This window comes from Carassius carassius, chromosome 12, assembly GCF_963082965.1.
Source record: "Carassius carassius chromosome 12, fCarCar2.1, whole genome shotgun sequence".
Lineage (NCBI taxonomy): Eukaryota > Metazoa > Chordata > Actinopteri > Cypriniformes > Cyprinidae > Carassius > Carassius carassius.
The window spans coordinates 13,277,539-13,482,957 of NC_081766.1; the positions used below are offsets into that span (position 1 = coordinate 13,277,539).

The 205,419-nt window shown below is 36.7% G+C and overlaps 11 protein-coding genes and 1 long non-coding RNA gene across 29 annotated transcripts; 5 read left to right on the plus strand and 7 right to left on the minus strand.

The window, feature by feature from the left end:
- Positions 1-8,425: 8,425 nt before the first annotated feature.
- Positions 8,426-10,689, minus strand: mycb (MYC proto-oncogene, bHLH transcription factor b). Its single transcript, XM_059563540.1, has 3 exons — positions 10,504-10,689; positions 9,569-10,232; positions 8,426-9,285 (listed from the first exon to the last, which is right to left on the minus strand). The coding sequence occupies exons 2-3, from the start codon at positions 10,221-10,223 to the stop codon at positions 8,759-8,761; spliced, it is 1,182 nt and encodes a 393-aa protein (XP_059419523.1). The 5' UTR covers positions 10,224-10,232; positions 10,504-10,689; the 3' UTR covers positions 8,426-8,758.
- A 4,887-nt stretch (positions 10,690-15,576) lies between these two features.
- Positions 15,577-35,540, minus strand: LOC132154842 (progressive ankylosis protein homolog B-like). The gene is made up of 12 exons (XM_059563541.1): positions 34,940-35,540; positions 30,438-30,654; positions 28,624-28,742; positions 27,588-27,671; positions 27,113-27,283; positions 26,811-26,945; positions 25,494-25,586; positions 19,533-19,628; positions 18,067-18,196; positions 17,526-17,649; positions 17,291-17,390; positions 15,577-16,071 (listed from the first exon to the last, which is right to left on the minus strand). The coding sequence occupies exons 1-12, from the start codon at positions 35,033-35,035 to the stop codon at positions 15,931-15,933; spliced, it is 1,506 nt and encodes a 501-aa protein (XP_059419524.1). The 5' UTR covers positions 35,036-35,540; the 3' UTR covers positions 15,577-15,930.
- Positions 35,541-40,314: 4,774 nt separating this feature from the next.
- LOC132155406 (ubiquitin thioesterase otulin-like) lies at positions 40,315-44,218 on the minus strand. Its single transcript, XM_059564261.1, has 5 exons — positions 44,126-44,218; positions 41,769-41,835; positions 41,483-41,529; positions 40,892-41,161; positions 40,315-40,714 (listed from the first exon to the last, which is right to left on the minus strand). Exons 1-5 carry the CDS (start codon positions 44,216-44,218, stop codon positions 40,460-40,462), a joined length of 732 nt encoding a protein of 243 aa, XP_059420244.1. The 3' UTR covers positions 40,315-40,459.
- Positions 44,219-50,236: 6,018 nt separating this feature from the next.
- Positions 50,237-74,554, plus strand: amph (amphiphysin). Of its 12 annotated transcripts, none has more exons than XM_059563542.1 (26): positions 50,311-50,464; positions 54,516-54,596; positions 57,178-57,232; positions 57,570-57,664; positions 58,777-58,872; positions 59,046-59,153; positions 59,288-59,373; positions 62,156-62,231; positions 63,481-63,563; positions 64,348-64,486; positions 64,667-64,789; positions 64,912-65,013; positions 65,168-65,191; positions 65,453-65,479; positions 65,835-67,538; positions 67,832-67,864; positions 68,402-68,443; positions 68,800-68,958; positions 69,346-69,399; positions 69,973-70,020; positions 70,275-70,328; positions 70,589-70,630; positions 72,156-72,386; positions 72,767-72,940; positions 73,148-73,249; positions 73,328-74,554. In XM_059563542.1, exons 1-26 carry the CDS (start codon positions 50,396-50,398, stop codon positions 73,430-73,432), a joined length of 3,912 nt encoding a protein of 1,303 aa, XP_059419525.1. In that variant the 5' UTR covers positions 50,311-50,395; the 3' UTR covers positions 73,433-74,554. The 12 variants fall into 12 exon arrangements, with proteins under 12 accessions (XP_059419527.1, XP_059419525.1, XP_059419526.1 ...); XM_059563551.1 differs by having other exon boundaries at positions 50,313-50,464; positions 65,835-66,011; XM_059563545.1 differs by lacking the exon at positions 50,311-50,464 and adding an exon at positions 50,477-50,603.
- A 1,532-nt stretch (positions 74,555-76,086) lies between these two features.
- Positions 76,087-118,867, plus strand: LOC132154845 (immunoglobulin lambda-1 light chain-like). 5 transcript variants are annotated; one of them, XM_059563556.1, is made up of 6 exons: positions 76,087-76,149; positions 78,422-78,733; positions 117,077-117,127; positions 117,264-117,599; positions 117,882-117,959; positions 118,496-118,862. In XM_059563556.1, exons 1-6 carry the CDS (start codon positions 76,104-76,106, stop codon positions 118,636-118,638), a joined length of 966 nt encoding a protein of 321 aa, XP_059419539.1. In that variant the 5' UTR covers positions 76,087-76,103; the 3' UTR covers positions 118,639-118,862. The 5 variants fall into 5 exon arrangements, with proteins under 5 accessions (XP_059419539.1, XP_059419538.1, XP_059419540.1 ...); XM_059563555.1 differs by lacking the exon at positions 76,087-76,149 and adding an exon at positions 77,972-78,337 and having other exon boundaries at positions 118,496-118,865; XM_059563557.1 differs by lacking the exon at positions 76,087-76,149 and adding an exon at positions 77,972-78,337 and having other exon boundaries at positions 78,425-78,733; positions 118,496-118,865.
- A 1,661-nt stretch (positions 118,868-120,528) lies between these two features.
- Positions 120,529-129,003, minus strand: LOC132154192 (STARD3 N-terminal-like protein). 3 transcript variants are annotated; one of them, XM_059562785.1, is made up of 9 exons: positions 128,865-129,003; positions 126,035-126,274; positions 125,820-125,897; positions 124,247-124,324; positions 124,002-124,055; positions 123,781-123,898; positions 123,511-123,609; positions 120,915-120,970; positions 120,529-120,825 (listed from the first exon to the last, which is right to left on the minus strand). In XM_059562785.1, exons 2-8 carry the CDS (start codon positions 126,206-126,208, stop codon positions 120,918-120,920), a joined length of 654 nt encoding a protein of 217 aa, XP_059418768.1. In that variant the 5' UTR covers positions 126,209-126,274; positions 128,865-129,003; the 3' UTR covers positions 120,529-120,825; positions 120,915-120,917. The 3 variants fall into 3 exon arrangements, with proteins under 3 accessions (XP_059418768.1, XP_059418766.1, XP_059418767.1); XM_059562783.1 differs by having other exon boundaries at positions 123,727-123,898; XM_059562784.1 differs by having other exon boundaries at positions 120,529-120,851; positions 123,727-123,898.
- A 9,261-nt stretch (positions 129,004-138,264) lies between these two features.
- nol7 (nucleolar protein 7) lies at positions 138,265-140,067 on the plus strand. The gene is given in 8 exon segments (XM_059564262.1): positions 138,265-138,336; positions 138,338-138,534; positions 138,621-138,681; positions 138,833-138,914; positions 139,150-139,195; positions 139,277-139,398; positions 139,484-139,561; positions 139,655-140,067. Coding segments are annotated over 8 exon segments (732 nt in total). The 3' UTR covers positions 139,729-140,067.
- A 1,784-nt stretch (positions 140,068-141,851) lies between these two features.
- LOC132154847 (ran-binding protein 9) lies at positions 141,852-160,827 on the minus strand. Its single transcript, XM_059563559.1, has 14 exons — positions 160,179-160,827; positions 156,801-156,912; positions 156,150-156,202; positions 155,672-155,839; positions 155,382-155,404; positions 153,838-154,022; positions 153,584-153,696; positions 153,259-153,367; positions 153,014-153,168; positions 152,039-152,180; positions 151,466-151,587; positions 151,154-151,305; positions 150,839-150,950; positions 141,852-143,084 (listed from the first exon to the last, which is right to left on the minus strand). Exons 1-14 carry the CDS (start codon positions 160,393-160,395, stop codon positions 142,954-142,956), a joined length of 1,794 nt encoding a protein of 597 aa, XP_059419542.1. The 5' UTR covers positions 160,396-160,827; the 3' UTR covers positions 141,852-142,953.
- A 911-nt stretch (positions 160,828-161,738) lies between these two features.
- On the minus strand, positions 161,739-163,343 carry LOC132154848 (E3 ubiquitin-protein ligase RNF182-like). Its single transcript, XM_059563560.1, has one exon. It carries the CDS (start codon positions 162,990-162,992, stop codon positions 162,246-162,248), a length of 747 nt encoding a protein of 248 aa, XP_059419543.1. The 5' UTR covers positions 162,993-163,343; the 3' UTR covers positions 161,739-162,245.
- A 3,470-nt stretch (positions 163,344-166,813) lies between these two features.
- On the plus strand, positions 166,814-187,378 carry LOC132154849 (reticulophagy regulator 1-like). Its single transcript, XM_059563561.1, has 9 exons — positions 166,814-167,144; positions 167,883-167,989; positions 168,121-168,151; positions 180,634-180,760; positions 181,306-181,390; positions 181,704-181,826; positions 185,440-185,510; positions 185,677-185,800; positions 186,405-187,378. Exons 1-9 carry the CDS (start codon positions 166,894-166,896, stop codon positions 186,860-186,862), a joined length of 1,377 nt encoding a protein of 458 aa, XP_059419544.1. The 5' UTR covers positions 166,814-166,893; the 3' UTR covers positions 186,863-187,378.
- Positions 171,225-171,770, minus strand: LOC132154194 (uncharacterized). Its single transcript, XR_009437103.1, has 2 exons — positions 171,723-171,770; positions 171,225-171,634 (listed from the first exon to the last, which is right to left on the minus strand). It is a non-coding gene; the product is annotated as an uncharacterized LOC132154194 (long non-coding RNA).
- A 4,834-nt stretch (positions 187,379-192,212) lies between the features above and the next one.
- On the plus strand, positions 192,213-196,075 carry LOC132154850 (uncharacterized). Its single transcript, XM_059563562.1, has 5 exons — positions 192,213-192,348; positions 192,635-192,712; positions 193,413-193,457; positions 194,020-194,168; positions 194,333-196,075. Exons 2-5 carry the CDS (start codon positions 192,655-192,657, stop codon positions 195,647-195,649), a joined length of 1,569 nt encoding a protein of 522 aa, XP_059419545.1. The 5' UTR covers positions 192,213-192,348; positions 192,635-192,654; the 3' UTR covers positions 195,650-196,075.
- Positions 196,076-205,419: the final 9,344 nt, after the last annotated feature.

Consider the following 205,419-nt stretch of genomic DNA (forward strand, 5'->3'; position numbering starts at 1 on the left):
TCACTACTTCAGAGCAAACGGCGCAGAATCGAACCTGAAGCTCCGGAGCGATGTTTGGATGATAATGTAAAAATATGCTGTTATAAGCATTGTGGCGCTAGCTAATGATAGAAAAAAAATATATTAGTAGGGAAAAAATATTAAAGTGATTGTTTGGTTTGCAGAGATCAATACTTGAACTAACAAAGGACTTAATTATCATAACCCTATAAGGTATTTTTAGAGAGATTATGTTTTGAATAAAAGTTTATACAAAAATAAAACTTGTATTACTTACCTTTATTTAGTTTCTCATCCATATGACTAACAAAAGGAAGTGTCAGGCAGAATGATGTCATTTAGTGACTTTTGTGAAAGTCCATGTGGAACACAGATTGTCACTTTAAGAAGTTACTCCTAATGTCAGCTCGTTAGGTGTATAAGACACCTGTCCACACAATCTGAAAAAAAACAACCCTCAATCGACCTCGATCTGGAGCACCGTGCAAGATCTTGCCTCATGAGTTAAGGATGATCATGCGAAAGGTGAGGGATCAGCCCCGAACTATGCTGGAGGAGCTTGTTAATAATGACCTTATGGCAGTTGGGACCACAGTCACCAAGCAAACCATTGGTAACACACTACGCCACAATGGACTGAAATCCTGCAGCGCCAGAGAGGTCCCCCTGCTCAAGAAGGCACATGTACAGGCCCATTTAAAGTTTGCCAATGAACATCTAAATGATTCAGAGAAGGCTTGGGAGAAAGTGCTGAGATCAGATTCATCTTTCAAAATAAATGTAAAGACTGTTAATAATGTTAACAGTTAATAATGTCCTTAGTTTCACCATCAGTTCAAGCCCTGAAAGGGAACACACAAAACTCACATTTAAACATTCAATAGCAAATACTTAAACTAATAAAAAAACAAACTTACAGTAGCTGATTAAGAAGTGCCAGACTGTCGTAGCAAAGTCAGAATTACCTCCTCTCCTAAGTTCACGAAATGGTCGTCCATAAAATGCGTTGCTGTTCTGTTGTAAGAAATCTTAAAGATGCTTTTGCCTAGAAACACATAGCATCTCCCTGAAGTGCCTGCTTCAATACCAACTGCGGTTACTGAAACCATGCCTTCTTTCTTTGCGTGAACATTTGGGCAGCATTACGCCAATATTCCCACACTGTGACGTAGACATCTGGTGGCGTGTTAGAACGAGCCATTTTAGGAGGGCGTGGCAGAGTCTTAACTTTTATAAAGAATATCTCTTTGGTTTTGAGACTATAGTTTTTGCAACTTCAGGGACCTTATCAATGCACAATCAGCTTGTAACACTCCAAAGAGAAAGAAAATCTTGAAATCGCATCATATGACCCCTTTAAGGATTTAGAGGAGATCTATAAAGAGGAGTGGATCAAAATCCTTCCTGAGATGTGTCCAAACCTGGCGACCAACTACACAAAACGTCTTACCTCTGTGCTGGCCATGTTTTGCTTGGGGATTGAGTTCAGGGAAGCTTCAAAGGTTTCTACTTACACATTTTTTTGCAGTTTTAAGTATTGTATGGTATTACAGACATATATTGATTCCTCGTTAATCAGAATCCACTCCCCTTTCAAAATACAGGAGTTTTGTTCAGTGCCGAGCAGTGTTGGGTGTAACGCATTACTAAGTAATTAAATTACTTATCCACTAAAAAAGTAAAGTAAGGGATTACTGCTCATTTTTATGTAATTGAATTAGTTACTTATACAGTAAAGTACTTGCGTTATATACAGTAATCAATCTGCAACAAATATCCCTATACTGTACATTATAATGTTGTGGTGACTGACAACCTGGCTCACTTGTAGCATTTAAAATTATTGATTTTAGTTTTTAGTATTTAAAGTTTTACATTTATTTAAACAAAATATTTTTTATATTGGACATTAATCTGAAAATATTTCAAGACAATCTCAAGTGCTGCCCGCAATTAAAAAAAGCTTTATTTCCTCTGTATCATTTACTGGTTCCTCTTATTCCTCCAGATGTTATATGAGAACAAAGAATGAGTTTATATTATATATAGAAATATATTTTTTTAAATATATTTTTTTAAATATGAAGTTTCACATTTGTTGTGTGGATTCTGTGTGCATTGTCCAACCAGCAAACAGTATGAGCCCGGTTGAAAAATGTATTGTGTTTGGCTGCAATATGTCTATACATCCTTGTGTTGTGTGCAGGAGAACACGATACTCCTCTAACAATTACAAAAACACACAGGCACACCACAACACTCGAACATACACACAACCCACAAAGAACATGTTACTGAGCTCTCTTGTTCCACATTCGAGTGTGGTTTATAATAGGCAGGTATGAATGAACAAAAGAAAATAAGATAAAATATATGACAGCTGATGACTAACATGGCACTAAACATGTGTCAAGGCCAAGGGAGATGTGCAAGCGGGGGGGGGGGGGGGGGGGGGGGATGGGGGGGGTTGATGGGGCACTTTAAACGGCAGAAACCAGTTGTGATCGTATCGCATTCTCCAGATGGCCTGCTATCTCCTCTCGTTTACATGGGCTGGCCAGAGCAATTCAAGCCTCCCTGGGGACACAAAGAGCTTGTGCGGAAGAGCCCAAGACATTGAGTCCTTAACTACTCATCCCCATAACATGAAAGGGAAGGCCGCTCACTTTGCCACAGCTATTGCTTCAATCAGCCATGACGAGTGAACATGGACTCTAGGAACTGCCATCTAATCCATAAAAAGCTTGTAAAAGGCTTAGGGATAAAACATGTGACATCTGATCACTTCCTGACTTCAAGGAATGTATCAGCATTAACATCAAGAACTAGTTTGATCACCGATGACTGGTTACATCTAGCTCAAATGCAATGCAGCAATCACATTTATGGCAGGGCAATTAATTGATGTTGAGTGCAAGACATTTACAATAATAACTGAAGGTCAGATTTGTAATACTTCCTACTAACTTGGTTTACTGTGCAAAGACATATAAGCCAGTCATAGGTCATGAGTTCCAGCAAAAATGTTGATATGGGTGAGGCAGTAAAGGCCATGAGAGTTTTTGGGAAACCTGTATGGAAACAATTATTTTATTAGCAAACATCACCTTTTAGGCTTTAAATAACTATGTCAGTGACTATCCTTTTATAAGCTGATAAGCCTATTTACTTTTATATGTTTAGCTGCATTTTATTTCTCAATTAATACTCAATTAATAATTAATACTCAATTAAGATTTTCCTCTGCCGTCCACGACCCTATCAGAACAGATCTGTGACCCATTTTTGGGTCATGACAAACCATTTGAGATCCACTAGGTGATGGGTGAGTGAGAGCAATAGGATAGAACTACTTCGGTCTTGGACATCTTTTACAAACCACGTAACATAACACATAACAGCTGAGCATGTGGCTAAATATCGCAGCCTCTTATGGAAAATGCTACTGAAGATCAAGTTTCATATCAATCCCTAAGAAGCCACTGCATGCTGCAGTATCACAGAGAGAGAGAGTGAGCAGAACTGCTTCTCTCAGTATTTGGGGGGCTTCCAGTGCCCCTGATGACCCCCAGTGCGAGAAGGACAGGATGAGACTCACTGACATTAGCACCATATCGGCCTCACATTCACTGTTTAAACGCTTGGTACCAAAAACTGGACAGACCGCAACAGGCAATTACAACTCAGTCACCCCACAGGGGCAAAAAGAGTTACAATAAAGATTTCTCTGGGCTTTGTTATTGAGAAAAACACACTGTGTCTGGTTACGTAAATGAAAGAGAACATGAGTTCAGGTTGTGGTTGAGTGACCAACCTAACTGCAGCCTGACTTTCACTACATATGAAAATAATATTTCCATTATGATGTCACAATAGATGTCTGCTGTTAGGGTGAACCATTTTTTAAATGAATAACTTTGAGTTTGTAATTTATGGAAAAGAAAAAATGTATTAATCTTTAATATTTAATGAAAAACATTCTTTGCATACACCATCTATGAGTCATAGCAAAGCATTGTACAACCGCGCCTGCAAGAATCACAATGTTTCTGGTTTTCATCACCAAGGGCGGGATTAAAAAAAGCGAGGCTGCATCTAGAAATGCAGACTCTCTGAGTGGATATCAGAGTTCTTCAACCCTGTTCCTGAGGACCCAAAGTCCTGGAGTCCAGCTGCAACCCTAATCAAACACACCTAACGCAACCAATCAAGCTCCTCAAGATTTCTTGAAATTACACAGACAGGAGTGCTAAAGCAAGTTGGAAATAAACTTTGCAGGACAGCGGGTACCTAAGAGCAGGGTTGAAGACCTCCGTTCTGTATAGTATTAATTGTGTGTTGGGGATTCAATACACTTCTGTGTATTGTGAATGTAATCCAGATGTACTACATCCGTCATGCTGTCATTGTCATGTGACCTACTGTCGTCAGTTGTGTTGTCACTCCACTGCCATCTCCCGTAGCCTCGTTGGATAGTAAAGTGTCCATCAGATGCCACTTCAAAATCTTGCTGGACATAGTAGGTCATCTGGTGACTTTCTGCCTTCTGTTTAATAAAAACTGTGAATTTGGACAAACTACTCTGTTCACTGTTTTTCACCTACTATGTAATAGGGAAGTATGCTATATTTGGATGCAGATGTGATTTCGTGTTTGGTATTAATATTGGACCATACAGGCTTGAAATTGTCATGCATGATTCTAAATGAACCAGGAACAGTTACTTGTAATTAAAGATATATATTCAAAACTATTCTGCTGTAACAAATGGCATTCTAAATACAATTTTACCAGTACAAAACAGTAATGACGGAAATACTATTAGGATTGTCACTAGAGTTAAAGTATGAAAAGAGAACTAAATCACTTCTGAGCAACTATCTATACTTAACAACTCTGTATTTTGTCATCTAATAAAAGTAATTTCGCTCCTAAGTATTAAAATGCCATTTTACTTAATGGCTTCCTAGTCATTTTAGTCTGTAAACCTCAATATTGATAATTTTCAGCTGATTTTACCCATAAATGAGGCTATATAATGGGATTGCATAGAATTGTGATGCCCAGTCTTAACCAAACAGTGAGCACTAACTTGTGTTCCCATATGGGAGAACAACCAACCAGCCAGCTCGGTTTCTGGATCATTAACTTCAACAAAGTGCCATCCAGCGCATTCAGTTCAACATTCACGCTCATCTAATCAAAGCTAATTCAACCATGTTGCTGCAGCAATCATTTCTGTATGCTCCACCAGCTGCTACATCTCCCCAGGTGCATATGGATCAATGCTTCATGACCAATGAATAATGAAGTCAGCAGTATATAGGTAATATGAGACACAATGATACATCAACTATCTTGAGGGTGATGTTTCTTTTAGACCTTCCCTGTAAATAAGGTCATCTACCAGACCTCAGGTCAACGCAGATGGTCCTAAACTGAAAATTTCAGTTGCACTGAAAAGGGGGCCCATGCATGGATCACTCAATCATAGTGATCAACAGACTGAAATCTAAGCTAGCTGATTTAGTCAGGTCTGCTCTCGAGGGACATGTTAAAGCTATGGAACAGTTGTGCACAGGCAAGTACGCTCCTTTTAATTTACAGATCCATACAATGTTCCTGCACACTGAATTGAGGATATGCACATTTGGAAGTGTCAGCAGTCTGACAGTTTGAAACTGTCTTTCCTATAGTCAATGTATTATTTGCATATGTAGGATTTTACTTTCTCCTGTTCAGTCTGATAGTACCATGAAGACAGTACACTGTAACTTATTTTGACATTACATAACTGTAGAGGAAACCTCCTTATGACAATCCACCACCGTCTTCTATATCATAAATCTCTTACAGGGTAGTCCTAATGTCAATGATAGGCCGAGTGCCTTAGAAAATAATTTATGAACTCCGTCAACACCAAGGGAAGACGGGCACTGCTTACACAGTGACAATGACAAGACCTTCAAATTAGGACAGAATAAATCTGCAAACCTGTAAAAAACTTTTCCGGTAAAGTCATTTAATGATAGATGTAATGCATTATATCAAAAATCATAGCAATGGACCTGCTTGCTGACTTGCAAAAAAAAACATTGTAATTTATAAAATATGCACATGAAAGAAAAAGTCTAACCTGTTTCTTTTATCAAAAACGTAGACAGTACACTGTAATAGCTTTTATAACCATTTCTAGAGGACAGACACACCTAGACATAAACTCTATATATAAAGTCTATAAAGTTGTCATCAGCTGAATGTTTTCTATAAGTAACATACAAACTATCAATAACAGCCACATTAATGTCATGCCAAAATTGTTTTTGAAAAACTACTAAGTGTCGATATTATGTGGCATTAAGTCAAGAGAAAAAGCTTTGACAAATCAGAATAAATCAGTAGTTTATAATCGTGCAAAGTTCATTGGCCAAAATAATGTATAATTAAACAAATGTTAATAATTAAAAATAATAATGATGCTTTAAAAACAAATAGTTTCGGCTTTCCCATTCAAATCGATATTGATTAATGCTTATAAAACGGAATTAATTTAATGCACCTGTGGCACAAAACAACATGAGGACACTGTTTTGCTAAAGCTAAGATTTGGTTTAAAAACACTACTGGATGCACCTTAAACGCAACAATGGATAATAATCTTACCACGTTGGACGCCTTTGGCAACCCACTCCGCTTTCCATATCTGAATTGTTGATCATTTCCAAATATTTTGCGACCCACAGGCTAATTTAGCCAGTCTGCTAAGTGTACGTCCTCTCTCCTCCATGTGCTCACAGCAGCACGCGCATCGCGGTGCGCTGTGCATAGTCTGATCAGGGCTTGACGTCACAGCACGACAACTTAATCTATTACTCCACAAAACAATTATAATTTAACTTGTGGCTCATCATTTTACCCTACATAGACTATTTAGCTTCATTACCATCCTAACAGTGATTGTAAATACCACAGTGCTTGACACTAACCCCGAGTTTCACAAACGATGCTTAAACCTAGTCCCAGACTAAAATGTAAATCTGAGCTATGTCAACTGAACGAAACTTGCCCTGACTGATCTTAAAATATATCAGTGCCTTTGTTTTGGTTCAAGATGCACAACAGTAACGTGTTTTCTGAGACATGTTTATGAAAAATTACTTAAATGTCCTAATTGAACTATGGCCTAATCCTGGTTTAGTCTAAACCCTGTTTTTGAAACCAGGCCTAAAACTTTTATCCTAAATGACAAACTGTCAAGAAGAGAAGACAACAAGAAGAGGCTGTCTGTGGTAGATTTAACTTATTCAGGACTCCTGAACTTACTTCTTTGGAAGTTTACCTATATGGATCCAAGTTTGGTCATAAAAACACTACCTGCCATAAAGAATGTAATATTCATACCCCTGGTTTCACAGACAAGGCTTAAGCCTGGTCCCAGACTAAAATGCATGTCCGTTCTCTTTTATCTGTAATATCTTAAAATATGTTAGTACTATTGATTCGTCTCAAAATGCAAACCAGTAAAAAAAAAAATTTCCTAAGGAAAATTTTATAAAAGATACTTAAATGTCCTAATTGAACTATGGCCTAATCCTGGCTTAAATTAAACCTGTCTGTGAAACCAAGCCAAGACAAATTTGGACCCAAATTGGCACACAGCAAATGTTTAGTCTGGGAATTTGTCCTCATCCATCCAGTACGGTTTCCATAATCTTAGCAAAACAAGAAGACTAAATTAAACCCGAGAAAAAATTAAAATGGGGTATGAAAAGGAGCACGCACTGTATGTCATCTACCAAGCCCTTCACAAATTTTTTTTAAGAAAACATGGCACTTTTGAGTTGAAGGAAAGAATAAGATGCACTCCTTATGAGACCCCTAATACCAGCATAGCCTTAATTTAAAACATTTAAAACTGCTCTACTGAAGGAAAGGGGACATCTTTTTGTACAACAGGTGCATCAGAGCTCTTACAAAAGTTAAATGCCAATGATATTGCATTCCATAACATTAAGCCAGCAGTTTTATAGTAAAATATATAGAGAAATTACTCTCATTATGTACTCAAAATCAGACTCCCATCTTTATATTCTTGTAGAATAAAATGCAGTTATCTGTAACAAAAATCAATGGGATGTGTGATTCAGTCTAAGTGGCTTTACATAAGGCACTGGCTTTGATGCTTGTAAATAGAGAATGTAAATCTGACACAAGCATTAGTCATCCTAAAAAGCTACAAACAGATGATGGCATTGCCAAGGTAAATTATATGTAAAACAGTCTTACATACACTGAACGTCAAATCAATTACACAAATGAGTGCATGACTGTATCTTAATGTATTGCCTAATTGAAGGCTTTGAAGTGGGTCATCAGGAGACTGAAAGATGCAGCAAAAAGTAATGAGTCCACATTGAAGACAAGATTAACCCAAGAAAACAGTTTTATAGAGAAACGCATTTTATGATCCAGAAATCAACAGTATCTTGAATACATATGTGCAGTATGTACAAAACTTACAAAAACAAAACATTAAGTTAAGGCCAACAGTAAACAGAACTGCAGACCATTTCATTAATAAAAAATTAAATACAAATAAATCTAACCTCCATTATGTTCAAACTGAGGCAGTGCTATTGTATAAATCGACGTCAGATTGCTCACTACGTCACTTGCCACGCCCTCTAGACCTTGTATTGACGTGACCATACAAGGATGCTTAAAACAGGTTCAAGTCCATAAATTAAGTCCAAGCAACTTAAGAACTGCTTAACTGCTCAAGTCTCAGTTTCAAATGTTCACATTTTCTCTTTAAATGCTCCTTAAGTGAAATAAGTCTTTGTTCATCTTCTTGCATGCTCGCTATACACTCCGTCGCCTTCTTAAGTATCACTACTTTGGCAGCTTTCTCGTTGTTGGCCACGTCAGGAATCACGTCTCTCAGCGCGAAGAAACTGAGTTTGAGCTCGTTCCGCCGTTGCCGCTCGAGCACGTTATGAGTCCTGCGTTTGTCGTTATCCTCAGAGTCCGACGTCCTGGGACTCGAGCATTTTCTGTTGTGGTTAATTTGTTTAAACACTCGGATGGGACTCTCGAATTTAATCCGCTTGACCGCAGGCTGCTCACTCCGCGTGGATGGATGCGCAGCGTAATTGTGTTGGTGAATATTAACGTGACACCGCTTGAGGACAACGGGGCTTTGATGCGTTGCGTTTGCGTCAGGCTTTCTCACAGACTTTCTCTTTTCCACCGTGACAACGTCGATTTCCTCCTCCTCTTCGTCATCTAGATGGATTAAAAAGCAAAAAATAGACGTCAATTTTCAGCTCTGCTTATTCGTAGTAGACAGTTTAGCGTAGACTGGCGTGCAGTGGGCGTGCGAGTCCCTTTACGCAATTGACGCTACAATCTAGGATTAACGCTTTAACCACCAGATTCTTTTGTTAAAAAAAAAAAATACGCAGCAATAATTACAGTTTATAAATCGTAACTTATGTAAAAGTGTAAGCCGACCAGTCAAACGAGTACATTTCATCAGCATTAAAAAGAAAAGCAGTCTATAACTCACCGGAATCACTGTCACTGCTGCTGCAGCTGCTCCCACTATTAGGTGGAGTATCCAGTGGCACGGTTGTGGAAGTCGGTGTGGATGACGGTTTACACGACTTTGAGCTGTCAGTCAACGAAAAAGGAAACACTACTGATGGGTCAATGCACTGTGAGGCAGGGGTGCTCATGTCCTGAAGGTAGCTGACGTTAGAGCTGGACCGAAAGCAGTCCACAGAGTCGCTCCTGGAGGACTCTCTCCTCGCCGCCTGCAGCGACGCTAATCTCTCCGACACCGCCTTCTCCAGTTTGGCCGCGGCGGAGAAACCACTCCACATACAGTCCTGAATGATAATCGACTTCAGAAAAGACTGGGAGTAATCCGCGTCGCAAATAAAACTGTGGTTTACCACGTCGTCCCCGAGAAACTCCGAGACCATTTCCAGCTGGTCGGCCGTGGAGGGGAAGGGGTCTGACAGCGAGGGACACCGGCTCGGGGACAGCGGCGGAGTGGGCAGCAGTTCAAACTTCTTCCATATATCTTCACTGGGCGCCGGTGGCTGTCCGTGCTGGTGGTTATAGAAATCCTCATCCTCGTTGTCGAAATAGAAATAGGGCTGGTAGGAGTCGTATTCGTAATCATAATTTTTACTCGCCATACTTGAATTCAGAGGCATGGTGAATGCCTGTGAAGAATACATTATGGTTAAATTCATCTAAAGCCTAAACTTCAGTTAAGTACAGTTGTCCTACAAACGCATCAACTTACTGAATGTGGTACGTATTAAGTAATACAGAACGCAAGTCATGTAAACCTAAAATATCTAAATTCCAAGAATATGGTTTTTATATTTGGTACAAATGGTTTAATGACCAATAGCTCGCCAAATATATATGCACAAATAAATGGATAAAAAAGTAAAGAATGAGAATAAATCATAATTCAGACAGACTTACCGTAGCTGCGGCGAAACTGAATGAAAACTGACAATATGGTCAGATGTCAGTGTATGTGAACTATCAGGTGAATGTAAGTCCAAAGTGTGAGTGAGTGGGTCGCGCCGCTCAACCTGCGGCTGCTTGTCATCTGCAAGATTCCGAACAGCTGCTCCCGCGGGTTTTAATACTACGGATTGTTTTCCTCCTCTTGATATTCATGCGCCGTTCCCGCCAAATGTGAAAGATGAACGGAACATAAACGTTTCTTTTTAGTTATTCTAGTAACACGTCAATGATACACTGGCAATTGTATGCAAGCATGAAAAAAGATATTTAAGACATGGCATTAATTAATGAAAACGATTGATGGGACTACTTGCAGCCGCGGACTTATTCCGGGCGGAGCTTTGTTGCACATTGAGTTTAGCAGGAGGATGATTCAGAGAATCTATGCTCTGTAGTAGCCTACACCTGAACCCAAAATCACGTCTTATTGACACCGTTTACAAGCTCCCCTCACAGTTGTTTGTGTTGGGTGTCAGAAGGGGCGATTTTATTTACAACCACAAATAGGCCTATGTAACTGTTGATTAAAATAAATACGCAGACGGCCCAATTATCCAAATGAATAGTTTCTGATAATTACATTAAACCTATCCGACTGTTATTTTCGAGAATGAGAATTATTTCTTTTATTGTAGTGTTTATTGTTAATTAATGCAGTTACTGTCTTATTTGCGTTAAAGTAGGCGAATGCTGTAAGCTATTTGTTTTAGCCTAATCATCATAAGCATTAAGATTATAGTCAGTTTTATGACTGATTATCGAAATAAGTCTGATATAGTGTTTGATCTTGACCTGATAGATAAAGGAGCAAATGTTCTTGATTTATTCAGAAGTGGTTAGTACTTCCCTCTGGTGGCCATCTGTAATATATATATATAATGTATTTTCAAAAATATAGTAAAACAGTAATATTGTGAAGTATTACTACAGTAAGGAAAACGTTCTATTTTATTTATTTGACTTTATTAAAATGTAATTTATTTACATTTTATTTATTTTTCAGCATCATTACTCCAGTCTTCAGCGTGGTCTTGCACAAATAATTCCAATATGCTCAGTTTGATGCTTAAGATTGATTTCTTATCAAACAGTTGAACTGCTCTTTTTTAAAAAGTTGGAGAATACTTCAATGGCCGACAAGCTCAAAATTGATGGAAAAAAAAGAGAAGAAATACACCACATTACATTTCAAGTCCTCTAAAGCAATATTGAAAGGTTTATGTGATAACCTAAACTTTGTTTTTCATAGAAAACATTTGTGGTTACATTCACTTTTTTTCACTTGGGCATTCTATTATAAATAAATATTTTTATGTTCCACAGAAGAATAAAAACCTTAAAGCTTAAAAAAAAGAATGGTGAGTAGGGAGTGTGGACTTAATACTTTTCAAGATATGCTCAACATGACAGTGTTTGATGTGTGATATATGGCTGAGCACAGATTCATCAGGCATGCACTCCTCTCACACAGGGGTCTTTCTGGGAACCAACAGGTCCATTTACTACCAGACATTCAACTCAACTCATCCTCCCTTAATTTGCATAATGCCAAAGGCCCATGTTTAGCCATGAGAGAGGATCCTGGTTGTGAGAGAGTGCTGAGAGAAGCGGGGAGGTCTGGGCTTTCACATTGGGGTTACTATTAAAGGTTTTTTCTTTTCACACTTGTGCCAAGTGTGCACAACGGAAAGGCTGACCCCATGGGAATGCACTGTACCGTACATACACTATAAAAAAGAATTTGTTGAGTCAACTAAAAATACTTTGTTACCTTGCTGCCTAAATAATTTTTTTTTATCTTGACAATATATTTTTTGTTGAAACAACTTCCCATTAGAGTGGAATTAGTCCAGTTAATAAATTAGTTTAACTTGAATTGACTATTATTTCCCAGTCCAGTCAACCTAATTCATGTTGTGTCAAATGGGACTCTTTTTTTTCTTGGATCAATAAACATAAGCAAATGTAACCCCACTACCTTAAATTTTTAAATAAAGATGACAAGACACTTAAAAAATATCAAAAACTATTAAATGATAGAGACAACAATTTCATTCACATTTAAATTGAACAAGCAATTTGCTGTCAACACATCAACTCACAACTGAAAAAAATTGAAAACAAACACACACACACACACACACACATACACGTCTAAAGATCTGAACCGACAATTGAAAGTGTGCTATATAATAACCTTGGCATGGGATTGTGAAACATAATTAGTTGCATTTCAATTCGTGACATCAAAACCGCAGGGATTATTTAAAATTTCATACCTTAGTATTAAGTTTACCTTAGTACCTGCATATTAACCCTGCACAAGTTTACATGCACTCCCCAAACATAGTGCAAGTTATTGGTCAAAATGAGAAGCCAAGATATTATATAATATATGTATAGGCAAAAGCAATCACAGTTAGAGAAAGTTTCCAAACTCTCCCCATCATAATGCAATTAAGTGGTCATAATACAAGAAACAGAGAGAAAAAGGACTGCAAAAGCTCTTGTCAATTTGAAGAATTTATTTTGTATATGTATGTCTTTCATATTTTTATGAAAGAGCTTGCTGTGAAGCCCATGAACACATCCTGAACATTGGTGGGAGCAGCTGTTCTTCGCAAGGTTTTGCAGAGCCTCAATGATAAATTTAATGCGCTTGAGGTAGTGAATGCTCACTGCATACAGGCCCATTACGAGTCCAAATGCCTTGGGGACATGGGAGATGTCAGTGATGACAGGATGTCCAAATGAGGGCAATCTTGGTTATTCCTTGGGAAGCACATCACATTGCTGCTCATCAGTTGCAATCAGAATTCCCTCGTCAATTTCTTTCACAATATCTTCAATTTCACTGGATGGTTGGGAAAACACAAAATATTGCATTACTTAATAACATTATAACAACTGAACACAGATATGTACATACACTATTAAAGTTGTGTGTTTTGTTAAAAGGAAAGCTCAAGTGGAAGATATTTAGAAAAATGTTTGTAACCAAACATGAAAGTTAAAAGTAAATGGTGCTCCTCAACTGTTTTGGTTACAAACATTCAAAATAACTTCCTGTATTAAACTGTTAAAAGTCTGTGCAAATGTATTTGTTTTGCTGAACACGAAGACTTTAAAATCCCAATGGGAAAATAAGTGGAAAATACACCTCCGGAACCAACTAGGCTTAAAAAGGGGAAAAATTTTGCATGTTATTTTCTTTACCGGTATTCTACATGATTTCTGAATGTCATAAAATGTGGCCAACCAGTACAACGTATGAGCTTTTTTCCTTAATCCAGTTTTGTCTGCTTGCAATTCAGTCTAATCTGTCCCACCATTTTAATAATGATCTGAAAATATCTTGGTGTAAAGAGATATTCCTTTTAAATAATAATATGTTGCACTGCATGTTCCAGAGTAAAGCATGACTCAGTTAACCCAAAAATGCACGTTTTATTCACTCTCATGGCATTGTAGGTGTGTATGAATTTCTTCTTTCAGAGGAATCCAATCAGATTATTTCACAAATTATCCTTGCTCTTTCAAATGTTATAATGGCAGCAGGCAGTTGTTTTTTTCAACAATCCAAAAGTAGTCAAACAGAGCGCATCCATCCATTATAAAAAGTGCCTCACATGGCTCCGTGGGGTAAAAGACCTCAAGATTCAAGATTTTATTTGTCACATACAAGTTATATGACATACAACAAGCAGTGAAATGCAGGTCTGGCATGCTCTTAAAAAAATAAATAAATAGAAAATTAAATACAAATAATGAAATATACGAAAAAATAAGAAAATAAAAGAAAATTCAATTCCTGCAGTGAATGTGTTTTGATTTGAGGAAATGTACTAAAATGCTCATAAAAATGTTCCTATTATGTTTAATAATGTTATTATTATTATCTTTGAGCTCACTGATCATACGCACAGAGCATGTGTGCCTCAATCCTGCTCTGACCCTCAGCTGTTCGTGTACTAGGTCAGTGTTCAGAAGTCACGGCAATGTCAAAATTGCACGGTAGGGGGCATCGTGAAATCATTTTCACTTATTTTTACATCAATCACATTGCAAATACTGTAAATTCCAGAGTGCTAGATATATAATTTTGTTTTCTGTGCAGCAGACTTCTCATCAATTGCAGTAAAAGTGACAAACACACTCTTTTCTCCATTTTAATAGAAGACAGAACATAAGAACCTCACCATAGACCACTTTAAACCACATTTTCACATTTAATGAGAGGACTGAAGACTTTCCTTTTGAAACTATAATTAACGTTTCTATCACGACTTTGCATTGTCCATGAAATCTCAAATACAGAAAAAGCTCAGCCAGACTTCATTATCATCTAAATGAAACAAACACTACATCCTTAGTAGCTGTGTATCATTGTCTCATGTAGAAACTTGAAAACAGTTAATTTGGGAGGGATCGTAAATCAGACTTTATAGTACTTTAATATTTTCTATCCCGAACATCCTGAGATACAAAATAAATGCCCCCCCCCCCAAAAAAATACTTCAATAGACGTAATTATGAAAACACACAGTCCAATTCTTTCTTTTCCTACAATATACAGAGTTCACAACATCACCCATACAAAATGTATATTTTATACACCTACAACATATGATATGTATATTTAAAAAAAATTTAGGTCCTCTAGATGACCCATAAACTTCAACCATTTGTCACTCTGAAAAGTGCTGTTTTCTAAGATGTCCATCAAATTCATTCTCAATTCCAATAAAAATGTGTAATATATATTTATATCCTTTGTTGACATTTCCTGTATAATAATAGCCACAAAAAAAAACATATTGAAAACTGTGCAGTAATACAGGTCACCGCCTCTGGACCTCTTATCAAGTCTGTCCTTTCTGTTAAATATTAGAAGTAAAGAAGAAGAAGAAGATGAAACAGAAAATACATTCCAAGTGGATGATGTAACTGTATTTAGTATAATCTTTCCTTTGAAGAATCATGAAGTGTAGGACGGCAGCACAATAAAGATCAGTATACAGAAAAAAAAAATATATACTGTATAGCAGTTAATCCACAACATTGCTTTGGTACAAATCGATATCTTCACTGTCCTGCATCAGAAAATAAAATCTCCCGACGGCAGCTGGAAGACGCATGTATGCATTTGTATACCTGCGTGTGTACTGTAACATAGATATGCTGCAGCAGACGACTGATATCTAAATCTCCCTCTGTGGTTATTTGAACTGTGTGCACACTGAAAAGGTGAGCTGGGCTCTCGCTTCGGCAGAAGGGGAAGGGCGACAGCGGGGGACAGTAAGCAATAAGAACACCGCCCGAGAAAGCAAGAAGGCCCTGTTTCACACAACACATCCTGCTCAGCCTAGAATCCACTGCTCAGTCTTCCTCCAGCTCTTCCTCATCCTCTTCTCTAAACTCCACAATGTCGTCCACACGGCCCCTGCCCCTGTACTCGTTCATGGGGGCAGAGTCCTCCCCGTCGATGGTCATGTCTTCATCGGAGTCTTTCTTTTTCTTCTGTGTGAGCAGAAAGAATAATGCTAATTATCTTTCCCCAAAGCATTGCATTTCATTTATGAAATACAGACCAAACTAAATTATGTTTAAATCATTCCTAAAAGCATGGTAAGAATTAAAAATTATTAAGAAGAATTATTTACAAAGGTTTTTTGTAGAAGGAAATTTAATTTACAAATCAAAAGTGGAGTTGTGAAATCATATGATTTAATGGGATTTCAGTTAAACTTAATAAAATAACTAATAAATGTATAATGTAACGTACACTGTATTTTTTTTTACGTTTTTAAAAATAATTTCATATGCTCACCAGGGTTGCATTTATTTGATAAAAAATACAAAAACTGTTATTTAAATTTAGAGTAACTGGTTTCTATTTTAATACAATGTATTCATGTGATGGCAAATTAATAAGTGTCCACATGCTGATTTGGTGCTCAAGAAACATTTATCATCAGTCTTAAAAACAGTTGTGCTGCTTAATCCTTTTGTGAAAAACATGAAACATTTTTTTAGGATTCTTTGACGAATAGAATCTTCAAAAGAACAGCATTTTATGAAATAGAAACGTTTTGTAACATCATCAATGTTGTGACAGTTGTGTATGATTAAATGAATCAATCTTTTACTGAATAAAAGTCATACTAACCCCCAACTTTGAACAGTAGTGTATACACATGAAACCATTGATTTAAAAGGCAGCTATTATTTTTAATTTATTAAAAATAGGGGATCTTCCTCCATAAAAATAAGGCAAATCTCAAACTGACATATATGAAAACAAATCCTTTTTCTGAGACACAGTTCAGCATTTTCTCAAATTGACCCTTGCCTTATATGTCAGTGTGCTTTATTGTGATAAATAATAAAGTTCACTCAACAGCTGTAGGAAAAATGTTAGGTTGGAAGACTAAATTATTGAACGTTGAAGCCAGCATACAAACCATTGCTACAGAAAACACATTTATGTAACTGGACTTTTGATTCAAGACTTTATGTTTATTGAAATAACTACCCTCAGTCTCCCGTATGTGTGTGTGCTTAAAATATACTATACACTATTGAAATGAACGTTGAAATGTTTGTAGATTCATGTCTGTGGAGTTGCCACAGCAGTGCACTGATGCATTGTTAAAAGGTACACTTTAACTGCATTTACTAATCAAATAAAGGCAGGTGTATCATTAGAAAAATCCTACAGGCTTCTGTGTTATTGTACCTGCTTTCGGTAGACATAGCATGCTGCGATTGCAACCATAGTAGACTCCCCAACGAAACCAGCCAGCAGGGATCCAACACCAAGTGTGGCTCCGTGTACTCTGCACAAATTGAAGCGCAGAAAGCTTTCAAATACAATCTAACAGATTGTATTCTACAATTTGATGCACTGAAGTAAAACGACAAGTGACCAATATGCTTCAACATTTGAGTACAGTCAAAAACAACAAACTTACCCCATGTAAGGCAGCACTATGAGACTGGTAATGAGGACAATGATGCGGAGGACAGAGCTGGGCGCCAGGACGAAGGTCTTCTTCAGGGTCATGAGCCAACCAGTCAGGTGAGCACGAATCGTCACTAATGATAAAAAAAAAAGTTTATGCAAAAATTGTCTCAAGCAATCATGTGAAAACATATTTTACATGCCAGTTGTTGCTATCAGTACATCTAAATGCGATGATACTTTGAGCTATCATAGTGGTTCTTTCTCTCTCAGTTTCCGTAGTTTTGTTTCCATAAAAACATTAAAACATCACAACTTATAATATAAGAAATGAATGGTAAGAAATTAATAATAATTAATAATAAGAAGAAATGACTCTTGAGCAGCAAATCATCATATTATAATGATTTCTGAAAGATCACGTGACAGTGAAGATTAAGAGTGTTGTAGTCTTACTGGTTAAAACTGTACTTTCTACGTACTTTCTACAGGTTGTTAAAAGAATAATGTAGAATGCTTGTTTTTATGGAAATTGACTTAAAGTGCAATACCTGGAATGGGAAAGAAGGAGAAAATTCGTAAAGGGGTGACACACAGCTCAGCAAAGGCATGATCTACTCCAATGATGTCCACCAGGATCCTCTCGGAAATGTGTGGTGCCCAGAACACCACAAAACAGAGCTGCACAGAGAAAAACACACTAACCTGAATGGAGCTATCCAGACATGACATAAGGAAGTAAATGAGATCTCAAATTAGGAAAATGTAAAAAAAAAAAAAAAAAAGATAAAGGTTATTCTGCTTATTTCTGTGAAATGGCACTGGTTTTTCTGGTTATCAAGGGGGAATGTAATATAGTATGTATGTTGATTTTAGATCCAGCACACATAAGCAAGTATATTATACTTACCCTCTTTACACAGCTATCATTTACACTCATAACTGTTTATATCTACAGTGTCTGGCTGGAGAAAAGCCTTTGAAATGTGGCTAAGAGTCCTGGAATTGGAAGTGTGTGCACAGACAGAAATGACCAGACAAGTTGGCACAAGGAAAACTCAATCAATCAATAACACAGACCAACCATCAATGACACTTTATTTACAATAAAGTCCTAAGGGGACATGCAACTTTAAAAAAAATTAATAAATAAAAAATCACGCCTTGATGCCTTTGAGTGATTAATTTAAAAAACGACGAAACCACAGTATTTATCCATAGCAATGCATTCATGAAACATTTCACTTAAGAGGAGAACATCTGGGCACAACTATATAGTGATTAGATACGAGATTAAACAGAAGCCTTGCTGTATGAGGGACACTCACTCTTACAATCATGATTCTCCCTCCATATAACTGACAGAGAGGTGAAATTATGGTATAAAAATGATAGCTGCAGTTTAATACTATGAAGGCTTTAATCTAGGTCAGGAAGGGAAGATCTGACCCTGTTACAGAGGCAGAGAGCATCAATTAATCATTTAGACTGACTCTAAAAGCACTCACAATATCAAGTCACTCTGTCCTAATGCACTCCTTATGACTTTACAACTACGTGTTTAGTAGCTGAATAAGAGCATATGGATTTTTGTTAAATGCATTTTTTATATTCAGGGGACTATACAATTGAATTATAAGGAAACGTGTACTGATTAGTGTGATGTATACAGATTAGGATAGTGTGGTAGAGAAGTTGTAAATGGCAATGAAGCAACAGAACTCATACTACCCATATTCATACTGTATAGAACATAGTTTGTTAATGGTCACAAATTAAGTTTCAAATCAAATGTAGTACAGCAAGCTCTATCTACCACACTTTCATTTTCCTGCTTTCTATGTATGGGCTGCTATGACTGACAGTTAGAAATATCTTCTTTGTGATTAGCTAAACAAAGAATATGACTCCTACAGCACCTTTAAACTTGCTAAACTTCAGTAACCGCTGTTACTAAAATATGAAACAAGTGTTATTACAGCCAGACGGAGAGAGAAGAGAATGTGGATGAACTTACTGTTATGGAAAGAGCCAAACAAACAAAAGTGAAGCGCTTGATGTGGGACTTTGTCACCACTGTCCCACTGCTGGCTAGCTTGTTGCTTGGGTTATTCTGGAAAATAAGAACAAAGACAAACCGCAGATGTCAAGAAAGCCGTTCATTTCTTTGTCAGAAAAATGTACAAATGTAAGATGGGTGTTTTGAGCATTCAGAAAGATTTAAAGAAATATATATTTTTATTAAACCAGGGGGCATTAAATTGATCAAAAGTGACAGTAAAGACATTTATATTATGTTACAAACATTTTCATTTGTAATCAACGCTGTTCATCAAAGAAATCTAAAAAAGGATTCAGTTTCCAAAAAAATATTAAGCAGCCGAACGGTTTCTAATGATAATAAGAATTTCTTGATGAGCAAATCAGCATATTAGAATGATTTCTGAAGGATCATGTGACACTGGAGTAATGACTGCAAATGAATAAAAATTCAGCTTTGCCATCACAGCAATAAATTACATTTTTTAAATATATAGTAAAATAGAAAACAGTATATTTTAATGGAGTGTTTATTTACATTAAGTGCCAGTAGCCTGCCTAGTTGGCAGAGGCTATTTAGACTAACTCAGCCCACCAACATGTGATTGTGACAGTCAACACTGAAAAAAAAACACTTATTAAACATCAGTTTCAGTGGCGTACATGGTAAGGTGCGTACTTTTTGATGCGATTGACCCAAGTTCAAACCCACCTTTTGTCAAATTTTTTTTCTCCCTTTCAAATCTCATATCACATCGTAAAGGAGTTTATCTTCAATAAAAATTAAGGAAATAATCAAAAAGTTTAAAATAAAGTATCGGGTAGGGTCAGGGTAGGTGTAGGGAGGGCTTTATTGTCCCAATAAGGTGGCATCCATTAAATAATTTGAATTACAATTACAATTTACACCTGATACGTTCTTATTGTGTACTGTTTTATAATGTACCGCAATACTGAGGTGTAGATAATTGCCACTATTTGCAATAAGTAGCATAAATAGCAGAGAATCTTGCTATTTTAACAGTGTAAATAGAATCTATAGCTATTTGCACTTAGTGTAAATAGCATATAAAAAAAAAATACTGATATTTTCACTTAGTGTAACATCTAGGATCGATTAACTAGTGGAAAATCTCCCCCACCCTACACGTTTTCATCTGCTCATTCTGTGTCCATTCCCACGTGGATGGATATTTCACAGACAAAGACAGGACATGACAGTGCGGGTTCTTCAGTCGTATTTGCAACTAAAAAATAGATGTGCGCAAAATGTATTTAGGAGCATGTGTGCGAATAAAGCAAAATCCCTCCGGGTGAGTTTTCTTAAACTTAAATGTCATAAAAAGTCTTTAAATGCATAAAATCGTAAAACAAACCCCTTAATGATCATTTTAAGACATCATATTTTGGGGGTGGAAAAACATAAATTGCAAAACAGCCTATTGATTATAAAACTTCCAAAGGCTATGTTTTCATTAAAAATAATAATACTAATAAATAAATAAAAGAATGTGCAACAGCGCTTCAGACTGCTTCAATGTGATTGTCATTCAATGAATGGCGCACATGTGGCCTGTGCCATCGGACTGCTTTTGAACTCGAGTTCATGAATTATGACAATAATATATGACCTTTATATAATATGTTTTAGACGGTTATAAGAATGCATGTTTTATTTCTCATCTCAAGGATCAGACTGCAATAGTATAGATGTTTCAAAATGAGAGTCCCAGTGTATTTTAGGCTTGTTTATAATTTAAAAAAATATTTTTTATTTTTTTTTGTCTGGGCATTATAGATTTTTTGGTTACACAATAAATTATACTTAATTTAATTTCCATTTAATTTATAGAGTCATAAACTATTGTTTCTGATAGTATTCAATATATAGATTTAGTATTAGAAAAATGTGTCCCATTCACTGAGACACTATTTGACAAAGCAAGGAGAACTCTATAATTTAAATGCTGTAATTTTGCATCATTTACAATGCACAATAATGCATAATATGAGTATGTCATTCAATGGAATAGTAGCCTATGTACCGGTAATTAAAATAATTTTCAATAAATAAATGAAAATCACACTGTCACGTACAGTGTTACAGGAAACACAGGAGAGGGAACCAATTGCAGGTAAGTCCTTTATTTAAAGGGGTAATCCAAAGGGGTAAACAGTCCAGGCAGGGTCATAACCAGAATATCCAAACAGAACATAAACAAGACACGAAGACAAGGTAAGGCAAGGCAAGGCAAGGCAAGGCAAGAAGCGACGGACGTGAATAACTATAAACATTAAACAAGGACTCCGTAACACAGACTCAGACAGACCGGGTATAAATACACAGAAGGATAATGAGGGAACAGGAGACAGGTGGGGAACAATCAATTACTAAACAGGAGGAAGGTGACCAAATAAGGGAACAGGAAGTGATAAGGAGACAGACACCGTGAGAAAGGAGGACACCTAGTGGAAACCCAGGGAACACAACCCAGACACTGTGACAGGACCCCCCCTCTACGGAGCGGCTCCCAGACGCTCCACGACAAGACACGACACAGACCAGGAGGGAGGCGGACAGGTGGAGGCTCAGGGGGAGGGATGGAGGGCCAGACTCACTGAGGGGAACAGACAGAAACATAACAGAAACCAAGAAATACAAAACAGAAATCCATAAGGACATCATGTGGCGCCCCCCAGGGCGGAGCAGAAGACCACCACAGCCATGTGGTCAAGGCGGAAGCCCCCCAGGGCGGAGCAGAAGACCACCACAACCGTTTGGTCAGGACGGAAGCCCCCCAGGGCGGAGCAGAAGACCACCACAACCGTGTGGTCTGGATGGAAGCCCCCCAGGGCGGAGCAGAAGACCACCACGTCCTTGTGGACGAAGCCAGAGTCCTCCAGGGCGGAGCGGAAGACCCCCACAGCCGTGTGGTCAGGGCGGAAGGCCCCCAGGGCGGAGCAGAAGACCACCACAGCCATGTGGTCAGGACCAGAGCCCCCCAAGGCGGAGCAGACCTCCGTGCGGCTGGACCAACGGGACGACGAAACTCTGGTAATTCCCTGGTGTCCTTACTGGACTCCAGAAGATTGGTGCTGGCCTGACACTGCTCATGAAGATCATTGGTGACTTGCATTTGTTCATGAAGGTCACCGGTGACTTGACTTTGTTCATGAAGGTCACCGGTGACTTGACTTTGTTCATGAAGGTCACCGGTGACTTGACTCTGTTCATGAAGGTCACCGGTGACTTGACTCTGTTCATGAAGGTCACCGGTGACTTGACTCAGTCCTTGAAGGTCACCGGTGACTAGCCCTGACTCAGTCCTTGAAGGTCACCGGTGACTAGCCCTGACTCAGTCCTTGAAGGTCACCGGTGACTAGCCCTGACTCAGTCCTTGAAGGTCACCGGTGACTAGCCCTGACTCAGTCCTTGAAGGTCACCGGTGACTAGCCCTGACTCAGTCCTTGAAGGTCACCGGTGACTAGCCCTGACTCAGTCCTTGAAGGTCACCGGTGACTAGCCCTGACTCTGGAGGATCAGCGGTGACTAGCCCTGACTCTGGAGGATCAGCGGTGACTAGCCCTGACTCTGGAGGATCAGCGGTGACTAGCCCTGACTCTGGAGGATCAGCGGTGACTAGCCCTGACTCTGGAGGATCAGCGGTGACTAGCCCTGACTCTGGAGGATCAGCGGTGACTAGCCCTGACTCTGGAGGATCAGCGGTGACTAGCCCTGACTCCGGAGAGTTCACTGGCACCTGACTCGACTCCGGAGAGTTCACTGGCACCTGACTCGACTCCGGAGAGTTCACTGGCACCTGACTCGACTCTGGAGGGTCAGCTGAGACTCTCATCCTGTGCAGTGGCGCTGGGCAAGCAGCCATCTTGGGCCATGACTCTGGACAGGCGGCCATCTTGTACTGTGGTGCTGGGCTGGCGGCCATCTGGGGTTGTGGCGCTGGACTGGCGGCCATCTTGTACTGTGGTGGTGGACCGGTGGCCAATTTGGGCATTGGCGCTGGGTTAGCGGCCATCTTGTGCTGTGGCGCTGGACTGACGGCCATCTTGTGCTGTGGCGCTGGACTGACGGCCATCTGGTGCTGTGGAGCTGAACCGGTGGCCAATCTGGGCATTGGCGCTGGGCTGGCGGCCATCTTGGGCTGTGGCACTGGAACGGTGGCCAATTTGGGCATTGGAGCTGGGTTAGTGGCCATCTTGTGCTGTGGCGCTTGGCTGGTAGCCATCCTGGGCAGTGGTGCTGGACTGGCGGCCATCTTGGGTTGTGGCGCTTGGCTGGTTGCCATCCTGGGCAGTGGTGCTGGGCTGACAACCACCCCGCCGGAAGAGACAGAGGTGGCTGGGGCATCCCACCGAAGCCGATGCTGCAGGTAGCGCACGAATTCCCAGAATTCCAGTGTCTCTAACTGCGCCATCTCCTCCTGAGACACTGGATCATCCAGCCCGCCATTAAAATAGTCTTTAAGGGCTGCGTCATTGTATCCCATGCCCTCGGCCAGGGACCAGAACACCTGTGCCAGGGCACCCACCTCATTGCCCTCTTGGCGGAGGGCGATCAACTTCAGATACTTCGCCCTCCGCTCCACCATCCTGGCTGGGGAGCGGGAAAAAGACATACCGCTGGTTCCTTGCATGACGGAGTCCTTCTGTCACGTACAGTGTTACAGGAAACACAGTAGAGGGAACCAATTGCAGGTAAGTCCTTTATTTAAGGGGTAATCCAAAGGGGTAAACAGTCCAGGCAGGGTCAAAACCAGAATATCCAAACAGAACATAAACAAGACACGAAGACAAGGTAAGGCAAGGCAAGGCAAGAAGCGACGGACGTGAATAACTATAAACATTAAACAAGGACTCCGTAACACAGACTCAGACAGACCGGGTATAAATACACAGAAGGATAATGAGGGAACAGGAGACAGGTAGGGAACAATCAATTACTAAACAGGAGGAAGGTGACCAAATAAGGGAACAGGAAGTGATAAGGAGACAGACACCGTGAGAAAGGAGGACACCTAGTGGAAACCCAGGGAACACAACCCAGACACTGTGACACACACATTATTTGTTATTTGTCACATGCAAAAGACAATTTTTGTGCCGTGGGTAATAGGAGGATTTTCCACCTGCGGGAACCACCGCAAGTATATTTAAAACCTGTGGTAACCAATGGATATGCTATTTGCACTTAGCGTAAACAGAATCTAATTACTATTTACACTTAGGGTAAATATCATTTATCGCTAAGAAAATACATAAGTTATTTGCACTTAGTGTAAATAAAATATAATTGCTATTTATACTTAGTGCAAATAGCCACTGCCTAATTTTAAATTGCAATAATATTTCACAATCTTACAGTTTGATTAAATAAATGCAGCCTTGGTGAGCATAAGAAACTTCATTCAAAAAATATTACAGACCCCAAACATTTGAACGGCAGTGTAGATCATTTTTATTCATAATAGTATTAGCTCCAGTTAGCCAGACACCTGTGGCCAGAGAATGTTCCCTCACTTTCCGAGGACTTCCTAATCGTGGATCCTTCTGATCCTTTTTCTCAGGGCAAACATCCATAAATAACACCACAATACTGTTCGTCTTTTTTAATTACAGTCTCTGGGACTCCAGCTGCAGCTCTGTCTCCATGAACCCGCTCTGTTTATCCCAAAAATAATTGCTTTGTCATGAAGTAAAACAAGATAATAGACATGCTGCAGCATTAGTACACAAAACAAGGCAGAAGACATAAACTAATTTTGTCATTCCTTAGGGGTATGAGACAAAGTTAGAAGAAGAAGATGCTGTCATTTTAACTCAAGTAAATACGTGGAGGATGATTAGTATTAAACATTCAGAGAACTGTATGATTAAGGATTAAAAACGTGTTAGTTAAAGGTAAAACAACAACATTTACCTTGTCAAAAGCAGGGTAAACAGCTCTGAGTTCAGTGAGCCATCCATATGGCATATGACCCACTGGATATGTTGCTGTGAGAACTGCGACAGCCTGGAAAACAATGAGAGATGAAGAGTGAGATGATGGTAACATTAAACACCCACAATTTCATCTGTTTATAATGAATGCTTCTATTGTAGAGGAGCTGAGTGACGTAACATATGTGACCCTGGACCACAAAACCAGTCTTAAGTCGCTGGGGTATATTAAAAAAATTGTATCGGTCAAAATTATCCATTTTTCTTTTATGACAAAAATCATTAGGATAATATGTAAAGATCATGTTCAATGAAGATATTTTGTAAATTTCCTGCCATAAATACTGTATATCAAAATGTAATTTTTGATTAGAAATATGTATTGCTAAGAATTTTTGAACACAACTTCAAAGGTGATTTTCTCAATATTTTTTTTTTCTTTTTTTTTTTCGAAATTGAATTGACACTTAAGACTGGTTTTGCGGTCCAGGGTCACATATTTCTGACATCTAGGCACCAGGCAACTAATCTGAAAATAAAGCTTGTTTTGTCATTATAGATATTGTTTAAACCTAGTTTAAAGAATATATTACAGTAGGTATGAGGTGAAAAACAATTGTCCTTCGGTGGTAAAGTTATATAAAGCCTATAAAGCACTGCATGCAGATGAGATGCAGTTATGCCACATTAACAACTATGCTAAAATTAGTTTTATTCAGTGTTATTTTAGAATTAATTATATACTATTATAGTATTTATCAATACTTTGAATTAGCTTTTATTTTGTTTTCGTTTATATCTATTTAAACATTTCTAATTAGCTTCAATTATTTTACTTCAGTGTTATTTTTGAGTAATTTTAGTACTTTATCTTAAATTAATTTTATTTCAGATAGTTGCCAAGGCAACATTTCAACATTTTAAGTTTAAGGCTAATATCATCCTTCATCTAATATTTATAATTCACTTTATTTCAGGATTATTGAAATTACTGAAGACTATTTTTAATAGTTTTAGTTTACAATATTTATTTTATTCACTGGATGCATAATTAAATATTGAGACAATATATACATTTTCCATTTCCATAGTCCCAACTAAAATAATAAATGTCACAATTCTTATTAAAGTTCTCTGTTTTCATCTGATTGCACTTCAAATAAAATAAAAACTGTTTTCCCCAACCATCTCAGTATATTTTCATAGCAAAATAAGCTGAATTTCACTGTGAATGAATTGCTAAATTTAATCTAAATACTGTAAAGACATGCGTGTTCTTGCCATGGGACACACTAACCTCTGTGGCAGCTATGCTTCCTTTCAGATCCCGAGACACAAACAGGTTGACGATGGGTCTGCTAATCCTCTGTGTAGCCAGGATGAGAGCCAACGGCCACCAAAAGCTTAGCATCTTTTTAATAGTGGCATCACCCTATTACACAGAATGAGGCTCAGTATATAGCACAGTTTTAGGATTCTCACAGGTTTGATGGGGCAGAGCAAGAAATAATTGGTATAGAATCTGACCAAGGTAGCTGTGATACTGAACTGAGATGGTCACATAGGTTGAATTGGTGTAAAGAGAGTCACTGGACATACCCCAACCTCAGGTCCACTGGAGACTGGGATGTTATCATGAACTTTTCTGTAGTAACCTAAACCAACAACAGTGAAGCGTACCAAGGCACCCATATACAGAGAAAGGATTGGGATCAACAAGGGCTCCACGCACTCCATGTGACTGTGAAGCAAAATAGCAACAAACACGATCTAGAGAGAGAGAGAGAGAGAGAGAGAGAAGCACAACTGTGTAACCTGATTACAATGACAGTGATAAATATAGCCGTTCTCGTGGCACATACAGACTCTACTATTAATTCAGACCCAAATACATCATTAATAAAAACAAAATACACCATGACTATGACATGCACAGAAACATAACCCATTACGTTCACTTCAATTATCCTTCATACACTATATTCACATTTTCATAAACATACCAATACTGAAATGATTTTAAGAAGACATAAATCAAGCAATGAAATGCTGATTTGATGAATTTGACACATACCTGTGCAACGACATCAGAAATAGACGCACATCCCACCAGGAAACTGTGCTTGTGCTTCAGAAGGATTCCAGCATGAGTCCAGGCCTGAAACCACAGACATGAGCTAACTGTCACTTGCACAATACAATATGCTAATCCAGGCCAAGCACTCCTTAATGGATAGAAAGAAAGAGATTGAGCAGGGACCCCAGTTACATATTATATTAAATTGTGGTCCTAAAGTACCATTTTTGTTATTATATACTACACTGACTGTAACCTTGCAAAGCCATTAAAGCATTATTCATGATTTTTATATTACAGTATACATTATTGTTCAAAAGTCTTGGTTTAGATTTTAAATAATATAAACCTAAGAAAATAACACAGCAATATTGTGAATTATTATTATTATTTTTTTTTATTAAATGTATTCCTGTGACTGAAAAGCTGAATCTTCAGCATCTCCTGTCTTCAAGACTCCAGTCTTCAGTTTCACATGATCCTTCAGAAATCATTCTAATACGTTGCACCTAATGATGCTAGTTCTAAACAAGCTGCTTAATCTTTTTTACATTTATATGAAAAAGAAATCAATGACTTTTGAATTGACTATGAAAAAAGTTGTAGAATTTTAGCTTCTTATGTTCTTCTTAGTTTTGTTAAAATTAATATTAATAAAAAAAAAAAAAAAAAATTCGAGTTTAAGCAATAATTGGCAACCCCCCTGCAATACCACATTTCATCCCCTAGGGGTCATGGACCCCCGTTAACTAGGTACATTCTCTTGAGACTTAACACTTTAAACAAAACACTGCTGCAGCTTAACCTCCGTTGAGAGGCACAGGATGTTCGCGTGAGCTGTTATTCATCCAAAGGAGCTTGATGATTTCTAGATCTGAATAGGCTCTGATGCATGGCCTTATCACGCTGGCTTATACACACATACTCTATGCCATCTGTGCCGGGCAGACGAGCCAGATCTGACGGTCAGAGCAAGAACACATTATGATACTACAGCTAAATATCCCTGGTTGAGACGTCACGATACACTCACCACGGCGTCAAGTAAAGGAAAAGCAGCCAGATAGAGAAACGCCTTCCGGGTCTTACTCCCCACAGACTCATCCACGTGATGCAGTTTGTTAATGATGTAATAGCCCAGATTTGTGTAGGCTAAACAAAGAAAAATGAGAACAAGATGAATATGTATTATAATAAATAATTATATAACATGATATTCAACATTATGGCTTTGCAATATAATACAATACAATACAATACAATACAATACAATACAATACAATACAATACAATATAATATAATATAATATAATATAATATAATATAATATAATATAATGTTGGACTAGGCTTCAGCATTCCCACAACATAACATAGAATAACCTGTTTGGAGAATGGATAGATAGTAATGTAATGTAATATAACAGAACAAAATTATGTTCTAATATAATATAACTAAATATATAATATTATATAATATAACATTCTTGACTCTTTTGCTGCTAAACTTGGTACAAATAACATGCAAGGAACTAGAAGTTCTCGTGTTTCTCATTTCTCCTGTGTCTTTTCACTTTTCCCAGGAATGTGTGCAGTGACGTGATCCACAGATGGATGACAGCACTCTACCAAACTCTCTGACTGCACAGACAGCCATAATATGTCTGAGACCACACTCAAGATGATGGAGAGTGTCCATGTTATGCTAACAGAACATAAGTCCTTCATTTAAAAGCACATCATTACATGTGGCAGACAGGAGGTGGTTAGTGATTAAAAATTCCTGCCTTCTTCCAAGAAGGTGGTGATTTCTATTCTATATCCCTCAGGGTTACCGTGGTTACATTCCTTCTCCATGCACTCATAGCAGTAACCATATGGGCACTGCTGAGCAGCTGAAAATGGCTCCGATTTCTTGGTTTGTATGTAAATAGCTATTTGACTAAATGCAAATGTATCTGATATATTCAGGGTAAATATGCTTTAATGTTCATATTAATTTTTGGATTATATTGTATAAATAGACTGTTTCAAGATTTAACCATTTTCAACCACATCCCACAAACTTTTTGTAATTTGGTAAATATGGGTGGCAGAACGTATTTCCTGCCGAGTAGGAGTGCAGTATTTTGCACAATTTGTTTAATGACAATAGAATCATAGAGGGTGAATGAAAACCTGAAAAAAATGGTGATCTACCTCTGTGAGCTTAAATAGAGTTTGTTTGAGAGACGCCTCTCCATTCACAGAGAACACAGAACAGGCAAGTAGTTACCTGGCAAAAAAGCCCTTCCATCAACACAGTGAATGGGAATGTGCTTGGAATATAATGTAAAGTTTTTTTCCAGAGAACAGTTACATCTGCAGTGATGAGTGGGGTCTGAGTGATTCAGTCCACTTGAGCTAAAAGGAGGTCCTTCTCCAGTCAAAACATTGCTCACTAAGCCTACCATCGTGATACGTTTGTTTAGAAAAGTGCAAAGCAATGGGGTATCCCCTATACATTTAATACAAACTAGACATGCAAGACCAGATGTGAAATGATGTGACATTCAGCCAAGTATGGTGGCCCATACTCAGAATTCGTGCTCTGCATTTAACCCATCTAAAGTGCACACACACAGGAGTGAACACACACACACACACTGTGAACACACACAGAGCAGTGGGCAGCCATTTATGCTGCGGCGCCCGGGGAGCAGTTGGGGGTTCGGTGCCTTGTTTAAGTCGTGGTATTGCCGGACTGAGACTCAAACCCACAACCCTAGGCTTAGGAGTCAAACTCTCTAACCACTAGGCCACGACTTCCCAGAAGTGGAATGAGGAAATGATACATTGATATACTGACCAATAAGAGTGTGGAAAATGATAGCCACGGTTCCTGCGGCGACCATACAGAGGACTGCCTTGGCTCTGTCCCGTTTGCTGTTGACAAACACAAGCCCTACGTTCTTGAAATCGCTCATAGGGCCTGTGAAGAACTTCATGAGGGAATAGGCCAGACCATAACTGGCCAGCATTTCCACGGCATCCTCTTTGACTGCCGCAATACCCCTGTTCAAAGCCTATAGAGAATGACAGAAATTAAATAAATTTATCAGAAACTCAATTTTTTCAGCATCACAGAAGACAGATTAGTAGAGTGAGTGATTACAAAAAAAAACAAAAAACAAACAATAATCTAATAATCTAGATTTACATTTATTTTAAAAAATCTATTTTCTGATGTTGAGGGATGAAATGAAACTCCTCATGGGATTCCTCTTTTCAAAGAAGGTTTTACACCCAAGATATACAACAGAACCTCTGTATCAGTTGACTAAATGCCTTTCATGGCTTGTCGAGAACTCAGGACCAGTTTGCTTTACTGGATAAGTTCATGTTTCATAGGACCACTGACCCAGAATTGACTCTTTACAGAGTTTCTGTCTTTTAAAGCCACATATGTGTGAAAATACAAACTTCACAGTGTCACAATGCACAGTGTGTGAGATGTCTAAATGATATTAAGCAAGAGTGTAATGCAGAAAGAGGAAGACTTGTTATAAAATTACATTCATTCATGGACCTTTCTCGAGAGAAACACAATAAACAATAGACCTTTTAATCTTGAATAATCTCAATGATGACCAACTGTATTATGAACAATTTTACAGATTTATTGTCACATGCCAGAATATATCCCCATCAACACATGATAAAATGATATGGAACTGTGTCAGATGTCAAACCTGTTGGAAAATGGTGAGATGCCCGTTAATAACCTTTTCTGACCTGACCTAGACTGACCTACTCTAACCTGGTGGCACCATTCTGTAATATTTGCCGTTTCAAGAGAACTCTGCTTATGTTTAAATCTTAAGATTTCATTTGGATGATACAACAGTAGATAGTCAGTCACAGAATTAGGAAGCAGCAAGACCTGTACAATAACAGATAAAGTCAAAAGGATGCGTGAATGTACAGTTCTTCTCCTTATCTTCTGCAACCGTCTTACTCTGACTTTTGTCTGTCACTTCATCTCCAACGCCTAAGAACAATGTGCAGAGAGATAATGATATTCCGTTACTGTGGGCAGATGGGCTCTTAGGGTACCTACTCACATTATTTTCCCTCCCATTAGTGATTCTGAAAAACTAATTTGTATTTATCAAAAATTGAATGGTAATATTTTATTCCAGTTTTCCAAAAATCAAACAGTCTTCAGTGTAGTGGCTTGAGGCCATCAAATCCAATCAAATTTTTTAATATTCTTATATTCTACTCTATATTTACCAAAAAAAAAAAAAAAAGAACACACAATTGTGCGTTTACATGCATGTTCTCAATCCGATTATGCTTAATAAGCCGAAAACGAACTTGGTCATGTAAACCTGGTAACCCATTTTCTTAAGGTCATAAACAGCGTAAGCATAGACCGGTCACAACAGGTAGTTTTTTGCCTCTTTCTCTGATTTCGCATGGCATGTATAGCTACACAATAACCCGCTTTCTGACGGCTTAAAAAAGTGCGCATGAGTGATACGTGACAGGAACGCATAGTTATTGCAGATTTAAGCACATCTAGACTGAGCAAATGTCTTGGCTTTTCATGACTCTGAAAATTATTAAAATGTGTTCTCATCTTGTGCAGCAGAAGCAGAAGTGGTTCAGTCACAATGCATTTATTTATAACTGCATGAGAGGGGTAATATACGAGCTGTAAATTTCCCGACATGTTGCAAGTTGACATGTTGCAAGCTTAATTTAACATCACAACTGACAAATGTATTAAATACTCCGAGTCCGATACGCAAATGCTTATATTTTGACGTCACTACAGGGAAATAACCTGATTTATTAATGAAGTCATGTGAACGCAGCTTACTTGTGTTGTCAGGTTACTGATGTGCATGTAAACGGGGAAAACTGGTTATTTTAATAAGCTGATATTTGTGAGTTATCAGCTTACTGGTGTGCATGTAAACGTGCTCTTGTGAAAACTGAGGGATTGCATCAGCACACTACATTTCCTCCACAGCAGTCAATTGCAACAGTTGAATCTAATATTTTTAGATTTAAGATCAACTGATAATGCATTATACAACCCAACCCTCTACATTGCGAAAAAATTTTACTCTGGGCAAATAAATGATGTATATGGTTAGCCATTGGCTAGTAAATTCTTAGATTTTAATTGCCAGTGTGTGAGTTAGAGGCTATTATAAGTTTCGTACATATATATTTCACTCGCCGAACACTGACTGAACGCTTCAGAGTTTCGCTCTCTATCAAGCGATCTGTATTTTTTCAGTTCATCTCAATGGATGTGCAGCGCACCTGTATTTGATGCACCGTAAACTCTAGAGTGAAGGCGCACAGCTTTTTGCTGAGAGCACTGTTTTCACCGAGCAGCAACCTCCCGCTCTCTCTCATGAAGCCAACAAGGAAGTGACAAAAACTGCAATTCATCGACTGGCCGCTTGAGGCTGGCTGCAAAAGAGAGTCAATCCTATAGACAGCCCATGTTAAAATGCCCAACTTTACTGCAGAAAAAACATGTTTACAGCCTGGCGCAAAAAATTTGTTTGGTCTATATAGCTAATTTTGCTCTTCATGACAACTGTGAGGGGGGTGAATTTTTCAAACTCATCCGTTTGAATTATATTAAGCCTTAAAGTTCTGCATAATTAAGGGCGTGGTCACTTAAGTGACAGGTGGATTGCCACTGTTGTCACCGCTGTCACGCTAGGTGGGCGTGGCTTCAGCAACCAGCTCCCGCCTTTTTGCCCATTTTCGATTGTCGGGAGAGTCACGCGGTGACGCGCTGCCAAATGGCGACAGCCTGCTCTGCACACTTTGAGCTTCAAAAACGCTCTTCAGCAGTCTACGGTTGACGTCACGGACACTACGTCCATGTTTTTATGCAGTCTATGTTTTCACACATACAAAGAGAAAGAGCCTTTCATACAATGCTGAATCGACGCGTTTCATGTAATCCATTCTTTGTTAAAATTTTTCCTATCAAAATAACGGAGTTCATTTGGAATTATTCAGCTTTAAAAACAAGCAGAAGATTTCTCAATTTCTCTAGTAGTGGGTGGGGTTAATGCGCAAACGGCAATCCCATGGTCTGGTGCTCATGTATTACCAACCCTGTTTTGATTTCAGCAAATCAGTTCAAGGGAAAGCTGACAACGTGATTAATATTCATGAAACCAGCAGCACATCAATCCTAGTGTGGTGTATATTGTTAGTACCGTAGAAGAACTAGTAGTAGGCTTAGTTTTATCTTATAATAATAATTACTATTATCTATTTCTATTATTATTTTTTTTTTTTAAGAAACCCTGAATGGCCAACAATATCACCACCAGTCCTATGTTCAGTTAAAATGACGAATAAGCATTCATACATGGTTTCCAAGTTTCTATATATATAAATGTGTGTTTGTGAGTGTGTGTAAAATATTATCAGTATGGCGACTAAACAAAAAAAAATTACTAGCCAATGGTGATTATATTGCCAAGGTTTGTGTAAAGGGTTGCAATCATTACTTTTCATTATACTGACAATATTTGCATTACAATTATGCAATTAAGCTACACATTTCTTGATGGAGAATAAATTACTTCATTGTAAAAGTTCAATAAATATCCAAATATATTATTAAAATGGTATTAATTTATTTATAAACATAATATTGAGGAACCAACAACCAATTAGGCTGAAAAGGGTGAATATCTGAAAAACACTGTCTTTCTCGATCTATTAATTGTTTCAATAAAAAATGACAGGCACACTAATTAGAGACACTAATCTCATAATATTAAGAAAGGCTTTTCAATATGGACAATGAAGAAACATAAGAGCATCAAAATGAGATTTGAATTACATGAATTAAACATTTAATCAGCCAAGGGTTTAAGATTTTTGTAGGCATCCCACTTTAGACATGTAAATACTGTTAGAAAAACTACACATTCCTCAATGGTTGACAAAAACAAGTTAGTTCACGCTGAGGTGACAACAAAATCAGCCCATCCAAAAGTGCATTGTTCAGTGGGACACACGTTATTGGATGCGCTGTATGGCCAGCTGTTGACGAACACAGCTGACCGGCTCCTGTTGTTTGTGATGATGCTTGTTTACGAAGGGCCACCGTTTCAAAGTTTCCTTAGGGAATAAAACCACAGGGTCGACCTAACCTATAAATTACGTTCACAACATATTACATATTCCGAAGCGACTGATAAACAGAGCTTTCATAATCTGATGGATGCCATTGCTGCAGAGTCTAGCTCCAAGGATACACAACCAATCTTACGTCATGCAGCCTTGTATTTTGATGCACTATTCATTCACACTTGCCTGTTCGCCGAGGTCGATGGCTATGTTGGTTATGGCCAGCGGCACCAGGAATCGGATAAGAGTCCAGTAATGCGTGAGCACTGGGAATTCCACCATGTTCGCCGGGAGGAGAGAAGCAGCACTGCCAACAACAGCGGCTCGGATCTGGAAGGATGCGAGGCCGGTCACAGCCCGTCGAGCTCTGAGTGTTTTCTAGCAGAAATCCGACGAGATCAGGTCCGTCCCTGCCCTCCTACACAACAACAGCATCATAAACAATGATCTGGTGCATGGGAAAATAGGAGGGTCACCAGAAATTTCTGCTGACGGCTTCTCCATTGTTCATCCGTCAGTGGAGAGGAAAAATAAATGCATATAATCGGCCGCGGAGATTAAGTGCGACACGAGTATGAAGCCGTATGCATGGAGTCGATTGGCCAGCCGCAATTCTGCTGTAGATGGCCACTCGGTTAACTGTACTTAAATCATCATCCTCCCCTTAACAACACGTGGGGGACGGTCGGCGCATAAAAGCCACTCCTCTTCTGAACGTCACCTGGTGCGTGCAGAAAAACACAGGAACGCACGGCTGAACAACACAGAGATGCCTAAAATAGAGTTCAGGCTCAGAGAAGAGTTTGCCAGGTAGGTCAGAGCACGGGACAGGGCGATCAAATGGCGTCTTTGTCCTTATATCTTACCTGCATGTAGACCTATAAGTTCATCTGGCATGAAATGTTAAATAAATAATATATAAATATCAGAATGAGACTTAAACGGCAAGACAAAATTTAAATGACTCCCAGGAATCTCAGTGAAGATCGAACGTCTTATTTTGTTTCGGCCAGCAGGTGGGGCTGCAGAGCGGGCCAGTCTCGTGAGACGCGCTGCTGTCTGACAGACTGTCAATTAAAGGGTCCGTTTACCCAAAAATGACAATCATACAAGTTTGTGCAAACTGTATGACTTCCTTTTTTTTTGACACAGGATCTCACTTTGACTAACTTCTCTTTTTTATGCGCCATGTGTATCGAATAGACACATGAATGGCTTTTAACCAGGGGGCCGTGGTCCATTAGGGGTCTCTAAAAACTTCCTAAGGGACCACATGGCTTTAAATTAAATAATTAGGTCAGTTCATTTAGGTTAATTTAAATTGCCTATGAAATAAAAGTCAATTTGAATCATTTATTCATGTTGCCTTTGAAATGACTGCAAACTTGTACCAATTCACATTAGTTCACTATTTAAAAATAATAATCTAACTGTAATTTAACCCTAACAGGGACGGCACATCCTGGGGAATACAAACATTTGAGAAGCTGTGGGGAGAAGCGGTGAAAATGTAGGCTTTATATTTCTAGGTTTTCTTTTTTTTTTTTTTACATTCTTTGTTTAGCTTGTAAGAAGCATTTAACGCCTGTAGTGGGAAATCTACTCACCCTCTGTTAAAAGTTGATATAGTTCCAGGGCCACTGCTGACCAAATGGCTAATCTAATCAGATTTGTATTGTTGTGCCTTCTCCCCCAAATATTATGAAAAAAATAAAAAAATACTACTCTAGGGGTCAAAATAGAACTTTAATAAAACATAAAAGTAGGTAAATAAATAAATTGGAATTAAATTGTATAATTTACAATTGTAGCTCTACAAGCAAAAAAAAAAAGAAAAAAAAGAAAAAAAGCACAGAAAAACTAAACTATAATTACACACATTAAGTAAAACATTTTAAAAGATTAAATATTATCAAAATAAACAATAATAAACTCAATCAAAAATCAATAGCAATGGCTATTTGCACTAAGGGTTAAATATCAGTATTTTCTTAGCGATATGCTTTACACCAAGAGCAAATAACCTTACTATAGATTCCATTTACACTAAAATAGCAATATTTTCTGCTATTTATACTACTGTATTTATACAAATATCGGAAATTGTCTGAACCTCAATATTGTAGTAAATTATAAAACACTATGCAATAATAACATATTGAGTGTAAAATATAATTTTATTTCAAATTTTAAAAAATGGATGCCACCTTATTGGGACAATAAAGCCCTCTAAACCTACCCTAACCCTACCAGATACATTATTTTCAACTTTTCAGTTATTTCCTTAACTTATATTGACAATAAATGCCTTTCCAGTGCAATAGGAGATTTAAAAAGAGAGACAAAAAAAAAAGCACAACAAAAGATGGATTCAAACTCAGGTCAATCGCATCAAAGCTGCAACATTACTCACTGTGCCTTCTACACCACTGAAGCAAATGTCAGTCAACAGTCTTTTGTAGTGTTGACTATCCTAATTAAACGTAGATGGGCAAAATTAGTCTAAGTAGCTTCTGCCAACAAGGCAAGGTATTTGCACTTAGTGTAAATAGACACTCCGAAAATCAACACTGCTATTCATCTGCTGGAGCATTCCAAATTTCAACATTTACAAAGGCACACTCCTGCTTTTTCTGGAGGTGAAGCCATCAATGAATCGTCATCATATTATAATTAAAACATTAATTAACGTTAATGAATGTTATTAATGCCAACAGACAAAAAAAAGTTTCACCAGAACGGGAATGGCACATCACGTGTGCTTAGCCTACTGCATTCACCATAAAATGTATATTTTATAATTATATATAAGCTCATGTTATAATCATATGCTCTGCGTATAGGGAGTGGCAGTACACATATTTACACATGCAGGAGGGGAGTTAGGCTATCTGTTTAAAAAGCCGTTGTTCAGCATTAGCTTATTAGGTTTACCCAGGGGCGATTCTAGATTTTCAATTTAGGGGGGCTCAGCCAGTGAGGCTATAATAATAATAAAAAATAAATAATCACTATATAAATATAATAAAAAATGCTTGACTAATAGGGGTGGTATACTAAACTTATTGCAGTATTCCACAGTATTGAATAGATAGGTATAACATTTGACTAGCGAATAAGCCAAAGTCTTGCTGATCTCTCTCTCTGACACACCTGTTTACTTTACAAACACAAAATTTTACTGTTTGCATATCTAGTAGGCCCCCTTCTTTCCTTAGCTCAATATGCAAACCTCTTTGCCACATGCACTATTGTTTTAAGTTGTAATATGTAAAGGTCTGTCAGCCAAGGTTCCATATTTGTTAACTGCTTTGTAATAGAAGTGATATTGTGACAGAATTTGTTTTATTTGTGACAGAAAACTGCATCAAAATCTTTCTATATAGTTTGGGTGTCACCCAGTGGTAATTTTCTGGTATAATGCCCAAACAAAATCTCAAAGGAACCACAATTTCTGTGATATTGGCTTCAAATTTGGAACATAACTTTGTTATACATACAGGTATGGCTTTGATTTTATATGCATGCTTTTTTAGAGTGCAACATATTTGAGAAAATAATTATTTTATATTCAATAAAAAAGTATACTACATTATACTTTACTGTAAACAACAATTTCTAAATAACTTTTATACTTTTTTTAATGCTTTGACTTTGAAATTCTGGTATGTGTTTTCTTTAAAAAGAGACCAACCTTAGATCTGTATTCTAAAGCGTTCAGGAATTACAACCATTTTGTAACAAGCATTGATAAACAAGTGTTCTGTTTTCAGTGAACTCATACCCCCAAAGGGACGATGTATCCTGGGGAATACAAACATTAAAATAAAAAATAAGAGTCTTTTGTTTTTAAAAAAATAAATAAAAATAAAATAAAAAATAAAACAAAATTATATATATATATACTACAGTACAGACCAAAAGTTTGGACACACCTTCTCATTCAAAGAGTTTTCTTTATTTTCATGACTATTAAAATTGTAGAGTCACACTGAAGGCATCAAGGGCTATTTCTCCAAGAAGGAGTGTGATGGGGTGCTGCGCCAGATGACCTGGCCTCCACAGTCACCGGACCTGAACCCAATCGAGATGGTTTAGGGGTGAGCTGGACCGCAGACAGAAGGCAAAAGGGCCAACAAGTGCTAAGCATCTCTCGGGGAACTCCTTCAAGACTGTTGGAAGACCATTTCAGGTGACTACCTCTAGAAGCTCATCAAGAGAATGGCAAGAGTGTGCAAAGCGGTAATCAAAGCAAAAGGTGGCTACTTTGCAGAACCTACAATATGACATATTTTCAGTTGTTTCACACTTTTTTGTTATGTATATAATTCCACGTGTTAATTCATAGTTTTGATGCCTTCAGTGTGAATCTACAACTGCAGAGACCACATTACATTTGCATTGTAATGTAATGTAAACCATACAAGATCAGCTGAAGCTGGTTTTAACCATTACACCCCCAAAATCTGTCAATTGAAAGGTTCATGCATTCATAAACTTCTGAAACATCTGCCATTTCTTTACTCCATCATCAGAACATTTTATAAAGTTTCAGTGAACAATTAATCTGCCCACGCTGTGTAAATTGCTCTGCAAAGTAATAAATTGTCAGACTATTAAGATGATGAGAACCGAAGACAGTACAAGAAGAAACTGAAACCAGCAGAAACTCCTGAACTGAATGGCACACTAAATTAGCTAAATGTAACACCTAAAATTACAGTTTAATTTTATTGTAATATACAAAGTTAATTATTGCTTTGCAAATTATCAACTAAATAAAAAAACATTACAAACCTCCCATTCTATGTCTCAGAATTTATTAATAAATGTATAGTTTTTTCCTTATTTAAAATGACATACCGGTAGGCAGAAAAGTAAAGATAAAGTGAAGTGACATTCAGCCAAGTATGGTGACCCATACTCAGAATTTGTGCTCTGCGTTTAACCCATCCGAAATGCACACACACAGAGCAGTGAACACACACACACACACACACTGTGAGCACACACCCGGAGCAGTGGGCAGCCATTTATGCTGCGGCGCCCGGGGAGCAGTTGGGGGTTCAATGCCTTGCTCAAGGGCACCTAAGTCGTGGTATTGATGGTGGAGAGAGAACTGTACATGCACTTCCCCCACCCACAATTCCTGCCGGCCCGAGACTCGAACTCACAACCTTTCGATTGGGAGTCCGACTCTCTAACCAGTAGGCCACGACTTCCCTAAAAAGTTTGCGGTAAATACGATTTTTTTAATTATTATTATTAATACCTTTATTCATCGAGGATGCATTAAATTGTTAAAAAGTGACAGTAAAGACATTTATACTGTTAGAAAAGATTTCTATTTCAAATAAATGATTTTTTGAACTTTTTATTCATCAAAGAATTTTGAAACAATGTAGCACAGTATCCACAAATATATTAAGTAGAACAACGCTGATTGTTTAAAAAAAATAAAGTAATTGATTAATTATTTTTTCCTGATCACCAAATCAGCATAATGACTGATTTCTGAAGGATCATTTGACACTGAAGATTGGAATAATTTTGCTAAATTTCAGATAAGCAAATATTTAAGTTTATAAGAATTAAAACATGATAGAAAAAATATCCCAAAACTTAAACTCAAGAACAGCCATGTGGAAAACATGAAGGATTGTATCTCCTGAGTTCAGCAGATTGTGTGTGATTGCCATTTACGCTTTAAAGACAGGTCGTTATGCTTGGTTGTCCATCTGAAGATGGATTCCACTTTGGTCTACCATATGCATCAAATTTGGAGGACTTTTTGGGGACGAGTACATTATAGTGTCCGACATCTTCTGTAAGCAAGCATAGAGGACTGGCATTCTTGTGGTCGTTTGGGTAGTATGTAATAAACTCTTCAGTGTCACACTTGTACAGCCGAACAACCCGGATCGTCTCTTGAAGGGAATTACTCAGGAGGCACATCTCCACCTAAACAACATTACATCAGTAGAGGTTCCTTTATGAAATACGATCACTTCAACCACTGAAACAATGCAATTAACAAATTAACAGTAGATATAATAATCTGGTAGTTATTAGTTATACATGACTGGTCCATAATAAGGCTAAAGATTTTTTGTAATCATTCATATAAACCGCACTAACCTGTTCCAGCCCACCACTAAAGCCTACATGTCTGAGGTGGTTGGTGAAGAATGTCTTGGGGCATTTAGACAAGTCACGAGCAAAGAGGAGCCAGCAGAACTGTGGTACATCAGAGCCCTTCTCCATATCTGAGTGCAACTGAATGGCAGTCCTCAGCATCAAGAACTTCAGCACTTCAAGAAGCTCATACTCTTCATCATGACCTCTGAACACATGCTGGCACATGTGCTCCCTCTCATCAAGACTTTTACACTGGACAGCCTCTTGCCACTGAAGATAAAACAATAAAATATTTCCAAGTGGGTACAGTTAAGTTTGCGGTAAATACGATTTTTTTTATTATTATTATTAATACCTTTATTCATCGAGGATGCATTAAATTGTTAAAAAGTGACAGTAAAGACATTTATACTGTTAGAAAAGATTTCTATTTCAAATAAATGATTTTTTGAACTTTTTATTCATCAAAGAATTTTGAAACAATGTAGCACAGTATCCACAAATATATTAAGTAGAACAACGCTGATTGTTTAAAAAAAATAAAGTAATTGATTAATTATTTTTTCCTGATCACCAAATCAGCATAATGACTGATTTCTGAAGGATCATTTGACACTGAAGATTGGAATAATTTTGCTAAATTTCAGCTTTGCCATCACAGGAATAAATTCTATTTTTCAATATATTTTAAATTGTAATAAAAATTCACAATATTACTCTTTTTACTGTATATTTGATCAAAATATGCAGTATTGGTGAGCAATAGAGACAGCTTTCAATAACATTTAAAAAATCTTCCCCCTAAACATTTGAACGGTAGTGTATATAAATATGCATAAGCAATTAAAAAAAAAAAAGTTACCGTATTCTTTGCTCATGTTAGTTTCAAATGGAAACTGCCACTCCGTAATGAAATCATGATCTGAGTGCATTTCTTTTGCCCACTACAATGGGAAACCTATAATGCATCAAAATCGACTTAACACATAATAACATTCTTTATTAATATGCAAAAATAATGACAGGGCTCGACAATAAGAACTGCCTGATTTCAGTAAATTATGATAATTAAAAAGCATGTCTAAATAACTGAATTCATAAAACCTACAGTCATGGCCAAAAGTTTTGAGAATTACATAAATATTAGTTTTCAAAAAGTTTGCTGCTAAACTGCTTTTAGATCTTTGTTTCAGTTGTTTCTGTGATGTACTGAAATATAATTACAAGCACTTCATACGTTTCAAAGGCTTTTATCGACAATTACATGACATTTATGCAAAGAGTCAATATTTGCAGTGTTGGCCCTTCTTTTTCAGGACCTCTGCAATTCGACTGGGCATGCTCTCAATCAACTTCTGGGCCAAATCCTGACTGATAGCAACCCATTCTTTCATAATCACTTCTTGGAGTTTGTCAGAATTAGTGGGTTTTTGTTTGTCCACCCGCCTCTTGAGGATTGACCACAAGTTCTCAATGGGATTAAAATCTGGGGAGTTTCCAGGCCATGGACCCAAAATTTCAACATTCTGGTCCCCGAGCCACTTAGTTATCACTTTTGCTCCATCGTGCTGGAAAATGCATTGTTCTTCACCAAACTGTTGTTGGATTGTTGGAAGAAGTTGCTGTTGGAGGGTGTTTTGGTACCATTCTTTATTCATGGCTGTGTTTTTGGGCAGAATTGTGAGTGAGCCCACTCCCTTGGATGAGAAGCAACCCCACACACACATGAATGGTGTCAGGATGCTTTACTGTTGGCAAGACACAGGACTGATGGTAGCGCTCACCTTTTCTTCTCTGGACAAGCCTTTTTCCAGATGCCCCAAACAATCGGAAAGGGGCTTCATCGGAGAATATGTCTTTGCCCCAGTCCTCAGCAGTCCATTCACTATACTTTCTGTAGAAGATCAATCTGTCCCTGATGTTTTTTTGGAGAGAAGTTGCTTCTTTGCTGCCCTTCTTGACACCAGGCCATCTTCCAAAAGTCTTGTCCTCACTGTGCGTGCAGATGCGCTCACACCTGCCTGCTGCCATTCCTGAGCAAGCTCTGCACTGGTGGCACTCCGATCCCGCAGCTGAATACTCTTTAGGAGACGATCCTGGCGCTTGCTGGACTTTCTTGGACGCCCTGAAGCCTTCTTTACAAGAATTGAACCTCTTTCCTTGAAGTTCTTGATGATCCTATGAATTGTTGATTTAGGTGCAATCTTAGTAGCCACAATATCCTTGCCTGTGAAGCTATTTTTATGCAACGCAATGATGGCTGCACGCGTTTCTTTGCAGGTCACCATGGTTAACAATGGAAGAACAATGATTTCAAGCATCACCCTCCTTTTAACATGTCAAGTCTGCCATTCTAACCCAATCAGCCTGACATAATGATCTCCAGCCTTGTGCTCGTCAACATTCTCACCCGAGTTAACAAGACGACTACTGAAATGATCTCAGCAGGTCCTTTAATGACAGCAATGAAATGCAGTGGAAAGGTTTTTTTGGGATTCAGTTAATTTTCATGGCAAAGAAGGACTATGCAATTCATCTGATCACTCTTCATAACATTCTGAAGTATATGCAAATTGCTATTATAAAAACTTAAGCAGCAACTTTTCCAATTTCCAATATTTATGTAGTTCTCAAAACTTTTGGCCACGACTGTATATATATATATAGGTTTTATGAATTCAGTAATTAAGACATGCTTTTTAATTATTATAATTTACTAAAAATATTAAAATGGTGTCCAGTAATTTTAAAACAGAAATCAAATAATTTTATTTAGTCTATAAATGAATAGACTAAACATACGCAATTAATTATTCATATAAGCAATTGCTCAAAATGGTTGGTGTGGAGTAAAGCGTGTCACTAAAAGTGAAAGTGAGCTCTATCTTGTAATCCATAAGGAAAATGTGAAATGTAAATGAAATGTAAATGTATTCCAAAATCACTTGTATTAACCCTTGATATGACGAACCGAGTTTGATCTCAATTACACATAATAGCAGATACCTAGAATTATAATTAGAAGTATTAAGTTTATCTACTGTTATTTCTCTTTGCATCGAATAACACTTAAGTAAAAAGTGGCATAATCTACACTATGCTCTTCATAAGCACCTATTGTATGGTAAGCTTCAGCCATACTGCATGCACTGAAAGAGCTGAATTGACAGGCAGAATACCTCTTTTCATCTTCAGCAGACAACATCTTCATCAGATTCTGCGGGAATGATTGACTGTCACTAGAAGTAGATCTAGCCTCCTTCTGAGCACGTTTTTGCATAGTGTGGGAAGACTCAGAGCTTCTCTCAGGTCCAGGAGAACAAGCATCTTTTTCATCTGCCTGGCCCTTCACATCTGCTTTCTGACCTTGAGGGCCCTGTGTCGATCTAAAGAGGAGGATCAGTTATGTTCAACATGAAATAACAAATGCTTAGACATAAGCTTTTAAAATTGACTAAATGTATAATAACTTATCGGCTTATAATTGCATTAAGGAAATCAGTGCTATGGCATACCCATTACTCGTTTTGACTTTTTTTGTCTTACTCTTTCGGTCAGAATCACAAGTAGATTTTGCGGTTTTATTCATGGACTTGGTGATCTACAGAGACGTCCAACTTGGATCTCTGCATAGGGGGCTATAACAAATACAAATTAAATAAGTTATGCGCCTAGCAAACACACACTCTAAAAAAAAAACCCTTCCGCGTTCTGACAACTCCACAATCTCACATCAGGAACGAAAAGAATAGTAAAAAAATAAATGATTTTTCTTAACTTATCAGTTTATAATTGCATTAAAGAAATCAGTGCTATGGCATTCCCATGACTCGTTTTGACCGTTTTTTTTTCTTACTCGGTCAGAATCACAATCACACTTTGCGGTTTTATTCATGGTTATTCATGGACTTGGTGACTTTGGAGATTTTGCACATCTTTCGTACCTACACCATAACGACAAATCCACAGAGACATCCAACTTGGATCTCTGCATGGGGGGCTAATACAAATACAAATAAAAGAAGTTATGCGACTAGCACGCGCGCACACACACACACACACACACTAAAAAATAAATAAAAAATAAAAAAATAAACAAAATCACTTCCGTATTCTGACAAACTCCACAATCTCACATCAGTAACGAAACGAATAGTAACAAAGTAATGATTTACTAACCATTTTCAGACAAGACAGAAAAAACAGCCGACGATTATATATAACATCTCGGTTACGTATGTAACCTTTGTTCCCTTTCATAGGTCACTTCGATGCTGCGGTGACGTCACCACGTATGGGAACGCTATACCATAACGCCTGACGTACCTGATAGCTTGGATCCAAGGAAGCATCTGCTCAAGCGGAGAGAACCCGGGAGCCAGGAGCCATCCTCACATCCAGACTGTAAGTCTTGATAAAAGTGCTCGGTGAGGACCAGCCTGCCGCAGCACAGATATCATCCATAGAAGATCCACTGAGAAAGGCTTGAGAAGAAGCCACTGCTCTCGTGGAATGACCTTTTACTCCTAAGGGCGAAGCGAGCCCGCGCACCTCATAGGCCAAGGAAATAGCCTCCACCAGCCAATGGAACATGCGCTGTTTCGTAACTGCATGGCCTTATTCTTATGTCCAAAACAGACAAACAGCTGGTCAGACTCACGCCATGGGGCAGTACGATCCACATAAGTCTTTAACGCTCTCACAGGGCAGAGACTTAGATCCCCAGACTCCGTCGCAGCAGGAGAAAAAGCCTCCAGGACCACCTGCTGAAAGCGAAAGGGATAGATGCGACCTAGGGACATAATTAGGCCTTGGTCGCAACAACACTTCCACAGAGTCTGTGCTATAAAAGTCAGGATTTATCCGGAACAAATTCCAAGGGCTCAAACAGATGCCCTGATAAACCATTCGGTTGACATACATAGTTTTAGCGACATCACACATCGCCGTGTCACCGGAATCGTCCGAAGCGGAGACAACGGGGTGAAACATTCCATGCGTAAGCCCATGCTGTTAAATGATTCAGCACAAGATCCCCATGAGATTGTGCTTGAGTCTGCGATTGCGCTAAACACCAGCCAATCGCCTAAAATAGTTCAAACACGAACGCCCTGGGGCCGCAACGGGGCCAGAGATCCATCCATGCACTTTGAGAAGTACTGATATGCTTTGCTCTCTAAAGCGAATCTGAGGAACTTCCTGAGTCTCCTGATGATCATTAAAATCTTGAATTTCCTCAGCCTGAGTGCAAGATTCAGATGGTGTAAATCCAGAATGGGTCGTAATCCGCCGTGTTTTTTTTTGTTTTTTTTACCACAAAATGACGGCTTTAAAAAACCCCGCCTCCATCTGAGAGGGGTGTACTTCCTCTATAGCCCCTTTGCTCAGCAGAGTTGACATCTCCTGTCGCAGCACCGCTATTTCCATCGGCTTCGCCACCGTGGAAAGAATTCTGCGGAAAGGAGGCGGGCCTTATTGAAACTGAATGGTGTATCCGTGACAAATCGTGCGTAACACCCATAGAGAAATGTCGGGCAAGCGTTCACACACGGCCCGAGACCATACTAGCGGTCTCAAAATTTCCGCTTCCTGCAACGCTGTCATACATGTAAAAATGTCCAGGCACGAAAAGCTCGTGGCGTTCGTGCACAGGGGAAGTGTATGTATAAGAGCCGTTGCGTCTCGTTGTGTATAATCCTGAAACGTGTCCACGGCAGGAGTTAGGTCAACAGATTGAACATCGGGCTTTGCTGCTAGCTAAAAAAGGCGGCTGTGCGAGCCGTCATAAATGGGTCGTCTGTGCAGGACCGTTGAATCGCCCCTCGAATTCTGAAAGCTGGATTGCGCAGAGTGTCTGAGGGAACGTTTGGCATTACAGCTCAATCCAATGCTGCTCGAAGCACTGTTTGCTGCGAGGCAGACAATGTAGAGTGTGGGGACTGCAGTGAGACGGTTAGATGTGCATAGCAATCCAACAGCACTCTCTGGTGGAGGGCACAGTCCCTGGCAAACATTAAGGAAAACGCATGCGTCAAACTCACTGCGTTTCGTTGTGTATAATCCTGAAGAGTATCCACGGCAGGATTTAATCCAACAAGATAAACATCGGGCCACGCTGCTAGCGAGAACGCGGCAGCTGTGTGAGCCGTCATACACTGGCCATCTTTGCCAGCCTCCGTGCCGTCCCTCAAACTCTGAAGGCTGAATTGTGCAGAGTGTCTGAGGGGGCGCGCGAATGAGAGCTCAGTTCAATGACGCTCGAGGTGCCTTTGCTGCGAGACCGTCAATGTTAGAGAACATGAAGGAAAACGCATGCATCAAACTCGCTGTGTTTCGTTGTGTATAATCCTGAAGCGTATCCACGGCAGGATTTAATCCAACAAGATAAACATCGGGCCACGCCGCTAGCGAGAACGCAGCAGCTGTGTGAGCCGTCATACACTGGCCATCTTTGCCAGCCTCCGCGCCGTCCCTCAAACTCTGAAGGCTGGATTATGCAGAGTGTCTGAGGGGGCGCGCGAATGAGAGCTTAGTTCAATGACGCTCGAGGTGCCTTTGCTGCGAGACAGTCAATGTTAGAGAACATGAAGGAAACGCATGCATCAAACTTGCTGCGTTTCGATGTGTATAATCCTGAAGCGTATCCACGGCAGGATTTAATCCAACAAGATAAACATCGGGCCACGCCGTTAGCGAGAACGCGGCGGCCGTGTGAACCGTCATACGCTGGCCATCTTTGCCAGCCTCCGCGCCGTCCCTCAAACTCTGAAGGCTGGATTGTGCAGAGTGTCTGAGGGGGCGCTCAAATGATAGCTCAGTTAAATGACGCTCGAGGTGCCCTTGCTGCGAGACAGTCAAATGTTAGAGTGTTGAAACTGCAGTGAGAGGCTTAGATGTGCATTAGCAGTCCAACAGCGCTCTCTGGAGGCGGGCACAGTCCTTGGCAAACATGAAGGAAAAACGCATGCGTCACATTCGTTGCATTTCATTGTGTATAATCCTGAAGCGTATCCACGGCAGGATTTAATCCAACAAGATAAACATCGGGCCACGCCGCTAGCGAGAACGCGGCGTCTGTGTGAACCGTCATACGCTGGCCATATTTGCCAGCCTCCGCGCCGTCCCTCAAACTCTGAAGGCTGGATTGTGCAGAGTGTCTGAGGGGGCGCGCGAATGATAGCTCCGTTCAATGACGCTCGAGGTGCCTTTGCTGCGAGACAGTCAAAGTTAGAGTATGGGGACTGCAGTGAGAGGGTAGATGTGCATTAGCAGTCTAACAGCACTCTCAGTGAAGGGCATAGTCCCTGGCATATTAACATGAAGAAAAGCGTGTGCGTCAAACTCGCTGCGTTTCGTTGTATATAATCCTGAAGCGTATCCACGGCAGGATTTAATCCAACAAGATAACATCGGGCCAAGCCGCTAGCGAAAACGCGGCGGCTGTGTGAGCCGTAATCCACCATTTGAAGAGCAAAACTGTTGATTAACGTGCTCAAGTGGGGGAGAGCGAGCACATGGAACTCCAGTGCATCACTGTATTCATAGTCAAGCCGCACATATCGCCCCTAACCAACACCTCGTGCGGGGCCTCGGCGACCGCAGAAGCGAATGGTGGGGGTTAGACGCGAGGCGACTTAAGAAATACACTCCAGAGCGCAGATACTTCCTATTGGCGTTAGTGCACAGGGGAAGTGTATGCATATTTTACTGTAGCCATAGGCTATCAAGGAGAGAACCTGTAGAGAGGCTGCAACGAACCTCTCATAAGTGCCTCCTCGTGATAACCCATCATACGGCTCCTACCTTTCGTTGACTCATCACGTCCGTGGAGAGGAGTATACTGCTCGTAGATGATCGCTGAGAACGCGAGATAATAGGGCACAGAAGATTCGCTTAGTACTGAAGGAATGAAATCTGAGGTAAATGGCGCGCGGCACCAGGTATATATATGCTTACGCATGCTGGGCGGTGCCACGCGCTATTTGGCCAATAAGATTGGCGGGATGGTATAGGGCTTCAGACATTCGTCACACCGAAGGTGTTCCCATACGTGGTGACGTCACCGCAGCATCGAAGTGACCTATGAAAGGGAACTCACCTGCTTTTACTGTCCTGCCGAACAGGGACTACAAAAGATGATAATTACAATGCGAAAAGCCTACGTCTATTTCCTGTGAATAAGGGGATTGTGGGATTTGTAGTTTCCCGGCGCGCTGCTGCTTGCTGTTGGCAGGTCCTCTTATTTTAATCGACGATAAACTTATTTGTTCAAGCAAACGTTTCTAAGATTTAACAGTTTTTGTGCCTTTCTGTGCTACAATGTCACCTGTTTGGGCTTGTTTGCATAATAATAGAGTAACCATTTTATCTGCATTAGTGGCAAATAACTCAGGATAGCGTTTCTCTTGTGGTGAATGATTTTTGATCTAGTTGTCATGCACAAACCATTTTGCTTTTCAGGATTTCTGCTGGAAAATAGTTCCTATGTCACACAACTATTTGCGAATACATTTATTTTCTTCACTTGAAAGCTCATGATTTTTGATAAGTTTTCATGATGATTGGTAAATATTTATATTTACTTAGGCTATTATAGGACTACTTATTAATCATATAAATTTGTATATAAATAAATAATAATAATAATAATAATAATAATAATAATAATAATAATAATAAACATTTGTGGCTTCGGCCTAGCCATCTGCCATATTTCTGTATTGTCTGCCTTCAGGATATGACTTTATATGATTTTAAACTTAAAACAGTCCGACCCTAGTAATCTACTACTGCCCAGGCCAAGGCTGTGTAGGATATTTTTTCATCCACTAGATGACAGCACTAGTTTGTTTCAGAATTGTTGAGACTTTTATCTTTGATAGGCCAGTAATAATAGGAGATCATTTTGAAAGTGAAATTGTTAATAAATTAATAAATGAATGAATAAATAAAAGTTTGCATGTACACATTTCGAAGTATGTAGGCTGTTGGTATAATATTAAACTAAAAATGAAATAAAAAGGTGGGAAACTTTTATATTTAATATTTATTAATAATTGCTTAATTTAAAAAAGAGGATGACCAGGGCTAGGGGCAGTATGGGTGACCGTGACCACACAGCGCCTGCTTTGCCTTTGCCAATGAGGGGGCATCAAAAGTGGGCAAAAGGGAGGGATTGGAGCGTAAAACGTGAGAGTGTAAGAATACATGCAACCACAAGAGATGCAGTAGTAGAGCATATTCACTTGCGAAGCTCTACCAGTCTCTCTAGGTATTCACATAGCCTTGCACATGCTTATACGTATTAAAATGTTGTCCGACAAATTGTCGATTATTTTTTCAAAAGTATTTGATGTCATGTGTTTTAGATATTGATGAATAGCGCTTTGGTGAGGGCTCTCTGAGGCGCGTACTGTGTCTTTAAATGCCGCTCCTCCCCCTCCGCTCTCCTCTGCTCTGGAGGTGCTGAAACGTCGCCTTTCTCGTTTCAGAGCACTAGCAGCCATGGCTGAAATAAAGACGGGCATTTTTGCCAAAAACGTCCAAAAGAGGCTCAGTCGGGCGCAGGAAAAGGTATGAATTTAATGAGTTCCTTATTTGTGATAGATCAACAGCGACTTGATTGTTAGAGGACGTTTGACAAAGCCAAAGGCAGCATTTTGTGTTCGTGGAGCTGTCCAGCAGATGCTCCAGGCAGGGGAAGGAGTTTCAGGTGTGCGATTTAACCAGCAATATCTTCTTCTTTTCTGCTTTCTCACATGCTTAGTTTACATTTTCACTGCATCAGAACTTAAACATCATTCCCGGCGTCAAAAATGCGCAGACTGCAATCTTAGCCAGCTCTGCCATTTAAAAGCGACTAAGGAGCTGACAGAAATCCCACTTAAACACACGACGAATTATGATACTTTGTGTTCTAAATTTATTGTATACAACTTCTTGGAGGAGAAATGATTCATCTCAGTTTGAAAGCAATGGATGACTAGTAGCCTAGATTAATGTGTCACGGATACAGTGCCACGTATTAGACTTTTTGTTTCACCATTCATCTCTCTTATTTTGACTGATTGTTTTTCCCTATATCAGTTTTCCTTGCATTTCCGACGATGTAATCCATAATTACTCAAGATATTGGTTGAAGCTGTCATGTTCCTGCAAGGTCAGGAGAAGGGGAGGCGGGGATGCCCTCGTCTATGCGGTATGAATACTAGCGGGAGGAGGTTTCCGAGCGGCCACGAGATCGTGAAGGCCGCTTTTAATGTGGTTGTAGAGAGACACGCAACAGTCTTTCTCTGTTCAGAACGAGATATGAATAGACTGTCAAGTGTGTGTCGCTTTCGCTTGATGTTTTTGACAATAAATTGGTATTTAACTGTAGAATGGGATTTGGTTTTCGTGGTTTTGCTTTGACAGCCTGCGCAATATTTTGCAGTTGGTTTCGAGCTGAATAGGAAACGTCTGTCAGCTAGTAAACTGAAGGCGTCTGGTAAACAGAGCAGTAGTGGTTTTTCCGAGCCCGAGCCGAGCTGCAGTAAGAGGATTGTTTTTCTTTTAATCCCCATGGTTCACTCACAGACTGAAGGCCACCTGTAATGAGACATGGAAAGTGAAGATTCCCTAGAGATCCGTGTTTCATCTTATCATGTGTATGAACTGTGCGTGTCACACTGTGGTGATGTTTTTCAGAGTGAATTGTGCGAAAGTGGGACAGGTTTTGGTAGATTCCTGGTGGAGGCTTGATGAAAGCTTCATATTGTTTCATAAGTCTTTTGGGATTTTGTGATGCCAAAATCCTCTGTAAATAGGCTAGATCAAAATAATAGACTGGTTATCACATTTATCTCATGTGTGTTTGCTGCAATTACAGAATTTCACTGCAACCTTCACTGCAACCTTGTATGTCATGTTATCTCTTAATAATATAATTATGAGTGGCCATTATCTATCAGATCAGTTTTAATAATGTGCCATTATAAATAAAAGATACTGCCAAAAATATTATTATTGCTCCGATCATTTAGACATCAAAACCATAACCACCACAATGACATCCGGCAAATGAAAACATTTTCATAATGACAAGACCTTTGTGGCATTTATTAATGACTGTTTCATTTGATTGCCTCATGATATTTAAAAAGCAATCAATCATGAATATTATTTTTCTTACCTTGATGACTCATGCTTAATGGTAATAATTAAAATCATAGCTTTGGTCTGTTGCCAACATCTATTTATATTTCCCTAATTTGTATTATATTAAATGTTTGTCATATTTTGGTATAATTTCTAGTTTGTCTAGTTCCTATTATTTATGATTTCACAATTTTGATGATGCAGTTTTGAAGCCACGCAGCAAAATATCTAATCAGATTTCAAATATCTCTCTGATTTCATAAGAGCATCATGAAGCCACACAGTTCAAGAATGTTCAGTCTGGCTGCTCACAATGTCTATCAGTGTAACATGATTCCATTAAGGGTTAAGACCAGCACATTTAGGAACAGGTATACAATTTACTGCCTCTGGAACAGAAGGTCCTGAGCAGGGCAGATAACATGATAAGGGGTGTAAGGGATCCTTTAATCTGAATCCCAGTGGGGACAAAATACCTCACAGTCAACTGAAATGACTCATAATCCTGTTGCTTACTGACACAGAAAGATTGAAGCATCATGACAATGTAATTGTGAACTGAATGAAACATTGTGCTAAGCGCTGTGACTTGTTTTACAAATAATTTAATACCTTTATTAAGCAGCATCAAATAAATAAAAAATAAATAAATAATGCATGTAAATTATTTTGTCTTATGCTCTTGTGTATTGCATGATAAATGTTAGAATCATTATTAAACTATCATTGTTGAAGTGGCACTGTACAGTTTGCTATAAAACATTTGCTTTTCCAAAATATTTTGCAAAGATATGAGATCATTTGAAGGATAACCTATTTGTCGACATAAACTAGGACATCACTGCCCTGTGTGGATGAGGTAGGGTGGAGTGTGTTTTAAAGGCCTAAGTTGGGTTAATATTTCATTGGCAGGTTGCTACTGTTGTATAGTGTTTCCAGTTTGGGCTTTGTGTCTCAGACTAGAGTTCAGTGTTGATTCTCTGGCTCTAGATGTGAGGTTTACGACATTTGTTAAGAAATAAAACATACAGATTAGCACACACTTTGTCTTTTATAGTGTGATACAGTGCTGTTTAAAACTTTGCACTTTTAAATAATTACATATTTAGGCAATATATCTAAAAACAAAGGGAGGTATCCGGTTCTATTATTAATGTTCCCAGCAGAAAGAAACATTCTGAACCCTTTCCATTTGCCAGTTTTATTCATATTTTTGTGCCTTATAAGTATTGTTCCTGAATCCTGATTATAGAGCACTGCATTAATATTAATATACTGTATCTTTGTGATGTAGATAATTTGATGATGATTATAATGATGTCATTATATATGTATGATGGGATGTTATCTATTGATCCATATCAAAGCCTTTTCCAATATGTATCAGTGTCTTACAAAGAAAACGTCCAGATGGCACGTTCTTACCACCAGGAGTAATGAGGTGCTTTGACATTATTCATGTTCCCAGGGGGCTGTCCCTGTGGTTTACTGAAGGAGACTCGTACCATAAACTTTCACATGTGGTGGGAGGTAACAGTATACTGAACTGAACTGTACATACAGTTTACTGTACTAACACATCAAACATGTTAGTGTAATTGTAATCATACTTATAACATTTAAGTTTTTTTTTTGTCCTTCTTAGGTTGCATGACAAACTATTTGTACTGGATAGCTGGTTTATAGAAGAACATACTGACATCTGGTTTAGCTGTACTGGGTGAAAAAAACTGAAGGTTGTTGGTGAAGCACTATGTGTCCATTATGTCCATTGACTTCATGTTGTCATTGTATGTATGTTGTGTATTATTCATGTCGTTTGGCGTACTGAATCAAAGAGTCAAACTGTGTAAATATTTAGCTATTCAAACATAACATAAAAAGGGTATAGTGAAAACTGAGAAGCTTTTGTATACTTCTAGCCGAGATAAAATCGAAACGGGCACTCCTCTTGTTCTTAGCAAATTCAATCTTTGAGTAACAGTCGAGACGTGTTTGTTTCTATGGGTAGGCAGCAAGGTGGTCATGTGACAGAAGTCCTCTTTTTGGCAGTGAGACCTGACAGACTAGGAAGTGTAATTTATGCCCATTCTTCCTCCCCCACTCCTGCTCAGCCCTTTCTTTGTGTGTGTGTCATACTGTCCACAGGGTTTTCAGATACTCTTAGAGGATTCCCTCATGGGAATTCAGCCATGGCTTGGTTGAATCAATGAGAATGCTGTGGGAACGGGTTCATGCTGGCCTTTATCAATAAATTAACAATAATTAGACATGCAAGCATTTATATAGACTACAAAAAAGTTTGGGAGTTATGTGTGATGTTTGGTATTTTACTTGGTCTAGGCATTAACACTAAAGTATTTTATCAGGAAAAATGTGCTTGGATACACCGTCAAAAATATTTATTTTTAAATTTTTATATATATATATATATATATATAATTATTATTCAAATTCTCTGACTCCTTGTGTTTCTGACTGTTTTCAGGTTCTGCAGAAGTTGGGAAAGGCAGATGAGACAAAAGATGAACAGTTTGAGCAGTGTGTGCAGAATTTCAAAAGACAGGAGGTAAGATGAGTCTGGTCTATAGGGCTATGATGTGTGAAGGGTCAGTATAAGTGGAAAAATATCCAATGACATTTTTTATCTTGTAAGAGTTCTGAACGATATCTGCATACACCACACAGGCTTGACTTGAACAAATTTTAACATGGCTCATTGCATTAGACAGTAATATTAAAAGACCAAACTCGGCACACACTTTATTAATAAAGCATACTATGAATAGAGAAGCAGATAAATCCTGATTATGATTGTAATGAGTTAAACTTATTGACAGAATTCATATTAACATTTTTAATGTGATAGTTTAATCCTTTCATCAAAATCATTAATTAGTACCGATTCTTCATGAGAGTGATTATAAACACAGATCCGCTGTAAACATCCAGGGGTCTAGCGGTTGAACTTGTGCTAAGCGTGTTAACGGTTTTGGGTTCTAATCTGCCCTCATATAGTTTTTTTCCTCATTAAGACCAAATGTGCTCATCTGTGCACAAGTCGCTGTCACTGATATCAGCAGCAACGTGCACTCAGCATGATTTCAAAAGCAACACGTTTCAGCTTCAAATCTCCTCTTATTTAACACAAACGATTGAAATGAATACTCTGCTAGTCAACAGGAAATGTTTCATTTGTAATAGATATATCTGTACCGCGTGCTGTTTCAAAAACATCTGACATGCAGCTTGCATTAACAGGGGAATATCCGATCTATCTGCTAACAGAGCATTCACAAATGCACCTATCTGATTCATATCAGATTTATTTATATGAATGAGGCCTGAAACCGGTCTGAGAATATCGGTATCCATGTGCTTTTTTCCTGCTTACATGTTCGTAGGCCTTATTACAACAGTACTGATTCTCATTCCTGCTGTCACTACAACACTTCAATGCCACAGAACCAAATAGACATTGTAGCCAATTAGATTTTGAATACAAGTGAAAACAATAATAATAAAAAAAATCTTAGTAATTCTTTTCCCCAGTATATTCATACTAAAACATTTTTATATGGAAATCTTAAAAAACATTTCATGTTTGAGTGATGCAAAATGAATCTAGATAGTTAATTGATTCATTGAAATTAACAATTTGAACTGATTTACAGCAATGAATCAGACTTTTGCTATTAAAGTTTAAAACAATGACCCTGCCTTAATGTTTTTTTTTGTGTGACAAAACATCTCAAAACAAACCTTTATGAAATGTAATGGGTAAATGAAAAGTGTTTTAAATTCATCAAATGATGTTAAATTAAAGTTGTAGTGAAGTGTCTGTGAGGGAAGATAGGGAGGGAAAGTGTTCCAGAAGAAGTGTGTGTTTGCTGAAGAAATAGCAGCAGTCTAATCCCACCCTCTTCACCTGTCCTCACTAATCCTGATTAGACTGCTTTATGCTCCATTGTGCCAGTGCTTCCAGAAACACTCTCCTCTCCTCTGCTCACCTCCTCTCTCACCTCCAGACATCTCTTCTCATTTAACCCCTCTATCTCAAGGACTGTTTGCTCTGTACTTTCTGTAGTCATGTGATAAATTGGTTTGTGGAAAGTGAAGTACATGCAAAATAAATAGGTGCAATATTAATTTGCTGAGTCAGAGTCAATCACTACAGCTGGATGATACCAGTCACAGCCAAAACTGAACCCACACAGCATATGCTAAAAGTCTGTTTCATAAAACGCTTGTTAGAGCAGATACATGGAGCCATTAACTGCATTGAGATATTGTACACATCAATTCTCTGCATCAGGGCCTGTAAAATACTGTCAGTTTGATACTGGTCAATTGTAATGGCCACCCTAGACTGTAAAAGACACCAGACTCAGTAAATGTTAAACAACCACATCCCATTCCTTTAGTCAAGCTAAAATAACCATTATAATATTTCACACAAAATGACATACTGACATATTCTAGTGGCCACAAGATATCACTAATGAAGTTGTCTGTTAAAACAACATGAGCACCTTTGCTGAAATGTTTGTGTGTGTTTTAATCAAAGTGATGAGTAATCGAAGTAATACTTACATCTTTCAGACTTACGCTTCTAAAGGTTCACTATTTAACCATATTGTGTAGATAAAGATCATCAGAGCTGGGCTTTTCATTTAAATTCTCCTTGTAGCAACCTTAGAGTGCAGAAACTGAAATGACTTCCATCTGCTGCATTAACTGGAAAGCTAATTGTGAACGCATCTTTTGTTAGTCTGCTTGTGATTTTCAGTGTGACGCTTTGATTTCAGCACCATGGACAGCAATTATTCTCCGCTGCTTGAAATGCTAGTTATTATGTTGTCTGCAGTATGAAGAGCTTTTTACTGTGATTCGATTCGCTTCAGCTATGAATTTAAGAATGAATGCTCAGAATGAATGTTTATATATATACCATCCACAAACTTTTAAACTGCAGAGTATGTCTAAAACTACTGCCATTTTCTTTCATTGACAGATCTGAAAAAATCTGAAAAGAAAACCTCAATAGTATAGCAAGGCAATTTAATGTTGACATTATCAGCCTGTGTGGTTTAATGCCTGATGTGATGGACGTTAAAAATAAATCAACTTTTTTGTGTTCTGATCCATAGTTTGAGGGCTCTAGGCTTCAGAGGGAGATGAAAGCCTACATAGCAGCTGTCAAAGGTGAACCATTGCAAAATACACTCATACAAGTACATACGCATATGTGACTCTGGACCACAGTGTCTTAAGTGTCAATTTTTCAAAATTGAGATTTATACACAATCAAGCTGAATAAATAAGCTTTCAGTTGATGTATGATTTATTAGGATCGGACAATATTTGTTTGAGATACAACTATTTGAAAATCTGGAATCTGAGTGAGCAAAAAAACCCCGAAATAAAATAATATTTAAAAATACTATAAAAATATACCCCAGTGACTTAAAACTAGTTTTGTGGTCCAGGGTCACATATCTGCTTAATACTGAATTGGATTCTCTTTTTGTTATGATTGCAGGGATGCAGCAAGCGTCTAGGAACCTGACAGAGTCATTACATGAAGTATATGAGTCTGACTGGCACGGCAAAGATGATGTCATGGTTATTGGAAAGGTAACCAGAAATATAGTTGGGATTGTCCATGTGTTAGTAATAGTATTTAAAATACTGACATTATAATGATGTTGAAACAACATTGCCAAATTTCTAGAAAAAGACGTACACTACTGTTGTTAAAGTCCTGAGGATTGTGTTCAATTCAAAATTCAAAGTGGATCATTTGTAGATAAAAACAAAAAAATTCTCACCAACTCTGGAACATTCTCATCTTTTCTTGTCAGATATGAAGTTAAAGAACAGGCAAGAGGTTTTGGCAGTCTCTGACACGACTCCGCTGAGGGATTTGTACTCAGTACCTGTGCCAAAGATAAAATGCTGTGGCTTTTAGGAAAAATGGGGTCAAGTCACTGAGCCATTTAGGTCTATTATGCAGCCCATGCACATGCATTTCACAGATAATTTCTAAGATATATTCAGAAGGGGTCATGTCAACTGGCCATCTTAATTAATCCTCAGGCTGTTAAAATTCCCATACAGCAAATGTAATAGCTGGAATTATAGCATATAGGTATGTATAATGTATAATTATTATTTAGAGGAAATAAATGCTTTAATCATTTTATTTTTTTTTGATTATCACACATGCAATAGTGCTATTTATCAGGTGGCATATTGTTTATATTAGCGCTTTTTACACTAGCAGCAGCAGAGAAAGTTTATGTGTCAAACTAAAGAAAAAACCAAACCATTCCATCTGTCCTTCTGCCACAGACACACAGATGATGCGGTTTGAGGGAGGGAGGTATTAATAGTGAATAATGACATATGTCATTTTTAGTATGGAAGTGGGGCTGTCCTCAGAGAATTTCAATTTCATTTACTCAAGGACACTCATTTTTGTTTACTCGCACCTCACCGAATTCAGCTTCCTGGATCTGATTTGCATCCTCTGAGAATGAGTAAGAGCCTAATTAGATTTTAATTTCTCTGCTGCTGAATCGTAAATCCAACACCCATACTCATTTATGTTGCAGAAGGTGCAGAATAACATTCAGAAGAGGTTATACAGTAAATTCTCTCTTCCGTTGCTCTGTGTTAAATCTCTCATGCTTGTCAAATGCTCTCAGTTAATCTGACTGATGATGACTGTCTTGTCTCCTCTGCAGAACTGTGATGCTTTGTGGGAGGACTTCCATCAGAAGCTGGTAGACTCTACCATCAACACACTGGAAACATATTTGACTCAGTTCCCAGATCTCAAGGTGCCAATGTCATTTTACTCATGCTGAATTGGTTTTAAGGGAAGGGTCATTCATATCCCTTTCATCCATATTATTTAAGAGGATGCATGTGCCAGCTCAGTGCTGAGAATAAATGCAAAACATATTCAGCAGAAGGGTAACCATAGTAACCCCAAGTGTTTCCCTCCCTCCAGATACGTGTTGCAAAGAGAAGCAGGAAGTTAATTGACTATGACAGTGCAAGGCACCATCTTGAGACCCTGCAGGCTTCAACCATGAGGAATGAGAAAAAGATAGCAAAAGTATACAAGTCTTTTCTGTTTGTGCATCACAACTTGATCTTTAAAATGTTATGAAAACAGTGATTGAAACCATAAAATTGCTGCCCCAGTGATCTGAGCTGTTGCTTGAACATATGTACCATATCTGTGTGTAGGCAGAGGAAGACTTGAAAAAGGCCCAAAGGGTTTTTGATGATCTCAACGTTGGCCTGCAGGACGAACTGCCCACACTCTGGGATAGGTGAGACATTTTAAGACTGACTGCTACTAAAATCTGAGTTTAATACTAGGCTACATGAAAAGCATTTAAAGAATTGTTTTGGTTATCCTGACGGCTTTCTATAGTAGCTGCTTTATTATTTTAATTCTGGTAAGAAACATATGATATGATGAGACCTCCAGATTACACATGGTATGGATTCATTACAGATGCCTATATGGTTTGAAAAGGTCTAAAAGAGTTAAAATTGCTTTGTTGTTCTCATTGTTGTAGTTGGACATTTTGTTGGGTTATGTTTTGACCCTTTGTTCGTATTCAGCACTAACTGGAGAACAACATTATGTGGAAGAATAGCTCAATAAATAGCCACCAGTCTCTTATATAACTAAAGCCTTGCTGTGCCCAGTATAATTACTGTATTCTCAGTGGGGTGGCAGTAATAGGTACAGCCTGGTGCCCTGACAATACAAGGCTCTGGCCAATAATATTGATTTCATTTGACCAAAGGCCTTCATGGAATTTACATTTACATCCCAACATTCTACATTTATCCATTAGTTGCACAGCATGCTAGCTGTGAACACTCATGTCACTGCTGCGGTTACACAGAGTAGAGGAGGTAAGATGTTTTCTCAACACTTTTAAAGGGAAAGGAATATGCTGCACTGATCCAAGAAGAAATTGGGGCAAATTTGTAAAATATAATTCATGTAGATTGAATACTGTTGGTCTTGTTGGGGGAAAAAAATCCTTGCTTTTTATGTTTGTGTGGCAGGAGTTAATCTGGATATTTAAAGCAACTCCATGGCATATAAGATAAAAATGTGTGCTCTGACGTGTGGGTTGAAGGGTAGTGTATGTTTTGCATTGTTGATTGAATGAGTCAGATATTAACAAAATTCATATAGATGAAAATAGCATGATTGATATGGTAGATATGGTAACATGCTATGAATAGCTGTTTTACACAACAGGAGTCATTTGCTTTGACACAAGGATCAGAGTGTAAGTGTCTAGATTAGTCATCAGTTTATTTACAGTACTTATTTATGATGCTTTTTTTATATAACGATATGCTCTGATTTACTCCGCATATTTGTAGCTATGATGCGCAATAACCTGTATATTCCTGCAAATTTGTGTTTTTAAAGGAACAGTTCAACATAAAATGAAAATTCTGTCATTGTTTACTAATCTTCATGTCATTCTTTAGTTCTTGTTTCCCATATAATAAAATCATTTCCTCCTACCATGGATCACTTTTCTTTTTTCTTTTTTTTTTTCGCGTACATTGAAAGTCAGTTGGGTCTAATGTTGTTTTGGGCTCCTTTGACTTTCTGTTAATTGGACAAAAAGAGTCGCATTTTGGAACAGAACAGAGAGTAAATGATGTGTAAACTATGCCATTAACCATTTTAAGTATTACTGTAGATTATAGTGTTTTGATAGTAATACAATATGTGCTGTATCTTGTAGTCAGCTGTATGTTGTGGTGAATATGCTCCGGTAAGCATTATGCTGTTTTGAGCTGAAAGGGTCTGTCTGCTCACTGGAGCAACATCCTGGTTACATAATCTATCCAATCGGCAGCTTCCTCTCTGCACCAGACCCTGCAGCCATGCTCATTTCAGCTCAAACCAGAAAGCATAAATGATTGAGATACATAACTGTTGCAGACATCAAAAATGGCTGTATCACTTTATATTTGTATTATTTAGGATTTTAGGGTTTTAACTGACATGCAGGCGTGAACTGAGGCATTAAAGCTTATATTAGCAACTTGCAGATATGATTCTGCATTCTTTGTTTCAAAAGGATAACTAAGTTTTACTATCTTGATGTATTAATGTTTGAGATGCAGAGGTTTGTGTTAGTGTATCACATTTGCTTTTGGATCTCTTTTCACTCGTGACCCTGGACCACAAAACCAGTCATAAAGGTACATTTTATGAAATTGAGATTTACACATCATCTGAAAGCTGAATAAATAAGCTTTGTTAGTCAAGTCAAGTCAAGTCACCTTTATTTATATAGCGCTTTAAACAAAATACATTGCGTCAAAGCAACTGAACAACATTCATTAGAAAAACAGTCAATATGCAAAATGACAGTTAAAGGCAGTTCATCATTGAATTCAGTGATGTCATCTCTGTTCAGTTTAAATAGTGTCTGTGCATTTATTTGCAATCAAGTCAACGATATCGCTGTAGATGAAGAGAGAAAAAAAACCTTGGGAGAAGCCAGGCTCAGTTGGGGGGCCAGTTCTCCTCTGACCAGACGAAACCAGTAGTTCAATTCCAGGCTGCAGCAAAGTCAGATTGTGCAGAAGAATCATCTGTTAGGATAGGACAATATTTGGCCGAGATACAGCTATTTGAAAATCTGGAATCTGAGGGTGCAAAAAAATCTAAATACTGAGAAAATTGTCTTTAAAGAGTTCCAAATGAAAAAGTTGTTATCAATGCATATTACTAATCAAAAAATTAAGTTTTGATATATTAATGGTAGGAAATTTACAAAATATCTTCATGGAACATGATTTTTACTTAATATCCTAATGATTTTTGGCTATAAATATACCCCAGCGAATTACAGTAAGGATGGTTTTGTGGTCCAGGGTCACATATGTGGAAAAAAGTTGTTGATATTTTAAACCAGAAACAAGGAATTCTTAAAGTCTAAATGACATCATCAGTGTCCATCTGTTTTTCCTTTTGTACACCATCCAGATGCTTCTTCAACATATTGCACACTTGTTGGAGGCCGGAGCCTAATCATTATTCTTCTCCTTTCCTCTTTGCAGTCGGGTGGGGTTCTATGTAAGCACCTTCAAAAACGTCTCCAGCCTGGAAGCCCGATTCCATAGGGAGATCTCTTTTGTGAGTTAGATTAATTTCTAAAGCTCTTGAAACTGTTAAACATGATGTTCCTCCTAAATGTCACAAACAAAAACACAAAGCACATGTTCCTCCTTGTGAATCATTCTTGTTTCTAGACACTTGTGATTGACATCCGAGGAACAGTTCCTGCTACATGAGGGTTTATAGAGTAGTCACAGGCTACTGTGTTATCAAGAGTGGTTTATGACAAAATTCACGGCTTTACATAGTAAGATTAGGAGCTTTGTTTCTGATCCATGCAGTCAGTTAAAGAAAAGCTCTAATGCTTCGCATGAAATCTCATTTTCGATTCAAGCTGCTAGTTGTGCAGCAATTCCTCATGAAAGACAGATAATGTGTGTGTGTGTGTGTGTGTTAGTTTTCTAAATTACAGAAGAGACACTGATGAACGATTGAGCGATATTTCTAGGGCTGTTTAACTCTTAACAGTGTGGGAGAGCAATCTTTTTTAAATGCACTGCCTGCTCTACATTCATCCAGTAGAGAACTCTTTAAATACTCTTTGAATATTGCTCCAAATACTATTTTCTAGTTTTATATTTATTATATTTATTTTATATTTAATTATTATAATATTTTTCTAGTGTTAGAGACATTAAACAGTGCTAATTGTGCCTCTTTAGATCCACATCTGTCATTTTGGGTCCACACTGAAGGTTATAATGTTTTAGCTGCGCACTCTGCATTGGTAGATTATGTTTATTATTAGACACAGCATGTTGCTGTCAGTGGGCATCTATGCATTGTTAAAGACGTTTTTTTGCCAGAAGGGGTAAATAGCGCTGCTCTGCAGAGGAGCTACTGCAAAGTTCTGCTCTATTTGTGTCAGTGTGATCAGTATAGAGGTCAATGCATCACTCTATTGACGCATGCATTATTTTTACTTTTATTGAAGGAATGAAAACCATTTGTATTGCTTTATTTCACATTAAGAAAAACCTTAGCCATTTGAGCATTTGGTGTTCATGAAGGTGATGATGAATTATTATGAACGTATTATGATTTGCATAATTTGTTTTTATTAATGACTGTGAGACCATGTACAAGTTTATGCCAACAAAAAGGAATGAAAATAATACAAATCTTAGCAGGCGCAATATCATATTCAGTAGTACCACAGTACCTGAAATTTATTTCACTAAGGTTGCCTAAGGCAAGTAATTTTGCTTTAGTTCTTTTCAGAATTATTTTTTTTCCAATGATTTCTTTCTCTATGTTTTGGATCCAGCTCTGTCATAAGCTGTATGAAGTGATGAATAAGCTTGCTGAGCAGCACTCGGACAAAATGTTCACGATCCAGGGAGCACCGAGGTAAGGAACAGTCTTTAACCTGCATTAACCTCCCTGCACAGAATGTACTTATTCACTGATGGCACTAATGGTATATTTTTTTACCACTTTCAAAGATGATAAGAAAACAAGATTATCGCCATAATTCTTGCTTTTAATCAAATATTTATATGGTTTGGCTCTGTTCGTGTTCTTTCCTGTTACAGAGTGAAACGGTAAGTGGAATCACATGGACTGTTAGTGTATGTAAAGACATGGGAGGTTTACTTCCTCTAAAGTGTTCTAAGTTTAGAAAGGAAATTTGAAGAACACCTTTGTTCTTTCTGAAAGAACACCTTTGAGTAAGTAAATGTCCTGTGCACATAATTGGTTTATAGTGCAGTGCAGCACAGCACTGTGCTTGACGCAGATGATGATAGTGTTTAGTTTTGTAGATCTGGTAGGTGATGGGTAATTATGCTGTAGATGTTTCTCCTTTGCTTGTTTTAGTGAAATCTCAAACTTGCCCTGCACTGTAGGTGCATCATTACGTCGAAATATAGCTTCAAAGTGAAAAGCGGGTGATAAGCAGAGCACATTGTGAAAGAAATTATAAATTTTATGGTACTTGGACACAATGGAAAACTTTGAACTGAGACCATCTCTTAAATAGTTCACATAGCATAGCATGGACATGTTGGTTGCAAGCTGCCCTTCTTAGAAATCTCCACTAAGAGCTCTGATATAGTGAAAATAATATATTCGGAACAAAAGAAGCCATGATGAGTTGGCAAGATGTTATTTGTGTGTCATTTTTGATTGACAGCGACTCAGGGCCACTGCGATTAGCAAGAACTCCCACCCCACCTGATGATGAGAGCCCTGACAGCAGCCCAGCTGCCAGCCCCAACCACACACTAAGGCCCACATCCCCTGGCCCACCACGACCCAAATCACCTTCACAGGTAGGTCTGAAACCCCTCCAAGTCCTGCAGCATTGAGAATGATTATTCAAGTAGTTAGGAAGTTTGTAGTATATTCATAATGTGTAGCACTAAAATGAGTACAAATGATCTCCTTGACCAGTATTTGTGAGGTTTTGATTTGTGAGGTTCAAAAGCACACATGATATCTCTTCATATCAGCTCAAAATGGGACCTCCAAAACCACCTCCTCCAAAAGTTACTCCAACTAAGGAGCTCCAACAAGAGCAGATAATTGACCTGTTCGATGGAGGATTTCCAGAGATCAGTGTTACGTCACCACAGGTGAGTGAGCATTCACTTATTTTCCTGGTAATGTGGAATAAGAAAAATATCTGCTAGTAGTTAAATCTGCAGCAGCATTTGACCTTATTTAATAGTCAGTTCATTTTATTTTCTTACTTTAGCCAAACGAGAAACCTGGAGAATCTCTCCTGGACTTGGATTTTGATCCATTCAAGCCGGATGCCAGTACACCTATCGGGCAGACCCAATCACCCATATCTCAGGTCCTTCTTCACACTTTGCTTATTTTATTAAAAAAAATTAGAGAGTGACAGGTCAAATGAAAACTTTTATGTCTTAGCAATCATTTTTATTTATATAACATTAATCAATCAGTAAGGAAATAGAGCCTAACTCATTGATTTGTTTGTCTTACAGACACTTCCTTGGGATCTTTGGGCGGTAAGTCTGCTTTCTTTGCCTGTACTCCCTGATCTATGTGAGCTGATGCAAAGGAGAGAAATCTTGGTGCTAATAGTAACTTGGTGACAGAATCCTGTCTCCTGTCCTGATGTCAAAAGTCTAGATTTGTAGTCTCTTAAAAAATACATTTGCACTGACATAAAAATGTAAATTCACTGTTATTTCATGACAAGATCAAAGATGTTCCTGTCGAGCATTAATTTGACAGCAAATACCTTTGATATCTCTGTTCATTTCTAGGGAAATGCTGCAGAGCCTGCACAGCCCGTAAGTAATGAATGACGAGAGTGTCTTTGTAAAAAGCAATTGCAAATGTAATTAAAGTTCACTGGCAGATTTAACCTCCAGCTTTCAAGACTTTGGAAAATTGGCTGATAACTTCTTAAATGTTCATTTATTCATTAACTTTATAAATTAGAAATCTGTCCTCCATTTCTACAGTGTGACATTGGATTGTGGTTTACACATTTTCATATACCATGGTTTTCATTAAAGCTGTTCCTACTTAGTTTCTTTAATCTGTGTCTGTCTGTGACAAATCTGTCTCCATCTTTGGTGGCCCCCATCATAGGGGAAACTTATTTGCATAGTAACCACTTGTTACCTTTCTTTTCTTGACCAGGCTGCAGATGCTGGCTTCACTGCCAACTGGGCAGCTGACTTTGGCTCTTCAGCCACTACAGGTACAGAGGAATCTGGAAATGGTCAACCTGCAGTGGATGAGCAGGGATGGCCACCTGCCGAAGGTTGGCCGACAGAGGCAGCATCAAAGCCTCTAGAAGAGGCAGCCACAGATGAGGTTAGAGCCTGGAATCCAGAAAACTATCTTGAGCCAGACCCAGACTGTGATCCCTGTGCTGTGGGGGGTGACGAGGCCAAGCAACAACATCCAGAACAGGGGAAAGAGAGTATAGAGGAAGGTCAGACAGACTGGGCTAAAAATCAGGTGGAATGGGCAGAAGAAAAGGCAGGTTGCAGGTCAGAGGAGAGAGATGCAGAGGAGACAGTGGGCTTGCAACCAATGCCTGGAATCATATTCACTGATGAGTTTGGTCAGGAGATTCAGGATACCACGGAGGGCATAGGGGGGGATAGTTCCAGATGGGGTCTGTCTAGCCAGGTTGATCTAGATGGATCCGGCTCAGAGTACGAGACTGCTGAAGAATGGGGTGATGTCCCAGGACAAAATGGTGGGTGGGACAGTGCAGATGATGAGCTTGAATGTGCTGAGAATGAGAATCCCATTGTGGCTCCAGAACAAGGCACTGTGGCCCAAGAGTGCTTTGCAGACTGTGGCACAGGTGATGGTGTCCTCCAGCAGATTACCCCTGCTGACTCTGGATTCGGTGGTGATGCATTTGCAGCCAACTGCGATCAGCCTGAAGCAACACCATCTGTCTCAGAGCTTGAAAATGAAAGCTTGGATGAGCCACTTTCAGACCCAACCAAAGCAGGAGCAAATATGCCTCAAGATTTTCTTGAATCTAATCTGAGTTCAGACCCATTTGACACTGAAGGTAAAGATCCATTTGGTACAGGGGATGATCCCTTTGCAGCATCAGGGGATGACCCATTTGGGAATGTAAATGATCCATTTGCGACCTCGGACAAAGATCCCAGTGGATTTTCTGGGAGTGAACCCTTTGTTACTACAGACAGTGATCTTTTTTATACCGAAGGGTTATCAACAAAGAGTCCAAAAAGTGGGTTTCATTCTGATCCGTTTGCAGAGACCCAGCAAGGAGACAAAGGACAGTGGGCAGCGGACCACTTTGCCACTGAATTTACATCAGACCCTTTTGCTACTGGGGGTGATCAGGACCCATTTGCTAATGAGATCACATCTGATCCTTTTGCCAGTGAAAGTGGTGGGGACCCATTTATCAGTGAGAACAACCAGGGGTGGGCAGGGGGTTGGGAATCCACCGGGACAAAGGAGATTATTGGACAAGGAAAAGACTCTGATGTCTTTGAGGACAAAACTGGATATGCCAATGGATTTGCCCAGTGGGCAGCTTTTCCTGCACCAGCTGCAGACTCTGAGAACTCCAGTAAGGGCTCCTGGCAGGAGGTGAGTGATAGCAGTGGCTTCTTCTCTTCTGATGGCCAAGGAAACTTTACCGCAGACTGGCCAGGTGAGGCTGTTCCATCTCAAGACCCCTTTACCTCCTTCCCTGGGCAACAAGACACCTATAATCTTAAAAGTACCATTGCAGAGGAGAAGGTCTATCATAAAGAGCCAGAGAACTCAGACCTGTCAGAAGACGAAGTTGCAAACCGGAGATACGGAAAGTTATACCAAGAAATAGATACAGAGCTGGAAGAGGTACCTGACTTCCTGCAACTCTGCTTAGCTTAGTGTAGATTAGACTACAGCAAGATACTCCCCTCTTTTCCTGCAGATGAAGTACTATTTTCCTGTTACAAAACCCTTCTGACCCTGGAACCCCTCTCACGGCCCACAGTCCCAAGACCTGTTCTCCTCTCTCTCCTTTGCTTGCTTTCGTTGTTTGTTGTTTTTGCTAAATTCAAGTAGAATTTACAGTCCTCCGAGTGTGTGCAATTACAATACATGTCTTTGAGGGTTTACATGCTAATTACTTATTTAATTTGGTTTAGGTGTCCAACAAGGCTTTTAACGGATTTTCTAAGGTAAATAGGATCTTAGAAAGATTAATCTAACTTTTTAATAGATTAAAAGAGAATTCATAATGACATTATGAATAACTGACAATGTGGCCAAACACAACATCCACATTGTCCCAATTGATTGTGCTTTCATAATGGCATTGTAGCAATGCTTAGAATTGGTTGTTTTGAAAAAAAAAAAAAGATAAAGAATTTAAACTAATTTAAGACTATCTTTAAAAAAAGATAAGAAATGATGGATCTCATCATTTTCAACAAAATTCAACCCACAGGAAGTTTCAAAAATATTCCTGACATGTATTTTACAAGTAACAAATACAACTGTATAACTGTGGCCCTGCTTTAATACACCAAAAGTTTTATATCTAATTATGATCCCTACTAATTCCTCTTCCCTGAATGATCCATTAAACCATTTCTCACAGGAATTATAAAAACAAACAAACAAACAACAAAAAAAGCTGGTTATATTTTTCAGATTTTATACAAGTAAATTTGATTTGCTTAACTCTATCTTTTTAATTCTCTGTTATTTTTTAGGATGCAACAGTCCCAACATTTGTGGCCGACTTTGATAAGATGGTGAGTAGACTGAAGTAACTGTAATGGTCTGTACTTCTTACTTAATGGGTGTCAATTGGCATTTTTATTTATTTCCATGAATATTTCCATGAATATGTCTTTATTTATTTTTTTGTGTTCGGTTTTCCTCTTTTTATTTTTTCCCCTTTTGTAGAAAACTGTTTTCATATGCATTTTTATCAAGACAATTTTGTCTAAAATTCTGACTGTACTACGTACATAAAAACATCTGTCATTGCTTGTTGCAAACTATATCTTTGAAAGTGTTTTTAAACCTATGGGTTTTAATTCTAGTCCAGTAGTGAAGGTGTCATTGGACAGTCTTTCTTTTTGTTCTCTTATAAATGTATATAAAGTCTGAGGTTGAGGCCCCAGAGGGTGATGTAGCTGAAGGAGAAGGTGAAGCAGCCCCAGCCTCAGTACCTGAGGGTGGGGAGGGTCCTGTCACCACTCCCCCTACAGACACACAACCGGCAGAGATCACTGCTTCAAGCCCCCCTGCAGAGACTGCTACAGTGAGTGACAAAGAGTTCAATTATAAACGTCATCAGAAAAACTGTCATCACCATCGTCATCAACGCCATTGTCAACGTTTCTCCATCAGTGTTTTCCATCATTACTGGTATCACTTTCATCACTAAATCATCATCCTCATTATAGGTGTCGTGATCATCTTAATTTACATCAATCTGTCAATACTGTTTTTATCATTTTTAATAACCGTGTTGTTAGAATTCATCATCATCATCAGTGCATAAAACATGATTATTGCCCTTGCTGTCATGATATGATCATCATGTTATATTTTTGGCTACATACATATGTATTCCCTCACATCAAATTGATCAGAGATGAGCTGTAGCGTAGCCATTGATCATATCTGTGTACTGTTGTTTATAAAGAGCACTGTGGAGTCTCCAGTGTCTCCGGAGACTGAGGCAGCTGAGCAGGCTGAGGTATGTACCTCTGAATAATAATTCTAAACAGTGCCTGCATGTTGGCCATATTACCTTTTGTATTTTCAAAACTAAAATGTTTTGGAAAAGAAACTCTCTTGAGTTCTGTTATTTTAAACATATTTGATTTGTTTTAACACTGATTTAACAAATGTTTATTTTACATTGAGATAATTGTACATACATATAGTTGTTTTATTATTTTGTTGACATGTAGATTTTTTCCATAACACAAAATTGCATGCACTACCAGTGCGAGCTCTGACTTTTCTTTTTTTATTATGTATTAGCCAGTTACATAAGTTTCTTTTTATGAGTTATTTTTATGGAGGTGAATTTTGAATGTGTTCATTTGTGTAAAATGGCATACCAATTATTATCATTTTTATTACTTTCTTTTTTTCATTTACACATACTTTGGGGTCAATTTTAACTATTGGTTTTATTTTTCATGAGCAACAGTAGGAGTCAGAAGCACAGTTATGTTGTAGATCTTAAAATAACAGTTTTCACAAATACTTTGGTTGACCCTTAGATTTAATTGTTGATGAAAAAGTCTCAAACATTCTTTAGCTTCCAGTTGAGGACATAGAAAAGGAGCAACTCAGTGAAGAAGCCCCGGTAACTATAACTTATGTCTATTGAATTACATAAGAGAAACTCAAGTTATATGCAGCACCGTTGCATATGTGCTTGGTTACTGTATCTATCAAATCCTTGTTCTCAGTAGAAATGCCTTTTGGCATTTGCAATGTCTCCAAATGAATATTAATGTATGAGATGTAAGATATGACAAGAAAACAGGTGGTGTTATTTGGAAATATAACATAAATTGGAGATAGCATGGATGTTTTTTTTATTTGCATGTACTGTAGGATTCTGCTTCCATCCAAGAAACACAGAAGGAGTCACCTACAGAGGCGGCTCTGGTAATTGCATCCCTTTATTTTTTAAATGTTACTGCAGTACTGCTTTTTATTAGTAGTAAAGGCCTTCCAGCATCACATTCACTGAGATGTTCATTAGCATCCAGGCTCTGATACAGATGGGTAGTAACGGTTACGAAGACAAGCCAGACACTGACATGACCAGAGACAGATTTATTGACTAATCACTACAGTATGTGTCATTATTAATTTGAATAAATTAATGTGTAATGATGCTGACAACCACATTTCTTTGTGTGTAGGCTACTTTTGAGGATAAAGAGTCTCCCATTGAAGAGACTCCGGTAACTATTCAAGTCTTAATAAATAAACTAACTTTTATAATACTGATATTATATTTTTATTTCATGTTATTATTCCAACATTGCTATTTAAATATTTACTGTATTTTTATTTATTTATTTATGTATTTATTTATTTTTGCAAATTGTTTTGTATCATCATGAAGCCATATGAAAATACATTATTTAAAAAAAATATATATTATTCAAACACTGATATTGTCAGATATTTCTTGACTATCTAGTTGGGTTTCCTTAAAATTTTCATCTTAATATTTTTAGTGAGTTCTGCAGAATACCTTGTAGCATATAATTATTTAGATATTATATAGAGTCACAGATTGATATTAAATCATCATCTGGCTTCACATGAAACTTGGTGTGGTTACCAAACTGATGCACTGGGACAGGATGGTAGCCACATATGTCATTATGCAGAATGCTTTTTAACAGTGTGTGTTGATGGATGGAGACTTCTAACATGTGCTTTGGCATTAACCAGAACCTATAACCCATCTTTTTGTATGTGTATCTTTTATTTGAAGTTTTTGAGGGTATAATGAGCAGTTGCAACACCTGGCAGCACAACAACAAACACTGGCCAGCTCTGACATAATATATTCTAATCGTTCCAAATGCAAAACTTTTGTTTTTAGATCCAGAGCTGATTAGAAGGCTAACGCTGCCACTGTTTCTGCCATTTCTGATTGTACCTTTAATTAATTTTTATTTCATTTTTTCTTCCCTGGTCTTTTAGTTTTGATCCATAAGGTTGCACACACTGAATCCAGTTAAACAGAGATGACGTTATAACCTGATCATTCCCTTGTTTACTGAACCTTTAAATAGTGTCTTCACTGATGACTATTATTACCCCTCCAATCACCATGTTCGGTTTCCATGGTGACTGCATTCTTACATCACCATAACGGGCAGTAATTTTACATTCTCTCTTTCTAAGCACATTAAGTGACTAAGCAAGTGGAGCAAAAATGTTCGGGTATAAATATAATCTATGCATCTATGTTTAGTTGAATCTAAATTAAATGTATGGGCATTTGGAATTTATTTATGTACTTGCTGAAAGATCAAAAATTGATTCCATTTTACAGTTATCGTTGGCTCGTTGTTGAATGAGTTAGGTTGAGTTATTTGATGAATTCTTCACATGTATATTGAGATCATATAGTCAGTATGATCTGAGGAATGTTCACCCACACTACTTCATCCAGTAGGCAGTGGTCATCCACTATGAATCATGATCCCTGTTCCTTCATGCCGTCTGCTGAACATTTCCCCTAACCAAAGTACTTGACTTTTGGTGAAACTCAAGTCTGTTTTTTCTGAGAACTGACTTGCCATTCCTCATCAGGGACAGTTTTAACCTCAGAAGTTAAACTGGTCTCTGCATCCTTCATTGTGACACTCTGAGTGCTCCCCTCTGTGGTTCTGTAAACCGATCCATCCACATGAGTGGCTTGTGTTGAGTGTTCAAACTCTGGCTCTCACTCCTGAGCACCTCTTCCAGACTATAGATGCCAAACCAGAGGAAGAGGCCAGTTCACTTGAAGCCAAACCAGGAGATGAACCAAATAATGTTGAGCCCAAACCAACAGATGAACCAGATATGGTTGACACCCAACCAGGAGAAGTTCCTGATAATATTGAGCCCAAACCAGGAGATGCTCTTGATAATGTTGAGCCCCAACCAGGGGATGAAACCAGTAAGGAGGGTGCTGCAAACAATGGGAATGAGGAGGTAGATATTCACCTGTGATTCTGCACTTTGGTATGCAGGCCATTGACAAGACCCTGGTTTCTTTCTAACCATTCTGGACTGTACTTTAAAACTCACTGATACTTAGAACTGAATCAAAATGTCACAGTTTCAGTAATGTTTTACAACTAAGCCTCATTGTGCAAGAAAAGGGGTTATTTAATGTAGTAGAAATTACGATTCTTGTAAAGTGTTACTCATTTTTCTTTTATTCAGTTGTTTTTATTTATTACATTTCTTAAGTATGTATTACATGTATGTGTATTATGTATCAAGCTGCTTGTCAAAAATGTACTTGCATATCTTCAGGTTTATTACTTGAGTTGCATGTTGAGTGATGCTGCTTCTTTGCCCCACCTCAGGAAAAGATGCCTATCCCTTCTGTTGTTATTGAGCCTGCCTCTAGTAACGAGGGAGATGATGACCGTGATGGTGATATCATATCTCCTGTAGCAACCAGTGGCAATGGGATGATCACAGAATGCCAGACAACCAAAGACATCTCCTCTGGAATGCCTCCTGGTTACCTTTTCAAGGTGAATATAAAGCAAACACAATTTAAGGCAGAATCCGGACGCCTTGCACATTGAACTTAAAAATTACCATGCCTGTAAATATCTTAAATATAATGTGGATATACAGTAAAGTAACCTTAAAGCTTTCTCTGAGAAAAATAGCCCATTACAGTGTACAGAATATTCAGCTTAGCAACAAGATGAACAAATTCCTATGCTGTCCTGCAGGCTGAAACGATGCATGATTTTGAAGCAGCAAACCCAGATGAACTGGAGCTGAAAAAAGGAGACATTGTTTTGGTAGTTCCCACAGAGCTAGCTGAAGATCAGGTAGGATTTGTCTTGACTTTTAACTTTTCTTATGATAAACATAATGTGATTTTGTTGCTCATTTTGTTGTCTCTTCAGGATGCTGGTTGGCTCACTGGCATCAGAGAGAGCGACTGGCTACAGCATGGCACTTCGGCTCAGAAAGGACTGTTTCCTGAAAACTTTACACAGCGTCTGGAGTAAATTACCTTCGGTGTGTTGTGAGAAGGCACATGGATCTGGACGTTTGCAGACCGAGCCACTCACTATAAAGTCTAAAGTACTGATGACATCTGTACTATCAGACTAGGCAGACACCACAAAAGAGGAAATAACACCATCGACTAAACGAAGCAAGAGGAGACAAAAATACTGAAAATAACCAAGCATGATGTGATAGTATGGTCAACCTTTTTCTCAGAAAACCAAGATAAAATCCCTGTTTTTTGTTTGTTTACCTGTGAGCAGCAACGAATTGATGTGTGCTTTGTTGGAACTCTGGTGACCTCCACATGTAATTCCTGTCTGTCGAAATAACTAAAGTGAAAGTTTCCCCTCTAAAGACAAGAAAGTTATCTTATCCTCTCTGCACCAAGCGTATTGTACTGACTTTGTTGCTCTGCAGCGAATTTTATCAGAATTTGTAGTGATATGATCTATTTAACCATTCTAAGTGTTACACGGAACTTAGGTGTTTTCTTTGAGATATTTCAGATATAAATGTGACATTGCATCAACGTTAGTGTTCTCTGTAGTTTCACGGCTGGCCGTGCGCGGCTATGGTGGTGGTATTTGGCATATATTTAATATTGACAGTTTATGACCGAGACTTTCAGTGTTTATGCCAAATTAATAAAGTCCTCTTGATGAATATGTGTTGAGTTCCTACAGCATGAGAAATGTTGTGAGAAGAAATCTGAAATATTGCACCTGGCTATTACAGCTTTGCAAAACACAACATGTAGCGCCCTATAATTACAGACATTATGTGTATTATATTCACAAGGACATAAATGCAGAACTTATCCTTGAATGGACGTGGGAATATTAATTTGTGAATGATGTTTTATGTTTGGAGAAATTGTATTTATTCAACTTTATATTTTTTAGCCAATGATGAGTGGGAAAGTTTGGGGTGGGAAATCAAAAAAATATGCAATATATGTCATTGGTTGATAGAGTTATCATTGTCTTCATCGTTTGGTTCTGAGACAAAAAACTGCATCACTCCTGTGTTAGTATTGTTAGCTTCACTGTAGAGCATTTCTGTGATGTACATATCTGTGCTAATTTAACTGTAAAGTGAATAAAGAATAGTTCATATGAGTCGTGGTTTATTTTCACGAAAGGAAACAGCATCAGTATAAATATCATGTATACATACTGGTAATAGGCCCACAAATTAAATATCCTGTGTTGTACAATCACTGGTCAGGGTAGAGCATTTAAAATAACTTTCAGTGTAGATAAAGGGATAGTTCAACGTCACTTGCTGGTCCCCATTGACTTGCACAGGGGTTTTTACCCCCTCCATACTATGAAAGTCGATGGGGACCAGCAACTGAAGGTGAGCCATCCGTTTAAGTACAGTACCAATTTTACATGTGTTTGTAATGACACGCAAATATCTCAAGGGGGAGACATTTATCTTATTTTCTCAGTTGGACAAAATGTATGTTAGACTTTTTTTTATTATATATATATAAATGTTATTTATTTTTCAGAAAACATTTAACAAAATAACTTAAATTATTTCAGATTTTGGGAAACAAAATTAGCAAAAAGTCGATGGAGCAGCACGAGTGTAACCCAGTATCTCTACATTCACTGCTCTGTGCTCCAATCCCAGTGAGCAAACACTATTTGACAAATAATCCAATTATTTGAAGATCACTCAGAATATAGTCACAGTTCAGATGTCAGTTTAACAGTAAATAAGCATTTCCTTCTGCCCCATTCTATTAACCCTTTGTTTCATCCTTATAGATTTGGCATTTCAATTGAGGTTGAAATGGAATCAATTTGTTAAGGACCTTTTCAAAGATGGCATATTCTTTTTTCAATCCAACAGCAAAAACGGACTTTGAGATCCCTCAGTCTATTTTTATAGGTAGTGCCAGGTAACCACATATAAATTATTGCCTTATCCTCATTATTGGTTAGACGCCTGATTATTCTCAGTTGGAAAAGTCAAGGCCACCTCTTCAGAAACTTCTGGAAAGTTCTACAGGGTCTAGCAGCCCTTCTTATCTTACGTTGAATCCTCGTGGGCTACTATATCATACTGACCCAATACTGTGTTTTTGGGCTGTTTGGTAAAAATATACCCCAGCGACTTAAGACTTTATGGGTCACAGGGTCACATATGTATGTAGTTATGTCTGTTTGATGTGGAATATGGGAATATGTGATTTAAAAGAATGTTGCATATGTTTGTGTGGTTGTGACTGTTGCATATTAATGAAAATCAATAAAAAATACTTTAATCATAATGTCTATTGTTACTGTATACTAGCCTGTTTAAAACATCTGGCCAGTCAGTTTTATTTTTCACTTATTTTTCCAGCTCTCTTGTTTTCTGATACAGTCTTACTATACAAATGTAATGTAATTAAAATAACCTTAAGCATTGGTATGACCATAACCATTTTTTTTAATCTTTCTGATGAATTGTCTTATATCTTACAGTTGGAGATAATGTGACAATAATTTCATTTATAATAAAAGGCTCATACTAAATTTGCTTAAACATGGTTTCTAAGGTAACTCCATTTCAGGAAATGACATCAGCACCCCATTTTTGAAGTGCATACAAAAGCAGTGTGTAACCTCAAAGACAGCTTAACACCAATTATACACATTTTTCACCAGATGAATGATGTTTTTATACATTTATATTATCCTCCTCTTAAAGGTGCCAGGTAAGTGACATTTATAATAATAAGAAAATAAAAACAACAACAACAACAACATTATTTAAATGTACTCAAGTTTGCTTTGTTTTATTAAAGCAGTTGTGCTGGGAGTGACTTTGGATCAAGGTCCAAAGGTTGTGGTTAAAGGAGTGGGCAAAACTATATATCTGCAATGCAAAGCGGATGGTCTGAGCGATTCAGACTATATACACTGGTACCAAGTTAAAGACAATAAAGCCCCATCGAGGCTACTCTACATCAGTAAAGGAGGTAGTGTTGCTCGTGATACCAGCACTGAAGATGCAGCTGACTTCACAGGGGACAACAAAAAGCTTTATGATCTAAAACTGAGTAATACTCAGCCGAAACATTCTGCTGTTTATTTCTGCGCCTACTGGGACACAAGCAGTGGCCACAGTGAGAAGATTTACTCACATCCTGTACATAAACTATACTGGTAATGTTATTACCAATATTTATACTTAAATTGTAATTTTCTGTTTAAATTCTTAATTTGACTTAAACTTTATGCACATTCTGGTTGGATGATGCTATTTGGATCTGTTTAAATATGGATTTATTTATCATACAAACATGGTGTTCATGTTTGTATGAGTTTTTTTTACACACTGTATTTATATTTGTGATTTTGGAATATGTCGAGTGTATCTTAATTGTTATGTGTATTAAATTTTTTTTTTTAATAAAATGTGTAATTGTTATTTGTAGGGATTTTGGGTTTGTTTTATATTCAGTTTGATGAAGCACTTGTTTGAATAGGGTTAGGGGTATTATAGTTATGCCAACTAAAAAATAGAACTAAGAAATATTTATAAATATTTGTTCCTTGAAATACTTGTTATAGGAAATTATGATTTGCTCTCACGAGAACGGTCTTCTTTTTACGTTTTATTTTACATTCAACACTGATGGGAAAGACAACTTCCTTAAAATACTTCAAAATTAAACAACAGAATAAAATACAATCTAAAAAACACAGACTTGCTTTATTTCAGCTTGTTTCCAAGGCAACATTTGTCATTTTTTATTTTGTTTAATCTTATGTAATAAAATAACTAAACTAAAGCTGCATAAAAATCTATAAAAAACTATATACTGTAGACAAACAAAAACTAATAAAACAGACAGAAACACAACAAAATGTAAGTAAATTTAAGATGAAGAATGAACAAAGAGACATTATTAGCTAAATGTTTTTTTAACTGAATTTAACAACAACAAAAAAATCACAGATTTAAATCCAAATTAGCCATTTTAGAAAAAAATAAAAGGTGCTATTGATGAAGATTCTGCTTTATAACCCAGAGTTTTTATTTTCTTTTATTAACAAACCCGATTCCAAAAAAGTTGGGACAAATTGTGAGTAAAAAAGGAATGGAATCATCTAAAAATCTCATAAACTTATTTTATTCACAACAGAATAGATAACATATCAAATGTTGAAAGTGAGACATTTTGAAATGTCATGCAAAATATTGGCTCATTTTGGATTTCATGAGAGCTACACATTCCAAACAGGTAGCAATAAGAGGCCGGAAATGTTAAATGTACATATAAGGAACAGGACCAATTTGCAACTTATTAGGTCAATTGGCAACATGATTGGGTATAAAAAGAGCCTCTCAGAGTAGCAGTGTCTCTCAGAAGTCAAGATGGGTTTGAATGTTGCATATGTTTGTGTGATTGTGACTGTTGCATAATAATGAAAATTAATAAAAAAAATACTTTAATAATAATGTCTATTGTTACTGTATACTAGCCTGTTTAAAACATCTGGCCCATCAGTTTTATTTTTCACTTATTGTTTTTTCAGCTCTCTTGTTTTCCGATACAGTCTTACTATACAAATGTAATATAATTAAAATAACCTTAAGCATTGGTATGACTATAACCATTATTATTTTTAATCTTTCTGATGAATTGTCTAATATCTTACAGTTGGGGATAATGTGACAATAATTTCATTTAAAATAAAAGGCTTATGCTAAATTTGCTTAAACATGGTTTCTAAGGTAACTCCATTTCAGGAAATGACATCAGCACCCCATTTTTGAAGTGCATACAAAAGCAGTGTGTAACCTCAAAAACAGCATTACACCAATTATAAAAAAAAAAATCATCAGATGAATGATGTTTTTATACATTACTATTGTCCTCCTCTTAGAGATGCCAGGTAAGTGACATTTATAATAATAATAATAATAATAATAATAATAACATTATTAATTATACTGAAGTGTGCTTTGTTTAATTAAAGCAGTTGTGCTGGGAGTGACTTTGGATCAAGGTCCAAAGGTTGTGGTTAAAGGAGTGGGCAAAACTATATATCTGCAATGCAAAGCGGATGGTCTGAGCGGTTCAGACTATATCCATTGGTACCAAGTTAAAGACAAAGAAGCCCCAACAAGGCTACTCTACATCAGTAAAGGAGGTAGTGTTGCTCGTGATACCAGCACTGAAGGTGCAGCTGACTTCACAGTGGACAAAACAAAGCTTTATGATCTAAAACTGAGTAATACTCAGCCGAAACATTCTGCTGTTTATTTCTGCGCCTACTGGGACACAAGCAGTGGCCACAGTGAGAAGATTTACTCACATCCTGTACATAAACTATACTGGTAATGTTATTACCAATATTTATACTTAAATTGTCATTTTCTGTTTAAATTCTTAATTTGACTTAAACTTTATGCACATTCTGGCTGGATGATGGTATTTGGATCTGTTTAAATTGGAATTATTATTGTCCTGGTATTCGTGGACACATTGTGCATGTTTGTATGAGTTTTTTTACACACTGTATTTATATTTGTGATTTTTGAATATGTCGAGTGTATCTTAATTGTTATTTGTATTTCAAAATTTTTTTAATAAAATGTGTAATTGTTATTTGTAGGGATTTTGGGTTTGTTTTATATTCAGTTTGATGAAGCACTTGTTTGAATAGGGTTAGGGGTATTATAGTTATGCCAACTAAAAAATAGAACTTAGAAATATTTATAAATATTTGTTCCTTGAAATACTTGTTATAGGAAATTATGATTTGCTCTCACGAGAACGGTCTTCTTTTTACGTTTTATTTTACATTCCACACTGATGGGAAAGACAACTTCCTTAAAATACTTCAAAATTAAACTACAGAATAAAATACAATCTAAAAAACACAGACTTACTTTATTTCAGCTTGTTTCCAAGGCAACATTTGTCATTTTTTATTTTGTTTAATTTTATGTAATAAAATAACTAAACTAAAGCTGCATAAAAATTATATACTATAAAAAACTATATACTGTAGACAAACAAAAACTAATAAAACAGACAGAAACACAACAAAATGTAAGTAAATTTAAGATAAATACTATACACTTGTCCTTGTGTGATGAAAATAATGTTTAAATTACACATTGTGAATTAAAAATAATAATAATAATAATAAAATGAAGAATGTATTCCAAATAACATCACAGTGTCATTATTAGCCAAATGTTTTTTAATTGAATTTTACTAAAAAATCTTCACAGATTTTAAATCCAAATTAGCCATTTTAGCAAAGAAAAAAAAAGAATACGGGTGCTATTGATTAATATTCTGCTTTATATCCCAGAGTTTTTATTTTATTTTATTAACAAACCCGATTCCAAAAAAGTTGGGACATTATACAAATTGTGAGTAAAAAAGGAATGTAATAATTTACAAATCTTATAAACTTATATTTTATTCACAATAGAATATAGATAACATATCAAATGTTGAAAGTGAGACTTCATTCATTGGATTTCATGAGAGCTTCACATTCCAAAAAAGTCGGGACAGGTAGCAATAAGAGGCCGGAAATATTAAATGTACATATAAGGAACAGGACCAATTTGCAACTTATTAGGTCAATTGGCAACATGACTGGGTATAAAAAGAGCCTCTCAGAGTGGCAGTGTCTCTCAGAAGTCAAGATGGGCAGAGGACCACCAATTCCCCCAATGCTGCGGTTTCTCAGAAAAAATTGCAAAGAGTTTGAAGTTATCATCATCTACAGTGCATAATATCATCCAAAGATTCAGAGAATCTGGAACAATCTCTGTGCGTAAGGGTCAAGGCCGGAAAACCATACTGGATGCCCGTGATCTTCAGGCCCTTAGACGGCACTGCATCACATACAGGAATGCTATTGTATTAGAAATCAAAACATGGGCTCAGGAATACTTCCAGAAAACATTGTCGGTAAACAAAATCCACCGTGCCATTCGTCGTTGCCGGCTAAAACTCTATAGGTCAATATAAGCCATATATAATCATGATCCAGAAGCACAGGCGTTTTCTCTGAGCAAAGGCTCATTTAAAATGGACTGTGGCAAAGTGGAAAACTGTTCTGTGGTCAGACGAATCAAAATTTAAAGTTCTTTTTGAAAGTGGAGCATCAATGCTGAAAGGTATATCCAAGTTCTAGAACAATATATGCTCCCATCCAGACATCGACTCTTTCAGGAAAGACCTTACACTTTCCCACATGGCAATGCCAGACCACATACTGCATCAATTACAACATCATGGCTGTGTAGAAGAAGGATCCGAATACTGAAACAGCCAGCCTGCAGTCCAGATCTTTCACCCATAGAAAACATTTGACTCATCATAAAGAAGAAGATGCAACAAAGAAGACCTAAGACAGTTGAGCAAATAGAAGCCTGTATTAGACAAGAATGGGACAACATTCCTATTCCTAAACTTGAGCAACTTGTCTCCTCACTCCCCAGATGTTTCACCTCATTGCATTCTGTTTTTATTCACAATTTGTACAGTGTCCCAACTCTTCGGGTTTGTATTTTAATGACACTTGTTAAATGAATGTCGATTCCCATCACGCTTCATTTATATAGATTGTTTTATATTGTGTGAAAAACCTTCTTGTTGAAGTGATGATGACGACAACATGAACACAAAGAGGAAACCACAAGGCCATTATCATTACCTTCTGACTGGCTGCTGTCGTTCATAACTCTTCAAACTCCTAGACGACAGAGTTAGACATCTCACTGTCTGGAATGATAACTTCTCAGTTAACTTGAAAACATTTTAAACAAAAAGTTTTTGTTGTATATTGCACTACAAAAATATTGTTTAAAGTCCTAATGTCAGGGAAACACTCTCAAACACCACTCGGCTGGGGCAGAGATAAGAGATAGGACAAGGGGAACGGTCAACACAAGCCTCCAGTCACTCCACCAGGCAGGGTAGTTGGTGAAGACCATCACATCCAGTCCCAGCGTCAGAGCCAATGCAACGTCAGAGAAAGAACAGCTCAAAGAGTCCAAGCGTTGGTACTGATGCAATGTCAGAGCAGAGAGATCCTTCTAGGGCGCGCCGAGTATTCTGGTAATATCAGGACAGGAACTAGGGAACAGAAGACTGGTGAAACAAGAGGCTGAGAGCAAGCAGAAGAGAAGATGAAATTAAAACACTAAACTGCACTTGGAGCCTAAGAAAACACAGCAGGACATGACAAGACTAGATATAGGTGCAGTCTCCTTGGTGGAGGGGAGTTTGGGCAATGGAATGAAATGGGCCGCCTTGGAGAAGTGATACACCACCGTCAGAATCACGGTGTTGCCTCTCGATGGGGGAAGGCCAGAAACAAAATCAAGGGTCAGGTGTGACCAAGGACGAGAGGAAATGGGCAAGGGCTGCAACAGACCAACAGGAGACTGCTTAGAGGTCTCATTCTGAGCAAACACTGAGAAAGTTTCTTATGAAATGCTGAAAAACTCCCTCAGTGCTTTTCAGAAAGCCATGATGTCTGCTAAGTCTAAGTAGTTTTCTAATTTAATTTTAAAAAACCATCACAGTTCAAAAGCCTTATTTTCTGTGTTAAATTCTGCTCTAAATCCTCCTGTAAATGTGATTTCAAACCCCTCAGTATCATTATGTAAAGGTTTCTCAAGGTTTTTCTGTGAGAAGATTGTCACGGGTGAAAGAATGCTTGGGAAAGCGGAACCTTTCTTTTTCCATGTTCCCCGAGGGGATTATTTTGGTGTAACGCCTCACTCCGGTTCCGGGTGTAGCAGAGGCATTGTCCTACCTAATTACTGCTGATACACGGCAGGTGTGAGAGAGAGAGGAGCGGCGTTTGCACAGGCTTTCCGCTTCACAAGAGGAGGATAAAAGAGCGGTTCAGAAGAGAAGAGAAGAGAAGAGAAGGGTTGGTGTTGGTAAAAGGCAGTCAGTGTCCAGTTGATCAGGTTCGGCTGGGTCTCTGTCGTCGTGTTTTGGGGTAGAAGATCTCCTGTTTGAGCGCTCACATTGGACGTTGTAATCCTGGAAATTCGTGTAAGTGAAGAACTGCCATTGGAGTCTGTCGTTTAGAGCTGCCTGTGGAATATTACTGGATTGAACTGCTGCTTGGATCTGTGCTGGAAGAGGAAGAGAGAAAGATAAGTGAATTAATTACATCGTTGAATCAAATGTAGAGCTTGAAGAAAAGACTGTGAATGTGAAATTTACTGTTGAGGAGGACATCTGTTTCAGATACACTGGAGAGGAATTGAGAGTTGAATATTCCCATTGAAATGCATGGATGAAGCGAGGCTTTTGATCAGCCCTATTGTGTGAGTGATTTGCAGTTGTTTGCCTTACCTGATGCACGCTAAAATAATGCTGTGGATTTGTAGTGAACACGAGTGCTGTGTGCTATGCTGAGAAGAGTCTCCCAACGCCTGCTTTCATTCTTGTGAAATGATCTACTGGTCCCCATCTAAATTCCAGAACGATACAACTGAACCGGTGAAGTAATGCTTTGTATTATCCTCTCTTCCACTGAGTCTTGTCGTGAACTAATTCCTCATTGAAGGCTCCTGTTAACTCTCTCTCTTTCTCTGAAAATTACAAGTCTCGAAGAAACATTACCTGTTCCTTACTGTCTGAGTCCTGCAGATGTGCAGTAACGCTGTGAAGTGAGTTTTAAAGTCACAATTCCCCTCTCACGTCCTAAGATAATCTGCTGTTAAGGGAAGAAACCTTACCTGCTACCTACTGTCTGAGTCCTGCAGATGTGCAGCAACGCTGTGAAGTGAGTTTTTAAAGTCACAATTCCCCTCTCACGTCCTGTTAAGAGAATCCGCTGATACGAGAAGAAACCTTACCTGCTACTTACCGTCTGAGTCCTACAGATGTGCAACAACGCCGTGGAGTAAGCCTTCATAGCCACTATCACACCATTGTGTCCCGAAGACAGTGAAGAATCGTCCCAGCGGCTACTCCGGTCAAATAGCCCGAGAAGACGAGAGTTGCTCATTCTTTCCTTAAGTCGATTATTATTCAATAAAGATTGTTACTTTTGAACTCAATTACTTGCCTCCTCCTTTGTCCGTCTGTTGCGTGCTTGTGGTATCGGCTCCTCACGGTGGCGTCTGGAGTCAGGGGCGGCTGGTCATCCAAGTCCGCCCCGGCCTGCACCGGTGACAAGATCACCTCTCTAAGATCTCAGTTACAACCTTCTGCTATTGTCTCGCCTGAACTGGGTTGTTCTTCAGCCATATGGAGCGTCTTTGACCCAGTTTCTCTTCTGTCTCTCAGAGAAATTGTTGATCACTTGAAACCTTCCTTCTGCTCTCTTGATGTTCTTTCTCCCCGTATTTTGAAACAAATTTTTGATTCAGTTGTAACAAGTTTGGTGTCTTTTGTGAATAAATGCTTGAGCACAGGGACTATCCCTGATAGCCTAAAACAAGCTACTGTTACACCTTCTCAAGAAACTTTTACTTGATGACAAGGATTTTAATAATTTTCGACCGATCTCGACGCTACCTTTTATTACAAAAGCATTGGAGAAAACGGTTCTTAATCAACTCCAGTCTTTTCTTAGCTCAAATCAAATTCTTGAAACTTTCCAGTCTGGTTTTAAGCCTCTGCACAGCACCGAATCTCCTTTATTAAGGGTCTCTAATGATATACTGTTAGCGACTGACGCTGGTGACTCAGTGATCCTAATACTGCTAGACTTAACCTCAGCTTTTGAAACAGTTGATCATAAAACTCTTTTATCCCGACTAGAATATCTTGTGGGCATCCAGGGAACTGTCCTCAGTTGGTTTAAATCATATCTAACAAATAGAAGTTTCTCTGTTAAACTTGGTAATTTTTCTTCCTCGCCTGTTCAACTCTCCTGTGATATTCTCGCACCCATTCTTTTTTCCCTGTATTTACTTCCTCTGGGCTTCATTTTCAGAAAGCATGGTGTATCATTTCACTGCTATGCAGATGATACACAAATTTATTTGCCTCTGAAACGCAACAAAGATACTGCTCTGAAATCTCTTTTTGCATGCCTAGATGAAGTAAAAATGTGGTTTTCTCAAAATTTCTTATTTCAGAATGAATCCAAAACCGAGGTTATAGTCTTTGGCCCCCATGACAACTTTAATAGCAGTAACATTGATCTGGATCACCTCTCTCCAGCTTCATCTTGCTTTAAAAACCTAGGTGTTTTCTGGGATCAGAACTTCAAATTTGAAAAACAAATTAATGCGGTGATTAGTTCTTGTTTTTTCCAGCTACGTCTTCTCTCTAAGATTAGATCCTCTCTTTCTGAGAAAACCTTAGAGATTGCTGTCCATGCACTCATTACATCGTGGTTGGATTATTGCAACTCCCTCTACTATGGCATACCCAAACATTCTATTGCTCGTCTCCAATTAGTCCAGAATGCTGCTGCAAAGTTCCTCAAAAAAAAACGCAAATTTGATCATGTTTCACCTATTTTAAAATCGCTGCATTGGCTACCAGTGCATTTTAGAATTGAATTTAAAATTCTTATCTTTGTTTTTAAATCCGTAAATAATCTGGCACCAAGCTATTTGTCCGAGCTTCTCTGTCCACATAATCCCACACGAAATCTGAGGTCTGGTGACCAGAAACTTTTGTCTGTCCCCAGATCACGGTTAAAGAATAGAGGAGACAGAGCCTTTGCGATTGCTGGCCCTAGGCTGTGGAACAGCCTTCCATTTTATCTCTAACTGTTTTTAAATCCTCTCTTAAAACCTACTTCTTTTCTTTAGCTTTTAATACATTGTGAGCTTTTGTCATGAATGTGTGGTTATGTCCTTGCTTTGTATCTTGTGTATTGTTCAGCACTTTGGTCAGCCCTGTTTGCTGTTTTTAAATGTGCTATATAAATAAATAAAAACTTGAAACTTGAAACTTGAAAGCCAACAAAAACTGCCTGACATTGTGGACCATGGATGGCCACCAGAATCGCTGACGGATGGCAGCCAGTGATCTCCAAACCCCTGGATGACAGGCTACTCTGGATTTGTGACCCCACAGGAGGACCTCAGAACGCAGCACAGCAGGCACAAACAACTGACCCACCAGACACCCCTTCGCAAAACTGACTTGGTGTGGAACACACACTTCTCCAGCCGTTGTATCACCTGACGAGTGTGTTCCTGCAAGGAGGGGGAGGATATCATCGAGATACACAAAAACAAATCTGTTTACCATGTCTCTCAACACATCATTGATCAGGGCCTGGAAGACAGCTGGGGCATTGGTTAGCCCAAAGGGTAAGACCCGGTATTCAAAGTATCCCGTATTGAAGGCTGTCATCTACTTATCCCCTTCGCGGACCAAATGGTAGGCATTGCAGAGATCTAATTTAGTAAAGACCTTGGTTCCCTGTAACAATTCAAAAGCAGATTACATCAGAGGCAGAGGATACCTGTTTCTAACGGTTATGTAATTTAGTCCGGGGTAATTGATACAAGGACGCAGGGAGCCATCCCTCTTCTTAACAAAGAAGAACCCAGCGCCAGCAGGTAAGGAAGAGGGACGGATGAGGCCGGCATTTAAAGATTCCTTAATATACTTGTCCATGGCCTCTCTTTCAGGACCAGACAGGGAGTAAAAACGCCTCTTAGGTGGTGAAGTGCCTGGGAGGAGATCGATGACACAGTCGTACGGCCAGTGAGGAGGCAAGGATGTGGCCCAGGACTTACTGAAGACTCAACAAAGATCGTGGTACTCCACTGGGACTCCAAAGAGATTAGGAGTCTTCACCTGAAACACAGAAGACAAGGAGACAGGAGACGAGGCAGCACTTAAACATGAAGCAAGACAGGACTGACTCCAAGATAACACAGAGTTCCCGGACCAATCCACATGAGGGTTGTGCTGCACCAACCATGGGTGCCCCAGGACAATGGGAGCATCTGGAGAGTCAAGGAGGTACAGCTTAATTACCTCACGTGATTGCCAGAGACCACTAGACTTAATGAAGGAGTGGAGTGGGTGATGGAGGAGAGGAGAAGGCCATTGAGGGACTGGACAGAGAAGGGAGAGGAAGGGCAGGAATGCCCCACTGCGTTGCAACAGACACATCCAAGAAATTGCCCTCAGCTCCTGAATCAACCAGAGCTGGACAAGAGCAAATGGTGTCCTTATATTGAACGGAGACAGGAAGTAGGGGACGAGACTTGGGTGACTCAAGAAACAGAGAAGCACCCATCAGGATCCCCCGGCTTACTGATGGGCCCCGGCTTTTAAAGTACACCAGATGGCTCGGTATCCAGGCTTCCCAAATATAAGCAAAGACCTCGAGCCATTCGATCTTGCTTCTCCTTGAATGTGAGATGAAGGTTTATCTTATGGTTTTAGAATGTTTAAATGGACAAATTAGAGTACCGCGCAGTAAAGAGAGCCTAGTTTGCAGTTTGGAATTTCAGATTTCTTTTGGCTATAAATACGCAGTACGCGGTCATAGACATGCAAATAATACTGAATATCATTCTTCGTGATTTGTAAATTAAGGCGATGCTGTCTTTCGGGCTGAAATCTGTTTTTTTTAGTAGCGACTTTAATTTTATAAAGCCTATAGCTCCAAAGGCTGGACATTTAGAGGAATTAAACCAGTGTTATCTTTATCAGCTTTCACAGCTTTATCAGCAAAAAAAAAAGCTTGTCCGTAAACCCCATGGTACAGTAAGTCAAGTCACGTCAAATCACCTTTTACAATTTGTAAGATATTTGCAGTAAAATATCCAAAAACCACCAGGCTATTGTTATATATTTTGTCCAGCTGATTACTAACAATATCTCTAATGTTTTTAACTACTTGTAAATCATGAGAAAATTCCCATTCTAAACAGTGACATGGGGCAGTGCAGTCTCCTGTCAATGACATTAGTTACCCTTTGTTACCGCCTTTACTGATGTAGAAACCACCTGACAACAGTGTCGTGGACAAATGCGAAAGTAGTGTCTAGTGTCCAGCAAACCACTAGCTTGCTTCAAGCAGTTCCTTATTTACTTCTTCTTGCACGTTTTATGGTGGATTGTGTTACTTATTTATGGAACATACGGGCCAACCAAACGACCCAAGAAGAGTTTGGGACAAGAGGAGAGAAAGAGGCAGGATCAATATCGGTGTTGCATTTTCTAGATGGAGAGAGCTCGCGACAAACTTCAGCTACAAAGAGAAGTCGATCTCGCTTGTGTTTTACTCGACTGATGGCTGTCAGCGGTTGGGTAGAAGACAACAAATCCCATCATTCCATGCTCCTCCTTAGCGTCATCAAACCACGCGACTGTTATTGTTTTGGTAGTGCGCCCTCTAGTGGCAAGTCCTACAACCTGTACCTTTAAATAGCCTAGCACTTTTAACAATATAGATTGTTCAATTCAATTCAAGTTTATTTGTATAGCGCTTTTTACAATACAAATCGTTACAAAGCAACTTTACAGAAAATTATGTTTCTACAATATTTAGTAGTAGCTAGTAGTTTGTGCACGTTTGACAGGACTTTAGAAAAAAATAATAATAATAATAATACAAGACGTAGTCAGCTAGACGATGAACTATCACTATTATTAATTAATAGTAATTATATGATGCAGTCACACATGTAGCAATAATTGTTAGTTCTGTTTGTTGATTCAAGGTTAGGATCATCTGGGGTCCTCTGAGGGTCAGCATCATCTCTTCTCAGGTGTTCTGGATCCAGACTGGAGCTTGTGTAAATCCTAGTTACAAAATAGAGACATCATTAGCATAGCTGCTGATCCAACAAAGTAAAATTAGTTTAACCCAAGCTAAAGAATAAAAATGCAGATGTAACTACATTCACCATTTAAGAGATACATTATTCAAATACTTGGCGAAAGAGATGCGTTTTTAATCTAGATTTAAACAGAGAGAGTGTGTCTGAACCCCGAACATTATCAGGAAGGCTATTCCAGAGTTTGGGAGCCAAATGTGAAAAAGCTCTACCTCCTTTAGGGGACTTTGCTATCCTAGGAACTACCAAAAGTCCAGCGTTTTGTGACCTTAGGGTGCGTGATGGGTTGTAGCGTGGTAGAAGGCTAGTTAGGTATGCAGGAGCTAAACCATTTAGGGCCTTATAGGTAAGTAATGATAATTTGTAACTGATACGGAACTTAATAGGTAGCCAGTGCAGAGACTGTAAAATTGGGGTAATATGATCAAATTTTCTTGACCTCGTAAGGACTCTAGCTGCTGCATTTTGGACTACCTGTAGCTTGTTTATTGACGAAGCAGGACAACCACCTAGAAGTGCATTACAATAGTCCAGTCTAGAGGTCATGAATGCATGAACTAGCTTTTCTGCATCAGAAACAGATAACATGTTTCGTAGCTTGGCAATGTTTCTAAGATGGAAGAATGCAGTTTTTGTAACATTGGAAATATGATTTTCAAAAGACAAATTGCTGTCCAATATAACACCCAGATTTCTGACTGTAGAGGAAGTAACAGTACATCCGTCTAGCTGCAGATTGTAATCTACAAGATTCTGTGTGGTGTTTTTTGGTCCAATAATTAATATCTCTGTCTTATCCGAATTTAATTGGAGAAAATTATTTGTCATCCAATCTTTTACATTTTTAACACACTCTGTTAGCTTAGATAATTGGGAAGTTTCATCTGGTCTCGTTGAGATATATAGCTGAGTATCATCAGCATAACAGTGGAAGCTAATTCCGTATTTTCTAATAATATTACCAAGGGGCAACATGTATATTGAAAATAGAAGGGGACCTAGGACGGATCCTTGTGGCACTCCATATTTTACTGATGATAAATGAGATGACACCCCATTTAAGTAAACAAAATGGTAGCGATAGGACAGGTAGGATCTAAACCATCTTAGAGCCTGCCCTTGAATACCTGTATAGTTTTGTAATCAATCTATGAGTATGTCATGATCTATGGTGTCGAACGCAGCACTAAGATCAAGTAAGACTAGAAATGAGATGCAGCCTTGATCTGACGCAAGGAGCAGGTCATTTGTAATTTTAACAAGTGCAGTTTCTGTGCTATGGTGGGGCCTAAAACCTGACTGAAATTCTTCATACAGATCATTTTTGTGCAGGAAGGTGCTCAATTGAGCAGACACAACTTTTTCTAAAATTTTAGACATAAATGGAAGATTTGAAATAGGCCTATAATTTGCCAGTACACTAGGATCTAGTTTTTGTTTCTTAATAAGAGGCTTGATAACCGCCAGCTTGAATGGTTTTGGGACGTGACCTAAAGATAACGATGAGTTAATGATATTGAGAAGCGGTTCTTCAGCTACAGGTAACAGCTCTTTTAGTAATTTAGTGGGTACAGGATCTAATAAACATGTTGTTGGTTTAGATACAGTGATAAGTTTATTTAGCTCTTCCTGTCCTATATTTGTAAAGCACTGCAGTTTATCTTTGGGTGCGATGGATGAAACTGAAGTGTTAGACGCTGTAGAATCTACATTCGCTATTGTATTTCTAATGTTATCTATTTTATCAGTGAAGAAATTCATAAAGTCATTACTATTTAACGTTGGTGGAATATTTGAATCAGGTGGCGTCTGGTAATTTGTTAATTTAGCCACTGTGCTAAATAAAAACCTTGGATTGTTTTGGTTATTTACAATGAGTTTGTGGATATGCTCTGCCCTAGCAGTTTTTAGAGCCTGTCTATAGCTGGACATACTGTTTTTCCATGCAATTCTAAAAACTTCCAAGTTAGTTTTTCTCCATTTGCGTTCAAGACTACGAGTTACTTTCTTGAGAGAGTGAGTATTACTGTTATACCATGGCACAGTACGTTTTTCTCTAACCTTTTTCAATTTGATGGGGGTAACGGCTTCTAATGTATTAGAGAAAATAGTGCCCATGTTGTCAGTAATTTCGTCTAATTCATGTGTATTTTTGGGTAGAAATAGCAGTTGAGATAGATCAGGCAGGTTATTGGTGGCTACGGTGACCTTGGAATAAGAGAAAAACAGATTAATATTGGCATAGATGCCATTCTTCTAACAATGTAGCAAGTACATCTTATGATATGGGATGTGTTCCCGGTTCAGGATTTTCCTAATTAATGCAGCCTAAAAATCCTTTAATTGATTTGAATATAAGAAATGTGTTAGTGTGTTATGTGTAAGCCAGGTTAAAGAGGAGGGTCTTTAATCTAGATTTAAACTGATAGAGTGTGTCTGCCTCCTGAACAATGTTAGGTAGGTTATTCCAGAGTTTGAGAGCTAGATAGGAAAAGGATATTTGATAATATTCGTGTTATTATCAAATTTCCAGTTTTGAGAACGCAATGGACGTGGAGGACTATAGTACAATAATAGCTTGTTCAAATACTGAGGTGCTAAACAATTCAGGGCTTTATAAGTAATAAGTAAGATTTTAAAATCTATTCTATGTTTGATAGGGAGCCAGTGCAGAGTTGACAGAACCGGGCTAATATGGTCCGCTTATAAGAAATGTGAAAGAAAGTCGTTCTTCATGTTTAACATCTATCACCCAAAAACACACAGAATGCTGGAATACAAAAATTTAATTTTAGGTTGAGCTCGATTTGTGAAAACTTTCACAATCGCATTGCCATGTTTCTTTGATCTGCTCCCCGTATTTTTTTTTTTTTTTTTTGTATAATATTGTCATTCGGTGCTGTTCCAGTAAATTACGGTTTTCAAATCAATAGGAAAATGAGTATACACATGTACACTTGTACACTTTGTTTGAAAATAAAGTTTTGGTTGTTGTACCTTTCCTTGAGTACTTGGCTTCAATATTCTGATTTCCGAAAGCTTCAAAGCTTAGCTATCAAGACTACTGTATATCAATGCATTTGGCAGCTTTACCCCCAGCATTGCCCAAGCAAATGACTTCACTGTGGACAGAATACAGCTTTATAACCTCAAACTGAGCAACAAAAATCTGATTCATGCTGCTGTTTACTACTGTGCCTAGTGGATGGTGCTTCTAAAGTGCTAAAGAGGATTTTTTTTTACCTTTAAGGCTCTATGCAAGTTACTTCCAATAAATTGCATTTCACAAAATTACATATAATAAATTTAAGAGAATTCCAATGAGCCATAATATATCAGTCAGGTGAGGTAGGGATGCATTAGTTTTTTAAATAATTCCTCCTGATTGCTGTACAAATTACATTTGGAAAGAGCTTTGACATTTATCAGAGCTCCTCCTCAGCAAATGACATTGGCAAACTGATGTGTGTAAATGAACAATTTTCAGCAATGATTTTCGCAAAACAGTGTAAAGACGTGTACAGGAAACTTTATGATCTTGCATAATCGAATGAACGATAGTCATAAACGTGTGTATTGTTGTTCTCATTATGATCCATGTTAATTAAACTTTAAAGGGGGTTAAATAGATCAAAATAGGTTAATACATTAACAAAACATAAAGCAGATCTTAGTAATGCCAATATAGTGGAACTATAATTTAATTGGACACTTGCAATTCTCATTTATTTAACAGAAAACATTTTATAAAATAACTTTGTTATTAGAAAAAAACAAAACGAAATAAAAAAGAACATTCACTGGATGCTAAACATTACATCACATTCATGGCCTGTAAAGAAATATCTGGCCCGTAAGTTTTATGGGTGTATTTCTTATCTGTGTTTTAATAGTTTTTTTTTTCCAGCTGTTTTGTTTTCTCTACACGCTGATATTAACCTTGCTATGAAAGATTAATTTAAATAACCTTAAGCATTGGTATCATTTTGCATTTGCATTGCTACACTACACAGTAATCTGAAATTCAATTAGTGTAAAAGGCTTGTGTAAAATGTCTTTTAAAAAAGGGTAACTCCATTTCAGGAAATGACATCAGCACCCCATTTTTGGAGTTCTTACAAAAGCAGCGTGAAAACCTCAAAGACAGCATTACACCAAGTAGAAACGTTTTTCACCAGATGAATGATGTTTTTATACATTTACATTGTCCTCCTCTTAGAAATGCCAGGTAAGAAACATTTATAATAATAAGCTGATAATAATTTAAAACTGATTTAAATGGATTGAAGTTTGTTTTTGTGTTATCAAAGCAGCTGTGCTGGGAGTGAGTTTGGATCAAGGTCCAAAGGCTTTGATTAAGGCAGCTGGCAAAACTGTGTATCTTCCCTGCAAAGTGACCGATTTGCAATCTTGGAATTATATCCATTGGTACCAAATAAAAGAGGGTGAAGCCCCATCGAGACTACTCTATGTCAGTTATGGAGGAGATGTCACTCGTGATACTAACAATCCCCAAGCAACTGACTTCACAGTGGACAAAACAAAGCTTTATGATCTAAAACTGAGTGATACTCAGACGAAACATTCTGCCATTTACTTCTGCGCCTACTGGGACACAAGCAACCACAGTGAGATGATTTACACACATCCTGTACATGAACTAATGAATAAAATATTAAAATACTTAAATTGTTATTTTCTGTTTACGTTCTTAATTTGACTTGAGCTGAGTGACAGGATGGCTGGGTGATGGTATTTGGATCTGTTTGGATTGGAACTGCAGTATACAGTAGGCTATGTAATTGCCTTGGTGTTCATGGACATATTAGCTAATTAATCTGTGAGGTTATGTGTACTCACTGTTACTTGTGATTTTGGAATATGTCAAGTGTATCCCATATTTGTTATGTGTATCTCAACATTTGTTGAGATATATATGACATATTTGGCATTTAAATAGGGATCATGGGTTTGTAATTTTGTAAAGTTTGATGAAGAGTTTGTTTGAAATATCAGTTGTCCTTGTGTGGTGAAAGTACAGTAGCAGTGTGCCGACTTTCACTTAAGTTAGCAATAATAGAATAGTTACAGGAATAGTTACAGTGAAGACAGCCACATGTGACCATTGCTTCTGCAAAAAATATTTTTTTTATATAAAAAAGTTTTTTTTTTTAATGATCATATTTTCTGTCATATTTTGTATAAGCTGTTTGCATGAAGCACTGTGATGTCATATCATTTAAATAAGTGTTTTCTTAGATTCTTATTGGCATTGTTGGCATGTGTTAAAGATATTGTATCACAGCTGTCAGTGTAGGGATAGTTGCAACACTTTGTTGCAAACATCTCAGCATGCTGTCCCTTACAAAAACATTGATTTAAAAGCTTGCCATAACTTTGCACAATTATTATTTTATGGATTAATAAAGATCTCCTTTCAATTGTCCGGCATCTCTCTTTTTTATCTAAGTAAATAGGTTTTTAAAAATGAGTCTAATGTTGATTTATTTCCTTTTCTCTCATCTGTTTGTCACACACATACATACATTACACACACACACACACACACACACACACACACACACACACACACACACACACACACACAGTTATAAAGTCAATTGGATAAAATGGAAAATTTGTCTAATTTGAATCTAAAATGACCAATTACAACTTGGTTAATTGCTAGTTAGTCAGACTAGTGCTTAAGACACGCTTAAAATAGTGGTTATGTTTGTGCAACTGGTACCTTGTTCAGTAAACTTTGACAGAAGTAAACAGAAGAAGGCTATTATTAAAATTCAGTCTCTTGTTTGATCAATATTTTGCATGTACTAACGAACCAAATCATGGTTATTATACTTGTTACTTGAAACTTGAAAGTCTTTTCCATTTATTATTATTTTTTTTTTACAGACAATTTATCTTATTGAAGGCCCTGTCTGTGCACAAATTAAATAAAGACATTTCAAAATTATACTTAAGAATGATTTTAATTACATTTTAATGAATTTTAATATAACAGTCCTCTGTGGACTGTTGCAACCATCAAATTGCAACATTTGACTTTGTCTATTCAAGTGTAAATTGTACATATATTATTTTGTGCACACATGTTTCAGCAGTGTGGGTGAGTAGCTGACAAAAGCTTTATTGTACTAACATTTTTTATTTCCAATAAAAACGAAATGCAAAAAGTGTTGTAACCATTCCCACTCTCCCCTACTCAATTACACACTGTGAAAACAAAATGTATTTCTGATTATATCATAGTGCTATTATTGAATGTTTCTGAACAGAATTTTGAAGGGTTAAATTGTGGTTAAAAATTACATGTGTAAAATGAGTGTTGATTCCCATCACCCATCATTTATATAGATTGTTTTAGCTTGTGTGTGATAGTAATGATGACGACATGAGCGCAAAGAGGAAACCACAAGGCCATTATCATTACCTTCTGACTGACTGCTGTCGTTCATAACTCTTCATACTCCTGGACAACAGAGGTAGACATGCCACCGTCTGGAATGATAACATTTGTATTGTTAGTAGTCTTTATAGGTGAGGTTTTATTATTGATGCATAACATTTTTCATTCACAATTATTCAGTCTAATTCGTTTTTAAAAAATGAGGTTCATCTGTGGCTTGTCATCAATGCAAATATGCAAACATTTTAAACAAAACACTTTCTGTTGGCATACTTGTGATGTCATAAACTCAAAATATGAATAATTATAGTAGGCCTATGCTATGGTTACTCCTCAGTCTGGTTGCCAGAACATCTGCTGTTCGTGAGCTTCTGTTTAGAATGTTCTTTTAAGGAAACATTCGAAAAATTTAAGCTCGAATTCAAATTCGAATTGAAGTTGAAGCGTATGCCTACATATGCGTATGCCTATGTATGTGTCAAAATATCAGCGCTTTAATTAAGGTTTCAGATTCCAAATTATTGTGTAGACACAATCAGCGCATTTGAATGGTTTCTCTTATGGTTTTAGATTGCTTAAATGGACAACCTAAGGATTCCTTGTCTGTGATGATTAAGGCAAGTAGTAGAACTGCTCGAATCCAATGCGAGATGCCATCACTTGGATCCAACGCTCTCCACTGGTACAGACTCAAAGATCAAGTTTTCCAACGATTAATGTATTTCGAAGCTGGATCGAATAAAGGCAAAAAGGACCTTGGTGTCCCCGCTAGATATGCTGGATCGTTGAAGGGTAATACAGGGACACTGACTATCTCAACACTGGAGCTCAGTGATGCAGGATCATATTACTGCGCACACTGGAGTGAAGACAACACAGTGTTAACTGTTAGAGGAAATCATTGCAAAAAACCTGCTTTCTTCATCAGAGCTGTTGCTGGAAGAAAAGCAGCAGCAACAAATGGGAGACACTCTGCATCTTTTAAATGTGATGTCGATTTTTGTCATTACTTTTTTTTTTATGTTCAAGTCTCAGAAGAACCGTTAACACAACTTATACAAGACACTGTGTCCATGACAAAGCTGATTCTTCAACTAGCCTATATGATCATCTTTGTATCCCATCCGTTGTTTTAAACTTTTATTAAAATATTTTTATTCAGTTTCAACATGTTATTTCATTTTTTGTTGAATGAAGGTCACACAACAATACTTGAAAAGGTTTTTTAAAAAACCTTCATGTGTAGGATTTCTTTTTATTTTGCACTTGTCACAAACCCATATCTCAATCTGCAATTACATTTAAAATAGCATTTATTACAAAACTGTTATCCATTTAATTCAATTTAAAACATTGAGAACAAATAGTTCTGCAGCTGTGGCACTTCCTCCATAATCAACAAAATAAAGTTTTATCAAGAATGAATGGACTGGTGGTGTTAGCTCATGCTTGAAATTAATCACTTACCCCCACGAACCTGTAAAAGCTTTGTTAGTCTTCGGAACACATTTTAAGATATTTTGGATAAAAAACGGGAGCCTTGTGACTGTCCTATTGACTGCAAAGTAAAATACACTGTCAAGGTCCAGAAAAGTATGAAAGACATCATCAGAATAGTCCACCTGCCATCAGTGGTTCAATCTGAATTTTATGAAGCGACGAGAATACTTTTTTACACTAATAAAAACATAAATACTTTTTCAGCAATTTGTCTCCTCTGTGTCTCTCCTCATCATCATTGCGCCATTTTGGAGAATTTGATTTTGATTGTCATATGTTGAACAAATACAGTTTTTTGCTGATTCTCCTCGGTGTCCATGGAAAAATAAGTATTTATAATGACAACTATTATACGTCGTCATTGAAACGTTTCAAACAAAGAAACTGATGGACTTCTGTCAGCTTGTCGAACATATACTTTCTATCATATGATGGCTAAAGCAGCAGCGAGTGTTATAACTGTTTTCCCAGTAATCAAATCAACATAAATGAAATTCTACAAAAACTAAGTGGAAAAAATTAGATCAAAATTATCATGCGAAGCTGTAAAATGGCTTCTCTTTCCTGCTACCAATACAATGAAGAATGTGAATATTTAACTTTAAAACATAAACATAACAAAAGATAAACAGGTTTCCATATTAATTTCAGAATTTGTAGCAAAGCAATCCTCCAAGAATGGAGGAAACGCCCCAGCATGCAACGTGGCGTGATGTAGCCTTACATGCTCTACAGCTCCTCCTACTGTACACCAGCGAAAACAAAGTCAGAAAATTCCTTTAATGGCAGAGAAAGAGTTAAAACAGTGGAATAGGAGATATTTTGCATTGAAATATCAACCTCAGGAAATGACATCAGCAAACTGTATTCAGATGTCTAAGGCTGTGTACAATAATAAAACAGAACATTACTCAAAACTACTTTTTCAACTATAGATGAATGATGTTTCCATAAATTTATATTGTCCTCCTCTCAGAGATCCCAGGTGGGTGCCATTTGAAATTAAGGCTTTTGAAAGTTTCTTTTAAGAAATAAAATTAACATATTTTTGTTTTGTTTATTCAAAGCAGCTGTTTTGGGAGTGACTTTGGAACAAAGCCAACAGATTTTGATCAAAGTGTGCAAAACTTCATATCTCCCACCTAAAGTGACTGGTTTTAAATCTTGGAATTATATCCATTGGTACTAAAAGAGAGATAGAATGAAGTCCCATTAAGACTACTTTATATCAGTGCAGTTGGCAGCTTTACTCCCAGCAATCCCTAAGCAAATGACTTCACCGTGGACAGAATACAGCTTTATGACCTCAAACTGAGCAACACAAATCTGATTCATACTGTTGTTTACTTCTGTGCAGACTGGGACTCAAGCAACCAGTGAAAACATTCAAACACATACTGTACATTAATTCAAAGATATTGTCATTAGACAGTGTTCATTAGATTTTACTCTTCTGAATATAAATGTGACATTTATTCAAAGCTGATTTTTCAGGTATATAAACCCAATTTCCATCTCCACTATTATACCTTCAATGTGCATCTTGAAGAGCAATGCAACAGGGATAATTTTCCCCACTATATTTGTGATATTTGTATAACTTTGCTTATTTAACATGCAGATCTTCAACAGTGGATGGCGCTACTGATTTGCAAAATATATTTTTTAAGGCTTCTTTAAGGCTTTAAGATACTAAATTGCTTTTTTTGATGAAATTGATGAGAATCCCAAAGAGATATCATATATATCAGTCAGGTGCAGCAGAAATTAATCTGTTTTTAAATACTTCATCCAAACTGCTGTACAAGCTGCATCACTTGGCAAGACCTTTGACGTCTTAACACTATTTTGCAAAAATCACTGAAAATTTTTCAGTGACACCTTGTTGATGTCATTTCCTGAGGTGGAGTTATGATACTCAGATACACGATTTTTGCAAAATAGTGTTAAGAAGTGTACAGGAAACTTTATGAACCATATATCGTCTCACATAATTAAATGAATGATGCTCATAAACTTGTGCACTGTTGTTCTCATTATGATCCACGGTAAGTAAACTTTAAAGGGGGGTAAATAGATAATAATTAAATAGGTTAATACATTAATAAAACAAATAAGAATACTTATTTAACTGATTGATAAATGATTTTCTATTTATTTTATTGTAGGTGTGGAAAGTTTGAAATTAGAACAAACTAAAAAGGTCTGGGTGAAGAAAATAGGTAGTAGTGTGTCCTTTGAATGTAAGGTAACAGGCTTGGGCACTGGTGGTTATGTCCACTGGTACCATAAAGAAAATGATGGAACATTTAAAAGAATAATGTACATAAGCGCATCTGGGACTGCTACAAGTGAAGCAACAGACTTTTCCGCTGAAAAAGAGGGAGATTCATATAAAATAAAACTCCATATAAAAAAGGAGGAACACGCTGGGATGTATTACTGCGCGAGCTGGGATGGCAGCCACAGTGAGACCATACTTTGACATGTTTTACAAAAACCAATAGAGACTGTTACTCCACAACAGGAGCGCTGCCAAAATCAAACTGTTATAAACCACATTTATTATTAACTCGTCTGAAAAGAACGACAAAGTGGTTTTGTGTAGCAAATATGCAGATAGCAAATACAATATAGGGTTAGAATGGAAGTTACTTTATGAAATGTAGCTAGTGAAAATGCCACATGCAGGCAATTATGTATAGCCTAACAAAGTATGTCTAAAGAATTCATTATAGTACTTAACTCTTTCCCTGCCAGTGTTATTGAAAAAAAAAAAAAGAAAAGTTGCCAGCTAGCATTTTTGATCATTTTCACAAAAATGTCACCTCCCGCCCAGAATATTATGTTTTGTGATTATCGGAACATGCAATACATCAAAATAAATAGCAGAGCCTATACTTACAGTAAATAAAATAAAATGTCTTATTCTAGCTTCAAACATTATTTTTTATCAACACTTAAATGTAAGTTTAAAAAAAAAAAAAGCAACATTTTGAGCAAAAAACAGACAAAATCCATTTTTTTAATCTGTATCATATTTGGATGATCAAAGCAAAGAGTAGATTGCTTCCATCAACACCAAAGATTGCATAGTCTTTTGCCACTCCCTGGATCACATTTCATTCATTATGTAGTTTTCATCTAGGCCTACACAAATCTAGTGAAACACGGAAGTAAAGCAGCGCCACCATTACTGTTGCGTGTTGGTCACGTAGGCGGCTGTAGCAGATGTTTGCTGTACGAAAAGTTATTTTTATTTAGTTTTTTTAGTACGTATGCGGTCCAGTGATGCCGGGAAGAGCGTGTTGTGTGGTTGGCTGTTTTAACAACAACACAAAACTACAGGCCTGGAATAAAACCATTTGTGAAATTCACGAACCTTTGTTCACCAGCTGTTTTATTGACCCCTTTGTTTGATTGATTGGTCGAGGAATATACATTTCGGTAAGTTGTAGCCTACTGGATCTTTCAGTGTTCATTCGTGTTTATTTACTATTAGCTAGAGATGATCAGTTCACATGCCTCTAGGGAACTGTCGCGTCACATTTACAAGCACCAAAACTGTATTGTTTGAATTTCGTAATAAAATTTACAGAATCTGAGAGGTGAGATTTTTTTTCTATCATAACCTGCTCTGTCTAGTCTGTCAGTCTCCTCCTCTGTTTAGTCTGTCAGTCTCCGTGTCCTCATTGTGTCGCGACTTTTCGGTGTGTGAGAAAATTGATGAATGGCGTGAGCGTGTGAAAAGCATCAATTGAGTGTGTCTCACATTTTATTGCATTTGTATTAGTTGTTTGAGGAGTAAAAAAAAAAAAATCTGTGGGTCTTAATGCAATTTCAATCGGCAAGACGGTCGGACTAAAAGTGGAAAAAAGAATTAATTGGGTCGGCCCTAAATTGACAGGGTCAGTCGGGTTATGGCAAACAAGAATATTTTTAAGGATGGCCTAATAGTTATTTGAAACTTGTGAAGCTTGTGAACATATTAGCAACACAGCTAGTAATGATAGAGTTCGGTTTTATTGTTGTCATCAATTAATACACTTCTTAATTACATTACATATTTTTACATTATTACATTATGTTGTCAATAAATTACCTTTATCAGTAAGTTTTGGCCACTGCCTGACATCATCTACCCAATGTTACCTTTTACCAGACATTTTCTTAAATGAGCAGGAACCACTTTCATTGAAGTTGAGGGCACCAGCAAGTGTCACACCGTCACACTTTGCAGGCACGCAGTAATGGCGGCAGGCAAGATGGCGGCACCCATAGAGTTTGCGGCGGATTTGAGTATATGCGGTTTATTGTTGATGACCGCATTGTTTTTCATATGCATACATACGAGTTTGCTCATTTCTGCATCTTCCTTGCATGCGTTTTTGATTGGCACATACAAGACTCATTCAGGAGATGCATAATAGCACCCCCGAATGTATAACAGCGAGAATTCCGTGTTTGGCTGGGAAAGAGTTAAGTACCCTTACCAAAAAGTATTATAGGCCTATTTCTAGTTTATTTTAAGTATACTGAAGTTAAATTACATAGTTAAGTATACTTTATGTAGTATACATATTTAAGTTAACAGGTTTTTTTTTTGAGACCGGTACGTAATTGGGTTGATACTGAAATACCGATAAGCTTCTGGACAAACGATACGGTTATCGATACTCGTGTCGTTTTATCTCCGTATGCTTAAATGTTAATGGTGAATTAGAAGCTGCTGCTTGTCATTTCCCTTCAATTGACCCATTTGTGCCCAAATTATAGTTGCCGGTGGGCAAATGTTGCATTTACCCCTTCGAAGGAGATATTTTGTCATCTATCTCAAAATAACTGCTTTCAACAGATCAGTATTTATTCATTAACAAATTTATCATGCATAAAAGTTAAAGAATAATCATTGGAACCCCCCCCCCAAAAAAAGGCATCTATTGCATCTATGCGCATCTATTTTATAATCTCTTGAATAAAACAACAAATCCATTTGTCTTAAAACGGTTGAACATGGTGTGAAACAAAGTCCAGCTTTTAAGTTGCCCCAGCAGGGTATCAAAGAGTTAAAAATAAATAGAACTAAGAAAATATTACATCTATATAATAAAAACTTATATATGAAAGAAAATTATGCCTTTTACTATTTGGTTACCAACATTCAACAAAATATCATGTTTTTCTCAAAAGAAAGAAAAGTTTGAAAGTTGAGGGTGACTAAATGACACCATTTACATTTTTGGATGAAATTCACTTAAGCAGTGAAGGTACAATTAGTTTTATAAATTATCAAACATATGTGCATGCTATACTTGATGTAAATATTTAAAATATCACATTTAATGAAAAGGCACATATTGCTTGGGTCAAATGGAAAAGCCCTTGATATTGAAATTAATGATTTGTTTTAAACGTATGATTTAAATATATTATCATGTGTAGGCTACACCCATGATTATTTGTTTGTGCATTTACTTATTATGGAACATGCAGATATTTAAATTTTTAGGTGTGTTAGTTAAATGAAAACAAATAAAAATGAAGAAAATTTTACATCTATAATAAAATAGGGTATACCAGAAAGAAAATGTATATTTTTTTAGGCTGTTACGATCCCCTTAGTGTCTAGGGCAGTGGTTCCCAAACCGGTCCTGGAGCACCCCCAACACTGCACGTTTTCTTTGTCTCCCTAATTAAACACCTCTGATTCATTCACCTCATCAGCTCATTAACCCATGTGATAATGAGCTGATGAGTTGAATCAGAGGTGTTTAATTAGGGAGACAAAGAAAACGTGCAGTGTTGGTGGTGCTCCAGGACAGGTTTGGGAACCACTGGTCTAGGGGTCCGAAGGGGAAGTAACAAAAAGAAAAAAGATAAAGAGGCAACGAAAGGCGAGAATGCTCCAATCCTCTGTCCCAGAGAGAAGGACACCTGTTGATATATACACAAAAGTAAATTTTACTTACAATACAGAAAAGAACACAATATAAATGGGAACAGAGGCTAAGGGGAGGGCAAGGCCTAAAATAACAAACAAAAGTCCACTAACTAATTTATGAAACAGCTCTAACTCGCCTAAGAAAAAAAAAAAAGGTTACAGCCAACTTCCCTCACATCCCTTGCTATACAAAAACAGAGGCAACAGAATACAATAGAAAAAGAAAGAGGCATGCTCACCCTACAGCATCCCTCTTAGCACACAGACTAGAATCACTTGAGACAAAAGAGCCACAATACCTTTTGCTCAATCACAAGCAGGAAACATATCCATTAACAGTCCATGCAGAAATAAAATTTAGCCACTGCTAATCACAACTATAGTCTCTGCATGAAAAGCTGCCACAAGGTTCAATCTGGAGGAGGGGAGAAGTGTATCTTCAGGCAGAGTATAAACTGCCCTTATATCTTCTTGGTCTTCAGGCACGCTCACAAACGAGCTACAGGTGGTGATGATTTTCCCTGAGGAGTAGCAGAGCGAGAGAGAGAAAAGAGGGAGACAGAGCAAAAACACAAAAAGGGCATTCAACCACACCCACATCTGTCAACAACAAATTCAAGAACAATAATGGTATTTTAAAAAATAAATATATGTCCCTGTGGACGTAACAAGGCCCATAGTATTCAATGGCTGACTGTAGTAGGATTAGATTTCATATAATAAAATTATACTAAAGTTAATAAAACTATAAAACTATAACAAAAAACATGTCAAAGTGTTGTCTCACTGTGGCTGCCATCCCAGCTCGCGCAGTAATACATCCCAGCGTGTTCCTCCTTTTTTATATGGAGTTTTATTTTATATGAATCTCCCTCTTTTTCAGCGGAAAAGTCTGTTGCTTCACTGTAAAGTTAAGTTTTTTATACATTTTTTTACCTACCCTGCCTTTAAGGTAAGACCTCCGTTTATCTTTGGAACACAGTTTAAGATATGTTAGATTTAGTCCGAGAGCTCTTAGTCCCTCCATTGAAACTGTCTGAACGGTATACTGTACATGGTTTGAAAGGTAAGAAAAACATCATCAAAGTAGTCCATGTGACATCAGAGGGTAAGTTTGAATTTTTTGAAGCATCGAAAATAAATTTTGGTCCAAAAATTGCTAAAACTACTTCTTTATTCAGCATTGTCTTCTCTTCCGTGTCTGTTGTGAGAGAGTTCAAAACAAAGCAGTTTGTCATATCCGGTCCGCGAACGAATCATTCAATGTAACCGGATCTTTTTGAACCAGTTCACCAAATCGAACTGAATCGTTTTAAATGGTTCGCGTCTCCAATACGCATTAATCCACAAATGACTTAAGCTGTTAACTTTTTTAATGTGGCTGACACTCCCTCTGAGTTCAAACAAACCAATATCCCAGAGTTATTCATTTACTCAAAACAGTACACTGACTGAACTGCTGTGAAGAGAGAACTGAAGATGAACACCGAGCCAAGCCAGATAATGACCAAAAGATTGACTCGTTTCTTCAACCGGTTTATTGAATCGAACTTTCCGAGAGAAGTACTGGGTAACACTTTAGAATACTGTTTCTTACTTACTACATAACTAATAAGGAATTATTGAAGAACTAACAGGTGATTATTCATTAACACTTAACTCACTACTGTTAACTACTAAGAAAGATGTGTTAACTAATCAGTATGTAATATAATTGTATGATTGTGTTAAATAACAGTTAGCTAATCGGTAACTAATATATTCTGTCATACCTCCTGAAGAACTACTATTAATTATCTACTAGTTAAGGTTCAAGAAAAATAACTATGAAGTAACTACTAATGAACAGTTATACATAAATAATCACTATAATAATCAGGCTGTGTCCGACAAATCAAGTACTTGAGTAAAAGTACAGATACCCCAATAAAATATTACTCCAGTAAAAATAAAAAGTAGGACTATTCATTTTCAAAATTACTTGAGTAAAAGGACAAGTACGAATACAGTATACAAATATGCTGTATTAAGAAATGTTCTCATCTGAAATAAACAGATTTTAGTCAAAATGATGTAGTTTATTATTATTTACTAATAGGTTCACTTTAGAATTCTGTTTCAAGTTCTAAGTAAGTCCTGCAAAATTATCTGATAAATCTTTATTAATTACTAATGGGTTCCCTATGTTTTCACTTTAGAATACTGTTTCAGGTTCTAAGTAATTCCTACAGAATTATCTGATAATTATTTATTAATTACTAATGGGTTCTCAGCATTTTCACTTTAAAATAGGCCTAATGTTTCAGGTTCAAAATAAGTCCTGCAGAATTATTTGATATTAATTACTAATGGGTTCCCTATGTTTTCACTTTAGAATACTGTTTCAGATTCTAAGTAATTCTTCAGGAATTATCTGATAATTCTTTATTAATTACTAATGGGTTCCCAATATTTTCACTTTAGAATAGGCCTAATGTTTCAGGTTCGAAATAAGTCCTGCAGAATTATTTTATAATTCTTTATTAATTACAAATTGGATATCTCTATTATCACTTTTCCTCAGGCTTTGCCTTACATAAAGAAATTTAATTAATGATAATGTATATAAAATATAAAAACTAAGGTAAGTTGGAAGCTGATTTCTTACAAAACACACTCACAAAACAATTCACTACATAGGCAAAACCTCCATAAAATGCATTGCATTTATTAATATTGCACTTTCATACTACTACTACTATTGCTAATAACATTTATATGAAAGGGTTACAATTCAATGTAATTGTGTAAAACTGTTCATTAGTAGTTACTTCATAGTTATTTTTCTTGAACCCTAACTAATAGATAATTAATAGTAGTTCTTCAGGAGGTATGACAGAATACATTAGTTATTTATTAGCTAACTGTTACTTAATATAATCATACAATTATATTACATACTGATTAATTAACACATCTTCCTTAGTAGTTAACAGTAGTGAGTTAAGTGTTAATGAATAATCATCTGTTAGTTCTTCAATAATTTATTATGTTATGTAGTAAGTAAGAAACAGTATTCTAAAGTGTTACCCAGTACTTCTCTCGGAAAGTTCGATTCAATAAACCGGTTGAAGAAACGAGTCAATCTTTTGGTCATTATCTTGCTCGGCTCGGTGTTCATCTTCACAGCAGTTCAGTCAGTGTACTGTTTGAGTAAATGAATTACTCCGGGATATTGGTTTGTTTGAACTCAGAGGGAGTGTCAACCACATTAAAAAAAAGTTAACAGCTTAAGTCATTTGTGGAATAATGCTTATTGGAAACGCGAACCATTTAAAACGATTCAGTTTGATTTGGTGAACTGGTGCAAAAAGATCCGGTTACATTGAATGATTCATTCGCGAACCGGATATGACAAACTGCTTTGTTTTGAACTCTCTCTCACAACAGACAAGGAAGAGAAGACAATGCTGAATAAAGAAGTAGTTTTTGCTATTTTTGGACCAAAATGTATTTTCGATGCTTAAAAATATTCTAACTGACCCTCTGATATCACATGGACTACTTTGATAATGTTTTTCTTACCTTTCTGGACATGGACAATATACCGTTCACACAGCTTCAATGGAGGGACTAAGAGCTCTCGGACTAAATCTAAAATATCTTAAACTGTGTTCCCAAGATAAACGGAGGTCTCACTGGTTTGGAACGACATGAGGGTGAATTATTAATGACATAATTTTGCTATTTGGGTGAACTATCCCTTTAAATGTGGCCAACATTTGCTCAATGTGTGTGTGATATCCATGCCGCATGAGCTGTGTGTGTTTGCATACAATCAGTCATCACGGCAAGAGTGAAACGTTCAGAAGTGTGAATTCACAGTACAAAACTAAGCAACAACAGTAAGCCTAAATTGTTCCCAGCGTTACTCCTCGTAATTGCATTTTTACTGGTTATGGCAAGCCGTTTTAGCTTAAATTGTTCCCAGCGTTACTCCCAGTAATTGCATTTTTACTAGTAAGAATTTAATTAGAGAGCTTTATAATTCATTTCTTACTAGTAACAATTATGTTTAGAGAGCCCTGCAATGGCATTAGAGAGATCTCTAATTCAATTATTACTAGTAACAATAATTATTATAGAGCTGTCTAATTAATTTCTTACTACTCAAAATTCAGATTAGAGAGCTCTACAAATGAATTTTTACAAGTCATATGTCTCTATTGACTTCTTTTTACAGAGCTCTACAGAATAACAGAACAGGGGAGAAGTCGTGGCCTATTGGTTAGAGAGTTTGACTCCTGACTCTAAGGTTGTGGGTTTGAGTCTTGGGCCAGCAATAACACCAACTGAGGTACCCTTGAGCAAGGCACTGAACTCTCAGCTGTGTGTGTGTGTGTGTGTTTGTGCATGTGCACTTTGGGTGGGTTAAAGGCTGAGCATGAATTCTGCTGTTGGGCTTAAAAACTGTGGTGGAAATGGGCTTCCATAGACTTTACCGCATGGCTCTGTACACTTTCAGTTCTCTGCTCAATGCAACGATACCTTCAAAATGGCGCCTCGGTGACGTCACTTAATAAACGCACGTGACTGACAAAGACTGATAGTAAATAAATATTTTGCATTGAAATCTCAACCTCAGGAAATGACACCAGCAAACTGTATTCAGATGTCTAAGGCTGTGTACATTACTCAAAACTACTTTTTCAACTATAGATGAATGATGTTTGCTTACATTTAAATTGTCCTCCTCTCAGAGATCCCAGGTAGGTGCCATCTGAAATAAAGGCTTTTGAATAAACCAAAAGAGAGACAGAGAATGAAGTCCCATTAAGACTACTGTATCAATGCAGTTGCCAGCTTTACTCCCAGCAATCCCTAAGCAAATGACTTCACCGTGGACAGAATACAGCTTTATGACCTCAAACTGAGCAACACAAATCTGATTCATACTGCTGTTTACTTCTGTGCAGACTGGGACTCAAGCAACCAGTGAAAACATTCAAACACATACTGTACATTAATTCAAAGATGTTGTCATTAGACAGTGTTCATTAGATTTTACTGTTCTGAATATAGATGTGACATTTATTCAAAGCTGATTTTTCATGTATATAAACCCAATTTCCATCTCCACGTTGTTTACCTTCAACGTGCATCCTGAAGAGCAATGCAACAGGGATAATTTTTTCCCCTATATTTGTGATATTTGAACAGCTGCCTGTTTGACATGCAGATCTCCAACAGTGGATGGCGCTACTGATCTGCAAAATATACTTTTTTTTTCTCTATTCAAGTTTATAAATTACTTCTAATAAACTGAATTTTACTAAATTACTTATAAATTGATGAGAATCCCAAAGAGATATCATATAAGGGAGAAATTAATCTGTTTTTAAATACTTCATCCAAATTGCTGTACAAGTTGCATCACTTGGCAAGATCTTTGATATGCATCATAACTCCACCTCAGGAAATGACATCAACAAGGTGTCACTGAACAATTTTCAATGATTTTTGCAAAACAGTGTTAAGAAGTGTACAGGAAACTTTATGAACCATATATCGTCTCACATAATTAAATGAATGATGCTCATAAACTTGTGCACTGTTGTTCTCATTATGATCCACGGTAAGTAAACTTTTAAGGGGGGTATATAGATTAAAATAGGTTAATACATAAATAAAACAAAAAAGAATACTTATTAAAAAATAACAGATTTTCTATTTATTTTATTGTAGGTGTGGAAAGTTTGAATTTAGAACAAACTAAAAAGGTCTGGGTGAAGCAAATAGGTAAAAGTGTGTCCTTTGAATGTAAGGTAACAGGCTTGGGCACTGGTGGTTATGTCCACTGGTACCATAAAGAAAATGATGGAACATTTAAAAGAATAATGTACATAAGCGAATCCGGGACTGCTACAAGTGAAGCAACAGACGTTGCCGTTGATAAAAAAGGAAATTCATATGGCATAAAACTCTCTGTAAAAGATGACAAACAGGCTGGGATGTATTACTGCGCGAGCTGGGATGGCAGCCACAGTGAGACAACACTTTGACATGTTTTACAAAAACCAATAGAGACTGTTACTCCACAACAGGAGCGCTGCCAAAATTTAACTGTTATAAATCACATTTATTATTAACTCGTCTGAAAAGAACCACAAAGTGGTTTTGTGTAGCAAATATGTTTGCAGATATACTTTTTTTTTATTCTAGCTTCAAACATTCTTTTTTATCAACACTTGAATGTAAGTAAGTTTTATTTAAAAAAGAAAGAAGAATAAAGCAACATTTTGAGCAAAAATCAGAGAAAATCATATTTTTATCTGGATCATATTCAGATAGGCTATTTGGATGATCAAAGCAAAGATGCAGTAGATCGCTTCCGTCAACACCACCAAAGATTGCCCGGTCCTTTTTCCACTTCCTGGATCACATTTTACTCATTATGCAGTTTTCATTTAGGCCTATATGCTATTTATTGTTGATGACCGGATTGTTTTTCATATGCATACGCATATATGAGTTTGCTAATTTCTGCATTCCTCGCATATGTTTTTGATCGGCACATACTAGACTCATTCAGGAGATGCATAATAGCGCCCCCGAATGTATAACAGTGAGAATTCCTGTTTGGCTGGGAAAGAGTTAAGTAAGTACCCTCAACAAAAGTAAACTTCAAGTTTTCTTTAAGTGAACTTTACATCATACTTTAAGTATACTACTATGTCCCTATTTAGGTATTTATTTGTATATAATTTGTTATATGAATATCTGAACATGCCAAAGATCAAAAGAAAAGGGTATCTGCTTGTAAACAAAAACATTTTATTATAGCTTCATGCATTCTTTTTTTGTAAATGGTGTAAATGATTTGTTTTGCAAAACAGGAATCTGAATAAGGGTGTGCTCACACTTGTCATGTTTGGTTTGATTAAGCACAAGCACAACAATCAGTGTGTAATGGATCTCCACTTTGCATCTAAAATAAAGACATTATTCATGAAAGTTTTAATCTGTGATTTATTAAAATAAATATGTTTTAGTTTTAAGCAAACATTTTGAAATTGTGATTAGAAGAGAAAGAGGACACTACTACAAATCAGGGGTTAAGTTGTATTTACAACACTTTTGTATTCAACCCAAATATTCAGATGTGTGCAGCTCATTTTACGGAGGACGAGGACTGTTTCCTGTGAGAATAGCCCAATGCTGGTGTCTGTTTCTATAAAGTTATATGTTCAGTGGTAGAGCATTTCATTAGCAGTGCAAAATTTTGTGGGTTCAATTTACAGGGAACACACATAGTAGTAAAAAAATTGGTAAAAATATTTGGATAAAAGCGTCTGCTAAATGCATAAATGTAAAGTGGGTCATTTATAACTTTGCAAGGGTAGTCTGTTGCTTCTGATTCACAGTCTGCAAGTACAAAGTATGTTTATATATATGAAGAATTTGCCACTGATAAAGCAAACGTGAGTTTTAAGCAGTGTAGAGTAGCATTTGTAGTTTGTCATTTCTCCGATCACAATTGCAGACATGGTTTTAAGTTTATGCAGCGTGATATGCAACGCGTAAAAACACACTATAAGTCATTAGAATCAGTTGTTAGGTCCTTACTGGATGCAACAAATACCCCGTTTGTAATGGTTTATATATAGTTTATATTGATGGTTTATAAATGCCATCTCAGTATGGTAAAGTTTCCCAATACCAGTCCTCTTATCACGTACAACGCTTTTTCTATTCAACCATAAGTGCCCTGTTAAGTGGACTTCACTGGATATTCTGCCATGATTCCAGTTTGAAACGAGTGTATATGTTCCTCAGGAAGTAGGGAGCAATGAACAAGGTGCAGGGATCATATCAATTGGAATACAGTTCATGCACGTATCGCTCTTTTAACAAGCTGGTTATATGAATCAGGTGTGTTAACGAAGAGAGACATGCAAAATATTGCAGAGCAGGGGAACACGAGGACTGGGATTGGGAACCGCTGTGGTAAGAGGCGTAACATTTCCGTCATATGCTTGAGGCATTTAGCCAATCACAAAGCACTGGATAACTGGCCAATCAGCATACACCTCGTTTTTCGACCCATTTCAGAAAGGCTGCGCAGATGAGAAACGTAAGTGTACATTATGTGGAAAAGAATGTGTTTTTTTTTTACCTTAAACCACATAAACACATTGCGTTACACCAAATACACAAAATAGTTTGATTTTTAGCAACATCACTAGGACTTTGGTAATATGCAACCCAAAGCACAAAAAATACCAGAACATTATTATTATTTTTTTTTTTAAATGATCTCTGTAGCTATAGTTCTGGGGCAGTCAAGGACTGCCCATTGTCTCTGTTATAAAATAAATGAATATTTGAATAATATATATTTTTAATAATATTCTTATTTAACTGTATTTTTAATCAAATAAATGCAGCATTAGCGAGCATAAGAGACTCCTTCAGACATTAAAAAACTCTTCAGCTGAAGTGCATACATAATATTTAATAGCTTGTAGTCTAAAGTCTAGTGTTCATCTGTACCTTTGAGTGTCTTTAGTCTTATCCAGACTATCCATGCTGTTGGCAAATATTTCCAGAGATTTATTTTTAACTGCTTCCACTGCATTTACCCTGGCAAGAAGTTTCTCTTTGAAAGGAATGAAATTATTTCCTTACGAAATTAACTCCTCAAGCCAAAACTCAGGAACTCAAAGAAAACATATACCATTCTGCCATGCAATAAAATAATTATAAATAAATAAAACTGATCTGGAAAAGAGATATTCAAGGAGCATAAACAACACCTATTTCCTTGCTCATTTACGACCTCCTTCCTCCCTCTCCTCTCCCTGCCTCTGACTCTCACTCTTCTCCACCAAAAGCAAGAATATCCATATGCCATGTGTTACGATCCCCGGCATTTTTTTTGTGTCTTGTTGTATATGAGTTTGTGTGCAGGTATTGGCTGGACATCAAAGAATGTGATTGGTGGATCCTGACTATAAAAAGGGCCGCGCTACCAACACACGGGAGCTCACTCCGGCATTTGCTTCTGTGGCGTGAGGAGCTCTGGATTCCGTCTCTGTCAACAGATCGTCAAATCACCAACAGCTTTGGGGTTGTTGTTTGTAGTTCTTACTCTGTGAACTATTCTGTTTATTCTAAGATCACTCTGGGAGTGTAGGAGGGGTCTGCCATTTATTTTGCTCTAATTTTGTGATGTGTTTTTGTTTAGGGAGTTAGGGCAGTTCATTTGTACTTTTGTTTTCATTATCAGGTAAATTATATCTTACTTTTATTTTATTAGTAGTTTTGTTTGTTATTTTGGCCTTGGGCCTCTCTGAAGCTAATCCTCCATATCTTCATCTAACTTCTCTTTAATAAAATGCTTTAAAAGTGATATATGTGCTTTTGGAGATCTGTCGACTGAGGGTGGAATCCCGTTACCACTACTCTTCCGCCTCGCATCGTATTGAAATGGGCCGTAACACCATGTTATATCTTGAAAATGTTGTCTTTTCCACTTCATGTTTAGTATCATTTTAAAGGTCTCTGTGCAATTGGTAAATTGGTCTCAATTTCACAGTAGTCACTTTTATTATAAGAAAGATTAAGAACTTTTGTAGAATTGTGTTCTGCTGAGAAGAGGGTGACCCCTTTTAGGGGTCTTTGAGAATGTTTAACTCCAGCCAGGTTTGACCTTGATATGATGACGGGAACCTAAAAAACCAAAATGATTTTTATGTTTTTACAACTGATTTGAAGATTTCTTTGTTATCTGGTCTGAGTATTTCAGGGAAGTAACAAAACAATACTGGGCGATTCTGTAGTCAGATCAGCCCATAGTGTGGAGTGTATCTCATATGCTCCATATTATGTATGTTTCTGAAGTCAGGTATATTATTATTTATTCAAAAATGTAATTGTGTTGAACACATTGTCTCCACAGAGCACACTGTATAGTTATTTGTGCTATTACCTGCACACATTGGCAAGTTAAGTTTATTCTCTAAAACAACTGAGTGCTTTGCTATACATTTTAGATCATGTGTCTTAAATTAGGATAACTGTTACATGTGTGACTATGTTAAATTTGTTTGTCTCCTGCGTGGATCACTTGGTCGTTCCCCATATGACTACAGTGTCTGTGCAGGAGCAAGGTTGCCACGCGGTTACAATGTGATTCACAACTGCACTATCCGTTCTATGTTGGCTTCTAATTTGTTTAATTATGTAATTGGCATGATACAATTTTACCTGACTAATAATAAATTATTATATTTGATTTATCCTAAAATCTTCTGAAATCATTATGAAGGAGGCTTTTGTTACCGCAAATCTATGGCTAGGATAGGTCAAACTGGAGGCTTGAGAATGATAGGAGCAGTAGGCACGTCATCGGAGACCTTCTGATTTCTGTCTATTGCTGCTGTTAGCAAGTTGTATGGGAAAAGAACAAATAAACTACACTTTTGTCATAAGCAAGCAGTAGGCGGCAGGCAAAACATGTATTAATCTACATACATCCTCTGACTAACATCAGACTGGCAGGTTTGCGATTGTAAGATCCACTTGAAGCTAGCATGAGACTTAAAAGAGACATTAGGTCCCCAGTGAACGGATAATTGAAAGTATAATGAGTCCAGAATAATCAAATATCAAAATTGATACATAATCAACCTTTGTGATCAGTTTTTAAATAAAAACACTGTCTAAATTCAGTGATCACTTAAAACTGGAGTCAGATTGAACACGGAGCTAGAATAAATATACACTAATTTCTGATAAATTCAGAAGTGCAAGTAAAAGACCGTATACGCATTAAACCTTCGACCAGGCCACTGGATTCTGCTATTTGGGCTGGCGGGTGGATCCTTATATCTTGAACCTTTAATCAAGTTAACACATTTGTTAATTTTCCCATTGACCCAGGAACAGTCATTAAAGGTCAATCTTTGCACAGAGATATATAAGGCTTGTTGCAAATTTTTGATTGTTGTCAGCATATCATCGACATAACATCAAGCTCAAATCTTTACACATATTTCACATATTGTTCTTGAAATGATTGGTTTCTGAACAATCAACATTGTCATGAATGTTTAACAGAGGATTAGGTTTACCTGTTGGAAACTCTTGGCCTTATTGAAGAGATCAGCTTTCTTTTTCTGCTCATTGAGCAAATACTGCTGAAAGTCATGGTACTGTGATAAATTCCCCTCCACCATACCCTTACATTTACATTTACATTAAATCATTTAGCAGATGCTTTTATCCAAAGCGGCTTACAAATGAGAACAGTAGAAGCAATCAGACCAACACAACAACAGTATACAAGTGCCATGACAAGTCTCAGTTAGTCTAGCACAGAACACGTAGCCAGGGTTTTTTATTTATTTATTTATTTTTAAGAATATGATAGACAAGAAAAGAAAAGGTAAGTGCTAGTATTAGTTGGTTAAGTGCTGTCGAAAAAGATAAGTCTTTAGATGTTTTGGTAACACTTTAGAATACTGTTTCTTACTTACTACATAACTAATAAGGAATTATTGAAGAACTAACAGGTGATTATTCATTAACACTTAACTCACTACTGTTAACTACTAAGGAAGATGTGTTAATTAATCAGTATGTAATATAATTTTATGATTATGTTAAGTAACAGTTAGCTAATCAATAACTAATGTATTCTGTGATACCTCCTGAAAAACTATACTATTAATTATCTATTAGTTAGGGTTCACAATACACACCATTTTCTATGCACTTTACTGACCATTGCAACAGTGTAAATTATTTTCATATGTTCATAGTTCTGCCTGTAGTGTACATACTCTTTTACATAATCCATCTGTATAGTATGTTCATAGTACACCTATCTGTATATCATGCTGATAGTATTTAAAATCTGTAAATTATGTCCATAATACTTATATGTATGGTTATTGTACATATTGTAGACCTTGTATTTTCTGTACTTACTGCTTATTGCACTTCTGGTTAGATGCTAACTGCATTTCGTTGCCTTGTACCTTATATGTGCAGTGACAATAAAGTTGAATCTAATCTAATCTATTGAGTACTGAGGATTTTGAAGCTGCTCTTGGCAGTTGCAGGGCTTCAGTAACCACACCAGCAATGTCCTTCTGCAGAAACAGAACAATAACACATTATTCATGTTATATTGAGTATTTTGTAGACTCCGGCATGAACAACAAAATTTTTGTAGAAGTGAATGGGGGTTCGAACAAAGACTTACATCTCCTGTATTCCCCTATTTTTAATTAAACTCTTCCACAAACATAAATATTTAATTCAGATTGACTACCGCCAGGGGCATTAGAAGTTTCTTCTTCAGGTCAGATTATTTGAGAGTGTTCTGGGCCACTCCGCTCTCCTTTCCAGCCGTATCATTCAATTGGATGGCCTACTCACAGATTTAGAAATCATAGAGTGTAATTTAGATTAAAAACTGCTTTATTTGTTGTAAAAAAATATTTTGTAACTAGTCACAGTTGGAATACATATAGTCAAAACTGAATAATTGATTCAGTCAATTCATCTCAATGACAGATCTCCATAGAAGTCAATAGATATACTGATTTGGTGCTCAATAAACATTTTCAGTGTTGAAAACTAATGAAATGTCCATTAGAAGCATTTCTGAAGTATCATGTGACAGGTAATGGTAATGGCTGCAGAAAATTAAGCTTTTTGCCATCACATGAAAAGAATTACAGTTTATAACAGAAAACTGTTATTTTAAGTTGTTAAAATATTTCAAAATTGTAGTAATTTTACTGTATTTTTGATCAGTTATGAAGCTTTGGCGCGCATAAGAGACTACTTTCAAAAACATTAAAACCACCTATGCTAATTTTATATCTGTGAAATACTAAAGCAGAGTAGAAGCTGTAAAATCTGTCACATCTGAATCATGAACCATAAAACAAACTCAGATTAGCATGAAAGCCGGAAACTTAACATCATAACCTCCTTTATGACCTCCCCTCATTCCAGAATGAAGACAGAAGCTCTTCAGGCACTCTCTGCCATCATGAGTCTTCAAATGCAGTTATGTTTTTTGTTTCTCATTTACATTTTTTGTAAAGGTGAGTCTTCTCATTTTGAAGTTTTCAATATACCATCATTTTCAAGTTATACACATTAACTTGATATTAACATCAGCTATTATATCTTACCTAAAGAAACATATACTTTTAAATCTGTGTTTTTAAAGGTTTTAAAGATGTGTTGTTGTTTTTTTTTTTGTTTTTGTTTTTTTGCAGTGGATGGAAATGTGAAAATTCAACAGAAAACCGCATTGATCAAATCTGTGGACAAGACAGTTGTTATAGACTGTATTTTTCCATCAGACTGCAGTAGCTACATTCACTGGTATCAACTAAAAGAGAACCAGACCTTAAGAAGAATATTATATTCATCAATTTCAGATGGAGCCACAAATAATGATGCTGGTTTTGAATCATTTAAAGTTGATAAGAAACAGTCAAATTTGGCTCTGAAAATACCTGAACTGAAAGAAGAGCACTCAGCGGTGTATTACTGTGCCTGCTGGATCTCGGGTGGCACAGTAGTAATAAATATCAACACCCTGTACAAAAACTCAGCAGACTTCCTGCCTTAATCTGAAACCACAAGCCACAAGTTTTTATAATATAAAAACCATCTGCAAAACACTGAATCTATTAATTGCATACACTATAAATAGTATCTGCTGATCCTGAACACTTGGGAAAAGAAGGATGAGGTTTAAAATGAGCAAGGAATGAAATTTGGACTGTTGAAGGACAAATGTGCTGATGAATAATACGAAACTGTAAGCTGTAGCATTTAAGGAATTAAAAGAATTGAACTAGCTGCTCAGATAAGCAGACAAAAGGCCTTCACTTGAATTATTCGTTTAATTAATTGTTTATTTTATATATATATATATATATATATATATATATATATATATATATATATAATAAACAATTAATTAAACGAATAATTCAAGTGAAGAGTTCAGATGCAAAAGCCTCTAATGTTTTTTTTTTTTTTTAGTTTAGTTTAGTGGGTCCCCCTTAGCCGCGGGCCACTGTGTTTCCACTCTCAAGTCAAATCCCAGCAGGTTGAGTCTGTTGTAAATAAACGAATGCAGTCCCTACTGGCGACAGTGTGATATGGCACACGGTTATTGCTGGATCTGTTCACTACAAAAGTAACCTAAAAGTGTTTTAGCACCTCAGTGACCAAAATCAAGATTAATATTCATTTTTTTCGTTCTTAGCCAATATTAAAAATTCTGCAGGGATGTTCTACAACATGAAGCAACAGCAGATGCTCTTTTGCACAAGCTGCACCTTTTTGTTCAAGAACAAATGACTGTGGGAGACAAGAAAGTCTTTGGTCCGGGTACTCGACTTTATGTTACAGGTAAGAAAAAAATCATATAATTAAGGTCTTCTAGACAGATTTTAAGCATTGTCAACTTAATTTCACTCCAAATACTTGTATAATTCAGCTGGAGACAGAGAGAAGAAAAGTCCATATTCCATACTGCTTATATAGTGTGCTTGTTTGCGTAGAAAAGGAGAAAATATGTTAAATAGTTCACTCAAAATGAAAAGTCTGTCATCATTTTCTCATCCTCATATCATTCCAAACATGTATGACTTTCTTCTTTGGAACACATAAGAAGATATTTAGAAAAATTCTGTCTTGAACATACAATGAAAATAAAAAGGGATTCAGTATTGTGGAGCCCACTGACTTTCATTGTACAAACAAAAACAGTAGAAACATTCTTCAAAATATATTTTGCATTATATAGATGAATAAAGTCATATGAATTTTGAAAGGCATGAAGGTGACGGTGACATTATTTTTTTGTGTGTGAACTATCCCTTTAAAATAGTGTAGACCATCAGGAACAATAAATCAATTATATATAAGGTTAGAAGGTTTTGGGTTGTTCAGAAGTATTTGTAATAGACTTTATCTGAGTGGGCTACTGGATCAAAAGATTTGGACCTGGAACTCGGCTGATTGTAACTGGTAGGAAACAGTGTCAGAATTTCTTCAAATGCATAAAATATTATAATTTTTATGTAAAAACTTCTGCCAGTCGTCCTTTTTTGTTTGTTTGTTTGTTCACTGATGACTGAAGCTATGTTCAACGTGTTTCCCTTAGGTAAGACTGAGTCACCAAAAGTGTCTGGATACCTACCGTCAAAGAAATACAGTGACAAAGATGGCAATCAGACAATGTTATGCCACGCAAGAGACATGATTCCTGACTTGGTGAAATTCACATGGCAAAAAATGAGCAGAACAAAAGAGTGGGAGGATGTGAAGGAAAATGTTGTGGAACAGAGTTACAAAGTTAAAGAAAATAATCAAGTTAAAGTTAAAGCCGTGACAAGTATGATGATTATAGATAAAAACACGGCCGAAAACAACGACTACCAATGCATTGTTACCCATGAGGGAGTCAATGAGAAACCTCAAATTCTTTTAATGAAGAAAGGTAATTTGAAGAAACTTTGATTACAACTTTCATGGAAATAAATTTGAACACAACTGATACGGTTCTAGACACAGAGAGCTTTGATTATAAATAATTATTCCTTATAATAAACGAAAACCTCATTAAAACTATAATTAAAGCAAATAATTAATTAGAATTAAAACTACATTTTTATTTGAATGAAACATTACGATGTAAACAGGATGAAACTGTAAAATTGTATGACATTCAGAAATACATGTGTGTGGTGTCTGTGCATTAATTTTTTATTTATTTTTTTAGATGAAATTAAGCCGACAATGGTTTCTAAGAAGCAAGATTGTCCACCCACTGATGAGACCATAAAAAATCAAATATCAGGTGAATAAATAAAATAAATATATATATAAATATCTATATGAATTTGGATAAATATAGATACATTTGGATGGATTTTTTAAAAACTATTTTTGTATTTCAAAATCTTGTTTCCAAGCCAAATTTTTTATATTTAAAATATATATATATATATATATATATATATATTTGTCGGTATCAGTTAAAATCAGAGTGTGATCTTTTGTAAATTTTTCTTTTTATGCTTCTTAATTAATTTAACTTAATATTATGGTTATTATGAAGTCACCGAACTATTTTGATCGAACTGATCCTAATTTGTCTAAATACTTTTATTCACTCTGTAGCCTACTTTAGTGGACCAAAAATAAAAGAAAAAAACTTACATTGTCATAACATTCCTGCTGAAACATTTAATACACATATATTGTTAAAACATGATTAAAGCAGAAATGTTATGCATGGTATCTATATAAAGTAAGAATAAAGTTATTAACATAAATGTTTTTCATTAAAAGCATTTAACATGTTTTTTTTTTTTTTTTGTTGCATTATTACAGGAGATTCGGAACAAATACGCAGTCTGTACATGTTTGTCTATGCATATGGTGTCATGATCATGAAGAACGTAATGTATTTTTGTGTTGTGACAATCTTTCTATTAAAGAGAAAAGCTGCAAGAAAGAAAGATGAAAGCTCTTAGAGATTTAATGCTAAGATAAGATAAATATCAATTAAGCAAAGGTTTATTAGCAAGTTTCGCTGACTAAAGAATAGATACATATCTGCAGCTATATTATCTCTGCTTAACTGTACTGCTTTTACATTTGTAGTAGATTTTTTTTGCACAATTTATTTTTGCATATTTGAAATGTATCATTTAGATTATTAAAAATGTGTAATGTACCCAAATTAAAAAAATGTGTTTTGCATTCCCTTTGTATTTTTTTTTTTTTTTTTTTTGCGTTCTCAGAATAAAATCTGCTCCTAAAATAAATGAAATGTTATTCTTAGATGTGTAGTAAAAGGAATTCTCTATAAATGCACTTTTTCAACTATGAAAATATTAATCATGCTTGTGAGGTTATTTTAAAAATATAAATGAAATTATCATATAAAAAGTTGATTGCCTTTATGCATTTTATCCTAGACATTATCAATAAATCAAAATACCAATAAAATATACTATGTATCAGATACATATTTAATTAGGTGCCAATAATACAACATCATAAAAATAGTAAAATAATAATAATACTAAAATTACTACCTAAAACGGACAATTGTTCAGTAACACTTTACAAGACGTTTCATTAGTTAAAAGAAGTTAATAGTTTTAGTAAACATGAACTAAGCAAGAACAATTCTCCCACAGCATTTATTTGATCTTAGTTAATTTTAACATTTACTAATACATTATTAAAATCAAGTTTTATTTGTTAACATGAGTTAATTCACTGTAAATGAACGAACAATAAATAACTGTTTTTTCATGAACTAACAGTAACAAAGATGAATAAGTACTGTAACAAATGTATTGCTCATTGTTTGTTCATGTTAGTTAATACATTAACTAATGGAACCATATTGTAAAGTGTTTTCTTTTTAAAATGTACTACTTAAAAAAAAATGGAATAACATTTTACATCTTTATATGGGTTTCTACACTACAAAAGAGCATTTCTTGTATCTGTTCAATGCATTAACTACGTTTAAAGATCAAAACCCGTGCCATGAATGTGAAAACATCATGATGGTGATTGAAACTGCTGCGGTGGAAAATGTGGTGGGGTATGTACACACCACAGGCGAAGGCGCTTACTGGAATGAAAACAGGCAGCAGTTTAACCACAGTATGATGGGCTGATAATTTATTAGCGGCTGCAGAGCATTTGTCTTGTTAATCTAAGCTGTTATTTGTGGGCGAGAAGGTTGCACTATCCGTGAGAGCACAAACTGACTCTCAGCTGGGGTTTCCGCTCCCCTCTTCCGCTTTCAGGCTGTAGAAATGCATGCATAAAGACACTCACATTTAATAAAAGCAGTAACTGTTTTAATGCATAACGAAAGAAGAATACAATCTGCCATCATCCTGTATACTTGAGGCTTTGTGATAGGTACATGGAGATTCTCAAATTATTTAAAGAAAAACGAAGGTCCCAGACCTGCACAAGGCACATAAGCCCTTATTCAGTGAGCATGGCACAAGTAAACTCAACAGGAAGTAGATTTCTTTTACTTAAGATGATTTAGGAATGCTTCCCCCCCCCCCCCCCCCCCCCCCCAAAAAAAAAACATAAAAACATAACAAATCCATGCATGATTACATGTCATATATTTCTTCATTTAAGTGCGTTTCATGCAAAACTAGGCAAGTCCTTTATTGTACAAGTAATTCAAGCCTCTATCATCACTCTGTTCATTCCAAAAACTCAGACTGGTAGAACGCACATTAAAAAAAATAAAACCGATGGGAAAAACGTGGCAGTGCAGACCTGAGGTCCTCTCTCCAGTGATGTATGTGAGATCAGAGTTAATACACATGTGGAGCTGCTAGCATAAACGTGAGACTGCAGCCGTTTTGTTACACAGAAGCTAAATGTTTGATAATTATGTTCGAAATACACATTAAAATCCTTCATTTTTTTTCAATCCGTACTGCATAAACTAAACTAAACAAACTAGTTCAGTGGAAAAACATTAAGACACAAAAAAATTGAGAATCACTTTGTGGGCAGATGGAGACAGATAAACAAACTGCTGATCATGCTGATAGTAGATCGAAGGGAGAGTGACTGTCTAGTTCTGGTCACCCATGTACAAAAACCCATATGAAGACACATGGCCCGAGGTCGAGCAGCGCTGGAAGAGGCTGTTGTACTCGGAGCTCCTAATAAAAAAAAGAAAAATAACAACCTATTATTTACATTAATTAGATTAGATCCACTGAGGTATAAAAATAACTATTAATATTAATACCTGCTAGACAATGGGCTTCTCAAGATCATGTTTATCATCAAGGTCTTCATCAGAGTCTACAGTAGCAAAAGATCATAATAGTGTGATTAACTTCAATGTCCGCAAACAGAACATGGCTGGTGTTTCCACACAATAAACAAACCGATTGGCTAATATTCAACCTTTCAATTTTTTCCTATTAATAAAGTACATGTAAATCTATAAAAGTGAAATAATGAAAAATGAAATAAATAAATAATAATAATTATATATATACACACACACACACACACGTTCGAGTAAGTATTCATTATTTTTTTAAAGCATTGTTTACAAAGTGAACAACATCTTTCTGAAAAAAATCAGCACAGTAAAGTGATCCTTTTTTAGAATGTGAATCTAAAGCACGCAAAGGCATAAAGTAATGCAAAGACATGCGATAATTTAAAATGAATGCATAAAATACAAGAGACACATACTGTAGCAATGTTAAAAAGAGTTTAGTTGCCCACAACGGATTGGATACCGCTGATGCAATTATCAAGAAGTGCAAAGAATGAAAAGAGAAGCACAAACAAACCAAAACAAAATAAAAAAAGCTGTCAAACTAGAAATACTGTAAATGAGAAAATATAGAGATCTATTGAAGATTGTTTCAGGATTCTTTAATGATTTTGTTTGCTAGATTATAAATGTCTTTGCAGTCATTTTGACCAGTTTAATGCATCCTTTCTAAAAGAAGTATTCATTTTTTAAATCTTACCCTAAACTGTTACTTACTGAACCCAAACTGTTAACATTAATGTATGCTGTATGTATGAATGCATGTGTGTTTATGTGTGTGTGTGTGTGTATATATATATATATATATATATATATATATATATATATATATATATATATATATATATATATATATATATGTATGTGTGTATAAAAAGGAAAAGTGTAATATGAAATATTATGATGTAAAATAATGTTTTTCAGCATCATTACGCCAGTCTTCAGTGTCACATGATCCTTCAGAAATCATTCTAATATGCTGATTTATTATCAGTCCTGGAAACTGTTGTGCTGCTTAATATTTTTTTGGAACTCTCGATACTTTTTTCAGAATTCTTTGATGAATGAAAAGTTAATAAGAAGAGCTTTTACAATATAATTCTTTTATAACAATATAAACTGCACTTCACAAGTTTGGGTCAGTACATTTTTATGCTTTCTTTTTTAAAAGAAATGTAAACTTTTATTCAGCAAAGATTTGTTAAATTATTAAGTGATAGCAACAATTTATATTGTTGGAAAAGAGTCATATTTTTAATAAATGTTGTTCCTTTTTACTTTTTATTCATCAAAGAATCCTGGAAAAAGTATCGCAGTTTCCAAAAAATAATTTGGCAGCACATTGATAATTCTAATAATAAATCAGCATATTAGAATGATTTCTGTGTGACAATTTATATCATAGTAATGGCTGAGTAATAGCTGTAATTATAATTTCTGTAATTGCATCACCAGAAATAAATTCTAGTTTAAAGGATATTAAAACAGATACCATTATTTTATATTGCAATAACATTTTGCAAGATTACAGTTTTTTTTTCTTTATTTTTTATCAAATAAATTCAGCCTCGATGAGCATAAGAGACTTCTTACAGTCTTACAGATCCCAACCTTTTGACCGGTAGTGTATATACATACAAACATACATACATATACATATGTATGGAGCAGATGTTGTTTGAAAATATATGATAAAAGTGGTTTGTTTCGTTGAAACATCTTATAACTGTATAAGGAGGCAAGGTGGGCTTTCACCACAGGTGCTAAAAAGGACCACCAGCATGGGGCAAGTTTTATACAAATTTAAAAAGCATTATACAAATACTTTAACTAAATTAATATATTTAAAATAGTTTTGAATCGTATCTAAGGTAATAATTGTTCAAAACATCATTTTAGCAAAGTTTGTCCTCTTTTCTGTTTAATCTGATAAATAAAACAATTAACTTTTTTGTTTAATAAATACACTGTCATTAAAATATTAATTGTCCAGAATCAAAAACATAAAAATAAATAAAGATTCCGGAAGCACTGAAGGAGATCCCATAATAATCTAATGTGGTCTTACAGTGGTATCAATAAATACAACATTTTACTATATGATATGATTAATATACAATTTTTTTTAAATATGATGGTGTTATTATAAATATGGTGATAATCTCTGAGGTGGACATCCAACTTAATATTTGCCATACAAATAATACATTTTAGTGTGTATTACATATAAAATTATAATGGAGTAAAATCTACAATTTATTCAAGGGAAATGGTATATTTTCTCAAAGCTCTTTAATACAGCTGCAACACCTCTAAATACATTTTTCCTTTAATATCTCAAACCGCTCACCACAGTGCACCTGAGCTCTGACAGTGGCGTTTCCTGGAAAATAATGTGTCTGTTAATGTTGTATAAACTTGGTGAGAACATTATATCTCTCGTTTGTAACCGTGATCGGTTTAAATACACAATGACTACAACAAAATGTAACAAACACATGACTGTAGGTTTCTGTGTGACCCCGAGAACCATTTCCAGTTAGTCATTTCTTACCTGCCATGGACTCAGGAGGAGAGTAGAACTGGCCTTCTGAAACGGGTCCTGGGTACAAAAGAGGTTCTTGATCTAGTGTATTCTGCACTGAAAGATACCCTATAACACAGGACACACGTGTCAGCTAAACACCACGACACTGACACACTGGAAGAGCAAACGAGTCCCAATCAGCATAAGTTACAATGTCATCTGTGTCTATTAGCCTTTACTGACCATAGTTATGACTACTGTTTCTCGTCTCACTGTAACTAGATATTAGATTCTCACTGATTTCATCACCAGCCTCCTGGGGCAGGACTTTGAAGTCCAGCAGCCATGTCTCTATCCATGCCAGAATAAAGGATATAATGGGCAACAAATACCCAAATGCTCCCTGCGAAAGAAGCTGGACAACAGAACATTTTATTATTATTATTATTATTTTTGCATTGGACAAAAAAAAAGTATAAATCTCTAATAAAAAAGCTGAATGAAAAAAAATCTCATACCTTTGATACAACTACTTTGACTATTAAAAAACCAGTTGTAATCGTTGTAGTTATCTGTAATGGAGTAATGAAGAGATATGATGATCATTACATTAATCTATTACAACTTTAGCTTAGTCGAATTATTTTGATCCAGCAACTTGTGTTAAGAACCGGACTAAGAAAAATCGCGCCAATTATTGGTGAGTAAAGCAACAGTGCCCTCTGGTGGAGAACGGAGAAATATCAAGTATTTAGCCACTTACCGCAATGGCCCACCAATGGCGCAGCTTACACACTGCATAGGCTAGAATCAAGGCTGCAAAGCGGAACACAGCCAAGAGCTGAGGAGACAAACATTCATACACTAACATTATCCTCTGCTTCCATATATACAACAGTTATAATAAGTCATTACTTTCTTTCCGGTTTCTTGACCACTGAAGGGAGACTTGAGTAATGGCTGCTGAAATTTCAACTTTGCCATCACAGGAATAAATTCAATTTAAAGAATATATAAAAACAGAAACCTTTTTAAATTGAAAAAAATATTTGACAATATAATTATTTTTGCAGCCTTGGTGACCACTGAGGTCTGAAAACTTTCGTATGGTAGTGTATATAACACACCTACATGTTCTATCAATATCAGGACTGGTTGATCAACAGTTCATAAACAATATGTTACATTTAAACCTCAGTTTAAAGAATGTGGTGAAGTAGCATTTTAAAAATGGCGACACTGTGTATTAGCATAAATCTAGACAACACAGAAACCATACAACCATACAAAGGCAAAGTAATTTCCCAAATACAGAGTTGTCTTGAAATTATTTTTAACAAGAACATGCTTTTTTTTTTACCCAGCATCAAACCATAACAGGAACTCTCACATTTAAAAATAGCATTTTTAAACTCTCATTTCAATGCACCAAAGAACTACATGTGTACATCACGGAAACAAACCTCTTTATAAGCATGTGAACCCTAGAAAGAAGGGTTAAACAAATGAAAAAGAAAACATTTGGCAAGTTGAAACCTGTAAAAGGCTTTCCTTCTTTGATAAATAAGATACGTTGAAAAATGTCATACAATGAACATCAGTAAGGTGCTTTATTTTAATTTTTTACACCACTGACTTACAGTATATGCACAAAACATTCTCCAAAATATCCCTCTGTGTTCCAAAGGAGAAAAACAAAATCAAGGCGAGTAAATGATTAAAACATTTTTATTTTCGGGTAAACTATGCCTTTTAGATCATAAATGCCTGGATTCACAAAAAAGGCTTTTAAGGCTAGTCCCAGACTATAATGCATGATATTGCTGTCTCAACTGAAAGCAACTTTCACTGACATTAAAAAAAAATTAAATATGACATGACAATAAGAAAATGTGCCCTAGTGATTTGTATCAAGGTGCACACCAGTAATGTTTTAAAAAAATTGTATCTAAGGCCTAATCCTGGCTTAATCTAAGCCCTGTCTGTGAAACCAGGCCTAAGTTTTCCTGGGCAGAAATTGTGGTTGAAAGAGCGCAAGTGAGGTCATATGTTAAGTCATACTAATCATACTAGAAAAGGGAACTGTGGGATGGACTGGCCCTGATATTTTACCACCACCATTTTAAACATTATTCACAGCTTTAAAGGCTAGTGATTTCCCTAATAAAGCATCAATATGTAATATATCTTAAAAAGCAGGTCCTATTTACTTGTGAAATAGGTTAGGGATTCCCAAACTTTTTTTCTCAGCCAAAACCATCTGACCTAAAATATTTACTTGAAAGTCCCTCTCAAATTTTAAGGTAATATTTCAGAAATAAAGGGTATGTACTTACAAATATGTCAAAAAATGATTGGTGGTAATCATATTCCAACACCTCTTTTCTCAGCTGCTCTTTTATACCTCCGTTGACCTGGATGAAGTTAAACAAAATATGTAAAAACAAAATACAGTGCAAATTACACAGGTGTTTTTTCACATATATTTAAAAGAGGTTAAGAACTTCACATTATTAATAATATCCTGTGGAAATGTATTACTCCAACATACATTGAGCTCAATGATCCACAGCAAGGTGACAAACAAAAGGTCAAAGGTCACAAACAAGCAAAATGTTCTTCGGACATCAGAGATGCACTTCTTCTCTCCTTCATAGGACTCGATACGGGCAGAAACGGGTGTTGAGTTAATGTTGCCCACACTGCTGCTGCATTGGCTGTCCATGACTCGTCAGTCTCGTCCACTCCATTCACACTTCTGGAGAGACAAACTCTGTAGTCATGCCTAGTTCTGAAATAACATACAAAGTGGAGGCATTTTACACAGCGATCAAAGGTTTATTGTTATTACTGTCATTTGACCAGGACTTTGTGATGTCTTCAAATAAAATCAACAAAACCCATCAAACATTCTGTACAGTCACTGAGTGGATATACTCAAAACACACACACACACAAAGAAAGAAGTGATGAAACGGAGTGCAAAAACTGTTACAGAATAAAAAAATAAAATAACTAATTTTATCCATGGGGAATTGATTTTTAACAACGTTTTTAAAACTTAAAAGGCAGGCCTACTGTGAGTTACACTATTGCTGACTGTAGGATGCATGCTTTTGCTGAAGCTACCAGTCTGCATTATATCTAATTCTTTTTAAATAAGCATGTTTAACAGCAGGAACCTGGTGAAAAACTGCAAGAAATCTCCACCAATCAGAGAATCGAAACACCAAATTACACCAAAAGAACACTTTATTTTTAAATACGTGCTAAATGTGGTTTCTATATACACATCTTTAAATCAATATTTTTATGTTGACATGTTTAATTAAAGTCGACAGATTAAGTCTTTTTTTTCCAATTTTCAAATACTTTTGGCATCAAATCAAAGTTGGTAAAGTTGTTGTTCTCCTCACAGCTGGTTGACTTACAATGCTTTAGTTTAAAGGGATACTCCACCCCAAAATGAAAATTTTGACATTAATCACTCACCCCATGTCGTTCCAAACACATAAAAGCTTTGTTCGTCTTCGGAACACATTTTAAGGTATTTTGGATGAAAACTGGGATGCTTGTGACTGTCCAGAAGACTGCTAAGTAAATAACACTGTCAAGGTTCAGAAAAGTATCGTCAGAATAGTCCATCTGCCATCAGCGAATCAACTGTAATGTTATGAGGCAACAAAAATACATTTTGTACGTGAATAAAACAAAAATAATGACTTTATTCAACAATTCATCTTCTCTGTCTCTCCTCCCATCACTGTAGCACCATTTGGGAGAATATGAGCTGAATGCAGGCTGAGTCTGAGTCTTCTGAGTCTGCCATGCTGCCTCCCGGTTTTCATCCAAAATATCTTAAATAGTGTTCCAAAGACGAACAAAGCTTTTATGTGTTTGGAACAACATGGGGGTAAGTGATTAATGATCATATTTTAATTTTAGGGTGGAGTAACCCTTTAACAGAGAAATTATGGGGAAATATGAATTGGAAAAATACTTCAGAACCTAAGCTGCTGAAAATGTTGGTGGGAACTGTTGCCCTCCATTACACGCCTCTTTGGAATACTTGGTTCTGAACAAACAAAGCATTCAGCAGTAAAATATGTGGAATAATAACCCGCTGCCCATGACTACAATGCATAACCAACCGCTTGTTCAGGAAACCATGATAACCAAATTTGAATAATAGTTTCAACTTAAATTCATATTTTGGGTCAATATATTATTTCCTCGTGAAGTACAGTAGTCAACATTTGACGTGGATCAAAAAAGCTCAAAGTTGTCGTAAGACAAGGATTGGTGTCGTTTTATTTTTTTGGACAAGTTTGACGAAAGGTTTTGATCCACTTCAAATATTAACAACTGTAGTTGTGTAATAAGCAGGATTATCTATAATCATGATGAAAAGATAATGTTCTAACTTCTTTTACATAATGTCATTTGAGAATTATAAAACTACTAGCCAAAAGTCTTTAAGTGGATCAGTCCTGCTAAAATCAACAAAGCTTGCTATAATTCAATTTTGATCACAGTCGCAAGGACTGTTGTGGCAAGTGAACAATACATAGACTTGATTATATTAACTAGGCATGAAAATGTAGTCCAGCCAGTCTTATCAGGAAGCACTGCAAAAAATATTTTAAAAAATAGGCAAGAGTTTAAGAGAATAGTAAGTGTATGTTTGTTTGGTTATTACGACAAGTTCCTCCTACTGATGTCATTTACCAAAAAACAGCCAGCACAGGAATTCTCATGCCTTATGGACTGCATAGTTTGCATATCACTCTGTAAGACAGACTTAATTACACTAGACAGGATATTTGCTTATCCTAAATAGACATACACGAGAAGTGAACTGACTTTTTGCTGTAATTCATTTTATTCTAAACTAACGTTATCCTTACTGATAATAACTTGTATGGGAAATTTGACTTCATTGCTACCATGACCCTAAGTTAGCTGATATGCTGATACAAAATGGACCTAACGTTAGTTCCTTTTATAATATGGAAAATTAAAGTATACAACGCAATTATCTCAAACTAATTTTTGTTTATGCTATGCAGTGGTTATTTCACAGCTCTGGCAAACCAATTTATAAGCTTTGGGCTAGCATGATGATAATACAGCGGTATAGCAGGAAAAGCAGCGCGAATAGCACAACATTTGAAACACAGTGTTATAATTATACACCAGAAATGTCTAGTATGCTAACTAAAATGTAACAAGCGAAATGAACAGTCCTACACTAACAATCTCTTATGAAAACAATCTATCTGGTTACATCGAGTCTATTTATAGAACATCACAGGTTCATGTCTTGTCATATTAGCATTTGTTTATCAAAAACAATGTGAGCTATCGATCATGTCGCTTACCTTGCTGTGCAATCCTATAAAAGTACGTCAACCAAAATAAATCGGTGAGGATATACCTGTCGTTAAAAATTCCGCACCATATAATGACTTTCGTTTCAGTCACACAGGAAATAATGTGATGTTGTTTTGGAAAAGGAATTCTGGGATATGTAGTAGAATCCGGAACTGCGTCAGGCCTAGTCACTGTTCGACTGTAAGTCATTCAAAATAGCCTATACAGTTATACACCATCCAGTAAATAGCCCTACAATTCAAAATTGTTTTAATTTCGTTGAATTAGAAAGAAAATAAAAACTAATGGGTATTTACAAACAAATGAGCTGCTAAGTTTTCAGAGTCATTTTTGACATTTAAACATTTGAACCTATCTATCTATCTATCTATCTATCTATCTATCTATCTATCTATCTATCTATCGGCTATTTAGTCACTGTATTCTTGTATTAAACATTACTTGTTAACATTGTTAACTCGTCCTTTAATAAATGTTAATTATCAAGGTATATTGGGTATAGAAAAGAACTGCAATATTTGCCTACTCTCGTTGCAGAACTGCTCACGTTCAGTTTAAGTCTGGGCTCTGACAAGGCTTTGCAAGGCCATTCAGCTTTTCTTCCCCCCTTCAACCACAGTGTGGTCAGTTTTGCTGTGCACTTTAGGTCATTGTCACACTGGAAGGTAAAGCTTCTTCCCATTGACAACTTTCTGGCAGAAGGCAGCAGATTTTCCTCAAGAATTTGACGTTAATTTGCTCCATCCATTTTTCCTTCTATCCTGACAAGTGCTCCAGTCCCAGCTGCAGAGAAACATCCCTATAACAGGACATCACCACCTCCGTGTTTTAATGCAGGAATGCTGTTATTTGGATGTTGAGCTGTACTGGATTTAATGAATGAATGAATTCAATTTTAGTCTCATCTGCCTCAGAAGCTTCAAGGGGCATTTTAGCAAAGCTCAGTCATGACTGGATGCAGCCTTTCTAGAGGAGTGATTTTTTTTTCTTGCAACCCTCAAATACAAGCCACATTTGTGAATAATTTGTGATATTGTTGTCACTACACAATGACCACTTGTTCCTACAACTGCTTCAGAGTTGCAGTAGGCCTCTTGGTCGCCTCTGCTGATGGTCTGTGTTGTACTAAATACATTCCACTTCTTAATAATAGACTTTACTGTACTTCTAGGCATTGATAAAGCCTTTAAAAAAAAAAAAATTATCAATCACCTGACTTGTGCCTGTCGACAACTATATCCCAAAGATCTTTTGACAGTGCCTGGCCACCCATAGTAGATTGTTTGCTTCAGTTGCACGAACAAGGACTGAAATAATCATCATCCTCATCTTCTTCTTCTAAAGTCTTATGGCGGTTGGCAAACCAGCTCATAGTAATGATAATATTCCTGAGGAAATGAGAAGATATGGAAGGCAACGCATTAGAGAAAATCCAAAAAATTCGGGGTAGTGTAATAGAGGCAGAGTGTACAATGTATGAAATGAAGAGAGCACTCTTACGGGTATGAAAAACTTCTCCAGGAACGGATGAAATTTGTGTTGACTTGATAAAAAATTTATCAGAAAAATCATTAAAGATCATTCTAGGATTGTTTAATAAAGTATGGGAAACAGGGAAACTTCCTTCTTCTTGGTGTACACACCAACCCAAGCTTCATCTGTGAAAGACAGAAAAAAAATGTGCAAAGTGCTGATCATGCAAATCAGGGCCACATTACAAGTCTTGTGTAAGCATACTTATTATAAACATACTTTTGTGAGCTGGTTTCCGATCAGACCATTCTTGGGCCTCGATCATGTCTCCGGGTCCTCCAATGAAATACTGCCTCCGTCAGAGCAATCTTTGCACACTGCTTAGTAATTTCTTCAATTTGGAAAAGCACTCCACTCTTGAATGGGTAGATGTACTCAAAGAACCTCAAAAATAGTTGCACAATGCAAATACTTTTACTGCAAGCAAATTTGATCTTTTTAAAAATTATATTGTTATAGTGATTAGATATTAAAACAAAACAACAGAACACACAACACAGCACACAGAGTTTTGTTTTTTTAAAAAGTATTAAAATCTATTTCATAAAATTTGATGAATTCGTACTCTTAACATGGTGTGTGTCCAGTCTTCTGCTACAGGACCCTAATTCGCTGATTCTGTGCATCATAGGAGACCGCCGCCCGTGTGTTTCGTCAGTGCTAAGCTATAATCACATGAGATTAAAATTTTCACACAACTATTCAAAGTCCTGTGATTGGAGCAGGAGTAGAGGACTTTCCAGAAAGCGTCTGCGCTGGTAACTAATCCAAACGCCAAAACAAAACTGCACCAGCTGCAGCATCCATGTCACAAACACGTCAGAAACCCCGATTGGTCAGATATATCAAACCGTATGACGAACATAGATTTATTTTCCACTATCTGAAAAAAATATTAAGATCACGTTTTGTTACTAAAATGCATTCCTAACAACATTATATATATATATATATATTTTAAATAATTATACTCCAAATATTAAAAAACGTATTATTTGTATTACATTTCTGTTGTAACGATTTCACCATAATAATAATGAGCACGTCGAATTATCAACATAATATTAGGCTACTAGCTTACTAATAATAAATGTATTATTAATGTATTGTATTCGCCTGTTTAATGTGTTATTTGCATTTTTGTTGTAAGAAACCATAAAAGTTTCACCACAATAATGGGACAAAATTTAATTTAGTTATATAGTTATAAGTGTATATGGTGGTAGTGTTTTCTCTTTTGTTCTTCATTTAAAAACTATGAACAATAAGTACTTCTGTGCATCGAAAGAATGTGTTACATATATGACAAAACAGACGTCTTTATATCGTCAGTATGTGCTCTATGGTGCTGCTATTATAAACTACGAAATTTGCATCAGCTTGTTTACGAGCGAGACACCCTTCGCTGCAGACTGTAGCGCGGTGACGTCACGTTCGTACGTCACGTATGTACGTCACGTATGTGTTTACCGCGCATGCGCTTGTAATTTGCATTGCGTGATGACGTTAGTTGTTTTCGGGTCGTGCGTGCATTAAAACGATGAGCATACTTAAAAGAAAACTCTAATAAAATGTTAAAATATTAAAGAACATTAAGGTAAAAAAAACGGGAAAAACCATGTTTAACCATGTTTCATCTGAGGTAAAATTATATGGAATTAAAGTTTATTCTGTAATATCTGTGTAGTATCTTACAATATATTAACATTCTGTTGCACTTTACTTCACTGTGTATATTGTAATATTACACTTTAATGGCACCTTATATTTCTTATTGAGCTAGTCCAAATTACAACAGAAAAAGTACAGTCGTCGGCTCTAATAGTGCAGATGGTAAAACGTGTGTTGTTCACAATTTGATGCTATCGATCCGGTCCGAATCAGCCTTTTTTTCCCTACCTTTTTGAAATTTCAAATCACATCAGAAAAGCATTTATTTTAGATAAAAACGAAGGAAATAATCAAACAGTTTTGAAGGAGGGCTTTATTGTCCTAATATGCCGGCATCCATTTAATAATTTGAATTAAAATTATAATTTACACTCATTATTGCATACTCTTTTATAATGTACTACAATACTGAGGTGCAAATAATTGCCACTATTTGCAATAAGTAATATAAATAGCAGAAAATCCTGCTATTTTAACATAGTATAAATAGAATCTATAGCCATTTGCTCTAAGTGTAAATAGCCACTGCCTTTCTTATTTTAATCCTTCTTTTGCTTTGGTTCTTGTTTATCTATTTTTTTACTATAAATTTGGACATTTTTCTTTTGCTTTGGCAATTCTGCATGTGAAACATTTAAGCCAATAAAGTAGTTTTAAGTTCAGTTGACTAAATACAGTATATTTTCAGTGTCTGCATCCCATTTTATGCAAGGTGCATCCAAAAAAACCAAACTGATGACAGTGATCTTTCTTTTATTTATTTCAAAGAACAAAACAGAAAATATAATTGTATATACAAATATAGATTAAGACTATAGACATGACACAAGAAAAAAAAAATCTGAAATTCACCTCCATCACTGATAAAACAATAAGTCAAGCAGTAGCCTTCAAATTCTTTGAATGGATAAAACCCACACAGGACTCTCCTCCTGCGACTCCTCATACAGCCAGGTGGACAGTCTTTAAATATCTCACTGCACCGTATGCACTGGGTCAGAGAACAAGACGCCCGGAACTCTGGTTGTTTTGTTCAGACAATGCACTCCAGTTCACGACACCTAATTTACATAAAAGAACAAACAATACTAAAGCAATATTAAACCATTTTGAAGAAAGGCAGATGAGCCATACAAGGAAGATATTTTAAATGTATTTTTAAATATATTATAGCATGGTGTTAGAAATAGCTTTTGCTTTGTCTGTAAACTACCTAAGAGATTTAATTTATAACCAGCATTAACATCAACTAAATTAATACATTTTCTCAAGTCAAAATTTAGGTTGGCTTGGCTTGAGAAAGCATGGCCTGAAAGTTTGAAGTTTTTTTTCAATTTGAAAATTTTACAGTTGAGGGCTATACAGTTTATCAGAGAAAGATAAACAGATAATTACAGTACTCTAACAACATGAAGTGGGCTCTCTTCTCTGAATTTCTTCTCACTGACAATGTCCCCAAAAAGTCATATTAAGACATATGAAGGTCAATTTAAGAGGTAACATTTTACAATAAGGTGTCATTGGTTATTACTAGTTAATGTATTATTTAACATGAACTAACAATGAACAATACATGTGTTATAGTATCTATTAATCTTTGATAATCTAAATGAAAAAGATTACAAATATGATATTATTTTTGCAATGCATGCAACCATCAACCCTTAAGAAAGGAAAATATATTTACCAACATATTTCTTAAAATATATTGTGATATATAGTAATATATTATTTTCCCTTTTTATTTTCTAATATATTATATATTTGAATACATTGAATAATACATTGATGATACATATATCATATAATATATTGCAAAATATACAAATGATTTCCGCTTTCAATATATTGCAATATATTGGAAAAAATAAATATTAAATCCCATATATAAGAATATATGCCTAATATATTACATGATATTTTCCAATATACTGCAATATATTTTTGCTTCATAAGGGAATGGCATTACTAACATTAATAAAGTCTTTCTGCTCTATTTTAAGACATCTTTAATGGTTCATTTTAGGCGAAATAAGACTTTGAAAGACAAGCATTCGAATACTATATCATAAAACATGTCATACGTGTTTGAAATCGCACACATTTGCAATGACACTCTCTATGATTATGACCAAAGCATTCTTACAATTAAAAGCAATTTAAACGCAAATTTTTAAGAAAACAAAAGTAATATCTCATATCCACCATACCTTACGAACATCCGGAAGTGAATGAACCTGGATATGCGCATTAACAGAGAATGTCTAATAGGAAGACGGGCTCTGGCATTAATGACAGTCAGTACCATAGACATGTATAGAAAGGCTAGATGGCTCAAGGCGGAGTCAGCTGTGTCGTCACTTGGCGGCCATCTTAGGTCAGGAGACTGCGCTGCTGCTCCCTGCTGCTGTGGACGGAAGGTGAGTGACCTACGCCAACTAAAATGCTCGTAACTTGCTGAATTCTTGACGGATTTACAAACGGTTTGGTTTATTACAAACCTTATTAACGTGGCTATGATTTGTGCTGATGCCGATGTTTAAATTGTAGCTTCACGTTTTGAGAAACGCTTAACATTGCAGCGTAGCTGTGTGTTTCATGGCTGCCCTCTACTCTAAAGTGATACCACAGTCGACATTTTCAATTATTAACAGGTTTCCTGAGACCAACAACGTTTCTTGACAACCTAATCTTTTGTCTAAATGTCATTTTGTGGATGTGGTTGTATTTATTTGCTGGCTAGCAGTGAAGAGGTCGTAAGTGAGTCACCAAGCAATTGTAAATTGGTGGGAGAGGCAGGGTTAGTCTTTCGTTTCAACATAGCTTTGAGTTACACATGATTTCCAAGTGGTTTGGTTTCTTAAAAACATCTTTACATTTGGATTACTTTGTTGGTTTTTTGTTTACAGAACTTCTGATTACGCTTGTGGAAAATGAGAGGAGGAGAGGGAGGGAGCTGTATTGATTATATTGTATTGATGGAAAGAGTTTTGTGTCCAATTGTGTCTTAATGTTTTTTGTTTTTTTTTGTATATTTTGTATTTTTTTTTTTTAAGTTTTTTCTAATTGTGTGCCTTTGGACCTAAGTAAAAAAACAAAGACCCATCTCTTTTCTCTTTATTTTACAGAATGGCAACTTGAGACAGATTTATATTATACATAAATTTACACATGTATTTAATAATGTAAATATTAGTAATAAACTAAATTGCACTATTTCATGTTTCATGTACCTTATAAATATTGACATCATTACTGTGTGTGTGTATGGGTATACCTAGTACTTTACCTGTCTAGTCTACTTAATATACTATTTTCTTAATAAACTCCGTGGCTATAATTTTTCACAAGTATGCAGTTAAATAGCCGCATCCCTGAAGTTTATGACACACCAAGCCGTTTGAAAATCGGTTGAAAATTGAGCAAAATATAGTTATTTCAGCACTACATGCACAATAGACTTTAATGTTATAACTGGACGAGCGGTCCTGTCCTAAGATGGCCGCTGTGTGACGTCGTCGGGTCCCATTGGCTCTCAGCGCCGGTAAGCTATCTAGCCTTTCTATACATGTCTATGGTTTGTAGCCTTTGTGAAAGCTCAATTACTATTGAAGAGGTCTTATGTGCTATTTCACATATTAAGATTAATAAATCTCCTGGGGTGGATGGCCTCACAGCCGAGTTCTACCAAACGTTTTCTGATCTCATCACTCCCTTTCTTAAAGAAGTTTATATGGAAAGTATAGAAAATCAAGTTCTTCCACCTACATTAACTCAAGGATTAATAACATTGATTCCAAAATCAAAAAAAGATCTGTTGCTTTTCGACAATTGGAGACCTATTTCACTATTGAACAATGATTATAAGATTTTTGCCCTGATCTTTGCAAATAGAATAAAGTTAATTATAGACCCCCTTATAGATGAGGCCCAATCTGGCTTCTTAAAGAAAAGGCATATCTCATAATATAAGGTTAATTTTAGACTTGCTGGACTACTCTAATTTATGTATGGATAAAGGATTTATTCTTTTCTTAGACTTCTATAAAACCTTCGACACTTTAGAGCATGCTTTTATTTTTAGGTCATTAAAAACAATTGGGTTTGGAGAGTTCTTCTGTAAAGCTATACAAACAATGTATACGAATGCAAACAGTTCTATTAAACTTAAAGGAGGTTCTTCCTCCAGATTTGATTTAAAACGTGGTGTCAGACAAGGCTGTCCCATTTCCCCATACCTTTTTCTTTTTTGTGTTCAGCTACTGAATATTTATGTTAGATCAAGCCACTTAAAAGGTATATCTGTAGCTGGTAGAAATATTATCATATCCCAAAGCAGATGACACTGCACTATTCTTGAAAAATCATTATCAGGTCCCAATTGCTCTTGAAGTAATAGAGGCCTTTTCTAAAGCCTCTGGCCTTTGTTTAAACATTAATAAATGTGAATTGTTATCTATTAAAGACTGACTTACAACAAATTGCTAATATTCCAGTGAAGGATTCTGTAACGTACTTGGGGATTGTTATCACAAAGGATCAGAAATCTAGGTGTAAGATTAATTTTGAATCTATTCTTCAGAAGGCTAAGGCAAAACTGAATCATTGGCTTTTGAGGGATTTATCCCTAAAAGGTTGAGTTTTGTTGTGTAAAGCAGAGGGACTGTCAAGATTAGTCTATGCAGCCACTTCACTTAGTGTCTCTAAGGAAATGTGTAAAGATGTTGATACTGCATTGTTTAATTTTCTGTGGAGAAATAAAACGCATTACATTAGAAAATCTACAGTAATGAATACATATGAATCAGGAGGATTGAACTTTCTTGATTTCTGCACTTTAAATAATACCTTTAAAATTAACTGGATCAGACATTTCACTCTAAATCCAAATTCTCTATGGAATTTTATACCTAATTTTGTTTTTTCCAAACTAGGTGGTCTTAGATTTCTCTTGATTTGCAGTTACAAAATTGATAAAATTCCTTTAAGCTTTTCCTGCTTTCATAAACAAATGTTGCTGGCTTGGTCTCTATTATATTAGCATAACTTTTCTCCCCATAGGTACCTGATTTGGAATAATTACAATATTTTATATAAAAATAAATCTTTATTTTTTGAAAATTGGTTTTCAGCAGGCATAATACGAGTCAGTCAATTATTAAATCAAGAAGGCATGTTACTCACTTATTCTGAGTTTTTAGCTGTCCATGGAATTCCTGTAACACCAAAGGATTTTTCCATTGTCATGGATGCAATTCCGACAGGAGTTTTGGCATTATTCAGAGCTAATACCCAGAACAGTATTACACCCCCCTCTACCTTTGATTTATTTGATACCCATATTGGAAAACTTTGTTTTGGCCCTAGAAATATTAATGTTAACAAAACTGTTCGTTCCTTGCTTCAAGAAGATATAGTTTCTTCTCCTAACTGTATATTTTATTGGAACAGCTTAGTTAATGGTTTAATATGGAATGACATTTGGACCTTGCCAAACAAATACATATTGGTAAATAAAGTCAAGGAAGTATCTTTTAAAATTTTACATAGATATTACCCAGTAAATAATTTTCTTGTTAAATTTAAAAATGACATTGATTTGAATTGTTCTTTTTGTAATATGAGTACTGAAACTTTGTTTCATTTTTTTTGGCATTGCTATTATGTTAAAATATTTTGGAAAGATTTGACTAGATTTATAATTGATAACATTGACCCCACTTTGGTTTTGTGCTTAGAAAACGTTTTATTTGGTTTTACTAATACCCCTTCAAATAAAACCAAAGAGTATTACATTATAAATTTAATTTTAATTTTTGCGAAATTTCATATCCATAAATGTAAGTACAGTAAAACCAATCCTTTATTTTTGGTTCTTGAAAAAGAAATTCAAATTTATGTGAACACGATTTTTTATTCACGTAATAAGAAAGCAATTAAGACAGTTTCCATTTGCAAATCCTTCAATATATTTATGTAATGTTTAGCCCACCCCCTGGCTATATGTGTATTTTGAATGCTTATTCTTTCTTTATATTATGTTTGTGTTATATATTTTCAGGTGTATTATTGGTGCTGTAACTGTACTTTGACTGTGTTTTTTGAAGTTTAATAAAAAAAAAAAAAAAAAAAAAAAAAAGTACTTGTTACGAGCAGATCTTGCTGAGACATCCGGGCCAACAGATGGCAGCATCTACTGCTGTCTATACTTTTGATTTACTCTGCTTGTCTTTAATGTACGTTCAGTGTCGTTGGCTTTTTAATATGGCGAGTCCCGTCCAGCGTGTGTACTAAAGCCAGGCTGAATACGTTTAAAGAGACTTACAAAATGTCTGAACTGACACAGACTCAGTTTGAATCGAGTGATGATGAACTCCCAGAGGAGGTCGCTTTTGATGCGTCCAAAAGTGTCGCTCTGAAGAGCGTTAAAGATGCGCTGGATGCAGCCAAAAGGTCTGTGAGTTAGTCCACTGGCTCCAGACAACGAGCACATGAGCGCGAGCGGGGTAAACATGTTTGTTTTACACTTTGTTTTCCAGAGAAAAGAACCAGCTGAAGGAGAAGAGAAGAAAGAGACAACAGCTGTTTCAAGAACAAAAGGTACAGGGTGGTGAATATTGTTTTCAGGATGTCTACATTATTATTATTATTATCAACTAAAGTTTATCCACTTTAACGTAATTCACAATAAATCGTAACATATTTAGCATTAGGCAAAGTATCGTGAAACGTTATATCTCTTGTTTTTCAGAAGCGAAAACTTCTTCCTCAAGAACTCTTGGAGGAGTTTGATACAGAACCCCAAAAGTAAGTTCCCCAGCTGAATAGAAACGGTTTGATTCCTTAAATCATTTTGGAAACTTAGTATATTGTTAATCCTTCATTTTAGACCGACATATCCACCAGACAATAAAGGAATAAACAAAAAGGTTTCAACAAAGCCACCACACAACAAAAAAGGTAATAAAATCGTCAACCTTGTAATTCTAGAACTGTAAAAATCTAGAACTCAAAAAAAAATTTCTCTGTTGGTTGGTTAAAGTATTGAATGACAAAACTCTTTTATAGATAAGGAACAGAAGACCGGGACCACACCTAAGAAAACCTCCAAAAGGTAATAATAATAATAATGTGTTTACATTCATCATACTGAAAGGGTTCCAAGTGTACATCTGGAAAATATGTCTGATTTCAGTTTACCAGTCAGCTACAGAGTAATGAGGATAAAGGATGAATCCGATGCCAAATCACTGCAACAAAGGGCCATGGACTTCGTTCAGTCGCGCCTTTATGGAACAGGAACCAAAAGAACCACCAGTAAGCTCCTGCGCTGACCTTGCTTTTTTACCAGATTTTGTAGACCAACTGATTATTCAAAATATGTGTATATATTTATCTTCAGATGCAGAGCTTCTGTCCCTCAAAAAGAAAAGAGGTGCGAGCCAAGGTGCAGCTGTGGAGTTTGCGAATAAAAAATTGGGTGAGTAGTGAAATTTTCATGTTCAGCAGAGTATATTATGTCCTCAACGAGTTTTGTAAATCAACCGGCTGAGCTGTTTTCATTCATTTATAGGTGCTTACAAAAAAGCGAGGATTACAAGATCCAACAAACGGTTTATACGCCAGCAGAAACTGATTCCTCTCTGAGACATAAAACAGGAGAAAGAACTGCTTAATTATGAGTTCAACACATGAAAACCATCACATCTGGAGACGGCTTCCATCATCCAGCTGTTTTTGACCTTGTGGATCATATTTTTCAAAAGGACACCTTTATTTCAAACCTTTTTCTTTGAGCCTTATAGTTTTAAAATATTAAACCTTGTTATCAAATAAGATGAAGTCATTTAAAAAGAAATTACTTCCCTTACATCGTGTACAAATTAAAACTTAAATTTACATTCAGCTTCTGCCTCAAGTAAAAGTTTTAAAAGTTTAAATATTTACTTTACTCATCAATAAATGTATAACCGATTGAAGGATTAACTATTAATGTGTCAGTTACTTTGTACATAAGACTTTATTAAACTAAAGACTCTGATGACCATATAAACAAGTCATGATTATAGAATTTTACAAGGAAGCTAAAAGGAAAGCTTACCCAAAAATAAAAATTAATTTACTCAACTTGTTCCCAATCCATAAGGTTTAGGTTATTCTTTAAAACCGTATATATGACATCAGGGGGCCGTTTCACTAAGGAAGTTCAACCAACTCGGAGTTTAAACTTGAACTCTGAGTTGACTTACCCTGATATGGGAAACTGACTTTTTTTTTCCGTTATAGAACAGCTGAAATGAGTTGGTTTAATCAACTCTAAATTGACTGAGTCTGAGTTAAGCACGTGCACCACAACTATAAAGAGACATTATCAATGGAGTGCCGATATTACGATTCACCATGGCAACAGCTCCCGCCAAAAAGCCGTCTGCATACTTCAGACTCAATACAAATGTAATTCTTCTCAGTGTTATAATGCAGAACGTTAGATAAATGAACTAATAGCTAATCATTTTATGGTATCTCATGGGCAAAAAATATATATGAAATAAGAATATTAATAATAATAATTTAAGTGCATTTTTCTTATTTTACAAATGATCTGCCAATAGATTAAGAAAAAATCGGCAGTGGCTATTTACAAGAGGAATTAACATACTTTCTTAGCGATAGATCCTATGTACAGTGAAAATCGTGATATATTCTATTTACCATGTAAAAGTAGCAGTTCTTTGCAACAGGCTAAGTGTAAATAATAATTAGATGGTAGTTATACTTTATACTGGCAGATACATTTGCACCTCAGCATTGTTATACATTAACAGGATTTAGTAATAACAGATTGTAAATGATTATTACAATTATAAGTAATTGTATCATTATTATACACTCGTTAGGCACTTTACTTTAAAAATAAATTCTAATTTGAAATGTGATGGGAAAAGTGAGAAGAACGAGGTCGGCAAAAGCCGGACTCTAACACAATCAATCGCCTTACAAGCTAGTTTTCGGTGCCCAAAACATTACTGCCTACACCACTGAAGCTGTTATTCACGTGTCGTATTTAACCTTATGTGTCGATGGAGGGCGGAGCTAAAGTAGATTTGCACTTAATAATAGACATTTAGAATAATCTTGTTTTTCATTTGCATTAAGATTATTTTTATTACCACACTGGCATATAATTTTACTTAAGTAAATGCACTTAATTTAAATCCCCCAGGAAACAAGACTAGTAGTGTTGTGGTGTTAGACCCGGGTTCGAATCCACTGTGAGACACCAATGTGTCCCTGAGCAAGACACTCAACCCCTAGTTGCTCCAGAGGCATGCGACCTCTGACATATATAGCAATTGTAAGTCGCTTTGGATAAAAGCGTCAGATAAATGTAAGTATCTTATATAATTTTCTTATATAGAAAATCAATCTTTATCTTTTATATTTAGTTATATTTATTATTCTTACACTTAGTAAGAAGAGCATTTTTCCAGCGTGCATCAATGAAGTGTTTAAAAAGGGGGAGGAGACCGAAAGAAACTGGGTTTATCGAAGAAAACCTACTCCATAGAGTAAGTTACCATGGTAACTGACTCAGAGTATAAGTTAGCTCTCTTTCAGAGATGGGCTTGACTTAGCCTGCTTTCTCGGGTTTGACAAACCTCCCATTCTGAAACAGAAAACCTAGAGTTTCCCTCATTTCAGGGTTAACATACTCATACGTAATCGCATACATCCGAACGCTTGCCGAAATGTCAAAACAGACCGGTATATCTCGTTCAACTGGGTATTTACGTTTTATTACTGAAAATGATAAGACAGTGTTGATGTCAATACTGTACCATTCTCCTTGTTTTAAAAGTACTGATGATCTGAAGGATTGCCTGGTAAACAAGAGGAGAAAAAAAAAAAAAAAAACAATGGATCAGGCTTGCCTCTCTGGGACTGGATATGACCTTAATTTCACCATGTTCCTGTCGCACAGCCAAACTGCACAAAAACACAGTGCAGGCAACAATGAGAGAACACCAGAATATGGATTTTTTTTAAACTAGGCATAAGAGATCGGGTGGATGAAAAGACCATAGACATCAATACAATTACAAATCAACGTGTCCGAAACATTGCATCAATCCTGCAGTGCAGTTGGCAGAGGGAGGGTGCGCTTGCACAAAAAAGGGCATAACTCAAGACAGCTCACACTAACGCTCTATACTAAATACCACTACTAAGGATGACTCCAGCAGTGTTAGGTTTTCTGGGTTGTAACTTTTTTGATCTGTAAGATAACTAAATGTTCCACTCCTCGTGTTAATATAATTTCAATATTTTTTCTTTTTTTTTTCCTTTTCTTTTTTAAATGGTAAAGTACACAAGCTGAGACCAGAAAATAGCAGGGCGTTGCCGCGGTGGGACCTTAGTTATTCGGTCTCGCTCACTCTGCCAGCTTTCAACCAAGAACAAATATATCTTATATGCAAGTTTACTGGTAATAACATTATGTTATAATAATTTTCCTCATGCCTTGTAAATTAGGAAACAAACAATCAGAGCCTGCTGCACCCCCCACCCAGCACCTCCTCCCCTCCCCCAAAATAAAAAAAGGAAAAAAAAGACCATAATGATTGGGGAATTTATCTGACTTTTAAGAACCCCTCTTCCTAATATGTCTTTAGGCCCAGTTTCGACCTGGGTGAAGAGGATCCAGTCTTGTCAGAGAGCCAGGATGGGTCTGGCCATGTGGAGGCTCAGTTCTTCAGGCCGTGGTTTCAAAGCTGGCCCCAGTTTTTTTGGGGGGGTTTGGGGGGTCTTGGATGGACCGGGATGATGTGGGCCTCTTTCACGTGGTCATTTAAAGGGATGATTCTCCAGGGGTTAGTGCAGGTAATCATCCACTGATGCGAAGGCGCAGGATCCGCTGCCTGTGCGAGCCATGAGGGACAGACACTGAGCTGCCTGGCCGACGGCGAGTGCCAAGGGAGGCTGCTTTGGCAAGTTATGAGTCTCTGCATGAGAGAGAAAAAAGGATAATTAAATGCTACATATGCATGTTAAATTGTTTGATGTAAGATTAAGCTCTAGTAAACAGTAATAGACACCACCATTCAAACATTTTTAAATTAATTTCTTTCATAACATTTCAGCAAAGATGCATTATATTGGCCATAGGGTACGACAGTCAGCGGAAGTGAGAAAAAAGGTTATTACGTTTGAAATACATACATACAAAAACACATGGATTTGCTACAGAAGGCCTTTATTCACCCCTGGAGCCATGTGAGGGACATTTTAGTACAGATGTGCAAACTTTATTTCACGTTTTCTGGACTGCTGAGAACCAACGCCTGCTTACCCCCTTTGAAAGGCTTGGAGGGGCCAAGACAATTTTTTAATGTAACCCCGATTTGATTCGTCTGAAAGAGGAAAGTCACAAACGATGAGATGGGAGTTTTTTTGCCTCACCCTACCTTTCTGAACCGAAGTACCCAGATGAAGAGCTAACTGCACTTGACCTTTCCAATGTGACTACGTAATGTGTGAAGTCGAGCTAGTGCAAGTAGGGATGCAAACAATTAATTGATTATCGGTTAATTGTCAAAAAGAGATGGTTGGTTAACTGATTTAATGTTGGGCTGCGTGCAGCTCGTGTGCAGAACACGTGCGAGTGACAGTGATCATATATAAATGCATCATCATTAATTCACAGTGTACTAATTAAGCTTTTAATGTGATTTAAACTTTAAAAGTACATTTAAATAGAAACACAAAAGTTCTTCAACATGAAAAGCAATAGAAATGTAGTAACTAAGTCATTTCATCAGATAACTGCGCTTTGCAGGGCTGCGGGACACATGACAGGTAGTTTACATTATAAATAATGGTTTAACATTCAAATACATTGCGAATATGAAAACATTGGATTTGTGCCGAATGAGACAGGAGCAGTAATCTTCAAATGAATTTAGCCAGAGCCTCGCTCGCTCGTCCTCGTCTGCAAGCAAGCACGTGCGGTCATGATCTAATGCACTGTATGTCGGATTTTTTAAAACAAATAGGCTAGGCCTACCGGAATGCAAAAATTCAAAATATTACATTTTCTATAACAGAATCCAGCAGGATCAAATTAATGTGAGCAACAGTGTGTTGCTGCAGCGGCGCCGATGGAAGCAGTTCACCTAAGTGTGCTTAACTGCTTAGAAGCAGATCTTTTAGAAGTGGTGAATGCCTCACTTCTTTCTGGGACATTTCCAAACTCCTTAAAAACTGCAGTTGTTAAGCCCCACCTGAAAAAGAGCAATCTTGAGAACACCATTTTGAGCAACTTTAGACCAATATCTAATCTTCCTTTTATAGGCAAAATTATAGAAAAGGTAGTTTTTAATCAGCTGAACAAATACTTAAACTCAAATGGATACCTGGACAATTTTCAATCTGGTTTTCGACTGCATCACAGCACAGAGACAGCACTCATTAAGATAATAAATGATATTCGCTTAAATTGTGACTCTGGTAAAATATCGGTGCTGGTATTGCTAGATCTCAGTGCTGCGTTTGACACTGTCGATCATAACATACTACTAGAGAGACTGGAAAACTGGGTCGGGCTTTCTGGGATGGTACTCAAATGGTTCAGGTCATACTTAGAAGGGAGAGGCTATTATGTGAGTCTAGGAGAGCATAAGTCTAAGTGGACGTCCATGACATGCGGAGTCCCACAAGGGTCAATTCTTGCACCGCTCTTGTTTAGCCTGTATATGCTGCCACTAAGTCAAATAATGAGAAAGAACCAAATTGCCTATCACAGCTATGCTGATGATACCCAGATTTACCTAGCCTTATCTCCAAATGACTACAGCCCCATTGACTCCCTCTGCCAATGCATTGATGAACTTAATAGTTGGATGTGCCAGAACTTTCTTCAGTTAAACAAGGAAAAAACTGAAGTCATTGCATTTGGAAACAAAGATGAAGTGTTCAAGGTGAATGCACACCTAGACTCTAGGGGTCAAACAACTAAAAATCAAATCAGGAATCTTGGTGTGATTCTGGAGACAGACCTTAGTTTCAGTAGTCATGTCAAAGCAGTAACTAAATCAGCATACTATCATTTTAAAAACATTGCAAGAATTAGATGTTTTGTTTCAAGTCAATACTTAGAGAAACTAGTTCATGCCTTCATCACCAGCAGGGTGGACTATTGTAATGGGCTCCTCACCGGTCTTCCCAAAAAGACCATTAAGCCGGGCATACACGGTGCGAATTCGAATGGTCGGAAGATCGTATGTCCACGCACACGGCACGAGAGAGTTTATCTGAAAATCGTAGGGACGAGATGATATACGACACGATTTTACAACCTGCGAATTCCAGAAGCAATCGCACGAAGTTGATAGACGCATTCGACTTGAAGCACCGCTGCACGCACAGAAGGATCACTGTATGACATTAAAGTACCGCGAGAGCGATAAGAGAGCACACATATCCAATGCATTCAAATCGCTCTCGCGGTACTTTGATGTCATACAGGTGATCATTCTGTGCAGCGCTGCTTCAAGTGGAACGCGCCTAATATAACTACTCTCCCTCTCTCATAACTGCATATAAAATATTGATATGAGCCGTGACTGTTTCCTACAAGTAACTTACAGGTTATTTTTCAGCGATAGGAAACCGGGACGTTTGGTCACCCTGTGTGTGTGTGTTCTTGTATATGGTTTATAAATATCTGAAATAGGTATTACAATGTAAACATGGTTTGTGAGGACAATTCCTGTGCCCTCGTAAACCAAATGGCTTTAAAAAATACTATACGGTGTTTAATAGAAATTTTAAACATGCATTTTCCGTGATGGATAGAGGTAGTGTATGGGGATATACAATATAGAATACCGTTACGTCTAAGGAGAGTCCCTGTAAACTACATATGCGCGTGTGAGAGAGAGAGAGAGAGAGAACTAAAAAGGCATTGGAACACGTTGCTAGAAACATCATACAGCGCTCGCTGTTCATGTCAGACTTCAGGGAGTTTATCCTCCTGGTCAATAGTCCACAATCGCCGTGGCGCTGCCGTCTTCGCCTTTCTTCTTCTGTGGTTTTCCTAGTTCGTGATTGGTCAACTTCAAATAAATCAACAAATCGGCTCGTTCAACCGCACACGTCACAAATTTAAACCGATAGCTCACAAACTTTTTAGACATGTTTAAAAATTATCGGGAGGTCGGGAAGTACTCATAAGCCACTCTGCTCGGCTCGTAATTCATCGCAAATGATACGAGCCGCGACCATACGAGATTTCCACACGATTGAAAAAAAATCACATGCGAACTTGTACGACAGCAAAAATCGCGTACGCCCGCCTTTAGACAGCTGCAGCTCATCCAGAACACTGCTGCCAGGATTCTGACTAGAACCAGAAAATCTGAGCATATCACACCAGTCCTCAGGTCCTTACACTGGCTTCCAGTTACATTTAGGATTGATTTTAAAGTACTTTTACTCGTATATAAGTCACTAAATGACCTAGGACCGAAATATATTTCAGATATGCTCACTGAATATAAGCCTAACAGACCACTCAGATCATTAGGATCGAGTCAGTTAGAAATACCAAGGGTTCACACAAAACAAGGGGAGTCCGCCTTTAGTTACTATGCTGCCCGCAGTTGGAATCAGCTTCCAGAAGAGATCAGATGTGCTAAAACACTAGTCACATTTAAATCTAGACTTAAAACTCATCCGTTTAGCTGTGCATTTATTGAATGAGCACTGTGCAATGTCCGAACTGATTGCACTATATTTTCACTGTTTTTTTTTTATTTTATTTTATGTAAAATCATTTTCTAACTGATTTAAATTAATTTTAAATAAGTAAATTTTTTAATAATTGTAAAAGTTTTAAAATTGCTTGTTTTATTCTTTTTATTATTTTTCTTCATTATCATTTTACTTTCTTTTATGTAAAGCACTTTGAATTACCATTGTGTATGAAATTTGCTATATAAATAAACTTGCCTTGCCTTAATGTGCAGCGCATTCACAACCGTGCCAAAATAATTTTATTTTAAATGCCATAATGTCAGTTGAAAACATTGCAATTGTGTTTTAAAATACAACAACGAGCACCACAAAACCATTTAAAGAGGCGCATTCAGCGGTCTCCGTGCCAGAAAACAGTCAACTAAATAAATTACCTCAAATGTATGGCGCACTCTCTTCATTTTATCAAAAGATCATAATCACATCTATTCATTTTATAATCCTGCTACTACCATTTTATTCTGACTAAAACCCCTTTAATTCAAGTGAGAAAACGTTTTGTGTGTGTGTGGCTTTTGCACATCCTGTCATGCCAGTGACTGCTGCCTGCAATAGATGCAATTTGCAGCATTACGTTTAACGATTAATCGATTAACCCTTGTGCGTTGTTGGGGACGTTTTCGTCCACTAGGGGGTAAAGTTGAGTCTTATTTTGGCCACAACTTTCTCTGTGTTTGAGCTAATGGAATGATTTTTGGTGACAAATCTTATTTTGACCCATATTTTGGGAAAATGCTTTGAAATTTTTCAAAAACTCAACGGTACACTGTGGGCAAATTCACTACCCTTTCGGGATGTTCGTGGATGAAAACATCCACTAAATTAAACAGCTGTAAAAATGTATCAGATAAATATTTTTTTCAATTTTTTTGCATAAATCTATTAATCAACCTCAGTCCTGATCAAAACTTAATTTTTAAAAAAATTCCAAGATTTTAACTTTTTAATTACCAAGTTCATAAATGATGTCACTGATTTGGGAAAAAAAACACACAAAATTACATATTTTCAATATAAAAAGTGATTGTGGACTGGATTTTTTTACCTTTTATCACAGTCTTGGGTATAGACCCACAGATTTGTTGGCATGTCAAAGATAAGTAACAAGATTGGCTTTGATGCATTGTTAGTTTTTGTGCAGCATTAGATTTAAATTTTTTCTCCCTAATTTGCTGTTGGTGGCTGTTTTTGCCCCATTGACTTCCATTATAACAACATTTTTTGATTGCAAAGCCATGACACCATATAATCATGCATTCTTGATTGTTTGTGGTTTTCACTTTTGGGAAGAGGTAAAAAAATGTATTTTTACAGTTGATCACTAGGTGGGACCATTAACCCTTTAAATAGGCCTGTGCAAAAAAAGGCTTGGTTTCTGGCTTGTATATGGAGTATAACAGCAAATTATAGTGTTTGTGTGTGTGTGAGATTATTGATTGTTGGTGGTTTTTCCCTGTTGGGAAGAGGTAACATTTGTTATTTTTTACAGTTGATCACTAGGTGGGACCATTAACCCTTTAGATAGGCCTGTGCAAAAAAAGGCATAGTTTCTGGCTTGTATGGAGTTATATAGAGTATAATAGCAAATTATAGTGTGTGTGTGATAGAGAGAGAGAGAGAAAGAGAGGGTGTGAGAGAGACCTTTGTGCACTTACCTTGATGTACAGTATTTGAAAAAATCAAAATATGCACCTCATGCTCTCAGAACTGCATGGAGTAAACAATAAAAAAAGAAGTGTGTTTATGCACCTGCTTTTTTTTTTGATGGTGAAAAGTACAGATGGCCTATAAGTGAAATGCTCCTCTTTTCTTGATGGTAAAGCCAGTTTAAAACCTTAAAATCCTGTAAAAAATCTACTTCGCATCAAATTTATGAACATAATGTATTATGAACCAAAATGCAATACCAACTTCAAATAAGCTGCAGCTCGCTGGAGGGGTCACGCTACATAATCATTTCTAAAACTTTGGTTCAAGTCAAGCCCTTTCTCGTGTTGCTTGCTGCTCTTCTCACCATTAAATATCCAGCATGATGGCATGCAATTGTTTAAATCCACGTACTTTTCAGTTTCAGTATCAGTTACCACGAGAAAACAACAAAAGGTGCTAATATAAACTCACAATGTGATAGAATACTAGCGAAAAAGTTATAATATTAACCTTTAACTTCATACCGAAGTACCAGATAGCCAGACAATGAAAAAATATCTAAAAATTATTTGTGTTTGGGACGCTATGAGCACGGAGACTGTAGTGTATATCGTAAGTTTGAAAGCAATTAACTTAAATTATCAATATGAATAAACAGTGCTCATAAACGGCTGCTGAGGTCATATTCTCAAGTGAAGCGAGTTGAGGCCTGGACCCGGAAACATCGCTTCTTACGTCATCACTTAACAACCCAATACATTCACCACCATTAAAAGGCAGCAGGTGCATAAATACACTTTTGTTTACTCCATGTAGTTCTAAGAGCTGAGGTGTACATTGTGATTTTCTGAAATACATTAAGGTAAGTGCGCAAAGGTCTCTATCACACACACTCTTTCTCTCTTTCTCACACACACACACTCAATATAATATGCTGTTATACTCCATATAGCTTCATATACAAGTCAGAAACTAAGCTTTTTTTTGCACGGCCCATCTAAAGGGTTAATGGTCCCACCTAGTGATCAACTGTAAAATTAACAAATTTGACCTCTTCCCAAAAGGGAAAACCACAAACAATCAAGAATGCATGATTACATGGTGTCATGGCTTTGCAATCAAAAAATGTCGTTATAATGGAAGTCAATGGGGCAAAAACAGCCACCAACAGCAAATTAGGGAGAAAAAAATTAAATCTAATGTTGCACAAAAACTAAAAATGCATCAAAGCCAATGTTGCTACTAATCTTTGACATGCCCAAGACTGTTATAAAAAGTTTAAAAAAAAATCCAGCCACAATTAGTTTTATATTGAAAATAAGTCATTTTGTGTGTTTTTTTTCCCCAAATCAGTGACATCATTTATGAACTTGGCAATTAAAGAGTTAAAATCTTGGATTTTTTAAAAACATTTGGTAGTTTTGATCAGGACTGAGGTTGATTAACAGATTTATGCAAAAAAAAAATATGAATCTGATACATTTTTACAGCAGTTTAATTGAGTGGATGTTTTCATCCCAAACAACTCGAAAGTGTAGTGAATTTGAACAATCCACAAGGGTTAATTGATTGTTAATTTAAACGACAATCGATTATGGAATTAATCAATATTTTACATCCCTAAGTGCAAGATGTGCATTTGTGGTTAAAAATTTAACTGTTTCACTAGATAAGACCCCTATTCCTCGGTTGGATTGTGTAGAGTCCTTTGAAGCTGAACTGAAACTGCAATTTGGACCTTCAGCCCATTGGCCACCATTGAAGTCCATTATATGGAGAAAAATCCTGGAATTTTTTGCTCAAAAACCTTAATTTCTTTGTGTCTAAAGACATAAATATCTTGAATGACCTGGGGGAGAGTAAATTATCCGGAAATTTTCATTCCGGAAGTGAACTAATCCTTTAAGTACTTTTTATAACTGTTTTTAAATACAAAACAGCTATTTTAAATTTGAATAATATTTAACAATATCACTGTTTTGACTTTATTTTAAATGGTAGTGTATATGCCATATAAATATAATCTAAAACACAAATGAATATCATAGTGTGGCAAACTGTAGACAGTTCTGAAGCTGCAATCATCAAATTTTAATTAGAGCAGCAAAAACAAATGATAAGTGAAAAATGTATATGTACTATCATGTTGTTCCTGACAATTAGCATCTAATTACTTAGTTTCGGGAAAAGAAGGCTTTTTTGGCTCAAATACACTGAGTGCAGTATTCAATATTGTACGGAGCCTGAACAAGAGAGAGGAGTTCAAATATATGAAGACTAATGCTGTACCTACCTAATATTGCACTGTTGAGTGTTGAGCAGACAGGCTCTCTCTGGATGGAGTCTAGCTGGTAGCCCACAGGACTGTTCCAGGGATCTGAATATGCCAGCAGACTGAATGCATCCTGCCGGAATGGAGACAGTAAGAGGATTAAAACATATTATATATATATATATATATATATATATATATACACACCTCCATGTTTGTAAAATTCCTTGTCTGTGTCAAGGGTATGCATATGTTTTTCTAAATAATATTTGTGATTACAGGTACAAACACCACCTATATCCAACTTTTACAATGAGTGTATATTGAAGGCAGTACCTTGAGCATCTTCTTATTGGCTGAGTTTTTGCCCCGCTCACGGCGCAAGTTTTCACTCATGCTCTGTAGCTCTCGGCCGAACTGAATCATTCTCTCAATAGCTGCCTGGCTCCCTCCGCACAACTGCCTCTTAGACAGAGCACTATCCACTTCTGTGCACAGAATATTTAATTCAGTTAAAATGGTGCCCACGATTCATTTCCATAAAATAATTGAATGAAGTCACACGCACGACACCCTTTGACCCACAACAAATTGCATTGCAGATGCACAGGAATTTAACAGAAGACTGAGCCCAATTAATGTTCTCACCCATATCTGCATCACATTCCTCCAAGTCTATCCCGTGAGTAGAGCTGCCATTCAGAAATCCATTTGAAGAGGATTCAGACACTCCGTTTGAGAAGTGATCGACCTCCATCTCCACCTCAGTACTGCGAGGAAGAGTTAACATTTACACAACAGGCTTATTTTGTGCTTTACAGTTACTATGTTCTTATATAATTTGTCCTTTAGAATGAAAGTTGTGATGAAACAGAAGTTGTAACAGATCTTATCTTTTGTATTATGAAGGTACATCAGAGTGGAAGAGATTATTGGGGGGGGGGGGGGGGGCAGTAGGGATTTGGTTCTATCTATGGATTTTGAGATGTGGGCATTGCACTCATGAATGAATGTGAGCTTGTGGAACGGAAGATTTGGACTAAATAATTGAAGAAAGCGGTCATTTCAGTTATGACTTTTTAAATATACATTTACAGAGGCAAAAACAAAATATGCATGTTATCATTCTATAACATGCATGAACAAATAATAGGGATTTTTTACTTTTATTTCATGTCAACTTTTAGGATATTTCACTGCACTATGGAACAAAGACCATACCTGATGATGGTCAGCTGGCCCCGACTGCCATTCAGGACACCAAGCTCGGGGCTTGGTATGGTAGGCGGACATGACTTGTGACTATGGGCCGAGGTGTGGCCTTTACTTGATGAAACACCATTACAGTAATTACCATCAAAACCTGGAAAAAGAGGGAAGCACAAATGATTAGCGATAACATCTATTCATGATCAACAGGTCATTCTGGTCTAGAATTAGCCTTGATTTGAAAATGATAAAATCAGCAGTTCTCAACCTTTTTGACCTCAAGGCCCATGTCTGTCCAAGACAATATTTGTCTGTTAAGCCGACATGTACATGTGGTACTTCTGTTGCGTTAAACGTGATTTCATTTCAATTATGTAACTCTTTATTTTTGGTATTTTTCAGCATTTTAATCATGCAAACATAACTCAATTTAAATAATTTAAAAACTTTTAGGTTCCCCCTGGTTGAGAGCCACTAATCAAAATGGCTGTTTGAATGAAGACTACATAAGTGGCTAATGCACCAGGTAGTTACAAGAACTCATTTATAGGAACTAGCAACCATGTTTTCCCTGGAGCCATTTCCATTGCTTTCGTACCACCAGTTCATGGACTTAGTACTGAATATGTAAACTGTGTTTAGACAGCTTTTTAAAAAAATGGTGGGTGCCAGAGTTTCATATGGCATACGTTCGGCTAATCAAGTACACTTACACCTCTGGTAGTTCCTATTGTGCTGGGTTTCACCCTACTCTGAAGTAGGAGCTTATTTAGTCCCCCCCCCCCCCCCCCCCCCCCCAATTTTTTTTTCCTATAATTAAAAATGTTCCCAGTTCCTGCGGTGCGAGCACGGCTAAAAGCAGGTACTTTTTGAAACTACTTTTTTTTTTCTCTGATGCAAAAGCCCCGATTTTTGTAAGATCTTTTTGGTAAGTTTTTTTTTTTCACCCATGCTGGCAGAAAACAAAATGGTGGATATAATATGTACTTGTCTGGTAGGTCTGGGAGCTGCTGGCTTTGTGAACAGGGCTGTTGAAGAGACGGGGGGACCCTGGATAACTATCCTGTGACTTAGGGCTCCTCCCACCGAGACACCTGACCTCACTGTCAGTGCCATTCACCATCTCAATGAACTGCCTGACTCTGGAAAGAGAGAGAAATAGATACATTGTGTATATAGTGTCTTTGCTGAAGATGTGCTAATTCCTGAAAGACGGCACACATCACACTTACTTCAACATAAAGAGGAGGTCTGGGTTTCTCTCTAACAGGTTTGGGTAAAGCTCTTGAGTGGTCTCTATGGCCTCTCCCATTCTGCCAGATAGGACTAGCTTCTGGATCTCTGCAATCACAAACATGACATCATTACTCAGTACTGAGTTGAGAATGTTCAAACCTGAATGTTGCATGCTGACGTGCATTGATGAATCATTCAGATACATTCAATTCAATCACTGGATCAGAAACGGTTAATAAACCGTGCCAATACAATTTCATGTTGACTTTTACATTCAGACAGACTCAAAATAGCCTATTTGTGTTATCTGGGAAGACTCACTCTGTCTATTTTTGATAGAAGCGAGTTCCTCATGTACGGCTTGGTCAGTTGATTTGGCAAAGGCCTCAGCGGTGGCACAGTAACTGTGGTGAACCAGATAGGAGGCCACCATTCTAATAAGAGAGAGTGAATATGTCAGAAAAAGATGCCACTTGTACAACCATTCATTACTTTTGGAAAGGTTTTAAAAACTAGACACTGGTAACTAGGTTGAAATAAACCTTACAAAAATACTCCAAATCAAAAGTTCTCACTTCTGAATCATGGCCTGCCATTCTCCTTCTCTCTCCCCAATGGGGAAGCAGTCAATCTGGGCTTGGATCTTGGTTCTCCATTCACGCATGTAATCCTCAATATCAAAGACAAATGGATGCTGGCCAAAATTGGCGTCCACGACCTCCCCTGGGGTCTGTAGACCCACTGTGGGATAAAGGTTGGGCTAAAAGCAAAATAAGCACATTTTACTAAATATGGATTATAGTTACTGGCTAATTTAACAGTTTTTTTTTAATTGTTAATGATGTGCATGTAAACATAATGTCTAAAGACTTTTTCATAAAACAAATGAGACTAGCTTAAAATAAATTATGGAAAATGTTGCTTAGTTTAATGTCTATCACGGCGTTCAGAATGAGATGGATTAGAAAAAAAGATTTTAATCAGATTTAAAATGTTTCTTCTTGGTCAGATCAGGGCATAGGCACATATTAGTCATTTTCTGATGCTTTCTGAAGAATAACTCTGGGAGGTTCTGTGCTCATAGTCCAATAGAAAAAAAGGTCAGGGCTGCTAAACTGACATGCTTCACAGAAGTACTCAGATTAGCATGAATGCTGGTTACCAGCCAACTTTGTTTTCTGCTCAATGGATTATTGTTTTAGCCCCAAACAGGCCTCTGTTCAGTTAGCGAGAGCAATGCTTGGGGGTTGTCAGTCCAACAGCTTGAATGATGAAGAAAGGAAGGAAAGACTAAACAATAGCAAAAGGCTTCCTCTACAATATCTGAAAATATTACAATAGAACGAAAAATATACAACTGATCAATCACCCCTTGACCCTCAGGCAGACAAAGACAAAAACAAATCTATAAAGCAACAAATGATGTGTCAATGCAAGTTCAATATTTAGACAACACTTTAACAAAAGACATGGATATAGTCGGCTTGTAAACAGCATACATTTATCTAATGAAACTATCAGAGTATACACTACATAAAACTATAATGAACAATAATATAATAAAACTAAAATAATCAAAATATACACCACCATTCAAAAGTAATTTTGAATATATATATACATATACATATATATATATATATATATATATAAGGGGTGTAACGATACGCGTATTCGTATTGAACCGTTTGGTATGAGGCTTTCAATTCGGTACGCGGTACGCATTATGGACCGAACGGTTCGTTGGACTAATTAATTATATTTGGGAAAAAAAAAATTGTGAAATATAATGATATGCGTTCAACAAGGTAGCCCAATAACCAAAACGACGTAACACAACAGTTTTAAACATTGATAATAATAAGAAATGCTTCTGAAGGATCATGTGACTGAAGACTGGAGTAATAGCTGCTGAAAATTCAGCTTTGAAAATATATAGAAAACTGTTATTTTAAAATACAATAATAGTTCACAGTATTGATTTTTTTTTTTTTACCATATTTCTGTCAAAATAAATGATCAATTTGACCCTAGACTTTTGAACGGAGGTGTTTAATATAATATGGCACCAAAATCTTAATTTCAAACCCTGCGGAGATGAAGAAAAACAGACACTTACTGGTAAATCTGTAAAAGCTATCCCTGAAAAAGAAGACAAGGAAGAATTGCATTAATATTGAAGTAAAATCAAGATCAGAGTAGGAAACTGTGGGAATACATGGTGTTAAAATAGCCAATGCTTCATATCTCCTATAAACTACTAAATAATCCTAAATGAAAAATATTCTGTTCTTAGAGATATTAGTATACATTAGCATATATAATGTTCACTGAATTAATGATCAGTAATAAGAAAGAATGTATTAAAGAAAGTATTTGATCTTAATGTGGGATTAAATTTTTTACTACCAAGACTGTGGCCATTTTTGGTGTAGAAACAGGTATTGTTGATGAGGTTCACACAACAGCCAATCACATCGCCTGTTGTAAATGTGGGACCATAGGGCTGCCCAGTGCCAGATGAGCAGAAGGAGTGCCCGTCGTCACCATGGTATCCATATGAATGTTTGTCCCATCCTAAGGGCAGAACATTGTGCACATATTGGTGATTTTTGGAAACAAAGAACCACAAAAACTCTAGGAAAGAGCACCAAGCTCTCTAAACTCTCATCTCCCTGGCAAGCTGTAGTCAAAGAGTAACCACCCAGTGCGTGTCAAAAGGTGGAGGATCAAGTTAACAGCTACTAGCTGCATCTAAACTACAAAACCTGTCCATCTATAGTGATCACAGACATTTTAGACACAAATGACCTGAAAACATGACATAGCTAATGTGTAACTAGCAATAAAAGCCCAGTGACACATCAACATCCGAAAGTCGATTTACCTGGAAGTCTGTTCATGTTGACCCCTTGAGCTGACAGGCCAATCCCCATGTACCTGCTCACAAAAACAGCATTTATTTGATAAAAAGTTCTGCTTCGAGGAGGTTAAAATTGCTGAAAAGTATTTCAAATCAGTGTTATTTTAGTATCACTGATAACTCATTTTGTATTTAAAGATTTTGCAAAGTATTTGGTAATTTATTTTAAAAAATTTTTTATTATTTTAGTACATCAAGTTAAATAACAAAAATGTTTTGTTTGTTTGTTTAGTTAACTATAAGAACTCTGGACTGAACAAAAGCTGTCATTTTTCATGGAACAGGTCACTTTATGAGTGCCACCATGTTGAGATCATATGACCAGCATTACTAATAATAATTATTTCATCTCTGTAAACTTCATATTATCCGACATTTTCTCTCACAGAATAAAGTAATCAGTGCTGACTTGTAATAGAGTATTACAATTATATTATATTATATATTATATATAATATATAATTATATATTAGTAAAGAAAAACTTTGGCATAATGCTACAGCCAAGCCACTAGGTGACAATAAAAGTCCAGGAAAACTTAAGAAAAAATACTGAGTGCACCTTTAAACTTTTCCCTTTATAGTCATTTAAGAAAATAAAGAATCTGTCACATACCCATCTCGTCCTTTACTGATGATTTTCACCTCAAAGTAATAGACACCGCAGGCAGCTGGAATAGGATGTGTTGCACGGACAGATGCCGCATCTTTTGGGGTCTTTCCATGACCTGAAAGACATAAACAATCATTTACAACTGCTGATGGTTTGTACCACTCACAAGGAACACCAGAACATGTGTAATGTTTTAACATTGCAAAAAAATTATTTTTTAGCTTTGAGAGTTTAGGCTCTCACACTTTTGGCTGATGATATCTGCCTGGCAACAGAAAAACACTGCACATTAACTGTGATATTTAAAAATGGCAGTATATTTCATGTGAATATGTACTGCTCTAAATTTGGGATTTCATATTTATTGCCATTTTTATTAGCAATAGCCAAAACAATATCAGAAATTCATAAAATATTTTTTTTTACTGTTATTAACAGTCAATAATATGCCCCCTGAAATAGATTTTTCTTACAAAAAAAAAAAAAAAACAGCATGTCACTTTCTCAATTTCAAAATTCTCAATTTCTGAACAAACACGGCAGTTAATTATAAAACCAAACCAACATCAAATACAAAGGTAGAAGTAAAAGTACAAGATATAACATGAACACAAAAATAAGCATATGCTATATAGCTCTAACTGTGTATCAATAAGGAAGAGTTTGATGTTTTGAACTTGTTGGCAGTGTTTTTTATTTTTATTTTCACTGTTTTTTTCAAAACCGCTTCATATTAGCTATATATTTAAAGGGATCGTTCACCCAGAAATGAAAATTTGATGTTTATCTGCTTACCCCCTGGACATCCAACATCATTACACATCAATGGATCGTCACTAGCCGCATGGTTTAATTTGGTTTTGTTTGTGTATGTCTTTTGTTTTGTTGTATATTTTAGCCGTGTTTTCCATCCACTTGCACTATATGACTAACAGACGTTTGAGTTAAATATCTCAGTTTGTGTTCTACTGAAGACACAAAAGCCCTTTCACACCGAGATTCCAGATAATACACAGGTAATGTCTCCCGGCAATTGCTCCTGGATCGTTAGATTTTGGTTCATTCACACTGCCAGTGATTTCCCGGAATCTGTGCGTGGGTTAGAGTCCCATAAAGACACATGACATCAGGATGTGACATATAATTTATGTGTCGAAAACATTAGGCATATTAACTTTCACTTAAACTGGCAAATGATCTCAGCTTCAGCGCAGATAGTGAGGAACTACCTTATCTCTGCTTCATTACAGTTTGCACATATTTTTTCATCGCGAGTTTTGATCTGCCTTCAAAACACCCGGTAAAAGAGTCGCACGATAATGTGCGTCATCACTACGACACACCCTTTATGGCATTGGTTCTGGCTTTTGTTCACACAGAGATCGTTCAGGGACTGAACCCAGCAATGTTACTAGGTCCCCAACCTGGGATCAATCCCGGAATCAATCCCGGGACGTGTTTGCTTTCACACAGAAGGTGACACGGCAGTTTTCTGGGACCAACGTGCAGTGTGAAGGGGCTAAAGTAACCTACATCTTTGATGCCCTGGGGGTAAGCAGATAAGTTCTCAATTCCAAAATTACTTTTTGCTGTGAAATCTGATTGAGATTTTTATAAAGTGAACATGACAATAATCTTTATGTCATTATTAATATTTCAAGACAAGCCATTACTGGACTAAAGCAAATTAGGTTAACTAGAAAATCTTTTTTATTGTGTAAAAATGTATGTATCAGTTATCATAAAACAGATTGTTGAGGAGCATTTATTTATATACATCTCTTAACCATCGAGTTGGATTGCATTATGCTTTTCCCCCCAAATTAAAACTACAGAGGACCAATCATGAAACTAATTTAAATATCATCTTACAAAGCCATATAACTTTCCATTCACCAAAGAATGCTAAAGAATGCTGAAAAATAAAACAAAGACTTCCACAAAAATGTTAAAAAGCACAACTGTGCTATATGTCCCAACGAAGCCATATGATTTGGACATATAGCTAATGTGACAGCTGACACGTTTCCGTAGTGTGTTATACGAAGAAAATAATAATCTAACTGCTTTATATTTAAGGTATCAGAATTTAACCTTACTTTTTGGTCATTTAAATAATAAAAACTGCACCAAATTGGGGGCTCTACATACATTTTTAAGGATTTTTTATTTTTTTTATCCTTTTGTACAAGCTCCATCTTCTCACTATATCAGACTACATGGGTCATAGAATCCTGATGTATCAAATATAAATATATATATTATTTAACACTATTATTTAGGTTAGGGCTCAGGCTCAAGAGTTAAATATATGGTGCATTTACCACTTTTGGTAACATTACCCCCGATAATCATTGTCTTATCACTTATATGTAGCTTGTAAATTTATTAAGTCATCTTGGCCTACTGGTAATTTAAGGCAGTCTACCTGAAACCTACCTGTGCTCAGCACTGACTGGCCTAATTAATTCTGTGGCCTACCTTTATGACTCAGCTGAGGGAAATGGCAGAAACCTCACTGGATTACTGAGGTGTATTTAATATCTCAATATGGTAATACAATTATACATATATTACAGCTTTTTATCTCCTGAATTCCTAGTAAAAGCCTTACATACTCGCGATGGCAGAAAACCTGCCTCTGCAGATAACCACTCAGAGGCCTTGCTAGAGCTTCTGCGTCAGCCTCGATGTGCCTGTGTGTATTAAAACAGCCTTTGTACACAGATCATGTTGTCAAAAGAGCTGACAATGACTGCATTTCAACAGTGAAACTCCATACAGTAGGCACTTCCGGAAATGACTAAAGCATCTTTTTAGCTCGCTGCTGAAACTCACCACCATCTCCTTGCTACAATACACGAACTTAATACTTTCAAACTTAATACCTTCACCGTTCATTTTCAAAGACTAACGTACATGTTATATATATGCACACACAAACACAGATTGTTATGCATAAAACTTCAATTAAGAGCAGTAACGTTAGTTCAATTACTAGACAATGCTGACTGCTAGGAATGGTGCTAAATAATGCTAAAGGGAGGCTATTTTTATTCAAACATGTCGCAGTTACGTTAGTTAGTTATTAGTAATCAAAGTTTCTAGTCAATTCGTTTACTTTAATCGGCTAATGTGTTCAATTATCAATCTAAATCGTTCCTTAATCGTTCGTAACGATTTTAGCAGTTTGTGTGGCTAAAAATAGGTTTGATTAACAGACGAATATGAGTAACGTTACGCAGAAGCTAACAGAAGTGTATTTTTAGATCGTTAATCATAAGTACAACTTGAATCGAGCTAACCTGGCTAATACCTTCAACATTTAGCTGGTAAACAACTCGGTGTTTGTGATCATTTGCTGCTGTTAGCCTCGGTTACCTTTATAATGCACCCGGAGGTTGTTTTGAGACAGGCCGATGTAGCTGAATTTGTCTTTGGGGCTCCAGGATCTGGGCAGTGGGGTCTCCTGCTCGTTGACGGCCGGGTAAAGGCTTCTAAGACGCTGGTTGAGCTCCTTTTCCTGCTCGCTGAGAGCCAAGTCTCCGTGGACGACAACCGACATCAGAAACCCACAGCCCGATGACGGTCCTGACATCGCGATCCGATTCCTGCCGTCGATACCAACAGCTTGCCAGCTATCTTTAGCTGGACAGCTTTCTAACAGTGTCCAGTGGCTAAAGAGACCACTGTCAGACACCACAGGAGAAGAGCCGTTGAGATTTCGGAGTTATTTTATTCGGATCGACCGCTGGCTAGCCAGCCAGCTAGCTAACTGCGATTAGCCAGCAAACAGCCTCTCTGATAGAGTTAGCAAGACGCTAGACAGAATTAATCACGCCAATACCGCGAAACTGCAGCTTACAACAACATAACAGACATCCAGAAAGTTGATCCTTGTTATTTAAGACGACATCCAGCCGATCGAACAGACTAAATAGGCTAAAAGGGACAGAAAGACAGCAGCAGAAGGAACCCCGATCTTTTGTTTGTTGTTAGTGTGAAATCCAGCGATCTGATTGGCTCTCTCAAGGTCCAGTCATACTTCCCCGAGCACTTGGTACATGACAAGACACGAGCTATCAATAACATCCTCCTTCTCGCTTGGATTGTTATCCATAGTTCAGATGGCTGTGACAGTGAGAAAATTTATACATACTTACATATTACAACGTTTCCTTTATTTATTTAATCATTTTCATATATCCTGGGGCAATATAGTTATGGTGCAAATTATGGTCCCCTTAGGCATTGTTGAGAAAAATGTCTACTTCCCACCCCTCGATGTCCCAACACACACAGAAACTCACAACACCTATTGAATCATCAGTTTTTCTTTTTTTTTAATTGTCCATGCAACATAAACTACGAATCAAACTATTTTAATTGTCCCCCCTCAGCGGGGTCAGTGCATTTCATCTTGTTCAAGCAGCATCAAAAGTTTTACGAAACACAATATAAATCACAGCTTTATATACAAATGTGAATAATAGTGTTTTCCCCTACAAACCTTCACATTTGCATGTGTAGAAGTGGAATGTTATAATGTATCAAGATCTGAAATTTTGCTTTTCCAGATTTTGCAACAACTTACACGACTTACGTAATGAGAGCTGCATCTGATTTATTTTGGGAGGTAAAGTTTTTTTGCAACCTGTATAAAGTACATTCCTCATCATTCTTGTGATACACATTAATGGTGCATTTGTAAATTTCTCATGAAAACATGTTCAGACATGTTTGTGTTTTACATACCTTTTTGTTCCAAGTGAAACAATGTCAAACTAATAAACATGATTATTAAATGTTAAAATATATGGCCTACCCATGACTCGGAATGTGGTATGTTTAAGTGCTTTATATTGCAAACACTGTTAACACTACAATAAGGTTCCATTTGTTAACATTAGTTAAGCACATTAGTTATTAATCTTAAGTTGTATTTTATTAACTAAAATTAACAAATTAATTATTAAATACTGTAACAAATATATTGCTCATAGTTAGTTAATGTTATTTAATGCAGTATTAATGTTAACTAATGGAACCTTATTGTAAAATGTTACCCAAACATCCAATGACTAACAAAGTTATTGTACTGTATGTTAATTATTAGAGAAAATGAACATCAGCAAACCTAGAGTGGATGTCGTTATTGACCTGCACATTTCAGCCACTCCAGTAAAAAAAAGGCACAATCAACAATCATAGACAGTTATAAAAATAAAGAGAGAGAGAGAAAGAGAGAATAATTTTTAAGTATTCTAACATGATTAGAATTTTTATGATACTAAATTATATGTTCACTTTTATTTTTTGTATTTCAGTTCAGTGTACATTGTTTATCCAATAAACTGGAAAATGTACGAGTTTCCATAAACTGGCAGTACCATTAGCACATCCAATCATTGTATCCATACATAACAGTTACAATTATTGCTTTGGTCACTATGGTGGTACACAGTCCCAAAACTCATGGCACAGGCATTGGCAAAGGCCGTACACCATGACGATGAGAAGACTAACAGGTACCAGACTGACCATCAACACCCCCATCGTGGTATTCTGCATGATGAGCAGATAGACACCTAAAGGCAGCGAGCTGAAATACAGCAGCCCCAGCAGCCAGACCAGGACGCGTGCTAAAGTCTGGCACAGCAGGACTGCACAGTTCCAAACTGTCCATCTCTGGGTAACAGAGGCCATGGAGTCCTGACTGGAAGAACGGTAATCCCTACCCGAAACTGGAATAATAGACTCCTGCCGAGGCTCCATAATGGTGATCACCACATAATTGGAACGAATCGAGGTGGGAGAAGCTGAGGCCGAATGTCCCACCAGAGAGTTAAGGTGTCTGGGACTGAGGAGAATCTCCCCTTGGTTGTCATTAAGGTTCTGGTGCTTCTTTGTCTGGATGGAGAGCAAGGCCGACACCAAGTTATACTCATCTGGTAGACTGTCCACGTCTTCTCTGGGAAGGTCTGTGATGTAGCGGCAGAACGGACAGACCACTGCATTCGGAGAGGATTCGCCTAAATCAAGGATTTTGACAAGGCACTTGGCACAAAGACAATGGCAGCACTCGAGGACCTTGGGCCGTCGACTTGACAGGCTGTAAGCACAGTAGCAGATCTTGCATTCCAGATCCTCTGTGGTGGAGCAACCCACCACATCCTCTGTGAACTGTCCCATCATGTCTCCTTCTTCTCAACGCTTTCTCATCGGCTGGTTGTAGTCAAAGCTGTGTGGGAACATGGTTGCAAAGCAGCTGTTGGGCCACTCCTGGTGTCTGTATGGTGTCCTGTAAAGAACGGAGCATTGCCTGTACTGTGCCACGGTGGCTCTGGACGGGTTTGTGCTGAGGAACATTTCATGCACTGTGTGGAAGGGTGGGGAGAGGCCACCACCGAAAAGATAACTGTTAACACAGCAATAGAGAACAAACACTGCAGCAACAAAGCAGGTCCTGTAAAACCAGGGCTGGAATTTTCTAGCCAGGGCTTTTGTTGCCACTGAAATTCAGTCCAATTAGTGGCTCCACACTTCTTTCTGGTGCACAGTGCTGTCTTTACTCACTTGATGCAAGATTATTCCAAAATAAAGAGAGTATATTTGTCTGAAATCATGTTAAGTTCAGAATATACAATAATATAACATATTTTAAATGAATTTAATACTTGTTCCAAGCTGTAAATTTGAATACCAGCCAGTTCAGAAGTACACAGTTCACAGAGTAACATAAAAAATTAGGTCATTGCTGTTCATTGAGCCTGTCTCTCAAAGGCATGTATTACTGAGATTTTACCATGTAAAATGAGAATTTACTTACATCTGATTGATATTTATTTCGAAATATAATTATTTTTATTTATATTGCTCAAATAATTTTAAGGCAACGTGATGTTTCAGTCTTGGGGATGTGTTGGGGGGAAAATACTTCTTTTTTTTTTTTTGCATGTTACCTGTTTGGATCTGTAGATTACAGTAAATATCTTTAAAGGCTCTTTCTCTCTTTTTTATCATGCACCTGAGCCAGAAATCTCTACTTCATCTGCACATACATGCACCAAATTTTACAATTGTTATTGAATCTATATTGGGATTGGGATTTGTTCATATAATATTGAATTGTATGCAACATTTTATTCCTAAAAGCATTGTGAAAATGTTTCTGGATGTGATCCAGAATCTCCTCTGTAAAAACCTCTGACTGCAATATGTCAGCAAAATGAAACAAGAAGTTTGATCCTGACTTGATGCAATATTCAGGTTTCTGTTCTGGAAATGTATGCAAACTAGTGCATATTTAATTAGATAATGTCTAATTTGCACAAACATAGCAGAGCTAAATATTTTCAGTTCTTCATGTAATCAATCAACTGAGAAAGTATAACAAAAAATAAGACAGTCTAAGTTTGTGTCTCAGTAAACTCTTTTATCCTTTATCAAATGGAAACAAGTATTGCTTTGAAGTTTCACAACAGTGGCATTTATTTGAGGGTGATTGTGATTTTCCTTCATTTCTCACAGATCCTAATGCAGTTAGAGAAAATTGTAACTGTAATGATATTAACTTAGCGATAAAACAATATACAGTATAATTGCTTTAATAATTATTTATGTAATTTGCCTTAATATGGTAATAATTATTTTAAGGCTGTCAGAAATGATATGTTTTAAAACAAAAATCCTTTTTACTAAGATATATTGAACAGCTGACAAGTCAAGAATAGTCATCATCTGACTATAGAGGTGCTGGTCATATAATTAGAATATCATAAAAAAGTGGATTTATTTCACTAATTCCATTCAAAAAGTATTACTTGCATATTATATTCATTCATTGTACACAGACTGATATATTTCAAATGTTTATTTCTTTTAATTTTGATGATTATAAATGACAACTAAGGAAAATCCCAAATACAGTATCTCAGAAAATTAGAATATTGTGAAAAGTTTCAATATTAAAGACACCTGGTGCCACACTCTAATCAGCTAATTAACTCAAAACACCTGCAAAGGCCTTTAAATGGTCTCTCAGTCTAGTTCTGTAGGCTACACAATCATGGGGAAGACTGCTGACTTGACAGTTGTCCAAAAGACGACCATTGACACCTTGCACAAGGAGGGCAAGACACAAAAGATCATTGCAAAAGAGGCTGGCTGTTCACAGAGCTCAGTGTCCAAGCACATTAATAGAGAGGTGAAGGGAAGGAAAAGATGTGGTAGAAAAAAGTGTACAAGCAATAGGGATAACCGCACCCTGGAGAGGATTGTGAAACAAAACCCATTCAAAAATGTGGGGAAGATTCACAAAGAGTGGACTGCAACTGGAGTCAGTGCTTCAAGAACCACTACTCACAGACATATGCAAGACATGGGTTTCAGCTGTCACATTCCTTGTGTCAAGCCACTCTTGAACAACAGACAGTGTCAGAAGCGTCTCAAGACAAAAAGGACTGGACTGCTGCCGAGTGGTCCAAAGTTATGTTCTCTGATGAAAGTAAATTTTGCATTTCCTTTGCATATCAGGGTCCCAGAGTATGGAGGAAGATAGGAGAGGCACACAATCCACGTTGCTTGAGGTCCAGTGTAAAGTTTCCACAGTCAGTGATGGTTTGGGGTGCCATGTCATCTGCTGGTGTTGATCCACTGTGTTTTCTGAGGTCCAAGGTCAATGCAGCCGTATACCAGGAAGTTTTAGAGCACTTCATGCTTCCTGCTTCTGACCAACTTTATGGAGATGCAGATTTCATTTTCCAACAGGACTTGGCACCTGCACACAGTGCCAAAGCTACCAGTACCTGGTTTAAGGACCATGGTGTCCCTGTTCTTATTTGGCCAGCAAATTCGCCTGACCTTAACCCCATAAAAAAATCTATGGGGTATTGTGAAGAGGAAGATGCGATATGCCAGACCCAACAATGCAGAAGAGCTGAAGGCCATTATCAGAGCAGCCTGGGCTCTCATAACACCTGAGCAGTGCCACAGACTGATCGACTCCATGCCACGCCGCATTGCTGCAGTAATTCAGGCAAAAGGAGCCCCAACTAAGTATTCAGTGCTGTACATGCTCATACTTTTCATTTTCATACTTTTTAGTTGGCCAAGATTTCTAAAAATCCTTTCTTTGTATTGGTCTTAAGTAATATTCTAATTTTCTGAGATACTGAATTTGGGATTTTCCTTAGTTGTCAGTTATACTCATCAAAATTTAAATAAATAAACATGTGAAATATATCAGTCTGTGTGTAATGAATGGATATAATATATACGTTTCACTTTTTGAATGGAATTAGTGAAATAAACTTTTTGATGATATTCTAATTATATGACTAGCACCTGTATACATCTTATATGATATCCACCAGTGTCAGCAGCTGTTATTCATGTTTTAATTGTAAAAAATTGCATAGGGATTAATTAGCCTACATATAGGCTATATCACAACAACAGAACTTAAAACAGCAGTAAAACGTTCAAGATGTTAAAAATAATCATGTCTGAATAACATTTTCATATAGTAATTTTATTTCTTTACTGCAAGTGGCTGTTTCTAATAATAAAGTACACTGCGCCCTAGTGGATAGAAATTCTGTCTTAAAATATAAGATTATCTACATATGACTGGAAACGAAGCATATAGGCTAAATATATATATATATATATATATATATATTTATATATATATATATATATATATATATATATATATATATATATATATTTAAAAAACTTACCCCTAACCCTAACCCTTTACATTTATCCAAAGCGACTTAAAAATATGAAAAAACTTGATGATTGATGATGAACTAAAAAAAAAAAGAAAATAAAAAATGAATAGAAGAAAACTATGCATTATTTCTTTGTAATATGAATGAAATCAAACACAAACGTTGATTTGGCTGTAACTGCGAGCGATAAGCTGCACGCAGAGGCAACCCAGAGCAGGTAGACGTCGCACAGCTGACTGAACGATGACGTAAGTGTTCCCAACAGCAACCCGGGGCTGCCTCCGAGTGACGTCAGCGACTAAATAACAGCAGCTGGCAGTGCTCGTGAGGAGCTAGGAGCGGGCTCGCGGTCGTTTGCAATGGCTAATCTGGGTGGATGCGACAGCCTGCACGCTTCAGCGGTGGAGCCGGTGGGAAAAAGCGCCGGAGAGACTTCCTCCCAGTCACTCAACTCAGGTGGAAGAGAGATGGCGGAGAAAGAGGAAGAGCAACCTTCGGGAGTCGGACACCCTGCAGACACTGATCCTCTGTGTCGTATATCAAAGCTGATTAACTGGAAGAGACCGTTATGGACTTCCGCTCTTTTCGCAACTACAAATATAGCGTTTTGGTGAGATGCATGACGCAGCATAATTTTATTACATCAGTTGAATGCAGAATGTATAAATGTAAACATCACCTTTTCTTTTAACACACCATGATGTTGGAGTTTAAATAGAATGTTGCATTAATAAATATGGGTCAGTCTTCAACGCTTTCCAATGCACTACATTTCTCTGCCTAATTAAATCAGCTGGCCTAACGTTTTTTTTTGTGTACTGGCCCCTAAGGCATTTTCCCTTAACCATTTTTTCTGTATAGGTGGACTACAGTTGTGTTGCTATTAGTACAGTGTTGGACCTTTTGTTCTTGTGAAAATGGGTTCCTTTGCATAACATGAATACATTTTTGCATACAAACTTTTACAATTTGAAATAAAAATTTCCCTGCACACATAATCAATGTATTCTTGACTTATATTCGTTTTAAAGGAATCATGTTGTGACAGGTTAATAAATATTATATTTGGGTTGACTGACTTGACTGTATAAATAGTAATCTGGGTCGCAACTGGGAATTAGTTTCACCCCCAAAGCATATGATTTTAGATTAGGTAACTTGTAAACAGAAATAATTCTAAAAAAAGAGTTGTTTTTAAATGTATGATGACAGATCTCAGATAATCTTACAGCTTTCATCTAAAAACAAAACAAGCACTATACATACGAAAGTGATAGTTAAATGTCTGTTGACTGTAACTGTGCCCAACATGATTAAAGACAGGAAACCTGTTTGTTTTTCCATGCAGGTTTGTGTCGCTTAGTCCCTGTCGGGTGTTCAGCCTCATCTCCATGTGTGTGGTTCTCTTAGTGATGATACAGCTAATGAAAGATGTGGCACTTTCCAGATCCAGAGGTGTGGGTTTGTTTCATCCCATAATACTCTTAACATGTGTGACTGTTGTTACTCATAAGAATAGAAAAACCTTTTGATTTGTTGTCCACCATCAATGCCGATCCCATTAATGTTTATTGTTCTACTTCCAGGAGCCTCTCTATGGAGGAGTATGACAAGCAGGTAAATTCAGAGCATGCACACTTATTCAAATTATTTACCTAGAACTTTGGGTTTGGTAGGGTTTTTTTTAAATGTTTTTGAAAGGAGTGTCTTATGTTCACTAATTCTTCATTTATTTGATAAGCAATACAGTAAAATTGTGAAATATTATATAAGTATAAGAATATAAGTAAAAAAATATAAAAAATATAAAAATAATATAAGTAAAAAAAAAAAAAGTTAAAAAGTATTTTATTTTTGTGTTGTCAGCTAATTTTTCAGCATCATTAATCCAGTCTTCAGTGACACATGACCGTTCAGAAACTATTCTAATATGATGATTTGGTCCTCAAAAATATTTCTTATTATTAATGTTGAAAAGAGCTATTTTATATTTTAGTGGAAACTATGAGAGTGTTTTTTTTTACAGGATTCTTTAAGAACAAAAAAAATTAATATATTTTTTTGTAACATAAAAAAACACTTTAGATTAATTTAATGCATCCTTGCAGGATAAAAGTATTAATTTCTTAAGTTTTACTAACTCCAAACGACAGAACTATTTACATTTTTGTTTAAATAAACTTGACAACAATCAATTTTGTTGTTTTTTTTCATTTTGAGGAAAAGAGCAGCTATGTTCACTAATAGTTCCTTTTGAATTCATACGAATTTAAAAAAACATGACAGATAACAACAGAATTTTAATATAAAGCAAACAATCTACTTACAACAAATATATAATTATTTTTTTTGGTTGTTGCGCTGAAAATGTACTTGACTCAAATTGAGTGGTACACATCTGAATGTATTTAAAAAGGTGTTTTTGCCTGAAGTATTTTCCATTCACCAGCTACAGTCCAGCCTGTAGCCACTTGAGGGCGTCCTATACTTCCTATTGGCATTATTGATGACATGCAGCATTCCATAAAGCCTGTCATGTGAGTTTGGAAATCCAGTGCTGCTGTGAAGAAGCCGTTGTGAGATCAACACTAATTAAGAAATCTAACAAAGTACTCCTGACCTGCTTGAAACTTAGAAATGTACGACACTGGTAACCTTTCTCATGCAGTAATTTGAAGAGTCTGAGCAAAGATTATTTAAATCCAATCATTATATATGAGAACATTCAAAAGTTGCCCTAAATTTGTTCAAATATTGGATTAGTTGAAGGCTTGTTGAATTTATCCAATACTGCTTATCAATGGCCTTCGGGTTCTCATTATTATTTTAATCTGGGTTGCGTCGTTCTGTACTCTGAAGTTGCCCAGTCATTGTTTATGTGCTTATGGTAAAAACAAATGCAATGGCACCATTATGCTCCAGTGGGTAAGATGCCAGTGTAGTAATCTTCAGTGTGGTGTTTATGCGAGACGGCCTCATTAAAGCCTTGGGTACTTAAACAACAGCTGCTGGATTGTCTCAGCTTGTTCATTTCTGCCGGTCGCTGTTGATGCGAGTCTTGTTCCAACAGCTGTCTTATTCCGGATCTTCACTCTGACCCCCTTGCCCCTTTTCTCCCTTAGCTGTGGTATTAAAGAGCTTTTTGTTTTGCCCTACTTCTTGTATTGTTGTATTTTATAGACATTATATTCAATTTAAACTGTGATGAATGTAGTTTTATATTAAAAGACCTTTGTCTTTTTCTAAAACTTCCAACAGAAATTCCAACAGATACATGATAATACAAATTTCTTTGCTACAAATGTTTACACAATATACTTGCAATGGTATGCACTAATATATTCCATCTGTAGTGAGTAAATGCTTTGTTTATCTGTGATGTTTGCACTAGAGTGGGTTGTTCCGTCCTGTGGAAGCTTGTCATATTGTGAAACTTAAATTTATGTTTTGGACTGTTGCGTGGCATGGTGAGTAGAATGACACAGCCAGTTGTGTGCTCAGGAGTGATGGTAATCCTTTCAAGCATTTCTTTGCCATTTTTAATTGGGAGGATTTTGGAGTGTCCCAACTGAGAAGCCAATCACATAACAGGATACGAACAGACAAAGGGTGTGTCTGGACACTCAGTGGCCCATTGGAGGAAGGCTGAGTGAGGGTTAGATGACCAACTGACCAGTCATGGTAATTTCACAGTCAAATGACCAAATAATAATAATAGATAGAATGAGATAAATAAAGAAGTGATATAAATAATAAAGACAACTGTTAGTGTCTGTATATACAGGGGAGACTAGGCAAGTTTTTACACTTTCTACTCCACTTCTAAGAGAATGTAATTTTTTGATAGTCTCTGTTCATATGCTTTGAAATCTTGCATAAAAAAAGTTGTTGAACATGTCCACTATTATTAAATAGGTAAATCGGTACGGTTCATTTATGTTGTCACATACTGTGGGCGAAGTGAACGTTTAAGCAAACCATATTGTGCAACACAAAATTTAAATAATAAAAGTACAAAAAGAAGAAACCACAACAATTTTAAACATTCAAAAATAGCAAACCATTGTTTTGGCCAATGAATATTAGTAATTATTCATCATTAATAAATTAGACCATTTAAAACATTAAACACTGATAAAAAAACAAAAAACAATAAAGATAAGATAAAATGTCCCAGGAGGACATTTGTGAAAAATATTTTAAAAACATTTTAAAGACCAGTAAATAATAATATATATATATATATATATATATATAAAATAAAAAATTACTCTTTAACCTTACACAATTTAATTACGGACGGTGGTTCCACACAACCAAATTGTGTTTTGATAATAATAATGGAATTTTTTAAATCTATGCAAACTCCTTGTGTTGTGACAACACAACTGAATGAGGTAGAATCTATGTGAAATAGTAATGTCCAACCAAATCAATTTATTCACTTTGCTTTAACTTAAACCGGTTAAGTTAACTGAACATGTTTTGGTTTATTACAATCTAGCCAAATTTGTTTCACTCTATCAACATAAGGAGGTTTGTTTCAAATTACCCATTTAAATTATGGACAGTGGTTCCACACAATTAGTTCTAGTTACTTTAACTAAATATATTATATTTAAAAGTTACTCCCTTCAACAAAGCATTTTTTGTGTGATTTGTCTTGTAATGAGTCAAAAGACAAGATGTAACAAATGATCAAAGTGTATTTGTTAAACAAACAATAAATAATTACACGCAGTTAAATACGGTTTAAACCACATTACAAAATTACACAAAATAGCAGAAATATCAAACTACTCATTTTCTAATTGGCATTCATGGGTAACCAATCAAACCTTATTCCAGGAACAGGAACTGGCTCCAAAAATAACTTCTTCAGTATTCCAAATGTGTACCTGAGTTCAGGAGGGTTGCTCAAGTTCAGTCCATATATCAGTCCCAGCAACATGGTTTTGCATAATGTAAACTGCTATAGGTCCTGAAGAACTTTATCCTTTAAAACTCCAACTTCTGCTGGACTGTCTTCAATGATGCAGCTTCAAATAGATTCCCACGAGTCTTCTGGATCACCTCCTGATTGCTGGCAACGTCTGTATCCTAGAAGTATTTAAAAAGATGGAGAACTCAAATTCTTGTGTATTAACTTTAACAAATCATTTATTAACCTTGAAAAAAAAAAACTCACCATATACTCCATACTGCTAGGGTCTTCATTGGATACTTCCAATGTCTGAAGATGAAAACAAAATTTAGCCTTTGGTTTTTCCTTCTAAAATGACATGAAAAAAAAGTCAGTCATTCATCTTCTTATGGGAAATGCAGGCAAGCAGTCAAGATAGGATTCTAACAAACATTACAGTGGAAAATGGTACACACATCTGGACCCTGTACGGTAAGCAACACAACTGGACCCCAGACCCAGAAACATAGTAAGGACATCAGTAAAACAGTCATGTGACATCAATGGTTCAACCATAATTTTACAAAGCTACAAGAATACTTTTTTGTGCAAACAAAACCAAAACAGCGACTTTATTCAACAATTCTTCTCCAAATCGCATCTTCCACCATTATCAACAGCACGTAAATTCATGCGCATGGTGCTGCTGACCTAGAACACGCATGCACGGAGCCTTGATTACACGCAGAGGAAAGCAATGTTCATGCCTCTTGTTACTCTCCATGATGGCGGCATATGTGATTTGGAGAAGAATTGTTGAATAAAGTCACTATTTTTGTTTTCGTTGCACAAAAACGTATTCTTGTAGCTTTGTGGTTGAAGCATTGATGCCACATGGACTGTTTTACTGATGTCCTTACTATGACTCTGGGAACATTTCAGTTGCATTGCAGACTTTATGGAGGTTCAGAAATCTCTCGCATTTTCATAAAAATATTAGGGATGCACCGGTCTTTGGCCTTTTTTTTCAGCCGATTTTTTCCGGAAGTGCGCCCGCGTGCTCAGACTACATTGTAATCATTCACTATCATGTCATTTGTGTGGAAGTTATTTCGAAATCTGTGCGCAGGACAAGGGCAGCCGTTCAGCACTGGAAGTGCAGAGCTACATGTCTGAGGCACAGATAACAGGAAGCGCAAAAGAACAAAATAAGAGCCCCTTTCCTGCACTCACTGAAGCTGTGCGAGCATACTGTACCTGCACAAGCGGAGACAGTGAAGGGATGTTCAGATCAACTTCTCACGTGTTGGATGAGAAACGAAAGACTAAACTGCGACAAAACTAAAATACTTTATAATATAATTTTTTTTTTGTGTAAAGTATGACTTGCAAACACATTTGAAAAGCCAGAAGTAAATGTCAGTTCTGCATTAGGATGAATATGTTTATTTTACCTTTAAATTACATCAACTTAATTTGATGTAAAAATCACCTGCTGTAGCACACTGAAAAAAAGCGTTTCATTCATCCAATAATAAAAAAAAAAAATAGGGTAATGATTCACATCTATATTTTTACTTGAGACAATAGTTATTTATTTTTGGATCAAATAAATTTATTTGATTCAATTTATTCAATTTATTTATTGGATCAAATAAAAAAATATAGATATAAATCATTACCCTAATTTTTTAATTGGATGAATGAGACACTTGGCATCTTTGTTTTATTTTCACCAAAATTATTTGATTTTAAAATCTATTTATATAGCATACTTTTAGTCTCACTGGTAAAGACTTCTTTTTTTAAACCAAATTTAAAAACTAAAACAAATACTAAATGCGGATTAAGATACCTCTTAAGCCCTTTTCACACTGCACGTCGGACCCGGCAAATTGCCGGAACATTGCCGGGTCGCCTTCTGTGTGAAAGCAAACACGTCCCGGGGATTGATTCCGGGATTGAACCCGGGTCGGGGACCTAGTAACATTGCCGGGTTCAATCCCGGGACGAGCGCTGTGTGAACAAAAGCAAGATCTAATGCCGTGTGGTAGTAATGACGCGCATTATTGCGCGACTCTTTTACCGGCTGTTTTGAAGGAAGATCAACATTCACGAAAAAAAGTGTGCAAACTGTATGAAGCAGAGATCAGTTAGTTCATCACTTTCCACGCTGACACAGAGATTGTTCGCCAGCTTCAGTGAAAGTATAACATGCCTAATGTTTTCGACTCGTACATTACACGTCACGCCCTGATGTCATGTGTCGTTACGGGACCTGTATTTGCCGGAATCGCAGTGTGAAAGGGGCTTTATTGAGCTTTTCCTCAATATTGGATTGTAGAACTATGCAGTTGTTGCCTTTGATTTCACATGGTTACAATTAATCTTTTCATTTAAGGCCAGTTCTATGTTGTTTCAACCCCATTCAAAAACAAAAGCTAAATGCTGATGTCTGTACCATCTATGTTTGTACTGAATGTAGGCTACTTACTGTGCCGTTACTGCCGTTAATTTCAGACTGTCACGGTTATGGTTTTCAATAGCCAAAAGCCAGTTTAGCCTATTAAATACCAAATAAACATCTCGTTTATGCATACTTTCCTTCTTTCTTGTTTGTTGCTTAAAGATAAAAAAAAAACGGAATCGGACAGTTTGCTTGTAAAAAAAATTTATATTGGCCATGAAAAATCATGATCGGGGCATCCCTAAAAATTTCATAATTTGTGCTCTGAAGATGAATGGTGGTCTTACGGGTTTGAAACGACATGAGGGTGAGTAATTAATGACATGTTTATTTTTGGGTGATCTAGCCATTTGAATTTTAAAACAAAAAAGTCTTACTAGAAGTTCCAGGCAGGTGAGTTAGAGCTAAACTCCACAGAACACTGGCTTTCCTAGAGCAGGTCTGGACACCCCTGCCTTGCATCAAAAAAATTGTTTTTGGGAGGCAAATGCATTCATAATCTGTCAGTTTATAGTAATACCACTATTATATACAATATTTTGTATTTATTATATTAATAAACCTAATCTTATTATATCTGTCTTTTTTTTGTCAATTTCCTGTGGCCAGTGAGAGAATAATGTTTTAATACAAGGTTGTGTTGAGTGCAGTTGTTCTTACCTGTGTAGTGGGCACCAAGAGGGTTTCATTATTTGTCCAAGGACTCTTCTTCAGTATGCAAACATCTTCATAAGTTTTGCAGTGCGGATCCAGTTTTTCAAAGATTGTTGATTCTAATGGGCCTATGGTAGTTCTGTATGTCTCAAATTCTGCACAAATCTGTAAACACATGAAGTGCAATGTGTTACCAAAAAAAAAATTTTTTTTTTGATTTTTTAGAAGAAAAAATTTGTGTCAGTGATGAATAGTGTCATGTTTACCATTCCAAAAGGGAGGACCTGACTAATATCTGGAGCATTTGTATAATGTGAACAGCTCAGAGTAGTGTCCGGTTAAATGTCATTATATGACCACACCGCCAAAACTTCAAATACTTTCACTGTGCTGTGTCAGGTGTCTTCAAACTTGCTCGACATTTCATGGTTAGACATTTATTGATTATTTAGCTTTTGCGATTAGTTAAAATATACATATTCTAACAAATAAAGGGAATTACTTCCACTTTTGAAAGTCATTATGTATTACTAGTATACAATTAATTTATACAAATAAATATATTTGGCACACAAAATGAGATAAGAGAGAAACTCCTATTCACCATTTGATTAGTTATATGAGGAAGTAGCTGAATAACAAATCATTCTGCCCCTTAACATCTCTTATTGTAAGCCATATGTATAATAAAAGTAAAGGTAAGTGATAGGACGTTTTATTTTTGGATAAACATTTTATTGATAAATACAATCTCTCTTAAAATACCTTATTGGGTTATGATAATTAGTTTGGTTTGATCTAGCGCAGAACTAAAACTTTAATGAAATATTTCCCCCAATTATAAAATGATTTTATGATTAGCTAGCTCCACACTGGAGAGCTGCTTTATAACAGGAAATCAAGTTATAATTCTAGCGACACCGACTCTGTATTTTCATGTTTAATATTGAAAAGCTATCTATTGCATAAAGGACTGTTATATAAATAAACGTGACTGGACCTTTCTTTACTGGAGTGCCTGGAGAACCTCAGAGTTCGTGCTTTTTTGTGATGTCGAAATTAAACACTTTACGTTAGTTTAACGATTGATAATTAAGTAAAATTGAAAATGAAACGGTTGATTAAGTTGTTTAAGCACAATACAATTGTGTTTTGGCGGAAAACTAAATATATTTGTGTTGTTTTAACAAAACATATCTGTGTAAAACGAACAGTGCCACAAATACATTTTTTGAGTGTGTAGATTCACACTGAAGGCATCAAAACTATGAATCCGAGGGATGTGGGAACGAGCGAGGCCGGTGGAGTGATTGGGAAATCAGCGACACCTGCGACCCACCACTGGTCTCGAGTCCCACAGAGGAGATGGAAGGATATAAAACTGGAGCGACGACAGTGAAGGACGAGAGAGGACCGATCGTCCGTGAAGGGCTGATGCGCTGTTTTGTGTTTATTTTGAATTATTAAAGTTTCATTTTGATTGTCCGCCGGTTCCCGCCTCCTTCTTCCGAAGATTATGGAGTTTTTCCTATTACAATATACATAACAAAAAAAGTGTGAAACAGCTGAAAATATGTCATATTCTAGGTTCTTCAAAGTAGCCACCTTTTGCTTTGATTACTGCTTTGCACACTCTTGGCATTCTCTTAATGAGCTTCAAGAGGTAGTCACCTGAAATGGTCTTCCAACAGTCTTGAAGGAGTTCCCAGAGATGCTTAGCACTTGTTGGCCCTTTTGCCTTCTGTCTGCGGTCCAGCTCAACCCAAACCATCTCGATTGGGTTCAGGTCCGGTGACTGTGGAGGCCAGGTCATCTGGCGCAGCACCCCATCACTCTCTTTCTTGGAGAAATAGCCCTTACACAGCCTGGAGGTGTGTTTGGGGTCATTGTCCTGTTGAAAAATAAATGATGGTCCAACTAAATGCAAACCGGATGGAATAGCATGCCGCTGCAAGATGCTGTGGTAGCCATACTGGTTCAGTATGCCTTCAATTTTGAATAAATCCCCAACAGTGTCACCAGCAAAGCACCCCCACACCATCACACCTCCTCCTCCATGCTTCACGGTGGGAACCAGGCATGAAGAGTCCATCCATTCACCTTTTCTGCATCGCACAAAGACACGGTGGTTGGAACCAAAGATCTCAAATTTCGACTCATCAGACCAAAGCACAGATTTCCACTGGTCTAATGTCCATTCCTTGTGTTCTTTAGCCCAAACAAGCCTCTTCTGCTTGTTGCCTTTCTTTAGTAGTGGTTTCTTAGCAGATATTCTACCATGAAGGCCTGATTCACACAGTCTCCTCTTAACAGTTTTTCTAGAGATGTGTCTGCTGCTAGAACTCCGTGTGCCATTGACCTGGTCTCTAATCTGAGCTGCTGTTAACCTGTGATTTCTGAGGCTGGTGACTCGGATGAACTTATCCTCCGCAGCAGAGGTGACTCTTGGTCTTCCTTTCCTGGGGCAGTCCGCATGTGAGCCAGTTTCTTTGTAGCGCTTGATGGTTTTTGTGACTGCACTTGGGGACACTTTCAAAGTTTTCCCAATTTTTCATTTCTTAAAGTAATGATGGCCACTTGTTTTCCTGTACTTAGCTGCTTTTTTCTTGCCATAATACAAATTCTATCAGTCTATTCAGTAGGACTATCAGCTGTGTATCCACCTGACTTCTGCACAACACAACTGATGGTCCCAACCCCATTTATAAGGCAAGAAATCTCACTTATTAAACCTGACAGGGCACACCTGTGAAGTGAAAACCATTTCAGGTGACTACCTCTTGAAGCTCATCAAGAGAATGCCAAGAGTGTGCAAAGCAGTAATCAAAGCAAATGGTGGCTACTTTGAAGAACCTAGAATATGACATATTTTCAGTTGTTTCACACTTTTTTGTTATGTATATCATTCCACATGTGTTAATTCATAGTTTTGATGCCTTCAGTGCGACTCTACAATTGTCATAGTCATGAAAATAAAGAAAACTCTTTGAATGAGAAGTGTGTCCAAACTTTTGGTCTGTACTGTATATATATATATATATATATATATATATAAAATAAAAAATAAATATTTAATTAATACATTTTAGAATTTATAGAATATAAAGCACAAGTGTTAAAGTCTGCATGAAATGGACAATCTTGAAATATAGTATTAATAAAAAATGTACATATAAATAAAAAATGCCCCTATCCCAAGAACATTATTAAATTCTGCTTTCATCATATAGCTGACTCTTGTCAGAATGATTACTAGTGTGGTTTTATTTTTCATTTATTTGAGCTTTATTGTTAATTTGACTGTATAATTTCTTTCAGTATAATGAGAATTTAAAATGTTCACAACAAAACACTAATTTATCATAAATCTGTGAGATTAATAGAGAGAGGAAAAGGGTGTAGCATTTTTGTGATGTCAGGGAGTTTCTTTGTTATAATACCCATGTAACTGTATGGAGATCAGTTTTCATTGAGAAAAATTGCGTAATTCAAAAATTGCATCTTCTGAGAGGGTCTCATTCTGAGAAGAGGGGGTATTTTGTGGAGTGTTTGTATGCGTGTGTGTTCATGCCCCAGCACTGTCTGATGCTTGCTTGTGGAATGCTATGTGACTGGTATTTTTAGACCTGACCGATTGAAATACTGAAGCTCAGGCCTTGGTCAACATAAACACTAGCTTGCGTGGCTTCATGTGACACTTCATTTGAACTCGGGAACTTAGCACTGACACACTCTCCTTCTGACTTACCTGAACGCTTTTCATGTTGAAACCGAGAGATTTTGAGATGAATGCTGAAGACCATGGATCAGCACTGAGGTAAAAAAAAAAGATAACTAAGAAATCAGTGTTATGTGATTTATATCCCCAAAAAGCTAATTTTGTATATCTCGGATTACTTGCTTATAGGATTGCAAAAAGGTTGAAAATTTCCAGTAAATTTCGGAAACATTCCAGAAATTTTGGAAACTTTCCAGGATTTTTTTTTTTTTTTTAATATTCCAGGGATTTTTGGAAAATCTTTCGGAAATTTACCGGGCATTTTCTACCCCTTTGCAACCCGACTTGCTTATTTATTTTTTTACTTTTTTTTTTTCTTTGAAAAATATTTGTCTTTGAAAAATTGTGATTTAAATCTTACTTGCATCGCGGTTAGATGTGTCATGTTTCAGATACAAGCTTGTTCCAAATTATTACAAATGTCAGACATCTTGTGTCTGATGCATCTGGGGTCGTGTGGTCTCCATGGTGACCCTTGTTTTGGAATATTTACTAAAGGGAAGTTCATGTCAATTGTTACAAGGAATTTATAGGTATTGAAACGTGCATGTACACGACACAGCCATGGAACCTGTTGGTCTTATGGAATGAGAAGTATGTGGACAGACCCACAGATATGCTAAAAACATTGTTAAAGTATTGCAATTGCCAGTGCCATGGATCCTTTTACCTTTATTTTACAAATTAAGAGACATTATTGATTTTCAGTGGCATTGCGCAGCTGTTTGTTTTGGGCTATTTTGTCACTGGGTCTGTCGGAGTGTCAGACAAGTAGCTTTCTTGTTTTAGCGATTAGCATTGGAGTCATCTAGTCTAGCAGCTTGATTTTCAGAATCCAGTCACCTGTTGTAGGCATTTACAGAAACATTAGAGGCTTTTCTGCACATCTTCTTGGGTTTTTAAAGATTTAGGACTTTCTTGAGGGAGGAAACTTTATTTGGTTTTCACATTATATTAAGTAACATATTTACCAGTAGCAAACATGCCATACGGTATGATTTCAAATAGTGTTAGCTGTCAAACACCACATGGTGCCAGTCAACAAGCAGATTTCCCAAAAGATCTCATCTGATGAAATCTCTTAACACTTGTGAGTATTACACATCATTGATCTCCAGTCGTCAGCTCTGGTCTGGTTTGGGCAAGCCTGAGCTCACTTTCTCTGGCACATTCGCTTGTATCTGCCACATGGTCGATGGTGAAATGCTAATGTGAGCTGTGTTGCCTCACAGTCACATGCCCCCCATGTGCTCTGTTTAATAGGAAACCTCCGGTGGGGAAACATGTCTCTGTAATGTTGGAGGTGATTGGTTTATGACCTTTCAGAGGAAACGCAGTTTGAACAGTTCGATCTGTAGAAGAGTTCCTAATTGGGTGGGTTTTTACTTAAGTTTTGGGTCGATCTGTCTATAATGGACACTGGGTTTTGAAAAGTTTTCGACATATAGGTGGCATTGTTTGTTTTGGAGACGAGAAATGTAGGGTGACAGGTGTGAGGGGATAGGAGTAAGGGCACATAACCACAGATAAAGGGCATTAACAAGCTGCCTGTTAATAGATACTTATCTTGTGCCCAGAATGCCTGCCACCCCCTTCTGAAAGTCATACTAATTTATTCAAAACCAAAAGTTTGACCAAATAAATTTACTTGACTTTTTACCTAATGTTAATATTATTAGCTGATCATGACCATTAATTTTTTTAAAGCATTTAAAGCTAACTCACATTATACTTTCCATGAAAGTGATCTCTCCATATAACATCAAATGTGATCAAAGTTCATCAAAGAGTACCAAAGGACTTAAAGAATAGAGATTTCTGTATTGAAATATGTGTTTGTCGATGTAAGCTGTCAGTTAAGGACCTTAATTAATAGATTGAAATGTAATCATTTATATATTTTAAAACAAGAATCAATGAATAGCAATCTTGGGTGAACCATCAAGTGAAGCCAAGTTTTTCAATGTGCAGTAATTCCCTAATTTCTAAAACAGGCGTTCTCAGTCTCGCCTCTGTTTCGGTTATCTCATGAATCCATTGTAGATATAAGAATCCTCTTGTACATTTCTGCAGTCATCACTCAGACTGTGAGCTATTTCACACATGATTATACTAGAATCTGCATTCAAAGGCATACACACTGTTTAGCTTTTAGACACAAGTTCTGTTTGTCATATCTCAGTTCTAGAGGTTGAGAAGAGGCCACTACACAAATGTGTATTGCAGCATATGTCAAAACTTCTTTACTTCTGTTTTAACACTAATGATCATTTGTTTCATTGGTCTTTTAATTGTAGCTGGGAGGTCATTGATTCTGTCCAGGAGGGCAAGTCTGGATCAGGATTTCCATTCACAGACTTCTGGATGAGCCTCAAGCTCTTCATTGAGGAGACTTCCTCTTTTAAGCAACAGAGTCCAGGCAAGGTATGGATGGACTTAGTTGGTGCATAATGTACCCTTTAAAATCAAGTTTAAAATCTCTATGAATGTATAAAGGAAAACATATATCAGATATCATGTGAAGTCTCCATTTCTTCTAAATTTGTCACCATTTTTTTTTTTTTTAATTTTTCATGGTCTGACAGTGGTCTCTTAATATGATGATATTTCCAGGTGCATCAAATAGTTATGCATGTTAAAAGTATATATATGTATGTATATATATATATATATATATATATATATATTACTTTTTTATTTTTAATTTTGGGCAAGGAATAATTTTATGTAGAAAAACTGTATTTAAAAAAATTATCTTTTAATGTAAAATTATTCCATTTAGTCTCATAATATGAGCTCCTAAAAGCTGCATGTATAATAATTATAAATAATTAACAAGATTATATTTAAAATATATTTAGATAGAGTACAGCATGTCACATAGCAGGTTATTAACTTACCAAAAGTATTTTATGTCAGCTATCATTTTGCAGTGAACTGAGACATTTTAGCTTTGTGTCTCATTGCAGTTCTGTCTGCTGGTGTGCAGTATGTGTTCTTTTTTGGCAATACTTGGACGTTACATTCCAGGGGTTGTTATTTCATACATCTTAGGTAAGTGCCAAATTAGGTCCTGGAGCTACACAAAAAAAGATGCTAATTAATAGTTTTTGCCCTATCTTTTCTTTGATTGTAACCATGCTACTATTGGCTAAGGCTGTGCATAGCCTTTCCTGTATTTACCTCCAACACACTCCAGAACATCCAACAGTCCGTTTGTCATTGATAGTGGATTCCTAGTAATGTAACCATGACCCTATTATCACTCAGTCCCTGGTTTCCCTTTCTTCCTAGCAGTCAGCAGGTTCATAAACACACTGGTAAGGGAGACAAGAAAATTAATAGTTTCTACATCTGTTTACTGCAGTGCTGGGCATTTTTCTCTGGCCTTTGCTGTCATCACATGAGTTTGGGATGTGGCTGGAACCAGTTCTGCAGAAACTGGACTTTGGAGTGGGCAAGTTTCTTCAGAAAATAAAAGAGAATCATGGTACATCTAAAAAAATACACACAGAAAATGACTCAATTGTACATTATTTCCGGTATAGATTGTAATCAGGAAATTGATTTTTGAATGTTTGCCCCCAAAATGATTTTTGTTATTGAAAATAAAACATAAATATTAGTTGAAAAACTATGAATAAATACCATGATAGTACATAAATAATACAAAAATAACTCTGCACATCTCTGCACTACACATATAGCACTCTTAAAGGGTTAGTTCACCCCAAATTTTAAATTATGTCATTAATGATTTAATCATGTCGTTCCAAACCCGTAAGACCTCTGTTTATCTTCGGAACACAGTTTAAGATATTTTAGATTTAGTCCGAGAGCTTTCTGTCCCTCCATTGAAAATGTATGTACGGTATACAGTCCATGTCCAGAAAGGTAAGAAAAACATCTTCAAAGTAGTCCATGTGACATCAGAGGGTAAGTTCCACCTGTCCAAAAATAACAAACACATATAAGCCGGTTGGAAACCAGCGAGAGGTGAAGAGTGAGCTGAGGGCTCGTGGTCGAGGAGCGGAAGCGCGAGAGCGACGAAAAGTATCGTGATACAGTTACTGAACGGTGATGCGCATGTGGCGCGAGTGTTCGTTATTTTGTTGAAAGATTGAATAAAGTACCACGAGCCTCAGCCAGCCAACCCCAGACTCCTTCCTTCACACGCAAACACACAAGGTAAACTTTAAAACTTTTAAACTTTTGTGTTTATTTTTATCATTAAAGTCTTATTTGATTGTCCGCCGGTTCCCGCCTCCTTCTTCCCGATGATTATGAAGTTTGTACTGCGTTACACTGGTGCCAAGGCCCGGGAGAAGGAGGGACGCGCTGCTGAAGATCCCTCGCCGCTGTGGTGAATCCGCGGTACCATCGAGCAGGGCGAGGAAGTGTGCCACCATGGACACCCGAGGCGGTGGGCTGGAGTTAGTTGCCGGGGACGGACGAGCTCGCTGCCTGCCACCCGTGATGTGGAGGGGCGGCTGCCATCTGTGAGGGAGTGGAGGAGTCGGCGCCATTCACCAGAGAGCCAGAGCCTGCCTCCAGGTGGAGGGCTGAGCGGCAGTGCGTCTGGGAACTGGAACTGGAACTGGAAAACTCTCTCCCCTCTCTCGTCTCTGTCGCTCCTCATCCTTCCATCTCCTTTTCTCTCGCCTCGTTTGTTTGTGCACGGCAGTCGTCCGTGAGGGGCTGCCGTGCTGTTTTGTGTTTATTTTTATTATTAAAGTCTTATTTGATTGTCCGCCGGTTCCCGCCTCCTTCTTCCTGATGATTATGAAGTTTGTACTGCGTTACAAACCGGTTCTTTTTGAACCAGTTCACCAAATCGAACTGAATCGTTTGAAACAGTTCGTGTCTCCAATAAGCATTAATCTACAAATGACTTAAACTGTTAACCTTTTTAACGTGGCTGACACTCCCTCTGAGTTTAAATAAACAATTATCCTGGAGTAATTAATTTACTCAAACAGTACACTGACTGAACTGCTGTGAAGAGCAAACTGAAGATGAACACCGAGTCGAGCCAGATAACGTACAAAAGATTGACTCGTTCTCGAGTCAAGAACCAGTTGCATCGGTTTTCGAATCACCAGTACACTGAACCAAGAACCGTTTCTGTCAGACGCGTCCTATTCGAGAACCAAGGAGCTGATGATAACTGCGCATGCATGATTCATCATGAAGCAGACTGACACACAGCGCGTCTGAACTGGTTCTTTTGGTGATTGATTCTGAACTGATTCTGTTCTTATGTTATGAGCGCGGGCAGTGTTGGGAAGGTTACTTTGGAAATGTAATAGGTTACAGATTACAAGTTACCCTATTTAAAATGTAATAGTAGTGTAACTTTTTCAATTACTTTATTAAAGTAATGTAACTAATTACTTTTGATTACTTTTTGATTACTTTTCAAAATCTCCAATAAATGTTTATTTGCAACTGTTAATCATCTTCAAACATTTACACCATTCAGGTTTAACCTTACAGCAGTGCTCAATACTGTCAGACTTTTACAATCCTTCATCACTTGAATTAAGATGATCAAATTTGAACACATGTCTGCATGTCTGCTTCATTAATTTCCACATGGGGCGGACTGGGATAAAATTTCAGACCGGGAAATCTCAAACTCATACAAACAAATTCATGGACAACACTATTTTTTGTATGGACCTGATATAAAAAAAGGTTTAAATCTTTAGTTTGGGGACATGCAAAATAATTAAAAGTTCTCTCCTGAACTTCACCTTCACTTCATTTCTTTTTTCTTTTTTCTTTTTTCTTTTCAGTCTCTTTATTTTGCCCTGTTATCCATCTACCTCATGACTTTAACACTCAAGATTTAACAAAACTATACTTTCTAAATTGCCTACATGTCAAATTGAGTGCATCACTACAATATAAAATCCTAATACTGAACATGAGTCATGTTTTTCCCTCACAAAAATTAACTGCTTTTATTACGTAAAAGTACAGTAACCATGTTTTTTTTAATTATTATTATTGCAAATGGATTACCATTTGTATTTATTTTTAAATAAATAAATATGTAAATTTGTGGCATGGTTTAACAACAGTAACCTTTGTCTCTGAATTTATAGCAAATATTAAAACTTTGCATATGCTTTGATTCAAGTGTACTTTTGATATATTTGTCCAAAATGTGGCATATTCCGTCCGTGTTAGGCAATAGCAATCCCGTTTTTATGACTGGATTGAATGTGGATGTGTGTAAATATTCAAATGTAATCCCCACTGTAATCTTTAAAATTTTCAGAAGTAACTGTAATTTAATTACTCATTTTTTCTTAGTAACTGTAACTGATTACAGTTACATTTATTTTGTAATTAAATTACGTAATTAAGTTACATGTAACTAGTTACTCCCCAACACTGAGCGCGGGTAAACCGAAGGCTTGAAATGAAGGGCAATCCTCAGCAATGACGTCATTACGGTTCCAGAAGAACCGGTTAAATCTAATCATTCATTTGAGAACCGGACATCACTAAACAGCAGTGTTGTGAAGGCACTCACAACAGACCCGGAAGAGAAGACAATGCTGAATAAAGTCATAGTTTTTGTTATTTTTGGACCAAAATGTATTTTTGATGCTTCAAAAAATTCTTACTGACCCTCTGATGTGTCACATGGACTACTTTGATGATGTTTTTATTACCTTTCTGGACATGGAGAGTAGACCGTACACACAGTTTCAATGGAGGGACAGAAAGCTCTCTGACTCAGTTTAAAATATCTTAAACTGTGTTCTAAAGATGAACGGAGGTCGTACGGGTTTGGAACGACATGAGGGTGAGTCATTAATGACATAATTTTTGGGTGAACTATCCCTTTAATGGGTGACTCAACTTATTGAGTTCAGTGGAGTTTGACATTAGCATGTTGCTAATGCTAATAAAGCAATACTCTAATAACCATATAAATAATTTTTTCCATTACATTGATATTAATATATATAATTTTTACATTTTTGTTTTGATTACACTGAAGTAATTTTAATGATTTTGTTTTAAATGAGATATGTAATTTAAAGTCATGGCTTGCTTGCATTCCCCATATTCCTTCCCTGCTCAAGAGAAAAGGATACTCCAGTCTCAAGCCAAGAGAGAGAGCATTGAAGCAGATCTGTCTGCACTTTTCCCCATGGTCAGTGTGCTGCCACACAGCTCGCCATATACTATAACTCACACGCATATCATGTGCCACGAAAGACTGTGATATTCATTACATATTTCATTATATGACAATAATAAAATATACATAATATGTCCATTTCCTGTCCGTGTGAACTGATATTGAGCATCTATTACAGATGGACTCTACCATGTGCAAAGAGCTGTCTATATCAGACACAGAGGTCTCTGAAATAACATGGACAGACAATGGCACCTTTAACCTTTCAGAGGGACACACACCTCAGACAGAAAACTCTGAAGGCAAACTCTCTTACCTTTTCCAAAAATATATAGATATAAAGTATGCATAATATGTGGCTGATTTGGCAGGTCTAAATGTAAAAAAATTATACAGATGTATGTGAAATTGTATTTTAAAATACAAAACGCGAAATGTTATTCAAAAAGCTATTTAAAAGTTTTAACTTTATTTATTTTTTATTTATTTTACTACAAATCATACTGTCCCCAAAGTTTTGAACTGTGGTATTTACTTTATACTATATGTTAGTATATTATTAATATAATAAATATAAATGGGTATACTGGAATCAATTAGCAATCAGCTTGTTGTGATTATAAAAAAGGAGGTTTAAGAAATGAACGAATGTCATGTTTCTATATTGGAAAGCCATTTTTTATATATTATAGCTGTTCTTTTTGTATTAAAACATTACATTGATAAGCATGTATGCCTGTAAAACATTAAAAACTTAAAATATAGTTTTGAGGCATTAAATAATAGAAATAAGACCAAATTGTGTTCCAGTTGAATGTGTATATATCTTAATTCCAATAGTATAAAAAAAAAAATCTGTATTATTTTAAAACATTTTCTGTATTATTTATTTTGTATGTTTGACAGACTCAGACCGGCGAAGTGATGAGGAGGTCTTCACAGGTGGATTACCGGAGTTTCCCTCCTTGGAAAATGGCTTGGGTACAAATGGAGATGACGATGAAGACCTGAGCATTGGTATGCCCACCCCACCAGCCCATCCCAGCAGGGTCGGGTCCACACAGTCAGACGAGGAACCAGCTGCCCAGGCCCTGGAGGTTGTGCAGAGGCTGGCTGGAGATGTAATCACGGCAGCAGTAACCGCGGCCATGCAGGAACGCCTGGAGGCAGTGGTAGCACCAGCGCTGGTCCAGGCCCTGGCCGAGGAATCGGACAGCGAGGCGGAGGACTTTGAGTTGTTGGACCAGTCAGAGCTGGAACAGCTGGAAGGCGAGTTGGGGCTGGACCGGGCGAGCCGTGCAGAAACGTCTAAAGCTAGCAAACCTTCTTCAGGCTTTCTGTCCAAACTACTGGGGCACCACTGATTTTATTCAGAGGGGTTCCGCTTCCCTCTGTGATGGGATGTGGGTGGGAGGATGAATATTGGATTTACGGGCAAAGGTCCAGAGTAATGAAGGTATTCCATTGTTGTACTTTGCTGGTGTGATTCAGTCCTTTTGCTATAAAAACAGTCATTTGTGGAAGGAGGCTAGTTGTGTATTTCACGGGGAACTGGTTTTGGCATAGCTACATCTCAGTGGGTCATCGGAGGATCCTGTCAACCTCCAACCCCGCCAGTGAACAGAGGGTTATGGACCAGACTAATGTCATTAGTTTAGCTGTTAAAGGGCTGGTAGATACAGGATACTCAAATTTTGCTGCCAAATATTTTTCTTTTCAACCTCACATAATTACTTCTAAAAATAAAGCTTCATGGCCAAAGAGTAAGGGCCTCCCACTAAATGACAATCAGGATAGCACTTACAAGCAAACAAAAACACCTTGTAGTGAAGTACACATGATAAATATGTATTTTTAATTGAAAATTTTTCTTTTCTAAATTTTTTTTTTTCATGAAGGATTTTTAAAAGCAGGTGGTCTTAGTGTATTGATCCTTTACATGCATAGTCATGTTTTAGACTTTATTTATTTATTTTTTTTGCACCTTTTTTTATAGAGTGAACCAACCAGGCACTAGAGCACAAAGGCACCAAAGTTGAACAGATTTTGATTTATATTCATACGAATATTCATCAAACAGTGCTTAAAGGGATGGTTCACCCAAAAATGAACAATTTGACATTAATGGTGTTTAATGTTGTTTTAGACTCCATTGACTTTTCATTTTATAGACATCTTTTGTGTTCCACAGAAGAAAGAAATACAGATAATATTTGGAAAGACATGAGATTGAGTAAATAATAATTTTTGGGTGAACTCTTTCTATTTAATGTACACAAAGAACCTTAAGATTTACTTTCGCGCAAAAGTAACATATAGAATGTATTTAATCCCCAAGAACAATGTAAAGAAAAGACGATTATACTTTTAGTCAGTCTTATAAATCAAAAGGTCTCTTTGGGGATCATTATCAGCTTTCTGAGAGAAAGACAGTAGATTTTTAACTAACTGACCCATTGTTCATAATAGTCTATTCATCAGTGTAAGTACAGAGGCACATATAGCCAAGACTGTTTTTGTTCACAGTGTGTGGTGCTTGGTGTGTATCTAAATTTAGTGTTTCTAACAAACTACTGATGTATTATGAATTTTGTTTTAATGTATCAAGTGCTTTCTATAGCACAGTGGCTGAATAGTAATTTCTGCCAGTCACTATAATGACTGCTATCCAAAAATGATTCTAATCAATGTAAATTTGATCACTTTTTAAAAATGTAAATATATTAGTTAATCCTATATATATATATATATATATATATATATATATATATATATATATATATATATATATATCCTATTAGATTGCTGCCACACACATACAGTACAGACCAAAAGTTTGGACACACCTTCTCATTCAAAGAGTTTTCTTTATTTTAATGACTATGAAAATTGTAGAGTCACACTGAATGCATCAAAACTATCTTATTAAACCTGACAGGGCACACCTGTGAAGTGAAGACCATTTCAGGTGACTACCTCTTGAAGCTCATCAAGAGAATGCCAAGAGTGTGCAAAGCAGTAATCAAAGCAAAAGGTGGCTACTTTGAAGAACCTAGAATATGACATATTTTCAGTTGTTTCACACTTTTTTGTTATGTATAATTCCACATGTGTTAATTCATAGTTTTGATGCATTCAGTGTGACTCTACAATTATCATAGTCATTAAAATAAAGAAAACTCTTTGAATGTGAAGGTGTGTCCAAACTTTTGGTCTGTACTGTATGATCGCCATATATGCCTGTGCAAGTTTGTTTGTCCGAGCGGAAGAAAATAAACAAAATCTAGTTGTATATAAACAATCTCCAGAATGTAATTAAAACCGTATGATTCAAAATTGTGACTTTTGTCATTATTCTAAATGAGGTTTTGCAATGGTAAGTGATTTTTGGACCAATTCTAAATGGGTCAGAACAGCGGGGTTCAAAATTTAATCTGATTTCTTTTTTCTTCATTTAAACCTGGAAATTAATCATGTTTTAAGATTTTGAAAGATGGAGCGATTATTATAATTAATAGTAATTATATATAAATTATAAAGCAAATGGTTATTAATAAATTAAGGAATTTTGATGTTATATTATAATTCTAATAATATAAGTATTTTGGAAAGGAAACAAATTATATTAATTAAATATATTGACGATAATGTGTATTGCTAATTTTCACCAAATACATGATTAAACGGATAATGTTTTCAGGTACTGGATAGATAAGAGCTATTTTCACTCTTTGTAGGTTTACCAGGTAAAGAGGAGGAACAGTTCTCCTCATAAATCTGACACTTTTAAACAGCACCCAGTGATTTACACATAGTCCACCTGTAAAGCACACCATCCATATCATCTAAACTTTTCCTCAAGTCAGCAGAACAAAATAAAGTCATGTTTCAAATGTGTAATTTATGCTCACCATTATGCAGGATTGTATCCGATGCACATGAATTAAACCCATTAGACATGAATTAAAGTACTTCATTTTTAACTATTCAAATCTATTTCAATTATTTATTAATTTCTATGAGAAATAAATTATCAACACTAAATATTAAGATGTAGCTTCTTCATTCAGAGATGTTTATAATAACATTTGAGTGGATGCAATGTGAGCGACTATACAGCTAAACATACGCTAACAATTAAAAATAAAATCTTTTTCCTAATTCAGCATCTGGTGGTTCTTTAAAGGTTCAGGCGCTGCGGGAGATGTTTTTACTACCACAGAATTTCTTTATGATGTGAGCGGCTTAATGTGGTGTGATTTGTGTCTTAGGGCCAAAATAAAAATCAAACGAGACAAAAAATATTTTGCCACACATATTAATTTGATATGAATGAGAAAGAGAAAAATTAAAATAGATTTTTTGCGTAAAAGACAGACCTATTGTTTTACTTTGCTTATCACAATATAAATAAATGCAGATAACCATATAACAAAAAGTTTCATATTTGTATTAATTTATCTCAATATTATTTTAATGCAATTGATTCATGTCACCCATGTCACACATTGAAATACATAAAATTATACATGACAGGTTCAGTTACTTGTCCTTTCTGGCATGTAAATTACACTGTGTCATTCCCATCATTTCTGTTTACTTGGCTTTTTTTCTTACATGAAAATAAGCCTGAATTATTTCTAGAAAGGCCTATAGTTTTCCATAAAATGTGGTTATTTAAAAATATGTTGCTAGTTTGGGAAAAGCATAGCAGAAATATAAGACAACATCTCATGCATCTCATTCATAGAGATGTAGTTCATTTGACAACCAGAAACTTTCCATTTGTTTTGAACAACAGCGTTCTTTTTTTAGCATTTGAAAATTAGTTTGAAAGAGTGTCTGTGATATGCTTTCAAGAAAAATGCCACTTGGTTTGATATTTTGAAATTCACACATTTTTAGGTGTGACTTAAGTCTGAATATACATTTTGGAGCCATTGTATGTGTGGAAGGAAAGGAAAAGTGTTCTGCCCTGTTTTCTGGTGAGAAGATGTGAAAGCTAGCTTGTGTCTTGTAAAACTCTACAGAGACATAAAGGAGAACTGTGAAAAAAGACATAAAAAAGCAGAAGTTCTACCACCTTGATCTTCCAGGCATGCTCATCCTGTCAGTTCAATAATAAAAAATAACAAAAATCACTTATTTCACTAAAGTTTGTAAAATATGGTAAATTGATCATTGTGGAACGATAAGTAGACATTTGGACATTGGTAGATACTGTATATATTAATAAAAAATAGCATCAGTGAAGGGCAAAGAGGTTTTTTTTTCTCTTCAAAGTGATTTTTAAAGTCTTCTCTGGCGCCAGGTGTTCCAAAATTCTGAGGGAACGTCACATTCTTCTACGTGTGGTATGTTGAAATTATGAGGCCATATCATGTTTGTGTACATGCTCCGCTGCTTCCAGGTTGGATTGCTGGTTTATGTGCTATGTAAAACACCTGTTTGCAGCAAGCCTGAAGTTTAATTATACTGTATGTGTAACAGTGGACGTGCTGATCTGGCCGTCCCATCATCATGATGAATGGACCTTAGTAGACACTATTAAACATTCAATCACATACAGTACAGTAAATGTTTTGCATGTTTTAGCTCTTGGGTCATATTTGAAACATCACCCAAGCCATTTTCCAAGGAATGACCTGAAATGATATCTGACAAGCCATCATTCTGATCTATGATGTTCTTGTCATAAAAAGAAGTCACCTCAGATCATTAACCCAAACCTGATTTCTTTTAGCATCCTGTAGACCTCTGGCCTTCAGTTTCCATCAATTTCTTATAACAGTGAAATTTCTGCTTTTCCTGTGGAGTCTTTAGTGAGTGCGAAGAAACTGCCAAATCACACCTTCAAAAAGCTGCTGACAGGAATCTGCTTGTTGGGGAGAGTTTTTATTTTTGTTTTTCTGGTTTCTAGAGTCTGGTTTTTAATTAGCTTACATTACACAGTTTTCACCAAAACTGCATGAGTTTCTTTATCGTGTAGCAAGACTGGTTGCCAACCTTCTTTAAAATATCTTCTTTTGTGCTCAATTTTCATTTTTGGGTAAATTATCCTTTTAAAATAATACATCATTCTAACCTATATATACCATTGTATATCTTTACAAAGATTGTGATGACTTTCTGACAAAGTTTTACAGGGACAAAATTAATTCTGCGTCAAACCTGTCTTAAATACTAATCAATTCTCATTGTGATTTTTTATTTCTACACCACAAAAAAGTTGTTTTTGGACACGTTTTTAGATGAAAATATGAAATAAAAATTCATCATAAGCATATAAATAGAGAATTCAATAGAGCTTTACTTTGCTTGATAAATATGCATATTACTAAGCAAAGCTGCAGGATTCTGAATAATATGACACTCAAACATTAACTGCTCTTGATGAGATAATCTAAAGTGCATGGACTGATAAAGTCACAATTTATATGGCAGAATGGGAAAAGTATTCCATGTTCAGGTTTTCTGTCATGTTTGTGTCTCAGTGGAAGTTGTGGCACCTCATTCATCAATCAGCAAAAAGGTATTTCTTTAATTATTTCTGCATCCCTCCGGCTCCCTCTTCCAAATTGTATCTTGCTGCTTTTCTTCCTATACAGGACTCTCATTGGTCAATGAGCTGATTTTGCAAGAGCCAATCCCTAAAAGGCTAACAGCAAGCTCCTGACATATGATATGCCTTTTTTTCTTAATGATCATGGAGCACCTTAAAATGTTGCCGTTTGCCACACCAGTTCAGAGGGTTTGAAGGGGAGTGCAGGGGTTGTGTGAAGAGTTCAGTACACCCCTTCAGAGCCCACCAACAACTTAGGAGTGTCTTCAAACATTTCTACTAGAACAGGTAAGTTGACTGATACAGACAGAATACTTGTAGTCTATTAGGTTTAGGTATTGCTTCTGGAAAAATATATGTGTATGTTTATATATTACTGGTTATATATTGAGAATCTTATGGATTTCTATATTTTTTGTATTTTTTATAACCTGTTTGTCAATGAAAAAAAACATGCCAAATTAAGATTTTCTTGATTTCTTGATTTAGTTCAATTATATGAAAACCCGAGCTGGCCAGCCTTTGGTCGGAAACGTCCCTGATTTTGGATGTGTCTCTCAATTTTTGTTTTCAGGACTCAACTAATCAAGAAAAATGACCAGACTTACTGTTATGCTCCGTGCAATGGCTCTTGCAGCTGTCTTTATGCCAGGTGAGAATCCATTTATAACAAAACAAAAATAATCTGTTATCCTGAATATTTGTCCCAATTCAATCTCAGTGTAAATCACCATAGCATTATAAAGCATGGACCAAATGACTCAGCATCCATCTCAAGCAAAACACGTTTGGTTACTATAAGCCTACTGCAGAAATTTTGGAGTATTTTCCAAAACCAAGGATTCTAAAAAACCAGAATAAACGAATGAGCATCGTCAATCTTTCTTTGTGAAGACCTCTGTAAAGTGATTTCAGTCAAACAGTTTCCATATAGGAAAAGGTAGACCTTGTAAATATTAGCCAACTGTACATTTTCCATGAGCTATAAACATCTAAAGAGACCAACTGGAGATGCAGATATATGCCACGAATAATGTTGCATGTACAGAACATTTTACATCCTTCATTTTATTTTACAGCAGTGGTAATTATAGCAGCAGCCTGTGGGCTAGTTCCCCAATCTCTTTGTAGTTTAACAGGTACGCTTGCAGGGGGTCCCGGAAATTTTAGCCCATTTTAAAGCACTTAGAGCGTCAGAGAGCCGAGACAGAGTAGTAATCACTAGAATAAGACACAGGCTCCATTGACGGGAAACGTGCCTGCTGTGCAGTCATAGTCAGTCTGCATTTTCCTTCATTTCAGAAGTCTGACATTGTTTTTTCTTTCTTTTCTTTTTTTAATATGTCTGACAGACTTTCTGGGCGCTGGTCCTGTAGGACGCAGTAAAGAAAAGGATGGTGGGTTGGACCTTTTTTGTGTAATTATATCATCAGCTATGCTGTAAATGGCACCAACACCACAGCTCTGATGTGAGATAATGCTATTTAACATGAATCATTATGCTGAACAACTGCAGAAAGGCAGTGGATCATTGACTCACATAGAGCTTCTCTACATCTTGGCCCCAAAATAGAATCTTCTTCTCCTTAATATCATTTTAGGTTACGTTTAGAAAATGTAAATACATCATAGTTATGGACTGTGATACACTGACAAAGCAAAGAACCCAAAGATTTTTCAGAATGTAATCATATCATCATTCAATGACTATTCCTATTAAAAAATATTTGCACAACTGCCTTCATCTTTGATAATAATAAGAGAAGACTCTGGAGCACAAAATTAGCATATTAGAACGATTCTGATTTCATTTAATTCTGCCCACTAAATGTGGTCCCCTTAAAAAAAAATACTCATTTTTATTCAACTAAATCTCACTATTAAAAAACAAAAAATACTGAGATGTTGTCTGAACAGTATTTAAATGATGACATTTACTGTTGTCATGTGCTGGTTCAGTTATAGAGGGCGCTGCTGAGGTGAAGACAGACAGCATGTCATCGCTGAAAAAGCTGGTCCGTAGCAGGAGGAATGTTGCCTACTACAGGAGTCTACCTGATTTTTGGGGCTGGTATAAATACTTCATGCAGACCAACAACCAGGAGGGAGTGAGTAGCCTAAAACTAACACAGAGATCGTTAGTCATCGTTATAATCTTTTTGAGATTTTTCTATGACTTGATAAGTCAACTTTCTTCAGAATTGTTTACAGAAAATTGTGACAAGAGTAATTCAGTCATCCCAGTTTTGTTTCTCTGTGATTAAATCCACAGATTGAGGACATGGATCGCATGTACCGTGTTTACCTACAGAACAAGCACAGAGTAGAAGAGGGACGCTCCTACAACCATTACCTCACTCACCTGAGCGAAATTTACAAAGCCTGTGCCAACTCTGATGACCCAGACTGCATTGCAGAATCCACCAGCAAACCCAAAGCCAAGATGGTCATGCCTGTTCCTGTGAGGCAAGCTACTGTGACAGTGTGCAACCCTTACCTCGACCCCTACTGTCTCTATGCTGTTAGACCAAAAGCTGCAGAAGAAGAGCCTTCACCTGCCCCAGAAAAGCTCCCTGCTCCGATTTTGTCCCCTCTACTACCTCTGCCTCTGAAAACCCCACCAGCTTACTACTACGCTCCGGTCTTAGAGCCTTTCTTGTCAGCTGAGCAGAGGGCAGAACTTTTGCGTATATGCAATCCTTCAGACACAGAGTGTTTGCAGTACCACCTGCGCTCTGCTTATGGCTACAGACCCTCGCTTGGCCCTCTGCCCTCCTATGCTCACCTTGGATGTGATCCTACCAAAGATCTTTACTGCCATCCCAAACTGGTGACCAGATCGCCTTCAGGTTTGTATCACCTGTACCCTACCTGTAACCCTGCCACTGACCCCCTTTGTGCCTCCAATGTAGTTGCACCTGCAGCCCAAACCAGTGGGAATGCAGATGCCCCCAAAGAGCAGTTTTGCAACCCTTTGTTTGATGAGGGCTGCAACCCCCTTACAGCTGCCAAACTAGCTGCACTAAATAAGCCGGTCTTGGAATACACTCCAAGAGATGAGCCTGCACCTGTCAACCTGGCCTGCGACCCTCGTTACGATCCATATTGTCTGATGGGTGGAGCCGCTGCTTTGAGAAAACCCCCTCCGGTTCTCCCTGAGTTCCAGACCCGTCACCAACTGGGCATCCGTGGAAAGACCAAAGAAGGTTATGACTGCTACATGTTTTATGATAAGGACTGCACCCCAGTAGAGAACCAGGACTTGAGGGCAAGTGCTGCCAGTTCTACACCAGATTGCCACCCGTACGACCCCAACTGTGGTAAGTTTGCCCCTCAGCCATCCACTGGAGCTGATGCAGCCAAGAGAGTTAAAGATGGCATCATTGAGCCCCATCCAGACTGTGACCCAGAAATCGATTACAACTGCCGTCTGCGCCGAGCAGAATCCGCAAGTCAAGAACACAAATATGAGCCAGCTCAGCAAGAACAAGTTCATGGCAACCCTCTCCCTGAACACGTGGCACCTGGGTATCCAGTTCCACGATTCAGGGACTTCCTGAGAGGGTATATGGGTGGCTACAAGAAATGAGAAGAAAAAACTGGATGAGAACTTGCATATTCAATCATGTTTATTTACATGTAGCACAAGTTTAGGCTTTTGCGAGAGAAGCAATTCAGGATCTTCTAGGAATAGTTTTTGCATTGATGTTTTAGTAACTCTAGTTGTCTAAGGTCTTAATTCTGTCTGAAATGTCATTTTGGGAAACAAATCCATAGATTTGGGAGTTTAGTTGTAATGTGAAGCAATATATGTATCGATGTATTATATAATGTAGACTTATTATTACAATGAATGACTTAAACTAATACTGAGAGCTAAATCTATATGGTACTTTTTCTCCAAATTTGTTATGTGACTTCTTGATATATATTTAATGTAGTTCCCACTTTGATAAAAACAATCTTCTGTCTTTCTTTTCTGCATTTTATGTTTAATCTTTCAATAAATAAATAACTTAGTGAAATGAATTAAAGTTGGTGTTTTTCAAATTTTAGAGTATGCATTAACATCATATTTTAGTACAGTGAAACAAATTCATCATATTGCAATACAGGAAACTATGCATTCATAATAGATACTAAAGTTTGCATTACAAATTACTGTGATTTACATATAAGTGACAACACATGATATGATATATTGGTACATCTATTATAACATAAATTCTGTATTGAATTATTAATATCACTTGAAATATGCAAATGCAGAATCAACACATAAATTGGATGTTTTGTAATGTCAGGCTTTAAAAAGAGGAGCAAGAAAATAGATGAAAGAACTTAAACTTTAAAAGGTTTTACTAAGCTTTTAACAATACAAAGATTAGATTTTAATAAGCTTTTACGTAAGTATATATATATATATATATTTAGTTTGAACATATATGCCTTTTGTAGACAGTGAAAAATGTTTGTGTGGAATAGAAATGTAATTTATTTAAAACACCATGATCAAGTATATAAAAAACTAATTAAACATTACCTGACACCCAATATTTAAATTATTCACAATGACATTTGGCAAAAAGATCCCTCAGGCAGATGAAAAATGAGTGCAGTTGATGACTGTTTTTAAAAGAGCTTGGCATGCCAATAAAGTAACAGTAATGACTACTTACAAGACAGTGAACATGTTGAAATATGCATTAACTGCAAGTGCACTGTAAATATGCCAGTCGTAGAAGGTTCCTCAGTTGGCATATTTAACTAAAAAAGGAGCTGATATAGCACACAAAATATACCTTATACTTGGATTACCCAACACACGCTTGAGTACAAGAAATCAGTTGGGAAACCCAAGTGCAAACACAGCAGCTTCGCATTTCATACCTCTGGCACGTCTGTTGTGGTTCTTTCCTTACTGTTTAATTGGCCTTAGGTGGGCTTTGAGAGGGGATATAGCAAAGGCTATGAGACTATGAACTGTTGCTTAATGCCTCAGTCAGCATGAGTCCGGTTTGTGCTGACTGCACCCCTCCATGGCCTGCATACCTGCGGGACCAGCTGAATGTCATTAAGTGGATGGGAAAGGGCCCTGAATGGTAATGAGGGTAAATATGTCCTCTGCATAAGCAAACAGAAATTAGCAGTGTACTTCTGTGTGCTATATTCAGCAGTGCTGCAGAGGTTCTCATTTTAATGTGGTCAGTGAATGAGTTTGTGTTTGAACACTGCATTCTTGAAAGGGACTGTTATGAAATGAGCCTTCAATGCAGAAGATCTGGCCTTGAACAGAGATTTCAATTATTTTGATTGCACTTCTGTACATTGAAATGTGGCTATTGAAAAGTTGAGCTTTACTTCCCCCAATGGTGAGGTTGTAAAGTAACACATAAACTACTGAGTGACAAATAAACTTTTTTAATGACTAATGTTTGAACCTAAAGGAGCTGCATCTGACACAGATTTTAGTCATACATCTACAGTCCTATAACTGTCCATTATAAGTTGCTTAATGTACTGAAAGGTAACCTTTAGATGAAGTGAGAGATGCCCTAGTTACATGAACAGTTTTAAATACTTTTATCTCTCTGGGTGACATACTTACAGAACATTGATGACAGATTGTTTGTACTGAGCTTCAAATGAGAAAGTACATCTTTGCCCTGCAGGAAAACCCGCTGAGGAAAAAATAACATCAATGTAAAATGGCATGACTTAAGTATATTTATACATTCAGGTGCCTCTGTTCTTATAAACGCTGGAATTTATTTATGGCTTAAGTTGAATTTTAGCATAATAGAATGTTGTGCTCATGGAGGACGAAGAAGCATGTGATGACATGGTTCAAAGGCTTGACAACCCAAAAGAACATTTTCAGCTGTTGGTTCAGATGGAGTTGTCTCAGGATTTTTTCAAAGGTTTAATTTAAGATAAAGTTGTAGTTTTCTTGCTCCTCTAGAATCTATAAAAATTTAGACAGTCTGAATCACTGCAACACATGTCATTTTTCATTGAATCAGAGACCTGCGAGGGATATTGGATTGTTGATAAGGTATCATCATCATCATCACCATCTTGGTTTTAATAAAAATCAACCCCTGGGACATAAAAATGCCTGAAGTAGAAGAAAACGCCCAGCTATATAAAGCAAATGTAGTTGTCAGTGCTGTGGATGGATGGATGCAGTATGCATGCGGATGATGAAGCGAGCAGCAGCTGCTGTCACATGATCCAGTGAAGCTGAGATCTGAGCGATCCAGAAGCGCAGCGCTCTGCACTCGCTCTCTCGCATCTCATCTGATGCTAAGATTCTGTGATTGGTGAGTAGCTTCAATGATTCTGCTCCCGTCTTTCGCGATTGTTTTGATCATTGTTAAATGTTGAGATGCTTTTCCTCATGTATTTCCTGAGGTAGGCTAATTTAAGATTTTAGATATTTATTTTATAAAGAGGTGCTAGATACTTTTTATTTCGTTTGATGTCTTAAAAATATCATGTTGACGTCCCATTCATTTTAAACGAATAATTATTTAATTATTATAAACAAATATTTTCAATGCATGCATGATCAATGACCCCTGAGTTGGTTCTGATATTTGCAGCACTCCCTCTTGCTTGTTTTATTTTATTTTATTTAGATAGTTCCAATAGGTTACTTAAGGAGCTAAAAATCTTAAAAAAAAAAAAAAAATTTTTTTTATTTATATCCAAATTAGAACCTTCTTAAGTGTTCTCACGTTCTTTAAATCCTCTGCTGTATGTTCTTGTGACTTATAGGACTCAGAAACCAATAGGCTACACTTTATTTGAAGAAATGAAAAACTTTTTGAATCTGCAGTGTGTAATAATGGCTGTGCTTGTCACTTCATTTATTTAAATCTGTTGCATTTCACAGTTGGTCAATCTCATTCACTGAATCCATACATATTGCTGGACTGTACTGGACATTATTTAAATCATGTCTGAAATGATTGGTCTAAGAGAGGATACTATTGAGAATGAAAGGCTAAACCTGAAAGCCTCATGACTTTCACGAAAGTTGCCTTTCTTTTTATTCAGCCAGTTGCAATATTTCTTTTGTACAAGTACAGGAGCTAAAACATAATAATTCAGCGATGTCCTCATCTAGATAAAATGCTCGCACTCTCTGCAAACCCATTTTCTTTAATATATATTGTTCTTTTAGAGATGAGAATATAGTGCAGAGGATGTATGTTTTTCTGAAAAGAATGGTTTACTATTCAGAATGTGTCAGTAAGGGACAGGTGGGGGAAGCCAGCCGTGAAATATCCTTTCCCCAAGTAAGGCTTATCTCTCATTGGGAATTCTGGAAGGTATGGGAGTATCTACCATACAGTACCTGGACAGAATTCCTGAGTCTTCCTTAGAAGATTCACTCTCTGCATACAAACATGAATACAGATAAAAATATGTTTGTTTAAACACACACACACACACACACACACACACATATATAACTCATCGGTTTTAATAGCAGGAATAAGATGTAAGTATCATGTTGAAGTCTTTCATCAACATGTTTTCTATTAATTACAAATACAAAACCTGTGCTATTGAAAGAAAACAAGACAAAGACTGAATCCAAGATTTGGAGATAATATAGAATAATGAGAGCGTTACAAGCAATTTTGACCAAATTACACAAATTACAATCACAACACTAAAGTTAAAACCACATTTTGCAAGCAGCGAATTATCCCTTTAATTTAATCATGCGTGAGTTTGTTTTAGGATATTTTAAGGGACGTTCAATTAAAAATAAAAATTAAATTATATTAAACAACAAATATTATTTTCTGAGTTATTAGTGATGTCAACAGACTCTATTGTTATACTGAGATGTTTTTAGACTATTTCAGTGCTCCAGATGGCTTTTTACTGTTCATGTAAAAGTGCATGGATTTCAACCATGCATTGGCCCAACATTGTCTCTTCTAAGCAATGCACCTGTCATGTCAACTACAGTTCATTGTGTTACCAGCTAATTAGTCACTCCTCTAGTGACCCACTTACTCATGCCAGGTTGAATTTACTTTCTATTTGGGATCTGAATAGAGAAGCAAGGTTTTAAAAAGAATGTCATGGCACTAAATAGTTAACAAAAGAACATTATGCCGTCTATCGCTTTTGTGTTTTCCATTAGAACATCATAAGCATCAAATGATCCTTCATTATCTCATGAAGTAGATGTGAATGCTTAGTGTGAGGTGTGCTGTATAGTGGGTTGGAGCCATTGTGATGATTTCTCACTTTATTTTTTATGTATTCTGTGTGAAGTGTTTGAGAGTTTTCATGCAGAAACTGTCATCTGAGCAAGCACAGCATCAGGAACAGCTACTGTAGAGTTATACAGCCATAAAGAGATATACACGCAAGTTTAGAATCAGAATCTGCTACTGTACTGCACTGTATGTGGACATAAAAAAATCTGATTTGAGTTGGTAATTTAATAAGATATTCTGCTGTTAAATTACATATATAAAGCCTGTTGCAGTGCAGAACAATTAGACTAGCAACAAGATGAGCTCTATACAATTAATGTGAAGTCCTCTTTTGTCATTTTCAGTGCATTTAATAACTGAACCTCAATTATCAATTAAACAATGGTTTTAGCTGACAGTTATGTAAGGAGACTTATATAATGAAAGATTCAACCTACTCATATTAAAGTTGAATTAATTCAGAATATAATTCATTCATACCTTTGTCATTTGTCAACCATTTTTGAAATTCTAAAGAAAACTTAGTTGACAGTGACTTTTTTTCTCTCTTTTCTGTAATGCTACTTATAGATGAAATGAACTACTGTAAGTTCATAACTGATGATGTTTACAACTGACTTGAGCTGAATAATGACACAATTGTCTTTGTAGAGCTGCTTTACAGCAGAATTCAAATTGGACTCAGATTAGTTTGAATCACTGATTCTGTTATTTTCCTGTTTATTACTTTGAAGCGTAAAGCGTTATGTATAATTAAAGATGATTTAATTCATAACTTAATTTGAACTATTAAAATGTATATACATTAAAAATATGTTTTTAATAGAGAATGGAGATGGCTTGATATCACATTTATTTGATTTTGATGGTCACGTACATTCGCCTTTAAGCAACAAATCTAGGAGAAGTGTGAAGTACTGTACTGTGTGGAGAGTAGAGAGTGTTTGAATGAGGAATGTATAATAGAATAACAGACTGTGCAAGGGCTCAGTGGATCTGGTGAAATGATGGAGTTTGAAAGGGAATAGAAATGTCATGTCCAGTCACAATGCCAGAGCTCTGCCATGCCTGTCAACCTGAGAGAATGAGGTGAGGTTATTGTTAACACAGGGAAGCAAAGGGTTTTCATGCATCAGTGATTCAGTAGAAATCATGAGAGCAGGATGCTGATGTTGCTGGGGATCAGTCAGAGCAGTTGACTCGCCGTCTCACAGATGAAATAGTTCTTTTGTTTCTAGTGGGTTGAATGGCAGATTTGATATAAAGGAATCTGAGAAAGTTGCATCGTTCCTTCTTTATAAAAATAGTTAGGGTTAGGTTTGTAATTTGTCATGTTACAAAATATTTGTATTTCAAACAAAAAAGTTGTTCTTTTGAACTTTCTAATTGGCTAAGGAAACTCAAAAAATGTATCACAGTTTCCACAAAAATATTAAGTAAAACAACTGGAAGTTCAACATTAATAATTTTAAAAAATGTTTCTTGAGCACCAAATCAGCATATTAGAATGATTTCTGAAGGATCATGTGACACTGAAGACTGCAGTAATGGCTGCTGAAAATGTATTCATATATTAATCTATATAATTATTTTAAATTGTAAGAATATTTAACCGTGTAACTGTTTTCCTTTATTTTTAATCAAATAAATACAGCCTTGGTGACCGTTAGAAGCTTCATTCAAAAACATTAAAAAATCTTACTGACCCCTAATGTATTGAGTTTTTGTACTCATGTATTGAGCTAAACTTATACTGTAGATATAATTAGAGAGAGCAGGGATCTCCAACCCTGCTCTTGGAGAGCTACCTTCCTGCAAACTTCCATTTCAGCCTTTTGTCAAGTAACCCTGATTATCTGGTTCAGATTGGGGTTGGAGCTGAAATCTGCAGTACAGGAGCAGGGTTGAAGACACCTGTTGTACACAGTACTTTATGTTAGCTAAACCCTTGACAGCAATACCTTTGGACTATTGGTTATATTTTCATTTAATACATGCAAAAGGATGCAGGTGGGATTCCTGAAGAAATGCTTTATCACTTGCATTGAGAGACAGGAAAAGCCTTATATCAGAAGCTTTTTTTGAGTGTGAACTTAACACGTCTCAGCATTCTCACACTCAAGTGCTCCTCACAGCTCATCCGGATTGGTGTCTTCTCTGGTGTCAACCCTAGAGCTGCCGGAAAAGAGTGTTTAAAAGAATTCTGACAGGATCACAGGATCATCTTTAAATAGGTATATAAATAGAGCTCATCAAACGATACCTTTTGTTTTCATTCCATTTATAGCAACTGCAGAATTTTTGCAATAGTGAGGAAGATTTGAAAATGCAAGTTAGACATTTAGCTGTAGATGGGTGGATTGGGTATGTCTTTAATATGTTTGAATTATTTGACTTGCCATGTATATATATTTTGTAAGGTAATGCTCTCAAATGCCCCTTAAAATCAGTTTCGGGGCAAATACTGCTCTATAATTTTAAAATTCAAAAAGTTCATCTTTGACACTGGTAGTGGGACAATCCATTTAATATACAGTATCTAGACATGGTCTCATACAGTAGGTATTTTTATATGAGTTAATCAAAAAATGTGGAGTTATGGCTAAATTTTACATTGATGAATTTATTAATTATAGGTTTCTTTTCTTTTTTCTGAATAATGACTATTGTCCACAGAAATGATGTATTACTCACCGTTCATCCAGGACTCCTATGTATCACACAGAGCAGAGGATGTTTCTGTTCTGTCTCATCAATAGGCTGGGGGTGGGCGACAAGATGGCATATTGTATGCTTTTCTGTTTAGGCTTTGGCCATTACTCCTTCATAATGCAAGGTCAAGGTGATGGAGATTGGCAAGGGATTGGTACCTGAGCTCGCAGCAAGGATGAGTGAGGCGGTGGATGTAGCTCACAGTTTGGGCAGGCCAGTGTGGGGTTGAGCGAAGGCCGTTATCCTCCTTTTTGCGATGTGCTGGGTGTGAGATTTCATCTGGAAAAGTGCAAAAAACAGTGATTACCTCAAATGATGCAAACTATGCTTCGGAGAAGACCTGACAAAAGAAGAAAAAGCGTCCCGTGCACTGCTATGGTCTTATGTAAAAAAATCAGGCAATGAAGGAAAAAAAGGCTTTGGCACTTCATTGGCCCTAAAGCATACACTGTAAAAAGTTTAACTATTATTTACTCAATTTTATTGGTGAAACATTTTTACACTCAAAAAAATTGAGTAAATTTTAAAGCTGTGAAATCAATGAAATATACTGTATGAATTGAGTAAATGCAAGTAAAAAAATTAAGTAAATCTGAGTAACTGGTACATTAACAAATAAAATTGAGTAGAAATAATTGAACATTTAAACATTTAAAAACAATATTTATGAGTAATATTAAGTGTTTTTATTAATGAGTAATATTAACTTTTTATTTTCTCTAAACCTTTGTAAAATAGTACTCCACACAACCACCAGTATACATGACATTGGCCTTTATTGTCTATGAGTACAGCAATACAGCACATTTTACACTGTATACAATATTGCCTACATTTAAACTCATTTAACAAACATTTTATAAGTAAAAATTAAATATTTAAAAATTCAGGTAGCCTAATTCAAGTGTAACGTTAATCAAATCAACCCAATATCCACCGGATCAGCGCTGGTCCTCGTGCCGGAGACAGACTCGCCTCTGCGGGTGAACTTTGAACTTCATACCACCGTCCTGCGTTTCACTCACAGCCGATAGATACTGTGAGTGACTGACATAACATGCCAATAAACAAACAGTGACAGTTCTGAGGACATTTTATCATCCAAATGATAATAATTATATTTATTATCATTAGGAATGAAGTCATGTGTTTATGCAAAGCGTTTCAATCATGCAAAAAGACAGGCTCGACTCTCGTTTAGGTGTCGTATTACGCCTCTGTATGTTGTTTTGCATTAAATAGGTTTTAAAGCACAGTAATGATTTTATAGATAAAATAAAACATAAACAAACCTGAATTTCACAGAGGAAATTCACCAAATCTGCAACGCTGAGAAGAGAGCTGTTGTCTGGAGACTGGAGAGTTCAAACTGCCTGCGCTCACTGACTCAACCAACCGTCGAGTTGTCGTCACATCAGAGGGTGGGGGAGGGGTGCATTGTTTTAATTGAGTAAACTTACTCAAATTTTAAGAGTGTGTTAAATATATTAATAATATTGATTTGAATTAAGTAATATTTTTGTTTCTTGAAACAGATCAGTTTAATGCAACATTCTCAAATATTTTGATAGAAATTTCACAAATATATTAAGTATATTATAAAGAAATAATTGGTTAGTCAAATACTAAATAATTTTATTGAAAACAACTTAAATATATCTGTAAATTTTAGATAAAATGAACTGTTTGATTTTTACTCAATTATTTTGGTATGTTTAACTCAAACAATCAAGTACACGATATTCAGAGATTTTATTAAGTTAATAAAGTTAAAAATTTCTGTAATATTTACTAAGCCACAGAATTATTTTTTACACTGACGGAAGATAAATGTTCCAGAAAAAAATGGATACTACTGGATTCTTTCTCACATGAAGCAAAATCAGGGATGATTGTTTAGAAGATAAGCACTTTTTTATTTACTATTTAGTTTACAATTACCATTTGGCTGTTTGCCTATATTTTCTAATTTACAAGGAGAAAAGTAGAGCTTTCTTTTTTTCTATCTCTTTAATATTACTTTTTTATATGAGTTTACCGTGTGTGGTCTTAGTTAATTTCTATTAAGTTATGTTCTATTAATGCCAGAGGATTGAGGAATTTGATCCAAGGACAAGCCTTTTTTCATTTTTGCAACGAATACAAAAGTTACTTAATTTTCATTGAAGAGACTCATTTGTGTAGCCTAGAAATCTAGACGCACCCTAGCGGCAGCAAAATGTATTTCGCAGCCTAGAGTACAAACATCTTGATGTAAGTCTGGCTGGCCAGGCTATCATTTGTGCCCTAAGGGTTTTAATTTTTGGAAAAACCAGTGGGAAGTCGACATGTGATTAGCTCATGGCTCCAGTCACTCAGGTGGAGCTGCAATTTTTGCACATACTTTCCATGGAAAATATGT

Bases quoted from the DNA above. Each gene is read 5' to 3' on its own strand.
- mycb (XM_059563540.1), bottom strand. From the start codon at position 10,223: ATGCCTCTGAATTCAAGTATGGCGAGTAAAAATTATGATTACGAATAC. The intron at 9,286-9,568 runs GTGAGTTATAGA...TAATCCATCTAG, and splicing joins CAGCAGTGACAGTGATTCCG to ATGACGAAGAGGAGGAGGAA.
- LOC132154842 (XM_059563541.1), bottom strand. From the start codon at position 35,035: ATGGTGGAATTCCCAGTGCTCACGCATTACTGGACTCTTATCCGATTC. The intron at 26,946-27,112 runs GTATGTCCAGTG...TCTGTGTAATAG, and splicing joins CCAGTGGACCTGAGGTTGGG to GGTGATGCCACTATTAAAAA. The intron at 16,072-17,290 runs GTACAATAACAC...CTGCTCACACAG, and splicing joins GCTATGTCTACCGAAAGCAG to AAGAAAAAGAAAGACTCCGA.
- LOC132155406 (XM_059564261.1), bottom strand. From the start codon at position 44,218: ATGCTTGTTCTCCTGGACCTGAGAGAAGCTCTGAGTCTTCCCACACTA. The intron at 41,836-44,125 runs GTCAATCATTCC...TTCCCATTGTAG, and splicing joins TAGATCTACTTCTAGTGACA to TGGGCAAAAGAAATGCACTC. The intron at 40,715-40,891 runs GTTAGTGCGGTT...AATGTTGTTTAG, and splicing joins TTAGTGGTGGGCTGGAACAG to GTGGAGATGTGCCTCCTGAG.
- amph (XM_059563542.1), top strand. From the start codon at position 50,396: ATGGCTGAAATAAAGACGGGCATTTTTGCCAAAAACGTCCAAAAGAGG. The intron at 64,487-64,666 runs GTAGGTCTGAAA...TCTTCATATCAG, and splicing joins GACCCAAATCACCTTCACAG to CTCAAAATGGGACCTCCAAA. The intron at 65,480-65,834 runs GTAAGTAATGAA...TTTCTTGACCAG, and splicing joins CTGCAGAGCCTGCACAGCCC to GCTGCAGATGCTGGCTTCAC.
- LOC132154845 (XM_059563554.1), top strand. From the start codon at position 115,068: ATGACCTCCCCTCATTCCAGAATGAAGACAGAAGCTCTTCAGGCACTC. The intron at 115,662-116,469 runs GTAGTAATAAAT...GTGGGAGACAAG, and splicing joins GCTGGATCTCGGGTGGCACA to AAAGTCTTTGGTCCGGGTAC. The intron at 117,960-118,495 runs GTGAATAAATAA...GCATTATTACAG, and splicing joins CATAAAAAATCAAATATCAG to GAGATTCGGAACAAATACGC.
- LOC132154192 (XM_059562783.1), bottom strand. From the start codon at position 126,208: ATGGACAGCCAATGCAGCAGCAGTGTGGGCAACATTAACTCAACACCC. The intron at 124,325-125,819 runs GTAAGTACATAC...TTGTCTCCTCAG, and splicing joins AATCATTTTTTGACATATTT to CTCTTGGCTGTGTTCCGCTT. The intron at 123,899-124,001 runs GTATGAGATTTT...TCTGTTGTCCAG, and splicing joins TCAAAGTAGTTGTATCAAAG to CTTCTTTCGCAGGGAGCATT.
- LOC132154847 (XM_059563559.1), bottom strand. From the start codon at position 160,395: ATGTCAGGACCGTCATCGGGCTGTGGGTTTCTGATGTCGGTTGTCGTC. The intron at 156,913-160,178 runs GTAACCGAGGCT...TATGTCTTTCAG, and splicing joins CCTCCGGGTGCATTATAAAG to GTCATGGAAAGACCCCAAAA. The intron at 153,697-153,837 runs GTGAGAACTTTT...CTCTCTTATTAG, and splicing joins TGGCAGGCCATGATTCAGAA to AATGGTGGCCTCCTATCTGG.
- LOC132154848 (XM_059563560.1), bottom strand. From the start codon at position 162,992: ATGATGGGACAGTTCACAGAGGATGTGGTGGGTTGCTCCACCACAGAG.
- LOC132154849 (XM_059563561.1), top strand. From the start codon at position 166,894: ATGGCTAATCTGGGTGGATGCGACAGCCTGCACGCTTCAGCGGTGGAG. The intron at 168,152-180,633 runs GTAAATTCAGAG...TTTTAATTGTAG, and splicing joins TGGAGGAGTATGACAAGCAG to CTGGGAGGTCATTGATTCTG. The intron at 181,391-181,703 runs GTAAGTGCCAAA...TGTTTACTGCAG, and splicing joins TGTTATTTCATACATCTTAG to TGCTGGGCATTTTTCTCTGG.
- LOC132154850 (XM_059563562.1), top strand. From the start codon at position 192,655: ATGACCAGACTTACTGTTATGCTCCGTGCAATGGCTCTTGCAGCTGTC. The intron at 193,458-194,019 runs GTGGGTTGGACC...GTGCTGGTTCAG, and splicing joins ACGCAGTAAAGAAAAGGATG to TTATAGAGGGCGCTGCTGAG. The intron at 194,169-194,332 runs GTGAGTAGCCTA...TTAAATCCACAG, and splicing joins AGACCAACAACCAGGAGGGA to ATTGAGGACATGGATCGCAT.